General features: G+C 45.7%; 2 protein-coding genes and 1 pseudogene across 2 annotated transcripts; all 3 read right to left on the bottom strand.

Moving 5' to 3' along the window:
* Positions 1–77,447: 77,447 nt before the first annotated feature.
* Positions 77,448–196,755, bottom strand: DDIT4L (DNA damage inducible transcript 4 like). The gene is made up of 3 exons (XM_086963134.1): positions 196,739–196,755; positions 193,391–193,518; positions 77,448–78,206 (listed from the first exon to the last, which is right to left on the bottom strand). Exons 2-3 carry the CDS (start codon positions 193,473–193,475, stop codon positions 77,704–77,706), a joined length of 588 nt encoding a protein of 195 aa, XP_086819260.1. The 5' UTR covers positions 193,476–193,518; positions 196,739–196,755; the 3' UTR covers positions 77,448–77,703.
* On the bottom strand, positions 166,148–167,272 carry LOC147727518 (uncharacterized; annotated as a pseudogene).
* Positions 196,756–266,995: 70,240 nt separating the features above from the next.
* Positions 266,996–267,916, bottom strand: LOC147727516 (uncharacterized). Its single transcript, XM_086963132.1, has one exon. The coding sequence runs from the start codon at positions 267,914–267,916 to the stop codon at positions 266,996–266,998; it is 921 nt and encodes a 306-aa protein (XP_086819258.1).
* Between the last annotated feature and the right edge of the window lie 20,442 nt (positions 267,917–288,358).

Raw genomic sequence — 288,358 nt, 5'->3', positions numbered from 1 at the left:
CAGGAACCACCCAAGGTAAGTACACAGGAACCCCACTGAGGCTGTGTGCAGAGTGGAAAAACAGCTGCGTACTAAATAGAAGTCAATGGGAAAGTCGCAGTTGCAGTTTTGGAGAAGAAGGACCCCTCCAAGTGGACCCTGAAGAAATCCAGTAGAAGACGGTGGTTGGAGAGTCACCCCACTTGTGGATACCCCAGGAACTATGATACCTACACCAGGGAAGCCAGGTGCATAGGTGGGAAGTGACATCCTCAATCGCTGTAGACTACAATGGAGGACATCAGTAAGGATGCTGCTGGCGAAGACTGTGCTTGAGTCCAGTGGAGTCCAAGGGTGGTTTGTTAAAGAGATGAACCTGCAAGCAGAGGGGACAGAGTCTATGCCACTCGGAGGCGACCAGGAGACATGGAAGAGCAATGACCACTGATGACGGAAGACGCACAAGTGATGACGGTGACCTTGTTGTTGCAGCTGTGATGACCAGGCGACGCTGAGGAGAACCAGGACCCATTCACGAGCTGTCCCACGTCAGAAGTCGAGAACCAGGGGGTCAGTGTCCGATTGGAACACCAACAAGCCTTGGCAGCAGCAACAGACGAGGAAAGCGATGAAGGAGCAATGTTGGGACTAGCAAGGTCCAAGGGACTCACCAATCGCAGGATTGTCAGAGAAGGCCCCGGGCAAGCAGGGGAGCCCACTGAAGCAAGAAAACACCCATGAGAGGACCCTCTGGCCGAAGGCACCAGAGTTGCAAGAGGACTTCGAGCAGCTCACCAAAGATGAAGGTCCACGGTGCAGAGGATAAGGTGAAGACAAAGATCTTGGCAGGAAGAGATGCTGGATGCTGGAGCGTCTTGCAGCCCGAAGATCTCTAGAGTGCAGAGCCAACAAGCCTTGGCACCGACAAGTTGAAGCGATGCACAGGGGTATGGTCGCAGCGGTTCCAACGAAGGATACTGGCCTCAAAATGCAGAGAGGACAGGTCAGGCCTCAGGGGAATTTCAAAACCACCACCTGTGTTGCTCACCCTTTTGAAGTCTGTGGGACGTCTGGAGCAGCAGACCAGTCTGCCTCATTGCAGTGTCTGCAGATGCAGGGGAGTGACTGCTTCACTCCAAGGGAGATTACTTCGGGTGCCCTTGATGCTCACAGGTTTGTTGAAGATCCTGGAAGAAGCACAGACACAGATGACGAAGAAGACTTGCAGAACAGGAGCAACAGGAGTCTTCCTTGATGCAGTCTCAGTTCCAGGCAAAGTCCAAGTGTCCAGATGGCTGAAGAGTCTTGTTAAACGACGAATCTGAGGACCCACACACAGGTAAGCCGTTTTATACCTTAAGAAAGGGGTTTGGATGACTCAGGGGTTCCTCGTGGAGGAGGAGCTGAACAGAGGGGGGATATTTCCATGTCCTTTGTCAAGTTCTGCACCAGAGTGAGAGAGCGAAGGGCTCCTAGAACTGATTATGCAAGGGCGGCATCAAAAGTGCCCTTCAAAACAGTTTGGTGGCACTGGCAAGCACCCCCACTCCCAGCCCAATACACCAGCTCCTGTCTGGGAGCTGGTCACACCTCCTGGTGACAGGAATCTTATTGTTCTACCTTCACCTGCTCAAGCGCAGCTCAGCAGCAGGACAGCAGAATCATGTCTGTGGTCGGCAGCAGCATTAGCTTGCTTGCAGACCCTGACAGGCTGATACAGGGAATACTGGGGGCTTCCCAGAGGAGGACCCACAGTGCATTGAAACATACTTCCAACACCGGTAACGTTTTTGGGGTATGATTCCAACATGTTTGATACCAACCATGCCCAGGTTTGGCACAGCCCCTATATAGTTAGCCATCGCTTAATGACGCATGGCAACTATACGGTAACGTTTTTGGGGTATGATTCCAACATGTTTGATACCAACCATGCCCAGGTTTGGCACAGCCCCTATATAGTTAGCCATCGCTTAATGACGCATGGCAACTATATGTATCAAAATGTCTGACCGCGCTTACAAAGCCTGGTGAATCAACTCTGAGGTTTGTAGGGGGTATCCTACTCATGCTTGGGCACCCTCACACTTATAACCCAACCATGCCTTTAGGATTGCAAGGCCTGATTTAGAGGTTACTTATAGGTTTTAAGTGTGGAGACCTCAGATAGAAGGAAACTAATATCTGTCGTAAGTGGTGCTAGCACCAGCTGAAATAGGCTGCAATGGCAGGCCTGTAGTCACAGTTTGAGTGGTCTCTCATGGGTGATGTAGGAAAGTAGGATCTGCTTCTTATGGTTACCCCCACTTTTTGCTTAATGTTACACTGTGCTTGGCTAGTCTGACTAGGATCCTGCTAATCAGGACCACAGTCTATCTGCTTTCTTCTTAAAATATTGTACCTGCACTTAGGTACACCCCAGATTGGATACTGGGGTACCCTTGTCAGTCCCTAGTATATGGTACACATGTACCTAGGGCACAGGTACACCAAAGGCCTCCCATGGGCTGAAGCATGAATTATGCCACCCATGAGAGGCCATGCAAAATGGAACTACAGGCCTGCCATTGCAGCCTATGTAAGATGGTGCATGCAAGATTTACCTTAGATATAGGTTCACTATATCTATAGGTCACTACACTTAAAACCTATCAGTCACCCCTCTAGCAGGCCTTAACAATCCTGAAGGTAGGGTGTTGGGTTTTACGTGAGAGGGTGCACCTGCATGAGCAGAGCCCTTCTGCAGCCTTCGGAGACCATTCTTCTGGGCTGTCGGTGACACAGCCAGACATATAGGTAGATGTGCATTATATGCTCGCGTAAAATGCTATCTTGAAAACGGTTGCAACAAAACATGTCGTGTTTGGTATAAAACACCTTTGAATCATACCTCCACACCGGTAACCGGTGTGGGAGGTATGACTCCACCCTTTTGAAGCAAGCTGCATGGGGTCACTGGTCTTCCCTGTACCAGCCTTCTCGACCCAGGCAGTACAAAATTGTTGCTGCCGACCAGAGATACATTTCTACCCTCCTGCTGCTGAGCCAAGTTCGAGCAGGCGAAGGCAGGACAATCGGTATCCTGTCACAGGGAAGTGTGACCACATCCCAGTCAGGATTTAGTGTATTCGGGCTGGGTGGGTGCACTTCCAAAGTGCCTGAAAGTCTGCATCTGGGGCAGACTTGGTGTCCCTGTGCTTAGTCCAGTTCAAACCAGTCCTGGGAGTCGTTGGCACCTGCTCTAGCACGAAACAGGACAAAGGACAGAGGAGTATCCTCCCCACTGTCCTGACCCTCCCATGGGAGGGTCCCCTGAATCTGTCCAACTCTCTCCCGTGGGTACAAAAGGGCCTACCTAGCTGTAGGACCCTAGATTCAGCGTGGATAAGATTCTGATCAAGAAACTATTGACCTTCGACTGTCTGGACCTGTGGAGCATCAAGGACAACTGAAGTATTTTCCTTGGGGTGAAGGAGTCATTCCACTGTATTTGCAGGCACTGTAATGCAACTGACCGGTCTGCTGATCCTGAAGGCTCCAGCAAAACAAGAGGTGGGTTCCTACGTTCCTTGAGGTCAAGCGGCTCTCTCACTGAGTTTGAGGCTAATATCCCTCGTGGGAACCGCATAACCCGAACCCCTATGCACTGCATACATTTGCAGGTACATATGCTTGTTGGCACTCCCCAACCAAGTGTATTGGGCTATCGATAGCCCCAACCTCTGCGCATATTTTCTAAAAAGAACTTTATTCTCCTCACACTCTGCAAGCTGTTGTTTTGTGAAATTACTTGAGGTCCCCTTGCAACTCCTGTGCCTTCAGCCTGTGGGTCCATTTGAGGGACGACACTGATTTTCCTGGGCTCCCCTGGTTACTCCAGGCCTACCCTGACTCCCCTTGCTGTGTTGAGTCTCCTGGTCCTTGCTGGGCCAGACCGTGACCTTCCTCAACCTTCTTAGTTCGTTGCCACTGCCAAGGCTTGTTGGTGCTCCAGCCAGACACCGACCCCTCAGCATTCGACATCCTTCGTGGGACAGCTCATATTTGGCTCCTGGTCATCCTCGACATCTCCTGGTCCCTGTGTGTGCAGAGTCAAGATCTCCCTCTACACACCTGAAGCACCCGACATCGGTGGACATTCGTCTACCGATCCCCTGGTCACTCCTTAGTGACACAGTTTCTGTCCCCTCGGCATTTCCTTGAAGGCTCCCATTGAGAACGGCGGTGGTTACCGACTCCACTTAGACCCTTTACACCCGGCTTCCCTGGGATAGGTAACTCTGGTACTTCGGTATCCACGGGTGGGGTGGCTGTCCAACCTTCTATGTTCTAAAGGGTTTCTTCGTAATCCACTGGAAAGGGTCCTTAAATACTAAAACTGCAACAGCGGCTATCATTGAATTGTACGTAGCACGCAGTCGTGTTCTCACACTGCACCCGTCCTCCTTGGGGTCCCTCCTTACTCACCTTGGGTGGTTTCTTGGGGTCCCAGCGATTCTACAACCTCTAGACACTGCCTTGACTCGAGTTGTGGTTCTTATACCACTCTTTTAGTATATGGTTTGGTCTCCCCCTGGAGTCCACTGTGTATTAGTGCTACTTACGATTGTTTTTTGTGCTACAGTATTGTGTGCTTTGTGTATATCTGCGTGTAGCAGATACTGTTAGGTATTTAAGGTGTGTGTAATAAATACATATTTTTATAACTACTGTGTGGTTCTCCTTTCATTTAACAAATACAATAAGGTTACAGTCTATTCAAACAAGCTGCTTAACATTCCTTCAAGACTAAGCCTGAAGGCTGCTCTCCACAGCTACCACTTGGGTAGCTTTCTAAGGTTATCTTTGACCTCTTAAATCACCATAAGGGTTGTTTGGACTGGTGCAAGGTGCCCAATTTAATTAGTGGACAACTTCTCACAGGTGGCATAATACATGCTGAAGCCCATTGCAGAATCCTGGTGTACCTAGGCCCTGGGTACCTTAGTACCATATACTAGGGACTTACAAGGGTACACCAGTATCCAATGGTGGAGGTGCCAAAGTACTTACAATGTCAAATTTAGGGAGGAAGCATTGCGGTTGGGGTCAGCATTAGCAGGATCCCAGCCAGACTAGTACAAAAAAACATACTGACACCAGCAAAAAGTAGGGGGTAGACATGCAAGCAGATCCTACTTTCCTGCAACCCACAAACATGAAAGGTAAGAATTTGTTCATTTTACTTCACTGTCTTCAGAGGAGTGTAAACGGCTCAAAGTGCTTTAGCGATGCGGGCCACCTGCTCATTCCCAGAACAGCTTCATGTTACATTGTCACAACGCCACCTAAACACTTTCTTTCTTGTTTAGCTGACAGCGGGCATGGTGTTAATTGCCTCAAGGGATTTTAAGAAGGGGTTCATGCCACCTGTCCCTTTTATTTTCCTTCCTTCAATGGAATGAGTCATAACGATTTGTTTTATATATGAAGATTTTACCCGTTTGTCTGAAAGAAACAAAAACATAGAACAGGCGGTTATGCTTGTAAATAGCAATGACAGGGTACATGGCGACCCTGTGATGAATCTGGGGGGGAGGGGGGTTAGCAATGGGAATGACATTCTACTCCTTATAACATCCACAATTGGCAATAGGAATAATTTCTGTTGTTTTCAGTGAATACATGCTTTATATCCACCCTTTTTTCCAAAAAATTATCAAAGTCTTGTCTTTCAAATATAGGAAACGCTCGTCCTTCACCGGCTCCGGATGCGCTTCACACTTTATCACAGGTGTGAGGAGAGGCCTTCACGGCCCATTGAGACGAACGGAGAGGGGAGGCGGGGAGGAACTAAGCAACGAAGAAGTTTCTAGAAGGTAAAACATAATGGTCCAAAACAGTATAACAGCCATAGATGTGAAGGGGTGCCTCTCGGGGAGACTTTCTAGCCCCCCTCCCCAGCCCACTGAACGAATATTGAGAAAAAGCCAAACCATCGCAAAGCTCAAAGGGGCATATTTACAAGCAAGTGGCGAAGAGTGTCGTTAAGGGAAAAAGGCTAATGATATGCTTCGTCACTTTTAGAAACGCAGGGTTGAACCGTATTTACTAGAATAGGGTGCAGCCCTGTGTTTTCCCCTGTGCTGGCGCTAAATTTAGCTGCTATAGCACCAAAGCAGGCACCCTTGTACCATACTGCATGGATGCCTGTGTTGAGGGGAAGATTGTTTATGTGCAGGAAGGTTTTCCTTCCTGTACATAAACAATCTTTAAATGCCGTTTTGTAACTTCTTTGTGTGCTGCTTAATGCAGCACACATAAAAGTTGCAAAACGGCATTTTTTAAAGTGATTGTTTATGTACAGGTAGGTCCCCCTTCCTGTACATAAACAATCTTTAACCCCTTTAGCGCACCGCAAAATCCGCCTAGCTGCAGGCGTTCTATTGCGCGGGCGGGGCCACGTCGGCCAACGGACGTGCGCGGCACTACCGAGGTAGTGTTCGCGACGGCCGTTGGCCAATGGCAGCAAGGAAGGGGTTAAATGCTGTTTTGTAACTTCTATGTGTGCTGCTTAAATGATTGTTTATGTGCAGGAAGAGGGACCTTCCTGCACATAAACAATCATTGTTTTTTGCTGTTTCTATGTGTGCTACCCAAGGCAGCACACATGGAAGCAGAAAAAACATGGAGAAATAAAGCATTTCTCCTCGTTTCACCTGTTTAAGACCAGGTTTTCCTGGTCCAATCCAACTTTAGAAGAATGTGTATCATATCAGAGAGGCAACAAAGAAAGAATTAAAGTCAATCAATCAAATTCAAAAAGTTGTTCCAAAAAGTTTCTTTTGGATAAATTATTTATTCATAATTTCTTCATACATTAACCGCCAAGAGAGCAGCCAATGCGTTTATCTCACAACCGAGGTTCATCTGGACTGCAACATACAAAATTACAGATGTATTCCTTTTAAAATAATTTGTTAAAAAAAAAGAAAAATGCAGTTACATACAAACAAGTTAAAAGAATATGCAAGGCACAGTACACAATAAAGCTATCCATGACAAGATAAAAACATAAATATGGAAAAATCCAACAAAAGTAATCTGGCAGACACCAAAATGTCATTGTATCGACAAGTCCATCAAAGTTGCTCTCAAAAAATGAAAAAAGTTGGCAAAAGAAGAAAGAACATACAGCTAGATTCATGAAGCCAAATTGCGATCGCAATAGCTGCGAAAAAGCATTTGCAATCGCGATTTGAGTAAAAGGAATTCATGACAGTGTAATCGGTAAAAAAGCGAATTCGCTAAAGAAAAATAGCGATTTCACAAATAAAATCGCAGAATCCTGGAAGAAGCTCATTTGCGATTCTGAAATTGCGAGAAACCATGAAATCTGCGAAATATTTTGCGAAATAGCAAAACAATCGCAATCGCTATTCATGTAAAATCGTAGAATGCGAAAATCCCGAAAATCGCTATTTGCGACGCGCAATTTAAGGAGAACCCAAACCAGGTGGTAACCAGTAAGGAAAATGTTTTTTTTTTCAAAAAAACGTTTACAAACTACCAACAGGTGCAGGCCTGACCAAACACACTTAAGGATATGCAGCTGGAGCATGAGGACTCTCACAATGCCAGGACTCTACATGGTGGTCAGGCGGCGAAGGCTACAGCGAGCAGCACGGAACAGACGTAGGATCCAGGAGCGGATATTCCGCCAGCGGGTCACCCTTCTGGGCCAAACCAGGGAGCAAATCTAGGCTAAGTACCGCCTGAATGGGGCAATGATCATCAAGCTGATCCAGGACCTAGACCCCCTGATGCAGCACCCAACAAGGAGGACCAATGCCGTGCCCACACATGTCCAGGTATTGTGCAGCCTGCACCTTGTGGCCTCCGGAAGCTTCCAGGGGATAGTCGCTGTTGCAGGGGGGATATCCCAGCCCACCAAGTCCCGCTGCCTAAGGAGTTTCCTGGATGCAATGCTGACCCGGCTACACCACTACATCTCATTCCCCACCAGCCAACAGGACTTGGATGAGACCAAGCATCAATTTTACAACGTTGCACAATTTCCACATGTAATAGGATGCATTGACTGTACCCACATCCACATCTGCCCACCAGCACAAACGGAATGCATGTACCGCAACCGCAAGTCCTACCACTCCCTCAACATCCAGATGGTGTGCAATGCTAAGACATACATCACGGACATAGTGTCACAGTACCCGGGAGCACACATGACTCCTTCACATTCCGGCACAGCGGCATCCACACACTACTGGCCAGGGGAGACTTTGGGGAAGGACATCTACTAGGTAAGTACACATGCCCCACAATAGTACACTGTGATCATGTATCTGCGCAGAACAGGTACTCACCCTCGGCTCCTTTCATTCAGGAGACAGCAGCTACGCTCTTCGTGAGTACCTCCTCACCCCATACCTCAACCCTGCAACACCAAAGCAACATCGGTACAATGCTGCACACATACGCACAAGAAATTGCATTGAGAGGACATTTGGCCTATTGAAGAGCAGATTCCGCATACTGCACAAGAATGGTGGGGCCATCAAATACGAGCCTGAGGTCTGCTGCCGCATCGTGGCCATGTGTGCAATCCTCCTACCAAGCGCAGGATACCTGTAGAGATCTCTGGCAGTGAGTCGGAAGGGGACAACCGCCCACCTCCACATGTGCGTCATGCACGCGGGGAAAATCCTGCTGATTCCACAGGCGCCGCAACCACATCACTATTAACTGTTTCTAGTGCACCCACACCCCTCACACAACACTGCAATCATGCATGACAAATGTAATAATGACATGAGTTGGATTTAAGTCAGACCATAAATCTTTATTGTTCATGCACAACAAAGTGGCCTTCTTATTTCTTTGGTGTCACATGAGGACAGTATTACTTCATACTTCCCCATGCAGGGGTAGAGGGCTTGCAGAGGTGTCCAGCATGGCCCTACCGACAGTGTCCAAGTACTCAATGGTGGCCGCAACGAGACGCACCAAGTCGTCTCTCTGGGTCCTGAGGGACGGTGTTGGCCCGAGATGATGCTGTGGGCCTGCTACTGCGGCGACGTGCAGGCACAGGCGGCAAGGATATGCTGCTGTTTGTCGACGCAACCTCGCTCACATCGTCATGCCCCCCTGGTTATCCATGGGCAGTGAGCTGTCTGCCGAGCACTGCTGCTGTTAGCAGATCAAGTGACCTGGCCACATCCTGGCAACACTGTACCATCTGGCCCTGCATGGCAAGTGACCTGCGTGACAGCTGTGACGTCGCATTGCCTACAATGTGGTTCGACCTGGTGTAGGCCGACAGGCGGGCCAGTAGTTGGTGGTGGCGGCGGCGGGTCATGTCCTACTGGGCTACCAGCAGCTGGCTGTTCTGCCTGACAGCAGCAGTCATCTGGGTCACACTTTGGGCAGTCGCCTGCAGCTGAGTATGGATTGCTGCCAAGTGACGGGCCTGGGTATGGTGCACCGCCAGCATGCGGCGTTCAATGGCCAGGCCAGGATCAGGAAGATGGAGTGCCCTGCCCGTGCCTGTTGAGGCCTGACACTGCTGGCGCCTCAGTGCGCTGGAGTGTGTTCTTGCTCCAGCTGTGCACCTCGTCGGCCTCCTAGGCGCTGGTAGTGTGGCCTGTACCACTGCTGTGGGTGTCTGTTGGGGTGTGGGCTGGACATCTGTGGCTGCAGGGGTGGCCCTGTCCACACGGGGTGGTGGTGGTGGAAGCACTGCAGGTGGCTGTGATGGACCGGGTTGTTGGTTGGACTGGCCCTCACCCTCAGTGTCCTCCTGGGTCTCCGCGATGTGCAGGGCCTCGCTATCAGTGCTGGGTTGGTCGACAGCACCTGTGATGTAAAAGGGTGCATGATTAATGTTATGTCTCCTGCACATGAGATGTTGATACATGCATGCAGGCTTGCTTTCCCTGACTGGCTTTTGGAATTACTTTGATTTGACAGGTCTGGCTGTGTTGAGCTATCTGGGGAAATATGATTTCACAACTACCACAATGCAATGGGGCATTTCAGGTGTGCATGGCCTGCATTACTGGGGATGTCATATTGATAGCTCAGGAGTCATGGGCATTGTTGGGGGACAGGGTCGCAGTCGCATGGCACTTACCTTCTGGATGTTGGCTGGATCGGGACGGGTCCAGCTGGATTACCCCCACGCAGGCTTCTGGTGCAAGGGTGTCCTCTATGCGGTCCTCCAATGGAGTGTTTGGTGTGGCAATAGGATCCCCTTCACCGGTGGCCAGTCGCTCCCCAAGCCTCTCAGCAATGCGCTCCTTTGCACGACCTCTCAGGTCGTACCAGCGCTTCTTGAGGTCATCAATTGACCGCTGGATCCGGCGCTTGTCTGCCTCTGGCACCCTCTGGGAGTCTTTGCCGAAGAGGCGTCCATGGTCCTTGCAGAACCCATCAATCAGGTACTCTAGTTTCTGTTCTGAGAACTTGATTTTTCTTTTCCGCCCTTGCTCACTGCTCCCTGCTGCTTCCTGGAACATGTTGTGGATTTGTGTCCTGCTGGGGTGCTGAAGAAACAGAGATTTGGAGCTCTTCAGAATGATGCTACCACTGGCTCAGTGTTCTGTTTGTGGGAGGGAAAAGCCTACTTCCTGGTTGTGATGTCATCAATGGGCTCGAAATGCAACTTCCCATTTTTGCGCTCTCGCAGTTAGCAAGATCGCAAAATGCGATTTCGCTAATTGCGAGATCGCAATTTCTACATGTTAACTTGCCGATTCTGCGAAATTTATGCGATTTAGGCAAAATCGCAATTGGCAATTGCGGCCGATTGCGATTCGCTTTTTTCTATTGCATTTCTACATGAATGCCATTCTGCGATTTACAAATTGCGAGTCGCTATTTCTCGCAAATTGCTAATCGCAGATTGGCACTTTCATGAATCAGGGTCATAAAGAGTAAATGATCAGTGCCAAAACAATGTAGAGTTTTAACATACTTAAAGATCAGAAGAAAATGCACTCATTACATCATCAGATAGCACAACAGTTTAATTTAAACACCATATTAGAGGAATAATCAATATTAAACATCAGGGTGCCTACCCTCATTTCGACAATCTGTCAGAAGGTGAAGAAGAAATGTAAGCACCCTTTGTTTCCACCTCCCTTTTAAGTAAATGGCGTCTATCATTATAGACCCAGATCTAGTGTACCTGGTCCAAAAGCTCATATTTATTTCTTCATAATAAGGCAAATGTAAAAGATCCAAAAGGAAATACAAACATTATTGAGTGGAGTGTTTGGCCTGAACAATGCCTGTATATTATTCAAAGATGGACCAAAGGATTTCTTGAAAAGTCACAAAAACAAAGTGAGAGTCGAAAAGGGAGAGAAAGGAGGACACCTAATAACTATTTAGATTTTTCAAGTATATGGTCTCTATTTGACCCAACTCACCATTCAATAAATATAGTCTTTTAGAGGACAATCCACCATCAATAATGTTATGTAAAGGGCATTTCTAAAACGCTTTGTTACTCAAAGGATGTCCTGGTGCTCTGTGCCTCCAGTGGAGAAGTAAAAGTCGACTTCACTGATGTAGCCCTGAGTGCTTCTACATGATGACCGAAATGAGATCAGTGATCTCCTGCCTTTCCTTCCCTCATCGATCCTCTGGCTGCCTCCCTCTTTCCTGTCCGATTCCGTGGAGTCGACGTCCTTGTGGCTTTTTTTGGACTGAATGAAACATTTCCTAGCTAACGTAACGGAAAGTTTCAATTCTATTAAGGACTAGGAGGCGAGGATTATGCAGTCCTTTCTTCTCTTTATTCAAATAGCACCTTCAAAGTAAAACATCACAAAAACTTTAAGGAACTACAACTCCCATGAGCACATGGGGCACAGTGTCCATAGCAACCATCGTCCAATGCCGAGGGCGTCCGCCGTATAACTGCTCATGACGTCCCTTCCACTTCATCTTCTTCTCTGTGAGGAAAAATCTCTGAAACTCCACTCAGTCCATCTTCTGATCTTGTCCTAAACCAATACAAGACATACCGTTATCCTGTTCCTCTTCCATGGAAGGAAGCAAAAGAGGCAATACATCCACATTTCCCAGTAACAGAATTAAAGTTCTGCGAACACCATGCCATTAAGAACTTAGCTCACAGGAAAGTATCCAGAGCGGATCAAACATGTAACGAAACATAGAATTACCATTACATCAAACCCATACCGTAAAACATTACTTACTGAACATACGTAGGTTCCAGGGCGGGACGAGACCTGCAAGTCTCGGGAGGGATAATCCTCGCCTCCTAGTCCTTAATAGAATTGAAACTTTCCGTTACGTTAGCTAGGAAATGTTTCATTCTATATCAGGACGGAGGCTAGGATTATGCAGGTTTAAAGCTTATCCACCACCAACGCTGCTGCGCCATAGATGGGTTTGAAATAAAACTTCTTGAACGTGGATTCGGAAGACCAATCCGCTGCGTTCATAATATCCTCCAGTCGACCACCTACCTGGACGGCCTTAGAGGCCATAGCCGCTCTCGCGGAGTGGGCCCCAAATCTGGTCACATCTACCCCCGCTTCGGTCATGATCCAACGGACCCACCTAGGGCTGGATGGAGATGAAACCGCCTTAAAAGGCTTCTGCAGGGCGATAAGGAGTTGACGTTCGCCCGGAGGGCGATACTCCGCCGTCATTTCCTCATACGCCTTAAGACACCTTACCACACAAAGCTTGGGTTGGTCCGGAAATACCGGATAAGATACCGACCTGATATTAGTCTTAGTCCTCCTCGCGGCCGTGAAGGTTACTCCATCCGGAGTGAACATCCGAGCCGTGATATCCAATGCCCTCACATCCGAAACACGTTTACACGAAACCAGGAACAGCAGGATCGCCAATTTAGCCGATAATTCCTTTCTGGAGAGATACTGGTTATCCCGCCAAGAGCAGAGAAAACGCAGTATGATGTTGACGTCCCAGAGGCAGTCGTACCTAGGTTCTGGGGGTTTCGACAATCTGGCACTCTTCATCATTTTGCAAACCCAAGGATGCTCCCCCGCCGGTTTACCATCAATGTGGGCATGCTCCGCCGAAATGGCGGATCTGAAAGAGTTAATAGACCGATAGGCCAATCCTGACTGTGCCAACTCGGCAAAAATTTTTAGGATGTGACGAACGTCTGCCCCCATGGGATCGGTGTGTCTTCCCAGACACCAACGACGCCACCGTCCCCAAGCCGAGCGATACCTCTTGACAGTTCCTGGAGCCCAGGCTCGTTGGATGAGGTCCTCAGCGATCGCCGAAAGGCGGCCGTCCTGCCAACGTCCCCTGAAATCCTCCATGCCATGAGGTACAATGACTCTTGAAGAGTCAATGAATGAGGCTCCCTCAGGGGACCCGAGAGCAGAGAAGGAAACAAGGGCAGTCGAATCGGACAGTCCCACAACAGCTCCAACAGTGGTGGGAACCACGCCTGGGCTAGCCAAAAGGGAGTCACCAGGATCAGGGACGCTTGATGTCGGCGAACTTGTGCCGCTACCCGAGGAATCATCAGGAAAGGAGGGAACGCGTAAGGTTGCTCCTGCGACCAATCCTGCAGGAACGCATCCACCGCCGACGCCTCCGGATCCGGCCTCCAACTCACAAACCTTGGGAGTTGACGATTGAGCCGGGATGCGAACAGATCCACAGAGCACGGACCCCACCTGGCCATCAAGGCCTGGAAGATTGACCGCTCCAGGCGCCAATCGCTGAAGTCATGTAAATTCCTGGAATGCCAGTCCGCAATCGAATTCTGTCGTCCCGGAAGATACTCCGCCGACACCGAGATCTGCTTCTCCAGGCAATAATGCCAGAAGTCCTTTTCCAGTTCTGCCAAGGCTCAAGACCGAGGGCCGCCCAGGTGATTTATGTATTGCACCGCTGACACATTGTCCATGCGTAGCAATATGCAACACGACACTCAGCTCTGCGTCAGAGATCTCACTGCAAAAGAACCCGCTAGGAGTTCCAGGCAGTTGATGTGAAGCTGAAGCTTCTCCTCCGACCAACGGCCCCCCATCGTTATGTCATCGCAGTGTGCTCCCCAGCCAGACCTGCTGGCATCCAACTCGATGATCAGGTCCAGGCTGGATCCGAAGATCGCTCTCCCGTTCCACGTACTCATGTGCTCGATCCACCAACGCAATTCTGCCCTCATCTCTTCCGTAAGAGAGATGATTTCGGAATAAGTGAGCCCCTTCCTGAGGTGCTACGTCTTCAGACGCTGAAGGGCCCTGTAATGTAGGGGACCCGGGAAGATCGCTAGAATCGAGGATGAGAGGAGACCCACGATCCGAGCCAATTGTCGCAGGGAGATTCTGCCCTTCCGAAGAACCTGGGAGAGTTCCTTGCAAATTTTGGTCACCTTCTGCTGGGGAAGGCTGAGGGAGGCCGTCTCTGAATCGATTAGGAAACCCAAAAAAGTGATTAGTCTCGCAGGGCGGAGTTCGGATTTCTGGGCATTTATCACAAACCCCAGGTCCTGAAGCAGAGCAATAGTCATGCTCAAGTTGCACTGGAGACGGTCTGGCGACTGATCCAAAATCAGGATATCGTCGAGATATATGATCAGTCGTATGCCCCTCTCACGCAGAGTCTCCACCACCGGCCGAAGGAGCTTCGTAAAGCATCACGGGGCCGATGAGAGGCCGAACGGCAGCGCCTGAAACTCAAAAATCTCTCTGTCCCAAAGAAATTGAAGGAACCGCCGGTGAGGCGGAAAGATGGGCACCGTGAGGTAAGCGTCCTTCACGTCTAGACGTACCATCCAATCCCCCCGGAGGAGGATATCGCGCAGAAGATGGATCCCCTCCATCTTGAAGTGGCGGTAAACCAGCCACTCGTTGAAGTCTTGTAAGTTTATGACCGGGTGAAACCCTTTGTCCTTCTTCTGGACCAAAAAGATGTTGCTCAAGAAACCCGAAGGATGAAGCAGGGACTTGTGGATCGCTCCCTTCCTGAGGAGCTCCGCCACCTCGTTGTTGATCAGAGCCCTGTCTTCCGTTGAAAAAAAACAACGGACGAGGGCCTACTCCCTGACGGGGAGTACTGTAGAACTCTATCCGGAAACCCCGGACAGTTTGGAGAACCCAAGGGTCTGATGTGATCTTGCACCAGTTGTGAAAATGGTCCCGTAACCTCCCCCCCAGGACGGACGGGGAAAAAAGGGTAACACTCACCGGATGGGCCTCTCGGTGCGTTGGCTCCACCTCGATAGCCTCTGCTGCGCCCTTTCCCGGCGCCTCTACTGGGATAGAAAGATCCCTGGCAGCCGTCGTTCCAGCCGTTGCTCCGACGCTGCTGGTTCTTGTTATTATGACCCTGTTGATATTGGCGGCCGGAGGAGCGACCCCGCCCTCTTCCGGCCCCAGCAAAAACCTGTCCAGGGAATATATTCTTGATAGACGTCTGGGCTTTATCCAGAGCAGAAAAGGTAGTCACAAACTTGTTTAGTTCTTTGATGAACGGTCCGCCGAACAATTTTCCCTGTGCAATAGGCCCTGCTTCTGAAGTGGCCAGATCCCCAAGCTTAGGGTCGATCTTAATGAGAAGTGACCTCCTACGCTCAGCCGCCAATGCGCAGTTCGCATTGCCCAAGAAACATAGGGCGCGCTGGGCCCAACCTGCCACAACCTTCGTGGATAACGCAGTCCCCGACTCTTTGGCCCTCTCGGCCAATTGAATGATCTGGGTCACGGGACCCACGGCATCCAGGAGTTTATCCTGGCAGTTGCGCCAGGAGCGATCTATGCCCTTTTTCGGGTCTTTCATGAACTTGGCAAAGAACGCACAGAGTTTATCGTCAATGTCCAGGGTGACTGCCACCCTGCCCTCAAGCTTTGGGCGAGGGCATTCACCCTGCATGCGGGTCCTAACCTCCTCCAGAGGCTGGCGAACCTTACCCGCCACGTACGCCGCTACCTTAGGGTCAGGAATCCACTCCGACGACCTAGGATGATAGATCCTTGTAGGATCAAACATGTCGGAGGTCTTTCCATCCCCAACCTGGGACCCCGATGAGTGAGACGCTGGGCGCCAAGGTCGACCCGTACTCATCGTCATCCGAGGAAACTTCCTCCTCGGATACACCCTCTCCCTCCAAGGGGAAACCATCATCGTGGTTAGTCTCAGGAGCGACCTCGTCGCCATCCTCTCCGGGGTCGAATCCCTCCCGGCAGGGTACATGCTTAAGTGTCCGCGCACTCTTACGGAAGGAGTCCCTCAAGCGATCGAACTCCTCCAGGTGCCCCGCGTGACGCTTGGCAGTCTTCTTACCACCACCCTGTGCACCTATGGGTCCGCGATCCGCCGGCACCATGGGACCATACACCCCGGGGCTACTCTGGGCGAGAGCGCCCACTCTATCCCTCAGGGGAGCCAGTACCGAATCAAGGGCCTGCGACAGCGCACGACTAACCGCAGGCGGCAAGGGTTGGGTGAGACAAAATTCTTCCGCCTCTTGAATTAAGGGGTTTGATTGGTCTGATGACATCATTAAAGGAGGGTGTGAGCACTTAAACACCTATCAATATATATATAATAGGTAGCCCCCTCGTCAGTTCTCAGGCAGCCTAGTTGTCAAAAACCTGGGTGCAGTACCCAATTTACGCCACCAGATGGCGCTGCGCACCAGCGCGAAACAGGGAAGCACCGAAGCCGGTGTCAGGCGAGGGTTGGTGAGGCAGAGAGAATCCGCCTCAGCGCGCCGCCACGCAAGGAGCAAACCAGCTGACGAGCAGTTACTCCGAAGCGCCGGGCGCCCCACAGAGCCGGGAAAGCGCGAGAGCGCGCTAACGCGGTCCGCGATGAAGCGGGAAAAGAGACGGTGCAAGCAAAGCCTGACGCGCGACGATCAATAAAAACCTGAACAGCGCAAACCTAACGCGTGACTAACACCACAGAAGCAGGTAAAATAAGGGCATGCACAGGCACAAAATCGCATATCTAAGCAAACATAATACGTCAGTAAGTGAAAAAGAAGTGACTTAACTGACAAGCAGAGAAGAAAGAGGAAGCGGAAGGGACGTCATAAGCAGTTATACGACGGACGCCTTCGGCATTGGACGATGGTTGCTATGGACACTGTGCCCCATGTGCTCATGGGAGTTGTAGTTCCTTAAAGTTTTTGTGATGTTTTACTTTGCAGGTGCTATTTGAATAAGGAGAAGAAAGGACTGTATAATCCTCGCCTCTGTCCTGATATAGAATTTCATAGCTTTTTTTCTTCAAGCCCGCCATCTTGTGATGATCTGTCCGGTGTCCCTATCCTGGGTCCTCCATCTTGGCGGCCTCGCCTGATCTTCGGTCCAGAGCATGCCGTTAGTTTTTCTCCCTATTTGGCCTAACGGACCTCTGCCTTCATGTCAACTCCTACCTGACTTGCCTATATCCCTCTCATCGTGTTTAGCCCCCGCAAGACTCTCTTCTACACCCACCCTCGGACCAGCTCCATTGCCTATGCGATTCGACTTATTGAGGGAGCCTGGCTCTGAACGTTTATGTTTTTTTTTTACCCCAATCCGGTTAGTTGACTCTTCATCTCTGTTATTTTTTTTACAGTGTTTCCCCCTGAACCTCAAGCTTCTGTAGCTGGCCTATTCTGAAATGATTGTTTTTTCCTCCCACTTGATTCTCCCTCTCCTCTCTCTATTCTCCATGGACTTGTTCTCCGTGTTTTTGCGATGCTCTATTTTATTGATGTAACTGTGTAACTTTATTTTATTGATGTAACCTTGTAACTATATTTTATTGTTCCTCATGTAAAGCACTCTGATCCCTCCAGGTCTAGCCAACACTATATAAAACTCTCCAAATAAATAAGTAATAATAATCTTGCTTAAAAAGCCATGATTTCAGTTTCCTCCAGAACTGGGTGGTAGATGAAATGCACCTTAACTCCAACGAGAGTTTGTTCCAGAGTGAATGTCCCAAAAATTAAAAGGACCTGCCCCTCTGTAGGAGTGTGGAATCTGCTTCTTATGGTTATGTGATGCTGTATTTGACTAGTCTGACTGTGACCCTGCTAATCAGAATCCCAGTCTATCTGCTTTCTCCCTAAATTATTGTGCTATATACTAAATTGGATACTGGGGTGCCCTTGTCAGTCCCTAGTATATGGTACCCATGTACCCAGGGCATAGCACCCCAGAGGTCTCCCATGGGCTGCAGCATGAATTATGCCACCCATGAGAGACTATTCAAAATGGAACTACAGGCCTGCCAATACAGCTTGTGTAAGCTGGTGCATGCACCACTTACTAAAGATAAAGGTTTACTATATCTAAGGGTCTCTGCACTTAAAACCTATACGTCACCCCTATAGCAGGCCTTTACAATCATGTGCTTGTTTCTAAGTGAGAGGGTGCCTCTGCATGAGCAGGACACCCCTCCAGCCTATGGAGTCCAGTCTACCGGGTTGTCAGTGAAGCAACCATATACAGAGGGGCATTGCATGACCGAACGATGACCATCTTGAAAACGGCTGCAACTAATCAAAATTTGATATCAAACATGTTAAAATCATACCTCCCACACCATAAACGGTGTGGGAGGAATGATTCCAAGCACTGGAAGAGACCTCAGTTAGGCTCTCGGTGTTCCCGGTGCCAGACTTCTAGTCCTGGACAAATCAAAATGGTTGCTGCCAACCAGAGGTACATTTCTACTCTCCTGCTGCTGAGCTAAGTTTGAGCAGGAGAAGACTGAACAATAGGCATCCTGTCACAGGGAGGTGTGACCACCTCCCAGCCAGGGTGTAGTGTATTAGGGCTGGGTGGGTGCCCTTACAAAGTGTCTGAAAGTCTGCATCTGGGGCACACTTGGTGTCCCTGTGCATAGTCCAGTTCAAACCAGTCCTGGGAGCTGTTGACTCCCGCTCTGGCGTGAAACTGGACAAAGGACATGGAAGTAACCTCCACCCATGATTCTTATACCACTTTTTAGTATATGGTTTGGTCCCCCCCCCCGGGGCCCACTGTGTATTTATTGTGATTTCTTTGCTAAAGTATTGTGTGCTTTGTGTCTATCTCTGTGTAGGAGATACTGTAACATACTAGATAGTATTCTATAATATATACATATTTTTATAAATACTTTGTGTGGTCCCTTTTCATTTAATCTACACTATAACATTGCATTCTGGTAAAACAAGCTGCTTTACACTCCCAAGACTAAGCCTGAAGGCTACTCTCCCACAGCTACCATTTGGATAGATTTCTAAGGTTGTCTGAGACCTCTTTAATCACCATAAGGGTTGTCTAGACTGGTGCAAGGTGCGCACTTACATTAGTGGAGATCATATATCAGGCCAGATTCTCACATTGGTGTGCAGCGGTTGGGATTCATGCCTGCATTGTTTTACCAGATAGATCTTTGTATTGATTAACTGAAAAAAACCACTAGTACTAGGCACATATAAATATAAGCTTAAAATAGGAAGTTCTACTGAACTTGGAGTTGGGTAAGTCCAGGGTCTAGCATTCTTCAACCTCAGGGAGTTTAGTTTCCACTAGGTTAGGTAGGTGCAACACCACACCTCACTTGGTATGTCTACTAAAGGAGATGCCAGTGGCTCTCTGCCTACTAGATACAGTGAACGTTTGTTCCAAGAACGGAAAGCACTGTATGCATCTAGAAAGCTGAAGACAGGGAGAAGTGCCACCACTCTACGCCTAGTAGAGGTGTTACTGTTGGATGACCAGAGGAAAGCCTCTGGGTTTAATGAACAGGACAGAGTGGGTAGGCCAGAAAATGAAGATAGGGCAGTAAGGGAAACCCTCTATTACCTAGAATCAAACCCTGACCAGGTGGAGCCTGATGGCTCCCACCTGGACAATTCAGACCTCCCACAGGAGAACACGGAGGGACAAGAGGATGCTCTCTTTGAACCTCCTGGGAAGGTGCAGAGTAGACCAAAGAGGTCCAGGTCCTCATCTGCAGAGTTCTATACTTATAGACAGTCAATAGGGACCTCAATTTCTAGTATAGGAGGGAACTCTTTGGATAAGGAGTACCTAATACTTGAACTTGAGAAAGCTAGGCTTAGGCTCAGGAAAGAACAGTTAGCCCTTGACAGAGAGTCCCTAGAAGTTCAGAAGACAAGGGAGAAATTGGGACTAGAGTCCCCTGGTGGCAGCAACAGTGTCCCCAGAAGTAAGGAACATTCCTTTAACAATAGGAACCTGAGCAAGATTGTCTCTCCTCACCTTGTTGGAGATTACATCCACAAATGGATATCTGCTTTAGAGAGGGCCTGTAAAGTTCAGAGGGTCCCTTAAGAGCAGTGGGCAGCTATCTTGTGGCTTTCCTTTGCTGACAAAGGAAGAGATGAGTTCCTCACTGTTAGAGAAGAGGATGCTGACAATTACTTTGTTTTGAAGAGTGCTCTTGTTGATGGATTTGGCTTAACCACTGAACAGTACACCATTAAGTTCAGAGGCACAGCATTAGAACTGGGTATACTTTGTGGATAGTGCTACAAAGGCTCTGGAAGGTTGGTTGCTTGGGAGCAAAGTGCATGACTACTTAGGATTGAACAATTTGATTATGAGGGAGCATATCCTTAATAATTGTCAAAAACAGCTTTTGCATCAGTACCTGGTGGACTCAGATCTGACTTCTCCCCAAGAATTGGGAAAGAAGGCATATAAATTGGTCAGAACCAGGGTTAAGCAGAAGAACCAAGGTGGTTGTGACCAGAAGAAAGATACTTCTAAAACCCAAGAGAAAGGCGGGTATAAGTCTAAAGAGACGTCCTATGAAGTCCCCAAAAGTCCTCCTCTGGGGGTGGGTCCCAAACTCCCCTGGGAAGAAACCTCATTGCTTTGTTTGTAAAAAGCAAGGCCACAAGAAACATGATTTTGATTGCCCCAAGGCCAGTAATAAGGAAAATATTTTTCCTCCTACTGCAGCATCCCCTAGTGCTCCTGGCAGTACTCCCCAGGTAGTAGTAGCAGCAAACCCAAACATTTAGTTGGGTTCTCATGGCGTACTGAGGTGGATACTGGCCAAGCCAGATCCTCCACACAGGCCACTTTAGTCTGTGATGGTGGCGTGGGGTTTGCAACTTTTACTGAAAGTCCCAATACTTTGGGCAAGTACATACAGGAACCTCTGATTAATGGTCAGAAAGCTGTAGCCTATAGGAACACATGAGCTAGTGTCACCATGGTGACAGGAAACCTAGTGCCCCAACTTCAGCTTTTACCTGAGTACAAGTACCAGGTGGCCAACACTGATGGTTTTAGGACAGATCATCCCATGGCCATAGTTAATCTCAGTTGGGGAGGGATCACTGGTCCCAAACTGTCCCCAAACTTGCCTGTAGATTCCCTCTTGGGCAATGATCTGGAAACTTCAGCACAGGCTGAAGTAGAACTGAAGGCCGATCTAGAAACGTTAGGTCTCCCTGAGAAAGTTGGTGTGACCCTCAGGGCCCAACTCCAACCAAAGGGAAGTCCAGGACCAGTGGAGTCTGAAAGAATGGCCCAATCTGCTCCACCAGAGAGCAAAGGGAATGAAGACAAGTATTCCCCCGCTCCTCCCCCAGACTATAGGTCAGGGTCAGCTTCCTCAGGGAGTTGATCATTCCCCTTATGACGGAACTGCCCCAGATGTGGCCAGGCCGGTCCTGGCAGAGCCTTCCAAGGAGGTACCCAGTCTGGAGCAGGTATCCTGCCCGCCTCTACCCAGCCTCAGTCAGCCTAGGGCTGCAGAGGTCAGGGATGTCAGTGGACCATTAAGGGTCCACTGCCTGGAGGAATCTCCTCATCCACAGATTAGGGACCCCAGCCTATTAGTACTAGACAGGTGGATAATCCTCAACAATCTGAGGGATCCCTCTTACCCTTAGGCAATGAAATCCCACAGATAGACTTTCTTGGGCATAGGGAAACCTGGGACAAGGCTGTCCCAATCCTCCTCTGGCCTTCCAATGTTCTAACCAGAAGGCATTAACCAAAAGCTGTAGGCAGCCAGAGGTTGACCCCTAGGGATAGATATCAGTCAGTCTTAGAAAGAAAGGCCTAAATGATGGCCAGTGCTCTGGGGAAGCTGAGGCCAACCCTGTTAGGGCCTCATTTCCCCACTCAGACCCCTCATCAGCCTCTTTTGTGTCTAAAACAAAATACAGGTAGTCACCCCAATTGTTTGAGAGGATCCAAGACCCCACAGGGGAGAAACTTCTCATTGGACCATGGGATAAGGAGTAATCATGCAAATGCAGAACCTTCCTTATATTGCCACTTAGGAAATAAAGCCTCAACTGGGCAAGGTTAGCCTTATCTCCTTTCGTTTGGGGGGAGGGAGGTGTTGGGTAGGAAAGTAGGATCTGCTTCTTATGGTTACCCCCACTTTTTGCTTGACGTGATGCTGTTTTTGACTAGTCTGACTAGGATCCTGCTAATCAGGACCCCAGTCTATCTGCTTTCTGCCTAAACTATTGTGCTATGCACTTAGGTACACCCCAGATTGGATACTGGGGTATCCTTGTCAGTCCCTAGTATAGAGGTCTCCCATGGGCTGCAGCATGTATTATGCCACCCATGAGAGACCATTCAAAATGGAACTACAGGCCTGCCATTGCAGCCTGTGTAAGCTGGTGCATGCACCACTTACTAAAGATATAGGTTTACTATATCTAAGGGTCACTGCACTTAAAACCTATAAGTCACTCCTATAGCAGGCCTTTACAATCCTGAGGGCAGGGTACTTTGTTCTAAGTGAGAGGCTGCCCCTGCATGAGCAGGACACCCCTGCAGCCTACGGAGCCCATTCTCCCGGGTTGTCAGTGAAGCAGCCATATACTATATAGAGGGGCATCGCGTGACCGCACGATGACCATCTCGAAAATGGCTGCAACGAACCCTGTCATGTTTGGTATCAAATATGTTGTAATCATACCCCCACACCTTAAACGGTGTGGGAGGTATGATTCCAACTACCTGAAGAACCCTAATTAAGCTCTCGGTGTACCAGGTGCCAGCCTTCTAGTCCCGGACAGCACAAAATGGTTGCTGTTGGCCAGAGACACATTTCTGCCCTCCTGCTGCTGAGCCAAACTCGACTAGGAGAAGGCAGAACAATAGGCATCCTGTCACAGGGAGGTGTGACCACGTCCCAGAGAGGATTTAGTGTATTAGGGCTGGGTGGGTGCACTTGCCAGCACCTGAAAGTCTGCATGAGGGGCACATTTGGTGTCCCTGTGCATAGTCCAGCTCAACCCAGTCCTGGGAGCCGTTGGCTCTCGCTCTGGCGCGAAACTGGACAAAGAATATGGAAGTAACCTTCCCCCTGTCCACACCCTCCCCTGGGAGTGTCCTCTGAATCTTCCCAACCCTTTCCCTAGGGTACTTAAGGGCTTAAATGGGTGCAGGTCCCTAGATTCATTGTGGGATAAGATTCAGAACTGAAACCACTGCACTTCTACCGTCTGGGCACTCTGAACTTCGCTGGAGTTTGTTTGGGCAAGACTTTGTCTCCCTTCCCGTCTGCTGCATTGCTTGTGCCTGTGCATCATACAGGAACCTTCCAAGGCCTGTGAAGCATCAGGGACAACCAAAGTAATCTCCCTTGGAGTGAATGAGTCACTCCCCAACATTTGTAGGCACCTCAACACTGCTGACCGGTCTGCTGATCCCAAGCTCATGCGGATTCCGAAGGGTTCTACAACACAGTTTGTGGTTATTTATGGCCCGAGCTGCCCTCTCACCAAGTCTGAGGCCAGAATCCCTTCTGGGGGCCTCATTAACCAAACCCCTGAGCACCGCGTACCTTTGCAAGTGCATATGCTTGTTGGCAACTCTGTGACAACTGCATTGGGCGCTAAGTAGCCCCAATCTCCGGCAACGTCTTCCACTAAGATCTTCAGCCACACGACCTCGTGGGCATCGTGGCCTGTCCTTTTGGTGAGCTGCTCTGGGTCCTCTAGCGATCCCTGTGCCTCTGGCCTCTGGGTCCAATTGAGGGTCATCTTTGTTTTCCTTGGGCTCCCCTGAGTGCTCACGGCCTGCCTGACTCCCCTGTTTGTGGTGAGTCTCCTGGACCTTGCTGGTCTCAACTGTGCACCTTCTTGACTTCCTGCATGAGTTGCCTTTGCCAAGGCTTCGTTGGTGCTCCCTCTGGACACCGACCCCTCAGCACTAAACATCCTTTATGGGACAGCTTGTATCAGGGTCATCCTCAGCATTGTCTGGTCTTCGCAGCAGAAAAGTCAAGATCACGTCACCATACCTGAAGCACCAGTGTAGTGTAGTTCCTATATTCCCAATAGGCTCTGCGCATTGGAATAACCTAAACGGTAGTTTAGACGTAGGACTGAGGTCGACTAGGTCTCTACTGAATATGTTAGACTTAATTATGAATGCCAGCTAGCTCAGAGGTCACTAGAAACTTTCTCGAATTAACAGGAAGGAGTTAACTTTCCTGATTAGACAAGAAGGGATTAGTTTCTGACAACCGCATAAACATGACAACTTTGCTCCCTCCAGAATAAGGAATATGTCTCCAGAGTTGTGTGAAAACAATAGATAGCTATTTCACTCAGTCAATTGTGCATGCTTAGTTTCACCAGAGTGCAGAGAAATAGAGAGACAGGCGTTTTCAATAAAAGTTGTTATTTATTGAGCAGCATGCAAGAGAAATGAATTGCCACAATTGCAATACTTATCATAAAGTAAAGTGCGTACAGTAAAAGGAGTATTATGAAATAATACTGTAAAAGCATTTATATGGTTTCTGAGCCATATGATACTTAAAACGGATAAAATATATACAGTTACATGCAATGATAAAAGTTGACTAAACGTACTCAACTGCTGCTTCTAAAATACGCCTACCCCGGTGTACCTAACCTAAGCCTAGTACGTGGGAAGCAGTAAGTGAGCTGCAGTTTAAGTTAAGTTAGTTTTGCCAAGAATCTGAATCAAGAATTCTCTAAGGGTCCAATCAGCTCTGTACCTTGGTTTTAGAATGAAGGAGGTCTTGTATCTCTTTCCGAGGACTCGATCTCCCAGCAACCCGCAAGGGTGACTGGAAACACTGGAGCTGGATTACTCGGCAGGAGAAAAGACAGCGTCTCTCTCAGTGCGTCAAATGGGAGGGTCGGCTTCCTTCGGCACTCGCATCAGCTGGGCTTTGGGTAAGTAGATAGCCGCTATGCTCCAAACTACCGTGTGTTGCTTAAGGCAAATGCTGAAATGCTGGTATATTTATACCTGGAAGGTTCTGAGTTTGACGTAAGGTTGGACATAAGACGTCACTAAGAACTGTCACTAAGAACTGGCAGTTCTTTCGGGACTCTCAGGAGTTCTAGGACAAATCAAAACAAAAGCAGGGGGAATTCCCGGGCTGCTGGAGGTTTGGTTTGTTTAAAGAACGCGTTGTACTTTCTAGGAGTCTAGGGAAGTAGCCTTGCCGTATTTGGACTGCATTGGCTATGACAAAATATGGATATGATTCTTATGCCTTTATAAGGATATGATTTGTCATAACCACATAAGGGCATAAATCGGGAATATTTAATTAGGGTCCTAGATACGTTCACAACACCCACTCCACGTATACTGTCCATCATTACTAAATACTAAGCAATACATAAACATATAAGTATGCATGTGTTTTCCAGCCCACCCCAAATACATCAAATGCATTTGAAATGGTATAGATACATGAAAATAAGTATTATACTGTACGCTTTCAAGCAGTGGTATCATTCAGATAAAATTTTGTTCATTTAAAATGTTGACTGAATGAATCACGAAAATTACATTCATGAAATGGCTCTTAATACAGAAAAAAGGTCGAGACCATTTCATCACATATTTATACAAGATTGTACATGTGCTAGAGGCTGATTCAAAATATTGTCTCTAGAGTCTCTAAAAATAGAAGTTCTGTTCTCTAAGAATAGTTCTACTTTAAGCAGAGTACCACGTGCCAAAAAAGGTAAATATTTTGGAAATTGGGAAAAAATAATTTCGCTTTCATGGGAAAAAAAAATAGTTCCAAATGTTTTCAGCAGTGTTGTTTATAAAAACTGAAGGCCGAATTCAGAGTTCAGGGAACGCTGTGTGCTCGCTATTTAAAATAGTATTCCTGTTGTTAGGAGAGAACATTACTTCAGATAGGCCAGCAAAACAAAAAATTTGTCTACAACAGTAGGTGAAAGTTGGGCCAACGCTGAAAAATCAGAAATAGTGCATATATGCGATGCATTGCCATCATCGGTGTTCAGATCAGCAATGGTCATGGAAGGTTGTACCTGTGTGGTGCCGCTTTCATCTCGTACTTCACCGCCACCTAATCGTAATGGGGAAGTCTCAACGAATGCTGTCATTAGAATAGGTAGCCGCTGGGGACAACACGTTGCATGAGTTGTTACCGGACCGAGCAAAGCATAGATATCCATTGATACTGATGATGGTAGTGTAAGACAGACGTCCAACATGCATTCTTCTCCGCATAGCAGACATCGAAGCACAGGTAAGATGCAATCTTGCCAGATTGGTCTGAATGAAAGAAACCAGGTAGTATTCAGATCTCCTAGCCGGGCCAATCCGAGGACTTTAGTGATACGTTCTCGGTATCGTATTGCTAGGATTGTTTCTTCCATCGTAGCCTGAGTTTTGTCTGTGACTTGGCTTGCCATATCGGAGCAGAAGGAACAAAAATAAAATTCCTGCTATGAGTCCCAAAATAAGAGGCAGGCCGCCGAAAAAAGAATGCACAAAATTCGGGAAGATGCCCAGAACTGTTTCAAAGGGTGCTAACAGTCCCGAAAAAAATTGTCTTAAATACATGTGCGATGTCACTGGTATCTGACATGTTTAAGATTTGGCTCAACATTTCTACGAAATGCACGGGACAATTTGTTGATAATAGGGTATGTATCTCTGCCGCTGTCCTTGCAACTTGCAGGTCATACGTCTCTTTGGACGAGGTTAAACGCACAGTTGTCTGTAAAAGAATAGACTTCATTCTGCTTAAAGTATCAATTCGAATAGAAGAGATATTCACAGAAGGCCATATTGCTGCCTCCATGTCTGGATTGCTGTTTGGATACAATACTTGCATACAACAAATGACCCTGGAAGTAACGCTCACGAAATAGGCTTTTCCTGGCATCATGCCACAAAAGCTGTGGTCACTTATTATAACGTAGCTACCGTTGGAAAGTTGTCTGAAAAAGGGCTCTATCTGTGTAGCAGGGGTGCCGTGCAGATGACATGAAAGGTTGTTTGATGAACCTTCGCAGGCTCCATGCAAGTTAATACCTTGACACAGAAGTGTACCGCTTAGTGATTTTTTACAATTGTTACCACTAAAGTGTACCTATTTTTTCCCCTCACTATAACATCTATGTGTATAAGGCAAATTCCAGGTCGACTTGATGTATTCTTTACCCAACCTTTCATACAGGCCTGCTGGTATATACTTTTGGGAGTATGGAAACTGAAAAGTTGTTATTGGGATTGTAATGGTGCCATGTATTATCCATTCAATGACAGGTCTTTCTGACATTGTCAATGGTAATCTTTCTAGTTTTTCAATGCTCAGCACCGTATAGTCTGCTCCTTTTTGTGCCAACGAGATTGGTCTATCAGTAAGGTTAAAGATAGAAAATAATGACGTTGTGTTGATTAGACGCCATGGCACATAGCCTGAACGGAGGTTTTGTAACGTCCAGCCTAGCTGTACAATACAACGTAATTGGGACTGCCCATGTTGTAACATTAGCATATCCTGTTCTATTATATCAATAGCAGATGATACAATGCTGTCCAGTGAATAAATTCTGGAGGACAGAGTCGTTAACCCATTGTCCACTACAGAAAGTGATTTTTCCAAATTAATACGATCAATTTCTCTTATTTTTTCTGCAGTTTCAATTTGTGAAACTTTCCAAGCTTCATTGTAAGCTGCGTATATACCGGCGTATATGAAACGTTTTTGACGCTGTTTGCGAGGTCCCGTTATGAAATCTCGCAAGTCAGCACCTTCTTTAAGTAAAGTTAAGTGTTGCTTAATTTCGGGAAGTGTGGATCTCTGTAGCCAATCGAGGCATAGTTTTCCTACACTAAATGTTGTAACTATCCCTGGATGTTGTCTCTGGGAATATCTTGGGTCTGGCCTATTCTGTTTGAACCCCTGTATTTTGTTCAGGAATCTATCTTGACAGTTATTAGTGTCTGTGGGCCAGATCAACCATTTGTTCCAAACAGGAATTGTTCTGTTTTGTTTCGAAATATAGGACACGTCTAACCCCTCATCTGTAGTGGTGTTTCTATCAGGCATAGGCTTTGGTATAGACGGGTTGTTTAAATCTTTTATCTTGGCTAGACCAAGACAGGTTGTTTGTTGAATGGTGTCATTCAGGAACATTATTTGTTCTGGGATCATGCAGGCTCTAAATAATGATTCTAGACCTTGTACCTGCCACTCTTTTGTACCCCAGAGGGTTTTTGTCTCAATGTTGTTTTTCCAAAATTCAAAACCAAATGTAGACATTTTTTCATAAAACTTTTCAGAATAAATCAATTTAGTATTTGTCAACATGTTTTTCACTCCTGTTTTATTCATAATTTTAAAATAAAACGTTTCTGGGTTAGTGTAATTAAACCCTGAGAAGTATGGAAATTTCTCATAAAATGTTTTTGAACTGCCTTTTGGTGGAGTTGGACAATGTTCCCACTGATTATAACTGAAAACATTTCTAGGATTAGCAGATTTATGCAGATAATGATGCCCAAAGGTATTGAAGCAATACATTTCCTCATAATTCCATTAGCCCTGTAAATAATCGTGTTCTGTAAATGTTGCTGACATTTCTAAATCTGACATCATATTATTAATATTTTCAAAGTCCCAATCATCAGAGAAAGTACTAGGTGATACAAAGTCACTTAAGGAGATCTTAAATTGGTGTGGATATTTCAAGAGTTCAACCGGGCCATAGATTTCATAGTCCGTTTTTTCGCATGCTATACCACCAGGTAAAGGGATGGCTGTGATGTTCACTGTTGATAGGTCTCTTATTTCGATGTGAGAAGATCTGTGTGGTTTCAGGACCAAGTTGATGTTCTGACTTGCTGTGTCCATTGTACTATATTTTCCATCAATAAATCTACCCAAACTTAAACCCAAGATGAGCCACAGAAGGAGGAAAAGTACACCTAACACAATCCATAACTTAATCCATGGTGAAATTAGATATGTTTCTCTCAGTTGATGAAAGAGCTCTGTAATTTTTTCTTTGAAAGTTTTTGTTGCTGGCTTGTCTCCATGTTCACTTAGATCATCGGAAAAGTCATCCAAGTTGATAAAGTAGCCAGATGCAGTTCTGTCAATTGGTGAAATTGCTTCCGGATTTCAATTGATCTTTGGATTTTCTTTTGTTACATTTGTATAGTCAGAGGCTACATCGTTGTAGACTGGTGTTCCTTGACGAACTGTTGCAATTTGGGTTTCAAGAGGCACAAGTTCCATGGCTTTGTTGCATAGTCCTTTTTTATTTACTGCAGGTTTATCAAATGTGATTAGTCTCACAGTTTGAACCTCTTGGATTGTAGCAAGATTTGGTCTTCTGTTATTTCTTGGGAGTCCACTGGGCCTACTACTTATAATTGGCCACATGGTTGTGGTTTCACCAGGTCGATTGTAACAACTTGGTTCTCCTTTTTACCAGCAAGGGGCGGTAGTACTACTGATCTTGTTCCGCTGACAGGTAAGACAGGTACTGCTTTTCTGTAAGAAGGCCCAAATTCCTTCTTCACCGCGACCTTTTCTCTGACCAGATCCCCAGTCTTTGGAATCCAGACAGGTCTTGCTGGGACAGGTGGTTTTTCTTCAGTGGTCGTTGGCTTTAGCTTTTCGTTAATTAGACTTTTTCTTGTTTCATTCAAGTCCAAACGATCTTTGATATCAAAGGTTTTTTGTTTCACCACTGAAGTCTGACAATCCAGATCCTGGATGATCATTCTAGTACCAAACAAAAGTTCGTACGGACTGATACCTCCTAGAGAATTTCTTGGCATGTTATTAAGACTACGTTGGACACTTAATAGATGTTTGACCCACCCGTCACCCGAACCTAATACCCTCGCTGTTATAGATTGCTTTATGTCACGTTTTTTTCTCTCCACTATGGCATTTCCCTCGAGATGGAATGGACTAGAATACCGCAATGCAATGCCCATGCTGGCCATGGCCTCCTTGCAAGCCCGAGAGCTAAACGCAGGACCCTGGTCAGAATGCAGCCCGCCAATTGCGGATGTGCCGATAAAGACTCGCAAATCTTTTATAACAGTTCTGGCGTCAGCCGAGCGCTGGGGCCACATCCAAATGAATCTCGTCTTAATAATTATGGGATTGCATTTTTCCGTCTGGATGTCTGCGTATAGATAGCCTGATGCTGTCTAATTGAGGTGTCTGGGCAGGTGTCTGGTCCGGTTCACAACTGCGATCTCTGTTGCAGTCCTGACAATTCATTGCAAAGTTATAAATTTGCACGCTCATCCCCGGCCACCAGAATTTTGATTGTAATTCTATTAGAGATTTCAGGATCTCTTGGTGTCTCAGACCCAATCCCATGTGTGCTTCTTCAATCAAGAAGACTCTCCGGTTCGTGTTTGGAATTACTCTATCCCCCACTCCAGGGATTTGAGCAAATGGAACGGAGTTCGCATCAATTATGTATGTATTTCCGAGTGGATAATTTAGAGGTAACGCCGCATAATTTCCTTCCATTGAGGCTTTTACTGCAAGCAGCGTTTCGCCATCTATTTGTTTTTTCGTATGCTTTTTTGTAGCTACGGAAGCCGAGTGGTCAGCTGCCGCTGTGGCTCTGTCAGCCAATGAATTCCCTGCAACGTGAACGCCATCACGTTGAAGACTCTGTGTATGTATCACGTGAGTCTTTTGTATTTCTTTCTTCAAAAGAACTACTTGTTCCCATAGTTTTTTATGCTTTATTGTGGCACCTGTCTCATCTTTGTAACCATTTTTTATCCAGATCTGCATGGAATTATTGTAAGACCGGACGCAGTAATGCGAATCGCTTTCAAGCGCCATCTTTAGAGATCTTATTTTAGCTCGCTGAGCTGTACAGTTTCTGAGTGATTCAGTTTTAGTGACCATCGGTCTGAATTTACCTAAGCGCCAACGACCTTTAACAATCGCGCACGCAGCATTGTAAATTTGTTTTTCCACAACGTAGTGTTGTGCAAATCTGTCCGTGTAGATTACACAGGTGTACTGTTCGAGAGGCAGAATTTCGATTGACAGAGGACATTCATTTTCATATTCCAGATATTCTAGTTTTTTCATTTTCGGATCAAATGCGTGTTTCACGTCTTCTGTTGCAAGATAATTTTCCCATTGTATCCATTTTGGATCTAGAGCTATAGCATTTAGAATGCCTGGTCTTGTTACTGCCTCAAGGGCTGATACTCCTGTTAAAACAGATATCCTCTTCCCTTGGGCTAGGGCTCTTTCTTTTGCTACAGCAGTTGGAACCGCAGTTAGAAATTTTTCAGTAGAACTGAATTTCATTTCAGCTTGTGTGTACAAGTTTGATTTGTAAGCTATTGGTACCGTTTCTCCCTCATTAGAGGTCAGGTATGTGAATCTGCATCTTCCAGGGATGACTCAGATTGCTAGGTTGCGTTCGTTTGCGCGTGTTTGCAGTTTTGTTTTAGTTAACATGTCTGTCTGTAATGATCGAAAAATTTCTGTGTGTTTTTGAGTCCAATTAATTGGTTTAAAATCAGGTTTTATTAGTTCGTAGAGAGGTTTAACCCTCTCTGCATAATTTAGAATGTATGTTCTTCCGAAATTCAGGAAACCTAGAATTGATTATAAGTTTTTCAGCGTTTTTGGAGCTTGGAGTACTGCACACCTCTCTAAGAAGTTGTCTGCCAGGATTTTGCCTTCACTTGATAATTTATATCCTAAAAATAGGACAGTTAGATGGGCAATTCGTGATTTTTTAAAGTTAAATTTTTACCCTTCAGATGTGAACCCAAGTATGATGGTGTTCACTCTTTTTCAAGTGAGTCTCCAGGCCATCTTCTGTAAGATAGATGTCATTGACATAAGATAATGCCTCATCATCATAAATTTGTAGTAACTCTGTTACCCTGGCTGAAAATAATCCTGGGCTGTTCTTGAATCCCTGTGGGAGACGACAAATTTGTTTTTGGGTCCCCATGCTGGAGAAAGCGGTCAAATATCTGCTTTCAGGTGCTATGTTTTGACAGAAGAAACCATTTGAAATATCTAATGTCGTTTTATATTTTTTGCGCACAGTATTATTCATTAATGCTGCACTGTGTGAGTTTTGTACTGCAAAAGTTTTACAGCAAGAGTTTAGGTGTCTGTAGTCCAAAACTAGACGATATGAATCGTCTGGCTTGGAGACAGGTAACAAAGGATTGTTCATTTGTGAGGTGCATGTTTCAATCACCCCCTGATATTCAAGTTGATCTAAGATTTCTCTGACTTGTTTTTTAGCTTCTTGCTTAACAGGATACTGCCTCTGAGCAGTAGGTTGATTTTTTAACTGGATTTTATGGTGAGGAGAATCCTCATCCCATCCTACATGATTTTTATATAATGCAGGGGCTTGGGCCACTGCGCATTTTCTAGCAAATGTGTATTTTTTATGAATTGGAATGTGATTTGAGAAGGCAGGCATAATCATTTCTTCACCATGTGGGCACTCCCTGACAAACTCTGGTGGCCAGTCTTTCTCTGCTAGAAGGATATCATAGACTTAGATAGATTCTCCCAAAAGAGACCTTTTATTTTCCTAGTTTTATCTCCCTCTATACATAATGTTATTTCATATAGTTTATGGGGCACGCTAACTCGGGTGTCTGCAGTTTCCACTTGAATGTATTCATTCGTGTCCACTGTCTCCAGAAGATTCATCAGGATCTTGCGAGCTATGGTCACTTCTGCTGCGCTATCTAGCATTGCCTGGGCCCACTCTCCGTTTATCAGTTGTGTCCTCAGAATTCTCGGCATGTTTTATTTTAATACTGGCTACCTTCTTTCTGGGAAATTGTAATTTTTTACTTTGATGAGCAGGTTCCTTGTCTTTGGACTTGACGTGCTCTTCTTTATGTTCTGACCGTCCTCTTCTTTCCGATTTCTGTGAGGAAGTCTGAAAAGATCGAGAGGGACGTGTATCAATATCTTGATATCTGTCAGGTGTTCTCAAATTTTCCCTATTTCTAAGGTTGTATCTTTTTTCAGAGGGCTCCCTTTGCGGAGACTTGCCTCCTTCTGGAGATCTATCCCTTCGTTGAGGAGACCTTCCTCTGGACTGAAATTGTTTTTCTCTGGGAGAGGTTTGTTTATTACCATACCACTTCTTCTTTTGAGTAATTAAATTATTTTCAATGTAAGTCTTTTCAGGATTTTCAGTTAGTGTTTTTAGTCGGTAGGTTGTACCGTCAACTGTTAATTGAACTTAATCTCTATAGGCTTTTTTTAATTCTTTTATTTTAACTAAGAGTTCTTCGCTTGACATTTTTTCAATGTCGGGATGTGGTGTATAGCTGGCTAGAACCGGCCATGTGGCTCCTGGTCTACCTAGTGGACCGAGCCTGGTAATGTGATTTTGATGTTTTCGGGCGCCATTAAACCAGAGCAGGTGCTCTTGGTATGTTAGTGGAATTTCAACTTCCTTGAAAGGAGAGTATTCCTCTGGAGCTTCCTCTATTTTGTAGTAGTGGAACCCGTGTGTTACAGCATGTGCTGCTGGAAAAGTTATCCAGGAATAGAATACCTGTGTCTGCTGATATTCATGGGCCTCTACCACAAATACGACTGTACCACCTCTTAATGTTATTCCATTTTCTATAAGTTTTATAGTTATAGTTTTTCTTATATTGACCGGGATGATTATAGCATTCTGGTCGTCATTTTGGATAGTTGTGTCATCCGTTAAGAGTTGAGCTGCTAGTCTAGCTCTCTCCCTTTCGTCACCACTTTCTGACATTTTACTGACTGAAAGTTTGCAGATCAAGTTTCAAGGAAACAAAGATTAGGTGCAAAATATTTTGGAACACTGTATCCTTCAACGTTGACTAAACCAAAAACTAATACATAGGAATCTCTTCCTACTAAGTTTTGGCGGATATTAACCTTTCACCCACTCCAGACGTCTATTGGAGTTTTAACGGGAAAAGGGGTCTGTGTGAAAAGCACGACTGAGTTACTCTAGTATCTTCCGTTAGATTATCGCCTTACCAAACGTTGGGCGCCATGTAGTGTAGTTCCCTTATTCCCAATAGGCTCTGCGCATTGGAATAACATAAACGGTAGTTTAGACGGAGGACTGAGGTTGACTAGGTCTCTACTGAATATGTTAGACTTCATTATGAATGCCAGCTAGCTCAGAGGTCACTAGAAACTTTCTCGAATGAACAGGAAGGAGTTAACTTTCCTGATTAGACAAGAAGGGATTCGTTTCTGACAACTGCATAAACATGACAACTTTGCTCCCTCCAGAATAAGGAGTATATCTCCAGAGTCGTGTGAAAACAGTAGATGGCTATTTCACTCAGTCAATTGTGCATGCTTAGTTTTACCAGAGTGCAGAGAAATAGAGAGACGGGCATTTTCAATAAAAGTTGTTATTTATTGAGCAGTCTTCTTTCTCATGCAAGAGAAATGAATTGCCACAATTGCAATACTTATCATAAAGTAAAGTGCGTACAGTAAAAGGAGTATTATGAAATAATACTGTAAAAGCATTAATATGGTTTCTGAGCCATATGATACTTAAAACGGATAAAATATATACAGTTACATACAATGATAAAAGTTGACTAAACGTACTCAACTGGTGCTTCTAAAATACGCCAACCCCGGTGTACCTAACCTAAGCCTAGTACTTGGGAAGGAGTAAGTGAGCTGCAGTTTAAGTTAAGTTAGTTTTGCCAAGAATCTGAATCAAGAATTCTCTAAGGGTCTAATCAGCTCCGTACCTTGGTTTTAGAATGAAGGAGGTCTTGTATCTCTGTCTCAGGACTCGATCTCCCAGCAACCCATAAGGGTGACTGGAAACACTGGAGCTGGATTTCTCAGAAGGGGAAAAGTCAGCTTCTCTCTCAGTGCATCAAATGGGAGGGTTGGCTTCCTTTGGCACTCGCATCAGCTGGGCTTTTGGTAAGTAGATAGCTGCTCTGCTCCAAAACACTGTGTGTTGCTTAAGGCAAATGCTGGTATATTTATACCTGGAAGGTGCCGAGTTTGAAGTAAGGTTGGACATAAGACGTCACTAAGAACTGTCACTAAGAACTGGCAGTTCTTTCAGGACTCTCAGGCGTTCTAGGACAAATCAAAACAAAAGCAGGGGGAATTCCCGGGCTGCTGGAGGTTTGGTTTGTTTAAAGAACGCGTTGTACTTTCTAGGAGTCTAGGGAAGTAGCCTTGCCGTATTTGGACTGCATTGGCTATGACTAAATATGGATATGATTCTAATGCCATTATAAGGATTTGATTTGTTATAACCACATAAGGGCATAAATTGGGAATATTTAATTAGGGTCCTAGATACGTTCATAACACCAGACATCGAAGGGCATCTGACTTCCAAGTCTCCTGGTCACTCCTGAGTGACGTAGACTCTGTCCCCTCTGTTTTCAGGTATTTTTCTTTCAAAATCCATGTTTGGATTTCTCCGGACACTTTCTCCTCTTCCAGCAGCGGCACTTCCTTGAAGTCCTCCTTTGGGTTCGACTGTGGTTTTGACGCCACTTCACACCTATGCACCCGGCTTTCCTGGGTTAGGTAACCTGGGTAACACGGTATCCACAGGTGGGGTGGCTCTCTAACCCTCTGTCTTCCACTAGGTTTATTCAGGGTCCACTGGGAAGGGTCCCTAATCTTTAAAATTCCAACCGTGACTTGCAAAAAGACTTGTACGGAGCACGCGGTAGTGTTCACACACTGCATACGCTCTCTGTGGGGTCCCTATCTACTTACCTTGGGTGGTTCTGTAGGTCCCCAGCAATTCATTGTCCTCTCTACATTGTTCAGTCTCCAGTCGTGGTTCTTATACCACTTTATTAGTATATGGCTTGGTCCCCCCCTGGGGCCCACTGTGTATTACTGCTATTTACTGTGATTGCTTTGCTAAAGTATTGTGTGCTTTGTGTCTATCTATGTGTAGGAGATACTGTGATGCACTATATAGTATTATATAATAAATACATATTTTTATAAATACTTTGTGTGGTTCATTTTCATTTAATCTACACTGTCAGATTGCATTCTGGTAAAACAAGCTGCTTTACACTCCTTCAAAACTAAGACTGAAGGCTGCTCCCGACAGCTACTACTTTCTAAGGCTGTCTGAGACCTCTTAAATCACCATAAGCATTGTGTGGACTGGTGCAAGGTGCCCACTTATATTAGTGGACATCATATACCAGGCCAGCTTCCCACACCCTCAATATGGACCGTTGAACCCTGGGGATTTGACCCAGAAAGAGGTTGGCTGCGCTCAAATGCCTGGAAGGAGCATAAAAGCAAATTCTTGCCCTGAGGTACTATGAGCCGGACTGATGGAAGAGCCTTGTGAACCAGTAGCAAGGTCTTGAAAATGATCCTCTTCCTAATAGGACGCCAATGCAGCTCTCTAAGATAAGGAGATACATGAGTTCTCAGTGGCAAGCCGAAAAGCATGCAAGCTGCTGTATTTTGGGCCACTTGATCAGGTAAACAGGCAGGCCTATATACAGTGCACTGCCGCAGTCAAGCCTAGATGTAATCAAAGCCTGTACCACCAGCTTCCTAGCAGAAAGAGACATAAAATGAAGTAACTTCATGAGCACCCGCAGCAGACCAAGACAGGTCCCAACTTCCGCATTAACCTGTGACAGAATAAAAGCTCACCATCAAATGTAATGCCCAGATTTTTGACAGACAGAGCTAGTGTGGCTTAATGGAGGGGGAACAACCTCCAGCCAAAAGGACTACCAAGACTCATTTGATCTCCCCAAAAAAAGTAGCTCTGTTTTTCCTGGATTACATTTGAGCTGGTGGTGAGATAGCAATTGAATGACTTTCATCAAACAGGCTCTGATTTTTTCACCTGGAAACACTTCATCCCTTCCCTGGGAAAAAAATGAACTGGGTGTCATTCGCAAATTAAATTATTTTTGCTCCCAGAGTGTCTGCAAAAACGCAAGAGGAGTGAGATATATATTGAATAATGAAGGGCTCAAAGCTGAACCCTGTAGCACTTCCGCCTACATATCAATAGACCCAGATGCAAAAGGTGGACATCAGACCTCTTGACCTCTTCCTTCCAGGAAAGAATCCAGCAATTCCCATGCCAGCTCCCTGAGTCCAAAGGTATGGAAACGGGCCAGAAGTGTGGAGTGGGGTATTGTGTTGAAGGCTGCTGGCAGATCCAGCATAATCAGCCCCACCCTTCCCCGACATCTCCGGTTCCCCTAATGTTCGATACCTCCACTAGCAACGTCTCCGTACTACAGCTGGGGCGGAAGCAAGACTGACTTGGATGCAATAGATGATTACTTTCCAGGTAGTGGTATAGCTGCTGGTTGACACTTTTCCAGTACCTTCGTGAGGGCTGGAAGCAAAGAAATAGGCCTGTATTTAGATGGATCCATAGCATCCACCTTAAGTTTCTTCAGCAGAACACAATTTTAGCCTGCTTCCAGGCAATGTGTACTGTGGTTGAAGAGAATGAGGCATTTAGGAGATTGGTGGTCAATGGGTTAATGACAGCTGCTCCAAAAGCCAGAAGACTCATGGGGACATGGATCCGAGTGAGAGCCCAACTTAAGACTCTGAATTGCCAATAGCGATCCTTCCAAGGAGATCAGATTGAAACTATCCAATGAGAAGGACGGCTCATATATTTGGCTAGCCTGTTGATTCTCCCCATCATCATCGCCACCTACATAGAAGGGGGTAGACTAGCTTGAATATTTGCAATCTTATTCAGGAAGTAATAAGCCAGTTGTTCAAACCATTCGAAGGAGGGCACCTGCTGTCCTACACAGGCCACCGGGGACATGAAGGTTTCCACTATTTTCAAAATTTCTCTTAACTTATTACCAGCATTTACAATTCTGTCCTCAACATAAGATGTATTTGTCATTTTGACCTCTTTATAATATTTATTCACCCATAAAGTGCTGCACAATATCTTACCATAAATCTCATTATAGAAAAATCACAAGACAAATTATGCAGAACTAAAATGAATTGGTAGATGAATTATCATATATGAGCAAGACAGAAACCATCCAAGTATAACACTGTAAAGTTCCAAAAAAGCAATGATATGTATAAACAGCAAATAAGTAGAAAAATACTAATTTTTTTTTTTATTTCAGTAGTTTTCTTTAGCGCTAGCTAGACCCGAAGGTATTGGCGTGCTTTACAACATTGTCACTTGTAGGGTAGCATTAACGTTTTAGTATGTACAGAGAATTAAGAGGCATCAAACAATACCATTTTATAAAAGAAAATGTCAGTTGAAAGATATAGTATCATATTGGTATGTACATTGACTCAAGCTGCTTCCATTAGGGTCTTTGTAGAGAGCTCGGTGACTCATGACAGGATGAGACCAGGGAGAGGGGGAAAGAGGAGGTGGTCATGAGGCGGGAGACATAGACGTCCTGGTATCAAGGTTGTCCTCGTGCTACTGTGGGCATAAACCGGTTGTTTGATTAAGGCTATCCATTTGTGAGAGATCTGTTGATGAGGAGGTCTTTGAGCGGTCTTTTGAATTCTAGGTAGAAGGGGTTGATTCTGATATGGACTGGTATGGAGTTCCATATTTTGGGTCATTTCCTGTGAAGGATCGAGATGCGTTTTTTTGTTTGCGTGTTTTCGGAGGGATGAGGAGTAGACATTACCACATTTTTAGAGCCGGTCCAAATGTCAGCAAAAAAAATCTTTAAAAAATAAAATAAAAGACTGATGTTAAATCTGTCACCCAAAGCACCTTGTAAAGGATCAAATAGATGTATTATGTCTTACAAGGTGTGAACCCCATGCATAGAATTAACTCAAGGTTTGAGTATTAATACCAAATTGTCAGCATACAGCAAAGTTGAAACCTCAGTTGATCCAAAATTAGGGGGATCTGTGACACCTTGGTTTAAAAGAGATGGAAAAGGAGACAAATAAATGGAGAATAACAAAGGAGGCAGTTACAGACTTTTTTAAGGCCATTATTCCCAGGAATTATATTTGAGTATTCATTGACTGTGCCCAAAAGTACTTTTAACCAATTTGCCGAGTGAAGAGATGTCAATGGACGTAATACTTTGTATGGAATGACAAATCTCACAAGTTTATGCCAAAGGATTAATCAATCAACAGAGTCAAACGCACTGCTAAAATCCACATATGCGATGTATAGCTTAATTTTCTGTGATTTCACATACTTTTCAGTTAGCATATACAAACACATAATGTTATCTATTGTGGAGCAAGCTTTCTAGAATTCAGACTGTTCGATAGGCAAGAACTGATCCACATTCACCCAAGAGGCTACCTCATTTCATAAACATTTAGCGAAGATCTTCCTCATAATGTCAAGAAATTCTATCGGGTGATGATTTTTCGGAAGATTGCGATTCCCTTTTTTATAAAATGAAATGATATTACTATCTTGCCAGGACTTGGGAAGTACATCTGCTATCAACCAATGGCTTCAGGATTCCAGCCCATAAATGGGAATGACCTTTCACTAAACAAGGAGGCATAGCATCTAGTCCTTTAGTTCCAAAATAACTGTAACAATTTCATCCTGAGAAAATTCAAGATGACCAGACCCTCATTTACGAAATAACAGACTCAGGGGATGCAGGTCTATGATAGTTGATGCATTCAACTCGCAAAAATAAGAGTGCCAGGTGTCTTTATCTTCCTGGATGCTGTGTTTTTTTAGTTTTCTTACCTAGACTTTTCACTATTAAAAACCAGAACCTACAAGGAAGAGCTGATTGAAGATCCTACCAAAGATTCACCTTTTCACTGTTTTTAATATTTTGCCTTTCAGCCTTAGAGTGCTTCCTAGATCTAGGAATAAAATGATTAATCTGCTATATAAGTAACCACCCAAGGGGCTTATAATTTAGCTACCAAAGAGTCCTACAAAGAGCTCAAAATAGCTCAAAAACAGTAATATTATTTTTTGGGGGGAAGCGATTGTAAGGCATCATACAACCAATACATGAGCATAACATTTGCCACATATTTTCTAACATAAACACGGTCAGAGCAAGTTCTTATGTCAAAGCTAGAAACGTTTGTGTCCCTACATTTAACCACATTTAGATCAAGTGTAGCATACAACTGTGAATGATCACTCTATGAATAGGGGCGTATCTCTAAATTGATGATGAAATTAACGGTTCAACAGTGCATAAAAACAATCATTCATGGAACGCTGCAGGCCTCTTTGTCATGTAAACCGCCCATTTACCACAGAAAAAAATAAAAGACAAAACTCCCCAAAGGCCATCTATTTCGGAAAATCCCATTTTCCTGTGTGTTGAGATTGTTATCCTTGTGTTAAAAACTCCAGACACAATTAGAATAGATTTAGGCTACTTAGCCAATAAACAACAGCAAGGTATTGTCACCTTTATATCTCATTCAGAGGTTTCAGTGCATTCAGACATCTGCCACTCAACTAGCACCAGATGCTCCCATTCTTTCCACCTCCTCTGCCTGTCTCAAATCTCTACATTGATATCCCATTTCTAAAAAGATTCTTTTTAAGCTCATGTGCATCACATTCAAATCTTTCCATCACTTAGGCTCAGGCTACTTAGGACAGACAATGATCCATTATGGTTCTGGACATCTCTCCGAACATCAAATGCCTGCTTGTTGTTAGTTCCTAAAATATCCTGCTCTTGGACAGGCATTCAGTCAGTCACTAGACTGGCTGTTCAACATTGGAATCGGATTCCTGTACAGTTGAGGGACCACAACCAGCATCTTCCTTTCTGCAAAGCCTTGAAGAGTCTGTCTTAAACTTCTTAACTGGTTCTCTCTGGTTTCTCAAAGTTCTTTTATTTCTCAGCACCAGATCACCTCCTATGTAATTGTGTGCTCTAAAAATCCGGTAAATAAACAGATAAACGTGGAGTAAAGGATCTAAGCCAAGGTCGAAGTGCGAGCCAAAGTCGCCAAAGAAAGTGGCTAACTGCAAACCCACCTTGCTGACCAGGAAAGATGGTGCTGGGTCTCTAGTCCTCATTGGCTAAAATCATGGTCCATCAACATGGTCACCCCCAGTCCCCCCATCAGTTGTTTTCCTTCTTCTGCGGCAAACATAGATGATCCCTGATACATAGACTACTATCCCCAGCCACGGGAGAGTTGGCAGTCAACAGTCATGGTTGAAGATGGTGAGGAGATGTAATAGAAACCAGCAATATCTGCTGTATATTTATGGACATTGTAAAGTGCAAGCCTAGGTAAAAGGCCATGTAGCGCTTCACAGAGACAAAAGCAAAGACTGAGTCAATCAGTGACTGAAGTTGAAGCTGAGGTCTGAGAAAGGAGATGGGCTGTTACTTTTTCGCCATGTGCCTGAACTGTGTTAAATTGAAATATGAAGAGGGCCCAAAGAAGTGGAAAAGTCCTTTCTCTGATTTTCCATTTTCCTTTCTTTTTTTGCGGCTTCTGAATTGCCTATCATCGACTCCGGCCAGGACTGTGCCTTGCATTCTATTTCATTGTTGAATGTCCACTCCACTTTCCTCTTGTCTGTAGCCACAGTATTTCAGCTCATGCCCTCTCTCATACTTTGCATACTTTTAGACTTGCATTTCTGTTGACCCAGTTTTTTTCCTCCTACTCATGTCACTATCCCATTTTCGTTCTATGTTGCTTTCTCCACATATTTAAATCCAGCTCTCACATCCAGTTTTGTAGTGTACATTGTGATTGAATGGCTGTTCAGGCCAAGGTGTATATATTGTTATACGTTGCACTTAACGTGAATGATGACCATCCAAAATGATACATCCTCATGCGCACTCATACAACAACCACACATTTCATACTCCTGCATGTTTGACTTCACAGTAACATGATGGAGAATTTATATTACATTTTATATATGCCAAAGAAACAAAACTTATCTAAACCTTACTTTCTCTATACATTAATACAAAAAATTTGGTTTAAGTGTGAACAAATGCTTTTTTTGGGACTGTCATACAAGCGATTATAATTCTGTATCAGTTGTATTCGTACTCCAGCAAATATATGCCATGTTATGGGTCTCTTTCAGAGAGTTAATGCCCCCTTGAATGCCATGAATAAATCAGCAGGAATTTTTAGTATTTAGAGGATGCATAAGTTCTGTATATGCTCCTGATAGCTGACGTATGTGGCAATGTGCACAACGTACCACCAGAGCGAGCAGCATAGCTGCAGTGGCTTGATGGAGTAAATGGGCATTGCTTGTTCACCAATGTGCAGAGGTGTGCCTGAAATCTGCCAGGGCTGTTTCAGACAGTAACCACGGTTCTCATTTAGAACACTCCAGGGTGTGCTCCACTGCAGAGCCTGTCTGGAAAGAGAAGCGTGGCTGCAACAGGATCCACGGGGTAGGTCAATAATAAGGTATGAGGCCAGCAGACATATTGTTCCTGTCAGAAAAGCCTAATTCCCTACCACTTTGAAGAAGAGCGTGCCCAGCATCATAGCACCTCAGACTCAAAGTGAAGAATAGTAGGTAGACAAGCATGTTAAGCCACATTAGGGCTATCAAGCCGGTGGTGGTCTTCGACATCAGGCTAGCTCCTAACTCTCAAGCGGGTGCCGGCTTCTAGTCCTGATAGGCCGGGACTGATCTTGGTTCAGGAGGGCTGTGATAGAATGACAGTAGCAACGTCCAGTAGGGTGTTGCACAACACCGGCAAGCAGGACGAGCTCAGAGTTTTCACACCACTGATTTAGAGCAACTGTACTCTGGAAGGAGATCAGGAGCCAAGGGTCGTTGATGGTTTCTTTCGCACTTCGAGAGGTATCTTGAATGGTCACACCAGAAAAAGATACAACGTGTGCTCAGTTTGTGAAGGTGGTCTGGATATTGAATTGCCACGTTTGGAAAGTGAGACCTGGGGGCAGATTTACTACTTCTGGCACATCTCTGCTAATATATTTAAACAAAAAGGAATCCACTCTGGCAGTGGTGGTGCCGCATCTCGTAGAGGGGTGAGAAGACCCCGATGATGAAGCATGACACCAAGGGGCCTGTTGGTGTGTGAGGGGTATTTAAAACAACACTGTGTGCTCCCCACCATTGTAGGGATCACCACCACTGCCAGAGTGGATTCCATTTTGTTTAAATAAGTTACTAGGGGAGACAGAATCCACTTCCTCCTCTCCCTCCCTCCTCTTGTTATTTCCTACATCTCTGCTAATCAGCAGGGATGCGCCAGAAGAGTTGCAATGCATCTGCCCACCTGTGTGCCACCACTGATGCACCGCATTTACAATGCGGCGCTCGGATGGGCAGATGCTTGTCTCATCCCCGGTCGGAAAGACAGCGCATTGCTGGAGTTGTGTCGCAAGCGCGACGCTGCTCCAGCATGGTTCGGAGGTGCCCTATTCCTAACATGCTGCGTCAATCCTTACGCCTGCTTAAAGCAGGCGCAGGGTTTTGACGCAGCATGGCCTTAAAAGTGACTGTGTGAAATCTTGTAAATGCCGGAACACCCCCCCCCCACCACCCTACGCCGAAACGCCTACATGTGGTGCAGGGATTTACAACGTGATGCATCTCCCAGATGCGTCACGTTGTAAATAGCCCACAGCATGGCGCTGGCTTTGCGCCACCGCTGCGTCAAAAAAAGTGACACAACAGCGGCGTAAAAGAGGAGCAAGGGGCTTGTAAATCAGCCCCTTGAGCCTGGTTCATCTGCTGATTTCTCCTCCATGTCCAGAGCTGAAAAATAGAGTGCTAAAGTTGCAAGGGATATCATAGCCCCTGACGTAGTAGACTCTGGCATCCATAAATGTATGCAACTCCAGCACTATCATCACTCCATTTCCATGCTTCTCTTACTACCTGCTTTCGCTTAAACAAAGGAGTAGAATCACAAATCGACACCTACTCCTGGTCTACCAGCCATTAGGGAAAGCCACCTGAGTGCGATGATCCTTTAACATTTTTTTTTTGGACATTTGCTTGACAAAAATACTTTTCCAAAACAGCACATTACATTAGGTACAATGTTCTTGGTTTTAATCAATCTGGATACATGTTCCTGCAACATAGGCTGTTGCCATTATTTTGGCTACTTCAACTCAAAAAACCACATAACTTCTATGTCGATATCACTTTTTTTTGTCCCTCTTAAACTTGGTAAAAGGAACTATAATCGTACCCCCACCCCCCCCCCCGGTCATGAGTAGCAACATACACTTCGGGGTTCGGAAACCATCTGTTCCATCATATGCCTCAACTGTCTGTATTATTCTCTGTTGTGTGTGGGGCCTCAAGTAAAGGTAACGAGCCCGTCCGTCCTGAGTGGGGTGTGAGGAAAGCTCTTCCCTCACTGAGGGATCGTTTCCTTTAGGCAAGTCTGTAATCATTAGATGCCAGGCCCTCACGCCGTCCTCAAATGTATAATTCCTCCTAACCTTTTTCATTCTCACTGACTGTGCAGTGGCCAACTCGATCATATCTGTAATCCATCTCCCGTACTGGGGTGGATCTGGACGCAGCCAGTGGATTGTGATTCGCCTCTTTGCTAGTACGAGCCCCCACTGTATGAACCTCCTAGTAAGTTTCTTAGCTTTTGGCGTTGGTAGTAGTACCAACACCACCCGTTTGATAGTGGCTGGTATGATCCATCCTGTGACAGTCTACAAAGTATCTATGATCTCTCCCCGGTAGGGTGCCAGCTGGGGCAGTCCTACAGCATGTGGACAAAATGTGCGTCCTAGCCTTTTGCTTCTGGGACATGTATCTGCTTGTTCCGGGTATATTTTGTGCAGTGTTTGCAGAGTGAGATATGTCTGGTGTACCACATTATATTGGATTAATTTAAAGCGTGTGTTGGATCTTAATTGTTTGACCCCTTCATGCACTTTCTGCCATTGCGTCTCCGTAAGGGGCTCGCCCATTGCATCATTCCATTTCGCCCGTAGTGGAAGGGGAGCTATGGGAACATCCTCCCGCAGCGCTCTGTATATGTGTGAGACTAATCTTTGCCCCCCCCCCCCTGCTAGGGTGGTTATCATCTGCAGTACTATTGTGAACTGTGGCTTTTGTGGAAATGATGAGCACAACTCTCTGGCTACTGCTGAGATCTTAGCGTACTTCAGTTATTGTCCCCTGCCTAAATGAAAAATTGAATTTGCTTCCTCTCTGGTTATGAACTGCTCCGCAGACTATAGGTCCCTCATCAAAAGGCAGCCACCCTCCTTCCATTTGTTAACATTCATTACTTGCTCTATCCGTTTGAAGGGTGTTACCGCCCACAGTGGAGTTTCGAGAGCATACAGCTCTCTCTACTTTCTGTACCACCATTCTCCATACTGATGCAACGTGACATATGACATAGGGGAAAGAACCCGGCACCCTCGATCCCATCATCAAAGGTTCCGGGAGGGATATCTCACAATGTGTACCCGCCAATCATCGCTGCTCCCAGTTGTCTTGCTTGTCAAACCAATGCACCGCATGTTGCAAATGTGCGGCCATGTAATAAAAGTTAAAACAAGGAACTTCCAGACCACCCCCCCGCCCCCTCATCCCCCACCATCTCTGCAGAGTGCTCGGCTTAATCTTCTTCCGTTTGGGTCCCCACATCAACTCTATGATCAGGCTGTCGAGTTGTGAAAAAAGAATTCTGCAGGACCATATGTAAATAATTCTTAAGGGTGTATAGGAATCTCAACAGGATGACCATTTTAGTCAATGCTACCCTCCCCATCCAGTTCAAAGCTTTGATCCTGGCCTTCCGTGCTATCAATGGGTCAGGCCCGATATATCTGAGAAAGAGACTTCAACTTTCTCAATCTGTCAGATCGTTGAGATCAAACAGCCTTCGCCTCCTGGTAGTACCTAGATTCCGCCGGGCCAGAAGTGGGGGAAGAGCGTTCGGAGTAGTTACAGCTAAACTCTGGAACAGCCTTCCACTGTATCTGAGGTTCACTGAGTCGGAGCTTCTGTTCCGACGCAAACTCAAAACCTGGCTGTTTTCCACCTTATAAGCAGCTTCTCTTTCCAGCATGTAATCTGCAGCGCCGGGACACCCCCTTCTGGGGGTAGCTGTGCGCTTTATAAGCTTCTTAAATAAATAATAAATAAATTAAGGATAATGGGAGTCTCCTCCAGAAGGCAACCAATCTAATCCTGTCTATTCTTTTCCCTATATTTACGGCTAGGTATGCCATGCTAGTATGTGTCAATGGGATCCTAGATATCGCACCCCCTCCAGTACCCATCTCATTCCCGCGTTAGGCAGTTTATTCTCAGATTTCCCTATTAACTTGTCCCATGTGAAACAATTTGGATTTTCCAGGGTTAAGATATAGGCCAGATTATACACGAAACCTTTCCAATTCGTCAATAAGCACAGAAACAACCTCTTCTGGGCGGCACAAGTATACCTGGGGCACCCCTGCAGAGTACCCCGTTTCAGGCCAAAACTCTCTGAAACTTGTCCTCGTACGTGCACCCGTGCAGTTGGCTATTATATATGGTTTGCATCCATTGTATAAACGGTTGTGCCACTCCCATTTTGGCCAAAACTGCCCACATATGGTCCCACTCCATGGAGTCAAAGGCCATTGAAATATCCAGCAGGCCCAACGCCCTGTCATCTGAATCCAGACTCGGGGCATGCCAGAAATGTGCCAGATGCCGTAAATTGTGTGCGGTATTTCATTTAGGGATAAACCCGGCTTGATCTGGATGAACCACTTGGGACATGTAAGGCAGTAACCGGGACGCCAGTATCCCACTCAATATTTTGGCATCTACATTGAGGAGAGATATTGGTTTATAAGAGCTTGGCAATTGAGGGTTCCTATCTGGCTTAAGGCGCATGGACACGATTGCCTCCGACATTGTATTTGGTAGCATTTTTCTATCTAGGGCCTCGTTAAATACCTCTAATTAGTGATCAACCAATAAGGGAGCATATCTTTGGTAAAATTCCACTGGAAGCCCGTCTCCGTCCTGGCATTTCTCAGGCTTCAGGCGCCGTATAGATGCTAGTATTTCCTACCTGGACTTCGGTTGTTTCATCTAGCCTAGGGAGACCACGTCCTCCCGAAATTCCTGCAACTCCCAAATTAGTCCGCTGGCCTGGTGCACATAGATTCCCAATATAATGCAAATTCCCTCAAAATCTCCCCTTGTGTTTGCAGTCGGACCCCCTCGCTGGTTTGTAATTGCAATATGGGCCTTTCTTTTTTTAATTAACCTTGCCAGCAGCGCCCCTGATCTATCTCCCTGCATTTGTAACCTCTGCCTATATGATGTATATGTGAATTTTTACAATCCGGCCCAGGTATCCAGCAGCTCCCTGGATACCCTGGCCTACTCAGCCAAGTGTTCTTGTGTCTCGTACAGTGCCCTCTAGTCTCTGCAGTTGGCGCTCGCACTTTGAGATGTCCCTTTCTAACTGTTGCTTCACTCCAAATGTGGTCTTTGTGCACATCCCTCTTATAACCATCTTCATGGCCTCCCACTCAGTCAATCTGTTAGAAGCAGACCCCCAGTTCTCTCGAAAATAGTTTTGTAGGGTCTCTGAGACCACAGCAGCATAAGGTAGATCCGATACTGCTTCCATCCTGAGCCTCGAGGGCTGGATTGCTGGGTAGCCCAGGCTATTCTTCAAATTGAGCGAAATGTATCGGGGGAGGTATGAAATAACCTCAGTTTTCTGCCGACAACCCAGGTGTGAGACAGCAATGATCGATGCGGCTAAGTGTATTTGTCGCCGGGCTTTATTAGGAGAACGCTTTTGTCGTTAGGTTTCTAGCCCTCCACTCATCTCTGAGCTGCATACACTGTAGTAGCAACTCCAAAGACCGCAGCATGTAGTGCGAGTTCCACTGCTAGCAATAAATCCAGTGCAAAATTCAACACACTGCCCCCTACCACCCACCCCACAGAGTGTCTTTTAGCCCATAACATATAGAGTTGTGGCTCTGGGACTATTCCCGGCTTGTGACAAGCCGTGGACCATTATACCAAACTGAACGACCCGAAAAGGAGCAAGATTGCTCTCAAGTGTCTCACACTGGGCCTAACTCTAATGGGGAGCTCACTGCCCCCGCCAATTTATTTAAAAAAAATAACAATTGAAAGTTCTTATTCGTAAGTCTCTTATAACCCCTGTGTGTTTGCCAACGTTGACACTTATCTGCACTTCCGACCCCTCCAAGTCAAGGCGCCATCATCCTGCTCACTCCCCTGTTCTTCAATGTCCGTATCTGGGTCCTGTGTCACCACAATTACTTCTGGGACAGTCTCTGTTGGACGCGTGCAAGGTGCCATCTTGCAGGACTCTGCTCCGGCAAGGGTCCCTCCGTGCCGCTGCCTATTGCTGTCTTTGAGATCGCCGATGATGTTGTAGAGTACCTGACATGGTGTAGCTCCCAGAAGACTCAGTGGATGAGACCAACCGTCGTCCTTCTGGTCCCCTGGTGTCCAGCCATTCAGTGGCATCCCCCGCTGAATAGAAGAAGAGCGGGCGTCCTTCATGTTCAACCCTTAGTTTTGCAGGAAACATAAGGGTATATTTCATGTTCAACTCACGTAATCTTCATTTGACCATCATGTAGGATTTTCTTTGATCTTGTACTCGCTGGTTGTAGTTTGTGTATATTGAAATGGAGTGTCCCTCAAAAAGGAACTGACCTTGGTTACGTGAGAGCTGCAGCAGGAGGTCCCTGTCCCTATAGTTAAACAGTTTGTGATAATGGCCCTCGGTGGTGCTCCTGGCCTGGGAGTCGGGACAAGCGCCCATGTGTGCGCGCCGATGTTAAATAATTTTGAGCGTTTCTTGGGAGCAATCCTCTGGTGAGCCACTCCTCCAGGAGGAGCTAAATGGAGGGGCCTTCTGCCTTTTTAGGGAATCCAACAAAATGCAAGTCATTCCTCCGGTATCTCCCCTCTGAATCCTCCGCCCTCTCGTCTAGCTTTATTACCTGTCTTTGTGCTAAGGGACTTGATATCAGACTGCAATGCACCCACATCTTTTTTGGCAGTTGCCACTCTACCTGGCACTTTCCTCAAATCGGCCAATAGTAGATTGACATCTATGGCCACTGAATCTATTCAATTGACCATGCCGTCCCTGGTTGTTTGGATGGCCTGAATCACATCTATCAGTGTGGGGGGATCCTTTTCCGTCCTCTCTGGGGGCTTCTGGTCGCTGGCAGCATAACTATCCCATTGTTCCAGTCCGTGTATCAGTGGTTGCGCGTAGTTAGAGATTTTATTCATCTGAGACTTGAGGGGTTTATCTTTCCCCAAAGATGTCACCGACCAACTGTCTTTCGCCCACTGGTTGGATTCTCTTTGCTGCCCTGGGTTGGTGGAACTGAGTCGTGGTTTGCCTCGTATTCTGGTTAAAATTAGCCACCTCACGATAGTTCAGCAATGGATGGATGCTCCGCCGCCTTATAATGGCCCATGCTGCCACTTTCATAGGCCTTTCTTATCTATTTTATGTTTTATGGATTCACTTGACCCCTGTGCTATGGCTTGAGTAGGCCGTATAGGCCGGTGCCCAACCGTGTACTCCGTCAATTCAGGAGCCTTAGTTTTATCTTCTTGGAGCCTGTGAGATTCCCCCCGGGCCAGCAGCCCACTCCGCGACGGGCGGGGGAGAAAACCTTTAGGATCCTGGCAGGGGACAATGAATTAGCTAAAGCGGCTCTCAGTTCATAAGTATCCCAATACACCGGCCAGTGCCCTACCTGTGTTTTCTGCCAGTACACTCCCAGTCCCTCGAATGTGTCCTGTGCCCTCCAAGGACCGTTACCTTCTTGTCCTGGCAGTGGACACTCCCGTAGAGGTCACGCGTTTGAGGCCAATGTTGTAGCAGCCTCGCAATGCTGTACATGTGGCCCAACCACCATCTAGCAGGGTCCCCCTGTTGTGTCTTCTCACTGTTCACTCTGGTGAACAGCGCCGCATGTGCCAAAACGTTCAGCCCCCCCGAGAGCCCCACGTCTCTAACCACCGCAGGGCTGTTTGGGCTGGGAAAGCTTCTTCCCGCGTTCCAATTTCCCCCAGTGGGTCGCCAACGCGCACGCCATCACTCCTCCTATTTCGCAGGACCTGACCGCAACTCCAGCCGGGCCTCGTCACCTTTCCATAGTCCTCTGATGCAGAGAGAACACTGCCCGCCGCTCTTCAATAGCGCCAGGGAAACACCCTCTCGTCCGCTCTTCCGTGTCCTGCACGGGTCTATACGGGGCCCCAGGAGCCCGATTGAGTCTCAGGCCTCCCAGAGCTCTGCTGCCCTCCGGTACTGCAGGTCCAAGATGGCGTACTTTCCCTCTGGAGGCTCTGTCTCCGTTGCGGACCCGTTTCACCAAAGCCTCCGCTCTCCCCGTGCCACTGGATACCTCAAGCTCAGGTCAGTAACAATTCCGATTGCCAATTTATTGTTTTTGAGGGTAGGATTATGTAGTGTTCTAGTCTCCTGGGAATGTTTCCTGTTTGCTCTACTGTATGGTTCCACTGTTATGTTCTAAATGGAACATTGGTTTTGAATGTGAGACGGGCAGTTGCTGAAGCTTGCTGCTGCGTTGCATCTGTGTCTAAAAAACTCATCTATTCTTCACCTACCACGTTGTTATGGACTTAAATACTACAAAAATATGTGGCGACGAGGATGGGATGACGTAGTGAGACACAATGTTTCTCAGGCTCAAGACAAACAGAAATTGTTTTTTGATTCTAGGAAAAGAGCTATTTTACAACCATTTGATGTTGGGGATAAGGTTCGCATCAAGATACCTACTCATAGAAGTAAAGGTGGTTTCAAATTCTCAGAGATTTTCACGCTTGATAAGGTTTGTGGAAATGCTATAAGAGTGAATCTCAAGAACTGGTGGACTGTTTCTATTTATTTATTTATGTATTTATTTATGTAGTTTGTAGAGCGCACAGCTACCCCCGAGGGGGTGTCCCGGCGCTAGAACCTGAACCTCCAGGTAAGAAGAAAGGGGCAGGGAGGGAAATAGCAGGATAAAAATCAGAGTCCAGAAAAGAGCCAAGTTTTGAGTCTGGCCCGGAAGATGGATTCAGAAGGACAAAATCTCAGATCGATTGGCAGAGCGTTCCACAATTTTGCCGCGATAACACTGAACCCTCTGCCACCCATTCTAGTGAGTCTAAAGCGGGGAGAGATCAGAAGGCGGAGGTCATTGGATCATCATAGGGTTGTAAGAGTTGGCAAATGACCCGTTGATTCTAAATCTCCTGATGTTGTTCATCAAAAAGATGCTTCTTGTTCTTTTAATTCCGGAACAACGAAGTTTTATTCTCCTTGTAATGTTGAGCTGTTTTCCAATGATGGTTTGCACAGAAGCACTCGACAATGTCGTGTTCCTGCAAGATATCGCTGACTTTGTTCAGTGTTTCTTTTGCTTGGTTTTCATTATTTTTTTACTTTTTTTTTCTTTTGTTTTGTTTTCCATTATAAAGGGAGGGGATAATGTAGTGTTCTAGTCTCCTCTGAATGTTTCCTTTTTGCTCCACTGTATGGTTCCACTGTTATGTTCTAAATGGAACTTGGATTTGAATGAGAGACGGGCAGTTGCTGAAGCTTGCTACTGCGCTGCATCTGTGTCTTATAAACTCATCTATTCTTCACCTACCACGTTGTTATGGACTTAAATATTACAGATTATTTCTAAAGAAGGGCTGTAGCGAGGAGCTCTGTCGAAGAACGTCTTCGCGGCCATGCAGCTAAGCCACGCCCGAGTGTGATGATCCTTATAACCAGTATCCGAAATAGGGTAACCCAAGAAGTCAAAAGACCTGGGTGTTGTATACTATTGAAATACAGTGGTCTTCAACCATTACTTTCACTTGAACTGAATTAATCAATACATATTCAATATTGCCACATAGTCACAGGATATGGATTTTTGGTTGCCCAATGTACTAGTCCTGATGAAGACCCGCATGGCCACGGTCCAACTCACCTTTTAGGCCCCATGACGAGTCGAAACGTAGACACTCTTTCCCTTTTAAATACCTGGATTGTGGAACAAATTTTCTAGTGCAATAAGTGTTCGGAAGCAATGTCTCCATTCAATGAAAAATGTGTATAAAACATATCACAGGCCAGGTTATTGTAATATGGTGATCTATGCGACCGATCTATTGTGATTACAATATTGTAAATATCTCTATGTCTTTATCTACCTTTCTCTACTAAGCACCTGACATTTCCTTATCTCTTGCACGCCTTCTTTGGGCAACCTTTAAGCCTCATATACAGAGATAGTTGTAAACGAAATGAATTAAAATTGCCCCGGATTTTGTAATTGCTGCTGTTGCATTTTTCGGTTTTTGTTTTTTTTGTTTGCAAAAGATTTAATACATTGAATGTCCAGGGTTGATCTGACAGACATATCCCGTGATTATGTGGCAATATTGAATATGTATTGATTAATTCAGTTCAAGTGAAAGTAATGGTTGAAGACCACTGTATTTCAATAAGATCCTTATAACCAGGACACAGTGAGCAAGGGAAAAAACAACAATAGAAGAAAAGATCCTAAACGTGGAGCCAGACGACCAATCCACAGCCCAAATAATATCCTCTAATCTACAACCCAAAGCAAAGGCTTTGGAAGCCATGGCTCCTCTTGCAGCATGAGCACCATACACTGAAATGTCAATCCCAGCTTCAGACATTACACAACAAACCCAACAGACCTAGGTTGTCGCTGACACTGGGTGGAAAGGCTTTTGGATAGCCAGCAGTAAGGGACCAAGAGGATCAGTTCTATGAGCAAACTAAACTTCTTGTAAACTTTTAAACATTTCCCTACACATAAGTTAGCATTGTGTAAAAGTAGGAAAATCAAGAGGGCTCAATAGCGTCTTAGTGAGGGTAGAAATAATAAAAGAAACACCATCAGGAGAAAACAACCTACCTGCAAGGTCCAGAGCATGTACATCCGACAATCGTCAGCACGAAACCAAGCAATCAAATTGGCAGGTTTGTTTCAACATCAAATCCTTATTATCAGGCCAAGACTCTAATAAAGGTAAAACATTCATAATATCCCATAGTTGAGTGTACTTGGATCTCGGGGGACGAGCCACTCTAATACCTTTCAGTAATTTACATACCCTAGGATTGACACCCACAGGTTTACCATTTATAGGGTTCTGTCCAACTGACAATGCTAAACTAAAATTATTTACTGACCTGTAAAATAGTCCAGATTCAGCACTCTCAGAAATGAAATTCGGAACATCTTTCAATTCAGATTCCATGGGATCCACCTCCTGTTGAAGGCACCAACCCACTCAACATTTCCATGCAGAAGAATACAATTTGCGGGTGAAAGGAGCCCAAGCTTGATGAATAAATTCAGCAGCTGCCGTAGAAATCCCTTCAACCTGGTCATGTCTCCTGAAACTTCCCAGACCATGAGAGTCAATTGGTCTTGAAGAATTAGAGGATGAGTAAAACCTACTGGATCCAGGAGTAACTGAGGAAAAATTGGAAGGCGGATGGGAAGAGCTTCAGTCAATTCCAAAAGAGTTAGAAACCATGATTGTGTCATCCACAGAGGGGTAACTAGCACCAGAGTTGCCAATTGACATCAGACCTGGACTGCCAACCTTGGAATCAAATGAAAGGAAGGTGTGTAATTCATTTGATCTCCCCAAAAGTCGAGGTAGGCATCTGTCCCCAAGGACATCAAAACCGGCCACCAACTGTAGAACCTTGGAGGTTGAGCATTGAGCTGGGACGCAAACAGATCCACATGGCACAAACCCAGAGTTGACATTGTCTCCTGAAAGATGTAAGGATGGAGCTTCCAATAGCTGTCATCCCTCAGGAATCCGGAGTTCCAGTCCGCTACAAGATTGTCTTTGCTCAGAAGATCTTCTGAGAAAGGCAAAAGTGGTAAAGTCTCCAGCTATGTTGGCCAACAGGCATTATCTTGTGTCCCCCCCCAAGTGTTTGATATAGCAAACCGCAGAGACACTGGCAAGAGGATGCAGCAATGGCTCTTGATGGTAAATATAGACCCTATGGCAAAAGAACATGCTAGAAGCTCTAGTCAATTGATATGAAGTTGTAAATCTTCCAATGACAAATGACTGTCTGTAGAATATTCTCTGCATCGTGCGCCCCAGCCCCAATGAGGGGCTTCGGACTTGAAGACCATGTCTGGTGAGACTGAAAATGGCCATGCCATTCCATGATTCATTGTGAGGAAGCCACCACTGGAGTTCTTCTTGGGCTTTGGCAGACAGTGGAATCAAATGATCTAACTGAATCCTTGTTGCGAATAATGAATTCCAGGCACTGAAGAGCCCTGTAGTGTAAGGGGCCCGGGACCATTGCTTTAATCAAAGACGCTAGGAACCCCACAATCCTGGCCAGGTATCTCAAAGAAACCATCTGTTTTGACAGAGTCAATATCAGCTCCCTCTTGATGGATTTCACCTTCGAAGGAGAAAGACTCCTTCATTGCACATTCGGTTCTATCTAAACCCAGGAAATCCACCTGGTGGGAAGGAACCATCATGAATTTCTTGAAGTTTATCACAAAACCCAGATTCTGGAGGAGGGACACTGTCCACGACAGGTGCCGAACAGAAAGGAATGATCTTGGGCCAGGAGAAGCATGTCATCCAGATAGGTGATCATGCAAACCCCCATCTCTCTTAACCGGACCACCACAAATTTCAGAAGCTTGGTGAACATCCAGGGAGCTGAGGAGAGGCCGAATGGAAGGGATAGATACCTGTACCATAGGCTTTTCCATTGGAATTGAAGATACAGATGAGAGGGGCAAATGGGAACGGACAGATAGGCGACCCCTTTTATTACAGCATGGGGAGTGGCTGCTTCAGCGATGCGGTGGGAAGCTGCTGAGCGTGTGTAGAGCTCAGGTAGGCTTTCCTAGAAGTGCATGTGCACAGCCCAATTGGACGGCACCAGCGACCTCGCTAGCTGGCGGGTCTTCCACCTATAGTGCGGCTGCACAAGAATAGCACTGAGGGAAAGAAAAGGGAAGGTTAATGGCATAGAAGTCGCCAAGCCAAAATTCAATCCACAAATAAAATTTCAAAAGAATAAGGATTTACCACTACGCATGAAGCGCAACATGCACTGCAAAAGAATCCAGGGAGGTACCGAGAAGTGGTCTTTCAAGGCTTACAGTCGCAAAGCGCTGGAGGAACCTGCGAACAAAGGGTTATGCGAGTGGATATAAGTGGCAAAGCCGCAGGCATACATTTTTAACTAGAGTGTTCTAAAAGCATTAACTTTATGCTAGAATCAACAAAATAGAGATGCACTTATCTTGACTGCGGAGCAGCAAAGAAAGAGGCAGGAAGGTGGTGCCTCTATTTTGGAAATGATGACCACTGTTTGGTGGGGTTGACAGAGGAGTGGTTCAAAGCCTCATGGGAAACGTAGTGTGTTATGCTTACTGTTTTATTTTATAACTAATAAAAAAAATAGCAGCCAAAGACTGAGAATGAAGCATAATTGGGGCCTCTGGTCCTGCCATAGATCCAGGTGCAGTAGCAGGGTAGTTGGTAGTCTTATGTCTGAGACTTCAGATCAGGAGGCCAGCCAGATAGCCCTTGGAGTTACTCTGAGTACAAGTGATGCAGGTCCAGTCCTTCTCACCCAGGAAGGCGAACAGCAGGCAGAAGAGCAAGGCAGGGATCCAGCAGAGCAGCAGGGTAGCAGTCCTTACCGCAGTCCTCCTTCCTTGCAGAGTAGTTACATGTCCAGAAGTGTACTGAAGCAGTGGCGTCAGAGGTCCAGTACTTATACCCAGTTGGACTTTTGAAGAGGGGAGACTTCAGGCAGACCTTTGAAGTGCACAGAGGTCCTGGCCTTCCTGGCCTGGCTCCAGACTCACTACAGAGGGTAATTGAGGCTGGGTCCAGCTCCTCCCTTTCAATCCCCCAGGATGGGCAATCAGGTCACACCCAAGCTCCTACTGTGTGTGGCTGTGTAGAGGGAATACACAAAGCCAGCAGTCGCCCACCCCAGAGAAGTGATCAGAGACAGGCAGCAGGCACCAAATGGCTAAAGTAAGAACATGGCAACTTTCTAAAAGTTGCATTTTCAGAATGGCAATTAAAAATTAGACTCCACTGTAAGATGCGATTTTAAACTGTGATTCCCCAGACCAACACATGAAAAGTTAATCTCTTCCAGCTTCTGAATTACACTTATAATATGTAAAAAGGTAGTCCGAATGCTATCGTATGGGTGAGATAGGCCTTGCAGTAGTGAAAAACAAATGTGAGAGTTTTTCACTACCAGGACATTTAACTTTTAAAAGTGCATGCCCCGCCTATTAAATACACTGCTGCCTACCCTCTAGCTTGTCCAGGGCCTACTACCTTAGGGGTGACTTATATGCATAAAAAGGTAAGGTATGGACCTGGCGAACTGTTTATTTAGCCAAGCCGACATGGCAGTTTAAACTGCCCACACAGGCTCTGCAGTAGCAGGCCAGAGGCAAGGGTAGAGTGCTACTTAAGTGGGTGGCACAATAAATGCTGCAGGCCCACAGCTAGCCTTTATGGCCCTGGGCGCGCACACAGTGCACTTTACTAAGGACTTCAGTAATTTAAATATGCCAATTGGGCATGAGAACAAAGCAAAGCCAGCAAAACAAGTTCTGAAAAATGGAGGAGGAAGGAAAAAAAAGGTGGAGAGAAGACCACCCTAAGGCTGTCAGGTTTAATGGGGTACACAATAAAGGAGTGCATCAGTCTACAGAGACTGGAACTACAATGGATACCGAAATCCAGGGAAGGGATGCTCTGTGGTCCTCTGCTTAACGTAGGGAAGCTCTGGGGATGAGGACCCCGAGCGAACCGGAGGGTGCAATGGAACAGAACTAAAAATGCTCACAGGATAGTTGTAGTGAATGATACAGAGACTTCATTTTTCAAACCATCATGAGGAAAACAATGCTGTTGAACTTGCGGAATGCACTAACGGTTATGCTAAGGGAAATGTTTAGAGGGGGTGAGTGATGTACTGTGCATTTATAAGGGTATTAGTTGCGGGGAGTGGCTTAGGGAGCCAGCATGACAGACGTGCTCTAGACTAGCTCCATCCGGCCCGCCGATGATCCTGCAATTATCCTGACTCCCGCATTGGTTGTATGAACCCCCTGGTCTAGCACATACCTGGTGCGCTGAGCGCCGTAGACCCTGCGGTCGTTTTGGGATCTGGGGGGGCCTGGGATCGGAGCCTGCAGATCGCGGTGCCGTGAGGCCTGGACGTGGTGTGCGGACGTGTGACGCAGCGGCTGCGGTTCCGCCTGGTGAGTCCGGGTGATCGTGGGCCCGGCGAGCGGCGGTCGGGGGGTGCATCGGCCCCGGAGATGTCCTGGTGCTGGCTCCGGAGCCACGGGGGGGGGGGGGGACCCTGGCTCAGTTGCAGCAGTGGAGCTGGTGATTGCCGGCGCGACAAGCATGGAGTGCTGGAGCCATAGACACGGGGCAGCGTGTGGTTTGGAGTGCTGCTGAGACCATCGCTCCAACCCCTCCGCCCCAGAGGTTGGTGTGACTGTGTAGCGGCCCTGGTCTCGGAGACGCAATTTCGACGGCCCGCTGATCCTGGTGCGGGGCCTGTTGAGCGCTGAGAGGTCGGGGGCCACAGTGGAGGTGTGCCTTGTGTTGCTGACTGGTGCTGCTCGTGGAAGACTCCCCCGCCTGGAGGACTTGGAGCTGGGTGCCCGGATTTCACTGGTGCCCCCGGGCCCCTTCTGTGAGTGTTGAGTGGCATGGAGTGTGGGCCGGGACATGTGGCTTCCTCCTGCGGCTGAGGTAGCAGGCCAGAGGCGGCCTGCCTTGCGATAGAGGGCCCGGTGAGACGAAAGGGGGGCCCCCTACTGCAGAGTGTCCTGGACTGGTGGCGCTGACAGTCGTGGATCTCAATGGAGGCCTGGTGGACTATTGGATCCTTTGAGACGCCCGTGAACCCTGCAGCGCAGACTAGGGGCCTGCAGGGGATAGAGGGGAAATCTCCTGAGAGACGCAGGATCTGCCCTGGACCCGCGGCGCCGATCTGTCACCCCAAAGATGCTGAGTGGCAAGGGAGAGACGTGGCGACCGGAGTGATCCCATGGCGTGGAGGATATACTAGCAAAGGGCCAGGTGAGCAGGCTGCATCGCGTGGATGTGTGAGGAGTGAGGCCCGACAGTGGAGGGAGTGCGGATCCTGGCCAAGGGGGCCTGCGGACAGACAACGACTGGAGCTACGCTTTGGGGAGCTTCCGTTGTAACGTGTGCCCTGGTGGAGGAGGTGCCTGGGACCAGGACGGACTGGTGGGTACCCGGAGATTGGCAACCATGACGAGGGGCAGAGGTGGTGGTGGCTCTGAGACCCATGGGCCCATAGACAAATTTACCGAGCCAAGTGGAGGGGCCGGAGCAACTGGGGGGCAGCAGGAACCCGGACCAGACAATGCGGCATTGATGGCAGCAATCACGCAGTCCCGGGACATGTTACATGCTGAGATTGGCACGGCGGGTGCAGATGTCGCGCTCCTGCGGCAGGACTTGCGGAACACTGTATCTCGCATAACGAAGGCGGAGACTAGGATCTCGGGTGTGCAAGACTATGTCGCAGCCCTGAAGCATCAGGTGGCCAAGCTGGAAGGTATCCAAAAGGGTCTGGCACTGCGGGCTGAAGATGCGGAGGGACGGGCGCGACGCAATAACCTGCGCTTTGTTGGCCTTCTGGAGGGTTGCGGGAAGGGCGATATGGAGAAGTTTCTGACTCAATGGCTGGAAAGCTGGCTTCCCCCTGATGCCCTGTCCCACTGCTTCGTGATGGAGCAGGCCCTTCGGGCACCGATCCAGAAACCACCCGTTGGGGCCCGGCTGCGGCCAGTGATTGCGAAACTACTGAACTATCATGATTGCGACGTCATTCTGAAACAGGCCAGGGCCAAAGAACCATTGCTGTTTGAAAACAGTTGCATTATAGTTTTCCCGGATTACACGCGCCTCGTGCAGCAGCAACGTCAGTCATTCCAGGCGGCCAAGGCCAGTCTTCGAGACCTCAAGCTTCCATATGCCCTCCTGTTTCCTGCCCAGCTGAGGGTTGTGTTTCAGGGGCGCACACACTTTTTTGATACCCCGGAGGTCTTTAAGTGGACGGATGAGACAGTACAGGTGCGACCACACAACCCCTGGGACGGGACTCTGATTCTTCAGCAAGTGAGGCCCAGTCTAAGTCCTCCAGGGGGTCTCGCCGGGAAGGAAACTGGCGATCTCGATCCCGACAGCGTTCGGCCTCCGGTGAGGCCTTGGACCCGGGGCCCCCAGCCCCTGGACGATGAGCAGCGGACCTGTGGCCGGTGCATTGTGTGTGGTTCTTAATGCTTATTGGCTCCTTCGAGGGGACTTATTGCCATGTTTTGTGTTCCTTTTGCGGGAGGGAAGGGAGATAAGGGCCGGTTTCCCCCCTTACCGTTGGTTGGGTGTTGGGTGGGGGCAGGTTCGGATGCCATGGGTTGTTGGGCGGGGACTCATTGGGGGGGGGGACCTTGGGGCCCACATTCGGGGTCGAGGGCCCACTTTGCTGCCACAGGGACGACCAACTGTTTTGAGGTATAGGGGGAGGGGGGTCAGTTGCCTGGGGCGGGTTTGTTTTGGTTGGGTCGCACAACCATGGGGGGTCCTATACATTCAGTCTATACATGTCCCTGTGCTTTAGTATCCTCGCGAAGATCAGGGCAGCTCCTGGATGACGCATTGCGTTGATAAAGCATTATGGTCTCACAGTACCCTTCCCATACTTAGTTGGAATGTCCACGGGGCCTTGGACAAAATTAAAAGGGGAGCAGTGCTCCGGCAAGCGAAACTTACTGGGGCTGACATACTTCTCCTACAGGAAATACATTTACTGGGCACTAAAGTCCTGTGTTTGCAGCGCTTTGGGTTCCAGCAGGTTTTCCATGCAGGGTTTGTGAGGGGGGTCCCGGGGGGTGGCCATCCTTATACACCGTAGAATCCCCTTCACCCACACGAAGCTGTGGGCGGACACACAGGGACTATATCTGTTAGTTAGTGGGACGGTAGGGGAGGATCTCTGGTCTTGGGTTGTCTCTAAGCCCCGCCGCCACTGCAGTGGTCAGTAATCGAGAAGCTATACACGATCTGGGCAGATATCCCGGATGGGCCTGCAACGGTTGTGGGCTATTGGAACGATGTTCTGGATGCTACTAAAGGTAGGTTTAGGTGGGTGCGTGTGTGGGTACCTCCACAAACTTGCAAGACATGGTGGTGAGGCTGGCTTGGATGGACACATGGCGACATCTCCATGGGGAACAACGAGAGTACACATTACTTTCTGCTGTCCACAAGTCCTTCTCCAGGATCGATGATATTTTTGTACCTCGAATTGCAGTTGGCAGAGTGCAGTCAGCAGCGATTCTCCCGCGGGGCCTCTCAGATCATTCGCCGGTGTACGTGGAGCTTCGGCTGGGCATGGGGAGGCAGCCATTCCGCTGGCGCCTGTCGGTGTGGCACCTTCAACAGGAAGACTATAGACTGCGTATGTGCGAGGCGATTTCCAATTATTTGGCTGGAAATGTTGGCTCGTTCTTTAGTGCCGGGACGCTATGGGAAGCATTGAAGCCTACATTGAAGAGGGGAGGATATTGCCTGGTGCGCCGAGATGGGCGGTATTGGTGCGCGCAGAGGTGGAGGTGGGGGAATTGGAGCGTCTGGGACGGTCGACCGGGGAGTTGGGGGCGGGGGGTGTGTGGGGGGAGAGAAGTGGGTCAACTCCTACTGGCGCAACAGTCCTACGCGGCTCTCCTCTTAGGCAAGGCAGGTGTTAGCCACAGGCAGCAGAATTTGCCAGTGGGGAGATAAGTCCAGCAAAATGCTCCACAGGCTCTGTCAGGGGACTTTCCATGCGCAGAAGTTGCACGGGATTCTGGATGGGACAGGGAATCCGCTGACGGACACCCGGGAATTAGCAGAGAGCTTTGCCGTGTACTATGCGGATTTATACGCCCGCAGAAGTGCCTGCCTGAGTATATGGTCGACAAGTTCATAGCTGATTTGCCCCTTAGTACAGTGTCAGATGAGGTGCGGGATAAGTTGGAGCTTCCCCCGACTGATGAGGAGCTAGGTACGCCCCTAGGCGAGCTGAACCCCGAGAAAGCTCCTGGACCGAATGGTTTCCCCAGTGAATTCTTCAAGAAATACAATACGCAGTTAGACCCCCACTACCGTGCGGCGCTGGAGGAGGCCAGGGACCGAGGTACGCCCCCCCGAATTGGAGACCTGATGAGGTGGTGTTCCACAAGCTGGGTCGGTCCCCGGAGCAGCACGCCTCCTACCGTTCGATTTCGCCCCTCAAAGTGGAGGCCAAGGTCTTGGCCAAGGCGTTGGCCAATCAGCTTCTCCCCTACATTTCAGGGCTGGTCCACCCGGACCAGACCGGCTTCATGCCTCAGAGGGCAACCAGGCACAATATCAGACGGGCGAATGTGGCAATGGAAGCTATCAGGGGCACCGGACAGCAGGCTGCGCTTCTCCTTGCGGACATGGATAGACCGTTCGACTCGTTAAGCTGGGTGTATCTGTTCTCGCTGCTACCACAGCTTAATTTGGGACCTCGCTTCCTGTACTACCTGCGTCTACTTTATACTGATTTCGAGTCGCAGGAGCGATCTCGTCCAAATTTAAGATTCAGCATGGGACCCGGCAGGGGTGCCCCCCTGTCACCTTATTTGTTTGCCTTGGCTTTGGAGCCCCTGGCGGCGTGGGTGCGCATTGATGCACAGCTGAGTGGGTTTGACTGGATGCGGGGCCCGTCCGAAAGAATTGCACTATATATATGCAGATGACGTCCTCTTCTTTCTAACGGACCTTCCTAGGTTAGGGCCGCGCCTTCTGCAGATCTTTGGGGAGTCATCGGGGCTGTATATGAACCCCCACAAGTCCACATTATGGGTACTGGGGGAGAGGACACACGCGGTGGGTGATTGGGCCGCCCTGCTCCAGGTGGCGGTAGGAGGCCTTAAATATTTGGGTGTCTTCCTGTCGGATGTTTCAGCCGTACTATGGGAGCGGAATCTAGTGCCAGTTTGGGACCGGGTGCGGGCCGACCTTAAGACCTAGTCGCGTATGCCGCTTACCATCTATGGCAGGTCGGCGATTTTTAAAATGGTGGCGCTCCCTCGCCTGCTCTATCAACTGCAACATCACCCGTATCCGATATCTCCGGGCTGGTTCCGCCAGGTGAACTCTGTGTTGGGGCAGTACCTATGGGGGAAGGGGCAGTGTGCGTGGCGCTGTGCACGTGTTCCCTTTCCACTTACTTTGGGGGTCTGGCGACCACCAATATTCTCTCCTACTATCAAGCCTCCCAGCTCTTAGTACTAAATGAGTTGTGATACGGGGATAGGAGCGACCCGGCTTATGCCATGGAGCGTCATTTGATGGGCTCACATACGCTACACACTATCCTTTACTCAGCATCGCTACGGAGTGTGCTGCCGGCGGCCACTCAAGTGGTGTGCCACGTCTGGCGGCAGTACAAAAGGGGGTGGTGATGGACGGAGCATCTGAATCAATCAAACACTCACACCCAGTCAAAAGATCTGGGTTTAATCCATCACAGTTCTTTAGCCCACTATGCCACCCCAGTTCAGACATGGCTATATGCAAATCAGTCTGACCCTGTTCCTCATGGGAACAGTCCAGCCCGAACTGCCAAGCCATGTCTTCCCTGGACCCGAAACAAGCTTCCGAGGACCGGTTTCTGGCATTCCAGCCGTCTTCAGCCCGGATTGCTTGAATCCAGTGGCAAAGTGAGCAAGGGACTCACGTCTGAGCATACCCTGCCACACTTATGGCGGCCAAAAGCAGTACAAAAGGGGGTGGTGATGGATGGAGCATCTGAATCAATCAAACACTCACACCCAGTCAAAAGATCTGGGTTTAATCCATCACCGTTCTTTAGCCCACTATGCCACCCCAGTTCAGACATGGCTATATGCAAATCAGCCTGACCATGTGCCTCATGGGAACAGTCCAGCCTGAACTGCCAAGCCATGTCTTCCCTGGACCGGAAACAAGCTTCCGAGGACCGGTTTCTGGCATTCCAGCCGTCTTCAGCCCGGCTTGCTTGAATCCAGTGGCAAACGTCTGGCGGCAGGCTCTGCGCCGGATGGAGTGGTGGAATACCCTAACGGCAGAGACCCCCCTGTGGCATAATGGGCGGCTTCCTGCCCTGGCAGCGCTGCAGGGCTTTAGGGGATGGAACAGCACAGGTATCTCGACTCTAGGGGACGTGATGCAGGGGGTGACGCTTAAGTCCTTTCAAGACCTTAGGGAGGAGTTTGAGATGCCCCGCTCCCAGTTCTTTAGGTACCTCCAGTTTCGCCATGCCTTGTCCCCGAGTCTGCAGGGGTTGGAGACCCTCCCGGATTTCAGCCTGCTGGAGGCGATAGTGTTTATGGGGGGGGTGGGATCAGGAAAAGAAGAAAATATCTGACATTTACCAGACACTGGTTACATTCAGTGCACCTACACTACAAAGGCTCAGGGAGCATTGGGAGGAAGATGTGGGCGGGCTGGAGGAGGAAGATTGGAGGGAGGCGATGGCCTCTCCCAGGGGTGCCGCCATAGCTAGGCGTCTTCGCCTTATTCAGTTCAAATACTTACATAGGGTCCACTTCACCAGGGTTCGTCTCTGGCGGGCAGGATTGATTGCCTAACCAGACTGTCTCCACTGCCACAGGGAGGAGGGGGCGTTTCTACACACGGTCTGGAGCTGCGGAGTCCTGGGTTGTTTCTGGAGTGGGGTCCTGGCCTGCTTATCTGAGGTATTTGGGTGGGAGCTCCCCCATACACCACAGTTTGCCTTACTACATGTCATGGATCGGATTGGGGGCAACCTGTACAAACCACACCTGATGTTGCTGGGCCTCACGACAGCCAAGAGAGATCTAGCTAAGGGGTGGAAGGAACCCAGAGCCCAGTTTGTGGCCGTTTGGAAGAGGACTGGATTTCTACATGGGGCTGGAGCAACCGATCTTTGTGGCCAGGGGGTGCCAGCGGAAGCATTATAAAATTTGGAATTGTTGGGCTGATTATAGGTGTGTGGTTGGAACCCCCTGTGAAGCAGGAGGATCTTCCTCAGGAAGGGTGAAAGAGAGAGTGCATGGGTGAGGTGGGGCAGGGTGCTAGGGGGGACGGGTGGTCTGGCATATGTTTCTTCTTCGTGTTATATATTGCATCATGAGACTGGACTGGGCCTGGAGCTGGTTGTGTGATTCTGTGGGGGAGGTGGTTGGGAGGGGTATGGGGAGTTGGGGGGGATGGGACCAGGGACGGAGGACTGGGGGAGGGGAGGTCGATTGCCATTGATGCCGTCATGTTTATGTAGCAGTTGTGCCTGGGGTACAGGGCCCTGCACTATTTGTGAACTCTGACAAAATTTGTTTAAAAAAAAAAAAAAAAAAGGGTATTAGTTCAAAACCCGGCACGCGGTGGGGGGATCTTTATGTTGTTCGAGGATATAGATTCTCAATCCCACATCCTATTTTAAGTAGCACAAAAGCCAAGCAGAGCGGACACACAACCAGAGTGAGGCAGAACTGGGTTAAATGAACACCTACATTTCTGAGATGGAATGTGTGTGGCATTGGAAATTAGATTATGAAATGGATGGTGATAAAACTATTGCTATAGCATGCACCAGACAGTTCTGCTACAAGAGACACCTTTTTTGGAACAACTAAGGATTCCCAAGATGGGGAAATAGAAACACAGCACATTTTAGATTTTCATCCATATCAATGGGAGTATCGATCCCATAGAAGAGGTCACTGCCATTTGTTCTAGATGGGAAATGGAAAGACCTAGGGCACTCAACTAGAATTGCTAGAAGTGGGCAAGAGATTGGATTATAATGACACCTGCTGACAAACTGCACCAACGGGTTCTATATAAAATAGGGACTGAAATGAAGATACACGTGCCAGAACTGCAGACTTTGGAAATGGGGAATCTGGTTTGTGTCTCAGCATCTGCTCAACATCCAGGGATTCTGGGCAAATCACTTATTCTCCTCATCTCCCCCTGCCTGAAAAACAAATAGACGTGTCCTTGTGTAATGTAACTGGTGCTCATGTAAAGCGCGCTAATGCCTTCTGATCGAGTTTACGCTGTATAAAACTGCTAAACAAATGTTGGAAACACTAGGTGTAGTGATTATAATCGGATGCAATTTCACCTGCCAATGAGTAGGACATCACCCATACTTGGAGCTGAGAGCCAACCCCACAGAGTCTATGGATGTGATGTAATTAGTGAACATATGGAGAGGTAGGAACCAGTTGGATGATGCTTCTCGTACTTTCCCGGAGCACACAGTTCATATTAGACTAGATTACTTTTTTGGTTCTAAAAGTAGTGATGACCAGTAAAACCAGTAAGGGATATCCAACAACCCTTTTATCATGAGGCTTGGTGTAATGGGAGACCTGTGTCTGAAAGGGTGGTGCCTAAACACATGGGAATTACAGAACTCCATAACACCTATCTGATGTAATGGAATATTACTTTACTGAAAAGGAGGGATCAGTGGACTCAGGCATTCTGTCGGAATCATACAAGGTAGTGGTGAGGGGACAGGATATTAGTTACCTCTGGGAACAAGAGGAAAAGAGTGAAGAAAATCCATGAAGTAGAAGATAAGCTGATTCAACTAGAGAGGGAGGTGTTTGAAAATGAGCAGGCCCCTATACACAGGTTGGTTTGAATACTAACCAGGAGAACACAGGGGACATTTCACAAGTACACAGAGACATCTTTAGGATGTAGAGAACAAGGTGGGTAAATTGGTGGCCTGGCTGGGCAGAAGTGGACAAGAGAATAGATGGATAGGAAAGGGGTTGGATATGCAAGATCAGAGGGTTAGTGGTAATGTGTGCAGAAACTTCCAAGCGCTCTATAGCTCCAAACATGTGTAAAGAAATTTCTGGCTTCCAAAACGATCTCCCTGTGCACACTGTGGTAATAGAATAGCAAGATATATTAGACGCCTTTATCTCAGAGGATGAAGTAAGACAGCAGAAGCGGATTTAGTTAGGGAAGATGCCGGCTACAATTGCTCTGCTGGTCGAATTCTTCAAGATATTGTCTAGATATATTACCGAACTTTAAGGAAATGCCAGAAGACTTTAGAATGGCCACTCAAACTAATCTACAAGAACAATAGACCACGGATGGGTAAGAGTCCTAACTCCAATCTTGTTGAAGTTAAAATACTTACAAGAATATTTGCAAAATGACTAGTGGAAGTGGTGGATAGGTAATATATACAAACCAGTCAAGATTCAGGTCACACTGGGTATCCAGGTTGAACTGAAGGAGACTACGTCGTGCTTGGACAGGACATTATGGATCACAGACCTCCAACATGTAATTAGATGACAAAAAGGTAATCAACTTGATGGGATGCCTTTTTTTGTTTCAATTGTTAGTGAGAATGGCACTAGGTCCCATACTACTAGCTGTTGTACAGCCCGTGAAGGCTAGAGTAAGTGAATAGATAGATTTTTGTCCTGCCACTTTCCACTACAAAGGGGATGAAGACAGGGCTTCCCAAGAAGCCTCGGTTTGCCAGGGAGCTGGAACCATTACCATGCTGGGTTAAAACAAATAAAAAAGACACTGGTTTGGGGCTGAAGGGTAGAGCAGCATCCAGAATGGGAAGATAGAATCTTGCCATATGCAGAAGATATATGGTCGTAGGTATCAGGCTGACCCAAATGACAATAAAGACGTCGCTACAAATTTTCCGGGGCTTAGAGCGAGTTCTTGAGATTTAAAGTCAATTAGTAAAATCCATAATTTATCCTATAAGTGAGTGGTGACTGAGGAACGGTCTTCCCCACTTCAGGTGGAAAGTGAAGTTTACACTTATCTGGGAATATGGGTTACCAAGGATAAAGAGGTTCTCTGACCAGAACTTTAAGCCACTGCTTCGTTATAAGGTGCAGCCATATCCATTGGACAGCCCTTGCAGTGTCACTACTTGGGAGGGCTGCCTTATATAAAAAGCTCGAGTTCTTGTGGTTCTTCTAATATTGTAGAATGACCCCTTGAGAGTTTGCAGTCTTTCCGGCTTCAGTAAGAAAATGTGGAGCCAATGGGAACAAGGGACTCAGAATCTCTAGATACTCTCTTTAATGGGGTTTATGATAAAGGAAGTGCCTTAACAAATATGTATATTGTCTGGCATCACACTTGGAACTAATGGGCATTTATGCATCTAAGCAAACCATAACCCTGGATGGCTAGATACAGAATGAACCAGAAGCATTACTTCCATTACCTGTATCGGGGTGGATCAGCCATCCTTTTGCCCGCTCCAACTGCAAGGATGAAATGGGCAAGGATTAAGGCTAGTAGGGACTTGAAAGGTATAGATAGTTTTGAAACAAACTTCTCTATGGATGGGCAGTAAGTGATAAGTGGGGAAATTATGCGATTTTAATAAGTGGGCCTGGGCAAGAATCTTCAGAATCAGACATATGGGGAAGCAGTGCCATGATGTCCATCACACGGTTAACCAAGGAGTATGAATCTTAGATGACTAATATATTTTTATTTGCACCATGCTGTAAGAGCAGCTATTTAGAAAGGTATGGGACACGTTTGGCACTTCTGAATGGCCCCAATGTCCAGGTACCACAGATTTTGTAGCATCAATAGTTGGTGCATATTATAAAGCGCAAGAATTGGGGCAGTCAAACAGCTCCATTATTTTATGGTGCAATAAACTAAATTTGTTTCAGGGTCGGGAATCTACCAAAGCAGAGAGCCCCGCCCCCAGCTTCCCTCTCCCAAACACTGCTTATAACTGAGTGACTGGCATAAATAAACAATTGCTAATTTTGTATGAAAAAGGCCTAAGGACATTTCATTACCAGGATGGGATGCTTGTGGATACTTCTACAATGTATGTTGGGGTTGAACACCCCTGCAATTGATACAGATGCACAGTAAATTTCATTAATTCAATCAAAAATTTTAAAACAAAAAACTGGCATGATATGAGATAACCCAGGCGGGCTGTAAGCACAGGAGACTAGATTTATAATGGTTTTGAAAGAATCAGAAAACCACTTTAAAGTTTAAGACTTAGGGCCTTATTTTGGTCTTGGCAGAAGGGTTACTCCGTCATAATGGTGGCTGATATCCCATCCGGCAAAATATAAATCCTAATATATAGTATGGACTTTAAAATTCGGCGGACGCATATCCTTCACTGCTGTGAAGGAGTAACCAGTCTGCCAGATCTAAATCCTGCCCTTAGAATTGAGACGGTAGACCCAGAATACTACAAGCTCATTATATTCAAAGAGTGATCACGCCTCAGTCTTTGGACAGTATAATTTATGTTAAGCATATGAAGCTACATCCTAGGTGTAGCAAACAAGGGATGGAACAATAGAATTTATCGATCAGAGCTCATTGTACAGTGGCCTAATTTGACCTGATGTATCTGCGACGGTACGTTTTGGGAAACACAGAAACATGGCAATAACACTGAAGGATAAGATGCATGGAATTTTAACCTTCTACAGGGACATTAAATCTTTCGAATAAAATATCTAAAAGGAGGCACCATTTTAGTCAAACTCAACTCCGTAGGTTTCTTCCTTTCTTGTTTTTCTATCAGTTTGACAGTGCATAGCTACTTTATTTTTCTACTCTTCTACGAGAACCAGGTATGTTACTTGGCCAAATAGGTAAAGGACCCTATGACAAACAGTGACAATTATAGAGGCTTCAACCTTTCAGGATGTCCCAGAGATGCCGGCGGGCTAGACAGTCATCATTCTGGGCCAACGTTGATTGGTTTTAGTAACACAATTATAAGTCCTTACAGTGAGAAAGACGCCCGACTTGGCACAGCGTTTGGCAGCCAAAGACAATCCGTATTTGCTATATTTGAAAATATGACCTACGACCACAATTAATAATCTAACATTGCCAAAATTATAAAATATGCCAAGAGTACACCACTGGTTAATGTCTGCTGTTCTCCAGCCTAGTACTTAAATACAGGAAACACAAGCTTTAGAAGGGACTAGATAGGAGATAGCTGAAATACTCCAGGATTAATTTAGATATTGAAGGTATGAATCATTTCCTTTATTCCCTTCATCCTTCGCAGTGATGTGATAAAGGACTGCCTTCACTTCATCAAGCATGTCTTGACTACATCTTCTAATGCCTGCAGAGCTTTGTTTGCTGCCAGCTCGTACTCCAGTAAAAAATCTGCATCTTTCATCAGTGTCTTTTGGCAATAAGGTCCAAAAGATTACTTCTCCTGTATCTCCCAATTATATCTAGATAGAAAGCCAATCAAATGCCACTCAATTAACGATTAAGATGTAATTTATTTATTGCACAATTACTTAAAATCATTGCAATTGTTACATGAAAAGTCCATTTTAAAAAGATTTGTATATAAAAATAGACAGTTATACTCGTAAATATTTCGTAAACAATTCTCAGTGAAGGTCTACCAGGAGATATTAAATATACAATATTATTAATGAACGCTTCAATAAAATCTCAGTAAAATATGCAGATAGGCTGTTAAAAATCAAGAAATATCTCAAATGTATCGGTCTATGTCTTGATAATGACTGGTCTTCCAACAGTGATGCTACTGCTTTCATAAATTTCATAAAGCAAGCAGCTAATTGTACAGGTTCCCCTTTCAGAAATGCCTCTGCCACTCCTTGGCAGGCCTGCATGTTTAGAATGCACCAACATTTTCTTAGCAGGATCAAGGCATTACAGATACTAAGCACATGGGTCAATGATTCCTCTCCATTGGTACAAAGGCGGCATTGATGGTCCTTCTCCTCGAGGTGTCCTCCCTCCCCCCCCCCCCCCCCCCCCGGCAATATGCCTTTAACGGAACCAGACCAAAGCGCAAACCCATTTAACTGGAGGTTCATTTAAAAGTTCAGGGGAGAGAAGAGAGGATGTTATGTAATGTAAATATGAATTATAATGTGCAGCTCATGCCCGGGGGTGTCTTGGCGCTATAGAGTCTGATCTAGGGGAACACAAGCAACCACTACAGGTAACGCAAGGGGGAAAAGGTGTTTTTATCCATCCTGTGTGAAAAGCCAGGTTTTTAAAGCTTTTCTAAAATAGAGTAGAAAAGGAGCTGTTTTTAGAGTCAATGGCAAATTATTCCAGAGCGTTGCAGTGGTCCTGTAAAAACTCCCGCCCTCCCCACAGGTGGCTTTATTTAAAAAGTGGAGACCACCATGTTCCTGGCAGAGCCTGAGCGTAGTGCTCTCGCCGGTATGTACCATTTAAGCTTTTTCTCAAACTGGGTCAGGCCTGAGTCCGTGCAGAGATTTAACTCCTTCGACGCTCATGACGAGCTCAGCTCGTCATGAGGACACCCCTCGTACACTCATGACGAGCTGAGCTAGTCATGAATGCATTGTTTTATTAGTTATTCAGCACAGCAAGGGAATTGCTACAGCGCTGATGGTGTTAAATGCAAGACAATGGGCTTTGAACTTGCATCATTGTCTAACTGGCAAACAGTGCAGTTTTCTTATGTCTTCTCTTGCTGATACGTATTTGGGAATTAAAAAAAATGAAACGGGCAGCAGCTTTCTGCAAAATCTGGAATCTATTCACAAGGCCTGATGTTGTGAGGTAGCGGCTATTATATTAGTCATTCCTTGTAAGGACCATAGCCATGGTCACAGTTTTTAAAAAGTTCTGGGGCAGGTATTTTTGGATTTTTCAGATCAACCTTATGGAGCATATGGATGCAGATGTCATTTTATAAACTTGCTCTTTAAATTTCAGTTCACTGTCTAACTTGACTCCTAGGTTCTTTACCTTGATTGAGAGTGTAGGTAGTGAATCCAGCTCAGGCGGCCACCAGTCTAGTGTCCAGAGAGAGGGCTTATTGCCGAAGACTATGACCTCTGTCTTTGAGGAATTGAGCTTCAGGCAATTGCAATCTGTCCAGTTGCTTACCTTGCTCATACAGAAGCTGAATGCCTCACCTGAGTTATCACGGTTGGTCAGTGACGCCACAATTTAGGTGTCATCCGCATACAATGCCAAGGCAAAACCGGCGTTTGATGATTGACTCAAGTGGCTTAACATAAAGGTTAGTGTTGGGCTCAATGCCGATCCCTGTGGACTCCACACGGCAGGGAAAACTGCCTAGAACATTTTGCTGTCGATTTGTCAAAAAGGATTTCAGGAGATCTATTGCTGGGTCTTTTATCCCCAGGCCCTGGAGCTGGTCTACTAAGATCTCATGGCTGACAGTGTCAAATGCAGCAGAGAGATCAAGCAGAATCACCGCCGACGTCCTCCCACTGTCAAGAGCTTCTCGTATTTCTTCCGTTGCTACGATTAGAGCAGATTCAGTACTATGATTTTTTTCTAAATCCGTGTTGTGTGTCGTCCAGCAACGAATTAACCTCTATGTATTCTGAGATCTGTTGGTTAATAATTTTCTCTGCAAGTTTAGCAGCGAAAGGGAGTCTCGACATAGGATGGTAATTGCTGGGGTCAGCCGTGTCCAGATTGTCTATTTTTTTTCTTCTAGAAGTGGGAGGATTGAGGCAAGTTTCCACTGGGAGGGAAAAAATCCCTCTGGTAAACATATTGTTATGGATTTGTCCCAGGTATTGTGCCACTTTGGCAGATATCGTGTGCATTATGCTGGGTCTAACGCATCCAGAACGCCTCCGCACGACTCATCCTGGACATCCCCCGTCACAACCACATCTCCGGACACCTGAAACACCTGCACTGGCTCCCCGTCGGCAAAAGAATCACGTTCCGCCTCCTCACCCATGCACACAAAGCCCTCCACGACCTAGGCCCTAGGTACCTCAACAGCCGCCTGACCTACACTCCCACCCGCCAGCTACGATAGACCAGCCACGTCCTCGCCGCCGTTCCACGCATTCGAAGAGCCACCCTAGGAAGATCCTTCTCCTACCTGGCAGCCAAGACCTGGAATTCCCTCCCCATCCACCTCAGTCTTACCCAAGACCACCTCTCCTTCAGGAGTGAGTAGCGCGCTATACAAGTTTGATTGATCTTGTGGTGCACCAGATTTAATGAGAGGAATTAGGTCTATGAGTCTTTCCTCCAAAGGGGTCTTAAAGGTGGAGAAGCCGATACTGCCCTCTAGGTCAGTTGGAGCTTGCTTATCCTGGTGATTAGCTACTTTATTTGCCGCAAATTTATTGTAAATGTTAACCTTCTCTTGAAAAAAGCTTGCTAGCTTGTCACAAGTCTTGATTGGTTACTGCTTGACATGCGCTAGTTGGTGGAAGAGAGTTTTATTTGCATCGCAGGGGGCTTTAATATGCTCGGAGTAATAGTTGGTCATTGCAGCTAGGATGCCCTCTTTATGCTTTTCTAATTTAACTTTATAAATTATCTTTTCCTCCGCCTCATAGTGTTTCCTCCAGTTTGTCATTGTACCAGGGCTGGGACTTTTTTTTGTTATGCTTATGTGTAATTGGTGCTACTGTGTCCAATGCAGTGTTTAACCAGTGCGTAATGTTTAACATTTTGCTCCGGATTGTCCCCTAATTGACATGGGTTGGAGTTAGTTGCATCTCCTAGTTCAGCGGAGTGTATTTTATGCCAGGTTCTGCCCTTGGTTTGTTGGATAGGGAGCACATGTTTAAAGGTTCTCGGTTTTTATTTACCATTTAACCACCCAATGGTCAGACCACGTCACTGGAAAAGATGGCAGTAAATTGATGGCATTATTATTAGAGAAGATGCCATTGGGCATGTGACCTGCTCTGTGTGCTGGACCTTTGGTGATTAGAGAGTCCAAAAGCATCCATGGCATCAATAAGTTTGAGGGTCAGTTCTATTTTCCAAATGAAAATTTAGGTCTCCTAGTACAGTGAAGTTCTCATTGATAATTAGAGATTCTATCATCATACTGAGCTTATCAATAAAGCCGCTCCTTACTCCTGGCAGACGGTTTACTAATATCCCCTGTATTGCTGAGGAGTCTGGTGGCTGTACTGAGAAGGCTAAAGCCTCAAAACCTATAGTGGTTCAAATCTTGTTTTGAAGTGACTGCGATAGAATACCGCCAGTCCCCCCTCCTTTTTTTTGCTGTCTATCCAATCAATATACGGCAAATCCGAGTGGGGTGGCAGCAACAATATCCAGGCCGAAGCTAGCGTCTGCCCAGGTTCCTGTCACGGATGTCACGTCGGCATTCTTGGTTACAACAAGTCAATCAAAATCTAGCTGATGTTTGACAAGAGATATTGTATTTAGTAGCATACAGCAAATATTAGGGTTGTTGGGGCCAGAGCCCTTCCTTTACCACTGAACAGTTGTTCCTGTCTGAGCTGGATAACTTCCTATGTAGGGTTTAAGGTGACCAGTTTGGTTAGAGTGGTAGGGGGAAGCATGGAGTAATAGCAGGGATGTTTGATCTAAGTAACAATAGTGTGTCTCGAGAGTAGCTGATGGTGCCTGCACCTGTTTGAGTGAAAGGACCAGGGGGACCGGCATAGAGTGTGGTCCAGGCGCGGACGGGCTTGCCTTTGGAATGCCACTGGGGCAACCGCTGCAAGTCAGCGCCATAGCCTCCTTCGTAGTGCCAAGAATATCTGGGTAAGGAAGAATAGACAGTCCCTTCACCCAAGATGGCAGGTGGAGCATGGCCCCGCGGAAGTGAGTTAACTTGAATTCCTGAGATCGAGACCTCCCTCCACTCAAACAGCCGACTAATGGCTGCAGTGGACCAGGGAGATTGATAGAAGAGGAGGAGCGCGGCCTGTCCAAGATGGCAGCGTTCCAATCTGGAGGTTAGCGTAAATAAGCAAGTTGGTGCAAAAAGTGTGAGTTTAGTGCAAATGAGCAGGCTAAAAACAATTACAAAAGTATGTTGATTAAAAGGTCTAGAAGTGTTCAACACACAGATTAATGCGTACATCTGTTCTTGCCTCGTAAAGGTTCTATCTGACTTTCCTGATCACAGCATCGCAGTGACAGAGTTGTAGAGGGTTATGGACCAACTGCTGGGGCCCAGGTTTTTCGTAGATTGTGCATAGTGTTCTGCCAATATCATCTTCGCTTGTTTTGTCTGTAGCTTAACCACCAAAAGAGGACAAAATCAGCTTTCCCATATTGACTGTGCTTCCAGTGCCTCCACAGCATGCTTTAAAAACGGGCAAATTTGTTGCTGGATTACTTATTAGTGACCACATATCGGTTCTTAGCGTGTGCCCATGTGCCTGCTTTACTTTCAAGCAGTACGCTACATATCTAGCTTTTAATAGCCATCGCTGCAATGCTGACCAGAATTCTAGGCGGATTGGAGCATATGAGGTGCAATTTGGCAGCAGGAATACTAAACGGTAACAAGATGATTGCATTCTGTCCAGCCAGGTTGCCATTCTGTCTCTGAAAACCATCGCCCTGCAGGTCACTGTGGGGAGAAATTTGCAGCCTAGAAACTTTAGGAGAGGGGGGATAAATCTGGTGTGTTCATTGATTTTTACACCCTGCTAAAGGCTCCATCTAGAGAGTTTGCAACCCCCTACTGGGAGGTAAGATGTGCAGCTAACCAACCCAGATGATCTAACTAGATGCCAAGGTATTTATGAGGTCACCACTTCTAAGGCTTTTCCTTCCATAAACCAGGACCCTTCCCTTGCTTGTTGCTGAAAAAAGATAACCTTGGTTTTCCCAATGTTTACTTTCAAACAGTTTGCCCTACAGTAGGCAGTCAGCCCTGAAAAGTGATTCTGCAGTCCCACTAGTGTTGGGTCCAACACTGGTGTGCACTATAGTGATTCAACTTTCCCTTCTGCAAATTTGGGGAGAGATGCCCTCTCATACTTTGCAGACCTGCCAGGGCATCCAGCGTGTAAGTTCAAAAGCAACTTGCACCCTTGTTTCAATCCTTTGTTTCAATTTTTCTCATGGTGGCCCATCCAGAGCCAACTCTTATTTTCACCCAAGTGTCCGAGTAGAGGTTGATAGTTGCTTTTAATAAAGTTTGTTATAGTTAAGTGAACTAACTATAACAGGGGAATTTCTATGGTTTTCTACAAATGAAATGTCCAACTAACTAACATCCATGAAACCTATGGTTTTTTCAGTGAATTTCTAAGGTTTTTTAAAAATGCTAATTTCTAACTATATCGGGCCAGAAACCTACGGTGTTTCGGTGAATATATATAGATCACACACACAAAAACTTTTATTTGCTTCTTGGGCTTTAGTGAAATAACCAGAGGGCCCACAGGGTCCGGAGGTTAGGCTAAAATCACTCAGCAGCTTAGTCTGACCAGACACAAATGAGGATGGGCCGCTAAAGTGTATGTAGTTTTAATGTTGTATGGATGTACAGTGATTCCTCACCTGATAACTTGTTTCCCCTCAAACTGCACCTTAAGAACATGCACCAACAACTTAGGAGGGAAAATGCATGCACAGCTATGGCCGCTAATTGGCTGTCTGGATTATCGGGAAACTTACTTTGGACATTAGCAAACATCAGATTGGCAAGCATCAGGTCCTGCAGAAACAGCCGTTTTAACAGTGACAAAGGAATGTAAATTCTGCAATGCAACTACTCTGCTGACAAACAGTATTGCCTACCAAGTCATTCATCCCATACACGTTGTTCTGCAGGAAAGCCCTGTACAGTTTTATTCCATACATTCTTGGCCGAGCTACTCACTCTGCAAATACTATCCTGGCGCTTCAGTCTTGGGGCAGAACCTTTTCTGTTCTGGCTTTGGCACTTTGGAACACTACCATTCAATGCTCTGTATTTGGTTGACGTGCACCTTTAAGCATTTGCAACCTGGCCCTTTTACAGCTGCTACTTACCCTCCTAAGAAGCTGGTGCTTGCATGGCCCTACTTTAAGATCATAGAAACCTCTTTAGGTGTAGGAGTGCTTTACACATACCAATTCATTTAACATTTCAAAATCAAGTGAATCTATTAAAGATCAAAATCTGCAGAATATATCATCTACACTGCAAAGCAACCACCTTATGTTCACAAGTTGACATCGCACATACTAAATGAGAGAAAATATGAGTAGGTATGTAGTAGTCGGATATGGGGGGGAAAAGAGCACTCTTCAATTGGTGTTCTGTATAAACCCAATACACTGCTCTGGATTGGCTCCATGTTCTAAACCCAATCTTTAAAAAAATGTGGATTTTTCAATGTTTTCCACAATCATGGACAGGGAAAGGATATACAATTAAAATATATTTATTGTTAAAAATATTTTGACCAATATTTAAAATGTCAAAGCCACTGAAGCGCTGCCCTAAAAAAGTCTGATCACTTCAGAGTGAGAGCCATTTCTGGGTCCAAGGAAAATGCTATCAGGTGGCAAGGAATAATGTAAATGTTTTACACCCAAATGAAATCTTACTATAAAAATTACATATGTAAATTATGTTTCACTTAAATTATAATGTAATTATTGAAGTGTGAAAACATTAACCGCGAGTAGGCTGCTTCGTTTTCCAAATATAGTGCATGTGCACATTAGTAGTATGTCAGTGTTGGGGGGGGGGGGGGGGGGGGGGGGGAGGGGGATGCGCAACCACTACTTTATTTTTGACAGAAAACTGAATTTGTTCAACAGAAAAATGGAGCACACTAAAGTTAAACTTCATCATTGGCAATTCCCAAGTATAGCAACTCCACGTGCATTTGTACAGCTATGAAACCAAATTTGCAATAACTGGCTACAACAGTTTCGATTAGACTTAATTAGTAAATCGCCCAAAATTAAAACAATGGTACTTGAATAATAATCATTGCACAAGGCTATGTGCTACAGGAGACCAAAGGTTGTGAACAAACTTGGGCAAAAAGCAGACCACGGATTGGTGGGCGCTAAATTGTAGATGCTTAAGAGAAGGCTCCAGGAGCCACTACAATAAGTGCAAGTGGGAGTATGTGAAAATATGGATTAAGAAGCAGAACCTTATTAACGAGCCTTTCGCCTGTGCCTCAAACAGCAGTGAAAGAACGAACACTTCCAACCCAGGGAAGGTTTAAGAACGTGAATTAAGAGTCACATGCATGTGTGTAATGTGGCAAAACAAAAATACAAAAAGAATATCAACCATATAATCAAATTAATGTGTAATAACTATCCCAAATAAAACCTACATTTCAATACAGAATTGAAACCCACGGAAAATTAAAAAAAAAATGTTGCATAGAGTGGCACAGCCCCAGTAGCTCAAGCATTTAAAAACCACAAGAAACAAAAGAGGCAATCTTACTGTAATATTCCTAGCCAAACCTATCAAAATCATTTTAAAAAGTCAAATTATTGGAGTAGAATTATCAAAATAGTCTTTTCTTTTTGAACAAACATTACACAAGTGAGTACTCTTCAAGAACCATTCCTGCCGAGGAGGAATAGAGTTTTCTCTTCATAAGGCGGAAACTGGGAACAAGTGTCAAGACCCGCCGAAATCCAAATAAGAATCCTGTCCTTTTGAGTACAAAGTCCCTCAGCTTGGGCCATGTGCCTCCATCGCGCTTGAGCACAAGTATGAGTTCAAAGGTAGGTGCCACACTAGAGTCGAAGACCACAGTATCCAGTTTTTTGCACAGATTTCCAGCCTCCAGCATGACCAAAATCACACAGCCCCTGAGACCACAGGGCTCACTGAACGAAAGTCTTAAGACATCTTCCGCTATTCGCCGCGTCAGTTTCTCAGGAACAAATAGCTTGGTGAAGGGGAGTTCAGGTCGCTTGGAGTTGGAAAGCGAGGCCTCCAGTAACTTTACCAGGCGATTACAAATGTTCTTGTACTCAACTGTTGCTTCCTGGAGGGTTGGTGCAGATACAAGGATGTCCCAGTAACTGGACTCTGTGGGAAGCAATAAAGTTACACATTATCACCCCAAACACTAATGTCAACAAGGGAGAGCAATTTGTGTATCCTTTATTACAAGACATCATGCAATAAATGTTTGACTCCGCTATGAAACAGTTAAATTAATTTTGTTAAATATAGCCTTGGAATGTATTGGAAGCTGACTCATGAATAAAATAAAACTAGTTCTATCAGTTAAATTCCCAATGGAAGAAGCATAATCATTTGTACATTTCAACGTTTCAGAAACATGCAATAAGTAATGTTTCCAGTTTAGTCAAACGTATTTCAATTCTGGCACTTATCAAATAATGTTTTGTAGAAGAATAAAGTCAAGTTTGGGGGTTACATATTGGTTAGCATCTCCAACATAGGTTAAGGAGAGCCCAAAGCACATGAAAGTTTCAGGAAGAGCACAATATAAATAAATACTATTTAAATGTAGTTTGTGGATGTGTCTTAAAAAGTAATATTGAAAAACAATGACGTTTCTTTAACACAACAGTCAACTCCACCCAAAAATAATGTGTTCCAATCGACCTCAATAGATTCTAATAAACTTACTAAGGGATAATATGCTCAAATGGGGTGGACAAGAACAAACACAAATCCTATATGCAGAGCAGTGTCCATGTTAATCAGCCCAATGCTTCCATAAAATGTTCCATCTCTGCCAGAAGTTCATTAAGACAGTTCAATTCATCATGGATTATCTGGGGTATAATTTTGCATAGCCGTTTGTTCAAAATCCCTGCAAATACTTTATAGTCTGCATTTAATAATGATATTGGACGATACAATTGACACTCCAAAGGGTCCTTATCAGGCTTCAAGATCAGGGTGATAACTGCATCTGACCATGACTCAGGTAAACGAGAAGTACCCTTTAATATTTCGTTAAACAGAACCAACCAGACCGGGATAATTTCATCTTGAAGCATATTAAACACCTCGATCGGGATTGAATCTGGGCCAGCAGCTTTCCCCTTTTTAGCCAAGTTTAACACATCCAATATCTCGCTCCCTGATATATCTCGAGAGAGAAATTCTTGACTAGACTGTTAGCCGCGGGAGTTGTTTCACCTTAAGCCAGATATCTGTAGGCTCCTCAACCCCATGGAGGTCTTCATGATATAGATCTTGAAAGAAACCTGTGAAGACCAGAACTATTTCGACTTTTTCCTCTGTTATTTGTGTACCCCTCTTGATCTTACTTCTATACATGTTGGCTCTATCAAACCTAGACTTCTTGGCAAGAAGCATACTGCAGTTCTCCCCTTGATCAAACTCCCTCATTTTGCTCAACTCCCGTTTGACGCAAAATTTCTTCAGTTTTTACTTTCAATTTTAATTGACAGTCCTCCACCTTTACCCAGTGCTCTTTCCCCGGATCTTCGGGAGGTCTCATCCTAAGCTCAGCTTTGGCCCTCGCTATATGCAGGCCTAAATCGGCCCATTGTTCCCTCTCTGACCTTGCCCACCCGAGACTGCCCTGTTTAGTGTCCCTCTAAGCCACGCCTTAAAGGAATCCCAAACGATATGGAGTGGGGCAGACCCAAGAATATTCTGAAAGAAAATATGTTTCTAGTTTCAAAAAGCCAGCCGTGGAGGTTAATAGGAGAAACCTCCTATTCAGTGTCCACCTCCTGAATGAAAAATCTGAAGGAAAGTCTAAGTTAAGGGCCAATGCACCATGATCCGATAAATGAATGGGCATGTGTTTAATTAAAAGGACCCTATGTATGTCCGCCTGCTCCATAAATACATAATCTAATCTAGAATAGTGGGAGTTCTTACTGTAAAAGGAATGCTCCTTAACTTCGCCATGGTTTTTCCTCCATACACCACTTAAGTAAAAAATGTTCAAGATGTTCAGGAGATGGGGGACAGAGATGGGTCAGCTGACGTGATCCCATGCACGCCACCGTAGTGCTTCCTGTTTCCTTGTGGCTCCGCCCATGACTGCAACGCTGGATCCATGCCAGAGCTCCGCTGAAAATCTCCGGGAAGATTAACGTAACGCCCCGCTGCAGCCTGATGCCCGAGTCGGTCTTACCGCTGCGACGGCGGGTTTGACGGTCGACGTCGGACTTTTGAGACGCTCGACTTCGAGACATTGAGAGTTGAGGTACTCTGCTCATACTCTCGCCTAACTCTCCCTCATACCTGCCCTGCTTCAGCACGCTGAGTTGCGCTGGGACGAGCTACAAGCTTTGCGCTCCAAGCTGTCCCTCTCTGCGGAACCTAGCTATCCTCCCCAAGCTCTGCGAGCCTAGAACTGTTGAGGCATGGTCCAAGCGAAGGGGGTAGAAACCGGTGTGGAAAAGGGAGCTGAGAAGTCCGAAAGGGGGCTGAGGTGAAAAAGACCCCCGGCAGAACTTTTCTGGGCTATATCACCCCTTCCACCCTGCATGTTAAAAAAAAATTGGATAATAAACGGGGGAGAGTTCTGCATGATTATGATCTGAAATACTGAGAGAACCAGCGTATTTTTCTACACCGTGAGCTAAATTTCAATAAACCACACACAGCAATGGCGGCAAGAGTAAAAAGCAAGCAGGCTAAGCCGGAGATCGGGAGGGAGCTATTAAAGTCACCGATTAGACCCCCAACCAGCAGCAGCAGTCAAGGGAGAGAACAAAAATACAAGAAAAATTCTACAAAAAAACGCCCTGAAACAAAAGGCATCAGAGACTGCCGAAATATACAGAAAAAAATAAATATGTCTTAAGAAAACAAGTTGATAAAGATAACTAGGATAACGAAGACGATCAGGAGGAGGGCGAGGAGAATGAAGCTGCAGAGAGTTTGACTGTCTGAAGTTCAGCAGAACTGAGCCTGCTAGCTGTAGCTGAGAAAGGAGAGGAGGATGGGAAGGACAAGGGAACAAAGACAGGCCGGGTGGACGAACCCGGTGGACAAAGTGGTTATAGTTGATAACATGCCTCTGTCTAAGGGATTTGAGAGTCAATCAACCCCCAAGCAATACCCTCTTCTCGAAACCCCTTCTCCAACAGGGGCAATTTTCGAGCACTCCTGCACGGGGAGAGACCAGTCAAGGAGGGGCAAGTGGCATGGCGGACCGAGTTGTTTCTAACGTTGGAGGGAATATAAACAGCCTCACAACGCCCAAGTCACCAGTAGCAGCACAAGAGGCCGTGGTAGGCTCAGAAGAAGCAGTATCAACCAGAGTTTCCCCTTCCGTTGCGCTGCCCCAGACCCTTTTCCACCCTCCGGTCCTGCTGTTTCCAAGCCCTAGCCACAAGCTAACTATGAAAGCTTAAAGCTAAGACTCAAGCACCTCAGGTTTCCCAAGAGGGCGGCTCGTCCTCTCTTCCGAATGCCACTAAGCGAACTCTATCGAAGACATGCTTACAACAATCCTCCAGGAGCTAAGAGACTTAAAAAATTCCCAGGCTCAGGAACTCTCAGCTGCACAGCAGGCTTACGAAAATGGAGGAACCTCTTGGCAATCTCCCCTTGAGAGTCTCTGAAGCACGGATTTTGTCCTTAGAGGATTCCCTTACGGCAATGCAGAAAGATCTAAAAGGGGCCAAAAAAGTGAAAACTCAACTAACGGAAAAAATGCAGGACCTTGAAAATTACAACAGGAGGTACAACCTGCAGCTAGTAGGCATACTCAAGGGACTGGAAGATAAGGATTTAGTTAAATGGTCAGAGTCCCTCCTGAAAAAAGCTATACCTGAGCTTGAAGGCGACCTAACTATCACAAGGGCCCACAGAGTCCCGGCGTATAAACCTAATAACTTGAAATACCCCCGCACAATTTTGCCTAACTTCTCAGATTTTAGGGTAAAAGAGAAAATTCGAAACACTGAATTTTCTAAGAAAACATTCAATGCGGAGGGGGCGAATAACTTTCGGATTTTTTCTGATAGGTCGGCGGCTTCTGCCTATAGACGAAGGGACTTTGTTAAAATGATTCTTTTAAGAGCAAGGGAGCTCAAGCCATGATAGTACAGCAACCGACACTTAAAGTACTGGTCAAAGGGAATTTTTTTATTTTAACGGATCTGCATGAAGCTCAGTCTTTCCTTGAAGGTCTTGGAGCATAAGTCACTCCTGAGTTTTTATTTACCTTAAGTGCGAGTCCATGGTGGATACAGGAAGCACACAAGGATACAATGAAATGGCATCCAAAAAGAAGAAATATCAGAGCAGGACGGAAGTGGAACACTGGGGGTTTACATCTACTCTAGGGTGGGGGGGGGGGGAAAGAGGAGGGAAGGGGGGTGAAGGGGGTGTTGCAGGGGGTGTTGCAGGGGGAAAAAAGTTCATATACTGAAGTATCTGTTTTGACTTCGACACAGCTATGGTACGGACAATGTTACATTTAAAAGGCTTTTTTTCTGCACAAAAGGGCGATTCAATTTTTGCCATCCCGCACTTGTCACTTTAAAGATCAATTATGTTTTTGCTTTTTTTCTTCCGGTTTTGTTGCTATTATAAAATTCCTACTTATTTGCGTATTTGCACAAGGAGAGGTCTAGAATGATAGGTTTCCCTGCTGTTGCACAATTGTGCTGACTATCTGCTTATCTGCTTATTTGTTCATTTGCATGGGGAGAGGTTTAGAACAACATGATGCTGCCCTTTTTGATTTTTTTGTTTTTAATATACATCTGTGCTGTTCATTTGTTTGTTTGCATATTTGCACAACAGGAGGTTTAAACCAATACGTGTTGATGCTATTGTACAACTGTGCTGCTTATCTACATATTTGCACAAAGAGAGATTTAGATCTTTTGCTCTATTGCACATATATGCTGCTTTTTTGCTTACTTTTGCACAAAGAGGTTTAGAACAAAAAATATGTTGTAGTTCTTCCATGACTATTTGCAGCTAAAATATATATATATACGCTGCTTTTTTCACAAGCTGAGGTTTAAAACTCTGGGATATATTTATTTATTATTTGCTGTTGTGTTAGACTTTTTTATATTTTGAAGAACTAATAGTATTTTGAAGCTTATTTCTTTTAATGCAAATGGTTTGAACAATGTTCGCAAAAAAACGCCATTGAATGCTGGTTAAAAAAAAATCTTCTCCCAGACGTTATCTACTTACAAGAAACCCACTATAGAGATCAGGCGGAGTCAGATAAAATTCTTAAGAGCTGGGTTGGCCATAAGATATCCTCAACAGCTGGGCTGGTGAAGAGAGGAGTATGTATATTAATAGGAAGACATGTAGGCTTCAGTCTGGAAGGGGCATAGGTGAAGGATGGTGCACCAAAGAAAGTCCGTAGCAATGAGGTGATTTGAAAAAAGTTCCTTTATTATTAGAAATCGTTCAAAGGCCTCAGCCAAGGCGTTTCGTCCCCAAGGGGACTTCGTCAGGGCAAAAAACAGCGAGTATTTAAGGGTGTGCCCCGGACATGCTAATCCCAAACACTAGGCGTCCACATAGGTTGACGACAAACTCAAGTCTAATATAGATAACAATGTAGGAGTGATCAAAAGTAGAAAGGGTAAATAATCATTCCTGCCGTAGCGGCTCAATCTATCTGTACTGTGCAGAAAAATATTGATCTAGGAACTCTGTCCTCGTGTCAACAAGATGGAAGATAAGTAGATCGGGGCATAGATATAAATAAACCAATCCCTGGTTGGTGAAAATGATGTCACGCCAGGACTGGATCAGTATTGGAAATACTAACAACCGCTAAGCGCAACCGGATACAGGAACTCTGATGTATGTAAAAGACAGCAAGTGATAGGGCATGTATCAATCCTGTTCACGGCTTGAGTACTATTCTCACCATGGTAAGGGAATATGTTGGTTACAAAGTATCGGTCTGTAAAACGCCAGAAGTTCAGTCTGGAAGGGGCACTTATAGACCCCAGAGGTAGATGGGCAGTTGCGCATGGTAAATTAAATAATGCAAACGTAATCTTTGCCACAATCTACGAACCAATTCTAGATGACCCTCTGCCAATCTTACAGTTAAAGCACGCTATAACAGGCCTTCCTGGACCAATATGGGGGGAGATTTCAATTTTTTACAAAATCCTCTATTGGACTCCTCCAAAAAAATCGCCGCCAGAACAAACCCCAAGTTGCTATGGCCATCCAAAGCTGCAAACTAGACCTTGACGTTATTGATAATTGGCGATTCTCTAACCCCCTCAAAAGAGAATATTCATGCCATTCAGGAAAGTATAACTCTGCATCGAGGTTAGATTTTATTTTAACATCTCATGATTTAGAGTTATATAACTATGTCCACCTACCAAATGCCTTCTCAGACCATGCAGCACTCTGTATGGAGGTAAAATTGGGGCTACACGACGCAAGGCCCTTAAGAAGATGGTTTTTTAACAAACTGAACCTCCTAGACCCACAATTGTGTATAGATATGGAAGAAAAGATTGAGCAGTTTTTTGCACAGAACAGAGGCACAGCTCCATTAAATACAACCTGGGATGTATTTAAGGCCACCTTAAGGGGGTTAATTACGTCTAAATAAATACCAAAGCAGATGGCAAGAAGGGAGGAGAAAATTATCTTCAAATTGAACTCACGCAGGCAACTCAAGAACACTACAGGTTTGGGTCATCGCTTCCTGGGCAAAAGTTATCTGAGGCAAAGTGCAGGATGAAGGATTTTTATTATGACCTAGGTGAGACTAATAGCAATCTCTATGCTCAAAAAATATATGAGGAGAGTGAATACACAGGGAAGCTCTTGGCCTGGCAAGCTAAAGAAAAGCAGGGCCGAAATAGGATAGACCAACTAACGGACCCCATCACTAAATTACATGCTAAGACCACTGCCAGTATTGGCTAGTTTTTTTTGAAACACTACGAGGGAGTTTACCAAGCAACTGAAGGGGCTACATCCTATTCCATCGGGGAATTTTTAGAGTCACTTGCAATACCTAAATTAGATGATGAGGGCAAGAAATACCTCAGAGGAATTCTCAATGTTAGAACTAGAAGAGGTGATCAACTCCTTCCCCAATGGTAAGGCCAATGGCGATGGTCTTCCTATTGATTTTTTTTTTAATTTGGAGGAACCCTGCGTAAAGAACTTCTACTTTTAGTCAATTACTTAGGTCCTCCACCAGATTCTTTTCATTCAGCGGTGGTGGTAAGCATTTTTAAAAAAGGAAAGGATAAGGAGAATTTAAATTCGTACATACCCATAAGTCTTTTAAATACAGACTATAACATTTTTACAAATCTTTTAGCAAACCGATTAAATAAAATAGTGGCGTCTCTGGTAGCCCTTTATCAGTGTGGTTTTATTGCAGGTAGGCATCTTCATTCAAATACAAAATTTCTATTGGAGGCACTAGATTATTTTAAGATTAATAAGGTGAAGGCTCGAATCTGGCTTTTAGACTCGGAGAAAGCCTTCGATCTAGTGTCATGGGATTGCCTTTTTGGTATTCTGCAGTTTCAATTTCCTGATTGTTTTTATTTCTCTTTTAAAACCAACTTTATACGAATTCCAGGGCACAGATTAACAATACCAATATTGGGACATGTCAGGTCACTAGGGGCACGCGGCAAGGATGCCCCCTGTCGCCAACTGTATTTGCGTTATTTATTGAACCGTTGGCGATTGCAATTAGGGATACAAGGACCGACACTGCCCCAGTAGTTGGAATGACAAATATAAAATTATACGCAAATGATAATGCTCTTTTTTTAGATTCTAAACCCTCAAGCCAATTGAAAATTAAAAACAAATTCTGACTTCCAGAAATCAGGGGGCTACAAGATTAATGTTAACAAAACAGAAATTATATTAGCCAACTGCACTGTAGACTCCTTAGTACCGGATTAGGCAGATCTACAACACATGCCCAAAGAGATATCTGGGAATATTCATATCGGATAATCTGGATGACCTGCACTCGCTGAATTTTTTACATCTGTTAAAAAAGGTTGGGTCTCTTAGATCGCTGGAATTTATTACCCCCGTCTTTAATGGGACGGGCAGTGTTAGTACGCATGTCAATTATACCTCTTTTCAATTTTCTTTTCAGCGCTGTACCCTGTGTAATCTAGGCCTCCTTTTTTAAAAAAGTAGATGCTTTGATCTTAGTTTCTCAGGGCAAAATAATCTCCTAGGCTTGCACTCAGCACTTTAGGTCTCCCATTTGCACAAGGAGGGGTGTCCCTTCCAAATATTAGAGATTATTTTTTTGCGTCTTTTGCACACCATAGTTTTTTTTTCTCCCAGAAATCCACGAGGTAGACAATTTTTTTATGAAACAGATGCTGTCAGAATCAAAAATCACTGACCTGGTTAGAATTACGAAAGATCCAAAGAAAGTTCGGTATAAGTCTCTACAGTGGATTCTAAACAGAAAACTCAGTTTTTGAATTCTTATTGTATACCCAAAATAGGCAATACAACGTATTTAATCAACCTTAGTTTAGGAGAAGAGGGCTGCATGGACAATAATATAATAAATCTCTGGAAGGAGAATGGCTTTAAGAAAATTGAAGACTTCCTTATGGGTAGCAGGTGGAAGTCTTGGGAGGAAATCTCTAGACAGATACACCACTCCCACACAATTCTGAACTGGTCATTTCTTATGCTCAATCCAAAACTCAGAGAGCTTGATATAGGAAATGTATTCCATAAAGAAAATATCTACAGCTCTGAATAATCAAATACAAAGGAAGATGACTATTTGGATTAAAATATTAAAAGAAAACAAAGGGCAGGAATCCTCCAGTAAGATTGAGAGGTGGAAAAAGAGGGAAGACATTGAAATTAGCCCGCAGATATGGGATAAGAAATAAATTTAATAAAACCATTTTCCGGGGAGCTAATTTTAAACGTATGCAATTTTATAATAAATGGTTAATTTACAGAACCCCCTCTTTCCTCCACAGTATCTATCCCCAAGTCGCCGACAAATGTTTTCGTTGTGAAGGAAAAGGCACCTGGAAACATTGTCTGGGAGTGTTCAAAAATTCAGTTATTCTGGAAGGAAATAGAAAAATACCTCTCCGTTGTGCTCAAAGTCACTATAATATTCGATGATTTAATTCCTGTCCAAGGCTGCTCCTCGAGTTATACTCCATATGATTAGTCCCTTTTTATTGCCTCTTTAATAGCTAAATCCCTTATTTTGCAGTCCTGGAAAACAGATCTTGTGCCAACCTTTCAGGCATGGAAGGCAAAATTACTACGAATCAAGGGCAGGGAAAGAAAATATGCATTGAGATCAGGAGCCCTTAAGAAACATGAAAAGTTCTGGAGTATATTTGAATCCTAGTTTGTTCTTGGTCAACATCTAACTCTAACCACATCTTTTTAATATCAGTCTGCCAGATTGTATTTATTCAATTTGCACTTTATAAATAAGTTTTTGAATCAATGAAATATTAACACGTTTTTGTATTTATATGTCCTGTACTGAACTAATTCTATTTCCAAATGTGTCTTGTAATGTATATTCTTCTATCTTTATGAACTCTCAATAAAAAAAAAAGATTAGAAAAAAAGAAAATGTTCAGGGGATGCGCTTTTACCCGGTGAACAGCTATCCGGATACGCGGGGAGGACCGATCTAACCTATTATCTAGAAGTACATTAAAATCTCCAGTCAGGATCAGCGGAGCCTCAAATTCTGTGAGGGCCAGACAGAGTTTTTAAAGGGGAGATATCTTCATTGGGCCCATAGAAACTCACGAAAGTCTGTTTTACCCCCCTAAACTTGATTTCAGCTTTGACCCAGCGTCCTCTGCTATCTACCTGGGACTTAGTTACCTCCACTCCAGAATTTCGTTTTAGTATCATCGCGGTCCCTTTTGAACAACATTGCTGATCCGATGCAACAATTGTGTCCACCCATTTATATTTGCCGAATAAAGCTTTACACTCTGCTTGCATGAGATGAGTGTCCTAAAGCAAAAGGATTTTGCTGGGCTATTCCTTAAAATACTGAAAAATAAGAAGTCATCTTGTTACCTTCAAACCGTTAACGGCACGCGACACGCCCCCTCGGAGACCTACTTATAGTGCGCGCGGCGCTCACGGCGCGTCACTACAGCTGGACTCCTGAGGCGAAAAGCCGGGAGATTGGGAACCTTGTTTTTAAAATATTTTGTGTGTATTACCTTGTTATTAATCCACCAACTTGCTCGCACTCCCTGGCACTTTCCTAAACAGCGCGCTGACGCTGCAACGAACACCTGATCTGGGTCGCCAGTCTCGAGGGCGAGGTGTGCCACGCGACACGCCCCCTCGGTTGGCCACGCCCCCTCTAAGACCTGACTAATCGGCATAAATTATGTGCCTCGGGCAGGGTATACTCAGACATGAGTCCCTTTCTCACTGCTCCATCAGGATTCAAGCAAGCCGGGCCGAAGAAGGCTGAAATGCCAGAAACCGGTCCCCGGTAGCTTGTCTCCTTTCTGGTGAAGAATTGGCTTGGTAGTTTAGTCTGCCCTGTTCCCATGATGCACTGGGCCAGGGACAGACTGATTTGCATATAGCCAGGTTCTGAGCTGGGATGGGGCAGTGAGATAAATAACGGTGATGGATCAAGCCCTGATCTTTGGACTGGGTAAGAGTGGTCTGTTAAACTCAGACACTCTGTTCCTCACCACCCCCCTTTTTGTAAATCGTTTTTGGCCACTATAGGTGTGGCAGGGTATACTCAGACATGAGTCCCTTTCTCACTGCTCCATCAGGATTCAAGCAAGCCGGGCCGAAGAAGGCTGAAATGCCAGAAACCGGTCCCCGGTAGCTTGTCTCCTTTCTGGTGAAGAATTGGCTTGGTAGTTTAGTCTGCCCTGTTCCCATGATGCACTGGGCCAGGGACAGACTGATTTGCATATAGCCAGGTTCTGAGCTGGGATGGGGCAGTGAGATAAATAACTGATGGATCAAGCCCTGATCTTTGGACTGGGTAAGAGTGGTCTGTTTAACTCAGACACTGTTCATCACCACCCCCCTTTTTGTAAATCGGGAGGAAGCGCAGCGGACGAGCGCAGCGGGCGCAACGATTGCGCGCCGAAGGCGCGCCTAAGGCAAGCCCGTCTGCGCCCGTACGCGACTGGCCGGGGCTAGGGGCATGTCACTCTGCCCCACGTATCATCTACTCCCCGGACCAACTGCGTTGCCTCCAGGGACCTTGGCCCATTATGCCCTCTATACTCGCCTGCATCTCTTCTCTTGGTCTTTCCCCCATCACCCCCCTCCTTATTCCCCCCCCCCGTAGTTGGGACCCCCCTCCCGCCCTGTTGCTCTGTCCCCCAATCAACCCTCAAAACCCTTAATGTTTTCTATCTTAACACCCGGTCGGCTGTCGCCCATGCGCATGAGCTTTCGGTCCTGTTGGATCTGCACGCCCCAGATCTTCTTTTCCTAACGGAGACTTGGTTCTGCGATGACTCCCTCCCCGCCCTACTATCCACCCTACCGGCCACGTACTACGCCCTTAGGGCGGATCGCCCTCATGGCAAAGCCGGGGGCGGGGTAGCGGTCATCGCACGTACCGACCTACCTTTCCAAAGTTTATCCTTGCCTAACATCGCGACCTCCGAATTTTTGGTAATTCGTACCACCTCCATTTCCCCTCCTTTGACCTGCTTTCTCACCTACCGTCCTCCTCAAACCCCGCTACAATTTCTTTCTGACTTTCTGGATGTTCTGGCCACAATTACAATCAATAACTCCTCTATTCTGCTTCTTGGAGATTTCAATTTTTGGCCATCTGACCCGCTGAATGTCCATCCTCCAAGGAATTCTCTGAAACCCTCCATTCCCTTAACTTTACATCCTTTGTTCAATCACCTACCCACATCAAAGGTCACACGCTCGATCAGATCTGGTCCCTTAATTGCCCTGTGGAATCTCTCTCAATCTCACCTTGCCCATGGTCTGATCATCACTTGATTTCTTTTTCTCTTCCCATCCACTCCCCTACTAAACCCCCCTGCCCCAAAAACACCTGGGTCCGATCGTGGGGCCGAGTTAACCTAGATAGTTTTTCCTCCCTTCTTAGTTCTTCCCTTCCCTCCTTGCACGGCCTCTCCACTTCTTACCAGGTGGATGCCATAGATAAATGGCTCTCCTCTGGCCGAGACTCCGTTGCCCCGCTCAAACGCATCACCTCCAAACGGGAGAAGGACGCCAACCGATGGTTTACCGTCGAGCTTAAGACCATTAAACTAAAAGTACGTCGCGCAGAACGGGCTTGGAGAAGAAACTACTGCCCCATTCTTAAATTGGAGTATACTAACACTCTTACCCAATATAAAAAAGCCATCTTGGAGGCCAAAACATCATACTTCTCCTCCAAAATCCTAGCCGCGGAGAACCAGTCCAAGGAGATATTTACAATCGTGCACAGCCTGGCGTTCTCAGATAGAACAACCCTCAAGCCTGCCCCGTCTGAAGAACTCTGCCTTTCCCTGAACAACTATTTTATTAACAAAATTACCACCATCAAGGCCAACATTCCCCCCCCCCTCCCTTTTCTTTGTGGACCCTCAATGTCCCCCTCCCAAGGGCGAACTCACCACCCTCCCACCCATCACTAGAGAAAGTCTGATCGCCCTAGTGCCCTTGGTCAAGTCTGGTTCTCCTCTTGACCCTTGCCCGGCCCATATGCTCCGCCACATTTTCGCTGCCTGCCCGGATCCCCCCCTCCACCTTCTTAACAGCTCCCTTGCCCAAGGCGTAGTTCCCAATTCTTTGAAATCAGCGATAATTGTGCCCATTTTAAAAAAAACGGGGGCTGATACTTCTGTTCCTGCCAATTTCCGCCCCATCTCCCTTTTGCCATTTCTGGCTAAGGTGCTCGAGCGTCACGTCACCCGCGCTCTGAGCTCCTTTGTGGAGACGCATGGAGCCCTTGCCCCCCGCCAGGCCGGTTTCCGCTCCGCTCACTCCACGGAGTCCGTTGTCATCTCGGTCCTGGACAACCTCAGGGAGGGTATGGACACCAACCAGCATCAGGCCCTTGTGCTCCTCGATCTCTCAGCCGCCTTTGACATGGTTGACCATACCATCTTGTTGTCCCGTGTCGGGGCGGCGGGGATCGGGGGGACCACCCTGGTCTGGTTGTCCTCCTTCCTGAGTGACCGCACCCAGGCTGTCCGTCTGGGTGATTTCACGGCGGACGTCCGGGGAGTGCAGTGCGGGGTTCCCCAGGGCTCCTCCCTCTCCCCCCTCTTGTTCAATCTTTATCTCGCCCCTCTTATCTTTTCCCTTCAACAGATGGAGGTCGCCGTATTTAACTATGCGGATGACCTCCAGCTTGTTTTCAACCTATCTTCTTCTCCCTCTTCTGTGCTAAACTTTCAATCTGTCATGCTCCATATCAGGGACTGGATGAACCACAACCACCTTAAACTCAACCCTGACAAGACCGAGTTGGTGTTGACGGGTGGTCCATCCAGCCCCTGGTCCTCTCTCTTCTGGCCTCCCTCTCTTGGCACTTCCCCTGTTCCCTCCTCCTCTGTTAAAACCCTAGGTATAAAAATCAATTCGCAACTCACCCTTCACTCCCAGGTTAGCTCTGTGGTATCTTCCTCCTTTCTCTCCCTGCGAACTATTCGCAGAGTGTCTCGCTTCTTCACTTTTTCTGCTCTTAAGCTTATAATCCTGGCCATGGTGGTGTCCCGCCTGGACTACGGCAATGCCTTATATGCCGGCATCCCCGCCTACAGCTTGCGGCGCCTACAACAGATTCAGAACCAGGCGGCCCGCCTGGTCTTTAAGCTCCCTAAATTCCACCATTCTACCCCCCCTCCTGAAATCTTTACATTGGCTCCCTGTGGGTGCCAGGGTCCAATTCAAGCTGGCAACCATGACCTTTCTGGCCCGACTTGGCTTGGCTCCGGCCTTTATCTCGTCCGAGATTACTCCATACATACCTACTCGGGAACTACGCTCGTCCTCTCAATCCCTCCTCACTGTCCCCAGTTTCCGGAGAAAGAAGTGGGGAGGATCTAAATTCGCCACCCTTGCCCCGACCCTTTGGAACTCCCTTCCCTTTGAACTTCGTACCATCACACAGTACCCTCAATTCCGTAGGCACCTTAAGACTTACCTATTCAAAAAGTCTTTTGATTAATTTTCCTCCACCCCTCTCTGCCTATTAGCTGTGGATCCAGTTAGAGTTAGCGCCAAGAAACCGCTGGTATACGTGCGCTCTAGAAATAATTTTAAATCAAAAAATCAAATCAACGTTCCAGCTAAGACATTCAAGTTGTTGAGTCCCTGCCTTGGTGATCCTATCCCCCAACATTAATCTGAATCCACCTTCTACAGTAGCTACTAGAGGTTGTAATGTCACATGATTTTATTAAATATTTTGTTTTCCCCCCAATGCTCCCCACCAACCAACGTGAAAACTCCAAAACACCCCAAAACACCCCAATACCCCCCAACCACCCCCCCCCCCCCCCAACCCTTGAGGTAGGCAAATGTCAGAGCTGGTTTATACCCTAATTGGTTTAGTGGACCTGGCCTTAGCCTTGGGTTCTCCTATTATCAAGGTTGACACGTCCAAAGGTTTTGACTGCGTCAACTGGCATTTTTTAGACAGAACTCTAAAGCCTTCTGTAAAGCCCATAGCATTCAGAGAGGTAATTAAAAAAATCTATAGTTCACCCCATGCACGCATCTTGGTTAACGGTTGTCTATCCCAGATTGTGAACATAGAACGTGGAACAAGGCAGGGCTGCCCACTATCCCCCATCCTATTTGATATCTATTTGGAACCTTTTGCTCGGAGTTTACGGTTAAATGAAAATATCATTCCATTTAAAGCGGGAGGGTTTGACAGGAAACTTGCAATTTACGCAGATGATTGTCCTGTTTTCCTATTGTGTAGATAATACCCTGAATGAGCTCATAAATTAATCTGATACCTTCGGGAAGTTCTCAGGTTATGAGATAAATAAAGATAAAACGAAGGTAATGGCTTGGAATGTGGCTAATCAGGGGGGAGCCTATGAGACAGAATTACGATACCTTGGGATCACAATAACTCAAGACCTTAGGAAAATTCCAACAGTGAATTTAGCAAGGGAAGTGGAGACTCTTAAAAAGATAGCAGAACATACCATTATCACATTACCGTCGTGTTAATTTAATTAAGATGTGTGTTCTCCCAAAATATACTTATCTTTTTAATCATATACCTTTGGAGTTTCCAAAATCTGAGATCCTGAAAATCCAGGGTAGGATTTCTTCCTTTATTTAGGCAGGAAGAGGGGATTAGACTCTTGGAAAAAACTCAGACACAAATTCTCACAGTGTGGTCTGGGCTAACCAGACTTTAAATTTTATTGCTGGGCCTATCAACCAAAAAAACGCTCTGATGTTACTGCACTCCCCAGATGATTCCCCGACTGGTATTATGTTTAAAGCCATGTTGGAGGGTGTGGGGAATCTGGTTTTCTGTATAAATTTGGGTCCCCTGAATTCTACAAAAAGGTGCAGATGAAAACACTGGGGATGGCGGCCAAACTCTGGTCGGACTGTCGTTTCTGTCTGGGGCTTTCTTATTATAGCAAGTGGGCCCCTGTGTGGGGCTCTACTGGAACGCCGGATTGCCTTTTAGATGCCATATCTTACCCACTAAAAGCTGCAGGAATCTTAGTATGGGGGAACCTAGTACAGGACAGTAAATGTCTTCCTTGGGAGTTTTGGAATCAAACCACTGCTGGAACTTTGTCCAGATTAAAGCATTACCAGCTTTTGTCATGGTGTAAATCTCAAAGTTGGCCCAGTAGTCTGGACGATGATATGGAGAACGATTTGCAAATTCAATCTTCAAGGAAGAAAGAAGTTGCTCGTTGGTACACCCATCTTCTGGCTGCAGCAGAAAAAAGAATGGATAAGCCGTACCGGGTGTGGGAGAATTACTTGCCAGGCGAAGACTGGAAGGAGTTCTGGCAAGTATCTATTGACATGCTTTATTCTGTGATTAAATCTGCTTCTCTCAGAAGAAAACATTTCTTCACAATCCATAGGATATACTGGATCCCGTTAAAGATCTCTAAACTGAAGGGTGGAGGTCCTGCATGCTGCTGGGAGGTGTGGTTTTCAGAGTGCGGATGACATCCATATATTCATGTCCTGCCCCAGAATATACAAATTCTGGCTGGATGTTGGTAAGACATCTCCAGGGCTCTGGGTCTAGAAATCGAGGGAAGCCCAATTCTCATTTTTTTTAGTGTGATGGACACGATGGCTGGGACACGAACTCAGTCTGGGTCCCAATTTAAATTGCTGTTCTATTTGATACTGTTGGCTAGGTGGGAGATCTGCCTGTTGTGGCGACAGGAAACTCCCTAGTTGGAATGATTGGTGGAAGTCTGTTAAATATTATCGAGCCATAGACCAGAGGGTTACCATCTCAAGGGGCAGGCCAGAGTCGTTCTGGAATTGGCTGGACGACCCCCTGAGTAGAGACTAGATCACAGATCATGGCTTAAACTGGTTAGACTTGGACTTAGGACATTTCCAATGATTGACACCTCTGGGTCAGCTCAAGTTGAGTATAAACGGGTATAGAATAAATCAGCTGAGACTAAGTATCCAGCAAATGCTATTTGCGCCAGTGGCGGGACAGGCCGAGAGGTGGCAGTAGCTACGGAGGTCATGAGGAAAAAAAAAAGACTGTTCAATTCACACAGACACAGCTATTTCAGAATTGTGGTCAATGGAGAACACTAATGACGCAGTACATTCATTTACGCTACCACACTCCAGTTTTTTTTTCCTAGCATCACTAGACTGAGATGGAGATTAATATTCACTTCCATAGTCAAGCAGATTGTTTAAACTAGACATACAAAAATTAAACCGCACCAACACAGAAGATCACTTGTGTCAAAGGCTTAGAAACCAGTTTCCTAAATGGCAGCCATGCAAGCAGGAGTAGAGATTGGTATAATAGACAACATTGTAGAACAATAAGCCTTACAAAATAAGTGTTAGCTTAATGTTTATTCTGTTCTCAACTGGAATGCAAACGCTCGATAAAACAAAGTGAAAAAAAAAAACTAGTTTTTCAACTGGGCAATTAGAAAATAAGTAATGACAAACACTTAAAATGAAGAAAAATGCTGCTCAGACACCTACATTGAGGAATCTAAATACAATATGCATAATCAAACATAAAAAAAGGAGTAATACCTCATTACTTTATATCAGTCAGTTAGTCCCCAACACAATGCGGTTTGCTTTATTTGCAATTTAATAAAATTATTCAATTCAACAAGTAGTATCACTGCGTAATTTACACCGCAAATAAACATGGCCTGTTCAAACATACTGTAAGGCAAACTGTAAATGTTCATGTGGGAAGGTGGCCAAATAACATCCAGCTGTCTTTCTGGAGTTTCATGTCGTCCCTGCTAAATTCTCATCAACTGAGTCGTCCATGAGATGCCTTGGTTAGACCAAGCAAAAGGAACATGGGGTGCATCAAGATGGTACCAATCAGGACTTGGGGAGTTTGAGCAGTGAACAAGGATAGGATTGCACACCATAAAAATGGGCAACAGAAATCAGTGTTCCTTTACGTGCTACAAAATGGAAAACCGGTGTGGTAGTAAACAGTATAAAGTACTATTGACAAAGCTAATAGGTCTGGCTTGGATTTTGAGACCAGACTAAAAACAAGAAATGCACGCTGCAGTACAAAAATGAAAAGACAATAAACATTGCATTCAGTATACAAATTTTATGATTTTAATTAATCGAAATAAAGTGATGATGATTATGAGTATACAACTCATGTGTATGAAAGAAATGGGTGTTGATTCAATTTAGTTGAGAAGTAAAATAGGCCCTCAATTACAATTTCATGTAACTCATATGCAGTGGAATGATGCACCAAGTAGCCACTAGAATTCAGTGAGAAATATTCACATGAAAGGGTCCAAAAGCCTCTTAGTGTTGAATGAAATAATTGGTAACAATTGTTTTTTCAGACAGATGTGCAAGCAAGTCAGACCTAAAAATATGTTATTGTTGTGTTGATTTGTATAGCTTACTTATCACCCATGAGGGAAGCCAGGGCTTGGGAAAAGTGTAGGTGTGTGGTCCCAAGGAGCTAGGCAGGTCTTTAGCTTCTTGCAGACCACAAGGAGTGAGAAGGAGGCTATGATGTATTGAGGGAGGTTGTTCCATGCCTTCGGTGCAATGTAGTAATAATAATAATAATAATAATAATAATAATAATAATAATAATAGGGAGATTTGTAGAGCGCATGGTGACGCCAACGGCGTGTCCCCGCGCTGAGATCCTAGTGCAGGCTGGAGAGGTGAGAGAAGGAACACTATTGGGAGTAGAGAAGTGTTTTCAGTTTGGCTCTAAAGGTGGACTCTGAGGGTTCCAGGCGGAGCGCCACAGGGAGTTCATTCCAACTGGACGCTGCCAGGTACCTAAAGGACCTGCCACCCATCCTGGCTTTGGACACCTTAGGAATGGCCAGGCGACGCATGCCGGATGATCTGAGGGAACGCACAGGCTCATATTGTGTCAGAAGATCTTGCAAGGGGAGGGGTGCCCTAGCGTTGATGATCCGGTGGCACGTGCAGAGTGCTTTAAATTTCACCCTGTTTCTCACCGGGAGCCAGTGAAGTGCTTGAAGCGCGGATTTTGAGGCTGATCTTCTAGGCCGTCTGAGGACCAGCCGGGCTGCGGCATTTTGTAAAACCTGCAGTCGGTTTAAGTTCTTCTCGAGGGTCCCCAAGTAGAGCAGGTTGCCATAGTCCATTTTGGAGGTGACCAAGGCGTGCACAAGTGTTTGGCGGGCTTTGATGGGAAGGAACTCCAAGACCTTCCTGAGGGTCTTGAGGGTCCCAAAGCATGAACCGATCACACGGTTGACCTGAGGTCCGAAAGTGAGTTTAGAGTCGAACCAAACACCGAGATTCCTCGCCTCCTGGCATGGGACTGGTGTGGGTCCTAGGCAGGGTGGCCACCACTCTGATGTCCAGGCCGCTTGGTCTCCTCCCACCACCAGCACCTCAGTCTTGCCTCCGTTGAGCTTGAGACAGTTGGCAGACATCCAGGCAGCAAGATCTTGCATGCATGCTCTGAAGATGTCTGCCGACAGACCGGGCGCTCGCGATAGGGAGATGACGAGCTGTGTATCGTCAGCGTACGATACCAAGCGCAGGCCGTGACTTTCCACTATAGTGGCAACCGGCGCAACATAAAGATTAAAAAGTGTCGGGCTCAGAGACGAGCCCTGCGGGACCCCCTGATCGAGGGCCACTCGCTCTGAGTAACAGTCACCTAGTCTGACTTGGAAACCACGTCCGGATAGAAACGACTGGATCCATTTTAGAGCTGCGCCTCCTACCCCTCCATTGTTCAGACACTGTAGCAGGATGGAATGAGCTACAGTGTCGAACGCGGAGCTCAGGTCTAATAGGATCAGGGCCATGGTGTGGTAGAATGAGCAACCTCCAGTTTAGCTTTTGCGGATGCGGGTAGTGTGTGCGAATGAAAGTGAAGCAAAGCACAGGTGTCTGGTGGCATTGTGAAAGTGTATGCACCTGTTCAGGTATTCTGAACCTGTGTTGTGCAGGGCTTTAAAGGTGTGCATGAGAAGTCTGAATAGTCTGCGCTTATGAATGTGGAGTCAGTGAAGCTTCCTGAGGTGTGGGGAGATGTTGGTGCCACGTAGGAGGGAAAGTACAAGTCTTGAGGCAGTGTTATGGATGGTCTGGAGTCTATGTAGGAGTTGTTTGGATATTCCAGTGTAGAGAGTGTTGCTGTAGCCCAGCCTGCAGATAAAGAATGCTTGTGTGATGGTCCATCCGGTGTTCTGAGGCAAACATTTGAGGATCTTTTGGAACATGCAGAGGATGTGGAAGCACAAGGTGCACACCGTGTTGACTTGAGAAGTCATGTTGAGATGGTCCTCTAGGATAATCCCTGGATTTTTTGGATGGTCTGTGGGTGTTGGTCCTGGCTCTGATGGCCACTAGGTGGAATCACATAGGAAGGTCTTGTTGCCAAAGACCAGTGCTGCTGTCATGTCCGAGCTGAACTTCAGGCAGATGGTTTGCATCCGGTCTGTTACCATGGTCATGCAGTTGGTGAAGTTGGTTCTGATGGCCCTGGTCTTGTCTGTCAGGGAGAGGATAAGTTAGGTGTCTTTCTGTGTAGGAAATGACAGAGGTCTTGTGATCAGATGTTGGCCTATGGTGTCATGCATGTGTTGAAGAGCAGATCCTTAAATGTCAATCTCGTGGAGTCTTCTGAGGGAGTTGAGAGAAAGTTTAAGTCTGTGGAGAGGTCGAGCAGGATGAGGGACGCTATTTATCCTTCGACCTCGGATGTATCGAATATGGGAGGCCCTGATGAGTATTGGTTATTTCTGTGCTGTTCTTTCTGAATACTGATTGTGTTTAGAAGATGGTGAAGTTAGAGGAGGGTTGTGAGTTGCTTCTTGATGGCCTTCTTAATCACTTTTTGCTGGATAAGGGAGCAGACAGATGTTGGAAGAAGTTCAGTTGATTCGGGTCAGCTGTGGGTTTCTTGAGAAGGGGTTGATTTCTGCAAGTTTCCATTCATACGGGAAAGTGGCAGACATGGAGTGGTTGATGTGGATTAGGGTAGTGCAGATTGGTGATGTTCCTAGGTTGTAGATGTGGAGGAGGCCTAGCTCTGTTTGGGCCCAAGTGGATGGTCCACATGATTGCTGCTGTAGTTTCTGCGGAGGGTTTTTTGGTTGGTTAGGTTGCCGTCTTGGTTGGTGGTGGGTAGGATAACAATGAGTTTTCTTGGTTTGGGTTGGTGTGCACAGTTGCTGTAGAGGTTTGTGATTTTGCTGTGGAATAAGTTGGATAAGTTTTTCCAGAGTTGTTGGCAGGCAGCAATGTTGTTCACAGAGAGAGGTGAAATCATTGACTATCAAGAAGATATCCTTGCAGCTGTTGGAAGCTTCCTTTTACGATGTCCAGCCGTGCATGCAGTCACCTTAAAGATTTTTCCATATTCGTGCTTTAACTATTATGCTTTCATTCACTTCTCCTATATCTATACATCAACAGCTATTTAACCAAGTTTTAACCGAAGTATTTCAGCCGCGTATGCTCCTCATAGCGGCTCTTCTTCCCTTTTTAGGTCTCGCCTGGAAATCGCATCCGAAGGATGCGTCCAGGTTGGAGACTTATAGCTAGCTGACACGGGGGAATGAAGGACAAGAAACTGTCACGAGCTTTTCCTCGGCTGGATTCAGCTGCGTGCACGCGCTTTTTCCTTCAGTTTCTTTTACAATGTATCATGTTTCTTTCTGCCTTCAATTTCGTTTCCTGTCTTAGAGAAGAACGTGTTTGTTTTCACTGACCGTTTAACAATGGGCATTCTCACAAACTCGAAATGTTGGAGTCCCCCTCCTGGGGACTCGAAAATGCACAAAGGAATGCCCCCTTTGCCCTGGTGGGCTTTAAATCAGCACTGGCTGTCAAGAGCCTCGCAGGCTCTCAGATCACTGAATGCCCCTGGAGCCCTTCTCAGGCTCGAATAATCACAAGCGCGAGGTCGCGCTACGGGGGAGGGGCGGACACCGACAATGTGTCCCGACGCCCCTCTCCCTTGTCTGCCACTCATCGGGTTCTTTTGGATGCTCCCTCGGCTGCTCTAAGGGAGTAGCGCGTCTCCTCTGCTCGGTGGCTCTTCTCAGCCGGACTTCCCTCCACTGCGGGGGCGCCTCGCAACACAGGGGCTACACTTTGCTGGCTGCCCCGGGGCTCTCTCCACCTCATGGGGGCCCCGGGCAGCCATCACTCGGCTTCTCTCTCCTGAGGTCGGCAGCGGCTGGCGGGACTTCCGGCCGGCCGCGCTGCGATTAGCCGGCCGGCCAAAGCACTTCCGGGTCGCGGTAGGCAGAGCGGCGGCCCGGCGATAGACAGCTGCAAATGCCGGGTGGGCACCGGCTTTCCTTTTTAAATAAGTGGCACGAGGTGGCACTCCAGCGGGGCAATGCCGGGTGGCCACCGGCTTACCTTTTTAAATAAGTGGCACGAGGTGGCACTCCAGCGGGGCAATGCCGGGTGGGCACCGGCCTCTAATTAAATAACAAAAAGGCACGTAGGCGGCGTGGGCAGCCGCGCCCAAATCGGCAAATCCACGGGGCAAATGCCGGGTGGGCACCAGCCACGAACAGAAAGCGCCCCCAGGCGCTAGCCGCAATTAAAGCACTCCCAGCGCTAGACGGGTGACCACAGCGCTATGAACAGCAATTACAGCGCTCCTAGCGCTAGAGGGGAGATAAAAGCGCTTTCCATGCGCTATGGCAGAGTCAAGTGCTCCCCAGCGCTAGGGGGTCAAGAGGGTCCAGAGAAAGCGCTCCCCAGCGTTAGTTGACCCAAAAGTCCAGGGAAAGTCCTTCAGGAGTCCAGGGGCTGGGCAGAGCCCAGGGGAGGCAAGCCTTCCCCTGGGCCCAAGCAGCAGCACGCCCCTGGCAGATTCAAGCAGCAAACAAGAACATTTTCATGGGGTCACAGCCCCTCTTTTATACACCCTTCTCTTTTGTCTGTAGGTGCAGGGTGGGGGCAGAACCAGTCGCAGCTGGTCTGTGAGCACTGCTGATGGCTTTGTACTTTTTTATGCAAACAAAATTTAAATACTGCATAAATAACTTTTGTACAACACATATTTTATATGTACCTTTTTATGAGCACATAGCTAAAAACATTGCCATTTACAATGCTAATAGCCCAAACTTAAATAATGCGAGACCTATTGCATTGCAAATGCTTGTTTTATTCTGAGACTAATCAGGCATTCATATTATGGCCATTACGCTTAACACTGAGACGGGGTGACTCTAGTGCTCCAAAATACGCCCTTCTACCACGTTGCCCAGTACATAAATTCCTTTCCTAATTCCGGGCCACGTGTCCACACTTGGAACACGGTGACCCGGGAGAACATGCAAAGGCTCGACCCTTTCCCCCATGTACAAGTGCAGACTCGCGATTTATATACTATCACGGCACAGAATCCAACCACATTTGAGTCGACCTGTGACTCTAGGAGACAGGACTAATCTACCTGCTTTCTTTGTACCCTTTAGATAGTTGGCATTGGAGTTATCCGCTCCACATCGTCTTCTGGATTCTTTTGCTCCCGGGATTACAGCCCTGACGACTTCTGTTTGGGGTAATTCATGCTGTTCTCTCAATTGTGTTTACTTAGAACGCTGTAGTTTTACTTGGTTTGAAGTATACATGTGGTCACTTGACTACCATAAAAATACAGGAACGATTAACCCGCTTTCCTTTCACCTTTCAGATTCAATAAATGACCTAAGAGTTATCCGCTCGATTTCGTCCACTACGTTTTTTGCTTCTGACATTTCAGCCCTGATGACTTAGTCTTGGGGGTAAATGATGTTGTTTTCCTTATTTGGTAGACTTTATACGATGCTATAGTTCTTCAATTGGGTCGGTTTTTTAACATATGGTAATTTCATACAGAGGGGTTGCACACTTGATTAGGAGTCCCACTTTCTCATCCCTAGCGCACACTTCGAAATTCAGATTCCTCCTGACAAGCATATCAAGTTAACGTTTCTGCACACTGATGAGATCTTTTATTGGGTAATACCTTTAAGTGTACTATCGTGGGGCAATGTCCTTAGTCTCCTGTGAGAACGTTAATATTGCATATGAAATATGACAGGACATCGTGCATTTCTCCCCCCCTTTTTTGCTCCTGTTTTTCTGGTTTTGATACAACCATTTTGACGCTCTCCTCTCTCTATGTTTAGTCTACCCCATCTCCGGTCCCAACTTATTAATCGGCAGCTGACAAGCTACGGGATATATTGGTCAGGTCACGGGCCCCACCAGGTCGGAAATATCACCGGCGGAGCGGTGAGCTACTTTTCATACTCTTGACTGAATTTCCCTCAGTTCTTTCATTGCTCTCAGAGGCCACTGCTAACCTCGCTTCCTCCGCGTTCTCCTTATTTTTTCTTTTACCAGACCTCTTTTCTTCACACGGCCGAATACTCAGGTTTGGTTAACTCCTGATTGGTGATCACATATGAATAGACAATTTAAGATACGGGACACTGCGAGCATGAATAAATGAGCCAACCACTATTATTTGCACACTGTTGGACACAAGACTAGCACGTTTAGTCATGATTTTGTATCTTTCTTTATCCTTTCGAATGCCGTTTTGTGTTTTTTTCAACACCCCCCAGTTTTTTGCACACACCGAATCCCGATAAACATCCCCACCTACTGCACATACTACCTGTAGGTGCTAAATACCGCCACCAACGGCACATACCAGTAGGCGACGTACCCACACATAAGTATGGGTGCACTCATAATTGAGACATTAGTGGATACACTATGTAATTCGAAAATCAGTTCGTGATGAATGTTGTTTCCTAATGAAATCATGCTAGATGTTCTATTATTGTTTCTTGTTATTCCCAGCCCTGATTCGCGGAAGCGATGAAACACGTGTCGGCTGGCTGTTTGAGAGAAAATTAAAGAACCGAACGTGATGAACACTGTACAGGAGATTCCTGTTTATTTCTGCTTGCTTTGTTTACCAACATTGGTGTATTAAGATATACACGACTGAATAGATTGTCTAGTGTGTGCATAGGGTATCTGTACTATGATTAGTTGGTTTGTCAGTTTTCACTAACAAACTTCGGAGTGGTTACAAGGGTTTTCCCACTCACCCAGTTGCACCACCACACTGCATTTCACCATTATAATTTTGCGTCCACTTTTGGCTGAGCGCCCAGTGCCTTTCTGAGACTAAACACCTCTTTGTTTATTACAGACCTAAAGGTGTGCTGCAGAGTATTACTGGGCAATAATCTGACCAGGGTTCCTGGTGCTGGGTGCGGTCCAGTGTAGATAGGCTTTTCTTTGGTGCGCCTTTGGGGAGCCTACAGTGCACCCATCTTGCAGCGGTCATTAATTAGGTTCTGGGCGCGGGAACAAGTCCAGGGTGGTATGAGGTCTTTTCCTGTGCTGATGGTAGATGGAAAATGAAGTCCTCTTGCTTAGCTTCTTTTAAAGACATTTTTGGGCGGGAAACCCAATGTCACTTACTATGCTGATGGGTGATGGGAAATTCAGCGACGTCACTTCCTGTGCTAATGTTCCCTATTGATGAAGTTGCTGGGAGTGACTAGCTGTGTGGAGGGATAGAACTACACAGATGGAGGTGAGGGGAAGAGTTACATTGGACTAGATGTTGTAATGTCACTTTGATGTTTCCAGGAAACCAGCAACTCTGATGAAGGCAGTGGAGCAATGTCAAGAATTTATTACTTGGAGTCCTCAGTGGACCTGTGCAGCGCTGAGCTTGTGGGCAAGAGTGAGGTTGACTATGCACAAAATTAGAATCGCCAGACCGAATTAATTTACGTGCAACAGCAAGGCCAATGATGCACCACAAATAACTCCTTTGATTTCATATGTTTGAGAGGGGAGACTGAAACCAATATTATCTGATTCATTCTGTACTTTAGTGATCGGTGGACAGAAATTCTGAAATGGAGCGAGCCAAGGATTGTGCCACGTCCCTTACGTAACACACAAGAGTCAAGTAGATCAAAGATGTATTGCTCGGAAAAGTTCAAATGCAAGGGCAATAGGACATCTTCTGCATGGACACTTACCTACATGAAGGGCCTCCTACTTAAGCTGTCGCAAACCATAAACATCACCACTTCCCTATTCACACCTCATGTTTTTCAAATGCTAACTCAAAACAACATTGTTCTTTCCACACACACCGACACTATGGATACGTACAGAAAGTATGGTATATTGTAATTTACTATACAACTCTTTAAGCTTCTTACTGGTTAAAATTCATGCACAATAACCATGAACCATGAAGAAAAAGTATTTTTATGACATCTTTCTTGTTTGATTTTGGATTGTTAGCTTTATGATCAAAAGGTTTAACAGATTTTCAAGAGGAAGAAGAAAGAATATGGAGGGGTATGGCCTGATAGAGTAAAATGATGGAAAAATAAATAGAAACAGGAGAGCTACACAGAATGAGGAATAGAAAGACTGAAAGAGAATGAGGAGACTTAGGAGAAGGAGGACACATGAAAATAAACAGATGAAGACATAAAAGAAGGGAGGCACATAGAGCAAAAAAGAATCAGCAGAGGGGAAAACCAGAAACAAGGAGGTGAAAACGAAGAGTGGGACAGTAGCGAGAAATGGAGATACAGGGAAAAAGTACCCTTCGCTAGAGAACCAAATGTTGAGTCAACAAGTAGGGCAGTTGTTGAAAATGGCAAATGCCAAGTGTTGGTATTTGTTTTGAACTACCCTTTTCCTGCTCAGAATTGCTGGTGCTCTACCTCTGAATTTCAAATGAATTTGAGATTAGGATTGCTGTGCCCATCTACTCTGCCGACTCTGTCTGCTGCAACATAACAGAATTCTTGCATGTCTGCCACTCGTTTTTTTCCTTACTCCAATTGCGTCTGATGATCTAGAACCTTTCCCAATCCCATTTCAGAATTAGCCACATCACTTTCTACATAGACATAATATAAGCTGCATTAATTCTACAAAGTTGAAGAGCTCAAGCAATGTTGCCAAATAGTTTCATATTGTGTATTAATATTGAATATTCTACAGCTAGCGGTGGTTAGAAGTATGTTGCAAGTTTTGATATGTGTTGTGCTGGTACTTTGGATAATAATTTCTAAAGCGGACTCTGATGAAGCAGGGGCATGGCCAGTATTCCAGCTCAATGGTTGTGAGGAGCAGAAGCAGCCAGGGGCATTGTATGGATTGCAGGTGTGCCCCCCTCCCCCACAACTTAGGGCTTCAGGCACTGGTTTCAAGACTTTACCGCACTGCTCTCCATTCTGCACTCAACAGGACCACGAGTAAGTCAAGGAAGTCGAATACGCTGGGTGCTACGCAGGGCTCGACAAATCTAAAAAATCTTACTTGACCTGCAGGTCGAGTGAGTAGACTTTTCTACTCGACCTAACAGCAATGCACTCGACCCACAAACTGATTGCATATGACTTTTTTGAAAACATTTGCAGCGCCAACAACCCAAGAAAACGCTGGCCAACCAAATTAACAGCAAATTTTATTAATTTATCACCCAGTTACCTCCTTATGTGTGTATCAAAGTGATATCAAAGTTTTTCTAATACTACCCTTCTGAATGGATGCAAAGCGGTGGTGCAAACCCTAAGCAAACACAAAAATTCTCAGTACAATTTTAAGATGGTCTAAGCATTGGCATAGGCAATAGGTCTCGCCTTTGGGACCTTATAAGTGTTTAACGAAATGCAACAGTTGATGTTGCACCAAGGATATTTATTTGTGCTGCAATAAATACTTATAAGGTTCCAAAGGGAAGACTATGCTTGTAGGCACGGTTTGTTGGCCAGTGGGCAGTCAGTAAGCAAGCTCAAACCATTCGGGGGTCTCTGCAAGAAAAACAGTAAAATAATGGGGCAAAATTGTGCATTTGCAGCCCTTTATGTCAGCGAAACGAACTAATTTCTGAACATCTGCTACTCATAAGTTGCTTTGTGCAAGCTCACTCCTCAGTTAAGTCATGGAAATTTCCCAACTTTCACAACAAAACTCACTCAGACTGCCCTCAGAATTGACTTGCACAAATAATACTGCATTTGCTCCTCGGTGCACGTGTGCCATTCTAACAGTTTGCTCTCTCATATGGGACAGCTTTCATTTTGGCACTGGACTAAGAACAAACCAGTTGTTCCGAATTCCCAAGACAAGATCAAGGTGGACTTACATCACAGCAATGCACCAACAAGATTAACAAAAGAAAAGGAGGCAAGGACCAAGGTCAACTTACCCACCACAGACACATGGGATCACCAGCGGGCCAGCTGCAACACTGCTAATCCAGGCAGGCACACATATACAAGTTAAAAGTCTCCGGTCAGGCACAGTCACATAATGGAAAATCCTGCTCCCTAATAACCAGCATGCAGCAAAAATAAGCTACCAGATCTCTGATCTGGACACAACCGTAATCATTCCCAAAACGTACTCCTGGCATTCAGAAATAGGCACTGACAAACCAATATACTCTAGTTTTAATGTGACATTGGGGGTCTACCCTGTGGATTCTAGCAGCACAGCTGAGGCTGTGTTCCCTGCAATTAATTGAGCCATTTTTTTTACGGAAACAACATCTACGATCATGTCGCTGAAGCTCACTCCCCCCTCCCACAACCTAATAACTCTGGGCCTAAACTTACTTTTTGGGGGTGGAACTGGGGCTGTGGTAATTAGCGGTCACACAATCAGTGAACAATCCACACCTTAGAGGTGATGAGGGACACTTACTTGCAAGCAAAATCCAGCAGTGAAGGTGAGGGAAACATACATATATTCACAAGTTACAGCATAGTAAATTCACCACACAATGTTCTAATGCAACTTGCATATATCTGTTTAGATGTTTGTGGGTAAAACAGATATACAAAACAAAGTCAGACAAATGTTGCAAATCAGAGACTCAATGTTAATAAGATTTCGAACACTGCCTTTGGAGACTGTCTTCTCTGCAATCTTGCTTTTTTTCCTGTCATCTTTGGTTACCCCTGTCCTATTCCCCACTACTTGCAAGTACTTCCCACATTATCAGTTTTACAGTTGTGACAGCATAATGGCTGGAAAGCACAATGCAGTCTGTCGTTACTACAAGAGAATTGTTGCTTCTAGGAACAAAATCCTCTCTATACAATCTCCAAAATAAATACTAACTGATCTACAGAGGAAACTGAGGAGCTGCCTTGGAACGATTTATCTGCAAATCACGGTAGTAAAATCACTCTTAGAAATAACATTTTAATATTGGGGTGGTTGCAGTACTTATTCTGGGTCTATGCTTCCAAATCACACAACAGAAGTGCTTAACCAAGTCATCACATGCCCCCACTGTTACAATAGGGCGGCAGTCACGCTGCTCCTAAAGGGGTGCCTGAAGAGTAACTAAATGGAATTGTACAGCTCTGTGTCTGATAGAGGAATAAGCAACGCAGGGAAGGGAGACGCTGAAAAATATTTAAACAGGCATGCGAGAAGAGCAAAGAAGGCCAACATTAAGTGTGTGCGTGGTACACTGTGCATGATAAGCTCTGCAAGACCACGCACAAGCTGACGCAAAGCCTAATCACAGTAAAATTCTATGCAAATAAGGACAGCCTAATACATTACACTGCGTTTGAACACATCAAAAAGAGAATTTAAAAAACTGATTATGGGTACAAATTAAAAGAGCAGTAACAGCGAGTCCTGGAGCGAACGGATATCATGCCTGTGTGTCACCCAACCCAGCACCGTCGAAAACGCCACAGCCAACTATACGTGCAGACACTTTCTTAGTCAAAGTCCGAGGCAGTGATCTGGCAAGAAGCTATGGCACCACAAAATTAATTAAAGAGCTTTGCATTTTGGAAGATCGAAGGATATTGTAAGTCAAAATGTTACTGAACCTACGTTTTATGGGGGACAGAAACTGTTTAACTCGTGTGGTGTAATTAGTCAAGTAAGCTACTGAGGATTCCAGACTCACCTCCAAATCGCCCTGCACGCTGTCCCGAATCCCGGCTCCACCGAAGAGAGCGTGGGTGGAGGAGTGCGGAGTCACTGCTTCACTTTAAGCAGCACAGTTTCTGGGGCAGGCCAGGGCCGTCATTGGTAGCGCTTTCGCGCGCTACAAGATTGACGGCCCTGGGACCCACAGAAACAATAGGCAGTGCACCACACCACCACCACTAAGTTAGGTGGTGCGTGCATGCTGCCCCCTAGAGCCCTCACCGCGCACCGTGTGCACTGGATACTAGAATGCCGATGTTGCTGCCATTGTAATGCTGCCCCCTAGAGCCTCCACCTGCTACTGCAGTGCCAGATAAGCACTCGCCAGGCCGGTCAAGTAGGCCTTGAAACTGACTCGCCCTTCAGGAAATTCACTCCCATTTGCGAGCGGGCGAGTACATTTTGCGACCCCTGCTACGGATCAGACAAAAGAGACTGCCTGGAGCACAATACAGAGTGCTGTGAGTGGTGAGCATTTCTGGAGCAGCATGTGGCAGTATGTTGTGTGTGGGCAGGCAATAGGCAGCAGGCTCTCTGCAAGGTGCGGAGGTGGCTGGCGTTAGGCCGGTGAGGTTTGCTCACCGCAGATGTTCAACCTAATGCTCCAATGTCTGACTGACAAATATCATTGCTCACCTAGCTCCGCAGCCAGACTGCCCCTGCATTCCTCATCGCATGGTTTCTCCGCTTGGAAGCTGAAAACACAGCCCTCATTGAACCAGAGAGTGAGAGATGCACTTTAGGAACACCATTTAAACTGCTTTATCAAACTACTCACTTGACCTATGCATCTGGTATTACCTGGATCACCTGAATTTTAAATCTACAAATTTGCTTATCTACACTTTTAAAGTGGTCTAGGATCTTGCGCCAGGTCTGATAAACTTGAATAGTGAGTGTTCACAGCTGTAAGGAGTTCTATTTTTAAATTGGTCAAGTCAAACCATGCGCTCTGGTAGAACCATGGGTCCAGTGGCAGCTCTGGACCGCAGGAAAAACAGAACACTGAGTGCCTGGGTGCACAGGTCAAAACTCTCCGCTAATTTTGGTAACACCCTAGCAACCTACAATGGCTGCCCTTCCAAAACCCGCTCAGCCAAATTCTGGACAAAGTCCATCACAACCAAAAATTACACTAAAACTCCACGGTTGAATTGTACTCAGCACAATATCATTGTAGGATTGGTAACTGAATGAATATTGGGTCAGCTCACGTCTGGTCTTTTTGGAGAACTTTTTGGAGAAAGATTCCCCCTCCACCCACTGCGTGCATATGTTTATGACTTTGTTTTCTCGGTTGGTTTCTGGCATTTCCCAGAGGCCCTGTCGCCAGGGAAGAATCTCTCCATTTTGTTTCTCTTGGCCCTTCTTAGTCTCCCTAGTTTTGATACAAAATGGTGCCTATCCTTTGGACCTGAGGGGAAGGCCAAGTGGGGAACATCACCTGCATATTGGTATTGGTGTTGGTATTGGTATTCGGTATTTGTAAAGCGCGGCTATCGCTCCGGAAGGAGCATCCTGTCGCTAAACTGGAAGGTATGCATAAGGTTGAAGTTAGGGAGGATTAGATGGCATCCAGCACATACTCGTCTGATAGACTGAAGATCCATGTTTTTAGTTTCCTAAAATGGGTTTCCTTGGTCAGGGACCTCAGGTGGTGGGGCATGGAGTTCCATGCTCTGGAAGATAGGTGGGTGAGGGTTTTACCCCCTTTAGTTTTTAAGTTGAAATTAGCTAGTTTTAGCAGGTTGTTATTGGAGGATCTCAGGGTCCTCTGGGGGTTGTAGTGGGGGTAGCGTCTAATTAGGTATTTGGGGCCAGTGTGGTTAAATGCCCAGAATGCAACGATTAGGATCTTAAAAAGAATCCTTTTGTGCAGAGGCAGCCAGTGGAGGGTTCTCAGAGCAATAGATGCTGAAGACCTCCTGGGGAGTTTGAGCACCAGTCTAGCAGCGGAATGCTGGACGCTCTGCAGTTTTTTGAGTGTGACTTTTCACACCGGCCATTAGACCGTTGCAGTAGTCCAGGCGCGAGAGGATTAGCGCGACAGCTACCGCCTTTCTAGCATCCGTTGGTAGGAAGTCAAACATTTTTTTGAGGGATTTGATGATTCCGAAGCAGCTTCTTGCCACCTTCCTGACGTGTTGGTCGAAGGATAGGTCAGTATCGAAGGTGACTCCGAGGTTTCTTGCTGTTGTGACGGTCTGGGGGGGGGGGGGGGGGGGGGGGGGGCTGTGGAATCCCCTGGCCACCAAAGATGAGGACAGAAGTTGACATTTTTCCCCATGGGGAGGATTTCTGTCTTGCTAGTATTGCACTTAAGGTGGTTTGTTTCCATCCACAGAAAGACGTCTTTCAAGCAGTTTAGATTTTGTTCGGCAGTCGTTGAATTCTCCTCTAACGGGACTATGAGTTGGGTGTCGTCGGCATATGATGTAACAGTAATGCCGAATGATTCGATCAGGGAGATACGGGGAATAAGATAGACGTTAAAAAGCAGGGTGCTTAAGATGGAGCCTTGTGGGACTCCAGATCGAATCTTTTTCTCTGCAGAACTGAAAGGTCCTAGTGTGATGGATTGTGATCTTTGTTAGAAAGGATGTTATCCAGTCCAATGCCAGGTCGGAGATACCAATGTCCCTGAGTCTGTCCAGGAGTATAGGGTGAGAGATAGTGTTGAACGCTGCTGTGAGGTCCAACAGGATCAACACGGCGTTCTTTCTTTGGTCCTGTAATAGTTTTATGGAATCAGTCAATTCGATCAAGGTTGTTTCCGTCGAGTGCTGGGGCGAAAGCCTGATTGTTGGGGGTGGAGGATATTGTTCGTTTCTAGATGGTTTTTGAGTTCCCTGTAGACTATCTGTTCCGTGATTTTTCCCAGAACTGGGAGAAGTGAAATTGGGCGGAGATTGGTAAGGTCAGAAGGGGATTTATTCGGTTTTTTCATTAAGGGCTTAACAATGCCTTGTTTCCATGCCCTAGGGACAATGCCTGTGCTGAGGGAGGTATTTACTATTTTGTTTATGATGGGATTAACAGTTTCAATCAGTTGGTGAAGGATTCTAGGAGGGCAGGAATCGGAAGGGGCTCCTGACTTGCACGCTAGAATAACTTCCCTGGTTTGGGCTAGACTGACCTGTGAGAACGTCTTTAGATTTCCAGTTACTTTTCCTGCTTGTTCCGGGAGGATGGGGGACTGGGAGCTTTGGTATGGGGGAAAGTCTTTCTGAATGAGGTTGATTTTTTCTTCAAAGAAGTCTGCTATTTGATCGCAGAGATCTTGGGAGGGAGGTATTTCGGGCTGTAAGGCTTTTGGATGAGTGAAGGATTTAACTATTGCGAACAGGGTTTTTTGTTTTTGCTTAGCCTCATTAATGGCTTTGGTGTAGAAGTCTTTTTTGGCGCTTTTTATAATGGAGTGGTAGCTTTTCCTTAGTTGGACATAGGAGTTTCTGTCCGTACTATTGTATGTTTTACGCCATTTGCGTTCACCTTTTTTGCAGAGAAGATGGGCCTTGGCTACTTCTGGCGTGAACCAGGGGGCATTTGTTTTGCCTTTATTATCAGTTTTCCTAATGCGTTTGGGTGGAGCGCGTACTCTGATTTCGTGTAGTATCCAGGTGTGGAAGGATTTGGAGTCCTGTTCCACGTTACCCGTCAGGCTAGGGGTCTGAGTCTCGAAGGTAGGTTTGAGTTTAAAGGTGTCTTCTACTGTTTTCCAGTTGACGTGGTTATCTGGACGTGAACTGGGTTTGATTGAATTTTTAGGGTGCGGGGTTCTGATGAGGAACGGAATCAGGTTATGGTCTGTCCAGATTTGTGGGACGGGGTATGGTTTCTAGAGGGGGAAAGTTGGTACAGACCCAGTCTAGTGTGTGTCCGGCTAAATGAGTGGGTTGCTTGACCCTTTGCTGAAGGTTGAAAATTTCCAAAGTTTGGTGGAAGTTTAGTGTCTGAGCGTCCTCTGTGGAGTCGAGGTGCAGATTAAAGTCGCCCAGAAGGGTGACATGTGAGTATCGGGTTAGGAGCTGACCAAGGGTATCACTGAGAGTGTCTAAGAATTTGGTAGCGGTACCTGGGGGGCGGTAGATAAGTCCTCCTGAGAAGGAGGCGGACTCATTGAGTTTAATAGAGAATCCAAGGGATTCGGCTTCTTTTAGTGAGTCTAGGGTGAAGGTATGGCATTTGAAGGAGTTGTGTAGCAGCAGGGCTACTCCTCCGCCTCTCCCCTTCAGTCTGTCTTGCCTGAAAATGGAATAGCCTTGTGGAAGGGCAGTGGCTAAGTCAGGATTACTGTTGTCCGTGAGCCAGGTCTCGGTTATGAGAAGACAGTCAAGGTTTAATTCCTGGATGAGGTCTTATATATCTTGGTTGTGGCAGCCCATGGAGCGTGCATTAATCAACCCTCCTTTAAAAAGTGGATTGTTGTCCCTAGGGTTTATTTGAGGGACTGGAGTCTTGACAGGGGAGGAGGTCCATCTGCATAGCCTGCAGCTGAATGGCCCCTTGATGGTATATTGAATCTCTGCCCTCAGCCATCAACAGGGAAATAGGACTAAGGATCGGACTGTTGACTAAAACAAAAAAGAGGACTATGACTAATGGAGGAGCAAGTTACGACATGCTTGGCGGGCATCTTTGAAAGGTGTTTTTTTTGGAGGGGGGGGGGTTCCTCCTCTTTCCCACTGAATGACATTTTGACTGGGGATGTTTGAAGGAACTTACTCAGTAAGGACTCGCCCTTAACATTACTAAAGTGATCGCCTCCACTGCCTCATCTACTCCCACCATGGAGTCCAACAATGCCCTCAGCCTGTCAGAAGGATCTCTCTAGAGTGGGACTGCATTTAAGATCACTTATCCCCCTACCTCCCTAAGAATGCATCAAAAAAACTCAAACACAGCTTAATATTTAGTCTTATCATTTCCTCCCCTATACACAAAATAGATCTCACCATTACTATCTACAACAAGGGGATCGTCCTCATTCAAGCTTCTATTCGAAACCTTGAGCAGTTTGATAAACTCTTTCTGAATATCAAAAGCTCTATAAATAACAACTTAACCCCTGTACGACAAGACTCAACACTAACTACCTCAAGGCCACCCCAAACAGGTGCCCTCATTTCCTCCTCTGATTCACCTTCCTCCTCTCCCACTACCCCTCCCTTGCCCCCGGTCTTTGAACGGCCAGAAATACATACTTCGCGGCCAGTAACCTTCCCATTACTTCCAACTTCCTTGCCATGGTTGTCTGATACACCCCTAATACTCAGTGACTATTCCACAGTTTAGGAAATCTCATCTCTACCCCCGACCCCTCTAATACACAACAACCTACCCAGTCTCCCCCTCTGGGACCTCCCGAACAATGCATCCTGGAACACCGACTATATTCAGGGACATCTCACATTGATTCACCCATTACCACCTCGGTCCCCTCGAAATACACTCAGACACCAACCCCCCTCCACAGATCTCCACACTCAACTTACTCAAATCTCCCCCTTACCCAATTCCCAGACTTGCTGGCATACTTGGACGATATCTCCCTCCAGATGCACCTTCTCTTCCTCGAACTCCATGATTTGAAATCCCTCTTACTTGAATATCTCCCGTTGTTAAGCTCCCTCCTCTCTAATCCTAACCGGCCCAGAGCCCCCGCCAGCACTATTGACAGCTCCCAGTGACCATCCCTTTTCCCCTTCTATTTCCAATTCCATTCCCCTACCCAACACAGCCTCTCGTCCAAGAAAATCATTCAGCCTTACGCCCAAGGAAATTGACAGCCTGCTCAAGTTTTATCCGTCTAACACAGATAGCAACTCGAGTCCAAGGGGTATAATTCAAACCATTCATTCCAACCCTAACAGAGAACCCTACCACAACCTCAGTCATAAATAACGGCAACCTCAAGAGAGTAAACATCAGACTCCTCCCACTCTCACGCCGGCTCCACTCAAGTGCATACTAAATTGCAGGTCTGCCAACAAACACGCCTCCGAAATCTTCGACCTCATACAACATAATGAGATAGATACCCTTATCCTCACTGAAACCTGGCTCAACCCTTCGTCCACCCCAATCTTAGACCCCTCACATGACATAATTTGCCTAGATAGTGTTAGGAAGCAGGGAGGTGGTCTTGCTTGTATACATCGGAAAACACTAGCGGTCTTCCTCGCAGAGCCCTCCTCGCCAGCTAATTATGAATACCTTTGCCTCAACATCTCTAGTAACAATCAATTGGTCTGCAAATTACACACTTTCTATCACCCCCAGGCGACAATCTACCCTTCATTGAGCAATTAATGGAAATCATCTCTAGCAATGTGGCTTCAGTCCATCTCCACATTTACCTTGGGGACTTTAACCTACATTGGTCAAATACTAATGACCAAGCAGTATCATGCCTTAAGTCCTTCTTGAATGATCACACATGATTCAACATTGTGACCAACCCACACACACTAAAGGGGAAACTCTAGACCTCATCTCCAAAAGTCATACCATCACTTTGGACTCCATCATACCATGCGACTGGTCGGATCACCACATTACATTTCATCTCAACTCGGAGGTACTCCGGTGTAAGGCACAAACAACTAAACCAAAGATATGGAAAAGGGACCTGAGAGATCAACACAGTTGACCTAGCGACCCCCTGTAAGCGGGCCCTTTCTCCCCAAGGGGAAATACTTGAAGTCAATGCAATCACACACTACTAAAACTCCTCTATTGCCAGTATCATGGATTCTATAGCGCCACTCCAACAAAAGAATGCACCTACTAAAAGATCTAAGCCTTGGTTCAAAGGCAACCTAAATTCGAAACGTCGCAATCCAAGGGCCATCGAACGTTCCTGGAGATCCACACCATCGGCCGACCATCTACAAACCCCAAGATCAGCAAGAAGCGCTTATAACAAACAAATCAAGTCAGCTAAAGGGGAATATTTCAGATCCCAACTTATCCAAGTGTCTAATCGACCCAAGAAATAGTTTGAACTAGTTAAACAACAATCGGTGGAAGCCCCTAACCGTCCAGCTGAGGAAGTCATCCCTCCCTCATGTGATCTGGCTGCCTTCTTCACTGAGAAATCTAGACTTATTAACCTCTATCTGAAGACCAGGAAGGCTCTATTGCTACACAATGAACCTGCCGCCCCTCTGGCCTTGTTAGACAAGGCAGGACCAGCCAGATGGGGTATCAAGAACAAAGCTTCCTGAGATACATTTATTCCCCTAACTGAAACAGATCAAAAAGGCTCTTCCAAGTATTAACCCATCAAATCATTTCAACGGCCCGTTACCTTCTACCATCTTCAAAGAAATTAAGGAAGAAATCTCCCCCTTCTGGACAAAGATAAATGCATCTCTGTCACAAGGCACGATCCCCGACTGCCTAAAAGAGGCGCAGGTAACACCTATTTTTAAAAAACAATAGCCGACAGTACAGATATTAACAACTTCTGACCTATCTCCAGTATCCCTACACCAGCCAAACTTTGAAAAATGCATCCAGTCTCAACTTTGTGCGCATATCGAAAACTTCAATCTTCTGGACCAACACCAATCTGGTTTTCGGAGCCGGCACAGCACAGAATCTTCTCTCATGTGATGGATGACATCTTAATGATGATTGATGGAAATGAATCCTGCCTCCTTCTCCTACTTGACCTCTCCTCCGCCTTTGACACTGTCAATCATGACAACCTTTTATTCATTCTTGAACATAGGATGGGCCTCTCCGGTCAGGTGCTTCTTTGGTTCTCATCCCTCCTGCAGCACAGGTCACAAAGTTAAAGCTAACCACTCCCCCTGCCTGCCATCCCCAGTCAACATGGGGGTTCCCCAAGGGTCCTCCCAATCTCCCATTTTCAATTTGTTCCTTGAAACCTTAGCTAATGTTCTAAAATTCTTGGACATTAGTTTCCACATGTATGCAGACGACACCCAACTATCTGAAAATCTCCCGGATGACATCACTTCACTCAACTCCACCCTACTGACTACTCAAAACTGGTTAACGGAGAACCACCTCCTGAATTCCTCCTCATTTCTCCCCCGAAACATACTCCTAAAATACACCTCTGGGTGAACCAACTCACCGCCTTCAACTGCTCCCCCGCATTGATTCAGCTAAATCTCTAGGAATCACCCTGGACAAGCATCTGAATATGAAGACCCATATTAGCAACGTGTGCATGGGTGCTAACCACGTGTTGAGAACACTCGGGAATCTCAAACCCTTCCTACATCAATCTGACTTCAAGCAAGGGGTCCAAGCGCTCGTTCTGCCGAAGTTGGACTATGGCTGTGCTACGTTATGTGGCCTCCCCAAATACACTCTGGCTCCCCTAAAGGCTTCACTGAACGTGGCGGCCAGATTGATCACGAACACCAAGCGAAATGCCCACATCTCCCCGGTCTTAAAATCTCTAAACTGGCGGCCCTCTGAAGCTAGAATTCAACTGAAGATTGCCGGTCTATCCCACACATCCCTCCACTTCAAAACTCCCAACCACCTTGTGCAAAATCTAGTACCATCAGGAGGGGGTAGACAGTGTAGGAGTGCTAACTCCCTCCTCTTGAAACCCCAGATCTTCTGCAAAAAGAGAACATGCCAATGAGCCTTCTCTGGCGCTGCACCAAAAATCTGGAACTCTTCCACCGGAAATTCGTAGAATCTCCTTCAAGGTTGCTTTCAAAGTGCAAGCAAAAAGATTCCACGTGAATAAGTTCTTACCTGAACACGATGGTCCCTAATTGCTCTGTAAATACCACAGCACTGGTTAATAATTCTGTTTGTTACAATTGTATTCGCCCCCTCTTACATCATTATGTATCATCACTCCATTGAGGTCATCTTATCGACTAGCCCACTCTGCGTGAATCCTGAATTAGATAGGATCTGTTATGTTTGCACCATATGTTTCTATGCATATTGTTTCACCATTTTAGTCTTGTTGTGATTTTTCTTTCCTCTCCCTTTAACTGTAAAGCATTCTGATATCCTTTGGAATCAAGTTTGCGCTATATAAAACTTTATAAATAAGATAAGTACCTAAAGGATGAAGGAGCTGCAATCTATTCAAGCAACAACTTTACTGGGCTACCCCCTTCAATCCGCCGCACCATAGTAGTGCAGAAACAGAGCGGGGCAGACACCCAACTACAGGGACTGAAGATAGGTGTGTCCCAGCAGCTTCTGGCATCAACCTGGGTGTTCTTGACACAGATATTATAGACCGAGCCAGCAGCCGGGGAGCCTGCTCGCACTATACAAGGCCCAGCTCTGTACCTCAAGAGCAGCAGTTCAGCTCCGCTTCTTGGACTAACATTAAGCCAAAGGGATCAAGGAGAACAGAGAGACATTACCCCCCCCCCCCTCCTATAAACTCGCTCGCCTAGTAGTGCGGTGAGAACGATCTGTCTCACTTAAATCAATTAGAGGAGGAAGCCAGGCGGCAAATACTTGGGGACACACAGGCCTCTATGGACGGTGAGGAACCTATGAGAGGTGGCCAACCCATAATTGGGAATGACAGCCAAGTGGTGGAAATGGCATGTCCAACCTTACAGAGTGAGAACAAAAGCAACTCGCCCCAAGAATCAGCAAGGAAAGAAACTGGTCATTGGGCAAAGAGCGCCTGCAAACTCAAATGAAAAAACTCTGCTGAAGAGAAGTTAAAGATAATTCAAGTTCGGAATCCAGTTGCAACAGTTTTTACCCTACAAGCCATCTGGACAAACCAGTCCCCACATGGGCCATTGTGGTCACCAGATCAGGGGTAGAATTTACACTTTTTAGCGAAGTGGAGTGAAGCAGCCAGCTTGGAAACACTGCACCTATATGGACACCACAGCTACAAGTAATGGGGTGGAAGCCATAAACACTTGCACAGCTGCAAGAACCCTACTACATCCAGACTTCATATTGAAAGACTCTTGAGATTTGAAACCGGGGCAATGTTCTGAATCTCTTCCGCTATGACTACTTGCTTGGGGAACATTCATCTAAGGAAATCGTCTCGATTGAGTTTGTTGGCCCCCGGACAATGTAGTGAAACCACAAAAGTTACTGGAGGCTCGGTTGACCCGGCTTAGAAGGTTAGAAGAGGCAGACTCTTTCTAAAGTTAGGGGAGATTTTAATCGCCGCTGTAGAGAGTACAGTTTAAGCTTGAGGGGACACCGCCTAGTTGACCAAAAAGCTTGTTCAGTCCTGAGAAATACAGAGTAAATCTCTACAACCTAATAGAAATGAGCACAATGAACACACCTTGAAGTCAAGCTCCCACCTGGTCTCGACCAAACTGGGACTGGCTATCAGGTGCTTTGAATAGGACCAAAAAATGACATTGACAAACATAAGCTCCCAGGAAGATGAAATGTTGTGTGCTCTCGGATCAATGGCTTGGCCAGCAAACCAATCTGCAAATACTTCACTATTTGCGCACCTTCCAAGCAGTGTTGCTACAAGAGACATAGGCGAAGGGCTTTGTGCCACTGGGGGGCTGATCAGCGTTTTCAGTACCAAGACAAAGCTCTCAAGCAAACGCACATGGGGATGAGCGGGGAGGACTTTCAACTTACATATCAGCAGTCAATGCTATAGAAGGAAAAGTAGGAGGAGGCAGGGGTGATGTCCTACAATCTGTGGAAAAGTTTCTGAATTCTCCTGAAGGCATTACTAAAACCATCATAATAGTGAATGTATATATTCACCCAAGCAAAAAAGCGAGGATGGAGCTTGCAATCAAACTGACCGCCCTGATCATGAGGCTAAAGAGCCGACACCGAACTCATTATAAGGAGATTATAACTTTAGGCTCATGGGTTCACCCCCCTTGAACGAAATTTTGGAGGCACAAAACTTTATACTAGGCTATACCACACCAATAATCAATGGCACAAAAAAAGTGGACAGCTGCTACTTGGCAATTTAGAGCATCTTAGCCTTCGAGTCCTGAATAGTTGCTTTGTCCCAGATATGCTGTCAGAACTCACATCATTTGAAAACTGGTACATCTCAGATTTATTGTACTCTGCTGAGTCTCCCCTTACTGCAGTTTGGAATCTTTTGGCTATGGTGAAAGATCAGAAAGTGACCATCTTCCTCAAGATATAGTCCTGACAATTTCCTTTCGAGAACATGTGATCTCCGCTGATCAGGGTATCTCATGTTACACAATTAACAAACATTAAATGCACGCCACCTACCTACAGCTCATCCAATGCACCAACCAAACATTGGAAGCAACGACGGTGGAAGGACGAAGCCCTCGGAGTAACTGGGAAAGCTTCATCACAATATTCTCTGGCCAATATGCCAAACCAGTCTTAACCCAAAGGAAGATCAGACTGCAAGGGCCCTCATCCGTTCTCTTGGGACGATAATCGATCCATTAAGGCGTACAAAAGCTAAACAAACCAGCTGTAGGGGGCCCTTAAGAGGATACCAACTGACCTAGACCTATGTCAAGAGCTCAGAGAAGCCAAAAAACATGTAAAAGATCAAAATGGGAGCTCCCAAGGCGTTGCAGGACTCCTTCTGGGTAAAATTGTTGTGCGATATTATGAGTGAACAACATTACTAGCTCTTTCCGCAGAGTAGTCAATTCAAATATTCTGGAGTCTGCCGGGGCTCATTTCTTGTCAGGACAATTTGGCTGGGAATCCCGTGTACTCTGGGGGAGGAACCCTAAACCCATGATGGACGTGCAGCAAATCTATCCTGACGCAGACAAAAGGTGGAAAAGACCAACAGGGAGGTTTCATTGTATTGCGGTAAATAGCCCTGTAGGTGTTGGCTCTGGCAACTCACCAGGGTCCTGACCGTATCTTCGATCAAGCATCTTCCAGCAGCTCCTTTAATGTTAATGATTGCCTTCACTCAGCAGAAGGGCAATCCAGAGGCAAATTGCTAATAGGTGCTGAGAAGGGGCCCTGAGCCCGAAGAGGATCCCTCCAACAATTTATAATGAGCCCACCTACAGGGCAGATCAAGTATTTATTATTCAACTTTGACATAGGCTTGAATTGTGCTCCCATCTCATGGCATGAATCAATCATCTTGCCGATCTATAAAGGGGGCGACAAAGGAAACCCAGAGAATTATCGCCTAGTGGTCCTAAAAGAAAAGTACGCAAAATGTTTTGCTAAGACCCTTCTAGAAGAATTACAGCACTAGGTTGTGGCACACACCATAATACCATTAAACTAAACCGGCTTTACTAAGCATGTAGGGACAATAACAACCATTATGGCTCTGTCCTTGCTAAAAATTACCTTGCAAGAGTAAATAACTATCCGGTGCACCTTTGTTTCATAGATTACAAATCCACCTTCGAAAGGGTTGACCAGGAGAAGCTATGGAAAACACTAGCAGAATGGAACATTCCAGCCAGCTTGTTACAGGCAATACAATTGCTGCACACCAACAAGTGGACTGTGTCAAGCTCTGGGGTTGCCTACAACAGGTCCAGGGCTATTCCAACAACGCAAGTTCTTAAACAGGATTAGAGCCAACACACAACCCTGCTTAACTTGTTCCTGGCGGATCCCTCACCAGCTTTAACACTATGGCTGCTAAGGCAATTCCCCTCCTGTGCTGGGAATTGCCATTTTGCTGGTGTCATGGCGAGCTCAGCTCGTCATGAGCACAGCTCCAGGCTACCTCATGACGAGCTGAGCTCGTCATGAGCATGGAAGGGGTTATACATCAACAACCATACACCATAAATTTGGTGGCCTTAAGCTCTCAAACTTACTCTATGCTGATTTAGTACTAGTTAGCAGGACCAAGCTGGGTTAAAACGACTTCAATGCCACCTTGGCCTACTAAAAGACCAATTGCCGGATTATCAATATGAAAAAAGACCCAAACTAACAATTCAAGGAAATGGAGCAAAAAACTACACTTGATTCCTGGGTAGAGAGGAGGTAGAGTCTGTAAACTGCTACATGCACCTTGGTGTTCTATTTAACTCAAACAGAAGGCTTACTGGCCAACTGGATGAAATCAAAAGGAAAGGTAACACTGGCAAGCTGGTTTAGGGTCCCTGTACAGAAAGTTGAAGGGGCCAACTCCTATACTACAAGTGGCCCAAAAAAAGGTCCTCCCCACAATGACCTATGGGAGCAAGGTACTAAGGGGCCACAACAGTGCCACTCTGGACAATACAATAATGAAAATCTATAGGTCAATCTTTCATCTGCCAGCATTTACGTCACCTGCCCAAACCTAGAGAAGCAAGCCTTGGTACAGCAAGTGGCATTCGTGAACTGCTGTTACGGTCTAGAACTTGCATTAGAGAGCTCCCTGCGGCTCTCCCTTTCGCTGGAAATACAAGGTAGGGCACGCTCTGCTGCAATAAACTAGTTACATCTGACCCTTACTACCCATGGCCTCTCTTCTGCCTGGGCCTTACCTTTAAGCCACTTTAAACTTAAGACAACCCTCCACTCCCATATTTCAGAAGGCGTTTCCCTGCCCGAATATAGTCCGCTCTCTTATCAATAACACCCCAAACACACTTTCACACCTCAGACAGATGGGCGGTTTGGCTCCTTTGGCTCCTTTGACAACCCTGATTGGAGAAACGCGCTGATGGCGCCTCAGACTGTCACCCTCAGCAAGGCTTCGATTGGTCCAAGTATATTATCTTCATACAGCTTATCTTACGGCGTAGCATCTACTCCGCGCTGGACTCAGACCTGATGTTTCTTGTCCCCGCTGTACCCATCCGCAGGCTGACTTACCATATGGTGTGGAGCTGCTCCGTAATTACATGTTACTGGAAGTTCGTAACAGGATAACTTACTGAGGTTCTGGGCCGGGAGGTTACACTTAACCCTACGACTGTTCTGCCAGGCGTCACCCAGGGTCTAGATGGATCCAGGGCTGAGAAACTCTTCCTTAACAAAGCATTGATGGTGGCCAAGAGAGACATTGCGGCCAACTGGTTGGGTAAGACTGCTCCCACCATGACATGCTGGTGCAGAGGGGTGGACTGGTGTGCCGCTCAGGAGTTACCCTTGTACGAGGCACGGGTTGCCCTAAGAAATTTCGTAGAATGTGGGGCAAATGGCTTGGTGTAGTGAAAGACTAATACCCTCTGATTCCACCTGGGGTTGGATCGGGTGCAGCATTGTTTTTATTTTTGCCTTTCTTATTATGGTCTCTCTATTATTGAGATGTCTCTTGGTATTTGCCTTGAATGGTCAACTGTACATAAAACTGATCATGTTTTTTGCTGATCTTCAACAAAATCAATAAACTTGGTGATCAAAAAAACTAAACTTAAGACAAAACTCAACACACTAGAGTTGTCAATTTTAGGGGATGAAGCCTGCCTGCCCGGAGAAGCGCAGTAGGGGCTGGATGACTCAGCAAGGCTAAACCTCAAAGTTACCCGATGGTAACCAGGTTAAAGAAAAGTTCCTGAAATAAAGACTGGGGTACTGCCTGTTCTAAAGCACCATCTTGCATGGAAAATAACTGAAGGCCAAGGAACCTGCAGGCTATGCAGCAAAGGATCGGAGGACATTCTTCACGCTTTGTGCCTCTGCAAATCCACTCTGGAAGACCTTTGCATACTCCTGTACAGACAACGGCATAAGGACATGTAGGGAGGCTCAACCCACCCAACTGAACTTCGCAATGAGAACATTTCTAGAGAGGGTTGAAAAAAAGGGATAAAGCTGCTAACGTTCTTCAAACCTAATGCGACTAACCCAGAGTAATCTATTGTAGTAGCTATTCGAGGATTGAACGCTGGGGCACTCCAAAAGGAGAGGTATGAACCTTGGATAACGAGGACTGGGAGAAGACTTGGAAGGTCCTATCGGCCAGGAAAGATTCCAGCCATTTCAGGGCCTGGCCACCAATGCCTAGGGAGGCCAACGCTCCAAGCAGAATGGCGTGGGAGATGGTGTCGAAGGCCGCACTGAGGTCTAACAGAATCAGTGAGGCTGTGTCCCCTCTGTCCAGCATGAAGCGGAGATTCTCTGACTCCCAGATGTGTTGTCTCAGTCGAGAATCCTGGGCGAAACCCTAACTGAGAGTCATGTAACAAATTGTTGGTAGAGACGAACTGGGCCAAATGCTGGTGAATGTGTCTTTCCATTACCTTGGAAATAACGGGTAATAACGAAATCGGCCTAAAGTTAGCAGGGTTGTTAAGGATCTGCCATAGGTTTCTTCAACGAAGGAGAAACCATGGCATGCTTCCAACATGCAGGAACGCTGGCCTGATGTAGTCAGACATTGAGTGTGGAGCAAATCCTGACGAGCTGAGGCTCATCCAGAAGTCTGAGAACAGAGACAGGGAGGGTGTCATTAGGTGAGCCTGATTTGATTTTGGCCAGGTGTTCTGATAAAGCAGATGGATTAAGGTCAGGCCATTCGACCAGGGGGGGCATATGTGACAGGCATGATGCTCGAGAGGCTGGGGCTGATGACCGTGGTCCGGGACGGGTTTCCACCATTGAGCTCAGATATGTCTTGGTAGATTTTCTCGATCTTAGTGGTAAAGAACTGAGCAAGCTCTTCGCACTGGGTACTGTCCAGGGGCGGCGGTCCGGCCACTGTGCCTGATCCGGCTAGGTCCTTGACAGCCGGAAAAAGCACTTTAGACTTATTTACAGCGTCGTTTATGGTTTTATCGACATAGGTGGCTCTGGCCTGGCCACATGCTTTATGGTAGCGCTTCAGTTCTTTTGTAGGCCTGATCTGCTGCGGGAGAGTAGTCCTTTCTCCATAATCTTTCTAATTTTTTGCAGTAAGATTTGTTTGTTTTAAATTGTTCGTTGAACCACGGGGCCGGTGGTTTGTGAGTGGTTTTTTTAATGGGACTGGGGCAGGCAGCTATTAATGGCTTCCAAAAGCCAAGAATATGTACTAGCTGCTGCTGCTTCTACATTGTTCCTTTTAGTGTAATCTTTTGGAGGATGGGAGTTTAAGTGCTGGTTTAAGGCGGTCACGTCCAGCTTTTTCCAGTCCCTCCTAACGGTGGACGTGGAAAATTTGGGCTGGACCGAGATGTCCCGGAGGGAGAGGCTGAAACAGATCAACGAGTGATCTGACCAATGGATGGGGAGTGCTGGACGGCATTGTATATGGACCAGATTGGAAAAGATAGGGTCTAGCAGGTGGCCCCCTTTGTGTGTGGGACCATGATTGTGTAGTATCATGTTCAAGGCTGCGAGATCAGAAATTAAGTTTGTACTCACGCTGCACATGGAGTCATCCAGGTGGATGTTGAGATCACCTAAAATCTGGAAATTACTAGAGTGCTGCAGTGCGGTGGCTACATATTCAGATAACTGCGGGGCCCAAGCATTAGCTGGGCCCGGGGGGCGATAAACTAGCAGGCCTGTGAGGGTGTACTTAGGATGAAGTGCTAATTTGAAATAGACTGCCTCGCAGTCTTTAAGGTCTGCAAGTTCAAGCAAGCAGTGAACATTTCTCTTTATTACAATCGCAATGCCTCCTCCCATTCGGTCGGCTCTATCTTGCCTAAGAATAGTGTAGTTAGCTGGCAGTGCTTCGGCATTGTCCGGCCCCGAGCCTTCATGTAGCCATGTTTCAGTCAGAAACAGCGCATCGGGTCGTTCGTCCGCAAGGAGATCAAAGATCTCATGCTTTTGTTTAGCTAGCGATCTACAATTAAGGCTAAGAAACGTGAACCCGATGCTGCAGGAAGGTCTGATGTGGGGAGCGCAAATCCGGCAGGGGTATGCGGCTTCCAGGCCAAACATGCAGTTCCTGCAGGCCCTCGGGTCCTTATCATTCGGATAGAAAACAGTGCAGTCAGACTTTGTAGATGGTCTAAGGGAGATCAGTTGGGCACCTGAGTAGGTAATCCTTAAGATACAATTTCGAGCAGGGGAACTGGCCCCTGGGCCCGTATGGGCGCAGACAGGCTTTCCTTTGGCTTGCCCGCTGCGCGGCCGAATAAAGATAGTCATTTATATCAGATGAGGGCGGGAGTTCTCAACAACTAGACCCCCTACCGAGTTCCTTCTTACATGTCCGCTTCCCCCGCTAACTCCCTGTGTGTCCCGCGGCAGCGCCTAGTCGGCTGCAGGGACCAGGGTTCAAGTACAGAGGGTAGCGGAATGAGAGGTGTGCAAATCAGCAATTATAAAATCAGGTCAGTGCTAAGGAATAAAATACAATTCTAAAAATGGCTAGCGGTGCAATTATTATCCCGGCTTCCGCCTCAGGACCATACACAGAATACAATTTTTAAAAAGGCTAGCAGTGCAACAATGATCCCGGCTTCCGCCTCAGGACAATAGAAATGTGCTCTGGAGTCAACCGGCCCAGGGGGAGAAGGCGCGGGTTTTAAGGCAGCGAGGCACTATGCAGCTTAGAGTTTAATTTAACGTAACAGCAGGAGGTGATGCCCAAACACAATTGCCCTCATTACCTAGGAGGCAGAACAGGTCGGGGAGTAGGAGCACCAGCACTTTTACTAAGGCACAACCGCCTTACAGTCAGTTAATTCGGTTAATGCAGGACAGGCAGTTCAAGGACTTATTGTTAGGAGCGGAAATGTGGGTTTACATCCTGACTTTACCTGCTCCTCATCTCTGCCGAGCACAAGAGCACTAGCACTTTCTCACCCAATGCACAATCATTGTGCAAGCCAACTGATCATGGCAGCAATGGGGAGCCTAAAAATTAACTATAAGGCACGAGAAGTGACAGACAACTAGCCTATCTGCAACACTCCTTGGTTTACAAAACCGGTGTGGATAGTAAAAACACCAGCATTTTATTAGCCAAAGCTCATGCACCCTAACCTTGTTGCTTTGTATAATACCTGGAAGACAAAATAATAATTTAAGGAATAGCAATTGGTGGGTGTTCAGGCTCAACAGCTCCTTGTTTTAGGGACACCTTTAGTAGAATAATTTTGCTGCCACTTGATTTCCAGCATAATCCCTCTATCCAGTCAAAAAAAGTATCAGTGTTTTTGCTAGTACCTTCCGCCTCTCGACAGTGGCTGCCTACTCACTTAGGCAGGTTTTTAAAATGGAGGTCATTTTCTGGGACAACTTTCATAAAATCGAGTTAAAAGGACTATTTAGTTACATCATAACCTTCTTAAATATTTTCTTGCAACAATTTAGAGCTTGGTAAATGGATTGTGTTATGTTGCCCAACTAGCACTTCTCTGTTTATTCCTTTTAAGAATATTTGGATTTAACATGGTTTTATAATGTTATATGGGGATAGCTGGCCACGTTCTGACCCCATGCTTGAACTTGATTGGTTCAATTAGCCAAAAGGGCTCTAAGGTACATACATATGTTTTAACTTGGTTCAACACAGAACTGGATGTATCCACATGGTTTGGGGCATTATTAATACTGGAATTGATATGTATAGTATTTTAGGTGTCAGAATTTGTGTGTATATATATATATATATATATATATATATATATATATATATATATATATATACACATATATACATACATACATACATATCAATGATTTTAACTAATAAAGGAACAGTTATTCTTCTTGGACAATCCTCCTTCATGCTCAGTTTGTCTGTCTGTACACTCAGCAGATTTCCAAATGAGGGGTCCATTTCAGGCCATGGAAGCACCAAAGCATATAGCAAAGAATATTTGATGGCAGCTAAAACTCCAGGGAAAGCTTTGGAACCATGGAAATCAGATTCAGTTTTCTAAGTGCTATCGAGCAAGATGCCTTCTTACCCCTGGCTGCAAGACGGTCGATTCATTTATTAAGTCCTGTGTTGCAAATGTGTTGGCATGGTGTGCTGATAGATTTAGTATAAACCGAATAAAAACTATAAAATTGTTTTTAACCAGTGGCATTTTTGCAAAACTTGGTGGTTGGCACCTAAATGTTTTGTAAGCAAGACAGCTGGGTTGAGTCGAACACAAAATTGAAAAAGAGTATTAAAGAATGAATTAGCTGCTGTTTGTCCCAGAAACAAGAACCTGGAAATCTGTATGTTACCAAGTCTAATGGCTTAGTATGTAATAAAAAGAAGCCTAAACCCATTCCAAGAGTTGTTGAATCTCGTAATGCTGAACACAATGTTACTGCCCGGTGTACTTTAATAGGCATTATTGGCTACATTTCATTGAAAATATTGACACTCCATATCCGGTGTTGCACCAGAAGAGTGAAAGGAGGCCCAACATGTGACTTTGATTCAGCGCTGAAGAGGGCTTCACCCCATACCACCTCCCCCCTCTAGTTTGGGTCTGGTTGTGCCTTTGAGTAGAGGGGCACTTAATGTATAGTGTGTCCACCTTCGACAATCTAGATTTTTGCCACAGACGAGGTTACAATAAATAAATAAATAAATATATATTATATTATATTATATTATATTATATTATATTATATTATATTATATATATATATATATATATATATTATCAAGTGCTACTCGGGTATGAGGCCGCACACCACTCGCAGGTTGGTTGCAAAAACCCTTTATTTAGAAACATGCAGCTCACAAGTCCTGTATTTTCTTCCTTGGCCTTACGCGTTTCGAAGCATTCTCGCTTCTCATGCGAGTGGTGTGCGGCCTCATATCCGAGTAGCACTTGATAATGTTTATCGCGGCGGCTCCGGCCGCGGAGGGATCGCACTGCCGAAAAGTAAAAGGACCGCAGGAGAGGTAGCGTTCCTCTTCTGCATGGGCACGGCAGGCAGCAGAATTGAACATGTAAATTACAAGCCTGGAGCACACTGGAGGGCTAAAAACATTCCTGAAATGGCATACAGGCAAACGAACCCATTGGAGGGTATGAAATGCAAACAAAGGACTACATTTCCCAGAATGACAATGTTTCGAAATTGAGGCACAGCTGGCCAATTACAATGGATATAAATCACGTGGGAAATGTGGCAGCAATGACTTGGTTTCCTGGGATGCGGCCTCTGATGAGAAGCGAGAATGCTTCGAAACACGTAAGGCCAAGGAAGAAAATACAGGACTTGTGAGCTGCATGTTTCCAAATAAAGGGTTTTTGCAACCAACCTGCGAGTGGTGTGCGGCCTCATATCCGAGTAGCACTTGAATATACATATATATATATATATATATATATTCAATGAAAAAACCATAGGTTATAGGCCATATATAGTTAGGAATTAGCATTTACAAAACCTTATTTTACTCGCATAAAACCATTGAAATTCCATATATAGTTAGCTAACTATAAGCGCTAACTATATATCGCGCACCCGCAATCCACTGCTGATGATGTCACATATTACATCATTCATGACATGGTCAGTGACATCACTGATGACATCACTGATCACAACATCCAGTGATTGTATGTGTCTGTAAAGTTTAAATATGTTTCACATATTGAAGAATGAGTGGATGTATAAGTGTCTGGATGAAGAATTTAGTAGGTGCATGACTGACTGTATGAGTGAGTGATTAAATGTGTCTCACTGAGTACATGGGTTAGTGACTAAACTGTCTTAATTCGTGCATCAGTATGTTTGTTGTTGTGTAAGCTGCTGCATGTGTTGATCAGTAGCTATAAGAGTGGCCATATGGGTTATTGATTGGTTGCCCAAATATTTGAATGGGAGGCTGAGTGTGTGTGTGGGTGGCTGGGAGGTGCGTGACTCTGTGCATAGATGTGTGAGCAGTTGATTCACTAGATGTATGGTTTCAAAAGTGCACGTGGAAACAGCTATATGGGCGGTTGACTGTGCATGGGTGTGTTGGTGAGTGAATGGATTTCTCATTGCTACATGTGCAAGTAAGTACGTATGTAAAACACAATACATGTGAGAGTTGAGATATATAAATAACTGAACATAAGAGCCAGTGAATGTGTGAGTGGCTGTATCGATCACTGTGAGCTTGTATCAGGGATTATATAAGAGAGTAAATATGTGTTATTATATGTTTGAATAAGTAAGATGTGTATAACTGTATAGTTGAGGAAATGGAGGTGTGATTGATTCTTTGCATGACTGACTAGGTGTGTGAGTAACTCCATGGATGAGTGACAGTCTGTGAGTGTCTGTTTATACTGAGTGTATGTAAGGTTATATTAGAGTCTGAAGAGGTTCATTGTATTATCACATGAGTGATGTGATCAGTGATGACAAATGAGATGTCATCAGTGATGTCATTTGAGTTGTCATCAGTGATGTCATTTGAGATGTCATCATTGATATCATTTGAGTTGTCATCAGTGATGTCATTTGAGATGTCATCAGTGATGTCATCAGTGATGTCACTGACCATGTCATGAATGATGTAATATGTGACATCATCAGCAGTGGATTGCGGGTGCGCGATATATAGTTAGCGCTTATAGTTAGCTAACTATATATGGAATTTCAATGGTTTTATGCGAGTAAAATAAGGTTTTGTAAATGCTAATTCCTAACTATATATGGCCTATAACCTATGGTTTTTTCATTGAATTTTCAAGGTTTTGTAAATGCAAATTCCTAACTATATATCCACTATAACCTATGGTTTTTTCTGTGAATTTCATTGGTTTTTTAATAGCAAATATGAAAAGCTTTAAAATGTCAAGTACGTGATAGATAAAAACATTTTCGTATTTATGCACGCTGATGTGCTTTGAACGCTGCCCCCCCCCTCCCCTCCGTTGTAATCCGTCGTACCTCCTTGTCTCTCCATTTGATTGATTGTTGTCCAAGCATTTACTGTTTTAGAATTGGTTCTCTTTGGATCATTCTCTATTTACAAACAAGCACAAAGTCGCAATACTCTGTTTAGTCTTTGCAGATAGTGAAAAATCGTGTAAAAAAAATAAAAGTAATCGAGCAAAATCAGTAGGCCACTAATTGGATCTCTTTTTGACCTCGCTAAAATAGAAATATTAGGAACAACCCTTCTTGAGAAATACGAAAATAGTGAGATGAACTGAGCTCCACACCATGAGGGCTGCAAGACAGCTCGGCTCCATCACCCATCCCGCACAAAATAATGACAAACCCTATGCAAATATTAAAAATATAGACAACACACCAGCAAAGAAACAGGGTAAAACATTTTATTAAAAAACTATTTACATAACGTTGGTTTATAAGATGATGTCAGTAGTGGACCGATGTGTGAATAGATCGAAAACAGCACAAGGCTCCAAGATCCGGATAGCAAGCTCCTGGATGTTGGGTGCCATAGTTTAGAGTTCTGAATTTCAGCCTTTTTCAATGCCTGTGCTTTGTTGAATCAAAATGGCGGCTTGACACAAAGCTGACTCAAGCGTTGCTACTGATGCTATGCAGACCAAAACTGGTTTTCAGTTTGTACATTTTTCTAGATTTTTCAATCCAAGTTTGGTTGACTTTGTAGAACGATGGCTTCAGATTTTCAACATACGGTGTGGTGGCGCTGACTGGGAGGGGGCGCTTCGCTCCTGCCCCCTCCCCAAGTAAGATTTTCATACGTGAAAGTACGTTAATGGTTTTGGTCCCTGAGATGCTTCGATGTCACTACCATTCTCAAATAGCATAAGTTCTAGATGTTGGGTGCCATAGTTAAGAGTTCTGAGCAGCGCTTGTAACACTGTCTGAAGCTTATTTCCACCTACTGCAGCTTCACTATTCTCAAAGTAAGTGAGTGTCGTTTGTGGACCTGACTGCATTAGAAAACAATGTAATATGTTACCTTCCTAAACAGCTTGACGGAGGCCCCTGAGGGACGCTGTGATGGCCATGGACTCGGAGAAGACGCTTGGCTCCGACACCCTCCCCAAGTCTTATAGCACTGGTGTAGCCTGAGATCGCCCCCGACATAGGCGGCCGGCTCCCGGGGTCCGGCGGTACTTTTTGCCTTTTGATGACTCTTCAATTCTGGACCTTGTCCCACAATCCGTTTGACCTGAAGACAAGCTGTAGTGGGGCGCCCCTTTATCGTTTTAGTTGCCATTCCGCCCGCTTTTGCTACACTGTGCCTCTTCCGCCATTCAGCTGTTTTCCGCCCGCTCTTGCGACTACAGCGTCTCGCTCACCATGTAGTTGAGATGCGCCCGCTCTTGCGGTGCAGCGATAGGCGGCTGCCACAGGACTCTCAAAATGGCGGCCGGCTCTTCGGTTTTGGGCCTGGTCCACTAAAATGGCCCTGGGACACCTTGGAACTCGGACGCTTGTCTGCTAGGGCTTGGGTCCCATTCTCGAAAAGCGTCCCCTCAGCCGTGAAGATTCTACAAAAGTCTTGGGGGCCTCCGACTCCCGCAGGCTTCTGGTGGGGAGCGGCTGCCATGATTGCTCGTGGAATGGCCACGACGGAGCTACGAGATGGTAGTGGTCTCATGCTGACGCCAGCTTTAGTCTGAAACATCCAGAAACACTGTAGACTACCAATTCGATCAGTTCCGGTAGCGCCCCAACATGACCCGGAAGAGAAGAACTTGCCCTCCCCTCTTTGACTGATGGTTCTTGTTGCCTGTCCCCTCTGTTGTCATTTAACAGAACTTTTTGGACTGCTGAAAGGGGTTGTGTTCTGAACGCTGGTTGGTGGAGACATTTAGACTATATTCTTGACCTACGTTGTCGCGTAATGCGTTTTATGACACGCCGCGTTAGCGCACCCGGAAGTGATCCGAGGCGCGGCGCGCAGCGCGTAACGTAAGCATAACAGGTCATGTGACTTGTTAATAAAACTTTTCATTGGTTCATTTTACTTTTGTTAATTTAATGATGAAAAGCTTGGTCTTATGACCTAAAAATTACGCTTTTTATTATTTTCGAACAATATTTTTTTTTCAAACATATGTTATAATATTCCAGGCTAATGTACTTTCCCGGAAAATTTACAACTGTCTTGCAAGTAAAATATATTCCTTTTTCGAGAAAAAGGGCGTTTCTTCCTTCCATGACGGAGCCGTTGAGTAAAAGAGATTCGGCCTGCTGTCTTAGTCGCCGATACGCCTGATTATCAGATTCTTATCGATCACTTTATGTTGCAGACATGAAAAACACAACTGCCCTTGACCATTTATCTTTACTGCGTTCCTACATATTATACCTTTTATCCGTCATGTAATTGGACTGCTTTATTTCACTTGCCTTTTACTGATTCGAAAACAGTCACTAAAAGTAAAAACTTTACAAATGAAAATACTACTACCGTGTTTTGTTTTAAAAACCTTTATTGTGAAAATGTCAGTATACAAATACGGGCCTATAACCACGTGGGCCGGCCACGGAGCAAACTCAAATCGTATATGATGAGGAGACATTTACACTGTAGAAGAACGTAACGAGCGGGCCATTAGGTGACAAGAACAAAGGTGTCTAACAGTTGCGGAATCGGTGGACGTACATTTTGTAATTAAAATACGACAGGGCCACTTACAATAACATTTTCTAGATATACATTTGCGGGCAAAGAGTTACGAGTCCCATTTATACCGGCGCCATTTTGGGCGAGGCCGGGCAGGTCCAAGATATAGTCAAAATGTCTCCACCAACCATCGGCCAGACCAGAACCCCTTTCGGCCCTTTATGTTACAAGATGGTGTCTTCTATTCAGAAAATATTGGTGGCAGCATTTTGAAAGGAAACAGAAACAGCCGTTCTCCTAGTGAGTTTCACATTGTTACATTTAGGAAGAATGTTGAAGAGTAGTATGTGGAAAATCTGAAGCCATTTTTCTACAAACTCTCAATCAGACTTGGATGGAAAAAAAAACCTGAAGAATGTACAAACTGAAAACCAATTTTTGTCTGTATAGCACCAACAGTAACGCTTGAGTCAGCTTTGTGTCAAGCCGCCATTTTCATTCAATCAATAGCGTCCCCCTGCACACATTCAGGGACCTGGTCGTGTCTTCAGATGAAACGCATTGTAGGAAAAGAAGCAGAAAGGAAAAGGAAAAATGTTCCGCCGGACCTAGTGAAGCTGCAGCAGGTGCAAATAAGCTTCAGACAGTCTTACAAGCACTGCTCAGAACTCTCAACTGAGGCACTCAACATCCAGGACTTGCCATTCGGATCTTGGCGCCTTGTATTTTTGTTTTGTTTTTGATGGAGGGGAAACAACAAAAAACAGACATTGAAAAAGGCTCAACAGTGCAGGGCGCCTTGTGCTGGTTCCGACCTATTCACACATCGGTCCGCTACTGACATCACCTCATAAACCAACGGGGCACCCCACGCCGACTTTCGGCGCAGCATTGTAGGATGGCCACACCAGTGCGGCAATTTGCTGGACACCACCTCGGTGCCATCCAGATCTCGGCGCGTTCATTCATTCAATAGCGTCCCCCTGCACACATTCAGGGACCTGGTCGTGTCTTCAGAAGAAACGCATTGTAGGAAAAGAAGCACAAAGGAAAAGGCAACAAGTTCCGCCGGACCTAGTGAAGCTGCAGCAGGTGCAAATAAGCTTCAGACAGTTCTACAAGCACTTCTCAGAAATCTCAACTGAGGCACTCAACATCCAGGACTTGCCATTCGGATCTTGGCGCCTTGTGCTGGTTCCGACCTATTGACACATCAGTCCACTACTGACATCACCTCATAAGCCAACGGGGCACCCCACGCCGACTTCCGGCGCAGCATTGTAGGATGGCCACACCAGTGCAGCCACTTGCTGGACACCACCTCGGTGCCATCCGGATCTCAGCGCGTTCGAGTCACTGTGCCGGAAGAGTAACCGGAACTCAGCTGAACACGCCGTCTTTCGGCGCAGCATTGTAGGATGGCCACACCAGTACGGCAATTTGCTGGACACCACCTCGGCGCCATCCGGATCTCGGCGCGTTCGAGTCACTGTACCGCAACAGTGACCGCAATTCAGCTGGACACGCCGTCTTTCGGCGCAGCATTGTAGGATGGCCACACCAGTGCGGCAATTTGCTGGACACCACCTCGGTGCCATCCGGATCTCGGCGCGTTGTGCTGCCTTCGGCCTATTCGCACATCGGTCCGCTACTGACGCCGCCTCACGTGCCAACGGATTTTCTACGCTTTTTGTAGCCCTATGTCGCATAACAGGTCATGTGACTTGTTTATAAAACTTTTCATTGGTTCATTTTACTTTTGGTTTCCTAAAGATGGAAGGCTTGGTCATATGACCTAAAAATAACACTTTTCATTGGTTTAGAACATTTTTTTTTCCCAAACGATGAAAGCCCCACCTTGTTTCTGGATCATTCAGACTGAAGCTGGCGTCAGCATGAGAGCACCACCATCTCGTGGCTCCGTCGTGGTCATTCCGCGAGCAATCATGGCAGCCGCTCCCCACCGGAAGCCTGCGGGAGTCGGGGGCCCCCAAGACTTTTATACAATCTTCACGGCTGAGGGGACGCTTTTCGAGAATGGAGCCCAAGCCCTAGCAGGCAAGCGTCCGACTTCCAAGGTGTCCCAGGGCCATTTCAGTGGACCAGGCCCAAAACCGAAGAGCCGTCCGCCATTTTGACAGCCATGTGGCAGCCGCCTATCGCTGCACTGCAAGAGTGGGAGCAACTCCACAACATGGTGAGCGAGACGCTGTGGCCGCAAGAGCGAGCGCAACTCAGCTAGATGGCCGCCACCTGGGGAGACCCGTTCACGCCGCCTCCCCCCCCCCCCCCCCCCGGGCCGCCGCACGCCAATTTTCGGAGCAGCATTGTAGGATACCAAAACCAGTGCGGCAGTTTACTGGACATCACCTGGGTGCCTGTCGTACATGTTGTGTCAGCCATGTGACACTGGACACAGACCGCTACTGACGAGGCCTCCCCCCGCACCACCCGGGACGCCCCACGCTGTTTTTCTGTGCTGCATTGTAGGATCCCTAAACCAGTGCGGCACCCAGGCGACATCACCTGGGTGCCGTCCAGAACTCTGCACGTTGTGCTGCCTTGGGACTATTCGCACAACAGACCGCTACTGACGAGGCCTCCCCCCGCCCCACCCGGGACGCCCCACGCCAATTTTCGGAGCAGCATTGTAGGATCCCTAAACCAGTGCGGCACCCAGGCGACATCACCTGGGTGCCGTCCAGAACTCTGCACGTTGTGCTGCCTTGGGACTATTCGCACAAAAGACAGCTTCTAACCATTGTTGCTTTTTGTGTTAATAAATGTTTAAATGTTTTTAGTTTTTGTTCTGTTCATTATCGTTAAAAGTTAATAAAGTTTTATAACCTTAATTTGTTGGAGTGTTATCTATTTTTTGAAAAACGGGTGAATGGGGCCTTGAATCGGGTTATTGTCATGTGTGGGCTTTGGAAGTGTGCTGCTGCAGGATCGGACATTTCAAACTCAAATGCACGTTCTTTTTCTTACCTTTCCGAAGCATGGAGCGCAATAGCAAGCAGAGAAAGAGTGATGCACGTGTTGAACACTACCTGACCTGGCAAGTTGCTGGCAGTGCCCCCCCGCCCGCTCCTGAAAGAGGGCACACACACACCGCCGCCCCGAGTACTTCACAAATCTTTAAAAGACCATGCGCTTGTTCATGAGGCTTAAATGGTTTATCACCTCTTCTAGAACCCCTACATCGACCCTCTGACGTTTCATGGAAAAATTACCATGTAACACAATACCAAGCCCTGTCAGCTGAAACCCCCAAGGAATCGTGGGGCATATTATCAAGGGGGTTTATCTCCGCTTTTTTGGCTTTAAAAACCATGAAAGCGGAGATAAAATTATTTCCCTATTATCAAGCTGTCGCTAACACCAGTTAGTGACACCTAAAAGGAGATAGCGACCATCTTGGGCCCGGCTTTGCATGTCAGTGATACTTATCACTAATGACATGCAAAGTGGCGTGCCAAGATGTTAGCGACTGGAAACAGTCCCTAACATCGCTACCTTCTATTACCAACTTTTGGAGATATTCGCGCTAAGCGCGAATATCTCCAAAATCTAACACCTGCCCTGAGCAGTTCTTAGCCATGTTATCCAATGGGAGGTGGATAACATGGCTAAGAGCATTAGGTCGATAATACATGAATATCGCTGACTTTTCTGCGATAATAGCAAGGTTTATCTGCGATAAAAATCGCCGATGTGCGGCGATAATTTTTGTCTCTAAACAAGTTATAGACAAAAATTATCGCTAGTTGTTAGTAATATGCCCCCGGGTTTTTGCTTGCAGAAATCGGGAGGCGGGAGACTAGCACTGAAATCAGTACTCACACGCCTGAATCAGGAGGATTGCCATGTCTGAATTCTCTACAGCTGGGGCCATAAACTACATCCGCAGGGGTAGGTGATAGCCTGGGACCAGCCTGGCATCTAAAATGGCTGCCGTGCACGACAAAATTGTGGCATTCGAAAAAAGGCAAGATGGAGCAGCCGCTGGAAGAGATATATGTAAATGTAAATGTAAATGTAAGGTGTTTTGTAGCGCGCTCAATTACTACCGGAGTATCCTGGCGCGAATGACCGCTGGGGAACCCGTCCTGGCTTTCCCTGTGAGATGGTCCCATGCTGGGTATCTCCAAGGTGAAGCCAGGCATCCCCGGCGTCTGTGGGGGGCCGTTGTAGCGATGAGGCAAGCTTAATGCCCAGAGTTACCGAGTGTGATCACTGCCCAAAGTGGGCACCGAGGCGAGAATTATCAGTCCGCTGACCCTGGTCCTCGACCCTGCCGCGTCGGGAATCGAACCCTGGTCCCGGGCCGTTCTCAGCCTCCGGGTCTGCCGCCTCTAACCAGTGAGCCACACCTCGCCACACATATATCAACATATATCAGCCTCCTCAGCAACCCTCAGGAAACATAGGGGATTAGGATATGTCTCCCGCACCCCCTTATACCTAGTACTTTAATTAACGAAGCACAAAATGGCGAATTCCCGTTTCGCTACCAGTTTGCGGCCCAGTTCGCGGCCCGTGAAGCGCTTCTACCGTGAAAAATCATTTTTTTTTTTATTTTCCCCACGGGACCCTTTAATAACCCCAACAACATTCCTAGGGGGTCAAGAGAGGGATACCTTGCCCCCTTTCATTAAATTCCCCCTTAGTTTTTCACCTTTTCTTCTCTCTCGATCCTACCGAGAGACAAGATGGCGGCCGCTCCGGACTGTCACGCAGCAAAAAAAAAAAAAAAGCTCACGCACAGCCGCTGGAAGAGATGTATTAACATATATCAGCCTCCTCACCCACCCTCAGGAAACATAGGGGATTAGGATACGTCTCCCGTACCCACTTATAACTAGTAATTTAATTTACGAAGCACAAAATGGCGAATTCCCGTTTCGCTACCAGTTTGCGGCCCAGTTCGCGGCCCGTGAAGCGCTTCTACCGTGAAAAATCATTTTTTTTTTCTTTTCCCCACGGGTCCCTTTAATAACCCCAACAGCATTCCTAGGGGGTCAAAAGGAGGATACCTTGCCCCCTTTCATTAAATTCACCCTTCGTTTTTCACCTCTTCTTCTCTCTCGATCCTACCGAGAGACAAGATGGCGGCCGCTCCGGACTGTTTAGAATGTTGACAGACACCGGAGAGCCAATCAGCTTTCTGCGCGCAAAGTTCCGATAAGCGAAAAGTAAGCGGACCGGATCGCTGCCCAGAGCGCTGTTACAGATATATATCTTGATTTAAACGTTAATTTCTCAAAAACTACTGGAGCACATATATTGAGACCTAGCAAAGGCACATCGGGCTAACAGTCCCTACAATTTTGCCAAGTTTCGTGCAAATCCATTCAGCCGTTCGAGCTAAAAGTGAGTCCAACCGCCCTATGGAAAACTCAATGCAAAAAACGCGTTTTGGGACCCCCCTTTTTTCTCAGCCCCCCCTTGACGAAACCCCACCAAATTTTCAGGAGCTGCTCAGAAACAAAATGTGCCATTTTCCTGAAAATTTCAGCCGATTCCATCCACAAACGCCAAAGTTATTAGACATAGAATTTTCAAAAGTCCCATAGGGAATTAATCCTAACTATATATACCTACTGGCGATAGCCAGTAGGTAATATATATATATATATATATATATATATATATATATATATATATACACATATATATATATATATACATACATATATACACATATACACATATATATACACACACACAGATTGTAATGTCGTACACACACACATACAGAGTATAATGTCGCACATAATGTTCCGCTGCAATATGGCAACATATTTCGAATGACAAAAAAGACAAAGCCATGTCGTATTCCTTGCGTATTTGTTTAGTAGCTGAGTGTTAAGCTTTGTCTAAAATCTGAGGAGTTCCTGTTTTGAACATTAGATGGCAGTAGCTACCTACTTTGTATCAAAATACAAAACTCTGCTTTACCAGTACTGAAAACAGTATCTTCTATAAACTATTTCTGTTGTCCATTTCCAAAATACACGTTGGGTACTCCCAATTGTGACCCATGAAGTGAAACCTGCTCAATTTAAATTGGTCTTGGTTTTAAGTAGGATGTGTAACATACAACAGTAATGTTACTTACAATTAAACTCGGTAAATTAAGCAAGTCAAGTGCGTGTATCACGGAGGTCTGGATGACTCATTTAATTTTTTAACAACCCTCTTCAGATAACGTAGTTTTGTTTTAGCAGTTTCTAACCATTTAACGAGGATTGCACTAGGGGCCGTATTACACAGTATCATTGTTTGCACCTGGCGCACCTTTCAAAAGGGATTAGAGATCCCCATGCAGGCGGGTGAAGTCAGTAACCGTACCGCCTCAAAGGAGATGTCTGGGGGTGCATGGGACCCCCTTTACCCCATGCAAAGGGCTGCTCTCAAGGAGCACACTGACAGTTTTGTTTTTATTGGCATTTATAGTAGACATACAGGATCAGATCTCAAGTTATCAGCCATCATCTCTAAAGCAGTACACCATAGCAATGCAGCCAGAGAACAGTTGCCATAACATAGTGTCAAGTAGTGCCCACCACCCACTTTATGTCAGGGGTACTGAAGATACAGCGGCGTTCAGAATCATTGAGGTTATGGAATTAAAGGCCTGGACCACCTTCAGGAGGGTTGAGGGCAGGAGGACCCAAGCTCTGATATGCAAGCTCCACCCGGGGCAGAAATCAAGCGGGCTCATCTGTGGACTTACATAGGCTGTCCACATCCGGTGGAGCTATAGCGTCCTCAAATAGGCGCAGAGCCAGCAATCTCGGGGGTTTAAGTCGAGCATGTTCCAGCCTGCAGAGGTAATTCACAAGCGGTTGCCACAACTTGGTAAATTATGTATTGTTGCTGCAAACACGCTGTAAGAAGTTCCATGGCAGTTGTGCCACAGGCAGGTGGACCACACGTTAATTGGGGGTGTCTCAGCTTTTTTCCAGTAAAGAGCAATGATTTGCTTGCAGCTCCAAGGATGTGGAGACAGATGTCTATCATGGCGGATCCTAGCACGGAGGTTCACCGGCCGAAGGCCCAGGATAATAAAAATAATTAAAAAAATAAAAATAATAATGCATTTATTGAACACGCAGCTACCCAAACGGGGTGTCCCGGCGATATAGAAGACAGAAAGCGAGGCAAAGCCGGAGCAGCAACTAGTCAGGACGGCTAAATAGCGAGGATTTGCGGAACTCACTTTCTGACTGGATCAAATGTAATGGAAGGGGTAGTTTGTTCCAGCAATGGGTGGTTCCAACCTCGAAGGTTCTACCACCTGATCTGGCTTTTGCGAACCGAGGGGTGACGAGCAGGAGTTTATTATTGGACCCTGGGGGTCTAGATTGACAGGAGGGAGTCTTCTCTGAAGGTAGGCCAGCCCGCGTCATTTGCCAGCCTGAAAAGCAATGGTCAGAGCCTTGAATTCTATTTGCTTTGCAATAGGTAGCCAGTGTAGTAGTCGTAGATATGGGGAAATGTGATGGCGTAGTGGGACCCTGCAGACTAAGCGAACAGCAGCATTTTGTATGGTCTGAAGTCTGCGGAGTAGGCCTAAAGAAAGACCCATGTAAAGACCGTTTGCGTAATCTAGGTGGACAATCACAAGCGGGTAGCCAATGACCAGTCGGATAGGACTGGTAACTTCCTACCAGTGAAGAGTGGGCATGTCCACCAGATGTGCAAAAAATCCCCTGGTACGCTAGTACACCATACGGTGTACTACCATATATACCAGTCATATGGTGTTGCAATAGTCTCTTATGCAGACGACACAACTGGTGATCAATCTATCCCGTGATCCAGTTGTGGACGCTGAGAATTTCTCGGCCTGCTTGGTGGCACTTGACGGCTGGATGAAACAAAACTGTCTCCGCCTCAATGGTAATAAGACGGAAGTTATTATTGTAGGCCCCTGCCCTTCCATTTGGACCTCTGCCTGGTGGCCCACGGAACTGGGCTTGGTCCCGGCACCAGCAGACACCGTCAAAAACCTTGGCTTTTTTCTCGACTCTAAGCTAGCATACACCAATCATGTTGGGAAGGTTGCCGGAAAATGCTATGGACTCCTGAAGGTCCCGAGGAAAGTCCTGGACCTTTTGCCCCCCAGCTCCAGAAAAACTATGGTACACGCCTTGGTCACCTCCCACCTAGACTATGGGAATTCCCTTCTATGCGGACTCAGCAAAAAAGGCCTAGCACAGTTACAACGCGTCCAGAACGCAGCTGCTAGATTGGTCCTTAACCTCCCTAGGAGAGCCTCTGGGAAACATGCATTACGCTCCCTCCACTGGCTCCCAATAAAAGAACGAATCAAATTTAAAACTGTGTGTATAACCCACCGTATAGCTCACAAAAAAGCACCTCCTTATCTTCAGGACCTGCTTCCAGTCTATCGTCCCTCACGTCCGCTGAGGTCGATGGGCAGCATGCTTTTAGTGGCGCCTCGTATACATAGAGAAAGGATGGGAGATCGTTCCTTTAGACATCATGCAAGCAATGACTGGAATAACCTACCCATCGATTTGAGGATGGAGCCGTCTGAAACCAGGTTCAGACAGAGGCTGAAAACCAACCTCTTCCCCAAGCTAACTTCAGCATAGCAGGCCAGGCTCTCCTTCTGTGATCCAGCTGATGAGATGTAGATAGGGCTGTCAGCGCGGGGACGCACTGTTCTCTGTGCAACCATGCGCTTAACAAATGTCATTAACCTTAACCTAACCTAGCAGAGAGGCGAGGAGGTGGGAACATTTTATGTAACCTGTGAGATGTGTAATACCATTGTGTCATAACCTTGTATATGGATTCCGGCTGGGCAATGCTACGGAAAACCTTTGGGATATCTGGTCATAAGTGCTCCCATTGGGCGGCAGTGACATCGGTGCCTGAGGCTGATTGGCACCAGTTGATAGAGAAGGGGTATGACTCGCTGTGAGTGTTGGAGAACTTGGTATGTGCGAGAGATCAGGCCCCTAGAGTTATAAAAAGGAGCGCACCAGCTGCTCAAAGGCGGTGAGGGGTCATGTGGCCGCCCTTGTCATTGAGGACTCGTGGACCCAGTGTCGGAGTTGAATGTGTTGAAACCTAGTCTCTTCTAGGGGGTGAAAGTCTTGCTTGCATTGTTAAAAACTATTGAAGGTTTTTCCCATAAAGAGGTCCCGAATCGTCCTACACCTGCCTTCCATCCACTCCTCAAAATTGGGTGGGCAAAGAGCAGGTGGGAAATGAGAATTACAGGCAAAGGGGCATGGGGGGGGGGGGGGGGGGGGCTACACGAGCGAGCTTCTTGTGGTAGATAGGCAAGATCCCAGATGGGTGTGCAGGTCACTGCCCTGTCCATGTGGAACTACATTTTTTTGCTCTGCCATGCGATCCATTCCGAAATGAAGCAGAGGTTTGATGCCCAATAATACTCCAAGTTGGGGCATGCCAATCCACCCCTATCCAGTGGAAGCAGGAGTATTTTATTAGAGAAACGCGGTCTACTCTCCCCCCAAATAAAAGTGGTAAGCTCACACTGAAGGCCCCGTATTTGAAGTTCCAGGATGAGCGTAGGTAGAGTCTGAAAAAGGTATTGTCACATGGTTTGGGTTTCCCTTTGCACTGTGTTATGTTAGCATGAGCTTATTAGAAGTTTAAACGCCATTTTCCTTTTCTGCAGCCTCTGCACACGACACAATTTGTTATTAAAGCTTTTCGCCTAGTTGAATATTTTGCTTTACACGAGAATAATATGTTTGCTTATAATATCAGCCTTGCTTGGTAAGCTATGTCTGTACAGTGAGTGCCTAGGCCTTCAAGGTTATTTCAACACAGCGTTTGCTGTTCAGTTTGATCAGCGCACTGGCTAGACATGCAGGAGATGTGATTTACTTCTGCGGAGACCTGAGGTATGGGACCACCCTTCTAAACCCAAAGAGACCTTCTATAATAGAATATAATATACTAGCAAGGGAGGGTAAACTGAGGTTCTATTTAGACCTTTTACCGTTAGCATTTTAACATGCTTTCTCCTTTTGTATTTTATGGAACTGTAACTATGCTGTTGACTTTGTTCCTTATAACAGGTTTGCTTGTATTAGCTAAGATACTGCGTTTGAGAACACTGCATTGGAAATAAACATTTCAAACCTGCACGGGTCCTCATTAACTCCTCGTTCTGGATTGGTATGTCAGTATAATAAAAGTGTTCATGTGTTCTACGTTACCTGAGGTGTTCTAAGTCCGTGTTCTGGGTTGTCTAAATCATTGGAGGTTACTGAGAACCAATGAGACAGTGATTGCTAGTCTGCTACGGGATTTTGGATACTAAGGTGAGTTTTGGTACACCCTAATTCACTGAAGTTCCAAGTCTCTATGAACAGTTCTGTATACGAGCAGAAATCCCTGCTACATGGCGCCCTATCCTTGGTGGTCTTATTACATGACAGTCAAGTAGTACTATCAATCCTTAACACCCTTCACTGTTTCCGGAAAACGGTGGTGTCGGACAAACCTACCTATACTTATAGGTCTTTCAAGCTTGATTCTTTCAAAACTGTTTCCTTGAATTACTACCCAGTTGTGCTACAACGTTTTCATTTTTTCTTTCCTTTCTGTGTCACTATGGCTGCGGTGGACATACCGCAACATAGTCGCATTGCGGTGCGCAATCACTTGCAGAATTATAATGTCCCCGTGGATGGCATGGCTGTGATTATGGTTGTGAGTGCGGAAGTAGCTTACCTGTACGAATTTTTTTATTCGTGGGTGACCTTTCCGGTTGTGAACGCAAATACTAATGTGTTCGACAAGTACACTCCCACGGCTGTACCGAATGAATATGCTCCATATAGGACACAGGAGGTTCCGATTAACGCTTGGCAGCACAGAGTTTGGTTTAATGGCGTCCTACACCACTCCTTGACAGCACCGAGGTTAGGTCCTTTGTCCACTCCGGGAGCTACATGGCCTGTTTTTGTACCGAATGAATATGCTCCATATAGGACACAGGAGGTTCCGATTAACGCTTGGCAGCACAGAGTTTGGTTTAATGGCGTCCTACACCACTCCTTGACAGCACCGAGGTTAGGTCCTTTGTCCACTCCGGGTGCTACATGGCCTGTTTTGGCTGGATTTACACCACATCCTCGATATGGAGCTTTTGCAGATTTGCGGCTGTTGCATACAGTCGCAATTAATGTAATTAGGTCGTTAGTGCAATACATAACCCACAATCTCCCGGGCAGGGCCCCAGGTGGTGCGGCGCTTCCAGTCGGACAGGGCGGAATGAAACTTAGTCCTGTGATGGTCAACGCTGGGATTGGCAAGCGCCCCCAGAATAAGGATGACTTTCCTTTCTGGCTTGCAGAGAAGTTTGACCAGCTGGAAGCGGTATTTCCGAACACTACTCCTGGTGAGAAACACAGGATTCTGACAATTAGCATGCCAAAAGACTTGATCCCAGAAGCTGGTGACTGAGTCATGAGGTAAGATCTTTGTGGCAGTGTATTTGAGGTGCTTCAGCACACTGTCAATGACTGTCCTTCTGACTGTCGTTAAGCGTGTTCAAGAGGAGCACGGACCTGAGGCAGCGATTGAATTGGGTATGCACCTCTGCGGCAGTTTTGACATAGTTTCCGATCTCGTACTTGCGAATGTCAAGGGAGATGCTGTGAGCTTTCAGGTGTCTAAATGCTTTGCAGGCTGTACCCAATGCCGACAAACCCCAACAGTTACCAAGAATTATTGTGGCAGCTTATAAGACTGTGGGCCGCAATAGTTGGGAGTCAAGCCATTTTCCACTGAAGAGAAAAAAACAACCCCAAGGTCAGAAACTGACGAACAGCCCAAGGCTAAAAAGAAAAATTGGCCCAAAAAACAGAAACAGGGTAAAGAACAGCAGAAACAGGAATCTTGTCCTGCATCTCCAGTGCCTGCGCCTACAGAACGTATTTATGACTTGCGATCGCGCGACGATAAATCGCCTGATTGTTTACAGGTTTCTGAACGCTCTCCTTGCTCTTTTCAGGACTCATCAGCTCCATCGACCGGTGGTGGAGGAGGCAGCAGCGGCAGAGGTCGGGGTGGCCAGCAGGGACGCGACCAGCCCCGCCAAAACGACGGTAAGGCAAGCTGGACGATTCAACACCGAAAAGACCCCAGTTTCAGTAAAAGAGAGTTGCTGATTGAACAGCGAGATATGCCACAGATAGTGAGAACGCAGCTTCGGAATCAGACATGGGCTCTGACCTTGCAAGACAGCGCGGCAGAGATAACTATAGTGCGAGAGGCCCAGCGTCCGCTACTGAAGGTGACAGCGACTGACCAATATGATGTTGTGGAGACAGCCGAAACTAGAGTAGCTCCCCCTGATCGACTTTTTAACATTGTACTTTTAATTGAAGGTGACATCAAACGTACCATAAAAGGTGTATTTTGGGAGAATCTTACGACTACCTATGATATTTTGTTAGCGGAGGCTGACTGGCCCCCACCTTTTGGTCTCGCAGCTCCGAGAGGGGAGGAGGTGATCCTCCCTAGTTTCGCTCACACTGTCTAGAAGGAGCATGCGCTAAATGTTGCAGAAGAATGGGCTAAGGCCCTTGCGCCGGCTCTGTACCGTACACATTGTCGATGGGATGTTCCCCCCCCCCCCACCACGAGATATCCTTGCGGTCTATGCCACAGCCTCAACCTCAATATCCCATTCGGCGTGAAGCGAAGGCTTCTGTTGCGGAAATCCTTGACCAATTGGAATATCAAGGTGTAATTGAAACTAGTGTGTCACCGATGAATAACCCTCTTTTTACTGTGACCAAGCCGGACGGCTCATATAATTTGGTATTGGATTATCGTCATTTAAACTCGCATTGCCGTACCTGTGCAGTACAGAATACGCACGCTCTGCTTTAGTTGATGGTCTTGTGCGGAAACTTTTCAAAACCACACTTGATATTTTCAACGTTTTTTTTACCCACAATTTGGACTGACTGAGTTCCCAGTGGACCAGTTTTACCTGTGGCAGCAAACATCAGTATAAACGTTTACCTATGGGCTATAAGAATAGTCCAGGCGTGTTTGCTGCCCGTATTGTCTCTCTTGGAGAGGATTGATACAGATGTGTGGTCGTATATGGATGACATTTATCTCAGACTACGAGCTTAGGGCGCATCTGTGTAGCGTTGACCGTATAATTTGTAACTTTGCGGACTTCGGTTACAAATTCAACTTTGCAAAGTCACACATTGCAGAGTACACAGTGTTGTTCCTGGGCTATGAGCTCAAGAATGATGGTCGAGGATTGGCTCCTTAATTCTGGGAAAAATGTGCACAACTGCGCGCTCCTACAACTGATAAAAATTACAGTCCTAACTGGGATTTTTGAATTTCGGGTGTACATATATTCCCGAATATGCCCAGCATATCAAGCCTTTGTATTCTTTGATACAACCAACTTTTACCAAATCTTGCTGGCTGCCAGAACATTCAGCTATCTTGCAATCTTTGCAGGCTGATCTTCTAGAGTTTAAATTCTTACGGACTCGTGACAACCACACAAACCTGGTGATTAGAATCATCCCTACGGCGGTGGGTTTCACGTACCTTACTTTTAACGAAGACACAGTGCCATTTTGCTTACAAGTCACACTTGTACACTTCCGCTGAAATGCGGTTTTCCTCTGTGCAAAAAGTTGACAGCAGTACAAATGGCGTTTAAGGAACGTGCACTGTCGCAGGGAAAACGCTTGTTGGTGGTTACCCCATTTCCTGCATTAGAGGCAGTGACGAAATCCAGTGCACCCAATTCTAAAGCTTTGCACCCACGGTGGATACAATGTGCAGCATCATTGACATCTCCGGATGTCAATTTTATTTTTGATGCCTCATTACAGTCGCAGGAGTTTGTTTGTTCATCCTGTGCCTTTGGCTATGCGGCCTTTGGAGGATTTCCATTGCATCATATACACTGATGGTTCAGCGCAGGTTGCGCATGGGTCTAAGCACGCATACGTTTCCGCTTGCGCTATTGTGGTAGGTGCCATGGTGAATGAGCTCAAGCCCAGGGTCGTGCAAACGCAGACTCTAGGGGACTGCACCGCACAACTGGCAGAGTTTCGTGCTCTGATGCTTGCATTGGAGTACGCTGATCCTAGTGTGACAACTCTTATTGTGAGTGATTCTTACTACTGTGTCCAGTCTTAAAATGAAAACCTGTTCTTTTGGATTCAGAATGATTTTCGTGATTCCAAGGGTAGCACAATAACATAAAATGATCTGGGTCTGAGTGGCTGAGCTTAAAGAGCGGTTGCCCCCATCGTGTTTGTGATTCACACTCTTGGTCATCCGGGCGTGGGAGTTCATGCTGTTGGCAATTCGCTTGCCGATGAGGCAGCAAAATCAGCGGTATTGACATATTTGGTTGCAGCAGTTACGCGTTCCAAAAGTAAGATCGATGATATCTTGGCAGCTGTTGCTGCGACTGAGAAGGGAGGTAAATATCCAAAGGGATTCCCTTCGAAGTATACATACCACTTAAGTATTGATAAAGTTCCTTATGTGAAAATTCCTGACGTTGGAGAACGTTTGATTCCCAACGCAGATCGCAGGCACACATTGCTCACAACAGCCCATGAAGGAGACGCGTCTGCGCATGCGGACGTTTCGGCTACTGTGGCGCAGTTACGTTTCTGGTGGCGGGGACTGTACAAACAGACGCGTGATTATGTCCTTCAATGTGACATTTGCCAGCAGATTAAGCCTTCAACTGCTGCGCGTCCGCCCCGACACAGTTCATTTCTAATAAACCACTGGGTTGTGTTTATTTAGATCACTGCGGTCCTTTTTCTTCTGATACTGCGTATAAGAACATCTTAGTAGCAGTTGCTTCATGCACACGCATTGTGTGGGTCTGGCCCCACAGTAAGGGCTGATTCATGGACTGTCATAAGAGACATGCGTATCTTTGTAGGGATTTTTGCCTGTGGTACTTCCCATTCGGATCAGGGTCCGGCTTCCGCCTCTAAGGCGTATAAGGATGCCATGACTTTGTTAGGGGTCCAAGTCAAGTTTGTCTCCATACAGACCTGAGGGTAATAGTGTTGTGGAACGAATGAACCGAGATTTAAAGCAGTCTTTAACAGCTCGAGTCATAGGCACTGGCAGGAACTGGCTAGCCCACCTCAATGGCGTGCAGCATGCTCTTAATCTCCCTAGAATGTCTTTGGGTGGGCGGACCCCATACGAGATGCTCTTTGGTATCAAGATGTATGTTCCGGACCTTGACGGTCTAGACTCGGTGGCTCTTGCTGCCTCCTTTGACGTAGATGAACATTGCAATGTTTTACAAGATCTACAAAAGACAAGAGACAGTCTTGCAAAGGATCATTTGCCCTCCACCTCGGATGATGCGTTGCAGATCCCGGTAGTTGGCTGGCTACCCCAAGTTGGTCAACTGGTTCATGAGAAGATCAAAAACAAGAAAGAATTTGGTCCCTCTTATCGAGTTCCAGTTCCAGTGCTTGGTGTTAAGGTAAGAACAGTTATTTTACCACCACTTCCAGGTGGTAAGGAGAACAGGTATATCTCCATTGACATTGTCAAGATACACAGAGTGGCCGATTCTTCTTAGTATGACACCGGCAGTCTCATGTCCTTAGATTGAGAAATTCTGTTTTGGCCCCAGTTACCAATCCTGTAGCTGATGTTGCTCTCGAGATGCCTGCTGTTTCCAGTCTCTTGAGTATATTGCCTGGTACTAAACATGATGAAACTGACTATACTTACCCAACGGACTATCGATGCCGGATTTGCAAACTCGCTTAGCTACAGAATCCAGATTTTCATTTGACACGGTTTCCCACACATCAAAAAAGCATTCAAAGATTTCTGTTCTGTCAAGACTGTTTAAAAAACATTTTTGATTCCCCCTTGGACCTATATTTGGATGGTGCTTTTTTCGATTTACCTTTTTATGTCAATTGGTTGTGTTTTATTTTTTCGGTCTCGTCAATGCACACTAAGTAGAGGAGAGAACATGCAATCGACATATCAATGGAACATTGGCTCCCCATTCCTCATCACACAGATTGACGAGAGACTTGGCTTTTGTGAATATCACCGCTTGGCCTGTCTTAGATGGGATTGGATGGGATGCTGTTTCAAATCCATGGGCCCACAGGAGGTTATAAGTGTCCCTAATGTACTTAAGAGTGTCTATGGGGGGGATGTAGTTAAACAAAATATACGTTCTGATTGGGATGTTCAGGCCGTAGAATCATGGTTTTCAGATTTGAAATATTATGCTGTCTTTGATGCTGAAGATTTATACTTTAGTCTGCTAATTACGGTGATTTGTATTGTTATCAACATTTTAGCAATCACTACCTGCATAAAGCTAATACCAGGAGTCTCACTGTAAATTACACCCAGTGAGAACACGTTCCGGCTCCTCTACAAGGCTGTTCTGCTACCTTTTTGAAACGGTTCACTTACTTTACAGATTTTAATCAGTCTAATCCCAATGCATTTTATTTTAAAATGAGTGAAAAATCCACATCCAAAGTTAGACTTACCAATACTAAATTATTGTATTCGAAGTCCTTTCTAGACCAGTTAGCTGTTGGGGGGTAAGAGTTGTGGAAGGATACCATTGACCTTAAATCAGTTTGGGGTTCTAAAAGCTGGCAAGTGAAAGGCACTGAGACTTTGCACCGTGCATGCCTCATCCTGAACCATATGTTTTTGAATTCTACGATTTCACAAACATGCTTTGGATTGGCTACTCCTAAAAGATTTAATGCTCCTTCCTTTCCTGACGAAGAATATTCCGGTTGGAGTAATACTAATACATTTTCCATGAGAGAGTTACAAACTGTTATTGAATTCCTCCTTTAACATATCCAGTTTGGATCCCGAAGGCTGGTTGCTCTGGCACAGAAGTGCTGACTCATGCCAGCATCGTTTTCTGGGTTTGGCTCATGGCTTTACTCAGGTCAGGGTAGATCCTTGTTTTTTAATTGGCCCTTCTGTGACTACCTATTCTGTAGGCAAATTATGTCAGAATTGGCTCAGACATTCTACCTTGGCGTCAGTTAAACTGCATTTATCTAAGCTGACTGACTATGTTGATCTGAATGATTTTATAAAAGGCCCGGCTAAAGGTAGATCTAAAAGATGGATATATGCAGTTTATAACGAATTCTGGAAAACATCCCAGATTGAGGCGGCTACCCGCCTTAGAGCTATAGATCAAGCTAATTTAGAAAAAGTGCTAGCAGGTGTAGATAACAGCATTAACACGCTCTCTTCCCGCATTTACACGTTAGATAATATTGTGTCATCTGTTGTAGATATTGCGCAAGATGAAGTGTCTGTTTTGTACCATGGTCAGAATCAATTGCGTTCTATTATGCAGTTTGCATGGACATTGCAGACCCTAGAGGCAGGAAAAGTGTCATGGCATTACATGAATACATCATTGTTTCCCCAGTTTAATTTGACTGACAAGCAGCGCTTACTGTCGATGAAGGATGCTTCTTTTTCGATGTTACACATTGAGAGGTTGGAGCCTTTACCTTTTTCTGTGGCAGAGGCCAATACTGCAACGAGGCTTATTCACGGTTTGATAACTCTTCCGTTTCCTTTGTTTGAAATTAAAAACTGTATGAAGTACTTTGCCATTGGTAGATACGAGCCTCTAGGAAGGTCTTATCTCCATGAAGCTTGGCCGCTTCCTTTTACATATAGATGCATTAGGGAGGGAAGGGAAGTTTATTTAAATGGTGAAGAATGCACTGAAACACCAGATCACTCAATGTGTAGACACATCCAATTACACGGCTCATGTAATCAAAACGAGCCAAATTTAGCCTGTATTTTGAAAGGTACCCCTGTACCTGCAATCGTTCCCACATTCACATTACTGGCAAATGGGAGTTACTTACTTTTAAACAATGAGGATTGCTGTGGGTTAATTAAAGGGATTGCTTATGTTACCGTCAGTGAACGTGTGGTTTGTTGCAAAAATGTAATGTATCCACCCCCCGCATGGGAAACTATGTTTCCATCTGGCCTAAGATTCCGACCATGAAAGCAGAGTTCAATAAGATGAATCGCATAAGAGCTCTATTGTCCCGAAAAGAAGTTGCCCTCACATCTGTTTGTGAAACATTTGTCTTTCACGTGGCTAACACCCGCACAGAGGTGCATGCCTTAATACTGATTTGCCCTTGCACTTCGGTGAATTAATTCACACAATCTTCAATGCGTACTCCACTTCGGGGCTGGCCCACTTTTTTAAAGTTATAAGCAGTGGCTTAGTGACTTCCTTCCAGAAGATTTTCGGGGTCATTCCAGCTGTCTTCCATTCAATTTTCTCCAGACTGCTTGGTGGATTTCCTTTACTACTGGCTCTTGCTGCTGGCGTGCTATTGCTGTTTTGTTTATTTCAAAACGGATGCACATCCTGTGTTACAAGGCGAGCAGTCTCGGCTAGGGCTGCTTCGCGCCCGGATGCTTGAGTACTATGGTGCGCTGCCTCTTGCTACATTGAGTGCAGCATATGGATTATCATTTCGATGTTCCTACTTTACATGCGTCCAGCCTGTTTTTCATTGCTGGAGCTCCGATTTCGAATGGGCCCTGTTTTTTTGTCTCTGCAATACGTTGTCTCCCGAAGCGGAATATAATCATCTCATGAGCCCCTTAGTTGCTCATGAATTGCTTTGTTCTGATTGAGGGATTATGGCCTTTGCAGCGATGCATGGAGTACTGGGTCGTTTGAATGTGTTCGCAGCGGCGCAAGATTTCTTGGCTCGCAGCTTCCTCGAGAACCCACTGAGTTGTCCTCTAATGTTGCAAGAGGCTCCGGTAATTGAACATGTATGTTCTTTTCCTTTGTTAAATTGGATGGCCGAGTTATTTTCGGATGAGAACAGGGACTTCCTGTTGGAGCATATTTTGCATATTCATTATTAGGATGAGATGTGTTTGCAGTCTGGCTTCCTTGACCGAGACATTTCCGTTGGATGATTGAATTTTTTCACACAATTTTTGAGCCTTAATCTATTGCCTTTATCGATGTCCAACGGCTGAAAAAAAAAAATTCTCTTCTCTGCACATTTATGTACCTTTTTATCTCTGCTCTTGAGGTACCAAATTGGAGACTTGTGTTCGTACTATCGATCTTGAACTCTGCATTCCTAAATTTGCCCCTTTAATTTGTCCTATCCGTGCTCGGATCAAAGGGAGGGTGTCACATGGTTTGTGTTTCCCTTTGCACTGTGTTATGTTAGCATGAGCTTATTAGAAGTTTAAACGCCATTTCCTTATCTGCAGCCTCTGCACATGACACATTTTGTTATTAAAGCTTTTCGCCTAGTTGAATATTTTGCTTTACACGAGAATAATATGCTTGTTTATAATATCAGCCTTGCTTGGTAAGCTAGGTCTGTACAGTGAGTGCCGAGGCCTTCAAGGTTATTTCAACACAGCGCTTGTTCAGTTTGATCAGCGCACAGGCTAGACATAATATATTTGCAGCTGTGGCCAACTTTGGCTTTTAGGCAGGATTAATAATGCACTGCTCAGAGCATGTGTTACACACTTGATGAATATTCGCATGACAGAGTTGGTGCAGGAGATGAGATCCACTTCTGCCGAGACCTGAGGTATGGGCCCGCCCTTCTAAACCCTAAGACACCTTCTATAATTCGTTCTGAATTGGTAGGAGTGTATAACGAAAGAGTGTTCATGTTTTCCACGTTACCTGAGGTGTTCTAAGCCCGTGTTCTGGGTTGTCTAAATCATTGGAGGTTACTAAGAACCAATGAGACACTGATTGCTAGTCTGGTAGGGGATTTTGGATACTAAGGTGAGTTTTGGTACACCCTAATTCACTGAGGTTCCAAGTCTCTATGCACAGTTTTGTATAGGAGCAGAAATCCCTGCTACAGTACTTTGGGAGGATCAACATTTTTACTGTATTCAAGTGCCCCAACCAGATCAGTATTTAGGAGTGCGATGGGACGAAGGAGGAGCAAAGGGTAAGATCCTTTCCCAGTTTGGGGATTAATGCAATTTCAGCCATGGCTATATCCGTGGAGGGTCCTACTGTGTGTAAGAGTTGGAGACGGCGCATTTGTGGTTTTAGTTGCGGGAGGAATGCACAATAGAATGAGACCGGCAAGCCATCTGGCCCGGGGATTTACAGAGAGGAAGATTCTTTAGCGTGCCAGCAAGCTCCTCCTGGTTGATAATGTCTTCAAGTAGCTGAGAATTATAGCTACTAATCTGGTCCCACTCACAGGCCTCCCAAGGCCGCGAGAACTTTATCTAAAGGGTGTGACTCCCCGGCATAGAGATGAGTAATAAATCTGGAATACGTGCATCTTGGCGGCTTCTGTGGTATCCAAGGTATCATCTCCCAGTTTGAGTTTGGTGATGTGCGCTTTGGCGGCCCTAGCGCAAAGGCGGCACGCGAGAACCGTACCCACCTTGTCCCCTCCGTTGTAATAGCGCTGGCATAAGGCCAAAAGAGCGTGCTCCGCCTTGTTGGTCCTGTGCGCCCTGAGCTATCCCCGGGGCATTCGCGAGGCACCTCTTGTGCAGCGCCAAGGGGAGCTCCTGATCTATCTGCTGGAGCGACTATGTCCTGGGTGAGTTTGTCTTCAAACAGTCGAACCTCTCTAGCCCGAGCTATAGGGATAGATGGGAGGCTGCCGTGGATCATGGCCTTAAACGCATCCAAACTACTGGAAGTGGAGTTTCTGGGAGGTCGCTGGCCGCAAAGTAAGACTTAATAGCTTCAAGGATCTCCACCACATCTACGGGGTCCCTCAGGATATGAAGGGGAATATGCCACCTAGAGGGGCGGTTGGGACGGGAAAAGGGGTCCTGAATGAGAAGCTCCACGTGAGCATGATCATTGACAGATGTCAGACATGGACGCTGAAAAGGTGTCTTTGTCAAGGGAGTGCGAGACAAAGAGATAGTCTATGTGTGAGTAGAAGTGGTGGACATGAGTAGTAAGAGTAATCGCGGACTTCTGGGGAGTGATAACACCATATATTAATGAGGCCAAGGACAGTTAGTTGCTTCTTTAAGGCCGAAGACATTGCCCCATCCCATGATAAGATCCTTCGCTACGGTCAAGACCCGCCTCCCATACCAGATTAAAATCTCCCCACGGAATGAGACCCGGATCATCGTGTGATGTGTACCCACAGCAAACCCCGCAAAAAAACATAATTTGAGCTTGGTTCAGTGTGTGAGTGTTGCATAGTGTGAGGGTTCGATGCCCAATCTTGACATACCCTGGAGGTCCCCTTTTGGATGCCTGCCCGACAGAGGATTGCCACCCACGCTGTTTTAAGTGGGCACCAACCCCCAAAGTTGAAGAGGGTATCGTGGATGAGCCATGCGAGAAACATCTTGCAGAAGATGGGTTTCCTGCAAGAATATGATGTCCGGATTTTGCAACAGAAGGTATCGCCAAATCAGACAGCATTTGTTGGGGGGAGTTAAGACCCCTCACATTAAGGGAGAGGAGTTTCAGGCAGGGTACAGAAGTCCCGATTCCAAAACACCTTGTGTGAGCACCATCCCGGGCATGTGAATAAGGGCAAGATTCAGGAGAGTCCCCCCAAATGCCTCGCCGCCGTAGACAAGGTGGACAAAGGCCATAGTGGGTGCTATGTGGTGGTACAGTGCAATGTGTGGAGATAAAGGGGCGATCTGCACCTAAAGGCCTCCCATCACTATCAGAAACTGCCCCCCCCCCCCCGAGGATAGGCAGGGGAAAAGAGAAGTGAGAGAAAAGAGGCATAGTACTCAACAAGTAACAACTGCCAACTTGGCTAACAGGGTCTATTCCAGTCCAGGAAGAAGCCAGGTACATAGACACAGGTCTTCCCAGAGATGTCACTCTCAAAGGAATAGAGGGGAGACGCAGGTCATAGGAGATCAGCATCACCGTCTAGGAATACAATCTGGTGCTGCTGACCGGTTGCGATGCAGGCATTGTGCAATCATGTCAGCAGGGGGGCGTCCAAAGAGCAGGGCATCAACTGCCCCCTCACAAGGGACAGAACATGAAGCGATGGAAGGGCAGGCGGATGGCAGGCATACTTTAGTGCTATTTGTCAGAAAGCTGTGCGCCCATGGGCGAGTGACCATCTTCTAAGGATCAAATATGCTGTATAATGTCCTACTTCTCCTGGGATGAAGTGTAGATTCCCCAGGGGTATGGGCGTCTGGAATGGTGCACCTTGGTCCAGAGGGGCTTTACTGGTCCGCAATGCAGCGGAGATATGCGCGAGGGACTAGCAAGTGGTGTATTTGGGATCTGCAGCAGTTGGGCTGCTTCCCGAAAGGATCGCAATACTCTGCGTTTTGACTCCCACTGGAAAATAAGTGCAAACAGGTGCCCCCACTGATAGCGAACTCCCAGCTCCCATAGTTCATCAGTTATGGGTCAAAAGTCTCTGCGGCGGAGCATTGTGGGTGCAAGGTTCTGAAATAGTTGTATGGGAAACCCTTGTACTTTAGGTCTGCCTTGTCCCGGGCTGCCTTTAGAATGGCTCTTTCTGTGAAAAAATGGACCCGGGACAAGATGTCAGGGATAAGACCAGGGTGTCTGGTGGGCCAGTCACTCTTTTGGGGCGGTCCAGAACCGGTGGGATTGACTGTCTGCCATAAGTGTTCCTGATCTTCCGAGCGGGCGTCGACTTTTTTCAAGGCCGTCCACTCTCCCCCAGCTCTGTTACATCCCTCCGAATCTCTTTAACACAGGCCGGGACCTCTGTTCGAAGGGAACTTATTTCAGAAAAGAGTTCATGCATGAAATTTGTCATGAAGGACTGCGTAACAGGTTCAGAGGGCCTTCCGGCCGACGATGCTGCGTCTGCTGCAGGGGTTGACCCTGGGTTATTCCACATTGTTGCTACCGGATTGTCCTTGGGAGTGCAGTAGGATCTTTTCCAGTGCGTGACCGAGTCAAAGCCCCCCAAGGATATTGTGTTTCAGGCCGGGGGCCCAGAGAAGGATGTACAGTAAGATTGTAGGTTGCTGCCCGACCCTGGAGGGCAGTCGAGCCAGCAGGGTCTGAAGGCTGTTGATAAGACCAACTAGGGCAGTGTGACTTGGGGGCGGGCCGGTGGAGGTTCAAAGGGTCCCCGGTTGTATCACCGCCCTCGATGGAATGCGAAGGACACCTGCAAGAGGGATCGTTGAGGCAAACATGCAGCAGCACCGCCACTCCAGCAGGGTGCACATGGCAGGGCTACCCGCGCAGACCATGCCGCAGATTCAGGTGGCAAGGCGGCACTCTATAATGGAGCACCCTTCTAAGGCTGTTATAACATGGTGCTCATCCTGTTTGGCGGTGTGTGGAGTGTTAAGCACCCTAGGTGTCCAACCCAGGACCACAGAGGCACTCACAGTGAAGGGGGGGGGTCGTCGCCCCCTGGGAGACAGCAGCAGACGGCGTGAACTTCCCGGGGAGCTACCACGAAGTTGCTGCCAGAGAGTCCATGAGAAGGAGCCTTAAGCCCCTAGTTCTTCACTACAGGTCTCTAGCATGTGTGTCGCTCCCCAGGGCAGTGGTGTGGAAGCATAGAAGTGTGGCTCACTGGTTAGAGCAGGCAGACCCTGAAGCAGAGGTCAGACCCGGGACCAGGGTTCAATTCCCGACGCGGCAGGGTCTTGAGCTCAAATGTCCATGGACTCGATAATTCTCGCTTCGGTGCCTGACCTAATCATGGGTTCACACTCTGCAACTCTGGGCATTAAGCTTGCTTAATCTCCACAACGGCCCCCCCCGCGGCGGGATGCCTAGCTTTCACCTTGGGGATGCCCTGTAGGGGCTATCTCGCAGGGAAAAGCCAGGACGGGTTCCCAAGGCAAGCGCGGAGATACCCCTTCGGGGGTCGATTTAGGCGCTATATAAGAAACATAATAATAATAATAATAATAATAATAGGGAGCCCAGAGGTGCCAGGTGTCTCCCAGAGCCCAAGCACACCCAAGAGGACTGATGCCCTCACCCCAATCGAAGCCTGATGCAGCGTTTCCCCTCTTAGCCTGGTGCCCCCAGTCGTACCTGTAAAGTGTCTCCAGAGCCCCGCTGTGGCTAGTAAAATCCCATCAGGGTGGCAGCGTTATAAGGCAGATCCTGCATGTTCTGGGAGGGCCCCAAGCGGCCTGCGCTTCATCTCTGGCCGGAGCCTGAGCCAGTGACCCCAGCCCCTGTACCCCGCGGAGCCCAGAGAACCCAACAGCAGCAACACAGGGCCCCCGTGGCCCAGCCAGGAAGACCACGACCCCGCTGGGACCGCGGAGGCGCAGAGCGACTCTCGCAAAGCTCCAAGACAGCAGGGCAGTCGCCAGGGTCCAAGAGAGGTCGGGCAGGGTAAGCACCAGAGTGGAGCACCTTAGTTGGGAACTTCTTATGAGGCCGCCCAGCCCCTCCGTGGACATCAAAGAGGGGTCCCTTGGGCCCAATCAGTTGAGTGAAGACCCTGCCATTCAGACAATATCTCCGATAAAGTCCTGTGGAGACCGATACTGCGGGTCGCGAAATGGCAGCCAGACGAAGCGTCAGCGGGGAGAGCCCTCCACATCAGTCGCAGGCCCCCCGTCTGCGTACCTTCAACTGCAGGTCACACCTCAGGCAGTCACTGGCCCCCGGGCAAAGAATGTGTGTTGACTGGAGGAGTGTGGCTCAATGGTTAGAGCGGTAGACCCTGATGCAGAGTTCTGGCCCAGGGCCAGGGTTCAATTCCCGCCTCGGCGGGTTTTGGGCTCAATTTCCTCGGACCTGACAATTCTCGCCTCGGTGCCTATTCTAATCATGGGCCCTGCGCTGCAACTCTGGGCAATAACTTGCCTAACCTCCACACCGGCCCCAACAGCGCTAGGATGCCTGGCTTCACCCTGAGGGTGCCCAGGAGTGGACACATCACAGGGAAAGCCAGGAAGGGTTCCACAGCAGAATGAGTAATAGCGCCAGGAAACCGCTTGGTGGCAGTGCGCTCTACAATTACCTTGACATTTACATTTACTGTGGCTCCTGCACACCCCCCCCCCCCCCCCCCGGAGGTTCTTAAATTGCTGCCTTGCTCAGAGGCCAGGGCGCCCCTCCACCAGCTCCACTCTCCGTTATCTTACCCGGTCTGGGGCTCCGCAACGGGTTTACCAGCCCACCCCCCCCCCGGGGGTATTAGCAAGGGGCTCTGTATGTCCAGTTCGGTGTGTGTCGTCCCCACCACTATGTATTGCCGGCCAGATCTTGCAAAGGGCCGACTCCTCGGGGTTGCAAAATGGTGGCCAAGTTGGGTTTCGGTGGGAAGGACCCATTCCAGGGGTTAGTAACAGGCCCCCTTGTCCCGCACCTCACTGCAGTGCTCTGTTCGGGCCGATGGTGATCCAGAGTCAGGTGCCGCGCATCGGCAGGGACCTCAGTTTTCCCCGGGGCACAGCAGGTCGATGATCCCAAGATGGCGGTGGCAGCCTCAAGGGAAAGAGTGCTCTCCCAACGGCTCTGCTCACGCCGCTGCCAGCTGGTTTCTGGGGTTGGGGGCTATGAGACGGATTCCTGGTTGCTGCCGCTATGCAGGTAATTCAAAATCAGTGACTCCCACTAATGCTGTGCCACTGAAAAATGCTTATGTCAGCAGCGGCCTGGAGCTCTCACTGCGTGCGTCTCACTCCATCGGCAGCAAGACCCAGCCCCTAAAGTGCACCACCTTTTTAATAGTGCACTGTCAGTGAGCCTCCTGCAGGCTTCTTTGACTCAGCGCCCCGTCTAATATGGCACGGCGCAGAGTCAAAGGAATTCTCTTGTTTGCATTTAGTGCTCCAGCGCTATTGGTAGTATAGAAGGGGACGCACAAACATCTGCGCCCCCTTCTATAACACCAAAGTGCTCCAGGAGTCGGCACAAACACCCATTGTGCCCCCGGGGCACCTTCTGTAATACAGCCCCTAGTTTGCTACCAGGTGGCAGACGGATCATGCGTCAATAGGATTGAAGTGTAATCTTGATCTCATCTGAAGCGAATATAGGAGTGCACCATGCTCACGAATAGTAAGCACTTAAATATACTCCGTAGTGACCAATGTACTAATAGGAGTGGGATATTGTATATCAAAGCTGTTTGTTTGAACATGTATTTAGAACTTGATTAATATGGTTAAGTGACAGGTTAGATATTAATAGGAGAAAATAACATCAATGTATTATGTGATACTTCATTAGGATATGTACAATTAATGTTAATATGCACAATTTGAATCCAGTGCAGATGCATTTACACAGACGTTTATAATTAATTGCAATTTTTCCTGCTTTAAGCAGTTGCATTAATTTTTCTTGTAGAAAGGTGCACATACTCTGTAACCTTGCGCATGTGTTAACTTAGCAAAACTAGGCCTCGAGAAGACATTAGTTCGATTGCGGCTCATATTAAGATTTGAGATGCAATTCACATTTAGCCTTCATTATGGAATGTAGGTTTGAGCGGTTTCTATTGCCAATGGATAAGCTAAATTATTTAGAATAAAGAAGTCTTGAGTTAATAGATAGCAAAGCATGAGAAGGAGGAGTCTGTCAAAGGAATTGCAGTAACAAGAAAGGAGATAAGTTCTCATGGGAAAGGAACGGCCAAGGACGATAAGTGATAATGTGTTACCCGGCTGGGAAAGGTGCTAAAGGTTTCCAATTGTGCCGGATATGGAATTTTGTTAAGGAGGAGCCACATAAGAGTTACGTCGACTGCAAACATTATGTGCGGTGTTTTGTTAGGGAGACAGTTATCTTGGGTTTCCCTAGGGTGAAAACCTAAGCTACTGTTTGCGCAGCTGTAAGCCACTTGACCCATTCTTGCGGTTCAATTGAAGCCTCGGATAGCGGACACCATTCTTTTCTAATCTGATCATGTCCTTATTAGGAGTATAAGTAGGGATGGGTGTGTGAAACATGCTTAGCTTGTGGTACAGTACTGATTGTGAGATGTCTGCAGACTATTTTAGGTTGTGAGTCGTGTGAATGTGGTATGAAGAGAAATTTATGAAGTTATTGAGTCCGACATGACCCAAGATTCCAGGATATATAATTAAATTGCAGAAGACACCAGGCTGTAATTCTCTATGGTTTTGTGTGGTTTATTGAGAGACATCAATGGCCCCAATTGAGATAGGGAACTTTTGTATACAAGATGGAACTGTAATTCGTGTGGTGGACCTTTTGCGCAGAAGGGACACAATACTGATTTGGGTGATTCCCCATTGTTTGAGGTTTAATTTGTGTCTGGGCATTCTTTGGGTTGATTGATTCGATCAATGTTTAGTGGAGTAGACAATTGTTGATTTAATATATATTTAGTATAAATAGAATTGAATGAGAAAGTGTGGGAAAGATTGAAGGAGGGTAACCTGATGCGAGGAGTGAGGGTGAAGTCAAAGTGCATTGTGCTGGGATAGGTCGGTTGGTGTAACAGTTCTAGAATTGGTTGGAAATGTCCCTTGAATATTGTGCTATTAGAGGTTGTATTGATGCAGCACTTAAATGTTGTTCAATTTAGATTTGAGCTCAAACTGTTGAAGTAAGACTGAAAAATGAGATGTTTAAAAGCAATAAGAGATGATACAAGGAGATGTAGGGGTGCCTACAAGAATTGGCAAGGAAGTGCCACCCGAGGACACGCCAGCACAGTACATGGCAACAATGGTAGGGATATATATGATTACCTGGGTTAAAAATTTGAATAAGATCACAGAGATTGAAGGTGCATGGATGTTTCGCCGCTACAGTAATTTCAGAATAATTGATGATTTGAGGGGGATATTATTGTCATGAAACCATTACCTAGAGCCACACAATTTGAAGCGCTTAATGCCTGGGAATGTGCAGCACATGTAAAGCCCAGAGAAACACTAAAGGAGAAAGAAAAAAGCAATGCGTGCATACGCAGATGAGAGATGAAATGACCAACAAGAGATGGAGAGTAGATATGTATGAGGGAAGGAGATTGTACCTAGTGATAACGTAGGAAAATTCGTGAGAAAGAGAAAAGGAGGGAGACTTGGACAGTGATAGCTACGCAAGTGATGGCTCATTGGGTGGATTTCTAGCTGAACATCCGCCTCATAAATCGGACGCAAATGGAAAGTGGGCGAAATGTGAAAATTGATAACTCTAGGAGTGCTCTGGCACCAGCTGATCCTAGTCCTAGTATTGTAGGGGTCATTGACTGGGGAACACAAAACGTAACCTCAGGAAATGGTAACGCTAATTTGGTTTCGCAGCTTCCAGATGCTCCTACAGTGCTGGCACTCATTGGCCCAATTGTCCCTACATATGATCCTAACTCGCCGGGAAATGGAGGTCAGAGAATCCTGGCTTTTATGGAAGTAAAAGCAGTAGAGAATCCGAGAATGCAATTTGTACCATTAGTCCAGATGAGTGAGTACACCTTGCTCAGCAAGTGTGGATCAGTCTGCTTTGCTGAATGTGGTAAGCATCCCTGAGTGTGCAACAGCACGCCTCCAGAGAATACTACTCCAGAGAAGGGAACTTCATGGGGTCCACGTTTAGTTGATGTCCAAGACTAAGAGAAGTGGTTGAAAGAGCCTAATGAAAAATCAATAGGAAGTTACAGTACTGAATCAGTCATGAAACTATAAAATCTGCTGTAAAGGTGGATTTGGTTGATGTGCTCAAATTGAAGCCTTAATTGGATGCAATAAGTGGAAGGTTAGAACTCTATTGAACTCTTATCAACCAGGTAAACTCTTGTTCATGAGCAAAGATGTCCCTAGAAGAGCCAGACCGGCACATCAGAAATTCTGAATTGGCTAATAGATTTTATTTTGGTATGGAACGAAATAAAGCATTGCAGAAAAGCCACAGACTTGAAGTAAAGACCATGATAGAGAATCTGATACAGTGATTTGCAAGAACAGCACAATGGCTGTAACAGCTTTAAAAGGAGCGAAGATACTAAAGCACTGCTTTTGCCTTTATATAAAAAAAAAAAAAAAAAAAAAAACTCTTGATCGTTGGATTAGATTTTTTGTTTTGGTCTTATTTTATGCAGATAAATATATTATTTTTCTAAACCAGTGTTGTCTTTGTGGTGTATTTATTGTGTTGAGGGTGTGTTTTGCACAAATACTTTACACATTGACTCTGATAAGTCTGCCTGCTCTGCACCAAGCTACCAGAAGGTGAGCATGGATTATCCTAGGTATGCATCTACCCTACCCTGACTAGAGTGATAGGTTCTGACGGATTAGGTGCATACCCTACCCAACCAGAGGCACCATTTCTAACAGACTGACACTTTGCAATTTCTTTAAAATTATTGCTGAGCGCCATTACTTCCTGTCCTCGAAAACCCTGTCCTCTTTACCTGGGCTATTTGCATACTTTGTATTTGTTAATCTTTGTTAATGTGTTGGCATAATATGAAATTATTATCCCCGAATACATTCTTTAATAAAGTGCCCAAAAAAACAATACTCTGACCTTGGGTTTATAACACAGGCAGAGGGCTTTCAACAACCAGTAAAGCTCGTTAGTGTACTACGATGCTACGGTAAAAGACAATCATGCTGATTATTACTATGGATATTGTTAGGGTGAGGGGAGATGGCTTTTTAAATGTAGGCTAAATGTTAGTGTGAAGTGCAGTATTTTATTTTTAAGGCAGGATGTAGTCAGTTATTAATTTTAAGTTTACTGTTTGGAGTATGAAGTTACAAATAAGCATTACTTTAGGAAACAAATATAGACATGCGCATGTAGACAATTATTCCTCGAGTGGGGTTAAGTAGAGGTGAATGGCACAGATTACACTTTAACATGAGAAAAAAACCCGTATACTTCTTGTGCATGGGCTGCTTGTAGTACACGTAAAATGTTTAAGGATAGTTCCTCTTATAATGAAGTAAAGAGCCAGCACCCTTTGAGGAAGCCCAGAGACGTGAGGCACGACAGAGATAATGTTGTTGGCCTGCATTGTTGGTTTGCTATCTAACAAGCTAAGAGTCTGCAGCATTGTTTAGGCATAAGGCATTGAAGAGTAAATCAACTAAAAACTTCTTTGCTTAAACACTGTTTTGCAACAGAAAGTTTCCTTTCCCGCTGTACATCAAATGAGGTATGCTATGTTTATTTCAATTGGCATTTAAACATCGTTTTGGAAACTTTAAGGCCTGTGCAAATTCTGCGACAGTCTGTGGTAACTATAGTGAAGGGGGTCCTCTACACTAACATCAGCGGGTGATGTTAATTTTCCGAACTCACTGGAGCTAGATTTTATGCATTTGCAAATATCTACTAACAAGGCAACAGTGGAGACAGTTGTGAAACGTAAAATCCTATGTAGAGACTACACCCTCATCCTTACTTTGTAAAAGGGTTCCATCCGTAAAAGGCATTGGCAAAGCCAAAAGGTCTCGCCTATATGAGCTATATTGGCTTTGTTGAAGTAGAGTAGAGTGGCATTGTGTGGGATGGCATTTGGGTGGGGTGGTGTGGACTGGCATTGTGTGGACTGCCACTGAGGCATGGAGTAACACTATATGGTGCAGAGTGGAGTGACATTGGGTGGACTGGCGTGGCACTGAGCAGAGTGGCTTCGAGTGAAGTCACCTGGAGGGCAGTGGCGTAGCACTGAGTGGAGACTCATTGAGTGGCGAAATCTAACCCAGTGTTTCATACGGAATTCCAATCAGGTGTCTCGATCATATCCAGGGACACAGACTATATACCTTTTAAGGGATTTAGTCAGTGTCAACATAGATGCATATAGACAAGTGTGTCTTTGTCATTAAAGCAGGATGGTCCCTTACTAGATATGATCGAGATACTTGAATGGAATTCAGGATGAAACACCGAGTTACATGCCACCTCGTTTTTGTTTTTTTGATGGACCTTTCTGTCTTACAGAAAATCCATTGGATAGAAGATCAAGACAGGTGAGAACTTTAGTCCTCACAAGTGTGCATGGTGTGTGTGCACATGAGCAGGGACACAAAATACAGCGCTGATGAAGGCCCCAGACCCAATCAGGCTCTTGGAGTGGGGTGAAACATGTTGGCATGGAGGGTATGATTGAATAATTATATTCAATAAAACCCAAGAGATTTGAGATTTTATTCGCACCCCAGGTACCCTCAAAATAAAGAAGAATCTTTAGGTATACCTAGAGGTTTTTTTAATTAAATCGCTCTTCTGGATCCCTGCTTGTCCAGCTTGACTTTATCTAAAAACTCATTCCATCTATGGTTGAGTGCACCCCCTGGAGGTACCATCTTACCAGGGTGTGGATAGGTGCTGATGATTAAGCATGTTACAATAAGTGAGTGAGGCGTCTACTCCAATATCTTTGGATATTCCAATATCATTGGATACTGCAGAGGTGATAACACCCTGAAATAGAGGGGGATTTCATTCCTTCCCCAGTTAGAATCCTTGATTAAACAGTTGCTCCGGTGTGGGAGGAATTCATCTTTCCCTGCTGTTCAAAAAGATCACTCATTTCTAGATCGAAAAGAGTATTTTTTTAACCTATTTTAGACAAGGAATAGCTCTCAAATTACTCTGTACAAGACAGTCCTCCACTATTTTTCAAGTAAACACCAGCTCTGGTGTTCACCAGATCCTAATCCAGAGCATAATGGGGGCCAACCTAACTTATCTTCCAAACAGTCCATCTCTAATTCATTATGAGTTAGGAAACTTGGTGTTGATTTTGGGACCCCTAACAACCAGTTTAAAAGGGATTTCTGCACCATCTGTAGAGCATGCCCTCAAACAACCGCTCTGTACATGCTCACATTAGGACTTACTTTTGTAAAGCACAACCATTTCTTTTAAGGGCTTGTATCCTAAATTCTGAGCAAACCTGAAGATTGCTTCACATGAGGCCTCCATCTGAGATGTCTGGGTGATTAATCTATCCCAGGGCATATTTTCAGTGAAGAGGATGCCTTAATCGCTAAAATCCTTTGTCAGCAAGATTGAAGACTCCCCAATAAAATATTTTTTGAGCTGGTTTTTTGGGCCACAGATCATACGATTTTGAAACATTCACCGTAAGCTTCAGCCCCTGCATAAAATGATTAAAACCATGTAAAAGCAATTGTAACCCATTAGCTATATGAGCTATTAAAACTGCATGGTCCCTGTACAAATGCATGGGGAACTAGGCAGGAACCCATTTTCAGGACATCTAGTGTGCAAGAAAAAAAAAATTGAGTCCAAAGCATACACAGCCTACTCTAAAACCTTGGCTAACTAGAATGGGCAAGATATGGGCTCTACGTTGAGTGTAACATACAGTCATATTGGTATCTCTGTGAAGGGATTTTAAAATAACCAATATAGGAGGGATCAATCTCTACCCACCCCAAGATATCTCTAAGGATGTCTCCGTTCACTAAGTCAAAGGCACCGGAGAGGTCCATAAACGCCATGTGTACTGCCCCTCACCTGGCAGTGACATTTACCTAGGATCAGAGACAAATTAAGGATTTACTTGGGGGTACCCAGTCCCGGACGGAACCCATATTAAGTTTCTGCAAAGAAGGATTTTCCTTCCGCACAATCTTCTAATTTTGCTAAAATAACACTTCCAAATATTTTAAATGAAGCCTCAAGTAACGAGATGGAGCAGTAGTCTAGGGTGAGTTTCTATCCCCTTTCTTGAAGACAGGAACGGTTATCTATTTCCCTCACAACTTTATAGGTACCTCCTTAACTGTAGCTCTAAAGACCTTAGTAATCAAAAGGAGCTCAGAACTCCAGATCAATTTTAAACAGTTCCGCTGGGGCCAGAGAATAGGTGCTAGAAGGAGTTGGTGGAGCAAGACTTTTTGGCACAAAAGAATAGTTACAATAGTGTTCTATAATGAGAGCCCCTAAAGTTAAGGCACATAGGAGGGTGAGCAGAGCGGGTAACCAGGGGTATCCCCATAGAACAAAGATGGACTCCCTCAAAAATAGAGGATCGCATAACATTTGCCTGGATCTGGGACGGGGGGGGGGGGAGGGGCGGGGGGGGAGGGGGTGATGAAATTTACTGCTAGGGGTCCGGGCATCCGCTGCCGGGTCGTGTCCTGGTTTGGAATATCCCAGGTTTTAAATGGTTTATAAAAATTAAAAGCACAGAGGTCTTAACTACCCTAGATTGTTCCTCCAGGAGTCCTGGTTGTTGGGAGCACCCTGCAGTGGAGGGGTTTGTTGCCATAGGTCAAAATGCCAGAACTCGACAAGAGGGAGAGCAGTGGGTGGACTGCTCACACTGCTATCTGTCTGCTGTGGGCAGATAGAAACAAAACTGCAAGCTACCTACATATGTACCCTCGCTTGTTTGATTTATTCACCAATGACGAGCCGGTAAAACAACCAGCAGTGGTGCGTCCATTGGGGCGTAGGGGCGTAGCCCCACAAGCCCCATGGACGCGCTGCTGCAATAAAATAAACTGGTGTGACTGTCGCGGTTTGTTTAAAAAGTTCGAGCGAGCGCCGCCGGGAATCACCAGAGTTATCCAGGAGTGGGGAGTGCAGGGGGGCTGGTCTGGACTGCTGCGCAGCTTGAGTGACAGTCCACGACCACGTGACTCACTCAGCTGCAGCAGCAGATAGCCAGCCAAGGTATATAGCGCGCAAGTGATGTATAGGGCAGAAACTTGCCTGCGCATGCGCATCAGTGTTCCCCCATAAGGGGGTGCTTGTTTAAGCTGGCCGCAGCCCCTGGCTTCACAAAGGCGACACAGGGCGAGCTTTCATGAGCCTCCCGAGGTGCCAGGATTGGCCGGTCACCACAGGGAAATCCATTATTGGATGCCGCGCGTGACGTCAGATCCTGATCCAGCCTCTAGTCTCTACCCGCCATTAACAAATGAGAGTATCCTGGCTGAAGGAATTGGGACTGGCCGAGGGAGGAAAACCATGGGGTGTATAATGGAGCTTGGGGAGGGAGAGGAGAGGTTAGTGTATTCTCTATATTTACTAGATAAGCATGCTGTGCTGCTACTCGCCAGCTTAACTCATCCTCAGTACGTCCAGTGCTCCGTGGGCCACCTCAGGTGCTCTCTGGCTGCCGGCTCTGATTTGCGGACTCTGCCGGCGGTGCTTGCCCTAGTAGCTGGGATTCCTGTGGGCTGGCAGGTGGCGCCGCCACGCCCTGCGCTCGATTATCTGGCCTGGCTCCACCTGTTGAACTAACATCCAGCCCTGCTGTCCACGCCCCGGGCCCAGTCACCGCTGCCAGGTTGCGTGCTGCAGGTTGTTGCCCCGGAGACGAGGCCTGTGCACTAGAGGGAAAGGCCGCTGGAGACACGGGGCAACGGCTGGACTCGCCTCTGTGTGCAAGGCGGCTTCAGCCTTGGCACTCCCGGCCATGTCGTCCTCCGGGACGCCAGGGCACATGTGGCTGATATCTGAAGACACCTCACGCTGGGTGTCATCATAGCAGCTAATGAGTGGATTTCTGGAGTTGGGTGATGTCACTTGAATCGATGTTTGCATCCGAGTGCCCCCTTTCGGTGTTGTCATGGGAAGGGATGCTTGGGGCCACCGGTCCGTTTCGCTGTGTGTCGTCATGGTGCCCAGTGCTTGGACTCGGAAGTTCTTGTTGTATGTCGTCGTAGCAGCCAGTGCTTGCATGTGGTGAACTTCTGTGTGTGTCGTCAAGGGACACTGCTTGATTCTTGGGCTGTCTCGTGTGTTGTCGTAGCAGCCAAAGCTTTCATCCGGGTGCCCCTCTCGTTTGGTGCCATCCCCATGCTCGTGTGCATCACGTGGGGATCCCTCTCGATGGGTATAATCTTGGGATGTGTTGTTAGGGTTTTGGTTCCCCTCCCCAGCATCACAGGAGTTGTCAGGGTCTTCAGCATGTTCTCCATGGCATAGGGCCCATCTGATCCACAGATGGCCCCAGGTAGGGTCTCTTCCTGGCCTCCAGGGCATCGAGTCTTGGACAGGGTACCACTGGGCTCACTTTCTGCCCCTATCTCTTCAGGGGGCATACTCAACAAAGGTTTCCTTCTTGGGGCAGTGGCTGGCATTGCCTGCTGAGGGCATCTCGCCAGAACATATTTCTTGTGTTAGGTGCGTGTCCATGCTAGCAGCGTCGGAGTGAGACGTCTGTGCAGTCAACAAGGCCATTGGAGAGTCAACGGGGTGACAGGTGGCTCAGACAGGCAGGCCCTAGGGGCCACGGGCACTTGGAAGGTACTGGCAGGTGACAGTTGTCTAAGGAAGGAAGAAGGGGGCACCTGGCGCAACAAATGGGTGACAGGCGAGCAACAGGTAACTCAGGCAGGTGGCAGAGGCAGGTGGGAAGTGACTCCGATGGATAACAGGTAAGCCACTGTAGTTGTGTTCTGTGCATGGAGGGAACGTTTAATTACATCTCCACGTGTCTGACGTCAACAAGTTGTAGTATAGTTTTCGATCGTTGTGTTGCTTTATGCTGAGGACGAAACTGCAAATATAAATCTGGGACTAAATGAACTTTGCATGTGTTAAGTGGGATAACCTGAAATTTCATACACCCAGGCATTCTTTAACGACTGGCCATTGGCCACCAGTTCCCCCTCCTCCTTACTTATGGTCCTGTGTTGTGCCTGCTCATGTGAAGGACAATTTTTGCTTCAATGATCAATGTCCGGATCGAGATGTGTATCCAGTTTTGTCTAGTATGTTTTGCGGAGCTATCGAAAATATCTGGTGGGCTTTGCGTAGGCACTGATCCTGTGCCATGTGAGGGCATATGAGGGTTTGATTGAATTGACATTTGGGCACCTGCTTCCAGTTGTTGCTTCTATTTCTTCGGTGAAGATTACACCATTCCGATGTAGCAACTGTTTGTTTTGGGGCAAAATTAGGACAAGCCAGAGTTGCTCCTTAGACACGCCTTTACATTTTTATCCTAAATCGGAGGCAATATTCCTAATACAGTAGCTATGTTTCCACGATCAGAAAATGCAGTTTTGCCCGATTCAGGACTTCTCAGGAATATGTGGAATAAGACGTTTGCGATCATGTTTATCATTAGTTGTCTGTATTGATGTGCAGAGGAGTTTATACCAGTGTTGAGGTGATGTTAATCTCTGCCTTATTTCCATGCACCACGACATTTTAAGTAGGTGGGTTTATCATATGGACTTTTAAATAAGACTTTTTTGCTTGGTTAAAACTGAACTCTGCACAGTAGGGTTTGCAGGCCCTAGTGCTCCTGTGCTAAAACATGCTTCAGCATTTGCTTTTTTACCCTTGATACAGCATAGCAAGGTGTGTAAAGGAGTTAAATACTCTGAGTGGGGATGTAGCACTTTTTACAACCCTCCTGATTTGCTGCACAGAGGCCCATCCTGACCCCTTTGTAATTGTGACCTTAAAAGCTTTGCCGTTCAAGCTATTTTAGTATAACTGAGTAAGTGGCATTACATTTGGGAAGGTGATTTATCACAAGAGCTTTTTGTGTTGCACTGCTGCAATATATATGCGGAATGACACCCAGTCTGGTTCTGGCACGTGGCGGCTGGAGGGCCACACTACACCCCGACTGCTACTGTCACATGTACTGCAGCGGCTGAAGGGCCACACTACACCCAGACACCCCCTCAGATGCTGGCACGTGTACTGCAGCAGCTGACGGGCCACACTACACTTGGTCAGCCCTTTAATGCAGCAAGCTGTACTGCAGCGGTTGTAAAGGTCATCCCACTATCCATGGCGGCCTCCTGCAGGAATGGCATGTGTACTGACACCTGCATTAATATGGCTGCAATGAACAGACATTTCTCTACCCCCCTCCCCCCTTATCGGGGCAGCACTTGCCCTGCATTCTGGTTTTCTTTTTGTGTTTTTTTTTTAGATTAGGGGCTGGTATTTGGATGTGACTAAGGCATGCCTCCTTGCTGAGTTTAGTCATAGCTGGAAAGTGGTCCAAAGTCACACACAACATTTTTTGTCACTTTTGGGGTCAATACAATTTCTCTGCTAGGACATTAATGTCTGGAGAAATAATACCTGCAATTAGCAGAATACAAAGTTATGTTCGGTGTGCACTAGATGGCATTGAACCAGTTGGCAGGTATGAGAATGTGGGATGAAAATACAATCCTAAAATAGGGGTAAACTGTCTTTACCAACAATGGTGCAAGCTGTGTTCAGGGCATCTGCCCCTTGTCTCCTTAGGTGGTTGGAACAGTTATTTAAGACTTGCTGAGTGACCTAGCACCTCTTACCTGGAAGGAATTACATTCTGTAAATATTGGAGGCAAACGGGAAAAAAGTTGTAGAGTGTACAGGCGATTCACATATTGTGGTGAGCAGTCTGACATGGCCGCCTATAATGTTTCACCATGCCTACCCTGTTCCCTTTATTTCTTTCTACTGTCATTCATTCTTTGATACTCACTCAATCCATCAAGTGGATTTTCCTTGCTCTCGTGGATTAGTTATATCAGTGTTTTGATGGCAGTAGTGTCAGGGCTCTCACGTCATTGGATCTCTTGGCAGCATTGGACAAAATTGAACATGCCGTCTTGGTCAACTTTTTGGCAACTTTGGTGGTAGGGAGAACATTTTTCCATTGGTTTAGTTGTTTTTTGACTAATTACGCAATGAGGTAGTGCTTCTCCCTTCTTTTCACACTCAATTTACCTTTTCTTTCTGAGGTCCTCATATCGCCTCCTTAAGCACTGCTATATTCAATGCTAGTGTCAGCTGTTTTTCCTGATTTACTATTAACTGATAAATCACTTTTGTCTGCTTCATTATATCTGTGGTTGACACCCAGATTTTCTTTCGTATTGATGGGGTGGTTTGACAGTCCCCTGCCCCAGTAAAGTTCCCTGCCAGTCATCCATTCCTGGATGCAGGCAAACTCTAGATCAATGACTGTTAAGCGGCAATCCGAATCTGTAAGGCTCAATCACAAGTTTGGACAACCACCAGGTCCAATATATTAGGTTGACGTCCTCTGGGTATTCAACTGATTAATAGGTTTTTGATGTCAGCACAAGTCCAGGTCATTTCAAAAGTCTTTTGTGTATCAATTTCTCGCAAGAAAATGCTCCCATTGCTAACTTATTCGGAGCGTTGTATTTTGATGGTATTGTTCCTAGCCCATTGTTTAGATTTTTGCAACAGTTTTTTTGTCTTGTCCTACCTAGTACCGGATTGTTCAGTCGTGACAGCGTAAAAATGCATTTGCCCAACTTGCTCTCTTATCAATCCTCATCAGCACTTTTCTTCCGAGGTCTAGACAGCTGCGGCCTGTGCAGGTAAGAGCAATGGCTTTTTTTTATAAATAAGTTAATAAAAGTTATTGTAATTTATAATGGCAATAGCTTAAACTTTTGTAAATAACTTTGTGAAGATTATGTTCAGTGTATTTTATTGTGACGAAAATCCAAGAACAGAAGTGAAATATTAACATCTGTTGGTGACATTTGTAATACAGCTTGAAACATTGAGAGAACATATTTGAACCAGTTGTTGTTGAATGGTTGCACAGATTGATGCTGTGGTGGTACTTGAGTCTTGGTTACCTGGTAGCGCCTTAGTTTGCAGCTCTGCAGCATTACCCAGACCAGGAGTAAACGCCCCAGCAACCAAGCCAGGAGTAAACGCCCCAGCTCATCTGCTGCAGTTTTGGTAGACTTGTCAGACCGCATGCAATTTATGTGTAAATAATTAAGGGAGAGGTGCTTTGGTGGAGCCCCTTCACTCGTTTTTTGGTCCAGTCTACAATTACAATACATAAATACAGATTTCTAAGTATGCTTTCACCAAATTATCTTATTGTTTTCACAAGGTTTAAAACACCTGAGCCCTGTAAATGGTTTGAAATAAAGGAGATGAAAGAAGTCAATTTGTTCGTTGTGTTTTGCTCGGCCCATCACTAAATATGTTTTCCATGCGCTCTGCTCCCTTAATTATCACACTGAATGAGTTGCTATTTTCATCATGTGGCTGAACCTGTAATCTGTGTGTAGCAAAGGGGTGCTATGCTGTTGGAAACCTTGCTGAAGCTGATAAGCTGTAGGGTACTTTTAATGCCAATATCGGAGTCTGTAAAAGGACCGAATGTATGAAGCTCTGTGGTTATACTGAATAAGCAGCTACCTATGTTATGCCATCTATTAATGTAATAACTGCACTTTCACAATTGCTTTATTAACCTTCCTGCTTTCTCAAATGTGCTTGAAAATGCACAATTTTCCTTTTTCAAAATTTTCTTGGGGGGTAATCCCCCCAAACCCCCCTTTTGGGGTTCAGGCTCACTCGCTACGGTGCTGTATGCAAATCACTTTGCGCCCCACCACTTTAAAATGTTACCCACCGCCCCTGAAAACAACTGGTCTGTCTGAAAGTGTATGTTCCTCAAATTCGCCCCTGACCATGTGAATTACTGAATCTGGTTAATGATGGAGAAAATGGATGTGATTATCCAGATGCATTGTTGGTGGAAGGAGGGGATTTTAATGAAAAATAAACTTTCAAAGAACTTGATGTAGCAATGAAATAGGCATGGTTAGCATTAAACATTTCGGAAAGCACTTTTTCCAAAAATTCCAGAAGACATGAAGGTTCGGTCTCATTCAGTCCGACTGAACTTGATAAATGAGAATGGTCAGTGTAATAACAATATTCCTGCTATGAGAACCTCCAGATATGTTACGAGTAATAAGCCCATTGACTAGGCTAGTTCCAGTGAACCAGTTCTATTGGGTAAATGTCTGCATTTTAGATATGGGGGCCTAGTGATGATTTTGCCTATATCCTGAATTCAAAAAAGATTTTTGCCCTGTCAAGTCTGTCACTTGGAAGTAGTTTACCATAAGAGAATATGAGTTGATGACCAAAGATGCATTGTATTTTCTTTCCACAATGGAATTTGAGAATTTTGACCTGGAAAATGGTCGAGGTGCGTTGGATTGGGATCACAGGTTAACGAAGCAACTATTAGCCCACTACAAATTGGCAAAGGGGGGCCTCCATTCAGCTAGTAGTATAAGTAAGGTAACAGCTGGTTTGAGGATTGTCAGGAGGGTAGAAGAGTGGCAAATAGAAGTTGTCACTTCAAGTCAAATCCTGGTGATGTCAGCAATGTGACTGCGAAAGTCGCCTATCGAAACATGTGCCCATAAAAAGAGTTTATAGATTAAGTTGGGAGTCAATGATATCTGCTATTGTTGATAAAAATAAGAAACACTTTTGACAGCTAGTCAATTATGTGGGCTGGTGGTCATCTGTGATATTTAAGGAAGATCCAAGAAACGGGGGACTAATGTTGACTGGGTTCTTCAAATGGGTAACACGAACAGGCATCACAGACTCCTGGAAGGGAGAAATGTGACGCCCATGTACAAAAAAGCAAACTGGACCAGCCTGCTAAATATAGTTTGATTTCCCTTCTCAATATTCCTTCTAAACTTTATGCTCAAACCTTGTTAAAAACCCAACTGCTTGGGCTTGTGACTCTGGATTGATCCCGGTGGAACATGGTGGCTTCAGGCTGAAGCATTCTACAATGGACCACTGCTTCACACTGAAGAGTTGCAAGGAAGTCAATGAAATCAATTAGTGGGCTTTGCTGCTGCTTCATTGACTTCTGAGCGGCATTAGACAGGATTGACAGAGGTAATCTACGGCAGAAACTTCAGCAATGGAATATATATGGTGCACTATTAAGCCTTATGATGAAAAGGCTTAGTTAAAATTGGGTCCAAGATGTTCTGGACTGACAAGAAAGCCTGTTGAGGAAAATCCCAGTTGAGAATGGCTATGGAAGAGGGTCATTTTAGCACCCCTGCTGTTGAATTTGCTCATTGCAGACATTCCCCAGGTGTTACGTGATACACACACTTACTATCCGAAGATTAGCTACAGGTATACCTGCTGCCTTATGTACGTGGATGATCTGATGGTGGTCAATCTAACGTGTATAGGGCTCCAAAGAAAACTGAAAACCCTGAATATGTTTTGCCTGGAAAACAAGTTGATAAAACAAAAAAACCTTGTTTATGTGTTAGAAAGTAAAATAATTTTGCATGGTTCTTAGGTAGTGTGCAGTTGGAGCAGATTAGGGAGTATAATTATCAGGGTGTTTTGAATTGGCAAGCAATGTGTCACAGGCCGCTAGTTATTTTTGATCATCTTTTGTTTTAAATGTTTTTAATATATGCGGGACTGTTTTGAAGACCATACTGAGTCCTGTAAGCATCAAGAGGTTGACCTGGCAAGGCCTAGAGATGGCCTGTGTGCCCACAGACTGCGTGACCACGGGTGGGCCCAGTCCTGAAAACTAAATGACTGGAAGGGTACAGCCTTAAAGAATTGAGGTGGTCTCCTCAAGGGCCTGTGTGTGGAGAAAGTCTTGCTTATGGCACACAAGAAAACGGCCATCTGCGGGCATGAGGCCATTGCTCTCAAGAAGAAACACCAACTAGTCACCATAGTTTCAGAAAGCCACTCCATGAGTAAAGTAACCACAGGAAAGCTGGTGGGAGCCGTGGTCTGCATTTCGACCCTCGAAGAGGGTCTTCCGACAGAAGCTTCCAAACCTGCTGTAAACCAAGTAACACGCTGCACTGCCAACTGGCACGCCGCCCGAGAAGACTGCGGTATGCCTAGAGGCATCCTTCTGCCAATGAGATTCCCTTGTCATGGAAGGGCAGAATGCAGGCCAGTGCTGCTGCTATATAACTTAGTGAGAGACGGAATGGGCCTCATCCCAAGAGCTAAAACAAACCATGGAGGCCCGAGGATGGAAACTTGGAAAGCTTGGGCAGCACCAATAGACCTAATTCAACTTTTGAACGCAGAAAGAGGAAGTTAGTTAAAGTAGCAGACTCACAAGAGACTGGTGGTGGCTTAGACAGCAGAGGCTCCTACAGCAGACTTGTCTGTGAACTAGTTGTGTTACTGAGTGTCTAGTGTGGAATTCTCGGTTTACTGTGCAATAGAGTACCCGTCTTTTCTACAAATGAAGCACTGGGCTGGACATTAATCATACTGCGATGCTGGAGGTGGTAAGGATTCTTGAGCCTGCGTGACCCACACTAAACTCCCTGAGAAGCTTGTGAATGCTCGTTACTATTGAGAGTCAAGTGCAGAAAGGGTTGTACTTCGCCCACTTTGCAGAGCCATACGGTTGTGGCCCAGTACCCACATCCTGACCCAGGTTATGTAATGCAGATTTGTATAGCGCACCATCAACCTGCAGTGTATCCTAGTGCTGAGCAGGTGCGAGTCTAGCCACATCTTGGGTCAAGTGGAACTACTCGTAAAAACAATTCTCCATATTCTTGCAGACTTCTAAATGGGAGGAGACGGCTCTTGTGGGGAGGCATGTCGTTCTATGCTCTAGGAGTGATTTAGGAGAAGGCATGACAGATAGATGTGATTTCCTTGTGTGGGATATATGCAAGTAGAAGGCTGTACGAGCAGAGGTGTCTGGAAGGTTTGCTAAAGCAGATGAGATTGTGGAGGTATTCTGGGCCAGTGTTATGTAGAGCCTTGAAAGTGTGGGTGAGAAGTTTGAATTTTGCTAGTTTGTGAATGGGGAGCTAGTGCAGTTCCTTAAAGTGTGGTATGATGAGTGCAGCATGGAAGGTGGAGTGCGATTCTGGCTTGTGATTTCTGAATGTGGTCTAAAGCCTTCTGGTGAGTTTTTTGTTGATGCCAGCATCCAAGGAGTTCCTGTAGTCTGGCTCACTTGTGACTAGAAAGTGCATGACGATTCGCCAAGTGGTAATTGAGTGTTAGTTGATAATCCTCCTCAGGATCTTCAAGGTATGTAAGCATGAGGCATTGACTTGGGCAGTCAGATCTAGTTTGTGGTTGATGATCATCACAAGCTTCTTAGCTTGGGTGGCGAGTGCTGGTCATAGATCTGTTGGCCACCAGGTGGAGTCCCATGGTGATGTGCTCTTCCCAAAGAACAACTCCAGTATGGTCGGTGTTCAGCTTTAGACAGTTGGTCTTTCTCCAGTGGGCTATTTCAGTCATGCAAGCATTTAATTCAATCCGGGTACTGGGCATCTTGTCCATGAGGGAGAGTATAAGAGAACGTTAATGTATGAGAGCGAATGATGTTGGCTAGAGGGATCCAGAGGGCCGCTCTCAGAGAGGATTCTTGTGGAACTCTAGATGAGGTTGCGGCCAACCGAGGTGTTCGGTGCCAGGCTGACTGACCGGGTCCTTCCAGTAAGGAAGGAGCAGATCCAACAGTGCTTGTCCTTGGATTCCAATATCGTGTAGGTAGAGGATGGGGGTGGAAGACTGTCAAATGCTGCAGAGCGGTCCAAGAGAATGAGGGCCACCGTGTTTCTTCTGTTCTGAATCATGCAGATGTCGGTTGGTGGTTCTCTAAGATCTTGGCCAGGAAATGGTAGCCGGGAGATTGGTGTGTTGGTGAATGATCTGCAAAGGGTTTCTTCAGTTGCATGTTCCCAACCATCTGGGAAGGTCACAGAAGAGGTGGAGGAATAAAGAATGGATGAGAGCATGGTGCTGACTGGTTATAGATCCCTGGAGTAGGTGCGGGGAGGCAGGGATCTGATGGGCTGTTGAATGGATGGACTCCATGATGGCTGCGGTTTCTTCTGGGATTATGACTGGCCATGTGCTTAGCATTGGTTGTTTGGGGAAGATCGGAAAATGGTTTGAGAGATCGGTTGGGTCCAGTGATGAGTTGATGTTTCTGTAAATGATGGTTTTGTAGCTGAAGAATACAGAGATCTTATTGCAGAGATCCTGCAACCAAGTTATACAGATGGAGGTGGCTGCTGCCTAAGTATAATCTTTCAAAATGGTGAAGATATTTTCCTTCTGTCGGTGCAGTCATCGTTGCACCCCACCATTTAATCAGTCTGAGTTCCGCAGTGCACCAACTGGTCTGGTTCTTTTTGTGCTGCTGTGTTTGAGGGGGCCAGGGAGTTGGCAGAGGAAGTGATCCAATTGTTGAAATTGATGGCTTTTGGGAGGCTATTGCTGTGTTCAGGTCAGTGGGTGTTGTGCAGTGTTCCAGTACTAGTCAGTTATGCTGTTAGTTTCAGGAGGCTGGCCTGGTGGTTGAGCTTTGGACTGGGGTGCTGAACTTGGCCAGGGGACTGGTGTGGGCTTGGCGACTGATTTTGTCAAAGGTGGTAAAAATAGGGTCCTGGAGGTGCCTGGCAACATGGTTAGGTCCTTTTACTGGTGGAGTGAGGCCCACGCTTTCAAGGCTTAGATGAGTGCTTATACATTGCGGTCGGCATGCTTTTCCAGGTGGAAGTTCAGGTCTGCAGCAGGATGTAATTGCTAGCATCGAAGGTGAATTATGGGACAAAGTTCATGTATACGAGTGTCACTTTGGGCAAAGTGGTCTGTGATGTAGAGCTTGAATTACCGTTGTTCCAGGTTGGAGAACGTGTCCATGGATGTGGTGCAGCCTATTGTGTCCTTGTGTCTAATGGCCATTCCGTTTCCGGGCTTATGACGTGTTCCAATGGAAAAGGTAATGGATGTGCACCCCTGCTCCAAGTACCCAATTGTACTCATGTCCAGATTCCTAATGAAGATTTTGATCCGATCAGGAGTGTGCGCTATGACATACTCATGGAGTGTAGTCTCAGACGTGGAGGGAGGCCAAATGTACTACCCTCAGTGGCAAGAGGCTACTGCTTTCACCAGAAGTTAATCAGCACAAGAACTGTGGTGGCCGCATACTGCGTAGTGTTCCAAAATTTGGCACAGCATCACTTGCACAGTAAGTAAAATCAAATCATATCACTTAGAGTCATTATTGAAGCGCTGAATCTTGGTGTTTATTCAAATACTTTTATATTTCTTTACGTTTATGTACCACAGCCAGCCGACACGTTTTGTTCTGAACAGAACTTCTTCAGGGCGTTCTTATTTCCTTCCAATTGTATCGGTATCCCGTTGTTATATAACTAGATATTTCTTCTAAATGTTAGACAGGTTGTATGTACATTCTTATTCAGAGTAACTAGGTATCAATTTTACCCATATGATTTGGACAAACTTGAGTAGTTTATAGTATCCTCAAAGTCAGTTTTCCCAAAAATTCCAAAATATAGGGCGTGATTATCCAAATCCAAATAATTCTCAGGAAAAATCATAAACCATATTTGTGGGTCATATCTGCCCAAACGCCGATATTCCTAGCAATTGAAAAAACCCACCAGCTGTTTTTTTTCCTTTGCTCGGAATATCGGAGTTTGGGCAGATATGACCCACAAATGTGGTTTATGATATTTCCTGAGAATGATTTGGATTATCACGCCCTATATTTTGGAAGACTCACTTTGAAGATGCTATAAACTACTCTAGTTTGTTCGAATCATATGGGTTATAGGACCAATACAATTGGAAGGAAATAAGAACGCCCTGAAGAAGTTCTGTTCAGAACGAAACGCGTTGGCTGGCTGTGGTACATAAACTTAAGTAAAAATAAAAGTATTTGAATAAACACCAAGTTTTGGCGCTTCAATAAGGACTCAAAGTGATCTGATTTGATTAGACTTACTGTGCAAGTGGTGCTGTGCCAAATTTTGGAACATTCACAATTTACCCTGCTGTAAGGGTGGTGCCCTTGGACAGGGGGCATCTTTGGAGCTGGCACACAGAATTTATATATTTTTGGATTTAAAACACTGATTGGCCTGTACAAACAGAGGGGCTGGTGCTGTTCTTGGTTTTTTCTGGTCCACTGTCCAGTGTAGGTGTATAAAAGCATACTGCGTAGTGATCATTAAGAATGAACAGGGCCATTTTAACCTGTGTAATTGGAGTGGAGCCTACAGACTAACTCATTCAAAGTTCCGCTGCTTTGTGCTTAACTCACCCTTGGCCTACATCAGTTTGGTGTGTAGTGCTGCACAGAGAATGAGTAGTGTACCTGTGCTGAACATGTGTTCCTGGGAAGGGTACAATACAGGGAAAATGCAGTACTGAGCAGTGGGTGCAGAGCAAATACATATGCTGGATGTATGTGCGTCAATGAGCGGTATGGTGCATTAAGGATGCAGTGTGGTGCAGTGTGTGTAAATTCAGTGGGTGTATGTGTGCCTGTGGATGGTACAATACATAGAAGGCCCTGGATTGGGAGACCCAGCCTGCATGGTGAAACATGGACAGAAGTAACACCCGTTACCCCCTCCAAGCCAGGTGTGAATTGCTGCATTCCTGTAAGCTAGGTGAGACATAACTGGAGGGGGAGGTGGAGGGTCAGGCTTAGGATAGGTCTTCTGTTGCTCATTATACATTTTTTTTAATACAGACTAGTGTTTGCAAACTCCACTCACTTTGTGGTTAGAGAAAGAAAAATAAAGTGAATAATGTGACAATCCTGCAGGGTAACAAAGTATAAACAGAAAGCTGGAGGAAGTCCATTTTTCCTAACAAAACGTAACTACCTGTAAATTAACTCCACACATTCAGCAGTTAGGAAAACAAAATTAAGCATTTTTTTTATTCTGAAGTTTGATGCAGTAGCATCAGAACAAATCGAACCACTTTACTTGGTGCTGCACAAATAATCAAAGTTCACTGAAACCCGATTTCCACCTATCCTTTGTGTGCAAAATAGTTATTTCTATAAAATTGAAGGTCTGTGCAAATGTAGTGACCATTGCAGTCGTGTCGTAAATGTGCCGTCTGCGAATAATGCGCTACCACAGGACGCTTTATTACATAAAAAGAAAAAAAAATTCAATTGAAGCTAGATGGGTCACAAACGTTTTTCATACTAAAAAGAGGGTTGTGGGGGCGTGGCCTAGCGGGCGAAGATGGTGGACGTAGCTTGTTAGAGCTCCCGCCGGCCCAACAATAATCCAAAGCATTTATCCTGGCTCCCCGGACCCACGAGGCGATACACCGACCTAGACTGGTGGCATTAGGTGTGGAGAACCCATCGGTGTGCCGGACTAAGCTCCTGCACCGCCTGAAGCTGAACACACAGCTGCAGCTCTCTGAGGCCTAGTCCCGGCGTGCGCAGCCGGGGCCTCGATTTTGGAGGTGACCAGGACAGGCGTCCCTGGAACGGACCTCCGGCGGTGATCTCCAGTGCCGCCTGGCTCGGCTGACTTGGCGTCGGAGTGAGGGTCGAAGACCCCATTGCATCCCCCCGCCTCCTAAGTGGCCTTGTGAGAGGGTGGGGCACTGAGAGACGACAGAAGCCTGAGCGTAGGCCTTGAGACCGGGGCCTGGATTTTCGAGCTCCCTGACCGTGAATGGTGCCGGTCTGAACTGCGACCTGGGCGGCCCCGCTTGCCGTCTCGGGGCGACGCCGACACCCTGGTTGTGCTTCCTGCCCAGTAGCCGACTGTGGGCCCTGCCGGAGTGCCATTTGGACCCCTAGAGGAGCTGTGGGACGGCGTCTGCTGCATCGTGGAGCGAGCAGTGAGTACATACAGCCCCAGTGGGGGTGGATGTTAGACCCGGTAGACGGAGTGGGGCAGGAACTGTTGCGCGCTGAGACCCCCCCCCCCTCCCCCTCCCCCCCCTGTTGAAGAGCCCCGGACACGGTTGGCCGCCTCCGGTCGTGACTTGCCCCGGAGCTGAAGGAGCCTGGTGCCTGGGTCCCGATTTGCATTGCCTTCTAACAGTGTGTGTCAAGGCCTGGGCTGACCTGAACGTTCTGGGGCACTGACTGGTGAGGTGGTGGACCCCTGGCACCCGGAGTGGACGCTTGGGAGGGGCCTGCTTGGCACAAAAACTATGTCAGCTGCATAGTGGCACCAGGTGAGACTGCTGCTGCCCCTCTGGATGCGCCTTTGGGACTGAACTGGGGTCCGGTTCGAACCGGTTATTGGTGGAGGAACCCCCCCTGTGGAGAACCTTACTCTGGGGCTAAGACATCATCCAACCTGGCCTGCTGCTGACCGAGAGGAGCTCTGCTGGCTGCTGAAGTTGGACTGCCCTCCCTGAGTAACCCAGCCATGACCAGGGGCGGTGGAGGGAGCGGGTCCGCCAAGCAGGGACCCATCGACAAAATTACCGGGCCTATTGGAGGGCCTGGTGCTTCCGGGGGTGGCCAGGGTACGGGGCCCGACAACGCGGCATTGATGGCGGCGATTACCCAATCTCGGGACATGCTGGACGCTAAAATAGGAGCGGTGGGAGCTGATGTCACTCTGTTGCGACAGGATCTTCGCAATGCCGTGGCCCGCATTACGGAGGCAGAAACTAGGATTACTGGAGTGGAGGGCGATGTGGGGACACTGAAACAGAAGGTGGCGGCCATGGAAAGAATCCAAAAGGGCTTGGCGCTCCGAGAGGAGGACGCGGAAGGGCAGGCGCGCAGAAACAACCTGCGCTTCGTGGGCTTTCCGGAGGATTGCGAGAAGGGACACATGGATAGCTTCTTGACACAATGGCTGGAGAGCTGGTTCCCCAGGACGCCCTGTTGCGATGCTTCGTGATTGAACGCGCCCACAGAGCCCTGACGCAAAAAACGCCAGCCGGAGAACGACCTCGTCCGGTCATAGCCCGATTGCTGAACTTCCACGACAGGGACGTCATCTTACGGGAAGCAAGAGCCAAGGAGACACTCATGTTTGAAAGTCATAAAATTATGATCTTCCCTGACTATACTAAACTCGTACAGCAGCAACGCCACTCTTTCATGGCAGCGAAAGCTAAGCTGCGTGGCTTGAAGATACAGTACTCCTTGCTCTATCCGGCCAGTCTCCGGGTCATCTTCCAGTCGAAAACTCACTTCTTTGATTCCCCGGAGGAGGTTTTCAGGTGGACTGATGAGACATCAGGTCCGGCCGCACGCCCAGCCGGACTTGGGCTCTGGCCCGTCGCGAGGATCCTCACAGGAGAGGGGTGACCCTGCTACCAGGAGTAAGCGACACAGGAAGTCCAGGTCACGGAAGCGGTCCTTCTCTCGTAATGGCCAGCCTGATGAGACAACTTGACACTGATCAGTCTGGAAAGGAAAATTAAACTCTTGAGTGTGCGAGCCTATACGGCTTTTGAGGACTCACCGAGGGGATGGCTCGAGGATGGGTTGTGATTACCTGATCAACTGTTCATTGGGCGCATAGTGCCGCGGCACACCACGGATAATGGCCTGGGCCTACCCTGGCTTGTGACAATGCCACCAAATTGCCATGATGTCATAGGCTAATGCTGAAGGGGGGTGGTGGTATGGGTTCGGGGCGCTTTTCTTATGGGTCTGCCTAATCCCCCACGGGTGGGGGGTGGCCCTGAGGGGAAGTTTAATCATTTGAGGGAATAGTTGGGATCCATTGGTATGGTTGGCCTTGGACACTCTGTTTTGGGCCCGAGGTTCCCCATGCCGCGACAGATGCTTCAGAGTTCCGTGGAGCGTAGGGGTGGGGGGAGGGTGTGTTAGGGGGGGGGGGGTTTGAGGGAGGGAGGGAGGGGGGGGTAGGGAGGGGGGTCTGGGGTGGTCAGGAGGGTTTGCACGTGATTCCTAATGCCGTACCATTACTTGAGTGGAGTGTCTGGACTGGGTGCTGGGGTCCTCGGGGTCATTTCCAACTTGACTATGGATGATTTACCGCTTTCAGAACTCCCTAGGGAGTCCATGAGAATATTAAGCTGGAATGTCAGGGGGATGCTGGACAAAATTAAGAGGGGAGCGGTCTTGCAATGGGGTAAGCGGGAGGCTGCAGATGTTTTGCTGTTGTAAGAGACACACATGATGGGGACAAAGGTGCTAAGCCTGCAGAGATTTGGTTACCAACAGGTATTTCATGCCGGGTTCTCCAGGGGTTCGAGGGGGGTTGCTATTCTGGTTCACCGCAGACTGGCCTACATTCATGAGCGACAATGGTTGGACCCGCAGGGCCGCTACGTTTTTATTAAGGGTATGATTGGTGCTGAACCGGTAGTGTTTGGGAGTGTGTACGCTCCTCCCCCGCTGCAGTGGTCCCTGGCTGAGCGGCTGTTTGAAGTGTGGGCGGACATCCCGGAATCCCTGGCTGTGCTGGGCGGTGACTGGAACGATGTTATGGATGTATGCATGGACCGCAAGAGGCTGCAAGGCACGATGGTGGCGGCTGCCCCTACCAGACAGTGCGGCGGTTGAAGGACTGGGCTGGGTGGATGTCTGGAGACATATGCATGCCACGGTGAGAGAATATACTTGTGTATCTGCTGTGCATGGCTGCTTTTCTCGACTGGATTATATTTTCATGCCAGGAGCGTTCCTTGACAGAGTAAGAGAAGCCAAAATTCTGCCTAGGGGACTGTCCGACCATTCTCCTGTCGCAGTACAGATAGAGTTACATAGGAAGCGTCAGCCGTTCCGATGGAGGATGTCCTCGTGGCATCTTTAACAGGCAGACTATGTTCAACACATGCGCGGCGCGATTGCCCATTACTGGCAGGAGAATCTGGTCGAGGACGTCGACGCAGTGTCGGTCTGGGAGGCAATTAAGCCTACACTGAGAGGCGTAGACCTAGCGTGGTGCGCGGCCGCCCGTCGTCGTCGGGAGGCTATTGTCGCGGCGGCGCAGGTTGAACGCCTAGAACAGCGGTGTCGGAGAGAGGGGGACGGGGTGGCGGTTCGGCTGCTCCTGCAGGCACAACAGTCCTACGCGTCTATTTTGATGGACGACTTGGCAGGCATGGCTGGCCACTCTGAGCAGGGTGTATCAGTGGGGAGATAAGTCCTGTACTATGCTCCATAGGTTATGTCAACACGTCATGCAACCAGTTACATTGCCGGGTCTCACGGACAGGGAGGGAGTTTCTATTACAGACCCAGCTGCTCTGGCGGCGAGTTTTGCCCACTATTACACAGATCAATATGCTCAACGGGACTGCCTCCCGGCTGATGGGATTGACAAATTTATTGCGGATCTGCCCCCCCCGGGCTGTTTCCGATGACACAAGGAAATCCCTGGACCTTCCCCTCACAGCGGAGGAGCTGGGTGAGGCTTTGGGGTAACTCAACACGGGGAAGGCGCCCGGACCAAGTGGCTTTTCCTGTGAATTTTATAAAATCTTCAACTGGGGTCCCATTATAGGGAAGCGCTGGAGTTGGCGAGGGAACGGGGTTGCATGCCAGCAGACTGGCGCCATGCCGAAGTTGTGGTCTTTCAGAAGCCCGGTAGGCCCCCGGACCGTCACGAATCGTATCGCCCCATATCCCTACTCAACTTTGAGGCTAAATTACTGGCAAAAGCACTGGCTAATCGCCTCCTCCCATACGTGGCTGACCTGGTACATCCGGATCAAGCGGGCTTCATGCCGCATAGGGCGACACGGCACAACATCAGGCGAGCGCAGACGGCCATCGACGCCATAAGGGCTTCTGGGGAGCGGGCGGCCTTATTGCTAGCGGACATTGATAGGGCGTTCGACTCTGTAAGCTGGACCTACCTATTCGCCCCTCCTACCACGCCTTAACCTAGGCCCGGTGTTTATTTCCTATGTCAAACTACTGTACACTGATTTAACTGCTTCCGTGCGGGTGTCCGGGGCGATCTCGGAGAGATTCTTGGTTGGCCGGGGGACCCGGCAAGGGTGCCCATTATCCCCTTACCTCTTTGCGTTGGCCATGGAGCCCCTGGCTTCTTGGGTGCGTATTGATGCAGCTTCGCAGCTTTGTGTGGAGTGGGGGACTCTCCGATAGAATTGCACTCTATGCGGATGATGTCCTCTTTCTTACAGACCTCAACCGGTCCGGCCCCCGTATCTTGGAGATTATGCGCATATTCGGCGAGTTGTCGGGGCTCTTCCTCAATCCACGTAAGTCCACCCTTTGGGTGCTGGGCGGGGGTTCCGGTGTCTACCCCTGGGCGTCGGCATTACAGGTGGCAGCTGGGGGACTGCAATATCTGGGAGTCTTCCTGTCCGAGTCCGCTGACATAGCGTGGGAGCGCAACGTGCTGCCGGTATGGGAGAAGGTTCAAGCAGACATCAAGACGTGGTCCCGGATGCCTCTTACAATCTTTGGAAGGTCTGCGATTTTCAAAATGGTCGCACTCCCGCGCATGTTGTACCAATTACAGAATCACCCACATAAGATAGACCCACAGTGGTTTCGTCGAGTCAACTCAGTGCTGGGCCGCTTTCTATGGGCGGGGGGCGCAGCCAGGGTGGCACTGCAGGCATGCTTCCTGTCCACATACTGTGGAGGGCTGGCCACATCGGATCTCTTATCTTACTATCAGGCCTCCCGCCTATTAGTTCTTAACGAATGGTGGTACAGAGATAGAGGAGACCCTGCATATGCCCTCGAGCGCTCGTTGATGGGCAACACCACGCTCCACACACTACTGTATTCGGCCAAGCTGCGGAAAGAATTGCCTCAGGCCACACAGGTGGTCTTCACGATCTGGCGCCAGGCGCTGCGCCGCATGGGATGGTGGGGTAAATTGACAGCGGAGACCCCATTGTGGAAGAACGGACTACTTCCCGCTTTGTCCTCGTTACCAGGATTTGGGGGCTGGGATTCCTTTGGAATCTCTTCCCTTGGACATGTTCTGACTGGGACTACACTTAAATCCTTCCAGGACCTTAGTTCGGAATTTCATATGCCCAAATCCCAATTTTTTAAATACTTACAATTCCGCCACGCGCTTGCTCCAAGCTTGGTCGGCCTGGAGCAACTGCCGGAATTCAGTCCAGTGGAAGCCAAAATCTTTATGGGAGACCTGGGAGACAAGAAGGTGTCCCGAATTTATCAAACCCTAGTCACTCACTGCTCTGCTTCTTTGCTCCCGCTCAAAGACTCCTGGGAAAAAGATGTTGGCCCCTTAGACGAGGACGATTGGAGGGAGGCCTTGGAGTCCCCACGTGGGGCTGCAATCGCAGTACGTCTCCGATTGATCCAGTTTAAATATCTGCACAGGGCATACTATACCCGGGAGAGATTGTGGAGGGCGGGCCTGATTGCATCCCCAGAGTGCCTGCGTTGTGGGACAGAGAGGTACGCTGTTGCATACGGTGTGGTCTTGTGTTGGTCTGACCCGGTTCTGGAGCGGGGTTTGGAGCGGTCTGTCGGAGGTGCTGGGGTGGGATCTCCCCCGCTCCCCCCGGTTGGGTCTTCTACACGTTTTGGAGAATGTGGGCGGGAATATCTACAAACGGCACCTTCTGCTGTTGGGTCTGGTGGTGGCTAAGCGAGACCTGGCGAGGGCTTGGAAGAGTGACCGGCTCCTCCACTGGGGGCCTGGAAGGCAGGTCTTGATTACTTTATGGCAGAGGTCTTCAAACTTTTGGATGCCGAGACCCCCCTGTCAACATTTTCAAGCGTAAGGACCCTATCCTGACAAAAATTTCTAAACCTCTAGGTTATGAGGAAGGTGAGGGCCAAATTATGCGACAGGCTTCACTAAATTGTGTGAGTTGAAAATGTAAATAATGTTCTGTGAAGCTGCGTGTTTTGGGGTAGCATTACTTTATTATTTAGAATTTCTTTAAACACAGTAATACTGAGGAAAGATTTCACCCCATCAATACCAGTTTATAACCAAAATACAGCAATTAACATGAGAAAGATGTCTAGTCAACCTCTGTGAAGAGCCTCCCAATCCGCAGGAATACGCGCTGCCACATTAGAAGCTCACCTGGCCATGGCCGGGAGCAGCAAGGGTGCATTTAAACCGTGGTGGTCTTGTGCAGAGTTAAGCTGTTTACCCATGCCCCTTTCCTCTCACCCCCTTCCTTCCATCCCTCTCTTCTCTCCTCTCCTCTCCCAAACCCGGATCCCTCTCTCACATTTCAGGCAGATGGTTATTAGCCCCAGGACACCTTTTGGTAACAGTAGCGCACTACAAATGTAAATAGGAAGAATCAGGGGATCCACTAGACCTGAACTTCGGGGGGGGGGGGGGTTAACACTCCCAGCCAGGGCTTGTCCAAGCACTGGTCGCACACAGTGCAACAGTCTTTCCACCTTCTCCTTGAATTCCCTCACTACCACTCACCAACAATACACCTCATCTCTCTATAGCACCTGTCTGACAAACATTTCATTTTTTTGTAGCGCTACTCATAGTTTACTCACACTCAGTTCTGTGATGTGCATGGTACATCTTCTTTGTACCCGGCACTTTAACCTTCCGCACTGTGTGGGTGACAAGAGTACCTATATGACTGCACGGTGAGCAATGCAACAGTGTGAGTGTATGGTAAAAGGAGTGACTAGGGTGAGTGAGATGACCATATGAATTTGGGTTCGGCTGTAAGTGCAGAGTGGGACGAATTAGTGCATGGTTAGTGATGGCCTTGTTTGAGTGAGCTACAGATTGAGCAGTAAGGGGGGTGACAGGTGAGTGGAGTGTCACATGAGTGTAGGTGAGAAGTGTGCTCGTGTGACTGCAGGGTGAGGTACAGAGTGAACAATGCAAGCAAATTTTTAGTGCAGAATGATCACTGAGAGCAGGGTGAGCGGATGAATGTTGTGAGTGCAGGGTGATCACTGTGAGTGCAGGGTGATCACTGTGAGTGCAGGGTGATCACTGTGAGTGCAGGGTGATCACTGTGAGTGCAGGGTGATCACTGAGTGCGCAGGGTGATCACTGAGTGCGCAGGGTGATCACTGTGAGTGCAGGGTGATCACTGTGAGTGCAGGGTGATCACTGTGAGTGCAGGGTGATCACTGTGAGTGCAGGGTGATCACTGTGAGTGCAGGGTGAGCGGGTGAATAGTGTGAGTGCAGGGTGATCACTGTGAGTGCAGGGTGAGCGGGTGAATAGTGTGAGTGCATGGTGAGAGCAGGGTGAGCGGGTGAATAGTGTGAGTGCATGGTGATCGCTGTGAGTGCATGGTGATCGCTGTGAGTGCATGGTGATCGCTGTGAGTGCATGGTGATCGCTGTGAGTGCATGGTGATCGCTGTGAGTGCATGGTGATCGCTGTGAGTGCATGGCGATCGCTATGAGTGCATGGTGATAGTGTGAGTGCATTGTGATCGCTGGGAGTGCAGGGTGAACGTGAAAGTGAAGGCGAGAATGAGACGTGACTAGTTTGAAAGCAGGGTGCATTCCCAAAAACTTGAGGCGTAGGGTTTCAGATACAAGTTAAACTATTGCTATAATGGCATTAATCAGGATTCGAGGATGGAGGAAATAAATAATGTGCTGATCCTGCAACAAACTTCCAGTCTAATGATTAGGGTTACCAGCTCATTATTTTGATGGCCCAGAAATAAGCAGTCACCTACAGCTGTATTTTTTGCACTTATCTGTGAATACTTAGAACAGCAACAATAAATAGAAAGCACATTTAATTGTGTTCTAGGGATGCCTCAATGGTCCATGACTAATAATTAAAGAAAATAAAGACAGAAAAGTCACATCACTAATTAATACATACTTTTTTATTTATAACTCAATTTAGTGTCAAGAGCAGGTCTCTGCACGATCTTTAAACACATAGCAGGCATGTTTTTTTTAGCAACCCAACTTTATATTTCTTTTCATTAAATGCATTCGCACACTACAGCAGTAAGTGTAAAAATACAAATGTAAGGAATAGGCAGAATGGGGGCCCAGGGGGTACTGGAACCATAAAAAAAACGAAGCTTTGGTAATCAGTTAACAAAGGCATGTAAATATGCTAATGGTCTTTAAAGACCTGTGAGAAACTTGGGCCGGAGATAAGACTCCAGACACTGCCCAGCCGAGGCCCCAGGAGCGTGAGCTGCACTGCAGCAGCCCGGGCTGAGACACAGGATGGGGAGGAGGGGGGCTGAAGCCCTGGAGGCCATGGCAGAAGTGACTGTGAAGGCGCGACCCCCTTTGCATTGCTCCACGGCCCCCCTGGGGGTCGCACCCCACAGTTTGAAGACCCCTGCTTTATGGGATTGGAGCGACCCGTGTTTGAGGCCAGAGGATGCCCACGGAAACACTTTAAAATCTGGAAACGGTGGGCCGATTACAGGGGTTTGACTGTGGAGCCTCCGGCTGCCCCGGACGATGGCTTACCTACGGTAGAGGACCTCCAGGCCTAGAGTGACACTCTGATTGCTGTAATATGATTAAATCACATTTGGTGTTTGGAAATAGACTACAAGAAGGAAAGCTTGCGATCCCCAAAATGGATATCTGCAGTGCAGCCAGATGGGCTGTGTGAGGAGGGAAAGCTGCGCAAGCTTTCTACCTGTGGCCAGGACTAGTAGCCAATGCCTGCTTTTCTCTCTGCTGGGTTAGGGGACATGAGCTAGGGTATCCAAAGCCACCTGCCTTGGAGTATTTTATTTATTTATTTATGCCTTTTTATATAGCGCAGATTTTACCCATATGCCATGTGAGGAGAGAAGAGAGTGTTGGTGTGAGATAGGTCCAGTGGGGAGTCCTTTAGAGTTTACTTCCTTTGCAAGGTGTGAGGAGACTAGTGCTGTAATGATTGGGTCGATGCCCGTGTGCAGGATGAAGTGGGCGACCCTTGTATGCCAGAGGAGGGCCGCCTTAAATTGAACTGTGTGCAATGCTGCGCCGATTGGGCGGAACTGTGCATAGTGTGGTGCGGCGACCCCATATGCCAGGAGGGGCCGCCATGAGAAGACTGTTATACAGTAAAGGGCCATACAGTAAGGGCCTGTGCGCGGTGTGCCACAACCCTGTATGCCAGGAGTGGCGGGCGTTGAGTGCCTCAGTGCCAATAGGGCTGGAACCTGTAAGGATATGATAACCCTGATGTCCAGAGGGTGTCAGACCAGCTGGTCGTGTGACCTGGTTGGATTAATCACTAGAGGGATGAAAGATTTTGCACAAGGATCTTTGCACTGCAAAGAGGAGCCGCTGAGAACCTTTGGCCAGCATGGAAGCACAACTGTGTGAGAGGACTAAACTGCTGAGTGCAACCCGCTTGGGTTCTGTGCAGCAAACTCACCGGAATCAATTGCCTCCAGCACCTGTGAAAGTGGTAGTGTCAAACTCCAGTCACTGGGATCCTGCGAGGTGTGAGTTAGACTGATTCCGGGCTAGTCGTCCCCAGTGGAACTTGCTACTAGTTAGTGCTGCAGCAAAATAACTCTTGACTTTAACACAGTATTAGTGGGCTCTTGACTTAGACTACTAGTGGGGCTTACCATGGATATTGCCGAGAAATGTGCATTAACCACTTTTGTTAGAAGCAAGGAGGAAATGGGACCCAGGAAATCATCTAACAAAACACTAGAGAACTACCCTCAGAGGGATTATCTAGTAGTTTGTGAAATTCATGTTTCCTTTGCGCTGGTAACGGTAGAAATAAAATACCCCCCAATAATAGGTGAGTATTTGGTTGGACAATGATTTGGTGCTAATCTTATAAATAAAGAGGCCACTCACTCCAAAGGACACCTTCTGGAACCAATATTTTCTAATATTACTCGGTTGGATTCTAGCCCCCCTCTGCCTCTCCCATGGTCCGATCATTTTTTAGTCCCGTTTGCATGGAAAACTTGTACGGACTCACCACGTGTTACAGTACCTCGCACCTTGGTCTAAGCTATCCTTGGAGAGATTGACCCCGACACTTGAACAAACAGCTCCCCTGCCAGAGCCAGATCCACTAGTGGCGGATATAAATTTTCAAAACTGGCTGAATAGTTCCCTAGATGTGGTACTACCCAGAAAAAGTCTAACAAAGAAGAGTAGTGTCTTTAAATCACCATGGTACACAATAGAACTTGGAGATCTTAGAAAAACATGCAAAAAATTAGAACGCATATGGCGAAAAGACTGGGCCTCCAACAATAAAGCAGCATATCTATCTGCTATGAGGCTTTATAAAGCCTCCCTGAAAAAAATCCCAGGCATCCTTTTGCGATGAGAAAATTTAAACTGCTTCTAACTCGTCCAGGGAAACTTTCAAGATAGTAAAATAACTCCTTAAGGTACCCTCCCCTCCAAGTAGGCAGGAGAGCTCAGAAGCAAGATGTAACCAATTAGCAGACTTTGACACTAAAATCAATTTTTTTTTTAGAAAGTCTACCATATATTGTGCCAATTCCCGATTCTGATGACCACTCTGCCCCTACCCCTGGCCCTTTCCTGGATTCCTTTACCTGTATATCCAGGGAAGATTTTTGCAAAGTTCTGTCCTCTATGAAAAGTGGCTCCCCGTCTGATCCCGCGCCTATGTATATTCTTAAGCGGATTTCAGATGACATTGCCCCCTTAGCAACTGAACTTCTAAATGCCTCCCTTACCCGTGGTGCTGTCCCTCATAGCTGGAAGCAGGCCATGGTGAAGGCCCTCCTAAAAAATCTAGGGCTCGATCCTTCTGACCTGGCCAACTTCCGCCCAATATCGCTGTTACCAGGCCTCAGTAAAATCGCGGAGAAAATGGTCCACCAGCAGCTCTCCTCCTTTTTGGAAAACAAGCTGCTGCGTAATTCCCAAACTGGCTTCCGCCCGGGAAAGGGCACCGATTCTGCCCTGATAGCGGTGGCGGAAGAGGCAAGATGCATCTTTGATTCAGGGGGATCTGCTGTCGTGATCCTCCTGGATCTAAGTGCAGCTTTTGACACTGGACCATGGAATTTTAATTCAGCACCTCGCTAGATTGGGAGTATCGGGCATGGCTTTGCAATGGCTCTCATCTTTGAGCAACCGAACCTTTCAGATCTGGGAAGGCAGCACACTTCCTAAATCTATCCCCTTCCAGTGTGGAGTGCCTCAGGGCTCCTCATGGAGCCCTACTCTTTTCAACGTTTATATGGCCGCATTGGAGGATGTGGTTAATCCTTTTGGGATTAAAATAGTTACCTATACGGACGACACCAACTAGTCGTCTCGCTATCCCAACAAGAGAGGTGCTCGGAAAATCTATTTGCCTGCCTCTCGGGAATACCTTCCTGGATGACCAGCTCTCGGCTCAAACTGAATGGAGCCAAAACAGAGCGTATGCTCCTGGGCCACCAACTAACATCTTTACCCAAATCCATCTGGCCTCCCTGTCTGGGTGATCTTCCCGCCCTGAAAGACTAAATTAAAAGCTTAGGGGTGTGGTTTGAGCGGACCTGACTTTCAGGACCCAAGCGAAGAAAACAGCCGGCATATGTTATGGCCTACTCCGGTCTGTGCGGAAGGTTCTTCCACTCTTGTCATTCCATTCCAGGAAACTGCTAATCCAGGGGTTATTATTTAGACTGGACAATAGCAATGCCTTGTTTTTGGCGGCACCCGAAGCAACCATCAACACCCTCCAACGTGCTCAGAACTCAGCAGCAAGGTTGCTTACCGGCTCCTCAATAAGATCCTCGACCAGGCCTGCACTGAGATCTCTTCACTGGTTGCAGATGCGTGAAAGAATAAAATTTAAATCTCTTTGCATAACCCACAAGTCACTTCAGGGTAAGGGACCCCCTATTTTTAGGAATTTGATCTGCCCTTACAATTTTTCTCGGACTCTCCGTTCTGACCTCGGAAACCTGGCCAAGGTCCACAGCGCGAGGAAGGCGCGCTCTGGGGGCCGTCGATTCTCGGTTAATGCGGCAATGCTGTGGAATGCCCTTCCTGGCATGATTCAAACTGAACCCAGTTATTTGAAGTTTCGGAAGCTTCTTAAAACATTTTTTCCCAGTGATCCCTAATTAACGGTACCCTCTTCAGTCTGCTCTTTGTTCTTCAGCGCTGGAACGCTCTCGGGCAGCCATGCGCTTTATAAAGCAAATTTCATTTCAATTAATTTCTACAAGCATTTTGAGTTGTGAGTTAGAACATACGTGGCCAATAGGAGGTGAGAAGGGAGGCTCCACAGGTGGATAAGTATGCAGGTGATGGGGTTGAATTTAGCGCGAAAACCGTTGGAGAAGGGGGAGGCTTCTTGACTCATTCGGCAGGTACGTGATTACAGAGGACTCTTGTACTATTAAGAGCATTTTAAACAAGGGGGAACCCCAGTGAAGGTTGAAACCACGAGGGTTTAAAAATGAATAGTAGCAACAGGAGGCACCTCCGTAAAAAACGAGTAAGACAGTGAGCTAAGGTTTACTAGCAGGCTCGTTTATATAAGCATATTTTTTTGCACAATAAGTCAGAGGGTTAAACTGTTTGTTGTAGAAACGGTAATTTAAATGTCAACACAGAACGAGGGTTAGAGACGGGAGGGTGTGATGGAAGATTAAGGGAAGAAAAAGATACACATGCATACTTTTCATTGTGTTTATGGTATGAGAACATTGAAAGGTGGTACCACGGATAAACACAATGTTGTATTATGAGAAAGATTAATGACCACTTTGGGCTAATAGTATAGAAATGGTCCTGGTTGCAAGGCTATATATTTCCACAGCGTTAAATGGGTTGATCAGTTTTTACCAAACACGCAATTTCGAGCACAGATGACTAATTGGTACATGTTTGATTATTTTTTAGTGACCCCCGAAGAAGGGCGCTGCGCCGCCCGAAATGTATTGGGTTTTTAATTAAATAAACACTGCCTGAGATGAGCCTGGTATTAATCGTATTTATTTAAGAGGTCCGGATGGGCACAGAATATTAGAAACCTGAAAAAACAGGCCAAGAATATGTCACACGTGGACATTAAGAATGGATTAAGAATACAGAAGTGGAAGAAAGCGTAATGTTTAAAGAAATGGAAAATTTTGGACAAGAATGGTTGAAGTTTTGAATGCCGCAAGGGCGGCGTACAGCTGTGCATTTGGCTGGGGCATGAACGTGTCCCATTCGCATATACTTAGGTCGTACTAGGTGGCTATTGGGCATGCCACACACCAATCTGCACGCTAACACGAACTTAATGATTACGAATATGGAGAAAAAAAACTGTTGATAACAGGTGTGCATCCCTCAACTTTCAGAATCCACTACAGGGTTCAGCCAGGTTCCTGTGAAGGACAGTAGGTCCCCAACATCTACATCATTGCCCTGCGTCAGGTTCCCGGTCTCTGTGGCGTGTATGGTGAGTAAGCGGGTGTGGAGGAGCATCTCTGCGGGTGTTGAGGAGCATCAAGAGAGTGTGGAATGATGTGTGGGTGGTTGCAGGTCCTATTTTATCTACCACCCCATCAGACCCTCCTGCCCCAATGGGTGCATTATGCCTCTCTCCACTCAGATGAATATATCCTTTCTCCTACAGTCAGATTGATTGTCTCTCCAGAATATTCGGTGGATGTCTACAGGAAAATCAGTTGCGAGAATTAACCATTGAAATGTTTACATTGAAGACACTAATATTTTGGTGTTCTGATATTTGTGAATTCATTCGAAAACTTAATATTTTTTTATTTTGCAAGATCCACTATCATACTTTCTTACTGTGAATAAATCAATTCTCAAACAAATATGGTTAAGCAGATTGCATGGAAAAGATGCATACTCACCAGAGACTTGTGGACTTTTTACAGCATCTACCAAATCTGAAACGCATTCCAAGTTCTTGGTTTTCAGGGCACTCGTTGCTACCATTATAAAAATTGGCTTAGTTGTGGGTGGCAACCCTGCTTGTTTTCTGAAAAGAAAAAAGATATATATCTGGACTTTTGTAGCAAAAAAGTAAAAGCCATTATTGGTGCACCAATGTAGCTAGACTTAATGGATTCATGTTTCACATTCTTTACGATATCCCCTTTGCAAGTCTACAGACAATAAAAGTGAGCCACACAGTGAGCATTTCGATAAGCAGATATGACGAAGACATCCAGAAATACATATTTCAAGAAAACTTAGAAGCTGTAGGAAGATCCTATTTAAGGCCAAATTACAATATTCCTAGGTGGTCATACAGCAGAAGGTTGCCATAAAATGCGGTTTCAGATGGTAATGAAACTGGTAAAAACTTCATAGGACTCCTTTTGTTTATGATATGGCTTTATTTTGTGACAAGAAAAAAATCATGGACACAAGGACATTAATCTAGAGTGTAATACACTGGATAGTGATATATAGGGGACGGCAAATTTGCAGAAAGGAGATAGATTTGTCAAATACACTGCCATTAGTATCTGACGCAGAGGTGGAGGGTATATTAAGAAAACAGAATTCAGGCCCAATGGAAAAAATCCGCCTTATTAACACCTTGAAAGGGTAGCTCAAGCCACGGTACCTGAAAATACGTCCCTTTTGAACTTTTCATTCTCCTGGTTTCAACCCCTAATAATTTAAAGCTGTCAGTAGTAAAGCCACTTCCAAAAAAACGTAATCATTGTCCCTGCAAAGTGAGCAAGTGCAGTTCTCTGCTTCCAGCAGTGTCAAAAATTGAAGAAAAGGTCATAGCCAAATGGCTTTTAGCTTGCTGAAATACAAACCTTCCAGATCGTAGCCAAATGGGGTTCCATCCTGGCCCCAGGAGAACAGGAGAAGCTGCTCTAGTATCAGTGTTAACCCAACTTACGATAAACCTTGACAGCAGAACCCACACCTGTCTCTTTGTGCTTGGTACATCTGCTGCATTTTAAACAGCAGCTCATTTTCTCTCGATTAAGGGGATTGCGGAGGTGATGGTATTTGGAAAGCCTTTAAAAAAGTTAAAATATTTTTGGGATAGTAGATTTACGGGGAGACTACCTTTGCATAGTTCAAAAAAGTGCCCATCTTTATGTGAAGTACCTCAATGATCTGCTCGGTCTCCAATCTGATTTCATGTTTAAATGCAATCATTGGCTAAAAATGTCAGGTTTGAAATCACTAAATATGCTGATGGATTAATCTCACCTTCCTTAGACTGAATGGTTCTAAGACTAAAGCGAAAATAACCTTGGAGTTGGTTGTTCTGGCCGAAGCCTCTTGGACCACCTGTTACAGCGCAGAAATTCAAGAGCCTAGGATTTATATTTGATAAGGAACTTAGCCTTGTACATCCAATGAATCCAGTTGTTTCTATCTGTTCCACACCACAATCTTCCATTTTATGCAGATCAATTTAAGAGCAGTGCTAGTAATTTCAGCGATCAACTGGATTATGCAAATATTTGCTACTTCGATTTTCCAAGCAGAGATTGGCAAACATCAACGAAACCACAATTTAGCAGTCAGGGCACTATTCAGTCTCAGAAAATGTTACACCATTTCAGAGGTGTGGCGGTTTATTCACTGGCTCCAGGTACAAAGATGGATAAAATGTAAGGCTTTTTGCAACAAAGATTTTTATACCATGAAACTCAGTTTTTAATAGACTTCTTAAAATATCATTCTAGTAGGCTGCTCAGATCCCTTTAAATAGTTCCTCGTGCTGCGAAGATTATAACTGGGGTACAGCATTCACTGTAGCTACCCAGAGGAAAGCCCAACTACCTATCTCTACGTCAAACGGCTAAGCAGCTTTCATTTAGAAAAGAACCGAAAACTTTTCTTTCTTGAGTAACTTAATGGTTGACGGATGTATTGGTCAGATTCTTTTAGCAAAAGGAAGACTTTGGGTATCTGTTTGAACTTCATAAATATCAGTTCACTCACTGGGTTGTTGAGTCTACAACTTTAACCAGAACATCAACAGGGTGTGTGGCGAGCTCATGTGCATCAAAGACTCAGTCAGTACAGATGCATTACTGTGCAACAGAAAAGCTGCAGCAGATACAATTGCATCTTTAAAGGGAGAGCAGTGGCTGTAGGTCAGTGAATGGTCTGAACTTCAAACTTAAAGAAATTTACAGTGTTACTTGATCATATACTTCCAGACTTTTCCGTGTGGGGAAAATCTGAAGTAATAGACACCACACCTCCCACTGACCAAGACTGAGCATTATAGCAATGGAGTGGATAATGCATAGGTTTGGGTGTGCAAGACTGTCAAGCAGCTGCACCAACTCTGCAAGGTGTTCTGGTGCTATTGGCTCTAGCCCTGTGCCAAGATCACCAGTGGCAGACGCTGCAACATTCATACCCACCAGTACAAGAGGTTGAGATATTGATAACGCTGGAAAACAAAACAATGCAACGTAATAATCCATCCACCCTTACCCAAACATTGAACGATTCCACTACACTAACGACCCAACATTCACCAAACCAACTACGTACCCACGCCCAGCCAAACGTAACACAAACTATCCATTTATACACCCAACAACCTACGTACCCATCAGATGCATGTTGTCTGAGTATACGTGACCAAGTTTATGGAAGGCCCAGTCTGTGTTCACATGCCCAAAAGGCGTGTGAACACAAGAGGAGACTCAGTTCAAAATATGCAATACACAAGCATAATATGGTACTTCAAAAAAAACAACAAAAAAACACAGAAAGGCAACATCCTGAAAAAAAGAGTAACACTCCAGAATGCACGATAAAGTAAAGCAAGTAAAATACAAACAGGAACTGAATAGCCGACAAGGATAACTTTTTTTAATTGATCAAAAAGAAATCAGTATTTTTGCCACTGAAGGTATTGAAATGAATATAGGGCTCGATAGTGAATAATTTCGATGTCCGTTTTTATTAACTAAAGTCTAATAACAGAAGGGAGCCATCCCACTCAAAGCCCTGTGTGTAGTGCTTTAAATTGAAATTCAAAAGTACTCCATATTTAGAGTACCTGTTTGCGCCTGAGAAGTGCCGGTACTTTCCTATTAAATATATTACAGCGGTGCTGAGAAATGCAGGTACTATCACTTTCAAATTAAAGACGTGTATGTACTCGGTACCTGCCCATTTAAAGCAAGGACCGTGTAGGAATCACGTCATCACTTTTACTCAACGTCAGCTGTATACAACGCTCCAGGTGAACATCTTACCTTTGATTACGAGCCCCGCCTCGCACCCACAAAGAATAAGAGACGAGTATTGGGCAGGGTACTGGGTGTACCCGAGAACAAACTGTACTTCAAAAGCGAACGCTTCTGCGAATCCACGTCCACGCTGTGGCCCGCTTTATAGATGTATGCAGAGAGAGCGAGAGAGAGAGAGAGGAAAGCGGTCTCCCACCAATCACGTCCCTCTTTCGAGAGCCAAGCCCCCGCGTAAGCACACCCCGGCCATAACATGAACTGGCTGCCATTTTGAACGAGAGCACGATCCCTTTATAATTAAAGGCCGGATATGCTATTATGACGATGCCTATTTTGAATATTGTTAAAATTAGTACCAATTTGTTTGACGTTCACCAGTACATAATTAAAACTTAAATTATGAGTGCGAAGTAAATTCTGTGAACAGTGAATTACATAGTAGTTAAACGAAACAGTGGACTTGATATCGTATTACAACATAATGTATGACTCTCACCTACAAACCTGTGAGGGAGCACCTGTACACGGCAATTGTAAAATTGTATTCATATACGGGCACATGCTTCATTGCATGGTTTTGCGATTCCTTATTAGCGATTTTTAGGGAATCGCAAGTAAGGAATCGCAAAATGGGATGCATGATTTTAATCGCATAATATTTGCAATTTGGTAAAAATCGCAACTTTTACCGAATCGCAAATATTATGCGAATTCTAATTTGCGATTTCGCAATTCCCATTGATTCCTATTGGCCAAAAGGTCCATGGGAATCAATGGGAAGGCATTGACATTTTGCGAATTTCAATTAGCGATTCGCAAAATGTTAATGCATTCCATGGGTGCAGGGGGGGTCCCCCCCCCCTGCACCCCTGAAATGTATTTTAAAGTGCATGTTTCACACACACATGTCCTAAGGACATGTGTGTCTGTAACATGACAGTTTGTAAAATGCAATTTTGAGCATTTAAATTCTTTTTCGCAAATTACCACGAGGTTCACCCTCGTGGTAATTTGCACCCCCTAATTGCGAATTCGCAATTTTAAAAGCAATCATGCATTGCTTTTAAGGAATCGCAAATTTACGATTCCTTAAAAGCAATCGCATTTTTGGAATATGCTAAAAATAGCGATTTTGCACTTCCTAAATAGGTTGATGCATGTGGCCGATAGCTCTTACCCCTGACGAGGCGTCACATTTGAGCTGTCTTCAGTACAATGAAGGAGAATGTTAATTTCTTGCTCGGGTGAGCCCATTCTCTTCCACTCACTCTCTCATTGCGCCGTTTGTGCCTGCTAAAAAGAGGCAGGTGTAGTAGAGACTTTCTCAGGGCTTTTAGTAGGATAATAAAAATTGGTGGTGGGGTGGGGTTCTAAGAGGTGCGTGGACACATAGCCATCACGAAGATTGAATTGTAAGGGCCGGGGCCTATATAAACAAGGGCCTGGCCTACATCACGTGAGTAGAGCCCTATTCCTCACACATTTATTAAGTCTTACCAGGGTTGGATTGGAATCAAAAATAGGCCCGGGCACGCTTAAAAAATAAAGTGTGTAGTGAGGCTGTAGTGAGGCTTTGGGGTAAGAACGAGGCAGACACTTTGGCTAGTTTTATGTATGTTTAATTTTCAGGAGGGCGCCGGGGGGAATCCAGCTCCGGCGCTGTGGCTTTGGGTACAATCGGTAGTCGTGCCCCCGCGCTCCTAGTATCTTCAGTTGAGGCCAGGGAAACACTGGAGCGCAACACTATATATCTCCCCTTTAACAACACTACGAAAGAATACAAAACTGCTGGGTTACGACTAGGATAGTTTAGTCCCAGATGTGATTAGGTCTTCATGTCGAACTCGCAATACTTTTTGGGCAGTACCACGGTCCTACCTGTGCGGGTCTGTTTCGGTGGGGTGCTTTCCCCCATTGCTCTGCTGCCACTGTGTGGGGCATCGTTGATAGTTTCCTGTGATGGGTCCCTGGTGACAGCGCCGCTCGCACCTTGCTCTACTTGTCTTGCCGGCCTCCCAGCGTCTCCTGGATTCACCTGTGTCCTGGTGGTGTTCACCTCTTCCATATTGGTGCCTTGTGTGCCCCGCTGTGTTTTTCAATGTCTCCGTTGTTTTCCTCTTCCTCCAGGCATCTGGACATTCTGTCTAGGGACCATATCTTCCCATCACTCAGTAAAGCTGACCTAGTGTACAGTTCTTTGACCTGCAGAGGCGTGCTGAACTTGCTGTTGTCTTTCCTCCTCAATTGTGCTAGTTTCACTTTGACCCATTCCCCCTTTTCCAGCATTGTGTCTTTGACATTGTGCTTCATGTTGTATTGGTCCGTGTAGATCTTTTGCGCCTTCTCCAGATTGCTGCGCACTATCGCCGGAGACCACTTGCTTTGTACTGTGCATTGTTTCCACGCTGTCTTTGGTGAATTGGTCCCAGCCTCTTAATATTTTGAATGGGCTGTACCCTGTTTTATTGGGAGTGATCCTGTAGGCCCAAACAGTGCACTTGAGTTCCTTCTCCCAGTTCTTCCCAATGTTGATGGCCGCTTGGATGGATCCCACGATGACACTTGTGGCCAGGCCATTCACTGCTGGGTGGTATATCAGGGTTTGTTTGATCTGTATTCTGTTCCTTTCCATGAATGCGTTCCATTTTTCCGACGTAAATTGGGGTCCATTGTCGCAAGTTATGGCTCGTGGAATCCCTTCTCTCAGGAATGTGGATGTGAGGAAGGCTAGTACTGCATCAGTGTCCACAGTCTCGTATATATCTCAACCTCCAGCCACTTTGAGTACCGGTCCACAAGCACAATGGCGTACTTGGATGCACTGTTTGCGTCCAAGATGGGGCCTAAAATGTCCACTGACACTTCTTTCCATGGATTGGCAGGGTTGTTGAACTTGCCTAACGGGGGTTGCATCGTGGACTGTGTTTTGTCTGCATTGCTGCACTGTTTACATTCTCTGACAAGCCTCTCCACCAGGCTATCTAGCGCCGGCCACCAGTATGCTGTTTGGCTCTTTGTTTTGTTTTCACTATTCCCAAGTGTCCTTCATGCAAAATAGTAAGCAACCGGGTTACCAGTCGTTCTGGGGGCACCACTTTATCTCCTCTGAGCACGTACGTCTCGATGTCTCCTACTGACAGTTCTTCTTGCACTTTATAGAATTTCTGCTGTTCCATGTTCAAGTATTTCCTTTCCAGCCACACCATGATTATGAACTGTTTGATTGCGGTGAGACTTGTCTCCTCCTCATATGCTACCTTCAATTCTTGTGCACTTATGACCGCTTCCTGGTCCTCTATGAATGCTATGGTCTAATGGTCTTCATACTTTGGCACCGGTACGTTCTACATCGCTGCTGCCCTGCTGAGGAAGTCGGCAACTTTGTTCTTGGAGCCAGGAATGTATTGGGCGTCGTACACATAATCCTACAACCGCAAAGTCATTTTCGCTATGCGAGGTGTAGCCATTGCGTGTCCACTTGACATTACCTTCACTAACGGCTTGCGATCCGTCCGGAGCAGGAATCTGGAGCCCCACAGGAATTGGCAGAATCTTTCCATTGCCCAAATTGCTGCTAACATCTCCTTCTCAACCACACAGAATTTTTCTTCATTCGGGGCTAAGGACCGGGACGCGAACATAGAGTTTTCCTTTCGCTGTGCAGCCTTTGAATTCAAATTGGAGGGAACCGTACCCCACCATGGGGATGGGCTTCACTGTGAAAGTGACTGGGTGGATGTCCGGGTCCAGGAGGTGTGTGCTGATGGTTTGCGCAAAGTCTCTGTCCCAGATGCTGCGTTGTATGATGGTGTATGGGGATCCCAAGTCGGCCACCATTGCTACTTGGACTCCCCCTATTAAAAGTTCGCACAATGGCTTCCTTGTGCGTGAACAGTCTATGCCTAGGACCTGGTCGTCTATGCACAGGACACTTTCGTCATCGACTTCGCCCCCACCTTCTTCTGCCTCGAGTCCTGGGCCACGTATTTGACTGTCGGTGTCTTGGGTTTGCGTCTGTAGACCTTCTCGAAGTGTCCCATGATACCGCAGTATAGGCATTTGGCTCTGAAGGCGGGACAACGTTTGTCGTTGGCTGCGTGGATTTGGCTGCCGCACCTGTAGCAAGAGTTCTTGTCCCCCCCTTGAGGCCTCCGATTTGTCGGTGTCTTGGGAGCATACCTTTTGGACTGTCTTGAGCTTCCTGCGAATGGCTGCTTGCGCTCTTGAGGGGTGGCGTCCGATACTTTGCCCAGTATGGTTTTGCTGGTACTTTCTTTTTTGACTGCTTCCGCACATCGTTTTGATAGTTCCGCTTTTTTAACCTTGGCCACTATCTCCTTGAGGGGGGCTTCTCCGCTGACACACAGCTTCTCCTGTATGGATGTATTCACTGTGTGCATGATGATTTGATCTCTGATGAAGTCATCGTGGAGGACTCCAAATTTGTAGGTGATCGCGAGTCTCTTCAACGCCGCTACGTAGTCATCCACTGATTCCCCCACGTTCTGTTTCCGTTGAAACAAGTTGAAGCGGTCTATTGCAATGCACACCACTGGCTGATAATGGCTGTCCAAGTCCTCAATGGCGTGTTGAAACACATCATCGTCATCCTGATCCCTGGTCTTCTTTACCAGGTTCATGTACACCCTGATGCCTTCCTTACCCAAGTTGTGTAAAAGGATCTTCTTTTTCTGCTTGCTCGGAAACACCTCACCACCTTCGTCCTCCAGAGCTGACAAATAATTAAGGAAGTATTCCTTCCAATCCTCCCATTTCATGGCTGGTTCCCCCGGTTTCGGTAGGAAGGGGAAAGGGTTTGTGAGGGAGAAGGTTTGGGCACACATGGCGGCTTGCCGTCTGGGTGTGGCATTGACTGCTCTGTGCGGAGGGCTCCCTGGCGCACTTTGGTCTTGCGAATCCTCCACTTCTACCTGGGGCCCGAGGTCTTCAGCCACGTTGCCTTGAGCCTAGTGCGCCAGGATTGGTTGTCCTCTTGTAGCTCAGCGTGCCTTCCCTCACCGGTCTGTGGGTGTTTAGCGTGGGTGCTTCTGGACTGCCCCGCCTCCAATGTGGGTCTGCCTCCTTCCTGGCCGTTGCGTGGGATGTAGGATGGTGCCTCCCGGCTGCTTGCTCCCTCACGGCAGGCTGGTCAGCTCTCTCTTTCTCCTTGCAGCCAAAGCCCTCTGTTAGAACTGGGGTCACCAATTCCACCACGGTAGCTTGGTGCGAGGCAGAAAGGCACCTGAAGGCAATGTGTAAAGCAGAAGTGCAGCCCACACTCGAACTGACTCAAGAAGGCACACGCAATAAAAGGGACACCACACCAGATTGTTGTTTAAAACAAGACTCTTTTATCTAGACTCTCGTCAGTGCAGGTAAGTAACTTTTCCTATATACTAGGCATCAGTTCAGGTATTTAACATTTCTCTCACACCAGGCAAATATCACTTTTAAGATATAGGCAATTGGGGTCAACATCTCTCTAGTACTAATTCACTGAACATACACTCTGCTCCGGGGCAGTCTAGGCAATAATATTTCTTGTAACCATGGACCTCAAATGGGGTTTGGTCATGACATTAAAACATCTCTTGTGCATGGGGATCTTTAAAATAGCTCAACAGAGGCCTAAATGGCGTACCAGAAACATAAACAGCGTTTCCTGCTCAAGGGAATGCTGAAAAAAACAGTCCCCTAGCAAGGGGTTAACTCAGGCACAGCTCAACAATACTCAGAGCAGTTCTGGGGCCTAGTCTAGAGGCCTTTAATCCCTTCCACCACCACTCTAGGCTTTTAAGGCCCACCGGGCCATTGCAGGGTTAACTAGGGCCAATGGGGCCCAACTGCAGTCTCCTGAAGGGAAGGGGCGGTCACGGGGCTGCCTCTCTGATGTCCTGAGGCTCCTCAGCAGCCCCCGCGATCTCCTGACACCTTCGCCCTCCCCCAGGGGTGTTACCTTCATTTTTGGGCTCTCAACGTCCGGTCAGGTTTCCCTCCTTTACTTATATACCCCTAGGTCAGGTGACCCTCCTCTAAAGGCGGTAAAGCGTAACCCCTCCCAGGGCTGGAAGGTTCCAAGAACTTCCACACATTAGGCTATGGAACAAAAAGGCGGGATGGCAGTGATACTGTAACAGGATGTTCCAGCCTGCTCCCAACTACTAGGGCGTGTATTCCAGGGCCACTCCACAGTAGCAGAGGCCTGTGGCAGCCATGTTGCTGGGAGAGAGCACCTGCACCTCAGCACTGTTTGGCAGTGGTGAGGCGCCCAAAGACCTAGTTCCAACAAAAGACGGTGGCAAAAATAAGGCGAAAAGGACAAAAAGAGGGGGTACGACCACCCTAGGGCTGACAGGTCTAACACCCTCATCTTGGGGGGACCCAGGTGCATTAGACTGGCTGAGCGGTGCTTTGAGTGCAGTCCGCACCCCTGAAGTTGGAGACCAGGTGTCCCCGGTAGCTTGTTTCCTTCCCAGTGTAAGAATTGGCTTTTGTAGTTTGGTTTGCCCTGTTCCCATCATGCACTGGGACAGGAACAGACTAATTTGCATACAGTCAGGTTCTGAAACTGGGATGGTGTAGTGAGCTAAAAAACGGTGTTGGATCTAGCCCTGATCTCTTGACTGGGTGAGAGTATTCTGTTTAATTCAGAGACTCTGTCCCTCACCACCCCTTGTTGTAAATATCCCTGTAACCGGTGGCGCACTCCACTAGCTGCTGCTACCCGGGACCAGGGTCTGCTGTGTGGCTGGTGTGAGACGCTGTAGTCTGGCCATAGGTGTGGCACTCTGTCTGTTGCCGGGGCAGGGGTAGCTGTGGCGCGCGGACTGTAGAGACGCCAACTGGGGGTATCGAATTGGACCCTGACAGGTAACTACCTTAAAGTAACTGCGTTCTTGGAGTCGACTAAGGATCTACGAGTTTGATCACGTGACGGTGCAAAATGTGCACATCATATTATTAAAGGTTAATACCATAGAATGAATTATGCAACATATCAGTAACTTGGATGAAGAAATATGAGCGTCTTCTCAAGAAATATATCCTTTTTGAAGTTATAAGGTGAATACCTTATCTCCAATGCACTTCACGAAATCCACTGTATTCGTCGCCACCCACATAGAGGGAATAGACTTTTCACTTCATCCCGCTATCCCGGCTCAGAAAATATCAACGACTGTCAACTACCATTACGCCCTGAAGAAGTTCCGCTTGACGGAACGAAACGCGTTGGCTGGTTTCTCAATTGGATTATTAAAAGAACTCTGAACACTTTTTTGCAATTACGGACTCAGCGTTTTCTCATTTGAAACATTTCTGATCACAGACTTTATCACTTATATATGGTGTAGATCTAATTTCCTGAGCGGTGCATTTCAAAATTTGTTTCAATATTGATTCTTCCCAAAGTTTTTGGGATATACTCTTTGGACAGGGAGTATTTGAAAACTGCACGCAGTTTGAAAGAAAACTAAACATAGATATTGGTGACATATGGATTGGTGCTTGTAGGGTGTAAAAGTGGTCCACTGTCCACATTGCTTTGTAGAAAGTAGCTGTGCCCTGCACCTGGTCTCCACTATGCCCCTAGCGCGGGCGCTGATGCTTGCACCTTCCTTTTGTGGCTCCAAAGTGCGTCCGCTTACTTACGGTTCTGCCACTCCCACAGTGTGGTGTGAGGCTGGGATAAGCGCTGTGGTGTGGCGCACCTCCTCTCCCCAGCAACGCCGCTTCCCGCGTCCGTGTGCCGGCTCCCCTGACGCGCTCTCCCTTGGTGCCTGGCCGCCTCGTTAGTAGGCTGCCACGATGTGTCATGGTTGCAACGAGTCTGCCCCCCCATCCCCGTCGCCAATTTGTAGTGAGGCATTGGGGTAAGAAGGAGGCAGACACATTGGCGTAGTTTTATGTATGTTTAATTTTCAGGGAGAGCGCCGGGGAGAATCCACCTCTGGTGCTGTGGCTTTGGGTACAATTGGAAGTCCTGCCCCCGCGCTCCTAGCGTCTTCCGTCAAGGCCACGGAAACACTAGCGCACAACACTACAAAGTGGCCCACATTTGCGGATGTTTTCTTCATTTGACATAACTAAAAAAAAAATGCATGGATCAGTTCACACTTCTGAATCACACATCAATGCAAGTGAGACCACATCTTCTCAGGCCCACTGCCCCCGCTCGTTCTGCATACATTAATGGGCCGGCCCAGCGAGTGAAAGAGAGTGACACCTCTGCCCATCTGCCTCCAGAAAGGACACTTGGGCACCCACTGGGCTGCTGGCGGCATCAGAACAACAGACACAACATCAAGCTCCCCAAAAAAGCAGCCCACAGCTGGAACTGGGATACTGGTGCCTCACCCATTGCTCAAGTGCCCTCCTTACCAATCCAATGCTGAGTCTTACCCAACAAACTATAGCTGAAGTCAGCAGCAGCATATTTATTTATCATAAGCAGTGAAACACTTTACAAGGTGCATGTACATTTTGGTGAGGTAATGAAAGGCATTATATATATTGCAATGACCTTTCACCAAACCCTTCACACTGGTGCATAAAGTAGCTATTAATTGAGTAGAACATTTTCTAGCATTTGCAATAAGAATATTATATTCTATTAAGGGCACGAAGGTGAGGATTATTCTTCTCAATCTTTACTGCTCACAAAACAGCAGCCAATGAAAAAACAGCAAACATATTAATACCCACTACAAATCCATGAGGCTTTGAACCACGCCAATAATCAATCCACCAATAGTGTCTTGGAATTACATACAAAATAGAGAGGCACCATCTTTTCCGCTTTTTGTTGTTGTTGCAAAAATGCAGACTAAGGATGAGAAAAATCATGTCCATAAAAGAATGAAAAAATAGTTCCAATGACTCAACAGAGAGTTACCACAGGTCCATAATTTCAGCACCCAAATGGAAGAAAGTCCTTCACAGACCTTTCAGGTTTGTTCGGGGTCTGCACCAATAGAAACAGCTGTGTACAGGGGCTTCAGTTCTGTTTCGATTCCGAACCTGAAAATCGAAAGAACATGAATCCCATTCCAACATAAATCTAATCACAAAGGCGGGTCAAAGAAACATTCTGTACATAATAGAAAGTGTGATAACAATTATATCATAACTCTTACCTAACCCAATGGGTGGGATAATCCTCGCCTCTGTGTTCTTAATAAAATCTCAAATTCATGTCGCAAATGCTAGAAAATGTTCTATTCTATGGAAGGACCGGAAGTTACGATTATGCTGGTTCAAAGCTCACCAACCACAACTGAAGAAACATGCTCATTAGGTTTAAAATAAAAAGTCTTACACATCGAATCAGATGACCAATCAACAGCACAAAGAATGTCTTCTAATCTAGATCCAAGAGCTAACTCCTTCCATGCCATAGCTCTTCTAACTGAATGAGCACCGCACATGGAAATGTCAATCCCAGCTTCCGACATGACCCAGCGAACCCAACAGGCCATGGTCGCTGCCTTAACAGGATGTAAAGATATTTGGATAGCCAACAACAAAGGACTTAGAGGATCAGCTCTATGTGCCAAAGTGCATTCTTTGTAAACTTTTAGACATTTTACAACACATAGCCTTGCATTGTGGGTAAAAGCAGGACAATCAAATGACCGGGACATAGTTTTTGTCCTTCTTGAAATAAGAAATGAAACACCTTCAGGAGAAAACAACCTACCTTTAAGATCCATTGCTTACACATCCGACACCTGTCGTCATGAAATCAAACATAAAAGCATAGTTAACTTAGCCAAAAGTTGTTTCAATGATAAGTCAGAATTATCAGGCCATGACTCCACCAATGACAAAACCTTTGTCACATTCCATAACTGAGATTGTCTAGGTTTCGGAGGGTGAGCCACCCTAATGCCTTTTAATAACTTATTTACCAGAGGATGAAAACCTACTAGTTTACCATCAACAAGATTGTACCCAGCGGACAAAGCTGGCCTGAAATTATTCACTGACCTGTAACATAATTCAGATTCAGCACATTCAGAAAGAAATGTCAAAACATCTTTTAACTTGGATCCCACAGGATTCACCTCCTGTTGAAGGCACCGACCCACCCATCACTTCCATGCATAAGAATATCGTTTACGGGTGGAAGTAGTTCAAGCTTGTTGAATAAATTCAGCAGCTGCCGACGAATGACCTGCAATTTGGTCATGTCTCCCAATATCTTCCAGGCCAAGAGAGTCAGCTGGTTTTGAAGAATCAGATAATGTAGAGATCGGGTCCAGGAGAAGCTGCGGGAAGACAGACAAAAGTATGGAAAGGGCTATTGATAGTTCCAGAAGCGTCGGAATCCAAGAAAATGTTTTCCACAGAGGTGAAACCAGGGAAAGGGTTGCCGATTGATGCCAGACCTGAGCCGCAACCCTTGGAATCATGGCAAAGGGCAGGAATGCATAATTCACCGGACCTGGCCATGTCTGTGGAAAAGCATCCATCCCCATGGCCATCAGATCCGGTCTCATGCTGTAAAACTCTCTCAGTTGAGCAATCAAAGGGGAAGCAAAAAACCCACCTGACAAATCCCAGAGAGAACACAGTCTACTGAAAGATGTGAGGATAAAGCTTCAAATTGCTGTAGTCCAATAGGAACTAAGAATTCCAATCTGCCACTAGGTTGTCCATGCCTAGAAGGAATTCTGCTTGAACAGTTATCTTCTGGGACTGGCAAAAGTGCCAGAAAACCCCAGCAATGTTCACCAGAAGTCACAATCTTGTTTCCCCCACAAGCGACCTCGCTCCCAGGACGGGCTCGCCACACACTGCGGCTTTGCGAAACATATCTGGGGCACAGAAAGAGAAAACTACAAACAACACTGGCTACTAATTTTGAAACTGGAATAAACAGAAAGATGAGGCACAACACCCACCTAACAACCAGGGGAAAAAGCGCTGGCCGAGAAGTGGTTGCGCAAGTGAGATGGGCACGTAGCACTGAAATAGAGGACAAACCTGGAAAGTGAAACAAGTAAGCTACTATATGGCACAGCGTCGCTTGTATATGAAAAACAGATTTAAACAATTATTTAAGAAAAACCACAAATATAGGACTAGATATAATACGGCAATCTAACAAAATAGAGAGGCACTTATCTTGACTGCGGAGCAGGCAAGAAAGAGGCAGAAAAGATGGTGCCTCTCTATTTTGTATGCAATGCAAAGAGATTATTGGTGGTTTTATTAGAGGCATGGTTCAAAGCCTCATGGGATTTGCAGTGTGTATTAATATGTTTACAGTTTTTTTTCATTGGCCTATTTCATGGGCAGTAAAGATTGAAACGCCTAATCGTAGCCTCCGGTCCTGCCATAGAATTTCAGGGCTTCTATTTGCTTAAGTATACAAACCCAGCATTTAAAAGACCTTCAATAAATAGATACTCCTGAGAGTTACAGCAAAGATAGAGGGATATTTTAGCTCCTTTTTAGAGGTATTAAGCATCTTAATAAATTGCACTTTCAGAGCTATACTGTGGATAAAGTCCTTAAGAAATTCACCAGAGAAGAAACGCTGCCCAAAAAGCAAGGTTAATGCTAAAATAACATAGGTTCAGCAGCTAGAAGAATAAGCATTGGCATAGCCAATAGGTCTCGCTTTTGGGACCTCATAAGTATTTAGCTATGCAGCTCGATATCCTTGGTGCAACAACAACTGTTGCATGGCTAAACTCTGATAAGGTCCCAAAGGCGAGACCTATTGGCTATGCCAATGCTTGTTTAAATGTTTTGACGGCAATGTCTCCGGCGGCCTAAAAGGGCCAGGCTCACCAAGCCTAAAAAACAAATATAAGAACTTTAAAAATCCTGATGGTTACGGGCCAGCAAAGAAACTAGATCGTAGGAGCAGAAACAAAAGAAGGATTAGAGAGAGTCAAGAAGGAAACAGAATGGAGAACTGGGGAGACATCAGGCCTCGAGGCCTCAGAAGACAAAAGGAGAGATGGCAGAATACGAGCGGGGGCAGAACGGAGAGAAAAGGCAGAATGAGAGGGGGAAGAAAGGCTGGGTGGAGGGGTCAGATTGGAGAGAATGGGGGAATAGAGCACAAAGAGGGGAGAGAGGCAGGAGGAAGAAAAGGGAGACAAACAGGAGCAAGAGGGGAGAGACAGCAACAACGATGCAGAAAATAGGGACAGCTGGCAGTATACGAGTTGAGGTTAGAATGGAGGAAGGGGATAATGCAGTGGAAAGGGAGAGACTGGGGAGTAAAGACAGAGAGGGGGGAGTAAAGACAGAGAGGGGAGAGAAAAGACAGAGTGGAGAAGGAAAAGCGAGAGAGGGAGAAAAGGGCCAGAGAAGACAAAGAGGCATAGACGGGTGAGGTGGCAGAATACGAGCTAGGGTCAAAGTAGAGTCAAAGGGACGGATGAGAGGGAGAGAATTCAAGTTGGATGGAGGGAACAGAATGGGTAAATGACAGCAAGAAAGTAAAGCAGTGATTTAAATAGGCAGGCACTGTCCAGTACTCAGTACCCGCACTTCTTTAATTTAAAAGAAGTACGGGTACTGCATTTCTCAGCACTGATGCAATACATTTGAAGGGAAAGTACCAGCCCTACTCTGCAGCAAACAAGTATTTTAAATCACAGGTATTTTAAATCTCGAGTACCTGCACATCTGTATTTCCATTTTAAGTACTGGAGTAAAGGAAGGCTGGGAAGAAAGCGGCAGGCAGATGAGCAAGGGAGCGGCTGCACATACTATGGTAAATACTTAGTACACTGTGAGATTCTAAAAGCATCACAAAATAGCAAGAGCATGATCCTCTCTGAAAAGGCGCAGGGGAAGGACATGAGCGTTGGTGCCAAGAGCAACAGAGCAGACAACTGCACCCCGAGCTGTGTCCCACAGCAACCCGGGCAGGGAGCGACAGAGTTGGAATTCACACTAACTGGTTCCTGTTTATTTTACAAATACTACATTTGTGTCACACAGTGTTTGCGCCATCGTGTGAACGGTCACCTGAGGGGCCTCGATTGTGCCGCACTACATTGTAAGTTGGAAGGCGAAGGGCAAGAGGAGGGACAGGCAGGGATGAGAAAGGAGCAGCTGTAGAGAGTCTGAGGGGAGAGGGAAAGAGTTGGAGAGGGGTGAGAGTAGAGACACAAGGGAAGGGACCAAGGAGCAGGATGGGTAGCAAGGGGAGAGGGACAGCAAATCATTGAGAGAGAAGGGGCTGCGGGGCACCTAAAAGTGAAGATAGGGGAAGGGAGAGAGAATAAAGAAGATGAAAGGAGCTGGACAAGTAGGAGAGAGACAGCCAGTGTGAGAGTCAGAATAGGCAAGACCTGGATAGACAGGAAAGGGGCAGGACGAGGGGAGAGAGCAAGCTAGGGAGACACCAGGTAGGAGAGAGAAGGGGAAACAAGCATGCAACGGCAAAAGTGAAAGCAGGCTGGCGAGTGGTGTGCGATGTGCGCGCACCATGACGAGAAAGGAAAGACAGATGGTGCCTCTGCTCGTCATTGTGAGCGTAACCGCACACTTTGTGCCAGCCAAAAAGCTGTGGTCGGACTTTTAAAACCCACACACTAAATGTCTCACCAGAGCAGCGCATGTGCTGGCTCAGGCGAGACCTAAAAATGAGACCTTTGTCCTTTTGAGGAAAAAGGCAGATTCAAATTTGCGCTTTCCACTCGATGTCAGGCCTGCTGCAAAGCGTAGCAGAAGAAATCATGCAAACAAAATACCTATCCCCACTTTAAAAACTGCAGTTCACCTTTGTGCCAAAGCTTCTGATCTGATGACCTGACAAGAATTATTGTTCTCAAATTCATTATTTCCTTTCCCACCCAATAGAGGACCCAGGACAGATTAGGCCCGCCTGTGTCCCGCAGCTGCAAACAACAAAAACGGTCTGGTTACTGATAGGCCCATCACTGATCATTTACTGGTGTGGTGTAACGGAACAGAAGAAGGCAATGCAACCGAAGGCAGGTTCTGTTGGTTCCCAGGAGGCGCGTCACTCAGGAGATTCTGTCTGAAGAAGATCTTGGGCTACAAAAGTGGTAGAAAAGAAAGCATGGTATAGGCTTGGGAGGGCCACCATGCTTTCCAGCCCAGCTTCACGTTGTTCTTCCCTTCCAATGGTGCAGGCTGTGGAGGCACTATCTATCAGGAATGACAGTGGTGAGCCAGGTTGCCGGGTTCTTGACTGTAAATGAAAGCTTTTGTTTGCCAGAGCTGCTGCTGTTTTGTTATCAGCTCAATAATTTAGAGGAATAAAAGAGAGCCCGAAAGGGACCTGTGTCAATCCTTCATTTTAATTACTGCTGTAGCTCAGACCGGCTGGATCCGGCTCATTTAAAGGCCTAGAGTTTCAGTATGGCAGGGAGAGAACCTGTGGATGAGGAGCTTACAGGCCAATCGCACCTGTGGGGACTCGCTTGAAAACGATCAATTACTTAGAAGCTTGTGTTTTGCTGAACGAGAACGACCTGCATACATACCAACATTTGGAAGTGATAAAGAGGGAGGTTTTCAGAAAGAAATCGGGAGAACTAAGGGCCATATAATCAAGAATGGGCAATAACATTATCGCCCCTTTAGCGGCAGGAAACTGCTGCTAAAGCGGCGATAAGGGGCTTGATAATGTGCCCTAGAGAATTCCAATATAAGCCCAGGTTTGATGTCCTTCGCACCAGAACCTGGGCTTCTACTGGAAGGCCCTTTTTCTCTTTATTGACCTGCATTGAAATGTGGTAGTTTCAGACAGGAGAACAGTGGCGGCCGGCCTGCACTGAGGGTGGTGAGGCAGGGACAGACAAAAAAAATACACTTACCTTCCTGTGCGACGTGATGTGACGCCCTCCTCCTTCGGTGTTCTCTGAAGGCAGGCTCCAACACGGGACCCAGCCAACTCCCCATACCAATCCTGGCACTGCTCTCACCAGCATGAGAGCAACACCAGAATTGGAGGAGGCGGCCCCACTTAGCGCTCTCAAGAGAACTGGAGGCCAGAGCTTTCTTTAACCCAGCTGTTTAAGCTAGGTTAGAGAGGTTTTAAATGTGCATGTCTGGCTGCCTGTCCCAAGATGGCCTGCCAAAGAGACATGTGCATTTTAAAGTGCACAGCTCACTGCTGCCACCTGGCTGCACTGGCCCGCCCCGCCCTGTCCTTCACTTCAGGACTAGTCAGTTGCTGAAAACTAAAATGGTAATAAATAAACTTCTTTATTACTATTTTATTATTTTCTTTTTCACCTCTGGCTTGGGGCTTTTCATTGCAGGCGACGGTGCTCCGCTCAAACGGAGGAGCCACCCCTGCAGGAGAAAGTTATAATAAAGATATTTTTGACTTTAAAAATCGGAAGTCTCTCTCCTGAATTTGCCTGCATGCACCTAAAGCTGCTACACACACCACACAGAGTCTGGAGGGAAGTGATTTGGGCTCCAGATAAGCATAACCTAAATTAAAGAAATAAAAACTCACTACACCTTAATGGCTCAAATGGGCAATAAGTAATGAACACCAGAAGCTGTGTTAGTTGTAAACAGGTATCTACGAATTTAGAAGATTCCTGGGAAGCATTTCTTTGCACAGAATATAGTTCAATTAGCAGAGGTGGAAGAGCCACAGAAAGCTGGAACCTGACTCTGGCTGAGGTCGAGGTCCCATTGGAACCTGAAGCCGATAACAAGCCGAGCTTATATATGTCTTCTGCCTGCCACCCTCACTCTCCCTTCATGCAAACAGAGAGAGATAAAAGCAAAGCATTACAATTTGAAGTAAAAAGGAGAGACAAATAGATACTCATTTAGTGGCTGATTTGTACAAAAGGAAACCAGAAACCTGGATTAATTGCAACTTCCCCTTAACCAAATTGTGTGATCTTAGGCAAATATTTGATTTTACAGATCCTCCCTTTTCTTCACTATCGCATATGAAAGCACCTTCAAATAAGTGAGTTCAGCATACCAGCTGTACAAAACCTATTGTGTTTGATTTAATAGTCTATTCTGCTGCTCTATCTATAACAATTTGGGCCACATACAAGGTTCACATGACTACTGTCTTGCCTCTTAGGGCCAGATGTAGGTGGCTTAATACCAGTCGGTAATGCCGAAATGTCGGTAAATTTCAGCGTTACCGACCGGTATTTAGCCATTTTTGATGTAGGTAAGGAATCAGTAAATAAGGAATCAGTAAATACTGATTCCTTAATATCGATTCCCTATTGCTCTTGCATTTAAGGAATCGGTAATACTGATTTCTTAAATGCGATGTAGGTAGCACTAAAAACAGTGCACCTCAGCCTTAAGGAATCGCTCTTTACCACCAACTCCAAGTTGGTGGTAAATAGCGATTTCCTTACAAAAAGCACTTTTTTGCTTTTTTTATGTACCATGTGGCACACATCCATGCCCTTAGGGCATGTATGTGCGCCACATGTGCACACATGCACATTTCAGGGGTGCACCAGGGTGTTCTTTGGACACCCTGGCACCCTTGAAATACCTCTCGCTATTAGCGAATCAGTAATACCGAATCGTTAATAGTGAATGTCTTCCCAGTCATTCCTATGGGCCTTCTGGCCCATAGGAAGGAATGGCTAGGTATTCCTTAATAAGCATCACCAATTCGTTCTTTAGGAATGTTAAGGAATTGCTAATATTTTAGCAATTCCTATCTACATTGCATTTACCGATTCCTTAATAGCGATTCGGTAATAATCGCTATTAAGGAATCAGTAAATGGCAGTTACCTACATCTGGCCCTTAGTTTCCTAATGATACTGTCACTAGAGTTGGGGCAGGGGCAGGAATGGTTCTAAGTTCAGGTTTAAAAACTGTGGGGAAGATTTACATGCCCCATGCGCCTCATTTACGCTGCTGTTTCGTCACTTCTGTGTCGCAGTGGTGGTGTAAACCATGTGCCACGTTGCGTCTTATTTACAACGTGGGGCATCTAGGGAGATGCATCTTGTTGTAAAGCCCGGCGCCACATGAAACCTGCGTTAGGTTTCATGTGGGCGTTCCGTCGCAGGAACGCCTCGTATAAGTGAAACAGTGAAATCTACAAGATTTCACAGAGTCACTTTTACGTCCATGCTCCGTCAAAACCCTGCGTCTGCTTGAAGCAGGCCTAAGGAGTGATGGAGCACGTTAGGCATAGGGCACCCCTGAGCATTGCTGGAGCTGCGTCGCGCTTGCGACACAATTCCATCAATGGGCCGCCACATGAACCAGTGTAGGGCAGACACTCAGAAATGCATGGTTGCAGGTCTTGGACTTGTACATGAGTGTGCTCAGTCCTGTTTATTCTCCCGTGCAGGTTCATACACCATGGGCTGGTACCCCAAGACATATGTCATATTTTGGAAAACAGCGACAGAGCGCATCACCTCCACCAAATCAATGCAAACATGTAAAAGATAAAATGCTAAAATTAAAAATAAATAAAATATACTGTCTTGTATGTTAATTCACTGCAGTCTCTGTGAAGGATGCGAATGCAGAGTGATAGGCCAGTTCTCCAAGTACTGTAGGAATTCCCTTTCATGAAAAACTCTGCCAAAAAAATTGGCCACCTCTACCACAGGAACTGATGTGGGATCCAAACCCCTTGCAACACATCAACGAACCCATCTCTTCCATGCAATCTGTGTGTCTTAGAAGTTCCTGGAGCCCAGGACTCCTTGATGAGCATTAAAGCATCCCAGAATTAGCCTGACACCTGCTAGGCTCTCCCTAAATGAACTATTCCATCAATCTCAACTGTCCCTGTAAAACCAATTTGGGTCTTTCTCCCATTGTGTTTACTAGCAGATTTAAATGTCTGGCAGAAGCACTAGATCATCTCTCAACTCCATGATGCCTGGATACCATACCTAAGATGGCCAAAACGGAGCTACCAGTACCATTTCCGCACATTCTCTCATCACTTTCAACATTACCCTTTGAGTCAACGCAACTGGTGGGAAAGCATAGCTGCAGACCTTCCCTCAGTGCTGCAGAAATGCATCCACTGCCTCCGCTTCTTGATCCAGTCTTCAACTATAACATCTTGTCACCTGAGCATTCATCCTGTGTGCGAACAAACCCACACTGAATGGACCCCATCTTATGTTCAATGCTCTGAACACTTCTCTGATCAACATCCAATTGCTGAAATCCTTCAATTTCCTGGAATTCTAATCTGTCACCATATTGGTCACTCCTGTAATGTAATTAGCTTGTGCCATAGTTTCATAGTTCGTTCACACAAAAATGCCAGAACTGTATTCCTAAATCCGCTAAAGCCCTCGACCGAGGCGCTCTCAACTTCTTGATATACCTTACCGTAGACACATTGTCCATTTTCAATAAAACAAAGCACTTCACCTGCTCGTTGACAAATCTCTTTATTGAAAGCAATCCTGCCAACTCCAGATAGCTGATGTGCATCTCCTGCTCCTGCTTTGTCCAATTCCCCCCCTGCCGCAAGGGAGCCACACCTTGCACCCCAACCCAGAAGGCTGGCATCTGACTCTATAATCATATCCCGAATGTCGCCAACAATTGCCCTTCCATTCCAGGCTTCCAAGTTCTCCTGCCACCACTGTAATTCCTCTGTCATCTCTGCATCCAACTGCAGCTCCTGTGAATAGCTCACACCAGTGCGCAAATACCTGGTCCGATAACGAAGTGGGGTTGGAAGAACTGCCTGTATCTCCCTGTGAATCTTGCTCACCTTTTCCAGGGATACCCTCAACATACAGTCCAACATCCAAACCTAAATCTCAAAAACACCATATTCTGAGCTGGCTTCAGACAAGATTTCTTCCTCTTTACCACAAAACTAAGCTCCTCTAACACTCGCACTGCAATCTCAGTCTGTTCCTGCGTTAGTTCCTTGCTTTCTGACATAATTAAAATGTTGTCCAAATACTCAATTAGCCTGACACCCCATGTCCGTAGACGCTTCACAATTGGCCTCATCACCTTGGTGAAACACCAGGGGGCTGATGTAAAACTAAATGGAAGGCTCCTGAACCTCCATATCATTCCTCTCTCAAAGGAATCCTAAAAGATCCCTCTGTTCCTCGCAAACCAGGACTGTCAAATATGCTTCCTTCTAATCCAGATGTATCAACCAGTCAACCAGGTTACTTTCCTCAACAGAACTCTCATCATAATAATTGATTCCATCTTGAAGTTATTGTATTGAATCCAATTGTTCAACTCCCTTAGGTTTATTACTGGTCTCATCCCTATGTCCTTCTTTTCTACCAAATATAAATTACTCACAAAACCCTGCGTCACAACATCTACTTTTTCTATTGCTTCTTTCTTCACAGTTTCTTTTTCTTTCTGATCTACCACCCTTTCTTCCTCCTTTGAGAACTTTAGAGCCCTTGGCCAACCCTCATGTCCTATATTTCTGCAAAATCTATCCAATATCCCTGAACAGTCTGCAAAACCCAAGGATTGACCGTTATCTCCTTCCATCTCTCTAGAAAATGGGCAAGTCTGCCACCCAGTTTTATTGGGATAGACGAAAGGTCTTTTGCCAAACATACCCTGCTGGCCTCTTGCCCTTTTGTCTCCTCACGTTCTTCCTCTTCCCTTTGTCTCTGGGGTAGAAACTTGTTGACTAATATCCTGAGGGCTTGTCTCCACGCAAGAACAATGCCCACGTAATGCCAAAATCACAGCCGGGGAATCGCCCGGCAACCTCCCGGCCCCACTAAAAACCTTTCAGATATCCTTTTGTTATTTTTATATAGAATTAAATGCTCCAACATACTTTGCCATTTGCTTGAAAAATGTATCACCTAAAAAGCAGGCCTTTTGCCTCCTGGCCTGATTCCTTATTAGCAAGCTCTGCTAGCTTTGGATCAATCTTCCTAGGAAGACTCTTCCCACGCTCAAATCACAATGCCCCATTAGTGTTTTCAAATAAACCGCCTGGACGCTGCATTCACTGTCGGAGCTCCAAAACAACTACAGCATTCTTTGGTAGATATGCCTCCTCACACATATCAAATATCTTGTTTATGGGAGGAAATGTATTGAGCAGATGGTACTGACAACCCTTCAGCTCCCTGTCTAATCCTCTTCTAGGATCTCTTCCTGACTTGTTTACAAATGTCAGCATCCTTGAATTCAACTCTGGTGTGAAAGCCACCTTATTGGCCAAAGAAAGCCTTGGGCACTCTGATCGAAGTCTAGTCCTGACTTCCTTTGGAATCTCACTCCTAATCCAAAACTCTGCATATTCTGCCACATGCAGTGCCAAAACCCACTGAGGAGACAAAGGATGCTTTATTGTATGAGGGTCGAACATATTTTCTCCCAATGGATCCTTCACGTGACCAATCTGATCCTTTCCCTCAATTACTTGTTTTTGTTCTTTTGCTTACCACCTCTTCATCATCCATGTCTCCTAAATCAGAAGAAAACAATATTACTATTTCCCCACTGCAAGCGGATTCATCACAGGCCACCGCTCTGTCATCCCTTTAACTGGCCTTTTAGACTTCTCACTCAACTCCATCTGAGTTGCCCTTTGTTTTTCCTTAGGACCATAATGCCCTTTTGCCTTATTTCCTTTTTCATTCTCCAGATGCTTCCTCTTCTACACCACCTCATGGCCCTCTTTTGTTCCACCTGCAACAGCAGCCTCTTACACTGACCAAAGCTGTTCATCCTCAAGTTTGCTCCCTCCATACCTTCCTTCCACCTTTTGCATACAATCATCAAGTTTCTTCCCTAACAGGCTTGCCAATGAAGAAACGGACTTACTTGCACACTCCTGAACCCTATCATCTAAAGTCTTTTCATATACACTGTTTGCCACCATATTTTTAGCTCCCAGGAAATCATAATTTTTCCAGAAAAATAGACAAATTCTTCCCTCATAACATTTCTGATAACTTGTTAATTACCTATTGTTCACAAAATAATCTCTACCTTCCTGCCAAAAAAACTTCACAAACCAGAATTCCTAGTATCTCTTTCAAAGCGTCGAGAGAAACTGACCAAAAAACTGCCTAGAAAAATGTTCGATAATGCCCACAAATTGGTCTCACTAAGCACTGATGAAGCGAGGGTGAAAACAAAATTTTTTTGTATACCCCTCGTAAAGACTCTTTCCCATAACTGTAATGTGTATTAATCGCGTGGTTTTGAAATTAACCAACGTAGAATAGAAAGCACACACACAAATACACGTGGGATACTAATTTGCTTGTGTCGCGAATCATAATATACCGTATTTTCTGGCGTATAAGATGACTGGGCCTATAAGACGACCCCCTACTTTTCCTTTTAAAATATAGGGTTTTGGCTTTATTCGCTTGCTTATAAAATGACCCAGGCGTATAAGACGATCCCCAACTTTTGAAAAGATTTTCAAGGGTTAAAAAGTCGTCTTATATGCCAGAAAATACGGTACTAATTGAGTGAAATCGTCATACTAATATAGTACGCAAATGTCATAATCTAATGAAAACTTGTGTATGTATGCTTCCTAAATGCATTATTGTGGCAGAAATGATGGAGAACGGTAAGAAAACAATGCTTAATCAATGCTTTTAAAGCTAGGTAATAACTAACAGGGTTATCTTAGAATGGGGGAGGTAAACAGAAGGGCTATACTTCGAAATCTAATGTTTAATTGTGTTTGTTTCTATAATAGTTCCCATTATGGCCCATGCGGCCTAAGCTAAAATGGTGGTTTTGCGAGACTCCGAGAGGGTGATTCAATACGCATGCGCAACTATACTCGAGAGATGTGCAAGCAGCCTGTGCAGCGTGGGCTAATGTCAGCGTGGCCTGGAGTGCAGAAGGGTGCCAAGATTTATGTGAGTCGTGAGCATGAGAACTTTTGTCGAAGTGACAAGTTAAAGGACACGAGTGAAAAAAATGCGATAATGAACAATGGGAACCTTATTTTGATTATAAAGATAACTTGGCGGAAATATGGACAATGAGGAGATGAGGTGATCCTCATCCCCCCCTTAAATGGACCAATGAAATTTAGCATGGACCCTAATAGTTTCAAATTTGAGATAGATAGTGAGGGAAAAAGGGTATAAAAGAGGACGTTTGAAAGTGAAGAGAGAGCCGTATTTTTTATTTTATTTTCGCACCAGGACATGCTGTCGGACTGATGAATCTTTCCATGGTGCAAAGACTTTGACATTTTCTTGACTTTAACTTTTGATGGGAACGGAGTCCGGATGGGAGGTGAACATCAAGAAAGAATAGAGAGGCAGATTTGGGGAATTTTCCTATGCTAAACCCTGATGTCCATTTACTGAGATCTTTGGTAATATGTTTTTTACTTATTTTCACTGAACTATTCTGCTAATAAATGTGAACTGTGTGAATTTAATCTTCTTTTCTTTAGGTGAATTAAAATGTGTAATGATTATTGAATTAAGGCTAAATAAAATAAGGTCATGCTAGGAGATGTCTTTAAATAAAAATTAAATAAATGGAGAATTTAGCTGGTCTTGTTGTCCATTAGTTAACTTTTACTAGCTGATCCATTGACCAAATGGTGGGGTGTTTTAAATGTTTCTTAAGAGTAAAATCATGGTAAATCCGATAAACTGCAGATGTATATAGTGTGCAAATTTAAGATTAATTGGATGAAATAAGACACTCCGCTAAAATCCAGATTCTCCTCCTCTAGTCTTCACTGATCTTGGGAGCAGGGTGATTTGTGTGAATGAATGACTCGCGGTGTCATGGGCCCCACTGACGAGTAAAGTGTGATAGCTCCAAGGAAATATAGTGATGGTTTGGAGGTTTGGTTTGGAGCAGCGCTGGATCAGCACCATTATGACCCATAAAGGATTCCCAATTCAAAATGCCCGCTTGTCACATGACTCATGTACAGCACAAAACCCTTCCACATTTGAGTCGGAGACTCCATCGTACCCGACCTAAGCTACGCTTCTCCAGTAAAAGCTTGCTCTGGCATCAATTATTGACACCAGCATGCTGATCGTACATGCATAACTTGTGCCTACATATCTTTAAACACTTTCATCATGCAAAACGCTTCGTTCTTTGTTTCAACCGGTGGCTGCATAAGTGTGTGCCCAATTACTGTTTTGCCTCGTCCTTTGTTTAACCTGCGCTTGCCTCGTGCGCATACACGAACGCCTAATCATTCGATATGCCTCTACTCCACAATACTGTGCGACTGTTCAAAAGTGGCAGTCTCCTACAGGTCACCACAACTGTTATTCTCTTGGCATCCCAGTGCTTTATATTTTTAAGATAAAATTCTCCTCTCAAGTCAGCTGGTACAAAATCCTGGCTCATCCACACCTTTTCACACACCCCCTCTGAAACTGCCCTTTCGCTCTCAACTGTGGTGGAATTCTGTTCACCTCCAAACATGGTTTCAGTCCAAATCTTGGCCTCAAACATTCCTAAACATAAAATCAACTACCATTACCAATTTATATAAGCATAACGTACCCAACATCCTGAAAATTAAACTATATGCATGCTCTCTGACCACGTTCTCCAGCAAAAACAATACACATCCACATTCAAAATCAAGGATAATTTAAAAGGTACTTATGTTGATAGTGAGCAGCAACCAAGAAGGAAGATGGTTGCCTGACAAGGAATTTAATTGGATTGGAAGGTTCTGAGATTCCTATTCTAAGTTCTAATGTTTGATCAAAATAGCTGCTCTGAGTTGGCAATAAAGAGGATATGCATAATATTGGCATATGTGCCTTGCCATAAAATTCAAAACTTTGTACAGTCAGTAATGAATACATTACATTTTTTCTTACTCATTGCATGTTGTTGAGTATTGTGATCCTGTGGCTGAAATGTAAATGTATCATTAAGAATAGTCAACATGGTGCATCTTCAGCGTCTGTAGAGCAGGTTGGAAAGCAAATCAGCTATCTACTGCTCTTGTTCTTTTTTAAGCATTTATAAGGTTTCTTATGATTTCAAACCTGGATGATGTAAGATCAGATATAGGATACACTCGCTTATCAAGCAAAGGTAAGATTTTCGGTGAATACTTGATGTTGAACATATCAGTCTCTCAAATGTGCTTAGCTGCTTCTGTGAAATATGATTTCCGCATAAGCTTGATGACTACAAGTGTAATCAAACCTCATTTGGATCTCTCAGGATGCTGCAGACTTACAAGAAAAACATGTATATCTGAATGGTAAATGAAAATGTAAATGTACTCCATAATTGAAGCCAAGGAATGATAATATTCTTGACAATGTCTTGCTCCCATTCTCTGACAAAGGGTCCTGCAAGGCAACATCATCAAAGTTGAGTCTCTCTTGGTTCCAGGGTCTGGTATTTGAGCTCTTCATGTAAGGCATCGCCTTTTAGGAGACTCACATTCAGGTTGATGCAGACACATACATTGCTTATGTGAAATGATGAAGCTTGCTGTTGCAGTTGTACATCAACTGGTTTAGGCTAAAAAAAAATATGGCAGATAATTGTGATGCCCTTGACCTTGTGGAAGGCAGGTATGGATGGCTCAGTTTGAAAGTCACACTCAGCGAATAACTCATTGCTTGGCTGTAGACGTCCTCTGGCTCCAGGTCTTTGGTTTGACTCAATATAAAAGCCACACATAGTCTGGACCTCTCTTCTTGCATTTGATTCTTCTGAATAGGAGGCAGCAGCATCTCTTCACGCTCTAGCTCTTCAGACTCCCACATAGCGGATCCCCAGCCTCCACCCACTTTTCTATAGAGCTTCCTTGTGCCCTCCAGATTTGGGATCCTAGGACACATCAACACCATACTTTCTGTTCAGATTCCTGCTTGTTCCTGTGTAGGTAATCCTGGATTGAGTAGCTAGACTACAAGGGATCAGTGAGTGCTCCGGCACCAGTGTTTAAGGTATATTGAGGAAATTTCTCTCCATCACAATGTTGTTTGCCCCTTGTTTCACTCTTTCCTCTGACCACTCCTTGCCATACGATGATGCATGCTTGGTGGTGGATTACACACATTTGCAACTCTGATGGGTGTTTTTCTTGGTTTTACCCTCACTCTATTGGTCTCTCAGTGGTTTGTTTCCTCTTGGTGTTTTTCTTTTGGATTCACTCATCACATTTTGGCACTGCTTAGTCACACACGGGATAGTGTGTTTAAGGCAGAATTCATTATTATCTTTTTGTAAATATATGTCATTATTATTGTTTTAATGTATTTATGCCCTTGTCCTGATGAAGCCCATAGAAACGAGTGGCTGAAACGCGACCGCAACTGCGTCTACACTCTAAGAAGGAGTCCGCCTGAAAGTTTAAGTTGGTTTACACTCCAATATAAGCGCCTGTATAAATAATCAGTTAGGGGGTGATATACCTCTGGCGCTGTCTAGGACTTCCTAGAAGTGTATCGCTTTGATGTAAGAGTGTACACGTTGATATTGTCTTACACTTGTTTAGGGTATATATGTTTTTGTATATGTTTTGTAGATCTTGTACATGTGATGTATATATTGTGTAATTTGTATTGTATATAGAGATGAATGCTAACTAGGTTGTTTCATTGTTGTATATTTTTGTTTTCATATTTCCTTTGTGCCCCACCTTGTATTTTGATACGTATATATGTTTTTGTGACCTGTGGATATAACTTGTTCTAAAAATCATTTTTGAAACATCAGGATTATTGGTTGACCCCTGATTGAAAATAAATATTGAATCGATCCCTCCGTACTTTCTCTTAATTTTCCACATCTTCTGATGTATTTTGCTCATGTACATGAGGGTCATTTGGGCATAACCCCTGTTTTTTCCTAATACTTTCTGTTGAATCTCTGATTCACGTTTTATTCTTCTTACCTGCTAATATTAAATATTAAGTTAGGGTTTAAGACCGGGCATGCTTTTCACAGGTGCCTACAAGTGGACTACTTTGACCTCAAGTGTGACAAATTAAGTCTTTTGTCTAGTGTTACAGAGCTACAAACTTGGCCTTGTGGTTCATCTTCAAACACTTGCCTGATTCCATGCAGGCACCAGTTGTCTCAGTCCGACAGATTCTTAGTATTTTTTAACTTTCATCCTCATTAGGTTTAGTTGAGATTCCGGCACTGGAAGGTTATGGGTTTCCACCAAGTAGCATATCAAAACTCCATTGCTCTCAGTTTCCTCTCAATGCATGATCTAATAAATCTATGCTAAGGAAATTCAATAACCTTTTACCATGTGTTATACATTTTGGATTAAAGTATTTCAGTTGGAGTTTTAATAACCTGTGTTAAACTAGCTTGCAATTGGTTCACAACACAACTGAATATCCATATACAACTAGTACTGCATACCGTGTCTTACAGAGAGGACAGGACAAGCCTCTTTAGAAGGTATTTAACTAAATAGGGAATTACACGGTTAAATCTGTAAATGTAGACAGAGCCTTAGTGAAGTAATAATTGTTGTATAATCTATTGCCATTTCCAGTTTAGCACTTTTATGCCACATACATTACATCCACTACACAGGACATGACCAGACAGGTGACGCATACCAACACAGTGGGTTTTGACTAAGCAGCACAAGAGCTGTTATTTGTCTATCCCATTCCCATGCTAACAAGTCACTCAACCCAGTAGTTTCAATTAAGCGAGGGAAGGATGGATTCTCATTGCTCTTGCAAGCCCAATGGCAGCATGGTACAGGCTAGCGCTCATTGTCCCATCAAAATAATGTCCATGCACTGCTTGAGGGTAGAACACCACCATTGTGATCTATGTGGCAAATGCAATGACTTTCAGGATGGATCCAAAATCCAAGCAAAATTCAAGGGGGCTCTGGCATTCATAGACACAGACCTGCCTGCAACCCACTTGTTGTGCCATGCCATTCTTTGACATGGAGCAAGTTCACACCACTGTAAGGAATATGACAGTATACCCCACACACTTTTACAACACAGGGCTTTACAGCGCCATTCCTTACAACACACTGTCCATTACAACGCAATTTACTATTCTAACTCCACCGGGGCGTTGTAATGGGGAATGCGTTGTAATGGTTTGCGGAAGCCCTGCGTTGTAAAAGATTTTATGGAGAAAAAACTGTGGGGTAACGGCATGCGTTGTAACACAGTCGTTGTAAAGGATGTTTACCCTCTGTAAGTGGAAACTAATGGTATAATTTTGCTTTTCAATCTTAAATTGCTTGGTATTAGAAGACTCATACTCGGATAGTTCAGTCCTTATTCAAAATGGTTTTGTCATTAAGTTTGATAGTGATATTGGGTGTATCCTTTACAGGTGCAGATGGATTGACAGACGTGTTATGCTATGCTCCTTTTCACTCTCAATTAGCAAAGTACTTACTGTGTCTTGGCATTGATGCAGAGAATTTCCCAATTGGTGTGTGATCTATAGACCCTGTAGGATCCTTTTCAGATGACTCTGAAGAAGCCCACTTGACGGGATTTCACTGAATCAAGCATACAGCCCTCCAAAAATCTCTTTCTAAGGAATTTTATCTGAAACAAGGTGACCAACCTTTGGTTACCAGCCATTAGCAGCAGCAGACAAAGAGGGCGTTGAGCGAGGAAGAGCTTGTGTTCTAGACAGGTGGTGTCTGGGCTTTTGCAAATCGTGAATCCGATCAATGCTTGATTGATCCTGAGGACCTAAGCCTTCTGGTAAATCCTGTCAGCATCCAAGTAGTATTTCGTAAGGCATTTGAGTGATACACACCTTTGCAAGTTATTCAATATTCTTTGGGTGCTATGTAGGTTATTCAGTTATGATTTGCCATTATGTACAACCTTTGAAACCAATGATTCTCACTAGATGTCTTTACTTCTACTTGTCATTATGGTTTGAACAGGTGAGAGAATTGGAGTTGTACTACGAATCGCTGTTTGCATTATGGAAGCAAAGCTGGCCCTTGATCTGATTAAAATGAATACACCTCATCTATTGATACAAGGCACATCTGATCTTTTGCAACTACATAAGCCATGGCTTGGTGCTGTAGCTCTGTTCTCACACAGCGACTACACAAATATACAGGTACAAATATGAATTTATATTGACTTATTTTTGGTAGTGGACCGATATGATCATTATATAACATCTCGAAGGGGGTGCTACTTACAGGAGAGATACAAGTGGGCACCGAACAAACACAGACGGTATTGGTAAGTGGCATCATTTACACTGCAGCACATATTGCTGATTTGCTTTTGGTTCTAGAGGAGGCCATTCAGTAGCTCTCATTAAGCATGTGCAGAGTGGCTGAGACACCAGCTTAAAAAATAACTTCATAAGGTGCCTTGACTAAACCATGTCGGGAAAACCTGTTTGGTATATACTGATCAGAAACTCTTAGTATTGAGACTTTAGAGAGCCCATCATATCACAGAGGAACATTTACTGCAAATCCCTGAAGTCGGGCTTTATTGTTGTGTGACGCTTGTATTGCTGAAGTGTTATCTGCATTGATGTTTAGGTTTGCAACCTAGTGAAGGATAGAAATAAAGCACTGAGTTCCTCTTTATAAGTACTGAAATTGCACAAAAAGTTTGCACTAATGTGTCTGATCCTCATCATCAACAGCTCTATCAACTGCTGCGCAGTGCCTTCAGTATAAATTGCTATGGTATATTTGTGTGGAAGCATGATATGGTCTGTATGTGGAACAGCCTTTTGATATTGAACAGAGTCTTGTGTCCTCAAAGTTGAATTGTATTCACACTGAACATCAGGGCTTGGCTTTGTTGCATCTAATATGAAGGCTCTTGAGTCGGATATGCAAACTTTGATAAATGCTTCTAGTATGTGTATTAGTGACACAATTGTGATCCTTTTGCTAGATTTTATCAGTTTGCACTGCAAAGAGTGTTTTCTTTCTCACCTGTAGCAAAGCCATCTTATGTAGCTGAATTAAAATCTGATTTGTATGCTTTGAGCATGGTTTGATACTCATTGCCATTAGGTAAGTGAATCCTGACTGGCTAATACCAAGTCAGTTTGTTGTTTCATGTCTGCAGATATGCAGAGGCAACCTCATCCCTTTGCAGCTCATTTGGTATACAAGTGTGAATCTCAGTTTTCCCTGCGAAGGCAGGAGTGATCAACTGGTTAAATGGTTTCTCCCATTCAGCATAGTGTGGTAGGCACGTGAGACCAAAAGTCAAAACCCCTATTTGAAATGTACAAACTTTGCTAGGAGAATTAAATTCTGGCACCCCTTTTCAGGAATTCATGTGCACATTTTTTCATTAATTCACGTGCATATTTTTTCATTCGTTAGAGAATATACAGCCAAGAAAATTCATATTTAGAAAACCAACCTCAGCTTTAATTAAGTTTGTGTCTAACAGTAGCAAGGGCAGTGATTATTCCTACCTTGATTGACAAAACTATTTGTGATCATTGTTTTCAGACAATTTTTGAGGTTTAAGTGTGTTATTTTGATTTCTGTTGTACTGCCTACAATTGTACCAGCCCATTCTCTATTCATTAGGAGAACTTTCCTTTTGCATGTCACGCTGTCTGTTAGTAGCAGGTATCTTCTTGGAGAAGTTCTGCCTTTGTCCTCATCCCTTTCTATTCCTTTTCCCTTGTTGTTGGGTTTGACTCTTTGCAGGTCCCTAGGATGACTGGCTGATCTTGTCTTGCTTGATTTTCTTATCCCCTTAATCTTGTGGAAAGGTATGTCTGAGGACTCTCTATCAGAGACTTTAATATCTTTTCTGTCCCTCATCTCATAAGTCCCCTGATCTTCTTCTTTGCAGTAGTATATCTAGCTTTCTGTTCATCTTTCTTTTTCGCTTTGCGTTCTCCTTAATCTCAAACTTAGATTTTAACTGAAGGATAAGCCATGCAGTCCATGGAGTATCCTTACCAATTAAAACCGAAACTTGTGGGAATTCATTTTTGTAACTAGGTCACTTTCCTTTTGGGCTCAGTAGACTCCTTTTGGCTAATGGCTAAAAGCATAGCATCCCCCCACAAATTGCCAAGAATAATTTCTGCAATTATTTCTATATTCCCAAGTAATTTCATGCCTCGATCTACCATGAGAGAAGCACCAGGTAATACCAGTGTTGAAGGGATATCATATGCAGTAGAATATAGGTTGGAAAAATACTTCTCCAAGTCTGTAACTGATGAGAGTATGAATGATTCTCCTATGGAGACAGATGGGGCCCGATTAGAGTTTGTCATGCAGGGTATTCTGTCACAAATATGGCGGAATGCCCTGTCTGCCAAACCATCTGTCCACCCGCCCTATTTAGAGTCGAGTGGACCATCATCTTTCAGACTTGGGTGTCCCTGTTGGTTTCACTGTGGGAAAACGTATTCCGATGGCCTGATGAAGTAGAGACTATTGGAGGAAGGCATCAGACTGTCCGTCCTATTTAGAGTTGACGGTCTGATGGAGTTTTTTCTGCTCATCACTGCCAAGAAAGACCTGGCAGTACTAGACAGAAAATGAAGAAAAGCTCCACCCACACCCTGGGAGAAAAGTCTCAAAGTTCCAGAGCAGGAGGCTATTAGTTGCATTAGTATTTGTTTTGCAAAAATAAACTCCTGGTCTGGAAGTTTGCTTTGGAAAACCAAAAAGGTTTACAGCACGGCTGGCTGAAAGATGGCATCAGCACACCAAACTTGCAGTACATAGCGGTTCCCCTGTAGGCTCAGAGATCACTGCTGAGCCAGCAGTGATCTCTAAATAAGGCAGTAGAAGTTTGGCCAAGAAGGCAAACCTAATGGTGTTCGCCACCCTGACAGATGGCGGGCTGCCTTCCAAGGTCAAAATCAGGCCCTTAGTCATTATTCTGTGCTTGTCCTGTGGTGTGGTATGAGGATCACTGCATCAAGTTGGCATTATTTCTAGTGATCATAAATTGAATTTCCTATAGTTTCCTCCTTATTGCATTGATACTTAGAGAATTGTTAGTTGGAGTTTGTGCTACAGTGGCAACTGTGCCAGAAACATCTGCATCTCTCTTTTGTAACACATACTGCCTTAATTTGCAACAGATTGCTATTACGTTTCTTAGCATATCCCTCATTATGTCCATCTTCTGTTAGTCCCTAGCAGGATGTGGAGTGTAAGTAGATAACATTGGCTATATCTGTGACGCTAATGTCTATGGACCTAAACCTGTAGTGTGGGGTAAGTGTAAGTCTGCTCTGTAACAGTGTTAAGGTTACCTCGATATACCCATGAGGATTGTGTTCCCCTGGAGGATTCTTAGAGGTGTATCTAGTAAAGAACCACATGTTTACATCTGCAACATCTATTGGATCTGCCCTAATAACAAACTTAATATCTACCACAGGTAATGGGAATTCTCTTCCATTACATATGAAGTACAGGCAAGGTGGACATTCCTGGGAATTTCTACTGCATTTAGCCATTGCGTACTAAAATTCAAGTATTGGTACTCCTTTCATACTTCTGAGGAGGATCTTTAAATACCCATGGACATCTCCAGTGGTATTTGTATGTGACGTTAAGGTCAGAGAAGCCTGGCCCTTTGGGGACTACAGTGAACCACCCATCTGCCACTATCATATACCCTCTCTCATTAGAGGTCAGACCGTTGGAGGAATCCTAATGACCTCAGAGATATGCTCATTGCCTTGGCCTCTGTGGAGTGGACAACATAAAAATACTTCCTGCACTTTCATTCTTTGGGTTGTAGTTATATTAATATGGTTAATGTTAGAAATAAGACTCACTGCTAGAGAATATCTTGCAACGTAGAGTTGAGAAGATGTACCCCAGACAAATCTTCTTTTCTTACCCTGTAGAGAGTCAGCAGGGGCGCAAGTCTCAAGGGCGTCTGCATGAGATACGCAGATTGTGTTAAGTTTGCTTTTCTTTCCAGTCTTATATGCATTGTCTGGATTTGGCTCTCAAAGTTCTGGGTTTCAGGATATTACTGCGCGACTCCCATGTTAATCTTCTGCAGTCCATCCTCATACACTTTACATCTTCTCGCTCTGTGGATGCTTATCGTGGCTCCATCGCAGCCTTCATGACCCCTAGGGCTAGTCCATATCAATAAAGGTCTAATGAAAAGCTTGCTCAGGGCTGAAAATAGCATGGCTCATAGTTTACCTGCCGGCGCAAAGAGATAGAGTGCTCCAATAGTCAACGTGGGACATGGCCATTTCTTATAAAGGAAACAGTGTTTCACATAGAAACCATGTGATTAAAAAAATGGATTAACTGTATTTATACAACCAACAGAATATATTAAATAAATGCTGATGTGGCCTGTGTTACTGATGATGCAAAATAATAGTTTCTTATTTACAGTTATTTCAACATAAAATCAAGTACTTTATGTACTTAGACAGTGGCAGAACAATATGAAAGGTCTAGTGAGCAAAGTGCAGGCAGCACAATGAAACATGAAGTGCAATGTGTGTAGTATATACAATATAAAAGGATTGGTAAAGCATTTACATTGAGACCAACTGTATTTACAACAGTTTCATAATCTTCGTGGCGAGACAATTGTTTGATAGTTTTATGATGTGGATGTTTTTTCCACAGGAGTCACAATTGGACAGGATCGATTTCAGGACAATGTTTCGTTTATTGAAACCATCTTTCACCAATGTTCTAAAAAGATATTGAGGGGTTGGTTATTGCAAACAACGAGGGATTGCGAAAAGGATGATTCCGAAGGAAATTGATCTCTTCTGTCAAAGCCATTGCTATACATGGAGTCGGGCATGGAGAAGGACAGACAAAATATGAATATTATATCAGCTAGCTCGGACCGGGCACTAATATTTTAAAATCTCAGTACTCGATTATAGTACTATCACCGTTTTCTGCCCTAAATCATTCTTCTTCCTCTTAATGGACCTTGTAATGTGTATTAGCAGTCAAGAGCACATTAGACATCTCAACTTAAATAATATCAACAGTTTTAAGTTCGGGCAATGATGAGAGTTGTAATAATTTTTCCAATACCTTTATTCTCATTAAGAGATTAGTGAGGTTCACTTCTTTATCTTGTCTTTATTTCAGTTGGTCCATAAATCAAATTACTTTACAGCAATCTCATCAAAAGAATGGGTAGAGCAAAGTATCAAATATATATATATCATTGGAGGAGCTTCGCGGGCAACCAAGATGGCCGCGTGAGCTCGGAGCTCCGAAGACCCTCCGATCCTCCGAATTAATCCTGCCACCTATCCTGTACCACAATAGTGGGAATCTGTCGCTGAACTGCTGCTGATGCGGGACTCGTTCTCTGATCGAAGATCCGAGTTTTCTACGCGAAGTTAAACCGTGTTGAAGGTTGGGGACGAAGACGCCACCATTGCCCGGAATTACGTGGGCGACGGCAGTGCTGCTAAACGGTGGCAGTCTGGTGGAGAGGAGGCTGTCCCGTTCTGAAATAGTGGCCAGGTTGCTCAGCGGATTGAAGTGCTGGAGGAGCGGTGGAGGCGAGTACTGACTTCCACCGACTTGGGGCTTCAGGGACGACCAGGACATTATCCCGACCGAGCGACCCCCTTCACCCAACATGGCGGGCAGGGGCGATCCTGACAAAGGGAAACCCAGAGTCAGCAGAAAACCTTCCCTGTCACAGCCCACTATCTCCGACCGCTTCACCCTCCTAAAGGGATCGCCCGGAGCCACAGGCCGCACTAAAGTCACGCAGCGAGATGTGTCACCGGATGACTCGGAACCCACCCTCGGGGATGTCATGGGAGCCATTGCGGGCATCAAGGCCGAGATGCATAAACAACATGAGGTGCTAACACACAAGGTCGACACGTTAGCCATCGAAGTCAACATCATCAGAGTCGATCTCGGCAAAACTAACGACAGGGTCAAGTCACTCGACATAAAGGCGTCGAGTTTAACCTCTGATGTGACTGACCTACAGTCGGAGATTCGGGACCTGAAAGCTACGAACATGTTGTTTGCCCGCAGGCTCGATGATTTCGAAGGGCGGGCCAGGCGCCAGAACGTCCGTATCATAGGAGTACCAGAGGGCGCCGAGGAGGATGCTACCGACCTATTTGTCGAGAACTTGGTTCTGAATCATTTAGCTCTCGGTGGACTAAGCAAGTTCTTCTCGGTGGAACGGGCACATAGACTACCTGGAGGCCAGCCGAAACTGGGAGCTTCTCCGCGCCCCATTATTGCCAGGGTCTTCAATTTTAGGGACCGGGACGCTATCCTGCAGGCCTCGAGGAGAGGTGAGCCGTTAAAGTTTCAGAACGCTGATATCAACTTTTTCCCGGACTTCACTCAAGCGGTGCAGAAGCGCAGGCAAAGTTTCATGGGTGTCAAGCGTAGGTTGAGAGAGTTGGGGATGAAGTATTCTATGTTATTCCCAGCGAAACTTCGGATTGAACATGACGGCCGGGCGGTGTTCTTCGATATGCCGGAAGCGGCTGGGGACTGGCTGGACACTTTGCCCCAATGACGGAGTACGCCCGAGGAACAGTTGGAAGGGGCGTCGGGCGGCCCTGACCTTCAGGAGTGAGTGAACTCTCTCGGACCGTCTTCGGTGGATGGGCCTGCACATGCAGTCAGTCGCGGACTATTGTTCTCTACTATTGTTCTTTTTCAGGAACGGGGGAAACGGGGGGGATAGGCTGACTCCTTTCTCCTCTGGGGGCTTTTCGTAGATTAGTTTTTCGGGGCGACAGGCACACTGCTAGTTGGGGGGGCTTTTTAGTCTAATACAGGGGTGCAGGGTGGGGGGTGGTTGGGCTGACTTTTTCTTATGTGTTTTCTTTTTCTCTTCTTTTTTATGGCAAGGTGATTACTCTTCTGAATACTATGTAGCGGTGACTGTTCCCTGGGGGGGTGGCGGGGGCCTGTGCATTGACGACGGGGGGTAAGAAGTTAAATGTACTGAGTTGGAATGTGAATGGGCTGGGTGATCACATAAAGCGAGGGGTTGTGTTGCAAATGTTTAAACGGTGTGTGCCTGATGCCACCTTTCTACAAGAAACTCATCTCATTGGCAATACATGCCACGCACTCAACAGGAAAGGGTTTAAAATGGTGGCACACTCGGGGTTCTCCTCGGGGTCCCGAGGGGCGGGGATCATGGTGCGCATGTCTCTCCCGTTTGAGGTGGAGACTAGTGTAATTGACGATAGGGGACGTTACGTCGCCGTCACGGGCAGATGGGAGGGGCGTACCCTGGTTTTGGTTTCTCTTTACGTCCCCCCTGGCCTACAAACGACGACCTTTCAGGATCTCGGGGGCGCCATTTTGGGCCTGCAGGAGGGCTTACTTATAGTTGGTGGGGACTTCAATGCAGTTGGATCGGGGACCCTTGACCGTTTTCCAACCAGAGATCTTCGCGGTGCGCAGTCTTGGCTTCCTGACTTCTTGAATACCATCCCGCCCAGCGGCAATACTCCTTTCATTCGGGTGCGCACGGTAGCCTCTCCAGGATTGACTACGTTTTGGCTCCGGCTGCCCAGGCTTCAGCCGTCTCCGGGGCCCGCTTGATGGCCAGAGGCATATCGGACCATTCACCGGTCTGGGTGTCCTTTGATTTTGATATCGTAGCAGCCTCTAGAGTAGCACCGGTCAATCCGTGGTACTTCCGTAACCCTAAAACTCGTGACCTCCTGGCTAAAGCCATTGACCTGTATTTTTCCGAAAATACAGGCTCAGTGACGTCGGCCTTGTCCCTATTGGAGGCTTCAAAACTGTCCTGAGAGGAGAAGCTTTCTCCTTAATAGCCGAGGCGCGCAGACGCAGAGATGAGGATAGGGTGCGGCTGGAGTCAGAGATTGAGGACCTTGATTCTCAACTGGACACCGATCCGGCGCCTGCCCTGTTACATGCTCTCTCTCTCAAGCAGGCGGAGTATAGAGCCACTGCTACTGACGCAGCCAAGGTGATGGGCAGAGAACAGCAGGGGAGGATCTACGATGCAGGGGATAAGGCAGGCAAGCTTATTGCTTGGCTTGATAAGAAGGAAATGGCTTCCCGAGTGGTGCCCGAGATTCTGGGTGACGACAGGGTGGTTGTCACTGACCCCAGAGCTATAGTCACGGCCTTTGCCGACTACTTTGAGTCTGTCTACACGTCGGTCTCTGCTATGACTGAGTCGGATTCGGCTTCTCTTCCTGAAGAGATTGAGCTTCCTTGCTTGTCGGATGCTGAACGCGACGACATGGACAGAGGTATTACAGCGGACGAGGTGGCGCTTGCGATACGCTCCTCAAGATCTGGCAAAGCTCCCGGCCCCAACGGTCTTCCGGTAGAGCTTTACAAGATTAAGGCTGACACCATTGCTGTACCCTTGCGACATATGTTCCTGGAGGCGCGCGAGGCAGGTGAGCTCCCTCTGGATCAGCGACTGGCCACCATTGTGGTTATTCACAAGGATGGGAAGACTAGAGACCTTTGTAGGTCGTATCGCCCGATCTCCCTGTTGAATGCCGAGCCTAAAATTCTGGCTAAGTTATTGGCCAACCGGCTGGTGGGTGTTCACCAGGACCAATCGGGATTTGTACCCCATCGCAACACCGCCCTCAACCTTAGAAGGCTCCACGCAGTCATGGCACGAGTCAACAAGCTCTGTGAGCCGTCCGTCTTGGCATCATTGGACGCGACGCTGGCATTTGATTCCCTTGAATGGAATTACCTGTGGGCAGTACTGGCTAAGTTTGGGTTTGGCCCTGAATTTATAAGATGGGTCAGACTTTTATATGCTTCCCCATTGGCCAATGTTACGGTCAACGGACGTGTGTCAGCTTCTTTTGCTCTGCGTAGAGGCACTAGACAGGGCTGTCCTCTGTCGCCGTTGCTTTTTGCTCTCGCGCTTGAGCCGCTTGCCGCTTGGATATGAACCCACCCAGACATCTGTGGGATAAGGTGGTCGCCCGGCTTTGAGGACCGCGTGTCGTTATATGCGGATGATATCCTGCTCTACCTCACCTCCCCTTGTAAATCCTTAATTGTGGCCTGTGACGTGTTGGGTACTTTTGGTAGATATTCGGGCCTGGTTATCAACTGGTCGAAATCTTACCTCTACGTACTTAGCGGAGAGACTCCGCGTCTTCCCAGGGGCTGCGCTATACAGATCGCGAGGCAGGGATTCAAATATCTGGGCATTTATATATCAACTGATGCCCGGACACGATATTCCAATCATTTGCTTCCCCCTCTTGCGCGCCTTCGGCGCAATGTGGAGGGATGGCGCAAGCTACCGCTGTCCCTGCTTGGACGCGCGGCATTGCTTAAGATGATGTCCCTGCCCGGATTCTTGTACGCGCTCCAGAATACACAGGACCCCGTCCCCTCCAGATACTTTAGGGAGGTTGAAGGTTTGCAGCGGACCCTCCTGTGGGAGGGTAGGCCGTGTATTGCTGTTGCCAAGTTGACGATCCCTTGGTACGACGGCGTTATCGCTTTGCCTGATATCCGGAGGTACTACTGGGCCTCTCAACTGGCCGCTCTTAACCATGGCTTCTATGGACCGGCTGACAGTCCGGGGTATGCCATGGATCGGTGGCTCCTGGACGATGGGAAGTACTATAGAGCACTATACACAAGATCTCTGGATGGAAGAATGACGGGTCCCACCAGGACCGCTGTGCACATTTGGAGGGCCATTACGAAAGCGCAGGGTTGGCAGGGTAGGCTTACTTTAGCTACTCCACTTTACGATTCCGACTTGCTGGGCAGGATGTGGCATACGAAGGGGTTTGACCGGTGGGACCTTATTGGAATCTCCAAAGTCGACGATATGATGGCCAGGGGCGAGATAAAGTCTTTTGACGCTTTGCAAACGGAGTTCCAATTGGGAGCCACAGAATATTTTAGATATGCCCAACTGCGACATGCACTTATGGCAGTATTACCGGTGGGAGAGAAGGTCCCCGAATCGTCCCCGCTGGAAGATAGGGTACTGGACGGCCATATGCCAGACAGCGCCATCTCCCTGATTTATAAAAAATTGATTAACGTTCGCACGGATCTTCTGTTGGGTGTGAGGGACCAGTGGGTGCGTGATGGTGTTGAACTGGATGATGAGGACTGGCAGTGTGCGGTATCTTCCCCTAAGGAGGTGGCAATTTCGGCCAGATTGTGCCTGGTTCAATTGAAGATTCTCCACAGAGTCTATGTGACTGGCCCCAGGTTGATTCATATGGGACTCTCAGTGGACAGTCTTTGTAGGCGTGGTTGTGGAGAACTGGCCACATTTTTGCACATCATCTGGGAATGCCATGCTGTAGCCTCTTACTGGAGACGAGTACATGCAGTGATGCGTGAGGTGACTGGTGTGGACTTGCCGGCGGAGGCCCGGCACTGCCTGTTGAATGTGTGGGGCCCCAAGGACTACAATAATGCCCAAACTCAATGGGTCACCCTGGGGAATATGGTGGCGAAGCGGGAAATCGCCCAGAAGTGGGGGGCCCCATCACCCCCCTCTGTGGAATTATGGAAGACCAATATGGATTGGTGCATGCTCCGTGAGAAGACAGTGTATGTGGCCAGGGGTAAGCCTAGGAGGTGGAGAGCGGTCTGGGGGGCCTGGAATGAATACATGAATAGGTGACATTTGTATACCTCCTGATGCTGACCTGCTAGAGGTTCGTCTTTCTCCCTAGCCCTCCCTCCCAACCAACTTATCGTTTTGCTGGTATCCTGATTCTTTCCCCCCCTATTATCGTTTGTTTTATACAGTATAGCTGCACTTTGTGGGCACTTGGCCCTGCCTACCTCCCGGGACTAGGTGTTGTCGCTTTTGCATTATTCCTTGCCTATTTACCCTTTCTTAGTGTTATTTTTCGTTAGTTATCTTATAGGTTTATTGTTACCATATTATAAAATTAAACCTGATACGTTTCTTCATTCTGTATTGTGTGCACCACATATCCGTTCTCTAAAATGCTGCCTAGCCTCAGGGATGTAAGGCTGAATAGCTGTGTGCTTTGGATCTTAAATAAAGGTTTTCCCCCCAAAAAAAATATATATATATATATATCATTAAGAGAATTCCATAATGGAATCGATTCCCTATTCTAGAGATCTGGATCAGAGTTTTAGATTTCAAGAACCCATGAAGAGTACTATTCCACCGAAAAGAGTGAGATCAGCAGAGCATGAATCTTCAAAGTCATATTAGAGTAGCAGAACTTCCCATAAAGAGTAGGCCATAAGACTCAGCCGAGTCTCAGTAAATCCAGGTATATCATCGTTTAGTTGCAACACCAACCTGTCAAATATTTAATAACAACGGTAAGCCAGAGAGGTAAAAAGTAGTAGCAGGAGCCACAACCGTCAAGAGTCTGGCAAGGGAAAGGGAAAAAGAGTAAAAGGCATTGCCTCTCCTTAGTAGCATGCACTAATATAAAATTCAGGAAAACATGTTAAAAACATTGTAACCGCTTCATGAACCAATAGGAGTGAAGTCTTCTTCGGTAATCAGGTTCAGCTCTTTCTTTCCCACAAAAATACATTTGGCTCATACATTTTATCACAAGGCTAGCTACAGTCAGTCTTGCGTTGTTAAATTCTGGAAACATTGGTCTTGGTTCCCATAAGCCTCAACGCATAGATCAATCTTCTATATCTAAGTTAGTTTCACTGCGAGAACAATGAGTTATTAAATAAAAGGCGAAATCATTGTTAAGTAATGCATTCTTTTGAGTATAAATCAAGCACCATTGTTAAAAATGCACAAATGATCCTATTCAAATGTTATATGAACACGAGAAAGTAGGAAGTACGTGACAGTTAAATAATATAAGATGAATACATTTGTTACATCGGATCATTCTGCAATTATGACAATTTTTCTAAGCATGTTGATTTAAGGTCAAGCTTCTAATTCATGTTGTGCACATTTCAGCAATATATTAGGTTTGCTTCTAGTTAAACAAAAACTGCTTCTTAGCTTTTCTATTGCCTACATGGTTAAATATGGCTGCCTATTGTAAATCAGCACATTTCTAATGTGTGTCTTTTTCTGAATAACGTTTTATTTTTATCATTGCACCTATAACTGTAAAATTAATTATTTTCATGGTAATTAATTAACTTTCCCACACCTATGTTAGTACGCCATCTATGCCTATACGCTACTACGCCTACACCTATACTGCCATCTTGGAATGGGGCTTGACAGTATTGAATGCATGAAGACTAAAGGTAGAAGCCAATATTATGTATCAGGCATGTTGATATTGTCTCTGAGTGCCCACTCACTTACTCAGAACCCAATGCCATTGAAACTGTGTGTTCCATCTCTTCCAAAAACTGCTAGAACCAATGAGATCAGACCATTTTATGATCACCCTTCTGTGACTGATATGTCAATGCGATGGATGCTGAGGTAGGAAAAAGGAACATGCGGCGAAAGCTGGTATGGCGTGACAGGCAGTTATTTTCCAAGAAAAATGTGGCCTTATAGCCACTATTTATAAGCAAAAAAACTTAATTCAGCACACATTTTAAGTCCTAATTTAAACTCGTACTAAGAGAACGCACGTTTGTTAAGGCAGTGCTTATTTTAATATATAAAGTAACTAAACACAGAGGGGTGTTAAAACTCACCCCACAGGAGTATTTCGTTCTGATTCCTTTTTGCTTGTTACCTGCTTTCTGATGCCCAGACATATCATGTACTCACTCTTTCATTATCAAAGATACTGCTATTACATGCCTTCTGAGGAGCTCTCGCTATGGAGGAACTGTTTAATGACAGTGTGCAGTTGTAGGAAACGGATGTTAGTACTAGTGGGTATGAGGACGTCTTATTCACACCAACACCGGTTTTAGTTGCCAATCTTGTTTTCAAATATATGAACACCACAGGAAATGTGTATCTTACTGCCAAGGGGGTGAAGTACCAGGGGCGGCCTTAGGCATGTGCAAGCTGTGCACCTGCACAGGGCCACCACGCCAATATATATCCTTAATATAATATTCTTCTGAGGATGGATACATACTTGCGTGGCGGCCCCTGGCAGGGATTTGGCGGCCTCTGGCTCTGTTCCACTCCCAAACACCCTGACACCCCCCCCCCCTTCACTGGCCTCCACGCCTGCGTTCCTGCGGGGGCCCCCTACCTACACCCCCTGCCCAGGGCTGCCATGAGCCTAGAGCCGCCCTTGGAAGTACTGATGACCCCACGAGTGTGCACTTAGGATCAGGTTGGATACCAACAATAGTTTTCGAGTGTAACAGACTTCAAGTACAGATAGGAAGATTGGAAAGGGTGATGTTGAGAAGCTGGAGTGAAGTTCCCTCAAAGGACTGCTCCATAAAATTCAGAATTTGCCCTTATGGTTGAAGAATATAGTTAAGGAGGAGCTTGAGAGAGTATGCACGGTTGGAGACATTGATTTAGTGGAATCAAGTAAATCCTGAGTTCTGTCATGGAATCTCTCTAGATTGATTTGATTGTGTTGTGTTAGTGAATGAACACGAGCTGTAGTAGCTCTTCACCTCCTGCACATCACAGATATGGCCACCTATATTTAAGATGCTATCATTTTTCATATCTCTGAATTTGTCCTCTTCAATCATCAGATGAGGTTCCATCCTGAATGTTGGAAGTGCCCCACTTTTAAATCTGGAGGAAATGTTTTAGTTATGTCGCACACAGCTTTGCATAGTATCTGTGACAGCACTATACTTACCGTGATATTTCATTTAATCAGAATAACTTTGATACAATTGTGTTTCCAGACTGATGCTTTGGCATTTGAGAAGAATGTAAAGCTGTTTGATGAAAGACTTGGGACGTTTTTGGAAATCATGTGGAAGAGCAACTTGAGATGGTTGAACCAATTTTGATAGACATGTTGGCTGCCTTGATCGAACATTTAGGATTCCTGGGGAGCACCAGAGTGCCGAGCTCCAAGATGGAAGCTTAAGCAGCGAGCTCCACCAACCAGACTCTTGAACGTTGCCTTCGTTGCTGCTGTGGGCTGCCAGTGTTTAGATCCTTCAACCTGTGGGAGCCATGATACTTGATATTGTTGGCGGCCCCAATGTGCAGTTGCTTAGCGTGCCCTGGACAGATTGGATCAGTGAGCCCTGCGAAGTCTCGTGTGGCCTGCTGAGCCGGTGAACTGGTTGGGCCTATTACTATCTGGCAATTCACTGGGGGGTTACTGGTGCCAAGTGAGAGCGGGCCCCTGCGGGGGGAATTTCAAAGGTCAACCTTGCAGCTGAAGCTTCGAGCAGAGTCCCCTCCCCTGAGACCCGCCTGGATTGCTGCTGGCGATTGTGGCTCAGCTGATAGAATGGGGCCCATTGTCATCAGACTGTTATATGGGCCCCATCAGCACATCCTGGTGAGTGATCAATTGGGTTCCCTGCTGTTGGCGGTGTTCTGTGGCAGTGGTCGATCATGACCCGCTGTCACAGTCGGGGGATGGTTGGCGTGCGGGCCCTTGTTTTCCCGAGCTCTGGTGGCACAGTGATGCCACATGTGACTTACCTTAGCTGGATTCATAACTTTGGTTGTTGTTGTATAGACCTGGCTGGTGCCTTGTGCATGCTCCTCGCAGCACAGGACGCTGAGGACAGTATGCCTTTTGATGTGGTGACTCATCTGGCTGCTTGTTCTATCATACGCCACCTGCTGCGTCTTCTGTGCTGGGGCTATGCTGACCCTTGCTGTCAGGGGAGGCGGCACAGGTAACAGTGGTGAGGCGGTAGGGTGGGGCAGGTCAGTAATTGAAGTGGACCGATGACGTGATAGGGACATTTAAATAAAAAAATTAAGAAAACCTCTTACTTTGCTCTCTCCGCATCGCCGACTCAGCAATGCGGCTAAGACAAGGCAAGTGGTCTTATTTATTTTACTTTCCCTCTCCCGTCGTCTATCCACCTACCCCCACCCACCCCATCGTCGGCCGTTGTTACCTGTGCCAGCCGCTCTTGCTTGCTCTCATACCTTTGAGGCCGCACATGCGGCTTACATACAGAACAACTCCTAATCCCTCTGGGCACTCTTTGCCACAACAGTCAGATGAATGGGGTGGGCTGTGCTAGAGGTGCATTGCGCAAGACTTGTCTGCTCTCCGGGGAGAGTTGCCATGGGCAAGGCTAACCACAAACAGTTCAAACTACAGTTTGACAAAAGCTTGGGCCCTCATCAGTGGCAGACTCGCTGGAGTCCCCTGCCCTGGGACCTTTCTGCTAGTGACATCGCCATGCTGCTGCGTCACGTAAAGGAGAATTTCCAGTATATTGACAGAAAGATCAACACCCTAATGAGTAGGATGGACCATTTCCAAGAACAAATTGATAAACCTGATCATTGGTTCTCTCAGGCCGAGACTAAAGTATCAGATTTGGGAGACTCACAGCAGCAGGCGACCAATTCAATCACCCAACTGCCCCAGGACCAGCAGATGGTGAAGACAAAGAATGAAGACCTAGAAGGGCACTGCTGCCATAACAATATAATTGAGGTGGCGAAGTGAGCTAAAGAACGATGATGGGTTCAATCCAGATCTGTGACTGGGGGTGAGTACCTGAAAAGTTTCATCTGCTTGTGTTGGCTTTGTTCGCCGCAACAATATAAGCATTATCAGTGTGATGGAATCCTTCAATACTTTCAATATATATCTGTTTGTGGAACAACTCCTTGATTCGCTTTCTGGTTGTGACTCCTTTTCTGCAGTTTTCATTGAGGTATGCACGCCCTGGCCACAGGTCACATCCAGGGCAGATTCCCAGGTTCATCAGAGCAAAACTTTTACATTCCACAGAGAGGGTTCAAGTTCTCCACCTTACTAGACCCAACTCAGATCTCCAATAAATAGGCACCCCAATGGATTTTTACCAGTGCTACTCTCCCATAGTCCAGGTGGCGAGGAGATCGTTTCCAAAAGTCAAAAAGCTATTGAGTGCACGGGCCATCACATACTCCATGCTGTTCCCAGCTTGCCTGCGAGTGGAACATAATGGCAAAACATATTTCTTTCTGCAACCTGATATCACTTTAGAGTACATTTATCTACATCTTCAGTGCAAAGACACTCATAGCTCATCATCTGGCAGCCTCTCTCTTCCAGGGCAGGTCGGCGCACTGAGACTCGAATCTCCCCAAAAATGACTGAATATACTGTTCTCTGTGTCTCTACTATTTCAAAGCGTTTTGATCTGTTCTTACATATTGTTATTGACCTATTCCATTGCTGTCTTACCTCATTTTCGTACATTGATTGGGTGCCGCTTGCCTACTGTTTTTCGTTATCCTTATGGTGTAGTGTAGTTCCTAGTTTCCCACTAGGCCCTGCGCATTGGAATAACATAAACAGTAGTATCGACGTGGAACTGCTTATATTCCAGGCCTCCACTGACTATGCTAAACTTAATTGGGTTGTGTTACCAACTAGCTCAGAGGTCACTGGAAACTTTCTTCTCTGCATAGGGAGTGATCAGCTTCCTTGGCACAGACAAGAAGGGATTCAGTTTTCCAACAACCGTGCAACATGACAACTTTGCTCCTCAGATCAAGAGTCAATCTCTAGGGTCGTGTGAAACAATAGACATGTATTTCACTCAGTCAGTCTAGTGCAGTTTACTTTCACGAGATGTAGAGAATAGAGAGACGGGCGTGTATCAATAAAGGGTTAACATTTATTGAACAGTCTTTCTTCTCGTACAAGAGAAATGTATTGCCACAATTGCAATAATTGTTATTATAAAAAGTACGTACAGTAAGATAAGTATTGCGAAATAGAACTGTAAAAGCATTGATATGGTTTCTTAGCCATACAATGGTTTAAAAGTAATACAACATATATACAGTCATATATACATTAGGCTAACATACTCAACTGGTGCTTCTAACTAAGCCTACCCCAGTGTGCCTGACCTAAGCCTAACACGTGAAAAGGGGAGCAAGTAAGTAGCTTTAAGTTAAGTTGGTTTTGCCAAGGTTTGTTTCAAGAATTCTCGTCTAAGGGTTTAGTCAACACCATACCTCTGAATAGAATGATGGAGGATTGGTATCTCCTTCAGGGGTCTCTCTCGATATCCCAGTCACCCGCGAGGGTAAACCGGAAGCGCCGGGACTGGATTTCTCTGCACGAGAAAGGCAGCGGCTTTCTTCAGCGCGTCGAGGAAGGAGGGGGGACAGCGTCCGCGGGCAGCTGGAATCTGCTGGATGTCTTCGCAGAGGGACGTCTGTTCAGCTCCTTAAGCGTACTGCACCATAGTTCGCGCTGTAGCGGCGATAATGGTAATCAGCAGCTTCACCACCACAGGATAGCAGGCTGCAGCGACAGAGTGCTAGATTTACCAACACAGGGTCATGCAGGCAGCCAGCATCAGTAGCTCGCAGCTCACAACAGCTCCTAACCGGGCAACAGGCTCGCATTGCTTAAGGCAACGTTGGTAATATTTATACCTGACAGGTGCCGGGTTTGACGCAAGTTTGCTGGACATAAGACGTCAATTAAAGATGTCACTAGGAAGTGATAGTTATCAGTTGCTCATTAGAGTTCCATTACTAATCAAAACATAGCAAGCGGGGATTTCCAGGTTTGCTAAGTTTTTATCTTGTTGAAGAACTCGGAGTGTTATCTAGGAATATCAGATAGTGACTACTGCTCTGTCATTGCACTAATTGGTCACAAAGGAAGTGGCAGAGAGTCATGCTGGAATGTGGCTCTGTTCGTGTGAGGCCAGAGATGACTTTTCAGAAAATCGCACTTGAACGGTTATGCCAATATAGGGAATAAATGGATTTATAGCCGAATAGGGGCATAAGGTCACAGTATCGATCAGGAACCTAGATAAACACGCAACACCCACTCCACGGGTTAATGTCCATCAAAATTACTAAAACTAAGCAATTAGATGCATGTGTAACATTGCCCACCCCAAAATACATAAATGCATTCGAAATAGGCGTACTTGTAATACATGAAATTTAGGTACTGTACGTTTTTTAAAAGCATAGTAATCATTCAAAAAATTATTGCATTTGAAATCAATGAATGATTATGCAAAAGGAATTACACATGAAGTATCTCTGACAGAAGAAAAGCGAGATAAATCATCACATAAAAATGCATTGTAATAACATGTGTGCTAGAGGCTGGTGTAATGTTGTTATGTCTCTAGATGTGTTTAGAAATAGAAGTGTGAAGCTTCTGTTCTCTAAGAATAGTTTTTACGTTAAGCAAAGAATTGTTCGTGCCAAAAAAGGTCAATATTAGAAAAATTGTCCAAATCAAAAAAAAAAATAGATTTCCAAAGCTCTTGGCAGTTTTTGTTGATCAAAACTGAAGGCCGAATTCAGAGTTCATGGGAACGCTGTGTGTCGGAAAGCTTCTCAAAAAGTTATTGTTTCTCTATGGGTGAGAACATCGTATCAGACAGGCTCTCAAAGAATTGGTCTACAAATTCAGGTGATAGTTCAACCAAATTAGATAGCGCTGTAACTTGGCAGGTGTGAGAATGATTGCTGTCATCGAAGGCAGGACCAGCAATGCTCACAGAACGTTGTACCTGGATGATGTTGCTTTTGTCACTCGCTCCACTGTTACCATTTGGCTGTAGTACAGGAGTCTCCACGAATGCCGTCATCAGGATTGGTAGCCGCTGGGGACAACACAATGCGTGAGCCGTTATTGGACTGAGCAAAGTATCGAAGTCCATTGGTACTGCTGATGGAAGTGAAAGACAGATGTCCAACACGCATTCATCGCCGCAAAGCATACACCGTAGCACAGGTAAAATGCAATTTTGCCATATCGGTCTGAATGAAAGGAACCAGGTCATGTTTAGATCTCTCAGCCTGGCCAATCCGAGGACGTTAGTTATCCTGTCCCGGTAGCGCATTGCTAGGATTGTCTCTTCCATTCCCATGGGAGCTATGTCTGAGCCGAGGCTTGCCATAACGAAGCAGGAGGGTCAAAAATAGAATCCCTGCAACGAGTCCCAAAAATAATGGTATGCCGCCAAAAATGGAGTGCACAAAATTAGGAAAGATTCCCAAAATTGCCTGGAAGGGTGTTAGCAGTCCCGTAAAGACTGTCTTAAATATGCCTGGGATGCTTGTTGCACTAGACATGTTAAGGAGTTGGCTGAACATTTCTACGAAATGCACGGGGCAATTTGTTGATAAAAGGTCATGAACCTCAGTAGCCGTCCTTGCGACTAGAAGATCATACGTCTCTTTAGATGACGTTATAGGCACTGTTGTCTGTAAAAGTACAGATTTCATTTTGCTTAATGTATCAATTCGTATAGAATAGAGATTCAGACGAGGCCAGAGGGGAGTCACTATGTCTGGAGGCCCGCTCGGGAACAATGCTTGCATACAACATTTGACCATGGACGTAACTTGTACTAGATAACTTTTCCCTGGCGTCAGGCCACAACATCTGTGATCCGTTCTAAGAATGTAACTCCCGTTCGCGAGTTGCATAAAGAAGGGCTCTATCTGAGTTGCAGGTGTGACTAGCTGGTGGCATGAAAGGTTGTTTGAATTTCCATCACATGCTCCGTGTAAATTAATACCCTGACACAAAAGTATACCGCTTAGTGAGTGTTTACAGTTGTCACCACTAAGAAATACATTTTTGTCGCTGTCACTATAGCAAGAATGAGTGTATGGTAATTTCCATTCGGATTTTACATATCCTTTACCCAATTGTTCATACTGGCCAGCAGGTATGTACTCAAGGCACTTTTTAAAGCGGAAAGTTGTTATCGGAATTGTGATAATTCCGTGTATTATCCATTCAATGACAGGACTCTCTGACATTGTCAATGGTAATCTCTCGAGTTTTTCGATGCTCAGGATTGTATAGTCTGCTCCTTTCTGTGCCAAACTGATCTGTTTATCAGTAAGGTTAAAACTGGAAAATAATGACGTCGTGTTGATTAAACGCCAAGGCACATAGCCTGAACGAAGATTTTGCAGCGTCCAGCCTAATTCTATAATAGAGCGTAATTGAGACTGGCCATGTTGTAACATTAGCAAATCTCTGTCTATCACATCAAAGGCAGAGGATACAATATTGTCCAACGAATATATTCTGGAAGACAGAGTCATTAACCCATTGTCTACCACAGAAAGTGATTTCTCCAAATTAATACGATCAATTTCTCATATTTTTTCAGCAGTTTCAATTTGCTTTACTTTCCAAGCCTCGTTGTAAGCAGCATAGATACTGGTCGCTATGAAACGCTTTTGACGCTGTTTGCGTGGTCCAAGAATGAAGTCGCGCAAATCAGCACCATCTTTTAATAAAGACAAGTGTTGCTTAATTTCAGCCAGTGTGGACGAGGTTAGCCATTCTAGGCAGAGTTTCCCTACACTGTATGTTGTTATAATCCCTGGATGTTGTCTCTGGGAATATCTCGGGTCTAATCTGGTCATTTTTAACCCCTGTGTTTTATTCAGGAACCTATCTTGACAGCTATTTGTGTCTGTAGGCCAGATTAACCATTTTTTCCAATCAGGATGTGTTCTGTTGAAATGTAAAATTTGTGACACGTCTAACTCAATATCTATGGTTGCATTTTCAGGTATTGGCTTTGGTATAGACGGTGTTTTAAGGTCTTTGATCTTAGCTAGGCCAAGACAAGATGTTTGGTGTATTGTGTCATTTAAAAACAACATTTGTTCAGGTATCATGCAGGTTCTAAAAAGTGCTTCAATGCCTTGCACCTGCCAATCTTTTGTACCCCAAATTGTTTTCGTTTCAATATTATTTTTCCAATAATCAAAACCAAATGTCATCATTTTGTCATAAAATGCTTCTGAATATATCAATTTAGAATTTGTCAGCATTGTTTTCATTCCTGTTTTATCTAACAGTTTGTAATAAAACGTTTCTGCATTACTGGTGTTAAACCCTGAGAAGTATTTGAATTTCTCAAAAAATGCTTTAGAATTGCTTTTAGGTGGTGTAGAACAATGTTCCCATTGATTATACATAAAAACATTTCTAGGCTGTGCAGATTTATGCAAGTAATGATCCCCATAGTGGGTGTAACAGAATAACTGCTCATAACTAGATGAACCTTGTAAATAATCATGATCTGTGAATCTAGCAGACATTACTAAATCAGACATCATGTCATTAATACTGTTAAAGTCCCAATCATCAGAGAATGTACTAGGTGTCACAAAGTCACTTAAGGAAACCTTTAGTTGATGAGGATACTTCAGGATTTCGACCGGACCATAGATCTCATAGTCAGTTTTCTCCCATACTACCCCACCAGGTATTGGAATTGCTGTGACATTTACTGTTGACAGTTCTCTTTTCTTCACGTGGGATGATCTGTGTGGTTTCAGGACTAGGTTGATGTTCTGACTTGCTGTGTCCATTCAATTGTAATGAACTTTCCTAAAATTAAAACTAAAATTAGGCATAGTAGGAGTATGAATACCCCTGAGATAATCCAATGCTCAATCAACGGTGAATCCAGATATAGTTCTTTGATTTGTTGAAGGAGTCCTGTTGTATTTTCTTTAGAAATCTTTTTTGTTTCTGGCATCACTTCGGGGTCATTTAAATCTTCAGAGAAGTTGTCGAAGTTGATGAAATAACCAGAGGCAGTTCTGTCAATTGATGGGATTGTTCTTTCAATCTGTCTCTCGGTAGCACTTTCTGATGCCACATCATTGTAGACTGGTGTTGTTTCTTGACGAACTGTTTCAATCTGTGTTTCAAGAGGCACGAGTTCCATGGCATTATTGCATAGTCCTTCATTGTGCACTGCAGGCTGATCGAATGTGATGAGTCTTTCAGTTTGACCCTCTTGGATTGTTGCAAGTTTGGGTATTCTGTTGTTTCTTGGGAGTCCACTGGGCCTACTGTTGATTATAGGCCACATGCTTGTGGTTTTACCAGATCGATATACACGACTCTGTTCTCCTTTTTACCAGCAAGGGGCGGTAGCACAACTGATCTTGTTCCGGTGACTGCCAAGACAGGTACTGCTTTTCTGTAAGAAGGCCCAAATTCCTTCTTAACCGCGATAATTTCTCTGACTAGATCCCCAATCTTTGGAATCCAGACAGGCCTTCCTGGAGCTGTTGCGGGTGGTGCCTCATCAGTGGTACTTGGCTGTGGCTTTAACTTTATGTTGCTTAAGGATTTTCTTGTTTCATTCAGTTCCTGTAAAACAGCCAAACGGTCTTTTACATCAAAGTGCGTTGTTTCTTCTTGTACCACTGACATCTGACTATCGAGGTCCTGAACGCGCATTCTAATTCCGAACAATAGTTCGTATGGGCTGAAACCTTTTAGAGAATTTCTTGGCATGTTGTTAAGATTAGTTTGGACACTTATTAAATGTTTGACCCACCCAGCGCCTGAACCTAATACCTTCGCTGTTATAGATTGCTTTATGTCACGGTTTTTTCTTTCTACCACACTATTCCCTTCGGGGTGCGACGGACAAGAATACCGCAACCCAATTCCCATGCTGGCCATGGCCTCCTTATAGGCTCGAGAGCTGAAAGCAGGACCCTGGTCAGAATGGAACGTGGTAATTGCGTATGTGCCGATAAAGACTCGCAAATCTTTTATAACCGTTCTAGCATCAGCCGAGCGCTGGAGGCCTCATTATTTTAAGTGCTTTTCGTCTTAATGGTGTACACTGGGACGCGCTTCTCTTCTTTGATTGCGCAGATAGACCGCCTTATGCTGTCTAGAAGGGATCCTGAAACTACACTGGCCTGTTCATTACTGCGATCTCTATTGCAGTCTTCACAATTTTGAGCAAAACATTGAATATCTATACTCATTCCTGGCCACCAGTACTCTGATTGTAATTCTTTCAGAGAGGCTTTGATTGTTTGGTGTTTCAGACCCAACCCTATGTGTGCTTCCAGTAATAGGAAGCCCCTCCTGCTCCTGTTTGGAATTACTCTGTCCCCCACTCCAGGGATTCGAGCAAAAGGAACGGAGTTTGCATCGATTATGTATGCATAATTGAGTGGATAGTTTACGGGTAGTGCTGCACAGTCGCCTTTTATGGTCGTTTTTACTGCCAGCATGGTTTCCCCGTCTATGTACTTATCTGTACGCTTTTTTGTGGCTACGGAAGCCGGTTTAGTTGCTTCCGCTTTGGCTGTATTAGCCAATGAATTCCCTGCAACGTGAACGCCATCACGTCGAAGACTCTTTGCGTGAATCACGTGAGTCTTTTGTAGTTCTTTGTGTAAAAGAGCTACCTCGTTCCAGAGCAATTTATGCTTTATTGTGGTACCTGTGTCATCTTTGTAGTCGTTTTCGATCCAACTCTGCAGTTTATTGTTGTAAGAGTTGACGCAGAAATGAGAATCGCACACTATAAGTGTCGGGAATTCACGTTCTGCATTTTCGAGCGCCATCTTTAAAGATCTGATTTCAGTTCTTTGAACCGAACAGTTTCTTACAGATTCAGTTTTTGTTACTTTCGGTCTGAATTTACCGCACAGCCAACGACCTTTAATGATCGCACATGCTGCATCGTAGGATTTTCTCTCTACGTTGAAATGCTGTACAAAGCTATCTGTATAGATTATACAGGCGTATTGTGGGAGAGGCAGAATTTCGATTGGCAGAGGATATTCTTCTTCATGTTCTAAATCATTCAGTTCTTCAAATTGCGGGGCGAAATAGTATTTCACGTCTTCCGCTCCTAGAGAATCTATGCACTGTATCCATTTCGGGTCCAGTGACACCGTAGGCAGGTTTACTGGGCTGAATAGCGCCTCGAAGGTGGATTCCGCTGTAAGGATATTAATCCGTTTGCCGTGTGCTAGTTCTCGTTCATTTGCTAATGCGATTTGCACTGCGTTCACAGTTCTTTCTGTGCGACTGAATGCTTTTTCTGCTTGTGTGTACAAGTGAGATTTAATTGAAATTGGTACCTTTTCTCCCTCATTAGAGGTTAGGTACGTGAATCCGCATCTTCCTGGGATGACTCGGATTACAAGATCGATCGTGTTGTCACGCGTATCTAATTTTGTTTTTGTTAACATGTCTGTTTGCAGTGATCTCAAAATTTCTGTGTGTTTTTGAGTCCAATTAATTTGTTTTAAATCAGGTTTTATTAGTTCGTAGAGAGGTTTAACCCTCTCTGCGTAATTTAGGATGTAAGTTCTTCCGAAATTCAGAAAACCTAGTATGGATTGTAAATTCTTCAGCGTTTTTGGAGCTTGGAGTACAGCGCACTTCTCTAAGAAGTTGTCCGCTAGGCTTTTCCCTTCACTTGATAATTCGTACCCTAAGAACAGTACTGTCAGATGGGCAATTCAAGACTTTTTAAAGTTGAATTTGTAACCCTCTGCTGCGAACCCAAGTATAATGGTGTTCACTCTTTTCAAGTGAGTATCCAAGTCGTCGTCTGTGAGATAAATATCATCTACGTAAGACAATGCTTCATCATCATAGATTTGTAGTAACTCTGTTACCCTAGCTGAGAATAGTCCTGGGCTGTTCTTGAACCCCTGTGGGAGTCGACAGAATTTTTTCTGTGACCCAAATGCGGAGAAAGCGGTCAAATATCTGCTTTCTGCTGCAATGTTTTGACAAAAGAAACCATTAGAAATGTCTAATGTCGTTTTATATTTTTTCCTAACTATGTTATTCATTAGGGCTGCACTATGCGAGTTTTGTACTGCAAAAGTTTTGCAACATGTATTAAGATGTCTGTAGTCTAAAACTAGACGATATGAATTGTCTGGCTTGGAGACAGGAAACAAAGGATTGTTCATTTGAGAGGTGCATGTTTCAATCACCCCCTGGTACTCAAGTTGATCTAAGATCTCCCTGACTTGTTTTTTAGCTTCTTGCTTTATGGGATACTGCCGTTGGGCAGTTGGTTCACTTTTTAGTTGGATTTTGTGAGGAGGTGAATCCTCATCCCATCCTACATGATTTTTATATAATGCAGGTGCCTGGGCCACTGCCCATTTCCTTGCATATGTGTATTTTTTATGAATCGGAATGTGATTCGAGAAGGCAGGCATAATCACTTCTTCGCCACGAGGGCACTCCCTGACAAACTCCGGGGGCCAATCTTTTTCAGCTAACAGAATATCATAGCCTTTTGAGAGCTTATCCCAAAATAGACCCTTAATTTTCCTAGTCTTATCACCCTCTATATGCAATGTTATTTCGTATATTTTATGGGGCTCGCTAAGTCTGGCGTCGGCAGTTTCAACCTGAATGAATTCATTCGTGTCCACTGTCTCCAGATGACTCATCAAGATCTTGCGCGCTATACTGATTTCTGCTGCACTGTCCAACATTGTCAATGCCCACTCCCCGTTTTTCAACTGTGTCCTCAGTATTCTCGGCATGGTTGATTACTATAATACTGGCTACCTTCTTTTTCTGAAATTGAGATTTTTTACTCTGAACAGGTTCCTTGTCTTTGGACTTGGTGTGCTCTCCTGGGTCTGACCGTCCTCTTCTTTCCGAATTCTGTGGAAAAGATCGAGAGGGACGTGTATCAATACTTTGATATCTATCAGGTTTTTTCAGATTATCCCTATTTCTAAGGTTATATCTTTTCTCAGAGGGCTCCCTCTGGGGAGACTGGCGTTCTCGAGTCGGAGTTCTTTCCCTCCGTCGAGGAGACCTTCCTCTGGACTGGAAAACTTTTTCCTTGGGAGTGGATTGTTTATTTCCATCCCAGCTCTTTTTAGGAGTGTTTAAATTATTTTTAATAAATAATTGTACTAACTCTCTATAAGCCTCTGTTAATTCTCTTATGTTAACTAAGAGGTCTTCCTTTGACATTTTTCCAATGTCCGGATGTGGTGTGTAGCTGGCTAGAACCGGCCACGTTGCTCCTGGTCTACCTAGTGGACCGAGCCTGGTTATGTGATCAGTATGTTTTAGGGCGCCATTAAACCAGAGCAGGTGCTCTTGAAATTTAAGTGGAATTTCAATCTCCTCGAAAGGAGCGTACTCTTCCGGGGGTTTCTCTATTTTCTAATAGCGAAACTCTTTTGTTATAGCGTTTACCGCTGGAAAGTTTATCCATGAATAGAATACCTATGTCTGCCGATACTCGTGAGCCTCTATCACGAAAATTACTGTACCACCTTGAGGTGTCAGTCCGTTTTCTATAAGTTTTAAAGTTATAGATCTTCTTAAGTGGACCGGGATGATAATAGCATCCGGGTCTGTCTGTTCGGGACCTTGCTGAGTCGCATCTGCTGCGGCCCCAGAGGTTCCGTTTTCTGGCATTGTAAAAATGCGAGGTTTGCAGAGTAGGTCTCCAAGGAGACAAAGATTAGGTGCACAATATTTTGGAACACTGTATCCTTCAACGTTGAATAAACCAGAGCTTTACATAGGAATCTCTTCCTACTAAGGTCGGGCGGATTTTAACCTTTCACCCACTCCAGACGTCTATTGGACTATTTACTGGAGAAAGGGGTCTGTGTGAAATATGTACGACTGAGTTACTCTAAAAGTCTTGCGTTAGTTTATCGCCTTACCAAACGTTTGGGCGCCATGTAGTGTAGTTCCTAGTTTCCCACTAGGCCCTGCGCATTGGAATAACATAAACAGTAGTATCGACGTGGAACTGCTTATATTCCAGGCCTCCACTGACTATGCTAAACTTAATTGGGTTGTGTTACCAACTAGCTCAGAGGTCACTGGAAACTTTCTTCTCTGCATAGGGAGTGATCAGCTTCCTTGGCACAGACAAGAAGGGATTCAGTTTTCCAACAACCGTGCAACATGACAACTTTGCTCCTCAGATCAAGAGTCAATCTCTAGGGTCGTGTGAAACAATAGACATGTATTTCACTCAGTCAGTCTAGTGCAGTTTACTTTCACGAGATGTAGAGAATAGAGAGACGGGCGTGTATCAATAAAGGGTTAACATTTATTGAACAGTCTTTCTTCTCGTACAAGAGAAATGTATTGCCACAATTGCAATAATTGTTATTATAAAAAGTACGTACAGTAAGATAAGTATTGCGAAATAGAACTGTAAAAGCATTGATATGGTTTCTTAGCCATACAATGGTTTAAAAGTAATAAAACATATATACAGTCATATATACATTAGGCTAACATACTCAACTGGTGCTTCTAACTAAGCCTACCCCAGTGTGCCTGACCTAAGCCTAACACGTGAAAAGGGGAGCAAGTAAGTAGCTTTAAGTTAAGTTAGTTTTGCCAAGGTTTGTTTCAAGAATTCTCGTCTAAGGGTTTAGTCAACACCATACCTCTGAATAGAATGATGGCGGATTGGTATCTCCTTCAGGGGTCTCTCTCGATATCCCAGTCACCCGCGAGGGTAAACCGGAAGCGCCGGGACTCGATTTCTCTGCACGAGAAAGGCAGCGGCTTTCTTCAGCGCGTCGAGGAAGGAGGGGGGACAGCGTCCGCGGGCAGCTGGAATCTGCTGGATGTCTTCGCAGAGGGACGTCTGTTCAGCTCCTTAAGCGTACTGCACCATAGTTCGCGCTGTAGCGGCGATAATGGTAATCAGCAGCTTCACCACCACAGGATAGCAGGCTGCAGCGACAGAGTGCTAGATTTACCAACACAGGGTCATGCAGGCAGCCAGCATCAGTAGCTCGCAGCTCACAACAGCTCCTAACCGGGCAACAGGCTCGCATTGCTTAAGGCAATGTTGGTAATATTTATACCTGACAGGTGCCGGGTTTGACGCAAGTTTGCTGGACATAAGACGTCAATTAAAGATGTCACTAGGAAGTGATAGTTATCAGTTGCTCATTAGAGTTCCATTACTAATCAAAACATAGCAAGCGGGGATTTCCAGGTTTGCTAAGTTTTTATCTTGTTGAAGAACTCGGAGTGTTATCTAGGAATATCAGATAGTGACTACTGCTCTGTCATTGCACTAATTGGTCACAAAGGAAGTGGCAGAGAGTCATGCTGGAATGTGGCTCTGTTCGTGTGAGGCCAGAGATGACTTTTCAGAAAATCGCACTTGAACGGTTATGCCAATATAGGGAATAAATGGATTTATAGCCGAATAGGGGCATAAGGTCACAGTATCGATCAGGAACCTAGATAAACACGCAACAATGGCACCTCCCATGCGTAGAAGACACAAACTGAATTGATGATGCAGAAGATTTTCTCCTTTTGTTTGTTTGTATTTGGGAAACTGCTGACATTTGGGGTTGCCGTGGGTGGATGGTGGGGGGGTTATATGCTTTGGGTTTTATTGTTCTTCTCTTCAATCATTCCAGGGTCAACAAGGGAATTCTTTGTGGTCTGCCTCTGATTACTTGCCTATCAGGTGCAGTGACCTTTATTACTATTACAGTGATATTCAATCCCTATAGTCCTCATGGTTCAATGCCTTAGCTAGAATATCCGTGGGTTGAACAACCCTCGCAAGCCTAGACAGGTACTGGCCTACTTGGACAGCCACAAGTTAGACATTGCGCTACTCTAAGAGACCCATTTATCACCATCAGTCAGTCCCCATTTGCGTCCTCACGGAGCCCCTACTTCACTTTTCATCATGTTCAACGTACTCCAACGGGGTGGTCATACTTGCTAGAAGGTCCCTGGCATTAACACTTAGGGAACATATTACTGACATAAGTGGCCGATTGGTGGTGTGGTGGGCCTACTTGATGCAATGAATAGAGGCGTCCGTTTACAACAAACACGCCGAACACGCCGAACACGCCGAAAAACGCCAGCCGCTAATCAGATTCCATTGTGAATCACATGTGGGGTGATACCTACAGAAGAATAAACTCATGCAACAGAAGCTGGGGGATTTTTATTGAACCAATTATAATAAAAAAATTTAGGAAGTGTGTCAGGACAAGACAAGTATCAAGGTAGCAATTTACCGGCATATGGTTTTAATGAGAACACTATATAGAAGGAAAAACAAGGGATCAGCAGCCTGCATACAAAAGTTCCAATCTATGGGAACAACTCTTAAGAATAGAAATTGGAAAATTAGACCCTGTACCTATTAAAGCTAGTCCTGAAGAAGGTGGTCGAGAAAGAAACAGTAATACCACCGAAACGCATCGACGCAAACGTTAAAGAATCCATCGCTGAAGGGTTGTTTTCAGGACAATAAATATAGAATAATTACTTGCCGAAACCACCTGACAATATAAATATCAGCTTGGGATCAAATAACTCAGCCACAACTTTAAGTTACTATTGGGTTGTTGTTGGCTGTAGGGTCTTGCCTTTTGATTCAATGAACTGCCAAAGGTTTCTTTCATGATCGAGTTTTTTAATGCTATGTTTAGAATATGAAATATTCTTTTTAATGAATTAATGTTTGTTTTGTATAAACTGTTGAAAATTATTCCTTTTTAACACTTCGCACTGTGATAACTATATACCTGCCAAAAAACTTTTTAATGAAAAATAAAAAGGAGTATACAACAGCACTACTTTCCGGTTTGGACATAGACCTTGGTATAAGGGGCAAATTTGCTGGTTTGGGTGGAAGACTGAGTGTGTGAAATAGAATTAGGCTTTGAGTGAACAGTTACACTGTATATCTGATACTGAAGTCCAGGGGAACCCTTTGCTTTCCCTACAACCTACTAGATGCATGACCATCACTGTTGATCAATGTCTATGGCCTGCATTTTGATACTCCCAAAGTTTCTGAAGAGTTCACAGTTAAATGTGGGAGGTATAAAGAATGGCCCATCCTTCGGTTTGGCGACTTTAATGCAGTACTATCTTCTTGTTTAGATAGGATGTCTGAATCCAACAGGCATCCAGCAAAGGAAGGAACGGCTTCGCAACCCATGATGCAGTTGTATGACCTGGTCGATGCATGGAGATCTCTCCATCCATCTGAGAGGGAATATACTTATTACTCCTCCGTACAGGACATGACCCCCAACATAGGTTTATGGCTGTTCTCTCAGGCTCTCCTGGATAGGATTTGTGCCATCAGTATTCTACCTAGAACACTGTTGGACCACTCACTGGTTCTACTCACCCTCGAGAATCCCCTGCCACCTCAGTTTTGTAAGATGGTGGCAGAATGTGACCAAGTTATGGGACCCAATGTTCTGTTCCGAGGAGGAATATTTCAGTTTGAATGAACACACTGTGCCTGCTGTGAAAGACATAGGAAAAGCCAATATAGTCTATATACGTGTTGTTTGCATTTCAAAGGAGGAAGGCATCCTCAAATCTCTACGTGGTGTGCTACACTGCCAAATCAAAAGCCTGAAATTAAATAACCCCAAAATTAAACTACTCTTGCCAAGTCCCAAGAATTGCTGGTGGAGTTCCGGGAGGAGACAGGTCGGGAAATACTTTACCTTGAGAAACACCCCCAAGCCGATCAGTTTTGGCGATGAGGGCAGACCTGGGAAAACGTTGGACTCCAGCATACAGGCAAGCCCAGTAATATACAGAACTCTATGCCTGCAAATCTCACTGCTGCTCCAAGGAGATCCCATCCGACTTAGATGCTGTAGCCCTGGCCTGGGTGGAGGGTCAAGCACGGGAACTTGTAAATTCCCCGTTAATGAAAGAAGACAAAAAAGCAGTCATTTAAAAAGCTCTCTAGTGCTGAGGCCCACGTGGGAAGGAGGTGGGCTAACGGCCTCCCTGTAGAGTTTTACAAGGCATTTGCAGATATTGTAGCCCCTAGACTGCTCTGCTTATACAATGCCCCTCTCAATAAAGGCTTCCTATGTCTCACCATGCTTGAGGCAGTAATAACCATATTACTTAAACCTGGCAGAGACCCAACACTGTGTCCCTCATGTAGGCCCTTGTTACAATTAAATGTGAATAACAAAATGTTTGCAAAAATCCTCGCTCAGCGCTTGCAACCCTTCATCGCTCAGCAATCCTCAACCTTCGCTATACCCACCTTGATGACTATATTTCAATGGGTGGACCTGGTTCTATAAGCCATGTCTATACTTCTAGCTGCATAGAAGGCATAACACGCCTTAGAATGGCCTTTTATGCACAAGCTCCTCTGTATTCTAGGACTGGGAGCTCAGTTTTTTAAAATAATTGTCAAATTGTATACTGGCCCTATGACCAGAGTTGAAGTCAATAGAAAATATTCAATGCTAATATCTATTGAGAGTGGCACGAGGCAAGCATGCCCCTGATCTTTGTGCTGGAACCCTTGGTCTACTTCCTGTGTGAATTCCATTCATGTCTGGGGCTGTGGGTCAGAGATCAATCACAGATATTTTCACTATATGCAAAAGATATAATCCTATAATTCAGTTTCCTAATGTAAACCTCTTCCAAAATCAATAGGGTAGTTATAGAATTCTGTTAGTTTTACAGACTTTAGATCAACTGTGCCAAGTCTGAAAATGTATCTAGTAACAGATGCCACCACAACACATGCGATAGACTATCCCTTGAAATGTAGTGACGATGTAGATAAATGCATAGGTATAGCAAAACACAAAAGATGATGGACAGAATGTTGCACAATGGCAAAACAATCACCCCAGTCACAGATCTGGGTTTAATCCATCGTTATTTTGCTCACCAAGCCACCCCAGTTCAGAAATGGCCATATGCAGTTCAGTCTTGACCCTGTGCCTCATGGGAACAGTCTAGCTGAAATGCTAAGCCATGTCTTCCCTGGACCGGAATCAAGCATCCTAGGACCGGTTTCTGACTATCAGCTGTCTTCATGACAACAAAAGAGTACCAGAGGGTCTAAGAAAAAAACAATGGGTTTGTGGTGTGTGGGACCAAACGACAGTCACCCTTAACACTGACCTGTAGAGAAGAAGTATTCAATGACACCCTGATGGATGGTCAAAGATACCCATCAGTCACCATTCGGAACCACCCTTCATCAGTTGGGTTTCTTTCAAAACCATCTACCCAGGTATGTAATTCTCAAACAGAAGGAGACCAAGATGTTAATAGTCCTTCAGTTGAAAAAACAGATAGTATGGTGTACCACTTCTCAAGATTAGTAAGTGGAAAAGTGTAAGATGACTGATGGAGTGCAGTGCAAAAAACTAGGTGGATGAAATAAAATAAAAAGGTGTGTTTAAAATTGGATGAGGGAGTACAGAACAGAATTTATTCGGGTGATACTCACTCCGCCAACATTAAAAAATGTGTTAAGACAGTTTAAGAAATGAGCTGTCTAGAAGTGGAACCAGGTCAACATGTTTCAGCAACTAACGGACAAGTGTGTCCTTGCTTTCTTCAGGACCTTTGCAACAAATTAATGCTACTGCGTGACAAAGAAATAATAAGTGATGATAAGAAACACAGTTCACAGACAAGTACTGATTTCACCTGCAATCTCTATATGAAAAGTCTTGTCTTGTTCCTTACAGGTTATGTCGTTCACGTAACTTGTAAGAAGTGAAGACCTCACCCCACCTGGCAGTGGCTCAGGAGTAGAGTGAAGCACCGCTCTATCCGTCGGTTCAGACGCCGGCTCAGAAGTACCGACGGATAGAGCATATGGCCATGTCTGAACTGGAGTGGCAGAGTGGGCTAAAGAACGGTGATGGATTAAACCCAGATCTGTTGACTGGGTGTGAGTGTTTGATTGGTTTAGATGCTCCGTCCATCACCACCCCCTTTTGTACAGCTAGGTATTAATATAACCAGGGATATCGATGAATTAACACAAAACAACTTTGTAAAACTTTAAAGCACATGTGGAACGGTGGTTCTCAATGTGTGGAAATGTTGAGATTGATAAATATGAGTCATTTCGCCTGTCTCTCCTTATGGGTGAACAGGCTATGCACATCCGAGCTTCCTGTTGTTATCGTTGTTCTGTTACTGTCTGGTTTCCTACAGGTGGGGGTTGCCTGCTGTTAAAAAGCAAGGCCTCATTTATGAGGCCCTACTGGCACTGTTGCGCCACTGGAACATCACTTTTTTGATGTTCGGGTGATGCAATGTGCCACTGGCATATTTATAAGGCCACGTAAAGCCATGTTACGTGGCTTTTCATGGCATTATAAATATGTGCCCCTTTCACGCAGAAAACTGAGTGAAAGGGGCGTTCTATGGGTGTTGCTGGGGAAGTCCCCAGCAACATCCATGGCTTTTTGACATTGCCCAAATATACGAGAAATCGTAAGTCTAAGGCAGTGCCAAAAACTTGCACAACGAGGACAAATATCTTTATTTCTCCTTGTTTTTCCTCTTTCTACACATAGAAAGAGGAAAAAGCCTCTTGTGATTGTTTCCCTGCCTGCACAAAAATAAGTAGCCCACAATGCGTTGGCGCATGGCAGCCATTGTGTGCTGGCGCAGGGGAAAAGGACAGGAATGCTCTGTATCTAAAAGATATGGCACATTGCTACTCCTTTCTTTTGCAGTAGGGCAGTGCAGCAGCAAGGCCCTAGGACAAAAAACCCATAAATGAGGCCCGCAGTCTGCAAACTAGAAAGCATGCAAATAGGTGGGGAAGTGGGGAAGGGATAACAGACACTGCAGCAACACACACCATTTCAAATAATGTGACTGTCATGACATACGAGGAAAATTATGTAGTTGAACATTCAACTGGACGGGAATGTTAAGATTGATAAATATGATGTATGCACGCATAACAGCGGCAGTACCAATAAATGCATTATCGATGTACGCTGTAACCTATGCACCCACAATGATGTCAATACCTGTAAATCCAATGTTGATGAACACTGTAACTTATGCCTGCTCTAGATGTCAATATCAGTGAATGCAATGTTGATGTACGATGTAACAACTGAACGTATTATAATAAGAATATTTGTAAATACGATATCAATGACCACCATGTTACACGTACACGCACTCACGAACTTGTGTCATTGCTGTCGAATTCATCAGCGGTGACCTCCCCATCAACCCCAAGTCAGAGATACGTGGTCAGACAGGCCCTGTGACCCAAGCCTATCAATTGACAGGTCACAGGTGGTGTTACACCTGGCCCAATGACAAACACATACCCAGAGAAAACCCAGATAGATCCCACAGATAGGTAGTCACACCACAAACAGGACCGAAGAGATTGGCCCCAATAAAACACAATTGGCCAAAGGCGTGCTTTCCCAAAATACCACAAAGTTAGATGCCACATGTAGTTAGGAACACTCAGCCTATCAGGATACAACATGCACACTGCACAAGGCGATTATGCGCTCGCCACACATCAGACATCTGGACATACACACACTGGCCCACACTAGCTCTCCTTGAAGTCGAGAGCCGCCGGTGTCCCACTTATCAGATGTTTTTTCTTGTTATTTATGACTATGATGCTTTTCAAAGAATGTCAAAGTGTTTTATTGTTTCCGCAAAATGTATATATGTACTCTGAGACTGTCTTCAGACGCACATCTGTCGATACTCTCACTTCCCCTGCGTTTAATTAAGCCAACTTACTCCTGCTTTGCCAAATGCCTCATGTCTTTTCATTTAGTAAAGGTAAAATCATATTCGAGCAACATTTTGGTGGGCCAGCCAAGAAAGATTGGTTCATGAAGCACAACTGCAGTCGAAAGAAGGACACGGCCCGAACATATTCACATCTGTGCAACAAAGTCAGTTAGCAGACTCCATAATTGATAAGAAGTTCTGCTGAATGCATTTGGCGGGGGTCCGTCTGGAAACGGCTGTCACAGGGTAAGAGATTACATCTGATCTTTAGTCGCAGTATGTGGTGTGTGGCAAACTAGAACTAGCGAGTAGATCACTTTTGCTTTTCCCCTAGTCAGCATGCTAGAGAAGGGGACAGTAGATAGGATTTTGTCCTTGGACCACTGGGCGTGACACAGAAGGTATTCTTGTGTCTGAGTGTCAGACAGGGACCAATTGTACCACTGGGCATGACACAAACGGTAGGCACAGTCTCTTGGTGTGATATATAGCCATCATCTCAATCTTATTTTTTGTCTCAAGGAGGTTTCTTAGTGCTATCAGTTTTTTTTAACTCTGGTAGTATATGAAAGAAGTGAGAGGTGTGATTCGCTTGGACCACTGGGCATTACACAGATGGTACGCACAACCCCTGGGTGTGACATAGGGTGTAAATAGGGAGTTAGGGAAAAATGTGGTTCTTGGTGAATAAAGTATTGCTTGTGTCTAGCCACAGAGGGCTCATAGTTGGCAGCTGTCTCTATTTACACTGCACAAATTGTTGCTATTTTTGTTAGTTGAGCCGATATTAACAGACTATCGAGCTCCCTTAGCTGCGTATGTTACATGCATGGACGCACTGGAAGAAGACTAAGGTCTATTAAATCTTTTTTCTTCCAGTGTCCTTTAGATTTTTCCATTTTATGCATTATTGATGTTGTGCCACTGTTGAAACTTTATAAATTGTGCTTCATGTTAAATGTTGTATCATGTTAGTAAGTTATGCTTTTCAGGAAGTAATAGTTTTTTCTATAAATCAGAATTCCATATTTTCTATTTTTCTGTTAAAATGTAGCTCATATTGTTCTGAACTCACCATTACACTTTGTTGCAGGTTGTTACTATTTAATTGCATTTGTCTTTGTCAAATTGTCAAACGGCTGTTGATGCATCAGATTATTTAGAGCTCGTAACCAGCAGATAGTTTCTGGTACAAACTTGTGTACACAATTTCCCCCACAATTAGAGTAGAAATTGTAATCCTTTAAAATCTCGAGACTATCAAAAGTTTGTAAATTCCTTAAAAACTAGTTCCCCAATCTATCATGGAAACTCTGCTTGACCATATGCAAGCTAGGCTCCCCATACGGCTCCGGAAATTAGGAAAACATTTCCGTAATAGCTCGCCCATACCAAAACAGGCACATTCCCCTGGCCTGAGGGGAGAACATTCAATACCAACAGCTTTGAGCACAAAAAGACTCACATATGGACCAGATATACAGGTCAGAAAAGGGCTAAACAAGAAGCCCTACTTGAACTATGGGTCAACAGCAGGGTGACCCCAACTTGTAATCCACATGACCCCAGAGCTTGTGACATCTTGGAAACCGGCTCTAGCTTGTTGGGGTCCGATAGCGAGGGCAAAAGAGTAAAGTGGGACCCGCCAACCCAGGGGAAAGAAAGGGGCACCACAGTCTGCCCAGGCGCTCAGAATCGCACTCACCCCATTATCAGGCCCGGGCTGCTCAGAGGGGGGCTCCGTAGTCATGATGCTAATAGGCAAAACACTGTACCACTTTCTAGTGGATACAGGGACGGCAATGTCATGCTTGCAGGAAGAAGCAGGCCCCATTTCAAACACTACTGCCAATATACAGGGAATCTTGGGTCACCCTCACAGAGCCCTCGAGTTGGGAATAAGGAAACACAAGGTGCTGAAACAACTGCTGTTTTATCCTTCCTCCCCGGTCAATATATTTGGACATGACCTATAGTCTAAGCTAAGAATGTCCATCCAGTTAACCGAGAATGGGACTATACCCTGCTCCTTCCCTGGAAGCTCTACCCTAGTGCACGAGCCAGCACACGGCTTCCACATTACGCATGTGTCAGCCAGGGTGTTCCCAGTCCTTCGAGCCCCATTCAAGGGGACAGTCAGCGTTATATGGGTGGCCTCTTGAGCTAGCTATACGCGTTAGCTCAGCAGTGGGCAGACCGCACACACCACCTCTTTGTGGGAGAAGCCGAAAGGCTACATGCTAAGTGCACAAGGATCAGGAGACGCAGAACCACAACACACACATGCCCACTGAGTCCCCCCAAGGCTAGTCTGGGAGTCAGCTCAAGGCGCATAGGGACAACGGTGGTAGTAACTAGACCGCGCACACTCCCAAGGTTGTCCTGTTTGGCCTTTGGCACGACCCCAACACTTCCCCGAGTGGGGAAATTAAACAAACAAGGAGGCCTGTGCTGAGTGACTTGTCCTCCGCATTGGAGGCCCCCTACCTGCTATCTAATGCGGTATCCTGGCAAACGACCCCTGGAGGAAGCTCAGCACACTGACTGGCAAGGTGACACCTAAAGGAGGTATCCTCGCTTGCCCCATGGGAAAAGCTCCTGGGCCCAAAGCAGGTAGGCTACAAACTTCACACCACGCAGTGGACTGCTTGGAGTGACCAAGTGGCAGGTAAGATCACCCCCCAAAAGACCACGGTGACCACAGGTTTGCAAATGGCGCCAGGTTGGAAGAGGACTTCGCCAGGGAATCCCAGAGGGATCAAACAAAGGGCCTGCACCAGAAGGCAAAATGGATGGCAGCCCCTAGGTCCCACAGAATGTCACAATGGTGACTGGAAAAAACACAGGATCAACTATTGTCTCCTGAAAGCATACCACAGACAAAAAGGCATATTCCAGAACAGCCCACATAGAATACCCATCCACAAAATCAAGCCCAGAGCAATGCCATTGCAGCTTTCTATCAGCCCCAGGTAAATCAGGCAACTGGTACCCTGCCACAGCTGGAAGCGCACGGTTGGACGAGTACGTGGCAACAGTCATCTCAGATAGGTTGCCCAGCCCAGCAAGGGCCGAGGCCACAGCAAAGGCAGGGCGAGGTAACTGTTTGGGTAGGCAATGCCTTTACACAATCATAAAACACGAACACACAGTGGCACAAGATCACCCCTCCATGGGATGTATCCCCCTCACACCATCGTGCAGATACATTTCCTTACCAACATCAGCAACAGTTGTGTAGTCTGCTAAACGCTAGGTGGATCGGGAATCCACAATAAATTCACCATTTTGGGTGCCTACAGGGGCCTAGGCCCCACTCTGCTGCTAGTCCCCAGGGTGGGTATGGCTGCCCCCCCCTGGTAGTAGGGCAGTCTGACGAGGGGGCAGGGCGGCCCGACCAGTGCATAAAAACAGGCACACAGTTCCCTCGGATCACAGTAAGCTTAGAAGGGCATTTTTTTAAAGAAGAAGCTGAAAAGATATATTGGAACTGGGAAAGGTTAGTCAGGTCACCCACTTGTAATATATCCCCGTAGCATTGGATTCCAGTCTGTATCTTATCATAGAGCATGTCCGGTCAATACTGAACCTTCCTGATTCGTGTAGCTGGCTGGAACTGCCCTGTCGAGCCACAAAGAACCAAACCTCCTCCTCAAATTTTTTAAAGGGAGTTAGAAAGGTAACTGAAAGGTACAAAAGCCAGTTTTGCCAGTTCCACCAAACAGACAAATCCCACATAAAAACCAAGTAAGGAAAGAGCAGGGCCACAAACAAGAAAAGAGGGTGACAACTGCAATTTATCTTGGACTTTACTATGATCTATTAATGATAGCCATGGACTTACTTGACTACATCGATCTGTAGTGGTGATTTGGTTTGCAATACAGTAGCATGAGGGCAACACCTTGAACTACACGCACCCACTGGTGTTTTTTTGTGCAGCACCCATTGGGTGCGTGCAGTTCAAGTACCGATTTTCATCCTTTGTTTCTGTGTTGGTAACTGTATTCAACACCTACTCGTTTCATACTCTTAGCTGTATCTAACATACTGCAGCCCTCTGGGGGCGAAACTGACAATGGGTGCTGAACAAAGAAACACCAGTGGGTGCATGAAGTTCGAATACCGATGTGCATGTAGCATTGTTTGTTTCCATATTAGCAATTGTATTTAACATCTACTCGTTTTACATTATTAGCTGTATGTAGCGTATTGGAGCTAAACGATCAAATGCTATTTGATAGGAGGGGCACAACATGTGTGTCTTTTTGTCCCAATACCTACAATGTCTCTAATACAATCCATTTTTGGGGCTGTTTCAAAATGGCAGCTATATTGATTCACACTGCAGATACACTTGAGCTCTTGAGGATTAGTGCTGTTTCTGTTGTAATGATTGCAGTGGATAAAAATATGGTGATTACGAGCTTTCTTTAGTGTGAGCAAGGCTTAACTGCAATTTTGTTTTGCACGTGAAGGCATCAGAGTGGTCTTTTGATACGAAATGACTGGTGAAAGGAATATATATATATATATATATATATATATATATATATATATATATATATATATATATATATATATATATATATATATATATATATATATATATATATATATATATATATATATATATATATATATATATATATAACACGAACTCCGCCAAGTCCCGAAAAATCACTCCAGGACAACAACGAAACCAGACCCACACGGATAATTTGCAAAGTTTAAAGTTTATTCCATCCTTTGTGCAGAGAACACGCCGCCATGACGCGTTTCGGGACCTCCGCCCCTTGATCACATGACATGGTCCGACATTACACCCATCATTTTTAAAGTGCTTTTACAACGTCAGCTGACCCCTCAGCCTGTGGATATAAAAAACAGACTTCAGCCTGGTTCAGTAGCGCTTTCATAACATATCCAATGTAAAGTTACAAATGATACTATATGGTCCAAATGAATTGTACAATTAAACATGCATACAGAGATAGAAAAATAAACATTTTTAAAAGGGATTGTTACTCCTTTTTGCTTATCAAACTCTATGTTCCCAATATCTCCTCATGACAGTTTCCATTAAATAAATTGATTTAAATATACAATCAATTAAAAGAATAAATAATTTGTATATACCATGTTAAAATCATGTATAAAAATATACAATTCCTATATTCCGTGCAAATTTGCTATACATTGTGCAAACTTCGCAAATGGAAAAAAACATCATTAATGTACTGGGGAACTCATATTCAGGACCAGTTTTTCAAAATTGTGCCCAAGTGGGCATTTAGCGCTACATGTAACCACTGCATCCACACTGCTGTATAGTAAGTTCAAAGCTTGTGCACTTAAAAAAACCTTATCATAATCATAGTTGTGATAAACATAACCCTATTACCTAGTGATTAAAATGTTGTTATTCCCTTCACCATAAACTGAAGGTAAAAAGAGGAGGAAGGCTATATACATGTTCGACTCAATTTCATCTTTGCTCCCTAACAGTTCTGCAGTTACTTCTTGTACGGAGGCCCAAACGGTTTGTGCGAATAAATCCTTAATAAAGACAAGAATGTAAGTCTTGTGTTTGATTTAAACCGTTAGGGGCTTTAGAATTAAGCTCCAAAATATATCGAGTTTTTAAAACTCGCAACTGGGCCTCTCTGTCCCCGCCTCTACGAAGTGGCGGAACCATATCAATGGCATAGTACTGCAAACATCCTATGTCCCCCCCATGGCAAGTATTCACATGTCTGGCGACAGGGTATGCTTCATCCTTGTTGCTCACTGCCCTGAGGTGCTGAAGAATGCGCTTGTGAACCTGCAACTTCGTGCTACCCACATAGCGCAGGCCACAAGCGCATTCCAACACATAGACAACGAAGTCTGATTTGCAGGTGATTTTCTTTTTGATTGTTTTCACCTCACTACTAAAGGGCGTCGTGTAGGTAGTACGGCTCTTGCCTATTCTACACACCTTGCAGACTGCACATTTAATGAAGCCCTTGCTCTTCCCTAGCCAGTTGTCATTGGCTACCTGCGGGCTGCTTTTTACTAACATATCGCTCATGGACCTGGCTCTGCTGTATGTTATGGCCGGTCTATTGGCAAGGGTCCCACCAATAACCGGATCTCCCTTGACCACCTGCCAGTTTTTGCGAATAATGTTGAATATTTCTTTGTGCTGTCTGCTATATGCCGTTATTAACCTTGGTTGGCCAGACTCATTGTTCTCTAAAGTTAGTGTAGGACCAGCATCCACTGTCAGACTGTGCCCAGAAGTTAGATTTGCACGTCTCATGGCACCCTCCACCATCGGTCTCGAATAGCCTCTTTCAATAAATCTTTTTCTACTGGCATTCTGAGCTCTCTCACAGCTTTCATCTGTGCTACAGATCCTTCTGATCCTCAGCATTTCCCCGTAGGGGATGCTTCGAATCAAGTGCGCTGGGTGATGGCTGGTGGCGTGTAACACCGTATTTCCTGCCGTTACCTTGCGATGTAGATCTGTCACTATTCTGCCATTGGCAATGCTCACCTCCACATCTAGAAAGGTAACCTTTGTGCTGCTAAACTGGCCAGTGAATCTTAGGTTCAAATCGTTCACATTGATGTCCGTTATGAACATAGTTGCCTCCTCCTCTGACCCCCTCCAAATAATGAAGAGGTCATCAATGAACCTGTACCAGGCTATGATGTTATTAGCCATGGTACCCTCATATGTTCTTGCTAGGACCTGCTCCTCCCAAAGCCCCATGTGCAAGCACGCGTAGCTTGGGGAGAAGCAGGCCCCCATCGCAACTCCCTTCAGTTGTTGGAATATTTGTTTTTGGAACAAAAAGAAGTTGCTTTTGAGGCAGATCTCTGTCATCTCACTGATCATGTTGTTGTGTTGTAGCATGCAGGCAGGCCTAGGCTGCAAGTAATGTTTCACCGCCCTCAAGCCATCATCATGGTTTATACTGGTGTATAAGGAAGTTACGTCCAGCGTTAACAATAGGTAATCTTCCTGCCACTTAATGGGTCTAATTTTGTCCAAAAAGTCACCAGTATCCCTAATGTACGAGGGAAGCGCCCTCACATGCTCCTGCAGGAAATGATCGATATATTTAGAGGCATTCTCAAATGTACCCTGCCTGGCAGAGATAATGGGCCTCCCTGGTGGCTTGGTCAAACTTTTGTGGACTCTGGGAATCATATAAAAAACAGGGATTACAGGATAATTGAATTTGAGGAATTTCTGCTCGTCCCCACTAAGTAATCCCATGCCCTTCCAAGCATACAATCTGGTATGGAAAGCATCCCAAGCCTGTCTAGCTGTTCGCCAATCGCTCCTACAATAACAGTTTCTGTAATTCAATTGTAGTAAAGCCTCTTCCATATACATTTGTTTTGGCCACAGGACAATGTTGCCCCCTTTATCTGATTGCTTGACAATCACAGTGTTCTCACCCTGCAATTTTTTCATTAGGCTACCATAGGCATTGTTACTCTTTTTGTTGTACCTAACATCCTTTATCATAGATGCCTGATGCAGTTCTTTTAAATCAGATATAACCAGATTGTTAAAAACCTCTATATTGTCATAAACTGATATAGGGTTAAATGACGATTTGGGTTTGAAACCCGTAGCCCCTGGAGCATCAGTTGTTATCTGTTGTTCTATATCAGTTTCCACCAAAGTTTCACCTTCTCTATTTAATTTAACCAAGTCCACATAGAGACCGACCTCTCCTGCCAAACAAGGACCCGAGTCCAGATCAATTCTGATGTTATCCTGGGATGGCATGCGCACTTTTAATTTATTTAGCAAGAAAAGTTTTTTAAGTTTCAATTTTCTGATGTATTTAAAACAATTCATTCTTGTTTGCGCATAATTGAATGTACATGGGGGGCAATATGTCAAGCCCAATGATCAAGTTTTGATCTCATTGGTGGTTAAGTGAACATCTGAAAGGTTCAGTACAGAAAGTTGGTCGCTTACTTGTACATTTATTTGCGGTTCCAGCGTTTGCGTCCCCGGCCCCTCACTGGTGGCTTCGTTGTGCCGGTTTGCTGCTCGACTTCTCCTCCGCCATTTGCGTTTGAGGTTGCGTTTCTGCCTGTTTTCATACCGGCGGTGTGTGATCTTAGGGTCTGCCTGCGGTCGTGTCGTAGGCACTCCACTTCCTCTCCTAACGACCGCTTGGTAAACCCCACCGCTTCATCAGCATTGCGTTGATCACTTTCCGACTCACTGCCCAGTACCGAGCTTAGGTTCGAATCAGATGTTGAGGGGCTGATGCCCCTACTGCTACTCTGCCCAGTACCTGTTGTGCGAGGTCCGGCCGTTCCCTTGGGCTGGTCATATTTTTTTGAAAAGGTGAATATACGGCCGTTTTGGTAATCTAATTTATCCCTCTGAAACTTGAAAGTTTTTCTTTTTTTGATTACCTCCTCTTCTTTAGTGAGTCGTTGCATCATTGCCTCACGCAGTCGTTTTTCCTGCTCCGCATCATCCAGCTTCCTGATCTGTTCATTCAGATCACTTATTATCACCCCCAGTTTCTCTCCATCACTCTCCGCATATTTAATCAAAATTCTTAATAATCTACTCGAAGAGTCCAAATTGCATCTTGCCCATTCATTTAACATCTCCGGATCCGGGTTTTCAAAGCTTGGGGCTAGAATAATCCTCAAGCCGCGGGGAACGCGTTCAACCTCTAAATAGCGGGACAATGATTTCTTCTCCCACCATTTCGCCTGTTCCGTACGCATGGCTTTTTCCAATTTTTTAAAAAGTTCTTTCATTGCATTGCTCCCAATGCCTGATGGCATCGCCTGCCCCATGGGGTTATTATTGACAATAGGGGCATCGTCGAACATTCCAATAGCCGCCTCCTCACGGCTTCTGACCACATCAGCGGCGGCCATGATCTCTGCACGTTTGTTGTTTATATTACGGATGATTTCTTGCACTCAGCTGTGTGCGACGAAGGCTGTAAATAACCCCTCACACTGTGCTGCTTACTCCTTCAGTCCCGAATTACATCTCTCGCGACCCCTCACAGAGCCGTCAGCTGCTTTCCGTGGCGTTGGTTCTACCACAGCCGTGGGAACTGCCTCGCCTTACAGTGCAGCCGCTGCTCTAGGAGATTTGCGCTTATCGGGGGCTGCTGCGGTTGCTCTTACCAGAGCCGTTGAATCTTGCCGGAAACCCGCAAGCTTGCTTCCTTCCGCTCTCGCCCTGGTTACTGAAGGGGTCCGGTATACACCCAGAAGCTGTCGGTGTAATAACGTAACATACATATATATATATATATATATATATATATATATATATATATATATATATATATATATATATATATATATATATATATATATATATATATATATATATATATTCACTGAAAAAAACATAGGTTTTAGGCCATATATAGTTAGGGATTAGCATTTACAAAACCATAATTTACTCGCACAAAACCATAGAAATTCGCATATATAGTTAGATGCAATAACTATATATCGCGCACCCGCAATCCACTGCTGATGATGTCACATATTACATCATTCATGACATGGTCAGTGACATCACTGATGACATCACTGATGACATCATCCAGTGACTGTGTGGTAAAATATTTCTTACATATTGAAGAATGAGTGGATGTATAAGTGTCTGGATGAAGGATTTAGTAGGTGCATGACTGACTGTATGAGTGAGTGATTAAATGTGTCTCACTGAGTGCATGGGTAAGTGACTAAACTGTCTTAATTTGTGCATCATTATGTCTGTTGTTCTGTAAACTGCTGCATGTGTTAATCAGTAGCTATATGAGTAACTATAAGGGTTATTGATTGTTTGCCCAAGTATTTGTATGGGAGACTGAGTGTGTGTGTGGGTGGCTGGGAGGTGTATGACTCTGTGCATAGATGTATGAGTAGTTGATTCACTAGATGTATGGGTTCAAAAGTGCATGTGGAAACAGCTGTATGGGCGGTTGACTGTCTGCATAAGTGTATTGGTGATTGAATGGATTTCTCAGTGCTACATGTCAAAGTAAGTACATATGTAAAACACAGTACATGTGGGAGTTGACATATATAAATAACTGTGCATAAGAGCCAGTGAATGTGTGAGTGGCTGTATGGATCATTGTGAACATGTACCAGGGATTGTATAAGAGAGCAAATATGTGTTAGTATATGTTTGAATAAGTAAGATGTGTATAACTGTATAGTTGAGAAAATGGAGGTGTGATTGATTCTTTGCATGACTGACTAGGTGTGTGAGTAACTCCATGGATAAGTGACAGTCTGTGAGTGTCTGTTTACACTGATTGTATCTAAGGTTATATTAGAGTCTGAAGATGTTCATTGCATTACCACATAAATGATATCATCAGTGATGTGATCAGTAATGTCAAATGAGATGTCATCAGTGATATCATTTAAGATGTCATCAGTGATGTCATCAGTGATGTCATTTCAGATGTCATCAGTGATGTCATCAGTGATGTCACTGACCATGTCATGAATGATGTAATATGTGACATCATCAGCAGTGGATTGCGGGTGCGCGATATATAGTTATTGCATCTAACTATATATGCGAATTTCTATGGTTTTGTGCGAGTAAATTATGGTTTTGTAAATGCTAATCCCTAACTATATATGGCCTAAAACCTATGGTTTTTTCAGTGAATTTCAATGGTTTTTTAATAGCAAATATCAAAAGCTGTCAAATGTGAAGTACGTGATAGGTAAAAACATTTTCGTATTTATGCACGCTGATGTACTTTGAACGCTGCCCCCCCCTCCCCCCCTCGCTTTTCTCTTAGCAGTACTTTCTCTTTGCAGATAGTGAAGGGTAGTTAACGTAGGCCTTTGCCCCCGTTCTAATCCATCGTGTCTGCTTCTCTCTCCATTTGATTGATTGTTATCCAAGCATTTACTGTTTGAGAATTGGTTCTCTTTGGTTCATTCTCTATTTACAAACAAGCACAGAGTCGCAATACTCTGTTTAGTCTTTGTAGATAGTGAAAAATCGTTTTAAAAAACAAAAGGAATCGAGAAAAATCAGTAGGCCACTAATGAGATCTCTTTTTGACCTAGCTAAAATAGAAACATTAAGAACAACCCCTCATGAGAAATACGAAACTAGTGAGATGAACTGAACTCCACACGATGATGGCTGCAAGACAGCTCGGCTCCGCCACCCACCCCACCCAAAACAACGACAAACCCTATGCAAATATTATAAATATATACAACACACCAGCAAAGTAATAGGGTAAAACATTTTATTAAATAACTATTTACATAACTATTTTATACTTTTAGTTGCCCGATCCGGCTAGCTCAATCGATCGAGCATGAGGCTCATGCACTCTGATCTCCTTGGCCTCAGTCAAGCATCAATACTAAAATTTTAATACATGAGTGTTCGATCATGGTTTTGGTCCCTGAGTTGCTTCGATGTCACTGCCTTGCACAAATGGCATAAGTCCTGGATGTTGGGTGCCATACTTCAGAGTTCTGAGCAGCGCTTGTAACACTGTCTAAACCTTATTTGCACCTGCTGCAGCTTTACTATTCTCAAAGTAAGTGGGGGCCATTTGTGGACCTGACTGCATTTGAAAACAATGTGATACGGTACCTCCCTAACCGCTTGACGGAGGCCCCCGAGGGGCGGTGTGATGGCACGGACTCGGAGAAGACGCTTGGCTCCGACCCCCTCCCCAAGTCTTATAGCCCTGGTGTAGCCTGAGATCGCACCTGACATAGGCGGCCGGCTCCCGGGGTCAAGCTGTCTTTGACGTTTTGTAGCCTTTCGAATTCTATCCTTAGACGGCATTGTCTAATTCCCAAATAATCTGCAGTTGAATCTGTGGTGAAATATAATAAAAAATGTTATTAACCACTATTACCAAACAGTAAATCAATAACAGTAAGAACTAGATTCGACAATGCTATAAAAAAAAAAGTATGCACAAGGGTGCAGGGGGTATCACTTTGACATCCTCTGACACCCTCAAAACAGGCACAGGTGCCATGTGGCAAGCAAACCAGCCCTAAGGGCAGGTCTGCCTTTCACATGACAAAGGTGTGCGAGCACACATGTGCATGCACACCGGAATCGGTATTTTACCATGCTAAAATACCGATTCGTTAAGGCCTTTGGGACTCAGAAGACTCCCCCTACATAACAAATTAACAGAATCGGTAAAATTACCGATTCGGTATTTTACCGAACAAATAATTTTTCCGATTCTGTAAATGTAGATTTACCTACACGTGGCCTTGGATTTAAGCCCCTACATACCGATTTGCCATTTAACGATCGGAAACGGCCGAAAACGGCCGTAACCGGTCGGTAAATGGCCTGAAACGACCACCTACATCTGGCCCTAAGTGTGCATGCATTTCATTTCAAACAAAGTTTTAAAACATTTTATGTAAAACAATAATACACCTAGGGCCAGATGTGGGTAAATCACATTTACCGATTTTGAAATACCGAATATTACCGAATTTTACCGATGCGGTATTTCAAAATCGGTAAATGGGATGTAAGTACCAACATCTGATTTATTACCGATTCCTTAAAAATTCGGTATTTACCGATTCGGTAAATACTGAATCGGTATTTCCTATTGAATCCTATGGGCCTTGAAGCCCATAGGATTCAATTCAAATACCGATTCAGTATTTACCGAATCGGTAAATACCGAATTTGTCAAGGGTGCAGGGGGTATCACTTTGACACCATCTAGCACCCCCAAAACGGGCATGTGTGCAATGTGGCACACAGACATGCCCTAAGGACACGTCTGTCTGTCACATGGCATATGTGTACATGCACAGATGTGCATGTACACAGGAATCGATATTTTACCATGGATTTGTATTCCATGGTAAAATACCGATTCTGTAAGCCATGTGCCAATGGAAAATTGGCTACCCACATTTCAATCTTGCATTTTCGGTAAAATTACCGAATCGGTAAAATTACCGATTCGGTAAAATTACCGAAAACGCAACATTTAAGGGCAAATTAATTAATTTTACACATGGGGGCGTATTTACAAGGGCCTTACACTACAAGGAAAATGACTTCAAATGACCAGACACACATGGGGACGTATTTACAAGGCACATGAACCCGGGGGAAGTGACTTGAAATTGCTAAGCACACATAGGAGAGTATCTACAATGCCCGTGCAACACTTATGCATCCTTTTTTACATGTACACCGTAACATTAACAACACAATTACATCATATATCTGTTCCGCAAAAGCGACACATTGCAGGAGTCACATCATTTTACCATCAAAAACAATTTCACCAATACCTTAAGAAACATGGAAGTGGTGAAAAAAGCCAAGCTTGACGTCACGGCAGCCACGAGGTAGCTAGGCTCCGCCACCCCCCCACTGCTCCAAGCATGTCTGTCCCACCGCCCGCCACGCCCATTAACGGTAACATGAAATAGATACAAATCAGCAGATACCTACCCCCATTCTGGAAACTCCCGAAGTGCAACAGGACCACGGTTACGCCCATCCGGAAGATGAGGCCTCGACACGTGCAGGGCGGGGCCCGGCTAACCGCCATCAGCCGTGGGGTGGAGGGCCCAAAATGTACTGGTCTCCCGATTCCCTTCTTCTGCCGCCTTGCAGGCCACGGGGGGGGATGTCTTGCCTCTGCCTCCGACCCCCCCCCCCCTCTTATCGCCTGGTCCGGACATCACGGATATCAACGCCAGGTGTCGGCGTGGGGTGCACTGGGAGGGAGAGGCGGCGCAAACGAGCCTCTCCCACCCCCACAGGTGGGGGGCCCTCAGCTGCACCCCCAACGCTCCACTCACCCAACAAAAGGGTTCCTCCACTCTTGCGATGCAGCGGCGCTGCACTCACCCGACAAAAGGTCTCGTCCACTATTGCGAGGCAATGATGCTCCGCTCACCCAGCGGGGGTCTCGTTCACTGTTGCGGTGCAACGACGCTTCTAGTTTCCTGCGTCCAGAAACCTTCTCCTCAACTTTGAAGATTCTATAAGAGCCACGGGGGCCCCCGACCCCCGATGGGGAATGACTGCCATGGTCACCCACGGAACGACCACGACGTAGCCGCGGGACGTCGGCGCGCTCATGCCGGCGCCGGCCTCATTCTTGAAATCACCAAAATCCTGCAAGACTACCAACTTGATCAGTTCCGGTGGGACACCAGTATGACCCGGTAGGAGAGATTGTTTCCTCCCACCCCACTTTCACTGATGGTTCATTTCACCAGTCCCCTCTGCTACCCTTCAACGAAAACTTTTGGACTGACGAAAGAGGTCCCGGTCCAACCACGAGTTGGTGGAGACATTTTGACTATACTTGGACCTTCCTGACCTCACCCAAAATGGCGCCGGTACAAATGAAACTCTCAACTCCTTGTTGTGCCCCGATTGCTCAGCCTTGATATCATGAGATATGTATGCAGTTTTTAGCACATGAATTGATATGGGATAAGACTGATTACATGTTCGAACAATGAATTGATATTAATTTCTAATGCATCATTGATTACTGTATTTATTATTGAAGGTTCGAATTGTCGACACTTTTGGTACTTGCTCACAATGAATTATCGATATGATTTTGTTGCACTTGTCGCACTTTTTACTATGAAATCAACGACCACTGACTCTCTGTTATGTTTTCCACAAATAAATACCCCCCCCCCCATTTACAGTTCCAGCCTGCTCCGTGGCCGGCCCACGGGGTTGTAAGCCCGTATTTGAGCACCAACATTTTTATTAAAGTTTTTTGAAAAAGCAAACGTAGTTGTAACGCGTAGATTGGTAAGTTTCGAAGAAATGGCCACTGTTTCCGATTTTTTTTTTTTTTTTAAAAAGCAGGTGAAATGAAGCAGCTCAATTAGTTAAGGGTTAAAAAGTATAGTACGCAGAAACATTGAAAATATGAATGGTCCAGGTTTGTTGTGTGTTTTTCATTTTTCTACAGCATAAAGCAATCGATAAAGATCCTGGTATTTAGCCTCTACTTTATATGCTACCTGTATCAGGGAAGTTGTTTTAAATGCCCCTAAGCCACCCCGAACGAATGTCACCTGGCCCCCTTAGTACGAAAGAAAACGACCCCGTACCACTGTAGGTTATCTCTCTTCCTCAAAAATGACAAAAATTACTTTCTAGGACGTTTTGGACATTGATGATTTTCATATGATCTATTTATTAAAGTAATACTCATCTCTCCGCATGAAATTAATTTTCCACATGCTACACAAGTCAATCTCATCTGCCTAAAGTTCTTTTACAGATTTGGGACCGTTTCCCTTGCCTCTGACTCACTTATTGCTAAGTCATTGGTGGATGTTTTTGCCGGTCGGGGATTATCCACCAAATCTCGAAGTTGTGCTTTAGAATAATTAAGAGGGTGCCACCTCTCCATGTGCCGATGCATGGTATGATTACCATAGCTATATTTTTTTTCGGTCCCTCTCGAGAGTTTTTTTTTGGCAGATGAGGCAGGTAACGAACCTGGCATTAACTTTCTTTTCATGAGAAGGAAAAGAAAAAAATTGCCAGATAAAATTCACTTTCACATGGGACGTTCTTGGCATTTCTTTCAGAAACTTTTACATCACTGTGTCATTTCTTTGTCTATCCTGCTTAAAGCAATGTCATGTAAATAGTTGTTTAAAAAGTTTTTTTTAACGTGTTTACTTTGTTGGAGCGTTGTATATATTTATAAGTTATTAAAGTGTTATAATCCTACAACTTTGTTGGAGTGCTATATATTTTTAATGTGACACATAATTGTGAAGACTTTGATGTACAAAAAGGCATCCCTGGAATCTTCCGCTTCAGGCTCGGACCCACACACCCTCACAGTGAGAATCCCCTCCCCAAGCACAATACAGGATGGTTATCAGATAGTAGGAACGCGTGTGGTGTGACGGATCTCATCGGGTGGGGGCCTTGATCTACTGTAACTCCTTTGAAGAGGGGTGATTCTCTACAGCTGGAGACATAAACTACATCTGCAGGGCTAAGTGATAGCCTGGGACCGGCCTGGACAATCGGACACAGAGGAAGAGGAGTGTCGTGTCAGAGGGTGCGGTAGTGAATAGGGTGAAAGGGAGGTGTCGGGCGGGCACAGGGTGTGATTCTCAGGGAAGAGCAGCGCAAATGGGGGGAGGTTTATGGCCCATGCATGAGAGAGAGAGCGGGGGTGACCAGTGCGAGGGGGAGATGCTTGCGAGGGTGGGGAGCCATGCTGAGGATCGGCGGCGTGTAGAGAGTGGGTCTGGTCAAGGCATCTAAAATGGCTGCCGTGCTCAACAAAAGTGTGGCATTGCAAAAAAGGCAAGATGGCGCAGACAATGTTTATCAATAAGGATTAATTTATAACAATTATTTTTAACAAAATATTTACTCGCAGTGACAAAATGGCGGTCAACATTTCCTGATTTCCATCGAATCGAACGTTAAAAGACGTCACGCAGCAACAAAAAAAAAACGCTCACGCACAGCCGCTGGAAGACATGTATCAACATATATGAGCCTCCTCAGCCACCCTCAGAAAACATAAGGGGTCAGGATACGACTCCCGTACCCCCTTATACCTAGTAATTTAATTAAATCGAAACACAAAATGGCGAATTCACGTTTCGCTACCAGTTTGCGACCCGGTTCGCGAACCGAGAAGCGCTTCTACCGCGAAAAATCAAATTTTTATTATTTGCCCCACGGGACCCTTTAATAACCCCAACATCATTCCTAGGGGGTCAAGAAAGATCTACCTTGCCCCCTTTCATTAAATTCCCCCTTCGTTTTTCTCCTCCTCTTGTCTCTCGATCCTACCGAGAGACAAGATGGCGGCCGCACCGGACTGTTTAGAATGTTGACAGACACCGGAGAGCCAATCAGCTTCGCTACGCAAGCTCCGTTACGCGAAAAGTACGCGATCTGGTGCGCTATCTGGGACGCTGTCACAGATATATCTGTTTTTTTAAACGTTAATTTCTCAAAATCCACTGGAGCACATATATTGAGACCCAGCAAAGGCACATCAGGCTAACAGTCCCTATAATTTTGCCAAGTTTCGTGTAAATCCATTCAGCCGTTCGAGCTAAAAGTGAGGCCAAAGGCCCTATGGAAAAATGAATGGGAAAAACCCGTTTTGGGACCCCCCTTTTTTCTCGGCCCCCCCTTGACGGAACCCCCCCAAATTTTTAGGGGCTGCTCAGACACAAAATGTGCCATTTTCCTGAAAATTTCAGCCGATTCCGTCCGCAAACGCCAAAGTTATTAGACATAGAATTTTCAAAAGTTCCATAGAGAAAAAATCCTAACTATATATACCTACTGGCTATCGCCAGTAGGTAATATATATTATATATATATATATATATATATATATATATATATATATATATATATATATATATATATATATATATATATATATATATATATATATATATATATATATATATATATATATTTCCTACTGGTGCTCTCCTGTAGGTAGTTATGGTTAGGACCTATTATCCATAGGAAAACCGCAACAATCTATTTGGAAAAACTTTGGCGATGATTGATGAATCTTCTTGAAATTTTCCGAATGTTTGGCCAGCTCAGATCGGCTCTTTCCCTGAAAGTTTTGGGGTGACTGGTGAAGTGGGGCCGAGAAAAAAGGGGGGTCCCAAAACGTGTTTTCCCCATGCAATTTCCTATTGGACCTTTAGCCACGGCTACAGCTCGAACGGCTGAACGAAATTACACCAAATTTGGCAGAGAGGTAGTCCTCAGTTCCGACTTCTGCCTTTTGCATATCTGGTGTCAATCTGTTCAGTAGTTTCTTTGAAAATTACGGTTAAAGTAATTTATATATCTATGGGCGCGGAGGATCCACGGATTGTGTGAGGATTGGCCTCGTAGGATAAGCGCACCGTCCAGATCACGCACTCTATTCTAATCGGCTGTCAAGCGGTTGTAAACATTCGATACCAGGAACTGTTGGCAGCCATTTTGTGTCTTGGTAGAAGCGAGTGAAGAAGTCTGTGAAATATGTGTGCAAAACGTGAACAGGGGCAGGGTAGACACACCCTGACCCCCTAGGACTGCTCAGGGGGTCCCATAAGGACCCGTAGGGCAAATAAAGTAAGAAAATATATATTTTTTTAAAAAGTCGCTGGATGCGCGTAGGATCCGCGCATTTCGCAGCCGAAAAAAAACGAAGCATGTATTTTTGAGATATACATCAAGCTTATGTACATACTCGTGCTCCCATCATCATCGCAGGTTCTTCACCCGCTCAGTGCTTCTGATACCACTAACTCAGTGACCAAAGAGGCCACACATGTAGTAGTGGGCCCCCTTACTCAGTGGTTCGGGTCTACATGAGGCGTTTGAATCACTAGGATGGGCCATCACAGTGCTTGGGATGGGAGCAACTCTAAAATGGCGTAGAGTATGTGCGCCCTGTCTTTTTTATTGGTAGGGTCACGTGTGTTGTGACGCAGGTGCTGGATAGGTGTGGTGTGGGTGTATACCAGCCATGAGGGAGTGTGTGTGTGCCGTTCTTACAACTAGACCTGGAACTGAGAAATCACTACAATTAAATCTGGGCAATGTTTCGTTGTTATGTTTTCCTGGAAGCGTAAGTGGAGTGGGTTGGCGTGACAAAATGGCTGCCAACAGTTCCTGGTTTTGAATGTTTACAACTGCTTGACAGCCAATTAGAATTGGGCGTGTGATCGGGACGATGCGCTTATCCTACGAGACCAATCCTCGCACAATCCATGCATCCACCACGCCCATAGATATATATATAAATTACTTTAACCATAATTTTCAAAGAAACTATTGAACAGATTGACAACAGATAAGCGAAAGCTACAAGTCAGAACTGAGGACTACCTCTCTGCCAAATTTGCTGTAATTTTGTTCTGCTGCTTGGGCTGTAGCCCTGGCTAAAGAACCTATGGGAAATTGCATGGGGAAAACATGTTTTGAGACCCCCCTTTTTTCTCAGTCCCGCTTCACTAATCACTCCCAAACTTTCAGGGAAGGAGCGGAACTGAGCTGGCCAAAAGTTTGGAAAATTTCAAGAAGATTCATCAATCGACGCAAAAGTTATTCCAAATAGAATGTTGTGGGTAGGGCGGAGGAGCAGCATTTTACAAACACAATAAATACACAGACACAGATAGATAGTTGAAGTGGTTATGGGCACGTGTGCTCGACTCCATTTTATTACGTTGTTGTTGGTAAGAAGTAGAATACTAATCATGATATCATATACAGATATTTAATCATAAACGGTTTATGACTTCTGTTGTACAAAGGTAGGAGCATTGTATGTGAAATAATACACAGAAGATTCTATTGTAAAGAGTTCATGAGTTGAGGTGGACTGACGTAGGGATGGTTTGTGTGGAGCCTGCGATGATGCGAGGTTCAGGCAGACCGCACTGGTAAAAATGTGTTTTGACTATTGAATTTTGCCCTAACAAGGGCACGTGGCGATTATTTACGGTGTACTGAGTTAGTGGTACGTCTGGTGTTTATCGTGTGCTCACCCTGCGATGATGCGTGGTCTGAACGGGCTGCACTGAAATCATTCACTGTTGCATACTGGAGTATATGAACTTTAAGGGGAGAAAAAACTAGCATCAATGGTTATCAATTGCGGTGAAAACTAGTTGTACTGATTGCTCCTCAGAACAAATTACACAATTCTTCTTTACGCAGTGCATTGTAACTGTCACAAATTGTGGATGTATGTCTGGTGGCGATGTTGAGGGTGATACCCCAGAGGTATTGCTGGTGGTGGAGGTACATTTTGGCGCAAACTTGTACATTGTTTGTTATCATAGTTCACATGATGCAGCTATTGAAGGTGCTTGCACATACTAGCAGTGCAACAGCACTATTTTTTTCTCTGTTTTAAATAAAGGCTGAATTTAATGCTGTCTGTAGTGCTTATGCGGCACTGATATTAAGCGGTAAACTCTTTTGATCGCCGTATACATTTGAAAACATAACTCACTACAGTCATTGAGGAATGTTTTTTGTGGCATCTGTACGAAAATAATCTTTATCTTACATAAATCAAGAATGTCTTGAATGCTGTCCTTAGTGTAGATGGAAAGCTGAATGCAAGTTGTGAACCCTGTTGTACGCAGTGTAGATTTAAGGCAGTAGTCGACACAAAGATCGAAGCATGCTATTTTGTCAGAGAATCTGAGGACACAGTACAATTGTGTCTGCCTTAAATAAAGCAAGGCTGCATTAAATTCTGTCCATAGAGTTGATGCAAAGCTGAATTGAAGTTGAGAACCCTGTTGTACGCAGTGTAGATTGAAGGCAGTAGTCGACACAAAGATCGATGAATGCTATTTTGCACAGTCAACAAAATCTGAGGACACAGTACAATTGTCTCTGCCTTAAATAAAGCATGGCTGGATTCAATGCTGTCCGTAGTGTTGATGCAAAGCTGAATTCAACTGGTATCAAGTTGTCAACTCTACTGACCGCAGAATAGATTCTAGGCACTTCTCAGCACAGATACTGAAGACAAATTTAGATCCAAAGTTGAATTCAAGTTTTGAACCCTGCTGACTGCAGTGTCGATGGAAACCACTAGTCGATAGAGACATAAGTCTACAGTGCTGTGGCTCTGAGTTCACAATAGGCCTGTATCGAGGAGGCACGTGGTCATGGCGGCAGCCACGTGGAAGGGTGGGGACCTTCGCTGCGCCGCAGTCTCTGCTCTTTGCAAAAGTGACAAATGCAAAAACAACAGTTGATGGACAGAATGCAGAACAATGTCATACATTCACCCCAGTACAGAGATCTGGGCCGGAATCCATTGTTTTTTTGCACTCCACACCACCCCAGTTCAGACAAGGCCATATGCAAATCAGCCTTGACCCTGTGCCTCATGGGAACAGTCCAGCCCGAACTGCCAAGCCATGTCTTTCCTGGACCGGAATCAAGCATCCTAGGACCGGTTTCTGGCTATCAGCCGTCTTCAGCCAGGATAGCTTGACTCCAGTGGTGTGGAGAGCATGGGACTCACGTCTGAGCACCCCAGTACAGCGATCTGGGCCTAAATCCATCCTTTTTTTGCTCAGACTTGAGTCCCATGCTCTCCACACACTGACGAAGGCTCACGCAGAAACGCGTCTGTGCGGTTCTTTCCCCCAATAAGTCCTACCGAGATTTCACAACCCCTCCTTGAGTGCTGCATCTTTCCTTGGAATTATGAAAAGTTCGAGCGCAATGTAACGCGGCGTCCCACGAGCCACCTGCAGCACCCGTTTGAGAGTGAGCAGTTCCACGTGGGAGACGAGCGTTTTCCGATAGGAGCTATGCTGCGCACCGCCGCAACCGCCGGGGCAATGATCTAACGAATCCGGAGAACACTGACCTGGAGGGAGAGCGCTGGAGTTTTCTGGAGCCCCCGACGGGAGACGTCTTTCCCGGTGAGCCTCCTTATGTACATATGCATGTAAACGTAGCGGGCTAAAGCGGCAGATCGACAAAGGAGGAGAGTGACTACACGGAAGTGGGGAAGACGCATTGTTAAGCTGCCGTGATAGAAGCAGTGCAACACTTTTTTAAGACAACATGTTTTCAGACATTGAACGTAACACTGCAGCAAAGGACATGTTCAAACGGCGAGAAACGCCTACAGAGACAGTAACAACGTTACTGGAATGCTAGAAACCGGTCCTCAGAAGCTTGTTTCCAGTCCAGGGAAGACATGGCATGGCAGTTCGGGCTAGACTGTTCCCATGAGGCTCAGGGTCAGACTGATTTGCCTATAGCCATGTCTGAACAGAGGTGGCAGAGTGGGCTAAAGATCGGTGTTGGATTAAACCCAGATATTTGTCTGGGTGTAAGTGTTTGATTGATTCAGATGCTCCATACATCACCACCCCCTTTTGTACCGCTTTTGGCTGCCATAAGTGTGGCAGGGTATGCTCAGACGTGAGTCCCTTGCTCACTTTGCCACTGGATTCAAGCAAGCCGGGCTGAAGACGGCTGGAATGCCAGAAACCGATCCTCGGAAGCTTGTTTCCGGTCCAGGGAAGACATGGCTTGGCAGTTCGGGCTGGACTGTTCCCATGAGGCACAGGGTCAGACTGATTTGCATATAGCCATGTCTGAACTGGGGTGGCAGAGTGGGCTAAAGAACGGTGATGGATTAAACCCAAATCTTTTGACTGGGTGTGAGTGTTTGATTGATTCAGATGCTCCGTCCATCACCACCCCCTTTTGTACCGCTTTTGGCCGCCATTAGTGTGGCAGGGTATGCTCAGACGTGAGTCCCTTGCTCACTTTGCCACTGGATTCAAGCAAGCCGGGCTGAAGACGGCTGGAATGCCAGAAACCGTTCCTCGTAAGCTTGTTTCCGGTCCAGGGAAGACATGGCTTGGCAGTCGGGCTGGACTGTTCCCATGAGGCACAGGGTCAGACTGATTTGCATATAGCCATGTCTGAACTGGGGTGGCAGAGTGGGCTAAAGAACGGTGATGGATTTAACCCAGATATTTTGACTGGGTATGAGTGTTTGATTGTTTCAGATGCTCCGTCCATCACCACCCCCTTTTGTACCGCTTTTGGCCGCCATAAGTGTGGCAGGGTATGCTCAGACGTGAGTCCCTTGCTCACTTTGCCACTGGATTCAAGCAAGCCGGGCTGAAGACGGCTGGAATGACAGAAACCGGTCCTCGGAAGCTTGTTTCCGGTCCAGGGAAGACATGGCTTGGCAGTTCGGGACGGACTGTTCCCATGAGGCACAGGGTCAGACTGATTTGCATATAGCCATGTCTGAACTGGGGTGGCAGAGTGGGCTAAAGAACGGTGATGGATTAAACCCAGATCTTTTGAATGGGTGTGAGTGTTTGATTGATTCAGATGCTCTGTCCATCACCACCCCCTTTTGTACCGCTTTTGGCTGCCATAAGTGTGGCAGGGTATGCTCAGACGTGAGTCCCTTGCTCACTTTGCCACTGGATTCAAGCAAGCCGGGCTGAAGACGGCTGGATTGCCAGAAACCGGTCCTCGGAAGCTTGTTTCCGGTCCAGGGAAGACATGGCTTTGCAGTTCGGGTTGGACTGTTCCCATGAGGCACAGGGTCAGACTGATTTGCATATAGCCATGTCTGAACTGGGGTGGCAGAGTGGGCTAAAGAACGGTGATGGATTAAACCCAGATCTTTTGACTGGGTGTGAATGTTTGATTGATTCAGATGCTCCGTCCATCACCACCCCCTTTAGTACTGCATTGTAAATGCGGCGCATCATGGGTGGCGGAGGCATGGCACACAATTACTGGCGCATCCCTGCTAATTTGCAGGGATGCACCTGTAATTGTAAATATGCCCCTTGATTTATAATGTCCACACGTTATTTTGTATCTGACCTAAAGCAAGCAAAGTAAATAACAATGATATAATCAACACGCTATCTCAGGGCGAAGAAAGAGGTAAAGATGGCTATACAGTGTCTTCATACGGACTATTCTTAACCACGGACTTGTGTCTTATCGCATGACAGGTTCTTTGTTGGTTGTGTTTTATTGGACTCATGGGGCATGTAGTTCTTGTTGTTTAACGTTATGTTTCTGCACTTTCGCTGCTATCGTAATGAAGACAGGAAATAAGACGCATCCTTGTGTCATTTGGGTGAGAAAGCTAGGACATTTTGAATGTTTTACACATACTGACTTTAGAAAGAAGCTCTGCAGCATAAGATGAGAGGAGGCCCTATTTCTGTGGCCTGCTTACAAGACCAGATGCCGACATGCTTCAAGAAAAATTGAGCAAGAAAAAGTGCAAAGCCCAGCTGACAGAATCATACAGGGAGAATGACAAAAGAAGAGAGCACCAAGGATCCATTGCTTGGTAGTTTGACCCAGATCAAACCTGAGTAGGAGGAATCCACATCTCCATCACAAACGAGTCAGGGAGGCACCAAAAGACTTGTCTTTCACTGCCTCCCTTTAGAGCCCATTGTACAAATCAGTAGTGTGAAGGAGTGTAGTCTGAGAATGCTGAACAAAGCCACTTGACTTAATGGATGCTTGTATGACCCGTTTCTGTGTCTGAGCACAGTTACCACTATATACCCCTAAAATGTGTACTGATGGAACAAACCTTTTCCAACTTACGGTTTCCAGATTATCCAAATTAGAAGGTTCATAACATCCTACACCTAACCCTGGTGACCCTTTGTTCTCCAATGAGTGCCCCTGAACCAAAATATGACTTTGTCACTCCAAAAGCTTGACCATGACTTCCCACTTTTAATTACCAGCCATAGATACTCACAGAGGTTTACCACTATTATTCTATTATCAAAGAATTTTTGAAGTGCTTCTGGAAAATCAGACAGTTGTGGGCGACACTGCACCACTAGTATTTATGAACATGCACTTCAGTATTGCTCCAGCTAATCAATGAGGCATCATCTTACTAAAGCATTATAGGGGTTTTCGCACAAAGGCTTGGTGGGCGTGGGGATCGGGCTAGTTTTGGACCCCAAACTTTTACCTCAACAATACACCCACAGATTGATGAATCGAAGACAATGTTAAACCACAATTTCATGAGGCAATGTGTCCCCTAGGTAAGGCTCCTCCCAACACATCAAAATAATCCAAATGACAGTCATTTAAGCAATGGTCCGCTCAATAACGAGGGGGACAATACGATTGAGGTGAATCCGCCACCTGCAGCCTGCCGGTGGCGGATTCACCACAATCGTGCGGCCAAATCCTGCCTGCCAGATTACAATGGCAGGCGGTGTGGGTGGCGGATTGAAAGTCTGTCCGCCACGGGTATGACAGCGGCAATCGTAGCAATTGCTGCTGTCGGACCGCACAAATCAATAGAATGGTGGTGGTGCCTAGCAGGCACCGTCTGCCATATTCTAATGCTGCATCCCCACCAGCCTGTGCATGGCGGTTCAACTGCCATTCACCTGCTGGCGGGGATGTAGTTTGGGGGCCCGTTGTGGGCCCTCCTTATGCCAGGTGACTTCAGTTTTGCACTGGGCGGACACCTATGGTACCCCCCAACATGTCTCTGCATCAGGTGGCAGGCACCGCGTGGTGTCTGCCACGTAGTGCCCGGGAAATGAAAACAGTGCATTTAGAACATTGCGGCGGGTGATGCAGCCAGCAGCACCCGCCGCAATGTTAGAGCTACACGATGTGACCGCCACAGTGACGGTCGCATCGTTATCTCAAGTGCAGGGCCACCCACTTAAAAGCGGACGGACACAAGCCCCGCAACAATGGCGGATGGACTGAAGTCCAGCCACCATCGTAAGGAGCCCCCTGAGTTCTTTTTTTTATTTTTTAAAAATATTTGTATTATTAATTTTTCTTACTTTGCATCTTGAATATTGCAAAAAGTACATTAAAATTATCAATAACAATAACCAGTTTTGCATGAGGTACATTCCAGAAGGACGATGTATTAGTCATATCAATAATAACTATTAAATGACTACATTTATCTCCAGTTCTTGAGCAGAAGAATAATTTCAAGGATTTATTGTAAAAGTTCAAAGGAATGTCGTACAGATTCATCACCACGAAGGCTCTAAGCAAGTCGATCATTAAAAATAAATGCAAAATCAAAAATATTTTAAGTCCAAAGCGGGCAACAAAAATCAATAGAGAAGCAGATAGCATCCCTGGCAGCATAGGAAAGGATCGCTGGCTCACCCCCAAAATTGGGGGTTTATGTATACTATTTTGGCATTTGGCATTACTAAAACTGCAGAAATCCTTGCGGTATGATAAAAACGTTTACATTCTCAGCAAATCAGAGCACAATTTTATTAAACGTCATACTGCCTTAGGACCTAAGCACTATCACACAACTTGAATATTGATTCCGCCCACTGTAGGGTAATATCATCCGGAGATGGTAGAACAAAGTTTAAACATGAACAACAGCAAGTTATTGTGAATGAATAGGGCATTGTGAGCTAACAGACGATCCTTGAAGTAAGATACATTAATGGTTCATCATTGGAAAGTTCTTCTGGAGAACAGCAAGAAAAACATTAATGGAAATAACCAAATGTGACTCTGCTTGATCGTGTGCTGCTGTAATAAGGAACAGTGAAATATACAGGGGTAAGCTTCCACTGGAAAACATGGCCATGAGGCCCAAATTGAGGCCTAGTCGACAATAGTCAAGAAAACACACTTCTGTTTTCCATAGGACATTCATTTTAAAGACAATAGCCCAATATCTCCATGTACATGTAGAATCAAGAGTAAATTCACATTCTCCAAATTGTGAATGATGCACAAAAATATAAATGCACAAGAACTTTAACAGCTTCATCTCTGCACTTTTAACAAAAATCGTGACATTTTCTCCTTAACAAGTTAGGTATACATAAGCTGCAAACAAGTACTTCCTTATGTAAACAGAAGAATACTTAATACTACTGAAGCATGCAAGTTAATATGACGGTTAAGCCTTCAGCAAACAGAAGTATTTCTGGCTAAATTACCAGTTTTAGGATGATCAATTTTAATGTGCGATGCATGCCATAACCCCAAATGTAAATATTTTTGGTTTTTTTTTGTTCCCTGACCCTCAAAAACGTTGAACTTTGTTTTTTCAGTGAATATGTGTATGCATCTCATTTTATATCCAAGTGGCTACATCAAGTGAAGACTACAGGAAATATGCTGATTCATGTCACTAGATGGCACCACAGACCAAAACATAATCTCCTATTTCAATGTACACAATTGGCTGGGAGCTTCGCATTCTCTTCCATCCAGGTGTCCCTGGAAGCGGCATGCTTCTTGCTTGATGCGTTGCCATGCAAGCAGCAGCCCTGAAGGCATCCAATCAGTGTCCTGATTACCCAGCTCTGCAGCACACGCGGAAACCTATACGGAGAGGCACTAGTCTGTACATAGAATTCAAAGTGACTCACAAGAGGTCCCAGTAATCCACATAGCCACTGTGCTGCAGGCCCGACTCGAGGCGTCATGCACAATGCATATGTAAAGGCAGATCTGGAAAGAAGCTTCCACACTCAGTGATGTAGTGTGCCAACCGACACAACTGACACCAGTGTGAAGTATCAACACTTTTTCACACACCCAAAGCTAGGATGACAGAATTTTAAAGCCAAAAACCGGGACATTTCACATAAATAGAAGAAATACTACAATTTTACTTCAAGCCCGCGCACAGAATAACAGCTCTCCTCAGCAGAGACATTACAGAACAGGCAGTAAGAACCTACACAAAGTGCTATTTTTAAACCCAGTAGCTTGCCTCTTAATTACATTGCTTTCTTATAACAGCTGATAACTTTCTCTGCTTTGCAAAGCATAAAAAAGTACCTCCCGCCCTTTTCAGCCGACCCTCTCTAAAAACCGGGACATGAGCTAAATTTCCTGAAATCTGCCAGGACAGCTGGTGAGAAAGCGCAACAGTCATGGCAAATCCGGGACGCCTGGCCACCCTACCCAAAACCCAAGCGAGGCTGAAGGATAGAATGAAAGGAAATGTGACCGTTACTCTTCAGTCCTGGGAGGCCATGCGCTGTGGATGGGTTGGTTGTCAGCTGCAGGGTGGGTGCCTCTAGGAAGATCTTATGTATGTATTGCGACTTATATAGCGCACGTATCACCCGAAGGCATCAAGGCGCTTGCTTTGGGAACCCGTCCTGGCTTTTTCCCTGTGAGATAACCCCTACTGGGCATCCCCAAGGTGAAAGCCAGGCATCCCGCAGCGGGTGGGCCGCCGTAGTGGAGATTAAGCAAGCTATTGCCCAGAGTTGCAGCGTGGGACCCCATGATTGGAGTAGGCACCGAGGCGAGAATTATCGAGTCCGTGGACATTTTTGGGCTCAGGACCCTGCCGCGTCGGGAATTGAACCCTGGTCCCGGGCCAGACCTCTGCATCAGGGTCTGCCGCTCTAATCAGTGAGCCACACTCCTCCATCTTATGGCCATCCCTCCACTGCGCATGCCCCTTTTGCAGAGGCTTGAGCTTTGATCCTGGCCAGAGGGATTAGCTGCTGGCAGATGGTCCTCCTGCAGGTGATTCGGTGCAGGGCCTGGCCGTAGGCTAGCACCTCTCTACTCATGGCCTGTTGTGGCGGGTGAGTGTGTTGCCTGGCCAGAGTCCATGCCCTGTGACCAGCCCTCCACTGTGCATGGCCCTCCTGGAGAGAGCTGGGTGCAGACCTTTGCCATGCACAGCAGAGGGATTGGCTGCATGTGGAGGGGCATGAGCAGTGCCTGGTCAGAAGCCAGTCCCTGCGGCCAAACCTGTGCCTGGATGTGAAGCGGCTGGCACAAGGCCTCTGCAGGGAGAGCTAGCCCAGCTGCAGATGGGTGGGCGCACAGCCTCATTATAGGCCAGGCCCAACGGCCAACCCTCCACAGTGCACAGGAGAAGACTGTGTGCTTTGGAGAGGTTGGCTGCATATGGAAGGATGTCTTGAATTGGTGATAATTTTTTCAAAGGAGGAACTGCAGTTCCTATATGGACCCGGAACGGAGCTACCCCTGAAAGTTTGGACAAAATATGTGTTTGTCTTGGTCTGCGGTAGAACTGTGGTACAAAAATGTTAAAAAGATTTCAGTCGATTCGAAAGACTTTATTTGATTATATTATATAAATAACCATAAAAGTTCATATAATCACAACATATATAGCATTCATTGTAATTGCACAATTAATGCAGGTAAAAACAAGCAGATAAGCATCATTGGCTCAATACAGGTAAAAATTTAAATAATTATGGATTTCAGTGAAAAAAAACATTATTAAGAAATGCAGAAACAGACGCCACAGAAAATATATCGTCAAGCTTCTGAATTGCTAAGAAGGCAGGTCGACACTGTCTTAGGTTCAAACACCTTAATATGGGGATAATCCACCTTTTCCTTGATATTGAATAAAATTTACAAAAGAATAAAATATGTATATCAGATTGGGTGGACAAATCATCACAGGGGCATTTGCTAATACCACTTGACCAGTCATTAGTAACGGGAAAGCTTAATAGCCTAAATAAGATCCCGAATCTAAATCGAATTAGTAGGAACCTTACATGATCTTTCATGTGCAGGGTTAGATAGGGTTGAATAACCTGCGGTGTTAGTATCAATTGATGAGAGATCACAGATTTTTGGGTGAATTCAATTTTTTCCCTGCAGTTCTCTAAATAAGTTATGCTTTGCTTTTTCAGCACTTTTCTCGGGATCTGAGTCATTAATAGGGGGTCGTCATAATAGTCAAGGTGATCGATGTTAACAAGAAATGACTAAATATATCTCAGCCACTTCAC

The sequence above is a fragment of the Lissotriton vulgaris genome, chromosome 3_1, assembly GCF_964263255.1.
Source record: "Lissotriton vulgaris chromosome 3_1, aLisVul1.2, whole genome shotgun sequence".
Lineage (NCBI taxonomy): Eukaryota > Metazoa > Chordata > Amphibia > Caudata > Salamandridae > Lissotriton > Lissotriton vulgaris.
The sequence above is the reverse complement of the archived record's forward strand: the minus strand, read 5'-3'. Positions and strand labels throughout refer to the sequence as shown.

Coding starts and splice junctions, on each gene's coding strand:
- DDIT4L (XM_086963134.1), bottom strand. CDS start 193,475: ATGGTAGCAACGAGTGCCCTGAAAACCAAGAACTTGGAATGCGTTTCA. Junction 78,207..193,390: donor AAAAAGTCCACAAGTCTCTG/GTGAGTATGCAT, acceptor TGCTTCCCACAG/AGTCCAGTTACTGGGACATC.
- LOC147727516 (XM_086963132.1), bottom strand. CDS start 267,916: ATGGCCGCCGCTGATGTGGTCAGAAGCCGTGAGGAGGCGGCTATTGGA.